The 238,983-nt window shown below is 44.4% G+C and overlaps 5 protein-coding genes across 15 annotated transcripts; 2 read left to right on the top strand and 3 right to left on the bottom strand.

Annotated features, from left to right (window-relative positions):
• The first annotated feature begins 5,982 nt into the window (after window positions 1-5,982).
• PXK (PX domain containing serine/threonine kinase like) lies at window positions 5,983-83,249 on the top strand. Of its 4 annotated transcripts, none has more exons than XM_081246936.1 (19): window positions 5,983-6,173; window positions 31,659-31,709; window positions 33,550-33,597; window positions 41,585-41,771; window positions 51,287-51,364; window positions 51,872-51,945; window positions 52,662-52,736; window positions 56,062-56,166; window positions 56,942-57,043; window positions 57,509-57,670; window positions 58,103-58,220; window positions 59,483-59,561; window positions 62,237-62,285; window positions 67,214-67,291; window positions 67,825-67,911; window positions 68,355-68,424; window positions 71,351-71,410; window positions 80,474-80,510; window positions 81,958-83,249. In XM_081246936.1, exons 1-19 carry the CDS (start codon window positions 6,072-6,074, stop codon window positions 82,142-82,144), a joined length of 1,749 nt encoding a protein of 582 aa, XP_081103062.1. In that variant the 5' UTR covers window positions 5,983-6,071; the 3' UTR covers window positions 82,145-83,249. The 4 variants fall into 4 exon arrangements, with proteins under 4 accessions (XP_081103062.1, XP_081103061.1, XP_081103060.1 ...); XM_081246935.1 differs by having other exon boundaries at window positions 71,348-71,410; XM_081246934.1 differs by lacking the exon at window positions 80,474-80,510.
• Window positions 83,250-83,769: 520 nt separating this feature from the next.
• Window positions 83,770-89,736, bottom strand: PDHB (pyruvate dehydrogenase E1 subunit beta). 2 transcript variants are annotated; one of them, XM_081247119.1, is made up of 10 exons: window positions 89,633-89,736; window positions 89,452-89,505; window positions 87,529-87,636; window positions 87,376-87,438; window positions 87,237-87,272; window positions 86,797-87,082; window positions 86,261-86,371; window positions 85,823-85,914; window positions 84,619-84,760; window positions 83,770-84,311 (listed from the first exon to the last, which is right to left on the bottom strand). In XM_081247119.1, exons 1-10 carry the CDS (start codon window positions 89,672-89,674, stop codon window positions 84,166-84,168), a joined length of 1,080 nt encoding a protein of 359 aa, XP_081103245.1. In that variant the 5' UTR covers window positions 89,675-89,736; the 3' UTR covers window positions 83,770-84,165. The 2 variants fall into 2 exon arrangements, with proteins under 2 accessions (XP_081103245.1, XP_081103244.1); XM_081247118.1 differs by lacking the exon at window positions 89,633-89,736 and having other exon boundaries at window positions 89,452-89,624.
• Window positions 89,737-89,974: 238 nt separating this feature from the next.
• Window positions 89,975-140,515, top strand: KCTD6 (potassium channel tetramerization domain containing 6). 4 transcript variants are annotated; one of them, XM_081246542.1, is made up of 5 exons: window positions 95,673-95,737; window positions 97,392-97,503; window positions 103,566-103,648; window positions 136,982-137,051; window positions 138,536-140,515. In XM_081246542.1, the coding sequence occupies exons 4-5, from the start codon at window positions 137,025-137,027 to the stop codon at window positions 139,220-139,222; spliced, it is 714 nt and encodes a 237-aa protein (XP_081102668.1). In that variant the 5' UTR covers window positions 95,673-95,737; window positions 97,392-97,503; window positions 103,566-103,648; window positions 136,982-137,024; the 3' UTR covers window positions 139,223-140,515. The 4 variants fall into 4 exon arrangements, with proteins under 4 accessions (XP_081102669.1, XP_081102668.1, XP_081102671.1 ...); XM_081246543.1 differs by lacking the exons at window positions 95,673-95,737; window positions 97,392-97,503 and adding an exon at window positions 89,975-90,033; XM_081246545.1 differs by lacking the exons at window positions 95,673-95,737; window positions 97,392-97,503; window positions 103,566-103,648 and adding an exon at window positions 129,202-129,366.
• A 1,501-nt stretch (window positions 140,516-142,016) lies between these two features.
• On the bottom strand, window positions 142,017-178,467 carry ACOX2 (acyl-CoA oxidase 2). 3 transcript variants are annotated; one of them, XM_081245573.1, is made up of 15 exons: window positions 178,307-178,467; window positions 176,090-176,272; window positions 175,504-175,666; window positions 175,137-175,288; window positions 174,612-174,719; window positions 172,348-172,467; window positions 171,908-172,023; window positions 171,032-171,204; window positions 168,826-168,988; window positions 161,030-161,220; window positions 159,288-159,458; window positions 156,699-156,804; window positions 152,617-152,834; window positions 146,157-146,289; window positions 142,019-142,990 (listed from the first exon to the last, which is right to left on the bottom strand). In XM_081245573.1, exons 2-15 carry the CDS (start codon window positions 176,247-176,249, stop codon window positions 142,928-142,930), a joined length of 2,037 nt encoding a protein of 678 aa, XP_081101699.1. In that variant the 5' UTR covers window positions 176,250-176,272; window positions 178,307-178,467; the 3' UTR covers window positions 142,019-142,927. The 3 variants fall into 3 exon arrangements, with proteins under 3 accessions (XP_081101698.1, XP_081101699.1, XP_081101697.1); XM_081245571.1 differs by having other exon boundaries at window positions 142,024-142,990; window positions 176,090-176,343; window positions 178,307-178,358; XM_081245572.1 differs by lacking the exons at window positions 168,826-168,988; window positions 171,032-171,204; window positions 178,307-178,467 and having other exon boundaries at window positions 142,017-142,990; window positions 176,090-176,343.
• A 12,532-nt stretch (window positions 178,468-190,999) lies between these two features.
• Window positions 191,000-228,738, bottom strand: FAM107A (family with sequence similarity 107 member A). Of its 2 annotated transcripts, none has more exons than XM_081247116.1 (4): window positions 228,401-228,738; window positions 196,471-196,645; window positions 194,498-194,654; window positions 191,000-194,005 (listed from the first exon to the last, which is right to left on the bottom strand). In XM_081247116.1, the coding sequence occupies exons 1-4, from the start codon at window positions 228,477-228,479 to the stop codon at window positions 193,898-193,900; spliced, it is 519 nt and encodes a 172-aa protein (XP_081103242.1). In that variant the 5' UTR covers window positions 228,480-228,738; the 3' UTR covers window positions 191,000-193,897. The 2 variants fall into 2 exon arrangements, with proteins under 2 accessions (XP_081103242.1, XP_081103241.1); XM_081247115.1 differs by lacking the exon at window positions 228,401-228,738 and adding an exon at window positions 209,736-209,807.
• Window positions 228,739-238,983: the final 10,245 nt, after the last annotated feature.

The raw sequence follows: 238,983 nt of genomic DNA, 5'->3' as shown, positions 1-238,983 counted from the left end.
AAGTTCTCTTGGTCTCACGTATAAAACGGATAAAGGGGCTTCCCTGGTGGCGCAGTGGTTGAGGGTCTGCCTGCCGATGCAGGGGACGCGGGTTCGTGCCCCGGTCTGGGAGGGTCCCACATGCCGCGGAGCGGCTGGGCCCGTGAGCCATGGCCGCTGAGCCTGTGGTCCGGGGCCTGTGCTCCGCAGCGGGAGAGGCCACAGCAGTGAGAGGCCCGCGTATAGCAAAAAAAAAAAAAAAAAAAACGGGATAAAAACACGTACCACGTGGGATTCTTGGAGGTGACATACAAATAGTTAAGCACAAGGTCTAGCTTATAAACAGTAGCTACTACTATTGCCCATTCTGTGAATAAGGTTAGAGGTTTTCCTGAGTTTGGTGCTAACTGGTCAAAAGTTAGAGAACAGACCAGTCTTTCAGGATGTCAGCCAATCTCTTGGTATTCTAAACTTGGAGTAGATCTTGAATGCAAAGCTCCTATTTTAATAATCCAGATTTTTTTCTCTCTCCCTTGAAAATACTGTGGGGTGCCCCCTTATATAAATAATATATGCTTTTATTTAAAAAATTATAAGGTAAAAAATTTAAGGAACACTGTGGAGGCCAAGTTCTTAAGAGTTGAGGGGTATTAGAGAGGAAATGTGCCTAATGTGTTATTACTAACGTCATGCCCTACATAGCCAACACTATTAAGACAAGAATCTATAGTAGAACATACAGGTGGTCCACCTGTGCTCTGTAGCTTTAGATGGTGGCTCAGACCACAGCTAGATGCTTTGATCAGGAAGGTAAGATCAGGTTTAATTGGTTGCATCAACCAACATTTACCGGAAAAAGATTTTTTCTTCCTGCTGGTGGATGAGTAACTAGATTATTTATTTATTTTTTTTACATCAAGGGGATCAGTTAGATTACTAGAAGGAATTATTCTAGTCACTAGAGGGCAGTGATGTGTATAAATAAAGTGAGTATTTTAAACTTTAATACTGTACCATACTCTAGTTTGTTGGTGAGATGAAAATACCAAAATCAGTGAGAAGCAAGGATGCCATTATCATGAGTTTCAAAATGGGCAGCATGTGTAGGTTTAGATACACCTGAAGGAGGTGTATTTATAGGTGAAACAGTATACATGCCTAAAATTTGATGTGACTTTGAAAAACAAAATGGGGAACTTGAGTCACAAAATAGAGACTTGAAGCTAAGACTGTATACTCCTGCAGAACTCATTCTCTGGGACTTAGTAGCAGTCCTGAAGCATGGGTTCATAAGTAGAGTGTGATGTAATCATTAATACTATAAGCTACCATTCTTTCAATGATAAGCCAATTTTCTACATTAATTCTAGTCCTTTAAACAGTTGTATGAAGTTAATGTTCCATTTTATAGGCAAGGAAACAGACTGATGTGGTGTGACTTGCCCAAGGTTGTACAGGTAGTATGCAGTAGAGCTGGGATTCAAACAGCCCTGCCTGGCTCCAGGGCATTTTTTCCATCACACTGTGGGTCTTAAAATGTTCCCATACTAGAACACTTTCAGTTTCTATAATTATATCTTGTTATGTGGCAGTAAAGTATTTGGAACCACCATTCTATATAATTCTGTTTATATTCAGAATGTTCTAGATCTTATTCCCTTGCTACAGTTGTAGTGTTTTCCTCTTTGCTGTTACTTGATGGCTTCTACCCATACCTATTGCCTACACTAGCTGACATTCAGTGATTATTTGTCTTCAGAGCAGAATTACTGAAAGAGTTATTCTAAAAATGAAAAATCATGTGCAAGTCAAGTATGGTGGGGAGGGATGTATGTCAGGTCTGGCGGATAGCTGATTAGTACTCTGTAACTTAAAGTAGCTTCTCAATATGAGCATTTCCTTTTTTTTTTTTGTCCTCAGTAGATGTCATGGTCTTCTTTGTAAACCAATGATCTTTGTAAACCAATAAAAAGTTGGAATAGAGAAGCAGGCAAGAAGTTAGGGATACTTCTCTGTACACAATGACTTGTTATTTTTACTCAGAGCCAAGCTTCTCAGACCTCTCGTGCTCTGTTAAAGCTGACTAACAAAAACTAGCTGGTTGGCTTTTTCATTTTGAGCTCTGTACAAGTTGCCAGAAAGAATGACTCTTCATAATGAAAGCATGGGTGACCCTCAAGTCGGGAAGTCCTCTCCCAGGTAATTGCGAAGTGGCTTTGGTCACAAGTGGAAGTGGGTACAAAAGTACTGACTAAAATATGAGGCCAAATTGTACTAGCACTTTCCACATAGGGGCATTATAAGACTGCAATTTATGTAATGTTTGATTGCCACAAATATATACCCATCTTAAGCAATTTCAGTCTAATGTACTGGAAAATTGCTTAACAGATTTTTATATTCTATTAGAAACATTTCCATATTGGTGAAGTGCCACTCATTTCTTTTTCTGAGCAGCAAATCTTAAGTAGCAGCAGGGAGAAAGCCTCACCACAGCCACCATTCATCTTGTGTATTCAGCTAGAAAAAGAAGAAACTGCTAAATGCACATTCGTACCTCTTAGGTAACCACAGGTTTTCATTTTGTGCTGAATTATTAGTCATTTTTCTTCTGTGTTCTCAGAGTATGATGAAGAGACCCATTTACTCCCAAAGAAAATTGCTACTAAATTACATCTATTAAGTTTTCATATTAAAACATACTCCACCAAAGGTTGACAGTCACTCTGAGCAGTTGTGCCACTCTGAATGCCTCATGTACTGGCATAATTTATTAACTGGTTCTATTTGAACAGAATGCAAGTGCTGTGGAATTACTCTTGGGCTGCAGTTGAGCATCTCCAGTGTCCCAGATGTTTCACTTCCTTTGTTCTTGGCTTTTCTTCATATGGATTACAAACACAGCAGAGACTAGAATTCTCGACATCTTCAGAGAAATTTTGAGTTGGAGCAAAATCGTAAGAAAACCCAAGACAAGTGTGGACACTACATAAATAGAACAGGATTAATAGAAGGCTCCACAAGCAGTCGATTTCTAGGCTATAATTAATTTTTAGGGTGGCTCTTAGGTAGGCCACAGTTCATATGACCTTATAAACCCTGATCAAAATTCCTCTGCGATGTGATGGAAAATAACATGTAAGGGAAGTAAGAAAGATCAAATGTGCGTTGTTTGATTTATCCAGTTGATGAATATTTAAAGTCATTCTGAGTTGGGAGGGGATGCTGCTAAGGAAGCACTGAGTTTTTCACAAGCTTCTATGTCTTGATTTGTAGAGCAGTTTCCAGGTCTAGAAGCAACCTCACTAAAACTCATTATCTTCAGTCAGTCTGGCCAAATGTCAAGCTGTTAGATAAACAACCTGTGGGCCATCTAAACATTTGGCAACATACAAGAATGTAAATTTTTTTTCCCCCTGCCAGCCCTGAGTAGTGTATGTGGCGATAACTAAGGTACTGCATACCTCATTTGCTTTACCCAGCATGAGACTGGAAGCAAAGTTGATTTGATTCCGATCAGCTCTGGACTGGGGAGTTGCCCCACCTTCAGTATGAACCACTTCAAAAGCCAAATGGATAGCGAGACTGTCATAGGATTGGGGACAGGTCTCCAGAGGATCTATTTAGTATTTATTCTGAGAGGCTTACTTTATTCAAGAATTTCTAGAGAATGAGAAAGGCTAGATTGAGAGTCTGTGGCTTCATTTCATCAAATATCTGGTTTCTCAGTTTCGTTTTCATAGTAAGGAAGACAACAGGCTGTCACTTGATGACCTTTGCAACTCAGTTATATAATACCATTATTTTTCTCCTAATCATACAAATATCTTCACTGGAGACATTTTGAAAAGTGCAAGAAAACAAAAAAATAGCATCATGATTCCACTTGCTAGAGACCCTCAGTTAATACTTTGGTGGGCTTCCTTCTGGTGTTTTTCCTAAAATATATTTTTAAATCTTGGGATCATAAAATGTATATATTGCTTTTTTCTACTTACTGTTATATCTAGAGCATTTCCCAACATCATTCAACATCCTTTGATAATCTCATTTTTAATCATCGCAAAATATTCTGTTTATGATTGTACCATGATTTGTCCAATCTCCTATTGTTAGATATTTATCCGTGAGTGCTATATATTTGCACTTGTCTTGATTATTTCCTTAGGATACTCTCCTGGAGGTGGGATTACTGTGTGAGAACATTTTCAAAGCCCTTGATATGTGTTGTCAAATCCCAGTCCTAGTGCCAGGCCTGTTACATGCTTAAGTACTCAGTAAATAATTGTTGAATGCATAAATGCCTTTTGGAAAGGTTGGACCAGTTTATACTCCCACCAGCGGTATGCGAGAAGAGCCTTGTCTTGATCAGCCCACGTGATAGGAATAATGATTAAAGCAGAATTTTGGTTTCTGTGATTCTGGTGATGAAATAACCCATTTGCCTTAAAGAAATGGAAGTAAAAAGTTGAACCCTCCCTAAGTGATATATAGTTTTGTTTTAATAGACTGCTGCTTTTAAACACACTGGGACAAACATGGAATGCAGAAGAATTTTGATTATTTTAGGATGTAATCATGAAGTTCCATGTTTCCCTCTTCATATCTCTCTCTCCACTGAGTCTTGGCCTCTAAGTCAGTGTGTCATGGCTACTTGGCCACTTGGAGTTGCCCAACAATCCCCTTAAGCTTGAGATCTGGGGAGGGTACCCTTTAGATACTGTCTGGGCTTGTGCTGTGATGTCACATTGTGGTGGTGGTGTTTCCAAGAAATTTTGTTCTCTTGTCTGAAATGTAGAAAGTTAGGGAAGATAAATTTAAGAGTTAGAAACTTCCATTCTGAACTGTAGGGGAAGGAAGAAACTAATATTGTCTGAGGTTTTATTATGTGCTGAGCCCCTTCCCATCCTATTGCATTCCTCATATCAACCCTTCCAAAAAGTATTATCTCCATTTTGCAGATGGGAACTGGGGCTCAGAGAGGTTGGGTAATGAATTCAAGGTCACACAGCTGGTAAGTCCTGGAGCCCTGAAGATCCTGGTCATCTAATTCCAAGTCTAACTCTCTCCACTGTCCTGGGACACTGCCCTGGGAGACAGCACTGTGGGTGGGCCAGGATTACGGCCTTGGGTTCAGGCAGATGGGGTAAGTTTGGGGCTGAGAAGTTGGTGGCAGAGTTCTCTGGCTCTGGGTTTGAAGTTCTTGGAGCCAGTACAGTGGGACTGACCACCGCAAGCCTGAGGCTGAGAGTTCTCAATTTTGAAGGCCTTGTGGGCTGAGCTAAGAGCTGGGGCAAAGGGTAGAGGTTGGGAGTTTGTGGACCAATACCCAATTTTTAGGGTCCCCAGTTCAAAGAGCTCTGGGTCTGAGGGTGCTGGAGTCTTAGGGCTCCAACTCGGGGGTCCAATCCTGAGGGCTCAGCTGTTAGGTTCTTGGGTCTGAAGAGCCAGGTTCACGCGTTCCCCAAAAAACCTGAATCTGAGGGGTTTGTTTTAGAAAGTTTCTGGGTCTGTAGGGCACAGACTGAGGGTCACATCCTGAAGCCCCCTTTTTTCTGGGTCTTAGGGTCCTTGGACCTGGGAGGCCTGAGTGGGAAAGGTCCAGTTGTAAAGGTCTCGAGACTGAGAGTCCAGCTTCTGAGGGCCTAATGCGAAAAGCCCATCAGCGAGAGGCTTGGGATCTTTGCGCCTGAGGGTTCCTGACCGCAGGGCCCCAGTCGCGGTGTTTCCGGCTCTGAGGACCTCTGGAGGTGATGGCTTAGGGTGAATTGCCCCGAGATCTGAGGCCCGGTGCTAAGGGTACCGGGTCTGCGGTGCGGCCACGTGGAGGCGCGGGTCCAGGGCAGCGGTGACTGCGACAGTTTGGCGCTAGGAACCCGCGGGAGGCGGCGGCGCAAAGGGCTGCCAGTGTTGACAGCAGCGGCGGAGGGGGAAGATCGGCGCTAGGACCCCGAGGGCCCGGCGGGCGGCGGCGGCGCGTGGGGCGGCGCGTGTTGACAGCGGCGGCGGCGGCGGATCCCGGCGGGCGACGGGAGTCGGCGCCTCTGGTTCCTGCCCCTGGTCCCGAGGCGGTGGTGGACGGGCGTTCCAGGATGGCCTTCATGGAGAAGCCGCCGGCCGGCAAGGTCCTGCTGGACGACACGGTGCCGCTGACAGCAGCCATCGAGGCGAGCCAGAGCCTGCAGTCCCACACGGTGCGCGGCCCACCGGGCGGGCGGGCTGGCGGCGCGGGGCGGCCCCGGGCCCTGAGAGGGTTGCGGGCGGCCGGGTGGGGCCCGGGGCAGGAGTCGGCGGCCCAGGCCGAGACGGCTCTGGCATGGCGTCGTTCCTGGGCCAGGGTCCCCGGGGCCCAAGCGGTCGCTGAAGTCCGGAGGGGTCGAGGGTGGGAACCGCAGCCCCTTGGGCCAAGGAGTGGGAGGGGCTCGTCGGTGCCCTGGAAAGGGACTCCGAGTTGGGGGAGGTGTTGGATTCCCAGGCCCACGTCGGGCCGGCGGAGTAAAGTGACCACTCAAGACCCTCTTACCCATTTCTGCCCTCCGCCAGCCATCTCCTCCTCTTTGGGGCCGCTGAGTTTCCCTCCTTTAGGCTGGTGATCTCAGTGGTGGGGATGGGGGTGTGCCGGGCCAAATGGAAGTGTGTGACTTTAGAGCCCACTTGTTGGGATAGCAGTGGCCGGGGTCTGCAGCCCCATTTCCAGGTCAGCTGTTTGACCGAGGCACGGGGAGATGGTGAGGGAGGCAATCTGGGCCCCTGCTGAGGCAGGTGTTTGAAATTGCTCCTTCCCTCCTCTAACTTGCTCTTTAGCAGGCAGTGGTAGCAGTCATTTGAGTTTAAAATCCACTGGAGTAGCATAAAGGAGTAATAGGTCCTCATAGTAAACACAGGCAGAGTTGATTTCTGTTACATATAGTGTCTTTTATGGCTCTTTAAAACCGTGGTTGTTTTCATTTACCTGTACCTTTTTTTGAAAAGCACAATATAATTTACAAGCAGTAAACCCACAAACCAGCAAAAAAAAAAAAAAGGAGCTGCCAGCCAGTGGGACTTTGTTTGGGAAATAATGAATGGGGAGAGAGAGATTCCTTAAATTGTAATGTTTTGTTAGGTTCCCAAATCAGATTCTGGCTCAGAGGCTTGTTTGTTTACCATTGCAGGGCGTTTGGGGTTCATCATCTGGAGGCTAAAGCCCCACAATAGCCTTCTGTTTCTCTTTTTGCTCAAGCTGTTCTGGCGACTTCAAAGAGACCTTTTATTCTGTTGTATTAAAGTGGGACTTTTTTTAACCTCAGTTTCCTCTTCCGACAGCCATGCTTTGTAGGGCTTGGATTGTTCAAAGTGTTCATTTCCAGTTAGGAAAATGATCATACATTTTTAAAGTACATTTTCTTTCGTTGTGCATATCTTTAATTCTACAGACTTGTGAGAAGGCACCATATAGGACAGAATTTGTTAATGCCTCTGTGCCTAAGGGAATAGGGAGGGGTTAAGGGTTGAAATTTAGGGCTGGGAGTCAAGAATAAATTCTGTTATTTAATTAGATTTTTTTACTTGACTATTGACCAGTAAATATTACCAAGGAGTGGGGTTGAGTCTTTTAGGCTTATTTGGTACTGAAAGTCCAGAGAGAGGTGCTTGTAAATGCTCACAAACCACTTCTTCCAGAAAGCATTTCATGATGGCCACTGCCCCAAGCCATGTGCTCACCTCCACCTTAACCTTGATCAGTTTATTCTGTATTTACTTCTTTAGTTTAGTCTCTACCAGGCTGTGAGAGGAGGGACACTTTTGTGTTCATTTTTGGGTCCCAGTTCCTGGCGTCTGATAGGATTTCATGTGTTTGTTGAATGAATAAATAAATGAATTATAACCTTACTTCATCTTTTTTTCTGTTTGTGTAAAATGGTAGTGATAAAAATTGGAGCAATATGACATCTGAGGTTCTGCGTTAAGGGGTGAGTGCTGCAGCAAGGTGGTGAAAGATGTAGTAGGATTCCATTTTTATTGCAGAGATTTTCTTTAAGAAATAAAGTAGAATAATTTAGGGTAGAGAATGGCAGTTCCTATAGTGATGACTGAACACAGACAGTGACTCACAGGAGACACATAGAGGTAGTTGTGGTGGAGTAAAAAAAATGCAGCCATTGTCTCGCATAATTTTTGACTGTTTTGTGTTCTTGTCATTTTAGCTGTAAAATCTAAGAGTGAAAAGTATTGCATCAGCCCTGAACTTTATTGAGAAAATGATATGTGATGCAAACTTTTTGGACTATTAGTGCCTTAAGAGTAAGTCCCTTTAGTACAGGAACTGTTGGAAATTGTTTTGGAAAGAAGTAGTTGTTAAGAGTGGTCTAAGAAGAAAAAGGCATTGTTTTCTGTTGGCAAGGTTGAAGATGGCTTTCTGGCTTGTTAGCTGAAGGGAGATGGTATCCCCAAAGTCAGAGGACCGTCCTCCCTTTCAAATGCCGAATCTCTAGGAAGTTGCTCCTTGACTGAAGGACAGAAACCTGCAGAGAGGGTACATAGTGGACATCCTTTGGGTTGGAAGAGGCAGGACCTTAATATGGGTTTGGGCTGATGCTAGTCATGTGATATCATTGATTGGGCAAGTCACTTAACCTTTTTTGATGTTTAGTTTCGTCATCTGTAAATGGGGGTAATAAATGCCTGCCCTGCCTGTCTTCCACAGTTGTTACAAAGATCACATGAAATAATCTTTATGAAGTATTTGTAAAGTGCATTCCTTCTTTCTTCCATCTATTCACTTTATGGCGCCATATATGCAAAGGATTAAACACATTAATGCTTTTTTATTGCAAGTAAGCTCATTTCTGTCCGTGGTTGCTTTCATTTATCAAGGTTGTTTAGTCTTGGGAAACAGGATTTATAGCAGGAAATTTTTTGTTACCTATGATTTAGGATTTATGGACTTGGGAGGGGAAAATTCTGTGGATTGGAAAATACAGATGCCAGAAGGATGAAAGGAACACAAGGTCACCACCAGAAAGACATATTGGGATAAGCAACTGGCGGAAGGTGCAGGTTGGTAGGTGATTCTGTGCCTGAATGTGGTTTGAATGATTTTATTTTCACTTTTATGGAGCCCAAATAATTTAGCTTCAGGAAATAGACCAGGCCTCTGCTGCAAGGAAATGAAGCTTCCATAAAATAAGAAAGGACAGTATTTAGGGATGGTTTCAGCAAGGGGAGTCGGAGGGTGGAAAGGGAAGGATTTTCCTGACAAAAGGGATTCTGGTAAAAAGTCGCACAGGTAAATTGTGGGAAACTTTGGGAGCATTAAGAATGAAGACAAGGAAATATGTAAGTTCTTGAGTAAACGAAAGGGAAAACTTTTAAAGTCAGTAGACTGAAGAAAAATGCTTGCTTAGCTGAAACAGAAACCAGAGGAGGCTGCCAGTTTTGGAGAAGGTTGTTATCAAATATGCATATCTGGTTTTTGTTGGTGACTGTGCTGTAGTGCCATAGCTCTTAATCTCCATTTCCTCCTTTTTAGGAAGGAAAAAGGTTCTCAGAGGTTCATCTGAATCAGGGCCCATTGATTCTGTGTTTGGTGCATTTTGTTCTTGAGAAACAAAAGATAATTTCAGTAGTATTTGAGGCATAACAGAGTATTTTAAAAGTCTGTGGAAAAGATAATATTTCATGTTAAGATCTCTACTGAAAATGGATCTCACCTTGAACCTTTGATTTTGGAAACTGCATTCCTGCAGTTTGTTTATTCAACAATACTCATTCCTTCAACAGAAATGTACTGAGCACCTAGTTGGGTGCCAGGCACAAGCTGGAGATCTGGTGGTGAACTCAACCGCTTCTGCTTTCATGGAGCTTTGTTCTATGGGATCCTGAGATCTTCTGTCTTCCAAGGTGTATACAAGTCAACCAGAATCTTTACCTGTCATAACACAGATACTTTAAAGTTCCTTTTGTGGCTTGGTTTAATGAGCTTCAGCCTCTTCATCAGTGACCTTTTTTAATAGTCTTTTAAACTCTATTCATGTATCACTAGAATACCTGTTCAAATGGGATGCCAACACAGAAGACGTCGTTGCCTTAGAGATCCTGAGATTTTAAGGCAATCCAGTGCTCAATATCAGAATCCATCTCGGCTTCCTTTGGAGATGCTATTTGGAGATTTCTTTCAAATTCCAATTTATACTGAATATTTTGAAAGTTTTTTTGAAGATGTGTGCCTAGACAAGTAGAGACAGTATGATAGTTAACTTGCAGCACTTGCACACATTGTAAGAAGATAACAGTAGTGATTTTCTGGGAATCTAATCGCTGGTCTTCCACTTGGTTATATATTTTTCTCCGCTTGTCCTTGAAACCCATGATGGGTACAGTTGGAAAACTGAGTTGGAAGCTTAGAGACTGGTAATTCGTTAATTTGTAGAGTCAGTCTCTTCTTCATTCTCTTCCTATTGAAGAAGTCAATTTTTTCGCAGCTTGATTTAGGGGCTGAGGACTCAATTCTCCTACATCACCTCTTTCGAGGAGTATCCCACTAGAAAGGTTTCTTGTTGTGGGAATACAAATAAGAAACTGGCTGTAGTTACTAGAAGGAAATGCAGGATTCTGGGGCTAAGGTTTATTTTATGTGAAAAGATAATTTGCTTTGCTCCCCCAGGGGAATAGTGGAAACAGCCACCCATGTGTACACAGCTTCCATGTGGGTTGTGATCTTGAGATTGTTCAAAATACAGGTTGTTGATTGGATGCCTAAATGGGTTCATTTGGGGCAAGTTAAACAAACCCTCTGTTCTCCACTGCAGGCAGGTAGTGCTAGCAGTTTCCGGGCAGCTTCACATGAAATGAAGCTCCTTTCAGTCCCACCCTGAAAAGGGCAGAGCTGGACCCAGACGTTGTTTTAGAATTCATAAGTGCTTAAGTGTGCGGGGCGTTGTGGAGGGAGAGCGATAAGGCTTTTCCCGTTGTTCTCCCCTGAGCCTGGAAGTCATCCTTGTCCGTGACTTCTTTCATGGGTGACATGCACATGGTTTGGGGAAGTTAAGGTGTGCCTCTTCTTCAGAGGTGATGATGGGGGCCCCGTTTCTTCATTTTGAAACTTTTGACTCAGGGCTAAGGAACAAGTACTTCACCTTGGGTAAATACTCCGACCTCAGCAGGGGGAAGAGTCTATGCAGGTTGGCCATTTTGTCTCTGGCTGACTTTCTGACCACCAAATTTGAGGTAAATTTGGCCATTTCTAGCTAAACATCAAGATATCACGTTTCTTCCTGCTTACTAAAAGAGTACAGTTGAAAGCAAAAGGGAATTCTGTTGTCATCGTTGTCTTCAAATAATCCAGTAGTTACATTTTGGTGGCTAACAGGTATTTATTAACATAATGTTAGCTTGGGGAATCCATTGCAGAGTAACAGGAGTCTTCCTGGAAAGTTGTTTGTGTAACAGCTTTATATAATTCACATACCATACAGTTTACCCATTTATGGTATACAACTCAATGGCTTTTAGTATATTCACAGAATTGTATATCTGTCGCCATACTCAATTTTAGAACATTTTTGTTACCCTGAAAAGAAGCCCCCAACCCCTTAACCCTCACCCTGGAAAGTTTTATAACATTGCAGGATGCTAACTTCGGGATATATTCTGAGTCCTTTAGCTCTTTGGGTCCAGCTCATTTAAGGATCTCATCAGAGGGACAAATTCTCCATAAACAGTCATACACACGTTTATATGACCTCTCAGAACCTCACTGACCTGAAGCCTGCTCTTGGGCTGTGGATCTTCAGGCTGGAATCACTGGAAAAATCTTGAAAACTGTAAACTTGGAGAGTTACTTATTTCGATTGGTGAGAGATGTGCATCTTAAAAAATGTACTGCACTACCACATATACCCTTACTTTTTTTTTTTGCCACGCCCCACGGCTTGTGGGATCTTAGTTCCCTGGCCAGGGAACCCGTGCCCTTGGCAGTGAAAGCTTGGAGTCCTAACCATTGGACTGCCAGGGAATTCCTACATACAGCCTACTTTAAGAAAACCCACTGCAGTTGACCCTTGAACTACACAGGGGGTTAGGGCACCAGCCCTCCTTGCGGTGGAAAATCTGCATGCGACTTTATAGCCAGCCCTCTGTATTGGGGGACTCAACCAACCACGGGTGGTGTAGTACCACAGTACACATTTACTGAAAAAAATTCCCGTGTAAGTGGACCTGCACAGTTCAAACCCCTGTTGTTCAAGGGTCAGCTGTATCTAGAACAGTAGATGAATTATGTCCTGTTAGTGTGAAGAGTTGCTGTCAGTCACAGCCTGCCTGGGGCATGTAGGTGTGCATGCCAGGTGACTTAGTAGACAGAGTGCACAGGGGAAGGGCAAAGGGCGCTGTGCTGGAAAGCCCGGGCCTTGGATCTGCCTCTTATCACAGCACTTCTGTTTATGATATCCAAACAAGGCTGCCCACATTTCTTTGACATGGCTCGTCAGAAACAGGCCATTTCTCCTCATTAATTCAGCTGAGACTTTTTTGGGGTGCTGGGAGGAGGGAATGAATGGAGGATTGCTATGGGACAGTCCTGAATCAAAAAATGTCTGAGGACCACCTGGAGATGTGAAAGGGAAGGAGTGTTGTTCATCCATCCTTCCTTTGAGCCTGCCCTGCCCCAGGGGACAAGTGATTTCTGGGCAGGGACTTCAGTCCTGCAGGCTTTGCTCTTTGCAGAAGCAGAGGGGAATGAAGCCCGAGGCGGGCCTGCTCACATCAGACCTCTAATGTTAGGGTAAGGGTCTGGCCAGTGCGATGGCACCCACTGACCCAGCAGAGCACAGGGAGTGTTTGGGGGCCCATTGTCATGCTCTGGGCATCTCTGCCCGTGACCAGGTAGATAACCACACTCAATAGCAGCCTTGCGCTCATTTGTCCCATGGGTCCTTCTCGAGCTCCGGTTCTTTCCGGGCAGTGTGGTCAGCTCTAGGGATGCAGTGGGGAGAGGCCCTGCTCTTGGCGCTCTCAGGCTTTTGAGGGTGGAGAAGTGGGTCTGTGCTTGGAGGGCACACCTCTGACCCTTCCCAGTCCTTAGATGGAAAGGGCCACATGGACCTCTTGTTCTGCCCATGTGAATGCCTTTCTCTTTGAGGTGTTTTTTTTTTTTAATCTGAAATCCAGCCTTTCATGTCTATTATTGCTATTTTGATTCAGTTTCAAACCATGTTCCTGCCACATAGATAGTAAGCATTCAGTAAATATTGTTGAATGCGTGAGTTTGTTGAATGAATGCATTTATTCAAGGCGCAGCTCAGGAAACCCTTCCTGTGGACTGCTACCTACTGTCTTACCTATCAAGCTGAGTGTGATTTCCTTCCTCTGAAATTCCCATTCAGTTTTATTTGTCCGAAAGTTGCAAGCATTTTACACACTGATTATTTCTTATTCCCTGTTTTCTATTTATACCCTCCCTTTCCAACACACGTGAAACTGTAAATAACTTGAGGAGGGGGCAGTGCCTTAATGATCTTGCTTAATCTCTCCAGCCTCAGTTTCTTCATTTGTGAAGTAGGGATAGTAAGAGGATGCTAGGGCTGCTGTGAGGATTAACTGAGCTCAGACACACGGGGCTCTTTCTGAACAGAGCTCAGCACACAGATCTCACTGTTTTTGTTGTAGTTTATTACCTCTGTATTTTCTAGAGCACTAGTAACTTTTTAGGCACTAGTACTTTTTAGGTGTTGAATGGAAAAAGGAAAATTATTTATTTAAAAGTTTGTCTCACTGTCAACTGTGACTGCTAACAAATAGCAAAAAACCCAGTGACATCTCAAAGAACACTCCCACTGCCCTGTCACCCCTCCTTGTTTTCCCCTTTTACCCTGGAGGGACACGCTGTGACAGCCAGGCTCTTAGATATAGCACAGGGTCTCCTCACCAGGCCTGCCTGGCAGCAGAGCTGGCTGTTGGTGTTCAAAGGTGGCAGAAGGGGTGGAAGAGGCAAGTGGGCAGGTCACGGGCTCAGCTGCGGGCCTGGCAGAGGAGCTCCCGGAGGCCAGGCCTGAAGGGAGGAGACCCCTGGCCAATGCCCATTTCATCTCCTCACATCCCAGCTTTTATTCATCGCCAAAGGAATCCCAACGTCAGTTCGCACCACTTGACCTCTGGCAGCGGAGTGAAAAATAAAATCGCCCTCTGCGTTGTTCTTTTTCCTGCCACTTCCTCTGACAAGTGACCATGCTAATTGACATTTGTGGGGGTAGGGGACAGCTGCCATCTTTTAGAACACTGCTTCCTGAGAAATTCATTTATATTCTATGTGGCCCAGCTGTCTTCCTTTCCCCTAAGAGGAGTGCAGTTAGGCTGTGGGTGCATATCCTGGGCTTGGATGCAGTCTGCTCTATGAATGAAGCACACAGTTTCTGCTGTGTCAGAAAGCCTCTAAGATGTTGGGAACATTAATGAGCATTTATGAAGAGTCTTCTGCGTGCCAGCACTGTGCTGTGTATTAAAGTAAAAAGATGAATGAAATAAGGAGCTTATATCCTGGTAGAGGTGGCAGACCTCTAAACCAAAGAAGAAGTAAGGTATTGAAAGTGCCAGTCTGAGAGGATTGGGACTTTGGGATTAGTAGATGTAAACTATTATATATAGGATGGATAAACAACAAAGTCCTACTGTATAGCACAGGGAACTATGTTCAATATCTTGTGATAAACCATAATGGAAAAGAATATGGAAAAGAATAAGAAAAAGAATATATATGTGTATGACTGAGTCACTTTGCTGTACAGCGGAAATTAACACAACATTGTAAATCAACTATACTTCAATAAAATTAAAAAAAAAAGAAAGAAGGTGCCAGTCTGCCCTGGAGCAGGGAGGGCAAAGTGGGCGTGGCTCCACCCAGGTCCTCCTGGGGGAACTAGGAAAAGCTTAACAGAGCCTTTCAGAGAACTTGTTCTAAATCAGCACTCCCCAGGCCTTTTTTTAAAAAATACATCTTTATTGGAGTATAATTGCTTCACAGTGCTGTGTTAGTTTCTGTTGTCCCCAGGCCTTTTTAACTGATTTATTTATTTATTTATTTATTTGGTTGTGGCAGGCAGGCTCCTTAGTTGCAGCAGGCGGGCTCCTTAGTTGTGGATTGCCAGCTCCTTAGTTGCGGCATGCGAACTCTTAGTTGTGGCACGCATTTGGGATCTAGTTCCCTGACCAGGGATCAAACCCGGGTCCCCTGCATTGGGAGTGTGGAGTCTTATCCACTGCGCCACCAGGGAAATCCCTCCCCAGGCCTTTTTTTTTTTTTTTTTTTTTGCGGTACGCGGGCCTCTCACTGTTGTGGCCTCTCCCGTTGCGGAGCACAGGCTCCGGACGCGCAGGCTCAGCGGCCATGGTTCACGGGCCCAGCCGCTCCACGGCATGTGGGATCCTCCCGGACCGGGGCACGAACCCATGTCCCCTGCATCGGCAGGCGGACTCTCAACCACTGCGCCACTAGGGAAGCCCACCCCAGGCCTTTTTTAACTTGCAAACTCTTTTTTTTTTTTTTTCGGTACACGGGCCTCTCACTTTTGTGGCCTCTCCCATTGCGGAGTACAGGCTCTGGACGCGCAGGCTCAGCAGCCATGGCTCACGGGCCCAGCCACTCCGCGGCATGTGGGATCTTCCTGGACCGGGGCACGAACCCGTGTGCCCTGCATCGGCAGGCGGACTCTCAACCACTGCGCCACCAGGGAAGCCCTGCAAACTATTTTCATAGTAATAATGAATTGTGAAAACCTCCTCTGGAAGTGATTTTAAATTTAAAAAATATTTTATTCAGATTAGCACATTTTTGAAAATTATATTAATGTTTGGGATCAGAATTATATTGGTTTCTGAAATCTTACAGACAGTAAGAATTGTGATAAGGTGAATACAACTTAAGGCACCGATAAAGAGCTTTTTCAGACAATTTGCAGAATAACCATTTTTATGATGATTCACACTTCCTCTATTTCTCACTAATTTCTTACTAACTCATATTTTGCCATTGGCATTCCTTAAGCCTGCCTTTAGTCATGGTCCATTATGGGTGTAAATGAAAACATATATGACTAAGAACAAAATAATTTTAAAAGCTATGTAATGGTCGAAACCATGGTAAACCAACTAAACGATGAACACCCTCATCTGATCTCTGGTGCCTCCCATACTTCTTGCATGCACACTTGGAGGCTCTTTGCCTGTTTTGAGTTAAAGGAAAAAAATATTTAAATAATTATTTATTGACAGATTTTTTTTTTAAGTAGAAATAGAAGCAGAAGACTTATAGCCTTTAACACATAAATACTGCAACACTTTCCAGAGCCCCTAGCTGTTCATCTTGTTCCAAACTCTTACTAATCCACCATAAGCATCTCAGTTTAAAAAAACTAAAGAATGAGCAGCTATGTTCTCTGAGGTCAGGATGCATTTTCAGGCTGCAGGAGGTCATTAGTTCATTCAGCTGATACTGCTGTGAGTATGCCCCTGTGTTCCTGGCACTATCCTAGGCACTTGGGATGTAGGTCTAAGCAAGATAGACTTGGTCCCTGCCTTCATTTGTTCATTCATCCCACAAGGATTTACTGTGGAGGATTCTGGTGTGGAGTAAAAGATGGAAAAGGGGGACTTCCCTGGTGGCGCAATGGTTGGGAATGTGCCTGCCAATGCAGGGGACGTGGGTTCGAGCCCTGGTCCAGGAAGATTCCACATGCCCTGGAGGAACTAAGCCCATGTGCCACAACTACTGAGCCTGCACCTAGAGCCCATGCTCCGCATCAAGAAAAACCGCTGCGATGAGAAGCCCGCGCACCGCAACGAAAAGTAGCCTCTGCTCGCCACGACTAGAGAAAACCCGTACGCAGCAACGAAGACTCAACACAGCAAAAAAAAAAAAAAGATGGAAAAGGGAGACTAGAGCCAATTGTAGGGCCCCTTGGATGCCAGGCTAAGGGATCTGAACGGCAGTGAGGGGGCTTGAGCATATATGTGGCAGAAAGTGGTATTTTAGGACGCTTAGTTTGCTGGTGGTGTTCGAGGTTCAGTAAAAAGGGTGAGGGAAGGGGAGAAGAGAGTCCAGGGTGATAACGAAGCAGTGCAGTTAGAAAGGCCACATCTCAGGTCAGTGGCAGAAGGGAGAGAAGGTAGAAAGAGAAGGAGGAACACATCAGAGGAAAAGTCTGCTAGGTAGGGGCCGGGAGGGAAAAAGGGGCACTAGAAATGATTAGAAAAGTAGTACAAGGTAAGCAAGGGGTACCTGGTCTTCCCAGGAAGATCGTGAGTCTAAGTTTGGTTTTAGACAATACTTGTCATGATTACAGCTAACATTGTTTAAGCACTTATTATATACCCTTCCCTGTGCTAAGTGCTTTACATTACTTATTTGATAAGTTTTGACAAATGTAAATGTAACCACTGTGTAACGTTTTCATCACTCCAAATATCTCCTTGGTCCTCTTTGCAGTCAGTACTTTCCCTCTGATTCCTGGCAACTACTGATCTGCTTTCTGTTACTATTGTTTCACCTTTTCTAGAATGTCATATATAAATGGAATCTTGTAGGATATAGTCTTTTGTGTCTGGCTTCTTTCACTTAGCATAAAGCTTTGAGCTTCCTCCATGCTGTTGCATGTTTCTTTTTATTGCTGAGTAGCATTCTACTGTATGAATGTACTACAGTTTGTTATCCATTCACCAGCTGGAAGACTTGGGTTGTTTCCAGGTTGGGGCTGATTATGAATAGAGCTGCTGTGAACATACAGGTCTTTGTGTAGATATACTTTCATTTCTCCTGAGTAAATATCTAGGAATGGAATTGCTTAGTCATATGCTAAGTGAATATTTAACTTTATAAGAAATTGCCAGACTTTTCTAGATTCTCATTTGATTCTCATAACCACTCTGAATTGAGTTTGTTATTATTCCCATTTTTCAGTTGGAAGAAAGTAAAGTGCAAAGAGGGTACGTAACTTGCTCCAGGCCATAGGACTGGCGGCAGCAGAATGAAGGTTTGTATGATGCTAGTGGACTTTGAATGAAAGAGATACCAGTCGGGAGCCATAGCCGACCTGATCTTTTATTACGGCCACACCAGTATGATGGCTCCATAAAGCCTAGGCCTAGCCAAGGACAAGTTAGCGGTCCTTCCCTGAGCCGCAGAACCAGATACTGAGTTGGGTGACTATTTTCTTGTTCTTCCATTCTGGCTGCTAGGAGTGGAGTTAATTCATTACATATAGTGGAGGCCTTAGGGCAGTGCTGTCCAATGGAAGTGTAATGCAAACCATGTGTGTAAATTAAAATTTTCTAGTAGCCCACATTAAAAATGTATAGAGAAACAGGTGGAATTAATGTAAATAATATAGCCTACTTAACCCACTATATCTGAAATACTGTCATTGATTATATATAATCAATATAAAAATTATTAATGCATTTTACATTCTCTTTGTCATATGAAGCTTTTGAAATCTGGTGTGTATCTTTCAGGATTAGCCTCATTTCAGGTGCTCAACAGCCACACACTGCTTGTGGCTACTATACTGGACAACACAGATGTAGATGTAGCATAAAAATATCCAGAGGCACAGTTACTAAAATGGAAAAAATTCACATTATATTAAGTGGGAAAAAAGCAAGTTTTAACACTATGCTTAGTATGCTTACATTTTCATAAATATCTGTTTATATCTGCAAATAAGTAGTCTATAATGGTACTGTAGCCACTGGACTACTTAAATTTTTTTTTTTTTCTTTTTGCGGTATGCGGGCCTCTCACTGTCGTGGCCTCTCCCGTTGCGGAGCACAGGCTCCGGACGCGCAGGCCCAGCGGCCATGGCTCACGGGCCCAGCCGCTCCGCGGCATATGGGATCCTCCCAGACCGGGGCACGAACCCGTATCCCCTGCATCCGCAGGCGGACTCTCAACCACTGCGCCACCAGGGAGGCCCTGGACTACTTAAATTTGATAAAATTTAGAATTCAGTTCCTAAGTCACACAGGCCACATGTGCATAGTGGCTGCCATATTGGACCTCACAGTCTTAGGTCATTATTTTCTTCAAACCGCTGACCTGATTGGGGAAGGCTGAGCTAGAGAGTAGAACCTTTCGGTCTGCATCCAGCAGGGCTTTGTGACCATTGAGATCCAGAGCTGCCATGGTTTTTAATAGTAAAGCACAGGAAAGAGGTTCACTTACGGTGCAGCTGTTGTTCGAGTTTAATAGGAGCGTAGTGTAGAAACAGAACGGCCTAGTCAAAGACCCTGTTCTGTTTTGGTGCAACTGCCATTCAGATTGCTGGGTACTCTGTAAATCTGTGTCCACTTGAGGCATGTTCATATAAAAATGCTTCTTTCTGCTTCAGAACCTGCCTAGTGTTCATAGTGGGGCTTGTTTAAAATAGTTTTCTTATTTGTACACGGTCTCTGTGCAGTGCCCAGGTAACATCCAGCCCAGATGTACGTAGACAACAGTCTGTGTACGTGTAGTAGGAGGTTAGGTTGCAAAGTGCAGGGCACTGAAGTCAGGAGACTGGGCTGGGAGGCTCTGTGCGAGCCCCACAGCTGTATTAACTCAGATCACCCAGGCTTGGGTTCTCCTTACTTTGCCTCCACTCTCTCCCAGCCTCTTCCTGACTTGATGGACTGGTTCTGCCTGTTCAGCCAACCTCAGTTCCTCAGAATGAGAGGGTAGATGGTGAGAAAGCGTTCTGCCCAAGGCCATAGAACCGAGGAACTGCTCTGCCCCTGGGTCAGTCAGGCCTGGGGTGGAGTCTGTTCTCAGCACTTACTAGCTAAGTGTCCTTGTTCAGGGCATCTGCCCTCTCTGAGCCTTGGGATTCTTATAAAAGAGGAATAGTGATATCTACCTCCACGCATTGCTGGGAGATGGAATAAGCTGAGGAACAGAAGGTATAGAGTAAGTGCTCCATAAACAGCAATTATTACCTTCAGCTCTGAAGAGATAAATGGCAGCATGGTGTGAATAGTCACGTATGTAGTTAGTTATGAACTGGAACTCGTGTCTCAGGAAAGAGCACAGTGACAATTTTAGGCCAGGTAGAATAGATTTATGTGTAGTCAGCCCTCCATTTTCCTTAGAGATGGTGGCCAGTTCTACTATAAATTACTGAAACCAGTAGGGACTCGCCTAGCTTGACTTCAACTTATAGTTTCAAGCTTTTTTCCCACCAAATGCTTTAGCATCCCTGATACAGGTAGAAGAGTTCGTTTATTTGACTTTCATCTTCTGTTTTTCCAGTCTTCCCAGCACAGTAAAAGTGTTGATGAGTTGTAAAATGACCAAAAGATCCCTTGCCAAAGGAAAAAAGATGCTAGCTTGCATTTATCATTAACATACTGTGCTCTTATCTAAGCTCAGATAATTTCAATCCTTATCACTCAGGATTCCTTATTTTATTTATTAAAATTTTATTTATTTATTTATTTATTTATTTATGGCTGTGTTGGGTGTTTGTTGCTGTGCGCGGGCTTTCTCTAGTGGCGGTGAGCGGGGCTACTCTTCATTGCGGCGCGTGGGCTTCTCATTGCGGTGGCTTCTCTTGTTGTGGAGCATGGTCTCTAGGTGCACAGGCCTCAGTAGTTGTGGCACGCAGGCTCAGTAGTTGTGGTGCATGGGCTTAGTTGCTCTGCGGCATGTGGGATCTTCCCAGACCAGGGCTCGAACCTGTGACCCCTGTATTGGCAGGTGGATTCTTAATCACTGTTCTGCTAGGGAAGTCTGGGGATTCCTTATTTTAAAGTAGCATGTTTTAAACTACATGTGTGACAAACCAAGGAACTTCTTAAAAAATTGTTTTTCCTGATTGCAAATGTAATATATGCTCATTGAGGATAAAGTGAAAAATAGAAAACCATAGCTAAGAGAACTTAAGTCACATGTAATTTCACCTCCGGAGACAACAACTGTTAACATTTGGTGTAGTTCCCTCTTGCGATCAATGTTATCACAGAATTTTTAATCCTTTTTTAGTAGTTAACATTATAATATATACCTTTTCCCATGTATTGAAAAATCATTTTAATACATCCTTTTTTTTAAGATTTTTTTTTGATGTGGACCATTTTTTTTTTTTTTAAGATTTATTTATCTATTTGGCTGCTCCAGGTCTTAGTTGTGGCAGGCTGGCCCCTTAGTTGTGGCATGCAAACCCCCAGCCCCAGCATGCATGTGGGATCCAGCTGCCTGACCAGGGATCGAACCCAGGCCCCCTGCATTGGGAGCGTGGAGTCTCATCCACTGTGCCACCAGGGAAGTCCCTTTAAAGTCTTCATTGAATTTGTTACAATATTGCTTTTGTTTTGGTTTTTTGGTCACGCGAATCGTGAGGCATGTGGGATCTTAGCTCCCCAGTCAGGATTTGAACCCTCATCCCCTGCACCGGAAGGTGAAGTCTTAACCATTGGACCTCCAGGGAGGTCCCAATACATCCTTTTAAAGGCTTGTGTATTCTTCCACTATGTAGATAAACCATAAATAGCTTGTCCAATCCTCTTATTGCTGATATCCAAGTTATCTTAGCAGGAGAGGCTTTTCAATTAGCCCCCTTTAAAACTGGGCATAGAAGCTGAGACCATAGAGGCTGGAAGGATGGTACTCCTTGTTAGCAATCAGAGACTGATAACATTGTTTCCCGTGTTCAGAGAAAACGGCTGCTGCTTCTTTCTCCTCGGTGCTCTTGGTGCTGCTGGCTTGTGTGTGCTGATTCACCTGCAGACGCCTTGCCTTCACTATTTTCTTGGCAGAAAAGAAAACTAAGTTACAAAGCTAGCCTTTGTGCTGGAAGTTTTGAGTACACGACCCTGCCTAATACTTGCCACAACCCTGTTGGAAAGGTATGGTTTTGCAGATGAGTAAACTGAGGCTCAGAGGAATTAGGTCACAAAACTAGTAAGTGGCAGAGAGCCGTTGCCCTTTCCCTGGGGCCTTGTGGTTGTGACGCGGGGAAGGGGCACACATCGTAGCCGATCTCCACGTAGTGGCCAGCTCCTGTTGCGGGCTCCAAAAGGACTCTGGGTGGCCTGTCCCCGGGCAGCGGCAAACGGGGGTAGATAGAGAATTAGCCCAAGGAAGAGGAGCACGTCAGTCCTGGCGGGTACTTAGGTTGGAACCAGCTCAGGGTGTTAGGATGAAGAGTTGGCCGCCTTAGATACCAGAACCCACATAAAAGTCCTGATTGCCAGCCAGATGAGAGTTTATGTATTTGTCTTTTCTAGCCAGTTAAATATGTCGGGTGTGGTTCTCTGAGATTATGTTCACTGTGTCTGTTTCTGCCCTTTCAGGGCGTCGGCCCAAGACGTGAGGATTATTGAACAAGCGAAGGTTGTATTTCATTTTTAATTACTATTTAATTGAGCCTCAGATTTTCCAGGGTTTATTTTCTTTGCTTTGACGTAAGATGGAATTCATGGGTTCCCATCTTAGCAAATTATGTAATTGCTTTGGCATCATTTAGGGGTCTCTGTACTATAGAATGCTACAGAAACTGCTGTTTAAAATGCCGCATCCATTCCGTAGTCGTGTCTCAGGTCAAAGGATTTTGGAGTGCTGCTTTGCAGTATTTCTTCTGGCTGGAACACTGGCTGTCTTTGAAGTCAGAGTGGAGGCCAGCTCCCCTGGCAGGGCAGGAGACCGTCCCACAGAGGAGAGCGTAGACTTCAAAAGGCCTGGAGAAGGAGACATGCGCAATACAGCCGCTGAATCTCACTGTGGGGATCAGAGCATGTTTGTGATGTGTTCCTTGCCCCTTCTGTGAACGCAGAGTGGAAACTAGAGAATTTGTTTTGCATAATGGTAAAGCACAGGGTTCTGTGATTCAGTCAGTTAGGTTTTAAATGAAATTTATCTCACTTGGTTGAAAAGGAGATACACTTGGCTTCACTCAAAACTTAACCTGAGGGCTTCCCTGGTGGCGCAGTGTTTTAGAATCTACCTGCCAATGCAGGGGACATGGGTTTGAGCCCTGGTGTGGGAGGATCCCACATGCTGCGGAGCACCTAGGCCCGTGAGCCACAACTACTGAGCCTGCGTGTCTGGAGCTCTGCACTCTGCAATAAGAGAGGCTGCGCACCGCGATGAAGAGTGGCCCCTGCTTGCCGCAACTGGAGAAAGCCCTCGCACAGAAACAAAGATCCAACACAGCCAAAATTAAAAATAAATAAATAAAAAACTTAACCTGAGTTGCCAAAACTCAGGTTAAGATAGTGGTGATTCTTCAGATGCCTTTTAAAACCCTTAACGCTTTCATTCATTTGGGGGCAGGTTTTGTACATTATTGACTTGCACAGCAATTAAAATAAAGCAAAGGCATGTTCCATCCCTGAAAATCTGTGGATGAAACAACAATAAGTAATGAATATTCAGCAGAGCAAGGAGTAATCATTAATTCTAAGTGGAATATTAAGGATTGTAAGCAGCCAGGCAGGTGGCCAGTGGGCTGAGCAGAAGTCCTGCAACCATGAGAATTTCCTCAGAAAGCTTGCTGTCCAGCAGGGTGGTGCCACCCACTGCCCAGAGGCCGCAGCTCTTGTGCCGTGTGGTACCGTGGGTTTGAATATTGATTTTATAAAATCTGAGGGCGTGGGAGACCCGTGGGGATTTTCTGGAGAGTGCTGTTAGACCTTACCTGCATATAGGTGCACATGAAGAGAGCAACATGCTGCCTCCTTCCCGAAGATGCAGGCGGTCAGTTAACAAATACCCATCACCGAACATTTGCTGCACTTCTGCCCGTTGGCTTGACCTTGTGCTGGGCAATTTGGAATATGAAGAAATGTGTGTTCTAGCCCTTGAAGAACTTAGTTCAGTTGGAGAGGAAACCCGGCCCCCACCCCACCCCTCAAACATAGGCAGACATGGGACAAAGATAGCCGTAACATGGTTAAAAAGCTGACCTTCCCAGGTTTTGATTAGGTAGGAAAGCAAAGGGAGAGGAGTAAGTGAGGGGTGTTGAGGGTACGCAGGGTCTGACTTGGTAGAGGAGGGATTAAGAAGAAAGAAAGGGTTTGGACAGTTCAGGCAGGCGATGGATGAGCATGGAAGCTAAGCTAAGGAGCTTGGGTTTTATCCCGTGGCCAGTGGGAGCCCTAGAAGTTTCCTGCGTGGGGAAGTAGCATAGTGTTGGGTGTCTGGCAAGGTCACTTGTGCTCAGCCTTCTCTGCGGGCCTCCCTATGAAGGGAAAGTGCCAGGAGGATGCAGGTCTGGCAGCGAACTGGGAGTGGTGTGGCTCGTGGGCGCTGGAGACACACAGATCTGGCCTCCTATCCCAGAGCCACTGCTCTCCAGTCAAGGCATCTATGCTTTCAGAGACTCAGTGCCCCTCCCTGGCTGCAAATGAGAGTTATTGTTCTTCCTTGTTCACCAGAAGGTGACGTTGGCGGATCTTGTGAGTGGGTCCACCACCGTGGGACCATTCGGGAAACCCTAGAGGGCTCAGGCTAGGTACCTCCTACACCGAAGAAGAAAGGAGAGTGCCTACGAAGAGGCCAGGAGGGCTGAGGGTAGGCGGAGATGATGCTGTGAGTTGTGGTGGGTGCTTGGTTCACTGGTTTCCTTCCTCTCAGGACAGGGTGTTTCTTTTTGTAGTGTGAAGCTGCTTCCTATTTAAGAGGTTTTAGAACCGTGATTCTTGCCTCTGGCAGCACATTAGAATCACCTGGGGAACTTTTAAGACCTACTAATGCCTGTGCCTCAGCCCAGACAAGTTAAATCAGAATCTCTGGCAGGTAGGGTCAAAGCATGGTTGTTGTTTTTTTGTTTGTTTTTTTAAAGTTCTCTGGGTAATTCTAGAATGTAGGAGGGTTGAAACCCTCTGCTTTAGAGGTAGAGATGTGGGAATGCTGACAGGTAAAATACCTCCAGACAGCTGCCCCGTCTCTCCGTACTCTGAGTCTCAGTAAATCTGATAGCTGTGCCAAAAGGGAAGAGAGAAGAATGCCGTGGGTTAGGTGGGTTTGGAGGTTGGCTTAAGTTTTGGCTTTAGCTTCTTTTACACATTTCTTTCCAAGAGGTCTGTGTTTGTGCCCTCACTAAAGTAATTTGGGGCCAGAAAGACTCAAAATAAGTTTTCCTAAAATCTGATCACACTGAGGCATCTTTGAATGCCTGCCAGCTACAGTGCAGTGAAATCTTAAGTATCTTTTCAGAAACTCGGAAGATACAAAATGTCAGTGAGGATGCTTACTGGGGAAATGGCCTGCACTGGAAGCATTAATCAACAGTTGTGGAAATGACAGTCCCTACCCCTGCACCCTCAGGATGAGTCCACCTGAGTTCCCCAGACTGGTGAGGACCCCCATCTTTCAGGGCTTCAGAAGGAGCCAGGCTTAGGGCGTCCCCAGGTCCCTGGGGGTTGCCAGCCATGTCTGGCAGGTTGGAGGGTCCTAGGAATCAGTGACTGGGGTTCCGGTTCCCAGTCAGCTGCTTCCTAGCTGTGCAACCCTGGACAGCTCACTTAATTTTGCTGAGATCTACCCTCCAGGCAGCTGTGAGGATTGGATGAGAAGTGTTAAGGGGCCTAGGAAAGTTCCTGGCACAAGATCAGTGCTTATTTTACGTTAATTCTCTCTTCTCTTCCTTTACTTAAGTCAGAAATCGCATGGTCCCAGTGCCTTTCCACTTTGAACAACTTCGGTCCCAACCACCCTGACTTGCCGAAAATGCCCACCCTGCTCCGCCAAGATAGGGTGTGGTGTCGTGAAGAGGAGTGGGAAGAAGGCCCTTTGGGCACGTGGCAGCAGATGGCAGGGATGGGCAGCCGGCATAGGTCTGTGTGACGCAGAGCCGCCCTACAGGGCTCCTAGCTCTCCCTTCTATGCCTGGTGGTTTATTGTCTCTTACATAGACTGCAGGTTCTGTTCCACATCAGAGAGGGTGGCAAAGATGGGAATGATTCACCGGAGGATTCTGGGCTGGTGACTCCGACTCTGGAGGTGGAAGCCTGACTTCAAATGTCGCGTTTCTGCTGGTCTCCAGGGTACTCCTCTTTCTGCTTTAATCAGCTTCAGCCTGGTTGCAAGCAGTAGAACAGCTGTACTATGTTTAGTTGACAAATTGGAGATTTGAGGTGAAAGTATTTACTTTTGGTCAGGCTGGGTGGTGGTATCAAGCAAACGAAAAAAATGAAAATGTTTTGTAGTTAGGGATGAGCTTGCTCCATTCAAGTGGAATGAAAGTATTTCTGAGCAAAATCACCGTACCTATTTCCCATTGTCTTTCTGTATCTGCAACCACCCGGCAGATGGGACCTGAGGGCAACACTGGAGCCTTAACGTGTCTCAATGTGTCTTTACAGAAGAAACACAATGGGGTTTTTGAGGCCACCAGTAATTAAGCGAGCCCTCTAGGTGGGCGTGCACATATTCTCACCGGTGTGGTGTGTGGAGTACCAGTAGGCTGCAGCCGGGGGCAGATGATGACAGAAGTAACCCCTCCACCACCCTGCATCCCCAGCCTCCATAGACTGGAATGACCTGTTTTACTCGATGCACCTGGAGTTGGGTTTCTCAGCCTCAGCACTGTTGACGTTTGGGGCCAGGTAGTCCTTCCTTGTAAGGCTGTCCTGTGCATCGTAGGTGTTTATCAGCATCTCTGACCTCTAGCTATCAGATGCACATAGCACTCCCTCATCCTGTGACAACCAAAGATGTCTCCAGACATTGCCAGGTCTCCTCTGGGGCAGAACCACCCTCTTTGGAGAAACACTGATATAAACATAAAGAGTGTCTCGGCAGAAACATTAATTAGGATGTCAGTTTGGGATATCATAGTCTGAAATCAGGACCCAGGCACCGTCTTGTAGTTACTGCTTCCCTTTTGCCAAATGCTTTTCCCCAACATTATTGTGTGCCGTATTATAGCCAAGGTAAAAAACCCCAACTCCCTAAACTGTGCATATACAGAGGGAAGGAATGGAGTCAGACTGTACCTTTCCTGTTTAGAATTATACCCCCAGCATGAACAAAGCACAGGGATTGGAACATGATAGGTGCTTAATTGATGTTTACAGTTGGCTGCAACATCTTTGTAAAACACAGGTCTAAGCTTTAAACCCAAAGTATATAAAGCAGGACAGCAGTGTTAGCACCTACCAAGTGCTCAACATTGAACTGGAATTTTAAAAATTAATATTATTCCTCTTATAAATCATAGTGAAGCAATGGATGCTTGAAGTGATTTTTGAGAAGTAACAGTTCCTCCCTGACTTCGACATCAGCTTGTCTATGTGTAGTTGTTTGGAAGTACTCAATTATATGTGCTGATTTTAGCTCTACTATAAGAATGTAAAAGCCCAGACAATTTGCCAGTAAGACAACCCTGAGAAAAGAAGAAAATTTCAAAGCTAATGGACTGATCCCCAAATACAAGAATATCAGATATTTTTAGTGTTTTATCTTTGTGTATTCAGAAATAATTGCACTGGCATATTGCTTAAGAGATTTGCCGTAGTACACAAGTTAATTTTGAAATATTTATTTTATAACCCCACATGAAACCAGCTAAGCAGGGTGCCAGGTACATAGTTGATTCACTCGTAAATTGAGTGGATATTGTTGAATGTACTGTTCTTAACATAGTCCAGAGCAGGAGAAATTCCTGCGTATATGGACTTTATCAACCTTTGCAAACTAAACAGAATGGAGGGGGCTTCCCTGATGGTGCAGTGGTTAAGAATCCGCCTGCCAATGCAAGGGAAACGGGTTCGAGCCCTGGCCTGGGAAGATCCCACATGTGGCGGAGCAACTAAGCCCGTGCACCACAGCTACAGAGCCGGCGCTCTAGAGCCCGTGAGCCACAATTACTGAGCCCGCGTGCCACAACTACTGAAGTCTGCGTGCCTAGAGCCAGTGCGCAGCAACGAAGACCCAACACAGCCCAAAATAAAAATAAATAACTAAATAAATTTATTAAGAATAAGTAAAGGGCTTCCCTGGTGGCGCAGTGGTTGAGAGTCCGCCTGCCGATGCAGGGGACACGGGTTCGTGCCCCGGTCTGGGAAGATCCCGCATGCCGCAGAGCGGCTTGGCCCGTGAGCCGTGGCCGCCGGGCCTGCGCGTCCGGAGCCTGTGCTCTGCAGCAGGAGGGGCCACAGCGGTGAGAGGCCCGCATACCGCAAAAACAAACAAACAAACAAAAAAAACAAAAAAAAAGAATAAGTAAAAAAAAAATAAATAAATAAACAGAATGGAAATGAATGGTAGTGAAAATAAGATCTATTTTAAAATTCAGTTACCAAGTTAACAATGCTTATTTGGCTTTATTTTCTAAATAACCTATTTAAATCAGAATTAATTCAGTAGAAAGGATTTGTTGAGTACTGTGTTGATAAGCACTTGTTGAGTAGTGACTATGAGTAATACCTGAATCATACCATCCAAAGATGTTAAAAGAATTCTGAGCATTTGAGGAAAACAAGTTAATGTTTTTTATATGATTTCATCTGTGCCTTCATCATAACTCCCTGTGTGTATAAGCAGAAGGCTGGACGAGGTCTCTGTTTCCTTCTTATTTGATTAGTAAGAATTACCTGGGGAGGCTATTAAAACTTCTAATTCCTGGTTTCTATCCTAGGAGTTCTGATTCAGCAAGTCCGGTGCAAGGCCTATGAATGTGTATTTTTAACACCCTCTCTTGTCTTCCCTCTCCAGGAGCAGGAAGATTTCAATGATCAGGCAGCTTAGGGGGTCACTAGATTTGGTTTCTTTGGAAAATGCCATCACTGCTTATCTATTCTACCTTTTTACTTGTTTTCTTAACCATGGCCTTTTCTAGTTGACTATGCATATAAAATGCAAACTTTGAGTGGTAAAAATCATGGATCTTAGTCTTCTGACTCTACCATACTAGTTTTGAATGCCTAAGGTTAAAATTTTTTATTTGAGATAATTGTAGATTCTCATACAGTTATAAAAAGCATTGCAGAGAGATCCCATGTATTCATTATCCAGTTTTTTCATTGGTAGTATCTTGAAAAACTTGGTACGGTATCACGACCAAGACATTAACATTGATGTAATCAAGATACCTAATCAAGAACATTTCCATTGGTTCAGACATCCCTCATGTCTTAGTCCATTCAGGCTTCTATAACCAAATGCCATAAACCGAGTGGACTATACACAACAGAAATTTATTTCTCATAGTTCTAGAGGCTGGAAGTCCAAGACTAAGGTGCCAGCATGGTTGCCTTCTGGTGATGGTCCTCCTCCGGGTTCATAGCTAGTAGCACCGTCTCAGACTATCCTCACATGGTGGAAGAGGCAAGGGCCCCTCTGAAACCTCCTTTTTTTTTTTTTTTTTTTTTTTGCAGTACGTGGGCCTCTCACTGTTGTGGCCTCTCCTGTTGCGGAGCACAGGCTCTGGACGCTCAGGCTCAGCGGCCATGGCTCACGGGCCTAGCCGCTCCGCAGCATGTGGGATCTTCCCAGACCGGGGCACGAACCCGTGTCCCTTGCATTGGCAGGCGGACTCTCAACCACTGCGCCACCAGGGAAGCCCTGAAGCCTGTTTTATAAGGCACTAATCCCATTCATGAGGGCTTCACTCTCATGACCTAAGTACCTCCCAAAGGTCCCACCTCCTAATACCATCATCTTTGGGGGTTAGTATTTCAACACATGAATTTTGGGGGGACAGAGAGCTTCAAACCATAGCACTTCATTTGCCCTTCTATAGCCACACTAGTTTCCCTTCCACCCACACCCTCCTACCCCAGCCTTAACTCTTGGCAACCACTAGGCTGTTCTCCATATCTATAATTTTGTCATTTCATGGATGTTGTAGAAATGGAGACATGTAGTTTATAATCTTTTGGTATTGGCTTTTTCACTCAGCATAATTCTCTGGAGATTCATCCAATTTGTTGCATGTATCAATAGTTTATTCCTTTTTGTTGCTGAGTCATATTCCCTGGTGTGGATGTAGCAAAGTTTGACCATTTACCTGCTTAAGGACATCTGGCTTGTTTCTACTTTTGGGCTATTACCAATAAAGCTGCTGTGAACTTTCATGTGTGAGTTATTGTATGGACATAAGTTATTGTTTCTCTGGAATAAATGTCCAGGAGTGCAGTTGCTGGGTCATATGATAGTTGCATGTTTTAGTTTTTTAAGAAACTGCCAAACTGTGTTCCAGAGTGTCTGTACCATTTAAAATTCCCACCATTAATTTATGAGTGATCCAGTTTCTCTGTTATCCTAGCCTGCATTTGGTGTTATCATTATTTTTTGTTTCAGCCATTCTCATAGAGATATAGTGATATCTCATTGTGGTCTTAATTTACATTTGCTTGATGACTAGTAATGTTGAATATCTTTTCCTGTGCTTATATGCCATCTGTATATCCTCTTGAATAGCAGAATATTATTGGATGGAGTGCTATTGTTGGATAGAGTGTTCTATAAATGCTGATTAATCTGTTGGTTGATGGTAATGAAATAAAATACATATTTTATGGCAAGACAAGAAAAATTCGAACATAAAATTTTTCTCAGCCCATTGAGGCTTCCTCCCTCCCCTTTAGTATGTATTGTGTGGCTGCATTAACTAGACTTCCTTAGGAGATAACATTCCTTCTTAATCTCGTAAAGGGTCACCATGACCCACGACTTGCTTTGTACGTGCAGATCTGGATTGTGTAAACTGTTGATATGCCATTTGATGTATAACCGTTTGTCTTAAAAACTTATATAACTGTGCTTTGACCTCTAACAGGCAGAACAGTCCTCAGAGCTTTCTGAAAGACTGTCTCCTGGTTGGCTCGAATAAAAGTTTTCATTTCTTTCTTAGATTAATTGGTTATTAATTATTAATTAATATTCAGTAAGATTATGAATCTTATTGATTAATTTTTCATCAATAATGGTATTGTTGAATTTGTCTATATCCTTACTGGTTTTCTCTTCAGTTGTTCTATCAATTGCTGAGAGAGGGGTGTTGAAGTCTCCAACTGTAATCATGGATTCATTTATTTTTTCTTCCAGTTCTATCAGTTTTTGCTTCACATATTTTGCAGCTCTGGTATTTGGTGCACGCACATTTAAGATTGTTATGTCTTGCTGCGAGATTACCCTTGTATCTTTATGTCCCTCTCTGTTTCTAGTAGTCTTTGCTCTGAAGTCTACTTTATCTGATGCTTTCACTTAATATTTTTGATCCTCTGATTTGGGTGGTTTTTTTGTTCTGTTTTGTTTCTTATTAAAAATTTGTTTTTATTAAAATATAGTTGATTTACAATGTATTAATTTCAGGTGTACAGCAGAGTGATTCAGATATGTATTCTTTTTTAGATTCCTTTCCATTATAGGTTATTACAAGATATTGAGTAGAGTTCCCTGTGCTGTACAGTAGGTCCTTGTTAGTTATCTATTTTATATATAGTAATGTGTATATTTTAATCCCAAACTCCTAATTTATCCCTCCCCCCAGCCCCCACTTTCCCCTTTGGTAACCATAAGTTTATTTTCTATATCTGAGTCTATTTCTGTTTTGTACATAAGTCCATTTGTATAATTTTTTTTTTTAGATTCCACATATAAGTGATATCTTATGATATTTGTTTTTCTCTGTCTGACTTACTTCACTTAGTATGATAATCTCTAGGTCCATCCATATAGCTGCATGATTTGGGTGTTTTATAATTGAGGCTCCTTTCCCCTTCTTTTTTAGGAATATATCATTCGGGTACAAAGAGGAATTTCTGTAGAAAATAGCTGGCAGGTAAGCATTTTTTTTTTTTTTTTTTGTCATTAGAAAAATGTTTAAACAAAATTCTGACTTGGGGCATCTAAAAATCTGGAAAAACTATATTAATCATATGTCTTTTAGATATAAACGTTTAGCTCTAACACATGTATTATAAAAGTCTTTTATGTTCCCAGTTGTTTGGTTTAATTCGTGTATGTTACTACAGAGAGTAGGAATTTGTTCTCCAGCTGGACACAGAGTAAGTGGGGTAGGCAAATTACTTGCTTTGTTCCTAGTAATTCAAACCTCCTCACCTGAAGCCATGGCTTGGGTGAGGCAGGTTAACGTTCAGCCCACCAGGTAGAAGGGTGAGACAGTGCCCTGGACATTGTGCATTTCATGGACTCCCAAGTCCAGTCATGGACAATTTCTAGTGCTAGTTCCCACACTGACCAGAGGTAAGGATCTGCTTACAGCCCCAGGGCCTGCTTTCCTCACAGGTGGCCTCAGAGAGGCAGAACTTACTATATAGATCTAGAGGTGCTTCCCATCCCAGTTGACTTGCAGAGGGTGGCTGAATTCTGTACAGGGACCATTTCTTTCCTGCTTTAGTAATTATAATGACCCTCCTGCCTTCCAAAAATCTTACCTTGTCCTTCATAGCCCAGGTTGAACCTTACCTCTCACCTTAAGCAGTCTTTGACCTCAGTGACCCATACTTGGTCTTTTCTTTGCCTGAAAATTCAAACTGCTTTTTGTTGGAATAATTATAATATTTAACATCAGTTGAGCATTTATTGTTAGGCACATTAATTCACTTAGCCCTTTAAAGCCAGTTCTGTGTGATAGTATTAACCCCATTTTACATTCAAAAGGTAAGTAACTGGCCCAAGGTCACGCTTATATCCCTGACAAAACAGGTTTGGAATTTGCACATTCTCTGTGGTTAACTATTGTACTACCTTTTGCTCCTTTGCACTTACCAGGGATGGCCTCATGTTTAACTTTCTGATGTATATTTGTCAAACAGGCCCAAGGACAATATCCTACCAGAAAAATCAACCCTTGATGTAGTTTTCTAGATCCAATGCTTTAGAGTCCTGCGGGATAGATACTTAACAAAAATGTAGATACTTAACCTCCTTAAATTCCTGAATTCCTAGGTGATCTCCAAGTAATTCTTATGCACACTAATATTTGAGAATCATCAATAAAGATTGAAAAAACTTTTTGAAAGCAAAATAACTTCCTTCCCCGGAGACTGAAGAGCTAGTGGAATTTGGCTATGGCCTAATCAATGGCATCAACATAACTAAGAAAGAATGCATACACAGTGGATGTGGACTGTTGGCCAAGAGGGGAAACGGGGAATCAGAGAGCGGTGTGGCCTCTCTGCCTGCAGATGCGTCCAATCTCTAGACTGGTTGGATCTCAAATGGGGCAAGTTTTATCCAGGGCAAGGATGAAATGGCCTCAAGACTGTCCACATGCTTTAACTTTAATTTCATGTTCACTAAAACTTTTTTTTTTTTGTAAATCATTAATTCATCTTTCTAGGTGCCTGGTTAATAAAAAAAAAAAATACTGAAAGGGCTATTCACCCTGGAAACAAATACATCATCATTCTTTCTTACCTGTTGGCATCTTGCGAGTTTGGCTAGCGTTAACCAGTTTCCCATGGCCCAGCCAACTCGGGGGGCACTGCTTGGTCTGTTTTCTGGGGCTGCTGAGTTAAGCAAGTTAAGCACCAGGTATATAAGCCCTGCTACCCTTAATGCAAGTGCCTTGGCTCTAAAATGCCAATAAATATTAAATAGGGAAATGAAAATTGATGGTCTTTGCTGAATCAAAACACCACTTTTATTTCTTACAGATTGTTAGGAGATACAGTGACTTTGATTTGCTGAACAACAGCTTGCAGGTAATTATTTTAAAACATCAATGACACACATTTATTGCTTGGGGTATCTTAGAAACTGGTTGGAAACAACAATATTAGGAACAAGAAATTAGCAAATTTCCCTAACAAAGGAGATATGCTCATACTTTAAACAGATGATGTGTGACTCTAAAAATAAACTTTGGGGAATAAACATCATTTATAATTGTCACCTTGCAGCTAGGTACCTTTGTGCCAGACTGCGTCCTTACCACAATCATGGGATGCTGTGTGTTATCTCCTTTTCGCAGGTTAGGAATGACTAAATGGGTTGCTAGAGTTGTTCACTGAGAGCTGGGACTCTCAGACTCTCTTAAACAAGGCTGCATAGTCAGCATTGCAGATCAACAACACTCAGCAGTAACTAGAGACTCAGCCTTTTTCAGTGTAACTTTTTTTTTTTTTACTTTTTAAATTTATTTTTTGGCTGCATTGGGTCTTCGTTGCTGTGCGCGGGGGTTACTCTTCGTTGCGGTGCGCGGGCTTCTCATTGCAGTGACTACTCTTGTTGCGGAGAACGGGCTCTAGGGCATGCGGGCTTCAGTAGTTGTGGCGCACGGGCTTGGTTGCTCCACGGCATGTGGGATCTTCCTGGACAAGGGATAGAACCCATGTCCCCTGCATTGGCAGGCAGATTCTTAACCACTGCGCCACCAGGGAAGTCCCTCAGTGTAACTTTTTTCTCTTAAATATGTATTTCTAAATCCCTTTGATTTAAATGTAACTTGGTGGCCATAATGGAAAGAGGGATGAGCTGGAAACAAAGCTAGTGCTGGTAATGTTCGAAGGGTCCTAGAGAAGTGTTAGCACTGTAGGTACTGGCAGTACCACCCATGTCTTCACCTGGTAGATGGGCCTTCAGGGGCCATGGGTTATTGAAGACCACTGGGCTTGTATCATATCTCAGCTTTGATTGGTAGCATAAACCCTTGAGCCAGAGTGCTTGGCTTACGACCAGCCCAGCTGGGAGGTGAACTGGCTATCATCATCACTCATTCTGAGTGACCTCTGATCCTGTCCACAAAGGTCAGGAGGACTGATGCCTGGGGGGCAGCGTAATGCTTTGTTTCCTTCAAAAGGCCATTTTTTATTGACCAGACTTTGGAAAAATAGCATTTGTAGAGTCCAGCCTTTCACATTATTTATAACACTGCTGAAAGCATGAATGCCTTATTTTCCTTCCAGTAGAACTGGCCTGAGTATCTGCAGACCTCCTTGTAATTGACATATGGTCCTGCATTTCACACATGTTGTCTGTCTACATTTAAAAAAAATAAATTTATTTAATTTAAAAATTTTTGACTGCATTGGGTCTTTGTTGCTGTGCATGGGCTTTGTCTAGTTGTGGCAAGTGGGGGCTTCTCTTTGTTGCGGTGCGTGGGCTTTAGGCACACGGGCTTCAGTAGTTGTGGCACATCGGCTCAGTAGTTGTAGCTTGTGGGCTTAGTTGCTCCACAGCATGTGGGATCTTCCCGGACCAGGGCTCAAACCCATGTCCCCTGCATTGGCAGGCGGATTCTTAACCACTGCGCCACCAGGGAAGTCCCAGAATGGGGAGTGATTTTGTACAGTGCCGTTCAGCCATGGCTGGGTAAGAATCATGGGAAAAATACTTCTGAAATTGAAATTGCCTAGGCCTAGCCCCCAAGAATGGGGGGTGGGGAGGAGGATTTTATCTCCTATTTGTTCTTTCTTTGGGGATATAAAGTTGAATCTCCATGACTATTCAATTATAGCCTTTTTAATATAATAGAATTTTATTTTTGCATCAGTGTAATTTTCCTTTTTAAAATGGGCACTTTCACTGTGCATCTTATTTCAAATGCAAATATGTACATGTGTTGATGTTGGCTTGTGCTGGGCAGGATATGGCCAGACAGCACTTCAGTGGGAGGTTTTTCTGGATCCAAGTAAACAAACAGAAGAAAGCACATACAGCTTTTTGGCAACAAAATAATTTCAAAACAACCTCCATAAAACAGACCAAAAAGATTCCAAAACCACAGAATAAAATTGTGACCATGAATTTCAGTGTCTGATTACCCTTCTGACAGATAAATGAGTTCGTGCTGAAAAAAGAGAAATATAATACACATATTCAGAGTTGTCCGAGTCCAATAGGAAACATACCTAAGCAAAAAAAAAAAAAAAAAAGCAGGATGTAAAATTATACATGCAATATAATAATTACATTGAAATGTTTAGGAAAAAAGGTTGGAAGGAAATATGCCAAAATGTTAACAATGGGGATCCCCAGGTGGCAGGATTATGGGTTATGTTTTTTTCTGGTTCTTTATACTGTTCTGTACTTTCCAAGTTTGGTACAAGTAAACACATGCAAGCTATATAAGTGGAAAAACAGAGAAAAAACTGTACTTTCCCAACTTTTTATAGTGAGCATATCTTGTGGTAACAGTGAAGAAAAATCACCACCTTAGTTTAAAGGCACCATCAAATTGGTGACCATCTAGGGAGATAGCATGCGACACAGAAAAAGAAGAAGGAGCTGCAGTGATGGGAACTGGCAGGGAACCCTCAGACTTGGCATGGGACCCAGCCTCTGCCCCTTACCAGCCCTGAGACCTGGGCTCAGTTACTTCCTCTCTCTCTCCTCACTCTCCCCGTCTGAAGCCAAGGGGCTGAACCAGATGACTTCTCAGGTCTGTTGTAGCACAAATGTTTTGTGATTTGGTTGTACTGCCCATTGTTGACGTAGGAGAGACTACTGAACACTGGGGGGAAATGGGGACAAATTAGGGTCTGTTGAGAGCTTAGAACTCCCTAGAACACTCCCTAGAATGTAGTTGAAGACAATTTACAGATCGTTAAGGTCTGATAACAGAAATGAGAGACTAGTAGATTCAGAGTTAGGAGGTTTTTCCTCCAGACAAAAAGCTAGTTTTCTTGAAACTGATAGAGTTTGTCATGGAATTTAGAAGCTTCTGTTAGGCTAGCATGGGTCAGATTATGGGCTTCAGACCCCAGTTTGGCTGTCATCCCCCCTTTGCTTTGTCACTCTACAGGTGTTATGAATGGAGGAACTTTGGGGACTTCTCTGCTGGCCTTCTTGTTCTCTTTTCCTTTATACAAGGAACTCAAGAAGGGAATACATAGGGTACGTTGAAGAGGGAACAATAAAAAATGGGATGATTGGCTTGAAGCCATCCCTGTGGAGGTGTCTAGGAAATCACTGACTTAGTGGCTTCATCACTTTATGTGCTAGTACTCTCTCTCCCTCCTTTCTAATTAGTCATGGGAGTTCTGAATTTTATATTCTGTGACTGGTAAGCATTTGAGAAATTCTGGGAGGAAGCTGAAAGAGAAGTTTCTCTTGAATGTTAATCTCCTTTCAAAGGCAAGATTTTATTTTAGTTTAGTTTTTTTAATTTATTTATTTTTTAGTGAACTTTAAAAAAAATTTTATTTATTTGGCTGCGCCGGATCTTAATTGCGGCACACGGGATCTTTGTTGTGGCAGGATCTTCTAGTTGCCACATGTGGGATCTTCATTATGGCATGCGGGATCTTTTTAGTTGTGGCATTTGGGCTCTTAGCTGCAGCATGCGGGATCTAGTTCCCTGACCAGGGATCGAACCCGGGGCCCCTGAATTGGGAGCATGGAGTCTTAACCACTGGACCACCAGGGAAGTCCCTCAAAGGCAAGATTTTAAAGTAACACACACAGCATAGTTTTAATACTTTTAGGAATATTTATTGTGAGATCTTAAACCAGGGCAGGAAAACACCTCCCATCTGTCTAGCAGACTGACATGGCAGGGACACTCTAATCACAGCTGTTGGCAAAGAACTCTGTTTCACCTGTTGATTTGGAAGAGCTGATGGGATGTCTGGGCAGATCAATACATTTTCCTAAAGAGAAATGAAGCATGAAAAAAAAGATTGGCTCAAGCTTGGAGGCCACAAAGTTTGAAACAGATAGCTTATCAAATTCATGAATGAAAAATAGCACCCCCCCCAAAAAAAAATAGCCCTGTTGGGGTTTGAATCCAATGTTGTCAGATGTGACTGTCCATTCCGAGTGATGTGTGAGGTTCAGCTGGGTCTGCTCTTGGGCAGGTAGTGCAGGAAAATGAGCTGATATTGGCCGATAGTAATTTTTTAAAAATCCTTGTTGTGTATATGATCACTTTGATGAGCAAAAGGGTTTTTTCTTTCTTTCTTTTTTTTAATTGAAAAAAGTAGTAAATGAGAAGTGTTAACATTTCATAGTATAGAAATAAAAATTATTTCACCAACCCACTCCCAGAGGTAGCTATTCTCAAGCAGGTAGTGTGAGTCCTTTTAGACATTTTTGGTGCATAGTATAACTATATGCCTGGGCTTATACACACACACATACATACACACACAAATGAGATTATATCCTACAACTTAATAAGGGAGTTTTTAAAAGAAATCAGTTATGTTTTCAGTAATATATTACCTTTGATTCCCCTGTATTACATAATGCTCCTGAACAAAAATAATAATAAAACGATTAGCTTGGATGTGTGCTAGCTGAGTGATGTGCTTTCTTCATAAGTATGCTTTGTACTTAGCTAATAAAGGAACTGCTGTTAGGTAAAGCCTAATTGTATGAGTGAGGAAAACAACCTGAAATTGAAGTGTGTCATCTGGCAATGAATTTTGCCATGGTGGAAAATTCACTCTAAGTATGTTCTGACATATTTTCATAAATATGTTGGAGAAATAGGCAATTTAGAATTGTCAACCAACCTTTTCATCTTGCCCAATATCAAGTTCAAGGTCTTCAGCATTGTTTGAAAAATACAACAGAGTGGAACAGGCTAAGTTAGGTTCATTCACATGGATGATTTAGATGACATGCTTGTCTGAATTCAAGATGCCCTTCTCTTTAGACCTTCCCCTTGGTCAATACACATGCCACTCGGACAGCTGTAATCTACGTACAAGTGTAGGCTAGCAGTGCTCTTTGAAAGCAGTTTTGCTCATTAAATTAAGATACCAATCTGACACTTGTTTTTTTAAGTTTAAAAAATAGATTCATAGGGAATTACCTGGCAGTCCAGTGGTTAGGACTCCGTGCTTTCACTGCCAGGGGCCCAGGTTCGATCCCTGGTTGGGGATCTACGATCCTGAATGCCGCTCGGTGTGGCCAAAAAAGAAAAAGGACTTATAAAGTTTTTTTGTTGTTTGTTTTTTTAATTTCAAGATATCTTCAGCCACTATAATTTAATATTTAAATATTTGTGTTTTCTTTTAGTGGCAAAAGTCAGATATTGCTAATAATACCAGGTTTATGGCCTACATTTATAATTGAGTGATATGCTAAGTTTGTTTTTTTTAATTTATTTAATTAATTTATTTTCGGCTGCATTGGGTCTTCGTTCCCGTGCGTGGGCTTTCTCTAGTTGTGGTGAGTGGGGGCTACTCTTCGTTGCGGTGCACGTGCTTCTCATCACGATGTCTTCTCTTGTGGCAGAGCTCGGGCTCTAGGCACCTTGGCTTCAGTAGTTGTGGCTCGCAGGCTCTAGAGCGCAGGCTCAGTAGTTGTGGCGCACGGGCTTAGTTGTGTGGAATCTTCCCGGACTAGGGATCGAACCCTTGTCCCCTGCATTGACAGGTGGATTCTTAACCACTGCGCCACCAGGGAAGCCCGGGACTCATAAAGTTTTAAATGATCTGGAAAATGATAGATTGAGCACCCGCATTTACTTTTCCTCTCTCCTGAAGCCACTCTAAAACAACAGTAAATTGATCTTACACACACACACACACACACACACACACGCACGCACACACACACATACCCTCAAGGACAAATAGAATAGGAGAGGAGAAAACTACAACAAAAACATTTGAAACTGAAAATCCAATGGATGAGAGCTAACTAATTAAGCAGATATGGGAAGGCAGAATTCTGAGATGGCAGTGAGGGTGGCTAACCCATTGGGGTCCCAATTTATACCACAGAACCTCCAAAAGATTTAGCAATTGACAGCACCAGCTGCTGCCTGCAGCCTGGGCTGAGGTCAAGCTAAAATCAGGAGTTGAAAGTATGTTTAAGCAGTCAGATCACCACATCTCCCCATCTGAGCAACTTATGGCTGCTCTTCTCCCTCCAGTAGAAAAACTGAGTTTATTCCCTAGAGAGGGTAGGACAGTCTTTGGACTGGAGAATGCAGGCATAGTTGGAAAATTTACATAACAAACAGGAGACCCTGACTACTCCCCACCCCTGCCCCCAGCCAAGCCCTCTTCTTCCTTTCAGCTCCCAGAATACTGGCAGTCAGGCGTAGACCCTCCAGGCAGGAGACTGGAAGATTCTTTTGGGAGGATCTGTCCAGCCTAAGAGGAAAGAGCTAAAGAGAGTGAGGTCACAGGTTCTTAGAAAAATTGTCTTTTATAATCTCAGAGAGATAAAAAATTGTATTACATTACATCAGGATGCTATTAAGGAAAGAAAAGTATTTAGAAGTAAAAAATATAATAGTAGGAATGAAAACTCTTTAAAAGGGCTGAAAGATAGAGGAAATATCCCAGGGAGAAAATGTTTAACATAGGTGGAAAATGGGAGGGAAAATATAAGAATAGAGGACCAGTCCAGAAAGTCCAACATTGGAAAACAGGAGTTCTAGAAAAAGAAAGCAAAGGGAATGGAGAGGAAGAAATAATGACCTAATACAAGAAAATACCGAAGAATGTAAGGATATTAGTTTCTAGATTGAAAGGGCCGAGTACTCAGCACAGAGAATGAAAATAGAGCCACATAAAGGCACATGGAATTCACAAACCGAGGTCAAAGAGAAGATCCTAAAAGCTTCCAGGGAGAGAAAAAAACCAGAATGAAGAATCTACTGCTTGAACCTTTAACAGCAGCACCAGAAACTAAAAGACAATAATGTAGTTCCTAAAAATTCTGAGGAAGAAATGTATTTCCAACTTAGAATTCCATATCAAGACTCATTATCAATCAAGTGTGAGGGTAGAATAAAGACTTTTTTAACATGTAAGGTTTCAAAAAATTTATCTCCCTTGCTCCCTTTTTAGGAAGCTGACAGAGGGTATCTCCACACAAAGTCAGGGAATTATCTAAGAAAAGGGCAGGTATGGATATAGAAATGGGGTTCAGCAGGAGAAAGGGCAAAAGCTTCTTCAGCATGATGGTGAAGGGATGTCCCAGGATGCCAGCTTTGCAGCAGGTATAGGGACCACCAGTCCTGCTTGGAGCAGGTTGGTGGGTTCTGGAAGGTACTCCTTAAGAAGATAAAATTGATACATCTTTGTATCTGAATGTGTTGAGAAAAGGCTTAGGCGGAGAGTTTGGAGTTGAATAGAAAACTTAAAAAGACTACTAATTGACAGAAAGGAATAATAACCATGCTCTTTGGGTCAGTTGTGAATATCACTTACCTAATGTAAATATGAATATTGCACTAAATAAAATTATAACATCACTATTTTGGAAGGAGTAGTAATAGAACGTGTATGGAATGAGATTAGGATTGTGAAAGAGAACTTAATCCTAATCTTCCATAATTAGAAACTTACAGATAATGCCTAAAAGTGAAAAATCAAGACATAACAATGTGAACATTCCCCTATTCCAGAAGATCATCTGAAAGAGTTGAATGTGGCTGCCTCTGGGGAGTGGGGAATGGATATGTCACCTGTTGGGGGGGTGGTAGTAGGAGCACTGTGGGACTGCTAGTAATAATAAAAAAAGAACTATTTGACTCTTGAAATTATGTTCATGTATATGTTTGATAAAAAAACCACATTACAAAATTAAGTTTTAAAGTTGCTACGCTGAATAAAGCACTTTATCAATTCTCAGTTGTTATGGTTTTTCACATTTTTATAGTATGACAAATTAGGATGCATCCTAAAATGCCTTAGACCTAATGAAATATGATGGCTCAGGATTCTGATAATGTATCTTATTTGGGGATGACATGAGTATAATACTGTTTTTTTTTAATTAAAGATTGCAGGCCTAAGTCTACCTCTTCCTCCCAAAAAATTGATTGGTAACATGGATCGTGAGTTCATAGCTGAGAGGCAGAAAGGTCTTCAGAATTATCTGAACGTTATCACCACAAATCATATCTTGTCTAATTGTGAGCTGGTTAAGAAGTTTTTAGATCCAAACAACTATTCTGCAAGCTATACTGGTAAGTAGAGGGATCTATCAGCTACAGTCCTGGGACAAAAGAGGCACTTTTCTTTGCTGGAGATAATATACGTGGGAGAAATTCTTCTTCCAAATGGGGAGATGTGTACATCTGTTACAGGGTGTTATTCATTTACTAATAATTACCTGATTATATTTTTACCTTAGATATATAAGAAGAAAATTGTTCTAAAATGTTTGTGATGTCTGTTTAGAAAAATATGGAGGAGAACTTATTGTCTGTGTACAGAGTCTTGTCTTTATTATCTTCCCTGACAAAACAGAGTAAATAGTCCACAATAATCTATACAGTAATCTCAATTTGATTTGTATTTGGCTCTGTTTTTGTGTTTACAGTATATACTATGCCTGGTTTTTCTGGGAATTACTTTAAACACAACAGTGATCCAGAAGTGTTCTTTCTGTGTCTTCCCCGTTGCTTGCTGAAATCCACTCTGTGCAAAGCCTAAAGAAGAGGAGGTTCTCTTCCAAACCTTCCCTGGGTCAGGGTGGGTGGCAGCCAGGGGCCTGAGTTGGAAAGGATGCCAGTCACACACAAAGGTAGCATCAGTAATGTAAGCCCGTTGTCAGCAGAATGAGTGATTAAATATTTAATGCACTCTGGCGTGGCCTTGAAGAGACCAATAGAAACTGTTGTAGAACTGAACCAGTGACTAGAATTCAACTGTTTTTTTAAAGCTAAACCATGCTTAGAGTCTAAGTGGAACTCTGGGTATTATTAATAAGCTGATTTCCTTGCTAAAAGAATAGATTGTTTACAGGCTCCATTTTAGGTCCTCAGAACGCTGCTTTTGAAGTAATTGGAGGGAGACATTTTTATTTCTGTGTCAGATAGAGGGAAATAGAGGACTACTTGTCAGGCACCAAACTTTTCTGCATAATATAATCCACCAGGGGAGCTTTAAAAAATCCTGATGCCCAGGCTGCATTCATGCCAATTAAATCAGAATCTCTGTGGATTGGGTTCCTAATTTGTAAATCTCCCCTAGAGATTCTAATTGCCTGCCGAGTTTGAAAACCACTGTTAGAACTTGCTACTTACAGTGTGGTCCTCTGACAGCAGCACTGGCATCACTGGAAGCTTGTCAGTAACGCAGGATTTAGGCCCCAGCCTAAACCTAGAATCAGGATGTGGTTTTAACAAGGTTGCCATGTGGTTTGCATGCATATTAAAGTCTGAGAAGCCTTGTCCTAGAACGTACCTGCCGTCTTCTAATGGAAGTGCCTGTAAGAAAAATGCGTTTCTAGAATGCAATCAAGTGAAGGAAAGTTAATTTCAAACTCACATTTACTGTAAGTAACAATGAATTGTTACAAGGCTTGCATCCTTCCCCCACTTGTTTCTTGGTTCACATAGGAGAAAAGGGGCTCCCATGACAGCTCGCATTCTTTCAGAGTATATCTCGCTTGGCTTTCATTTCACCATGCTTTATTTACCTCGCTTCTTCTCAGAATTATCAGATCATGGGCCTTCTGGATTGACTTTTTTTTTTTTTTTAAGTTTATTTGTTTATTTTTGGCTGAGTTGGGTCTTCATTGCAGTGCACGGGCTTCTCATTGTGGTGGCTTCTCTTGTTGTGGAGCACGGGCTCCAGTCATGCGGGCTTCAGTAGTTGTGGCACGCGGGCTCAGTAGTTGTGGCTCGCGGGCCCTAGAGCTCAGGCTCAGTAGTTGTGGCACACGGGCCTAGTTGCTCCATGGCATGTGGGATCTTCCCAAAGCAGGGCTCGAACCTGTGTCCCCTGCATTGGCAGGTGGATTCTTAACCACTGTGCCACCAGGGAAGTCCCTAGATTGACTTTTATCAAATCAGTCCCAACCCAGCCCTCTTCATTGGTTTGTCCACATTTTTTTCTGAGGGTGTCTGCTAATGTTCTCCTAGGGCAAGCATCAAGGTGTAATGCACACGTGATGATGCCATTCATTCCATAAACCTTGACTGTCTGTTCTGCCTGTGCCACGTGCTGGCTGCAGGGCTGGGTGTTGGGGTGCAGGTGTGAAGAAGATGTGCTCCCTGTTCTCAGGCAGCTTATACCAGAAGTACCTTGAGTTGCCGGGGGTCAGAGCTAGCAGGGATCTTGGAGCAGATGTATCAAAACTAACCCTCTCGTTTTATTTTATATATATATATATTTATTTATTTACTTACTTACTCACTCACTCACTCACTCACTCACTCATTTTTGCGGTACACGGGCGTCTCACTGTTGTGGCCTCTCCCGTTGTGGAGCACAGGCTCCGGACACGCAGGCTCAGCGGCCATGGCTCACGAGCCCAGCCACTCCATGGCATGTGGGATCTTCCCGGACCGGGGCATGAACCCGTGTCCCCTGCATCGGCAGGCGGACTCTCAACCACTGCGCCAACAGGGAAGCCCTCGTTTTATTTTTTAATGTTATTTTTTTGTTGTTGTTTTCCTTCCAGTTTTATTGAGATATAATTGATATACAGCACTGTATAAGTTTAAGGTGTACAGCATAATGATTTGACTTACATACATTGTGAAATGATTATCACAATAAGTTTAGTGAACATCTCTCATCTCATACAGATGCAAAATTAAATAGAAAAAAATTTTTTCCTTGTGATGAGAACTCTTAGGATTTACTCTCTTGTTAACTTTCATATGTAATGTACAGCAGTGTTAATTATATTTATCATGTTGTGTGTTACATCCCTAGTACTTATTTATCTTATAAGTGGAAGTTTGTACCTTTTGGCCACCTTCATTCAATTCCCCATCCCCCTATCCCCTAGCCCCCACCTCTGGTAACCACAGATCTGATCTCTTTTTCTATGAGTTTGTTTTTGAAGAATAATTGACCTACAACACTACGTTAGTTCCTGTTACACAACACTGTGATTTGATGTTTCTATACATTTCAAATAATCATCATGAAAAGTTGATGATGTCAACTTATGATATGTCACCATACAAAGATATTATGTAGTTATTGACTGTATCCATCCACGTGGTTGCAAATGGCAAGATTTCATTCTTTTTTGTGGCTGATTAATATTCCCTTGTGACACTTAGATTGCTTCCATATCTTGGCTATTGTAAATAATGCCATAATGAACATGGGGGTGCATATATTTTTTTCTAATTTTCATTTTCATTTTCTTCTGATATATACCCAGGAGTGGAATTGCTGAATCATATGGTACTTCTACTTTTAACTTTTTGAGGAACCTCCATATCATTTTCCATAGTGGCTGCACCACGTTACATTCTCACCAGCAGTGCACAAGGGTTCTCTTTTCTCCACATCTTTACCAACACTTGGTTTTTATTTGTGGTCCTATTTTTTTTTTTTTTAATAAATTTATTTATTTATTTTTGGCTGCATTAGGTCTTCGTTGCTGCTCACGGGCTTTCTCTAGTTGCGGCGAGCAGGGGCTACTCTTCGTTGTGGTGCACGGGCTTCTCATGTTGCAGAGCACGGGCTCTAGGCGCGTGGGCCTCAGTAGTTGTGGCACGCTGGCTCAGTAGTTGTGGCGCATGGGCTCAGTTGCTCCACGGCACGTGGGATCTTCCCGGACCAGGGCTCGAACCCATATCCCCTGCATTGGCAGGCGGACTCCCAACCACTGCACCACCAGGGAAGTCCCTATTTGTGGTCCTTTTGATGATAGCCCTTCTGATGGGTATGAGGTGATACCTCATTGTGGTTTTGATTTGCATTTCCATGATGGTTAGTAGTGTTGAGCATCTTTTTGTATGCCTGTTGGCCATCTGTATGTTGTCTTTGGAAAAATGTCTATTCAAGTACTCTGCCCATTTTTTAATAGGGTTGTTTGGTTTTTTGATGTTGGGTTGTATGAGTTCTTTGCATATTTTGGATATTAACCACTTGTCAGCCATACTGTGTGCAAATATGTTCTCCCATTCAGTAGGTGGCCTTTTTGTTTTGTTGATGGTTTCCTTTGCTGTGCAAAAGCTTTTAAGTTTGATTAGGTCCCATTTGTTGGTTTTTGCTTTTTGTTTTTCCCCTGCTTGAGGAGACATATCCAAAAAGATATCGCTAAGACCAGTGTCAAAGAGCTTACCACCTATGTTATCTCCTAGGAGTTTTATGGTTTTGGGTCTTAGGTTCACGTCTTTAATCCATTTTTTAGTTTACCGTTGTACATGATGTGACAGAGTAGCCAGTTTGGTTCTATTGCATGTAGCTGTCGAGGTTTCCCAGTACCATTTATTGAAGAGGCTGCCTCTTTCCATAGTGTATTCTTGCCTCCTTTGTCATAGATTAACTGCTCATAGAAGTATGGGTTCATTTCTGGGTTCTCTATTCTGTTCCTTTGTTCTCTGTGTGTGCATGTGCACGTATGCACGTGCGTGCCAATACCATACTGTTTTGATTACTGTAACTCTGTAGCATACTTTGAAATCAGGAGCATGATACTTCCAGCTTGTTCTTCTTTCTCAAGATTGTTTTGGCTATTCAAGATCTTTTGTGTTTCCATACAAATTTAGAATTATTTCTTCTAGCTCTGTGAAAAATGCCAGTGGTATTTGATAGGGATTGCACTGAATCTGTAGATTGCCTTGGGTAGTACAGTCATTTTAGCAATATTAATTCTTCCAATCCAAGAACATGGTATATCTTTCCATCTGTTTATGTCCTCTTCAATTTCTTTCATTAGGGTCTTAGAGTTTTCAAAGTACAGGTCTTTTACCTCTTTAATTGGACTTATTCCTAGGTATTTTACTCTTTTTGATGTGCTTGTAAATGGAATTGTTTTCTTACTTTTTCTTTCTGATAGTGTGTTGTTAGTATACAGAAATGCAACCAGCCTCTGTATATTAATTTTGTATCCTGCAACTTTACCGAACTCACTGATGAGTTCCAGTAGAACCCTCTCGTTTTATACATGAGTGGCCCCCCCCCAAGAAGCACCTTACCTAGGGTTGCACGTTTGCATGATTGTACAAGTGTCCAGTGTCTGAATGTTTCCCAGTTGAAATGCTCCTCAACCCCTGGAAGGTTGTCTGATCCCTGTATTTCCTTCTATTGTACCTCTCTCACATGCTGCTCTTGTCCTGATTTTTCCCCTCTCCCAGCATGGCAGACAGTCAGGAGTCCAAAGCAGATGTGGGCAGGAGTATAAGAAAATTGTCAGAGACTCCTGCCAGAACTCAAATGCTCAAGAAGCTGCTGCTATTTAGAGGGCACAGTCCTGATGAAAAAGTAAGGGATGGATGCTGTTTTCAGAGAAGTGCTGATTTATTTCCCCCTTTGCATGAAATGTCAGAACTTGTCTTTCCTCTATGCTGACTCACCAGCAGCCTCAGGAAAGGGAAACCCAGGCCACCTCCTCCACACCATCTTAACTGAGCCATTCCCCAAAAAGCCAGACAGACTTGTTCAGGTTTCCCAAAACTTACAGCGTGGCTCCCTGCACACCTCAAACTTCTGGCACTTCCCTAAGCAGAGCCAGTTTCCCTTTAATATGGATAACGTCTCTACCTCTCATCAGTTTCCAAATGGTCTGTGCTCACCACCCAGCTTCACTGCAGCAGGATTTGAGTTCTGCATTCAAATGTGGCCGAAATCACCATGCTCACATTCCTGCCTGTTGCTCTGACTGAGCCCGAAGGTGCTTTGTTGGAGGGGAACTGTTGATACCACCCGTTCCCCAGGGGATGGGTGACTAGGAGCTCGGAGGACATCAGCAGCTGCCTCCTCTCCTCCCTGGGTCCCCAGCTTGGGATTGCTGGTCCCTTTTTTCTTTTTCTTATGTTTTCCTTATGACCAGATTCACAGAGGGAAATATAGGTCCTTGGTGCTTTGTTGAGGGCAGGTTTTGAGGTGTTCATTTGAATTAGGAAGTCTAATTGAGGGCAGCTACTGTACAGGGAAAACAGGTGTCTCCCGGTCATGAGGGGTTTGTGTTGGGAAACACATGCATGCACGCACACACACACCACCTTATTCATCTTGTTAGCAAGGTGCTTCACTGCACTGTAGCTGTCTTTCCCCGTAAACGACTCCGTAAGGAAGCTTTTTTTTTTTTTTTTTTGTACGCGGGCCTCTCACTGTTGTGGCCTCTCCCGTTGCGGAGCACAGGCTCCGGACGTGCAGGCTCAGCGGCCATGGCTCATGGGCCCAGCCGCTCCGTGGCATGTGGGATCTTCCCGGACCAGGGCACGAACCCGTGTCCCCTGCCTTGGCAGGCGGACCCCCAACCACTGCGCCACCAGGGAAGCCCCGTAAGGAAGCTTTTAATGTCCACGCAGAAGTCACTTGGACCAGAAATCAAGAGATCTGCATCCTGGTCCCAGCTTTGTTATTAGCAGCATTTCCACTCTGTTATAGGCCTTGAGGTCCTGACCTATAACACAGGAGGTGGGAGTGGGGACAGTGGACCAGGTAGTGTCGAAGCTCTCTTCTAGTCCTAAATGCCCAGGAATCCTATGAACAGGTCAGATAGTAGATGACTCCAAGATGAAGGGAAGGAGGGAGTGAGAGAGGGATTGGGCAGGAGGGGAGGGTGGGAGGGAAGATGAGGTTATATTCAGAACAAGAGCAGGATGCTTCAGAGAGGCTGGAGGCCCACATCCACTGTGCAGGCCACTGCAATATCACATGCTGTAGTAGTTTGGGGGATCTGGAGCCCAGTTGTGGGATTGGAGGAGTCAGTGTTTATTCCCTTTAGTCATCCCACAGGGCTGGGATCTAGGACGTCAAAGGCTGCACACAGTGGGGGCAGCTGGTACGTTCTGAGCTGAGAAGTCTGAGCTCTGTGGGAGGCACGGGATGGACTTGAAAGCATTGCTTTGCATTTCCTGTCTGGGGCTTGTTTATCAGCAACTACTGAGCATGCAGCTTTTCCCATGTGTCACTGCTAGAGAAATGGAGGGCAAATGCCTTCCTTTTCATGGATTTCATGTTCTAATGGGAGAGAGTGTCCACATCCATTGAACATGTATTGATCCCTTAGTTCTTACTTCATCAACTATTTATTGAGTACCTACTATGTGCCAGGTGCTACGAATACAGCACCGAGGAATGAATAGTCTCCTAATCCCATGCCCACCCCATGGCACTTCTGCAGGGAGGTTGACAGGTGAAGACCGTGGCAGGTTAAAAACATGGCAGCACCTTGAGGGTGAGGGTCAGGGTGCAGATGATCCAGATCTGAAGATGGAGGAAGGCTTCCCAGAAGAGGTGGTATCTACATAGAGATCTGCAGGGTGAGTAGAAGTTAGCCAGGCCAAGAGGCAAGGGCCAGTGCTCCCAGAGAGAAAGAAGTATTTTCGTATGGCTGTGGGCTCTGCCCTGTTAAGATATTTCTTTCCAGCCAGAGTTCACAGTCTAGTGGAAGACAGTAGCCCTAATGTGAGACAGGATCCCATAGGAGAGGGACAGGTGTAGCACCGAAGTGTGCAGAGGAGGGAAGAAGGGAGGGAGTCCTGGCTAGGGGAGCAGCAAATTTGGGCTAAGCCTCAAAGGATAGCTGGGTAGGAATAGAAAATGCCAAGGGGCGGAGGTAGACCAGTCTTCAGGGGCCTTGGCAGGCAAATCTCAGTGAAGAGTGTGAGGCTCATACACTGTGGGGCGTGGAGACAGAAGGGTAAGGTAGAGCCAGAGCTAGAAGCTTGGTTTTGATTTGGGAAGGAAATGGGGCCCCAATAAAGGCTTCTTAGCAGAGGAGTAGATGTTTAGGTTTGAAGTGTGTTACCTGAATCTGGGGAGAGAAGGAATTAATATCGGGAGCGTGGTAGTCACGTGATTTACTGACAATAAATCATAGTTCAGAGGAAAGAAAATGTCCTGTCTACAACTCCCTGACCCCAGAGGTAAAAAAAGCTATTTTCTAGTCCTAAATTTGCCAGTAACAAATCTACCATTTTCCACTTGCTCACAGCTGTTTCCCCCACTCCTAAAACAATGTATAATGTATAGTAGCATACAGTAAACATTGTGGAATAATGATATTGTGGGGAATTATGAGTCACTGTTAGTTTTGAACCAACTGTCCTTTACAGTCTCTGAGAATGACATTGTATCCCATTTAGAAAATTATTTTTCATAATCCTCCTCAAAGTTGTTATGATTTTCACGTAAAAGAGTATCTTTTTAAGTAGTTTATGTTCAAGTTATTTTGGAAATACTAAAAGCATTTTATATCCGCATTACTTAGAGAAGAGGTAGGAGGTTCAGAGTTCCCAGTGTCGGTTATAAAAATTAATCTGCTTCTGCCACTCCGAACCTCTCCAAATGCGTTGTCACATTGGAGTAGTTAAAACAAATGTAAATGGAGTCTGTTCTGTGTCTGTCATCTCGTGTTCTCTTATGTGTGGACAACACTGACACTTTACATATTGAGTCAGTAAGATTGTTTTCTTCCCCAAATCTCAATTCATAATATACTGTAAAATATATCAAAATGATATTGTTTGCCTAGCTCTCGGCATAGTTAATTCCAGACTAGGTCATTTTGACACATGGAAAACATTTCTGCTACATCCCTCGTGCCTGGGATGTAACTAATGCTAGGCAGAGGAGCAGTTCCACAATGAAATTGCAGGATTGCTGTTTGCTTTCAGGGATCCAGTGTGGCTTCATTCACTCACTACACTGAGGGAAAATAGCAAATTATAGATGTTGCTTTTTGCAGGAAATGTAAAAACACAGTTATTCTGATAATTTCTTTATACAGTGAACTTTAAAGAACTTCCTCTTTTCATTGTCTTCTTAGAAGGGGGAAACGTTCTCATGATAAATAAACACAAAGAGAAGGGTGGATTTTTTTCCAGTAAACAGGCATATGGTAATTTCCCACCATAGAACCATATTGTTGCTGTACATGGATGTTTTTCTAAAACACTGGCTTTTATTTCCAGTATGTATATATTTAAGGCTAATCGCTTCTTTGTTGGTGAAAGCTTTAATTTCATGAGGAATGAAGGTGGGATAAATATCACTTGGAGCAACATTTAATGCTATTCCAAGCTGAGCTTACAATACGCTTTGAGTTTTGTGCTCGGGTTGTTGTCTGTTGCGTATATTGAATTCTTGGGTTAAGCCAACTAGTTTGCATATTTCAGATCTTCTAGTATAAGTAATTATTCCATTAGTAATTACTTTCTTTTCTTTAATAAACTTTTTATTTTGGAATAATTTTAGATTTACAGAAAAAATGGCAGTGATAGAACAGAGTTTCCATATACCCCTCACCCATTTTCCCCTAATGTTAACATCTTATGTAAGCATGGCACATTTGTCAAAACTAAGGAATTAGCATTGGTACATTACTATTAACTATAGTTTTATTCAGATTTCACTAGCTTTTCCATTAATGATCTTATTCTATTCCAGGATCCAATCTAGAATCCCACATTTTATTTAGTCTGTATTCATTTTTTTATAATTAAGTTTTTCAAGAAGGTCATAGACCATAAGAATTTCATTTGCAAGAATAATATCTTAAGCGTATGGCACTTTCCTGATAATGTTTGACTAATGAGTTTCTAAAATATCTTTGCAGAGATTGCCTTACAACAGGTTTCCATGTTCTTCCGATCAGAACCAAAGTGGGAGGTGGTGGAACCATTGAAAGACATAGGTGAGAAACTGGCATGCCCATTCTGTTAAGAAAGATCAGAGAACTGGGTTCTTTGTCATGCTTCCTTATAAGTATCCCAAGAAAGTTTTTATGCAGGTGAAAGGCATAAGAAATGCAAGTGATTTCTTTTTCTTCTTGCCTCCGTACAGTTTTAGGATGCAGTCCTTAACTTTGATTACTTAATGAATCTTGGTTAAAGCTCCATCTGAAGATTTGGGTGGTAGTAACTAATAGTGTCAGAACCATCATTCATTCTTGTTTTATCTTTTTCACTAAATCTAAACTGAAGTGCTGTTTTCCCTTTTCCATGAGTAGAGTAATTTCTTTGTTTTTTTTTTTTTTTTTTAGTTCAGCTTTTACCATGTCAGTATTACCAAATAGTTGTTTAATGGCGCCTGTATAGCTATGAATAATATTTCCAAAATTAATTTTTATTAATTACTTGGTCACCAGAACATATCGGTGTACAATCATGTAGCTATAAATACATCTCTGCTTTTATGACAGGTTGGAGGATAAGGAAGAAATATTTCTTGATGAAGATTAAAAATCAGCCAAAGGAACGACTAGTGTTAAGCTGGGTAAGCTAGCTTTTTTTGTTTCAGGCTCATTTCAAGGACTTCAGATGGGTTTATGAAAGCAGATATTGACAAGAGAATTACAAAATTGTATTGTGCTCCTGAGTGATGTAAAGGCCTCCTTAGTCACACATCAAAGGAGAGTCATTTTAAGTCACTTTTTTATGCAGTTGGTAGTATCAATGTGATTATATTTGATCAACTAGTAAACATTTGGAAAAAAATACAAACAGTTTAAAATAGTTTTCTGTAACCTCTTTAGGGTTGACAGTTTGGCAGTTTGTTTTAAAGAAAATACTTGGGTAATACTTTGTTTTATCTATCACTTTGAGAGTTCTAGTGATACACTTGATTAATGGAATTAGGTAAGATTACAGTTAAGTCCTAGTATTTGTATGTTTATATGCTATCTCTCCAGAAAGGTCGTGAGACAGCAAGAATTAATGTGGTTTTCATCTTTGGTTTGCAGTTATATATTTGGACAGATTAAAAAAAGGGAAAGACTCGAGAATTCTTTGGTTAGTGGTTAGGACTCTCGCGCTTCCATTGCAGGGGGCGCAGGCTCAATCTCTGGTCGGGGAACTAAGATCCCGCAAGCCATGTGGCACTGCCAAAAAAAAAAGAAAGAAACATGAAAAAAAGAAAAAAGGAAAGACTTATAAGGAGTTTTTCTTTTGATGACCAAGACAGCACCCTGATATTTCTTCCCGTGTTTGCAGGCTGACCTTGGTCCTGACAAGTATCTGTCAGATAAAGATTTTCAGTGTCTAATCAAACTTCTGCCATCCTGTTTGGTGAGTACAAGTCCTTCTATTATTCTTGGTGCTGATGAGAGATTCACAGTGTTTTCTCATGTTTTCTCATGAGTGACCATGGACAGAAGAGCTGGAAATAGTCTAGGCTTGAGAATGGAGAGGTACAGTGGATTTCATTTCAGACTGAGAGCACTCAGGGCTACTCCCATAGATCAGAGGCCATTTAAATGACATTCATGACCTCTAGACAATCCATGACACATGTGGTAATGTAAATGTAGTTTTTGTGTTTTAAGCAAATACCAGAATAGGAAAGCAGCCACTTCTCTGAGCCTCTTGTTCTTGGTAAGGACGTTTGTATCAGTGAATTGAAAGAGCTGTTTCCAGCCTGAGAAAACAGAACTGATACAGTTTTAGGTAAACTGGATGAAGGATTCTAATCGAAGGCTTTCAGTGGAAAGAATGTCATGAGTGTATTTCAAAATATATGCAGAAATTTTTAAGGAAAAGAGTAATCTGGCCAGAAAATTGAGTTAGTGTTGATGTTCTTTATCTGTTTTTTGCATGAGGATGTGGGACCCTTGAATGAGCACAATTAATCTGACCTGTCCAGTTGGGTTGGCAAGTTCCTTCTTTTTTTTAAAAAAAAGTTTGTTTTTTTTTTGGCTGTGTTGGGTCTTCATTGCTGCACGCGGGCTTTCTCTAGTTGTGGCGAGCAGGGTCTGCCCTTCATTGCAGTGCGCGGGCTTCTCATTGGTGGCTTCTCTTGTTGCGGAGCGTGGGCTCTAGGCATGAGGGCTTCAGTAGTTGGAACACGTGAGCTCAGTAGTTGCAGCATGCGGGCTCTAGGGTGCGTGGGCTTCAGTAGTTGCAGCTCACGGGCTCTAGAGTGCAGGTTCAGTAGTTGTGGTGCACGGGCTTAGTTGCTCCGTGGCATGTGGGATCTTCCCAGACCAGGCATCAAACCTGTGTCCCCTGCATTGGCAGGGGGATTCTTTTTTTTTTTTTTTTTTTTTTTTTTTTTTTTTTTTTTTTAATTTATTTTATTTATTTATTTTTGGCTGCATTAGGTCTTCATTGCTCTGCGCGGGCTTTCTCTAGCTGCGGTGAGTGGAGGCTACTCTTCGTTGCAGTGCATGGGCTTGTCACTGCGGTGGCTTCTCTTGTTGTGGAGAACGGGCTCTAGGCTCCCGGGCTGAGTAGTTGTGGCTCGTGGGTTCTAGAGCGCAGGCTCAGTAGTTGTGGCACACAAGCTTAGTTGCTCTGCGGCATGTGGGATATTCCCGGACCAGGGCTCGAACCCGTGTCCCCTGCATCGGCAGGCGGATTCTTAACCACTGTGCCACCACGGAAACCCTGGCAGGGGGATTCTTAACCACTGCGCCATGAGGGAAGTCCTGGCAAGTTCATTCTTGAAGATAGAGTGTCTTGTCAGGCTAGCAAAACCAAGCTTTTAATGAGGTGTGATGCCTGGCCAAAAAACAAACGCTGTGGTCTTTGAGTTTGATTAGTTGGGTCACACAGGCTGTGAGCACCCAATTCTTAGTTTCTTTTAATGGATGTGCTTTTTAAAAAGAAGATAGTGCAGGACTTCTCTGGCGGTCCAGTGGTTAAGACTCCACACTTCTGCTGCAGGGGGCATGGGTTCAGTCCCTGGTTGGGGGAACTAAGATCCTGCATGCCATGTGGTGTGGCCAAAACAAACAAACAAACAAGCAAAAGTAAATAAATAAATTAAAAGATGGTGCATATTAATTACAGAAACTCAGAAAACACAGAAAAGCAAAAGTAAAATAAAACTTGCCCATAATTCCAACCAACCAGAAGTATGAACCAGAATGTCCAGTTGTTACTTTTCTAGAATTTTATATGATTATATTTGAAAAATGATACAGATATTGTTTTAAAACCTGATTTTTTGTTGTTGTTAATGGTATACCATGGACATCTTTTATTGTTAATAAATATAGTGTAATATCATTATTACTGGCTGCGTTAGAATTATCCTTGGCTCTAACTCAATTCACTCAGCTAATCTATTAGACATTTGGATCACTTCTAGTTTTTTGCTCTTATTAAAAAAAAAAAGCCATAGTGAACAATTTTGGCTAAACATTTGTACCCTTCCTTAATTATTTTTATAAGATAAATAACTAGAATTAATAAGTAATTGAAGGAGATTTTTTTGAGACTGTATAAATAGACTGTTTTTATCAAATCCACTAGTTTTAGCATTCACAGAGATTTTCTAATTCCATCATTCCTCTTCTATTTATTAGTTGGCATTCTACTGTAAGGACTAGCTTCCTCTTCTCTCTTCTTTGTCTATTTAAATCAATATGGACTCAAGGATTTTTATTGTATTCATTGGGTTTCATTTTGAGGTGATGAACATGTTCTAAAATTAGATTGTGTGATAGTTGCACAGTTCTGAGTGTACTGAAAACCATTGAGTTCACTTTATAATGGGATGTGAATTATATTTAATAAAGCCATTAAAATATCAGCAGCAATCACTTTGATGTGATAATCAGGAGAAACTTCATGATCAATTTACTATATTTCCCTGGGCACACCCTTCCATCCCCCGACCCACTCAATCCCTGCTCATCAAGTCCTTGCACAGCCCAGCTCCCAAGGGTTTAAATACTCATGGTACTCCTTTGAGCTAATGGACACTGTAATACCTGAAGCCAATTGGTCCATGTAACCAAAATTCCAGGTCATGTGAGGACTTTTCTTTCAGTCATTAAATAATTTGCCTTACTCCCCACCCCACTTTGTCGACATCCATTGCACACTCCAGTAGAGGGACAGGAAGATTCATGCTAGCTGCCCTGGAAAAGGGCCATAATGCCGAAAGATGGCTGCTGTTGCTTTTTTCCTGGCTGTTACACTCCCAGGCTTGTCACTAAACAGCAGTGTGGAATGTTTAGGCAAAGCTGTGAGTGAAGACACATTTATCCTGGTTCCCACTTGGCTGTTCTAGGATTTGGCTGTATTTCTTACCAATTTACAGAGGCAGAATATTAAAACCACCGTTCCAAAAATGCAGACTTTCTCTTGCACCACACTTTTGTCTGAACTGTGAGACTACTCGTACCAAAGCAGACACCTTCACTTGGAGAGCTTAGCTCATCATTTACCCATTGTCACTATAGTTTACCTTCCTTCTCTCATCTAAAAAATGAATTACTAATTGACCTCTAATAACTTGAAAATGCCATGTGTTCCGGGAATATTCTGCACTTATGTGCAATTAAACTATCCACCTGGTACTTGACTCTGCATAACCAGATCCTGGATCTACAAGGAGCGTAGATGCTGATGCAGATAAATGTGAATTTCTTTTTTGTTTCGGCAGCACCCTTACATCTATCGTGTTACCTTTGCCACAGCTAACGAATCCTCAGCATTGCTAATTAGAATGTTTAATGAAAAAGGAACTTTGAAGGACCTGATCTACAAGGTACTTGTGGTGCAAATTCATGGTCATAAAGAAGTTCTCAAGTCCCTTAAGAACCTGTTATTCATGCTTGATCCCTAGGCTTCCAGAAGCTAGGCCCTGAGGATTTAATTTTAATTTTATTTGGAATTAATTTTTATCTTAGCAATAGAAACTACCCAGTTTGGCTAAAGAGCATTCCTTTCTCCACATGAGGGAAGGTTGAACATTACTTGATTATATCCATTACATTGTAGGCTGCTCTTAGGTCAATTTTAAAGTTTATGACTTTGACTTAACAAAGCAATGTTGAACTATCTCAATAAAGCTGTAAAAAAATTTTTTAAAAATATACTGAGAAGCTTTACAAACTCATAGAAAAAGAGATCAGGTTTGTGGTCCCCAGAGGTGGGGAGGGGGGCGGTGAGGGGGAAGTGGAAGAAGGCTGTCAAAAGGTATAAACTCACAGCTGTAAGATAAGTAATATAAATAAGTACTAGAGATGTAGTATACAACATGATAACTATAATTAACACTTCTGTATGTTAAAAAAAGCAATACTGAAGAATTCTAACAGTATACAAGACTTCTGCGTCTTCACTGGACTAGAGAAAGGCTGGAACCCAGGTCAGCCTCTTTCTATTAACTGTGCAGACTGCCATATTTAAGAGCCCACATCCTGACAGCTGGACTCATCTGGTGTCCCCCAGCCTCTTAGCGTGCTGCCTGTTCAGGGAGGCCGTGTGTAGAATTTGACCAGTCTCCTGCCTTCTTATGTGCTCTTTGTTCCTTTCCAAAGGCAAAACCAAAAGACCCATTCCTAAGGAAGTACTGCAACCCTAAGAAGATTCAAGGCCTTGAACTTCAGCAAATAAAAACATATGGGCGGCAAATATTAGAGGTAAGAGTTATTTAATTTTGGTTTAAGTTGCATTGAAATTTCACCCAGCCTCACCATACTCTTTTGGGAAAGTTCTCAGGCAATATCCAAAGTAGTTTAAGTTGTCTGATGGCTTATAAACTGGTGACATTGTCATATTTTATCCCAAAAAGCAAACATTTGAGACTAAGGCAGTAATTTAGATCAACAAAGTTCCAAAAGCTTAGCTATTGGAAATTCCTAAGTTAGTGTCTGATTTAAGAACTTTATTGTGTGAGTACCAACTTTTGTGTTATTTTCGGTTGATCTTTATCTTGGTGCCAAGATAACACAGCTATCTTGTTTAATTTTTTTTCTAGGAATCTCCCCAGTGACCGGTTTGGTTTTATTTCAAAATATATTGACTGAAAAAGCAAAGTTTAACCTGTCTTGTATCTGAACGAGTTGGGGCGGGGGGGAATGTGACCTCTACCTATTTTTTAATAGGTACTAAAGTTTCTCCATGACAAGGGATTCCCTTATGGGCATCTTCATGCTTCCAACGTGATGTTGGAAGGGGACACTTGCCGGCTGCTGGACCTTGAGAATTCCTTGTTGGGCCTTCCTTCCTTCTACCGATCTTATTTCTCACAATTCAGGAAAATCAATGTAAGTTGCTGAAAGTCATGAAACAGCAGGTTTATATTTAGGTATAAATTATCCCCATGGCAGGATGCATGATCTGCCACTGTAAGAGATAACGCACTAAGCAGTGACAGGTACAGTTGGGGTAGGCATTCCTGTTGGCGCTGTTCTCCCACAGCACTGCTCTTTCTCCGAGAGGCTAGTTGAAGTGGTAGCTGGGACAAGGAGGGCATGGAACCAGTGACTGGAATACCATGGAGGGTAGGACCAAGACCTTTGGTCAGAGCAGTGTTTTGTGAGCTTTTACAAAAGTCTTTGGAATTGGGTCATCACTACCAGTTGTGAGTGGGGTTGCCCCCGGGCCATATTTCTTAGTGGAAGCCCAGGGCAGGAGGCTTGGGATTCACAAAGCCAAAGCAAAGGCCAAATATGCCGCTGCTCTCTTTTCTTCTGCAGACATTGGAGAGTGTGGACGTCCACTGCTTTGGCCACTTACTGTATGAAATGACTTACGGACGACCGCCAGACTCAGTGCCTGTAGACTCCTTCCCTCCTGCACCGTCTATGGCTGTGGGTCAGTATGGGGTGTGGAGGGGCCTTCTGGGCCCTTGTAATGTGCAGAGCTACTCACCCTCTTTCCAGAGTCCAGGGAAGACCCAGAGGAAGTTGCTACGTTCCACAGCCAGAAAGTCTTACTCGTCTAAAAGTAATTTGAGTGACTTCCTTAAATGCATTTCCCTGAAAATTCAGATAGCTTTTCTATTTGTCAGGCTATCTGAAACCTCAGGGGACATTTTATAACATGCATTAGAATTTTGGAAGCAACAGGATGTGAAGAGAGAAGTATGGCCAAACTGAGTCTGATACAGAAGCAGGAGCCAGGAGCAGGAAAGTTGCAGCCAGTCTTACGGACTCAGGCTGGTGTCAGGAGTCAGACCAAGGCTGGAGAGAGACCTGCGAGGACAGCCACAGGCTAGACACATGGTAGAGGAGAGTCTGGCAAGCCCAGGGCTAGGAAAGGCAGACAGGAATGCAGATACCTGGCACCTTGGATCCAGGAGCTCTTCTAGCATTACTGAGGGGGCTGAAGCGAGTGCGGGGATGGGTGGGCACCTGTAAGAAGAAGGGAAGTGGGGACGGATGCAGAGTCATCCGGGGACCCTTTCATCCCCATCCACAGCCAGCTCAGAACTCACTGCCGGAGCAGAGGAGGGGAGGGCAGGGCAGGTCTTGGACCACTGTGCCCTCCAGGCATGCGGGGCAACCCTCCACCAGTGTTAGTTTTGTATCAAATGAGGTGGTTCCAGAGAATGGGCCCCGAGACTTCTTTGGGTTGAGTTTGAACAGAACAGCTGAAACTGAACAGTTACCTGCAAGTAGAAAAATCTGGCTGCTTTTGTTTACATCATCCAAGGTGTGGGATGGTGCGATACTAACAGTTGGCATTTCGTGTGATGGTTTTGACTAAAAGCAGGCAAGCAGAGAAATGTCGCTCAAGTTCAGAAGTTTACTTCTGTGTAGTGTTTACGTCTCTCTTCAGAGAGCAAACATATTTGTGGATGATATCTTGAATCCCTCCTCCACTTATCTCTGGAGTATATTTAGCTTTCTGTCAGCATGTGGTTCCTGAACCATTTCTTTTGAGGCATCAGTAGTGTCAGTGTTGCCAGCATCCCCCTCCCCGGCACGTATGCCATCTGTCTGTGCGTGAAGAGTTTTGACACTGTCCTGATCAGCCCGCAGACAGCTGTTGCAAAGCGGTGTCAAACTTTTCATCACCAAGTGGATTTGCCAGCATGTTCTGTGGAACTAAAATGTGTATCTGTTCATTTCAAGTGGCCGTGTTGGAGTCTACGCTGTCTTGTGAAGCCTGTAAAAATGGCATGCCCACCGTCTCCCGGCTCTTACAGATGCCGTAAGTTAATCCCACACCTTGGCTGTAACCCTCCTAACTGTGGACCACTAGCCCAAGTGTCTGGTCCTGGTAGAGACTCAACAGCGTCCCCGCAGAGTCACCATGACCTGCTTGCTGACGGTCACTTGCCGCATGATGTCCTGACCTTTCCTTGTGACCTCTCTGCACCATAGCCTGACTGCTCTCTCTTCACATCAGTGTCGTCTTCACGTGTGTCTCTCCCTGTCCATGTTGGCGTTGTATACGTGGACTTCCCGCTTGGGAGGTACTGAAGGGGGGCCACCCTGTTTCAGTGCACCGCGTGGCCCACGGCTGTGGCTGCTTCACTAGCCGCTGTCTGGGGAGGGTCTGGCCTCTCGGAGGAGGGCAGCGTGGCTCTGGCCTCCCCTGCACTTGTTTGTTCATTTACTCACTGGGTAACACGTATCTAACGTCTGACATGTACCAGGCACTGTGCTGGGGCGTAGAGCTCAGGAGACATTCTCCTTTAAACAGCGTTATGAATAGTCAAGTGAGGTGGGTGAAATAGTGCTTTGCGGCCTTTCCTTTAGGTATGTTTTCTATTCCTTCATGGAAAGGCAGCAGGGTGGTTAAGAAGCATGTTTCTGAGGTTAGACAGACCTGGGGGTGGGCCCAGCCTTACCACTTCTACCTGGGTGACCTTGGGCAGGTTTCCTAACCTCTGGAAGCTGAGTTTCCTCATCTGTAAATGGGGACAATAATAGCCCCCACCTCAGAGGGCTGTTGGGAGGATTCATTGCGATGATTCCTAGTACAGTGCCAGTTACTAAAGCAGAGCTTATTAAATGTTAGTTATGCTTCCTATTGATTCAGCTTATACTCTGTGCCTTGCGACTTACCCACTGCTCTGTAAACAGATGTATTTGGGAAACAATTGTATGGGGAAATAAAGCGGGACAGCTTGAGGTACGTACAGCCCGAGGTCAGAGGAGGCGGTGATAACTTCAGATTCCTTGTGTTAGGGAAAGTCTACTCCAGCTCCGAAGCCGTCCTAGGCCCTGAGGAGGCTGTGACGGACAGAGCAGCCCAAGACCCCGCCACATGGATGTGACTTCCCAATGTTTGACTGACACTGGTGCCTCGCCGCCTGAAGCAGCCACCATTAATAACAGTGTAAACATGGAAAAATAGATCTAGTCAGGGAAACAAAACAATTTTCACACACACTTTTAGAACATATGCATCTGTAGTTAGGGAACAGCTTGTATCCACGTTAATTTACTTGGGTTTGTAGTCGCACCCCCTGCTCCAAAGCTCTTACATTTTTCTCCCAGTCTTCCAGTTCTAAAGTGAATCCAGGTAATTTTTCTTCACTTAAGTCTTTCTACCGTGTGGGCTTCAGCCTTGAGACAGCACTTGGAGAGGTGTGAACTCTGTTCAGTTCAAAACGTGTTGTCTGGAAATAAGTGGACCCTCAGCCTTGAGGAGGAGAGTTCTGTCTCCACCTCCAGGCCGCCCAGGGAGTGCTGTGAGGAAAAGTTAACCCTGTCACTTCTACCTGTGATGTAGTTTCTGTTTTTTAAAAAGGGGGACCGTTCAAGGAAAGACTTACTTAGAGCCTTTTGGGCACTGCCCAGACAACTATTTAAATTCTCTGACCTGTTTTAGCCAAAACAGTTCCGAATTCCTCATGCTATTGTTTTTAATAACACACTTTTGGGCCTCCCTGGTGGCACAGCGGTTGAGAATCCGCCTGCCGATGCAGGGGACACGGGTTCGAGCCCTGGTCTAGGAGGATCCCTCATGCCGCGGAGCAACTAGGCCCGTGTGCCACAACTGCTGAGCCTGTGCTCTAGAGCCTGCGAGCCAGAACTACTGAGCCCGCGTGCCACAACTACTGAAGCCCGTGAGCCTAGAGCCCGTGCTCTGCAACAAGAAAAGCCACCGCAATGAGATGGCTGCGCACCTCAACAAAGAGTAGCCCCTGCTCGCCACAACTAGAGAAAGCCCACGCGCAGCAATGAAGACCCAACACAGCAAAAAATAAATAAATAAAATAAATGTATTTAAAAAAATAATAAATAGCTCCCTTTATAAAAACAAAAAACAAAAAACACACTTTTGAAGAGAGAATTTATATTCTCCCAGAGCTGCTATTTCTTTTTAAGAGAGCATGAGAAACACTACTTTTCTTAGAAGAAAATTATTTTCTCATTGGATTCCAATCAGAACAATTCCTTTTTTACTTACTCTCATGTCTTTATTATATTGAGCTCTAGAATAAATGTTGTCCTCCTCTGGGGCAAAAAAAAAAGGAAAGCCAATTATTCTGTTTAGAAATATCTACTGCATATATTATTTGCAATATAATATAAATACAATAAATAATGTGCAAATTTCTTTTCAAAACGTTAATTCACTATGTAGCATGAGAAGACTCTCACCCCTCAGTGGGGAAATCACCTCCCCTACACGGCTGACCCAGTCCCCCTGGAGAGCTCCGAGATGGTGGGGAGTGGCGGGTTTCTGGAGGTCACCTTGGGTAGCCTGGAAACTCCTTTGAGTTTGATAAACACGAGATGGTGGGTTGGCCCGGGGCTGGGGGATGTTGTGGGGGACTTGATGGGCGAAAGCTGTCTCATTCTGCTTTGATCCTGTTCTGGGAGTGCACCTGGTTTAAGAAAGATATTTTTGTTTGTTTCTTTTCTTTACAGATTATTCAGTGATGTTCTGCTAACTACTTCCGAAAAGCCACAGTTTAAGGTAAAGCAAATTATATCATTTCTTGGTTTGTGACATGAATGTGTACTTGGAAAGTTAGCACTTTTTTTAATCAAAAAAAGAAGGTACAGTATTTATAAGTGTGGACTGGAAGAATGCACACTTAAGAGCATTTTTATTTGGGGACCTTATTGAGGACAGTAGCCAGGAGACAGCCTCTTAGATAGCTCTAAGGAACTACGAAGAGGCAGGGGAGGGGCCAGGATATATATGAACTTTTTGCTGGAAAAAAACATGTAGTCAAGCGTAAAAAGATTACTGCTAGGGCTTCCCTGGTGGCGCAGTGGTTGAGAATCTGCCTGCCAATGGAGGTGACACGGGTTCGTGCCCTGGTCTGGGAGGATCCCACATGCCGTGGAGCGGCTGGGCTCGTGAGCCATGGCCGCTGAGCCTGCGTGTCCGGAGCCTGTGCTCTGCAATGGGAGAGGCCACAACAGTGAGAGGCCCGCGTGCCGCAAAGGAAAAAAAAAAAAAGATTACTGCTAATCACAGAAGACAGACACCTGAAGTTAATGATTTTAGTGTTTTTCTGTGTATGAAAGATGCCAAGAATCTGGGGTCATTGGAATTTTTCCTTAGATAGGCATCTTAACTCTCTAGGGTCCTGTATATCCAAAGCACAGAATGCTTCCTGTTTTTCTCCACCCTGAATTCCCCCCAGGGTGAACCTTCCGGGGGCAATTGCAGTGGGTTGCAGCTTAATCCTTGTGGAACGGGAATGGCCAGCAGCCTTCTTTATTTTAATAAAGAAAAATTGCAAATAATCTAAATATCCTATAATGAGGGAATAGCTTAATAATTTAAGTACATGTATTGGATTAAATGCGTTTTATCTAATAAAAGTAAAATTTATAAAGATTGTAGTAGCCTGGAAAATGATTATTATTTGGGCTAAGGGGAAAAAACAGGATATAAAATACAGTGTGTAAAAAAAAAAAAACCCTCTGTCCAGAATAAGGACTGGAAGGAAGTATCCTGGGAAGTGGCAGTGTTATGTGGTGTTATGCAAAGAGCAGGGGCTTTGGAACAAACGTATGGACATCAAGGGAGGAAGCGGGGTGGCATGAGTTAGGAGATTGGGATTGACATGTATACACTAATATGTAGAAGATAGATAACTAATGAGAACCTGCTGTATAGCACAGGGAACTCCACTTTGCTGTACAGTAGAAACTAACCCAACATTGTAAAAACAACTATATCCCAATTTAAAAAAAGGAAAAAAAAAAAAAAAAGGAGCAGGGGCTTTGGAACTCCCCCAAACCAGGTTGATGCCTTGCTTTGCTTTCATGATACCAGCCATTTATCTAAGGCAGGGTTTCTCAGCCCTGACCTTTGACACTTTGGACCAGGTAGCTGTTCTTTGTTGCTGGGGCTCTGCTGTGCGTTGTGGGATGTTGAGCAGCACCCTTGGCCTGTACCCACTAGATACAAGTAGTATTGTCATTCCACCCCACAGCTGTGTGACTGTGAAAACTGCTTCCAGATGCAGCCAACTGTCCCCTAGGGAGGGGACGGGGGCAAAATCACTCTCATTTGAGAGCCACTGATATATGGGCAAGGACCTATTCTTTGGGTCTACGTTTACTCGTTGTGTAGAATTGGTGAGTAAAACTTGTCTGTTGTCACTGGACAACTGAGATGATCCCTGAGAACGCCTAGTTCAGGGCTGGGCACTCACTGTTAGCATTGTTTTGGGTAGAGAGATGAAGGATATTTCTCTTTCTCCTCTCTCTATTCCCCCAAAACCTGTAAAACTCTTACGAAGAAATTACATTTAGCAGGGGGAAAAAAAGAAGGAAAACCCCAAACAGGGTGGGGTCAGAAGATTTATAGGCAAGGGAGAAGCTTTCCTCTGTCCTGTTTTTTGCCAGTTAGAGGAGTTCTGACAATAATAGCTTCTTTGGATCTGATGTAGGAAAAAAAAAACCTTTTAAATTCATGTCTTTGTTACTGAAACTCTTCAGGAAACGCATTCAGCCTTGTAAATAAGTGTGCTCTCCTCAACCCTAGTAGTCCAGCCCAGGGGTTATCATCACCCCTTGTTCTTCCTCCAAGCCAGAGAGCCTGCAGCAAAGACACTGTGATCTTAAAAACCAGTGTTAATCTCTTGTATGTCTGTTTTCTTTCTGGAAAGATACACAAGAGACGGGTGATGTTGGTTGCCTCCATGGTGGGGGACTAGGTGGGATGTTTTTTACTGTGGATATACCCTTTTTATGCCTTCTGAGTTTTGAACCATATCACTGTGTATTACCTACTCAAAACTTTTTTAAACTTAAATTTTTTTTTTAATATTCGTTTTATTTATTTATTTGGTTTTGGCTGCATCGGATCTTAGTTGTGGCGCGCAGGCTCTTCGTTGTAGCGTGCAGGCTTCTCTCTAGTTGTGGCACACAGGTTCCAGAGCGCATGGGCTCTGTAGTTTGTGGCACGCAGGCTCTCTAGTTGAGGCACGCGAGCTCAGTAGTTGCCCCGCAGCATGTGGGATGGTAGTTCCCCGACCAGGGATCGAACCGCGTCCTCTGCACTGGAAGGCAGATTCTTAATCACTGGACCACCAGTGAAGTCCCCTAAACTTAAATTTTTAAAAGAATAATAGAGACAAAAAGTTGAACATGGTCTGAGTGTCTGTTTTCTAGGCCTGAACTCCTCATGGTTTGAAAAACTAATAAATTAAGAAATGACAAGCTCAGAACCACACTAAGCTTTTGTTAACAGCATCTTCCAGTAAGAAAAAACTTAATCTTGTGAAATTCAGAAAATAAGTCTTAAGAAAGAAAGGAAGGAAGGGAGGGAGGGAGGGAGGAAATAAGTCTTTCACAGAGAAAATCCCTCTGAAGTTATAAAATATTATAATTACTTGAATTTGTGTGTGTGTGTTCCAGTAAGCTTTATATATATTTTTTGTTTTTAATTATGATAAAAACATCATGTAAAATGTATCCTCTTAGCCATTTTTAAGTGTACTACTCAGTGGTGTGAAGTGTATTCACATTGTCGTGTAAAAGATCTTTGGAACTTTTTCATCTTGCAAACCGAAACTCGAGAACCATCTTAAGTACAACTCCCAATTTTTCCACCCGCAGCCCTTTGGCAAACACATTTTACCTTTTAGATATCTCATATAAACGGAATCATACAGGATTTGTCCTTTTGTGACAGGCTTATCTCACCCAGTGTAATGTCCTCAAGGTTCATCCATGTTATAAGCATGTGACAGTATTTCTTTCCTTTTTAAGGCTGAATAATATTCCCCTGTGTGTATATACCACATTTTATTTATCAATTCATCTATCAATGGACATGTGGGTTTCTTCCATCCCTTGGCTATTGTGAATAATTCTTCAATGAACATGGGGCATGCTTTGATATCCTGCTTTCAGTTCTTTTGGATATATACCCAGAAGTAGGATTGCTGGATCATCTACTGGTAATTCTATTTTTAGATTTTTTTGAGGAACTTCTATACTATTTTCCATAGCTGCTGTGCCATTTTACATTCCCACCAGTAGTGTACAATTTTTTCCATCCTCACCAACATTTGTTATTTTCTGTTTTTTTGATAGTTACCATCCTAATATGTGAGGTGATATCTCATTGTGGTTTTGGTTTGCATTTCTCTCATGATTGGAGATATTGATCATCTTTCCATATGCTTGTTGGCCATTTGTGTATCTTCATTGGAGAAGTGTCTGTTTAAGTCCTTTGCCATTTTTTTCCTTTGATTTTCTGCTCTTTATTTTATTTTATTTTTTCAGGTTTATTGTGGCATAATCCATTTTTGGTCACAAGTCCATTTTTTTTTTTTTTTTTGCGGTACGCCAGCCCCTCACTGCTGCGGCCTCTCCCGCTGCGGAGCACAGGCTCCAGACACACAGGCCCAGTGGCCATGGCTCACGGGCCGAGCCGCTCCACGGCACGCGGGATCCTCCCGGACCGGGGCACGATCCCGCGTCCCCTGCATCGGCAGGCGCACTCCCAACCACTGCGCCACCAGGGAAGCCCTCAAGTCCATTTTTTAATTGATTACTTATGTTTTTGTTTTTGAGTTGTAGGAGTTCTTTACATATTCTGGATGTTAACTCCTTATCAGATGTATGATTTCCATTTATTTTCTCCTATTCCGTAGGTTGCCTTTTCACTCTGTTGATAGTTTCCTTTGATGTTCAGAAGTTTTAAGCTTGATTTAAGCTTGATGCAGTCCCATTTGTCTATTTTGGCTTTTGTTGCCTGTGCTTTTGGTGTCCTATCCAAGAAATTATTGCCAAATCCATTATCACAAAGCTTTCTCCCTATGTTTTCTTCTAAGAGTTTTATGTTTTTAGGTCTTAGGTTTAGGTCTTTAATCCAATTTTGAGTTAATTTTTGCATACAGTGTAAGGTAGGGGTCCAGCTTCATTCTTTTGCATGTAGATATCCAGTTTTACCAGCAACATTTATTGAAGAAACTGTCCTTTTCTCACTGTGTGCTTTTGGCATGAGGGTTAATTTCTGGGCTCTCTGTTCCATTGGTCTGTGTGTCTGTCTTTATTGCCAGTATCACACTGTTTTCTGTAGCTTTGTAATACATTGTAAAATCAGGGAGCGTGAGGCCTCCAGTTTCCATCTTCTTTTTCAGGATTGTTTTGGTAATTTGGGGTTCCTTGAGAATAACTTGAAATACTTGAAACATACATCATGCTTATTTATGTGTTAGTTTTATATATTTATTGCTAAAACATGCTAATGAGGTGAGTGTGTTTGGGGATACCAAAAGTGGCCAGGATAGGAGTCAAGTGGACAGCTTGTAACTGATTTCATTCCAGGTGTCCTCTTCCTTGACTAGCAACTGTTTTTTATTCAAACTGGGACTTGAGAGACTCTCCAGCTATTTTACTCAATAGATTATGTACTTTCTCTTCTTTCAGATCCCCACAAAGTTAAAAGAGGCATTGAGAATTGCCAAAGAATGTATAGAAAAGAGGCTAATTGAAGAACAGAAACAGGTAAACTGCTAATAGTTCCTCGTTGCCTTTTGATCTTTTAGTGTCCCCATCCTCTGCTGTGGTGATCACAGTGATTTACTTGTAACTGAGTGTTCATTCCATAAACAGTTCTTGCATACTTGCTCTGGACCAGGCTCCATGTTCAATGCTGCGAGACAGCCAAGTACTTCACAGTCCTACCCTCAAGGAGCTCAGCCTGTGGGGGAAACAAACATGTCCACAAAGATCAGTCATCCTTTATGATCAGGACAGACTGGGTGGTGGTGGGGCACACACACTCCATGCTCCAAAGGCGCTGGGGACCACACTCATTTTCCGTAAGAGAGAGAAAGGCAGGAAGGAACTCGGGGAGAGAGAAAGGTCTTCATCTGTTGGCACACTCTTCTCCCAGACATCTAGACCCAAGCTTGGAGGCAGACAGGCTGAGCAAGGAAAGATTTTTCATCCAAATGTTTTGATTTGGCAAAACATGTTAGAGATTTTCATTAGTGTAGGATATGCTTACAGTTGTGGTGAATTGTGGTCTCTTAAAGATCCACCAGCATCGAAGACTGACGAGAGCTCAGTCTCACCATGGATCCGAAGAAGAAAGAAAAAAGAGGAAGATCTTAGCTCGAAAGGTAAGTCCGGTGTCTCTCTGAATTCTTTCTTGCGAATTCCTGACTACATGTGAAAAAAGTTCTAGGTTAATGATGCCCATTTAGTTAATGAAAGATTCTGTGCTTTATCTCCATGAAAGCTAAAACCATTTCCAGATGACTGGTTTGCAGCTTCTGAAAGAAAAGCCATATAATATCAGCAGAGAAATGGACCATAGAGTTTCCTGGTTTGCTGGGCTGATTATGGCCTTAATGTAATTGCGGGGAATGACTGACCTGAGAGAGTAAACTCAGCATTCTTGGTTTTATTTCTCCCTTTAGTTTTGGCTTGTGGCTTCTTCACTGTATTAAGTTATGAGGCCAAATATGACTTTGTGTGTAGCTAGTCTAACTGTGCCTGGAAAATGTTTTTATTCTGGTATGTTTATTCTTTGCTTTTCCTCCTCTATTTTTTATTTTTAAAGAAGTCAAAACGATCTGCTCTTGAAAATAGTGAAGAGCATTCAGCAAAATACAGCAACTCCAATAATTCAGGTAAGTGGTTATAGGTTGTAGTGGGGCCCAGGTCCCAAAGGTTAGGACCAGGAGTCAAGGGTTCTTGGGTTCTCCTGGGCAGTGTGGTGACCACTGCAGAGAACAAAAGGACTCTGTCCCCAGGGAAGGATTGCCCCAGCATTCAGAGGCTCACAGGACTCAAGTGCTAGAAGGCACCTCAGAGCTTACTGGGTAACCAGCCTCCTCGCTGACGGCAGCATCAGCCCTGGAAGAAAAACCCACCCAACTTACAATGCAAGGCCTCCTGTTTATCAGCAGAGCCTATAGGAACTGAAATGGCCCTAAATCCTGCCCTCTGCTTGGTCCCCACATGGCAGAAGGATATGCCCTCCTGCATCAAGGAAAGGCCTCTGTAGTGTGTGGGGATTGCAAAATGCAACATTCCAGGAGGGCCAAGATGGCACAGAGTGCAGTGTCATGAGTTGGTTATCCTTGCTGTCACTCCTGGATGCCCCTTGCCCAGCCCTGCTAGCTTTGGGCCCTAATGTCCCCATCTTTGGAAATCAGATCAAGTGACCCCTTGGGACCTTCTAGTTCTTCTGCCTTATGGTCTGTGAAGTAGAGTTCCACATAGAGAAGGGAAGGTTTCATCCTAACAGGGGCAGGTTTGGTTTAGTCCTGGAGGGCCAAAGGAAGGGGAGGGTTTTTTTAGGTTGAGGGATAGCTGCATATACTTCCAGGCAGGATAAGGACCAAATAGAGACGGAGAAGTTGAAGATGCAAAAGAGAGAGTGATTGTTGGGGGGAGTGAGGGGGCTGGGGGTCAAAGGGTTAGCATCAAGAGCCCAGCTGTCAGTCTCAGCCTTGGAGGAAACCCATCCATCCCTTCCTGGTGTCAGGAGCCAGGAGGGGTAGGTGAAGAGTAGAGGTGTTTAAAAGTGGAAGGAGGGGAGGAAATTGAGGGTGTTCACAGCTCATGCCTTCTCAGGTCTTCTCAGGGAAGGCAGTGAGGAAGACATCTGCCAGGGGCAAGAGAAGAGGAAGTGAGGGGTTCACAAGACCTGAAGGCTGGTCTAGCCATAGCCAGAGAATGCAGGCAGTGTGGGTAGAGCTGAAATTGGAAGAGTTGGGATGGGAGAAGATTATAGACTCCAGAGGGAGGGTGGGAATCATGCCAGCACCACTGCTTGGAGAGCCAACCCAGAGACGGACTCTGGAGGGAAGAGCTAGAAGGGAAGAGAAGGAGGGGAGGCTCCAGGCCCTGAAGGTCCCTGTGGGGACCAAGGCAGGCTCCTTGGGGATGGAGACTGGGAGAGGAGAAGGGGCTGGAGGCTGTTGTGGCCGGCGGGTAATTTCAGAGTTGGAGGTCTGTTTTCTCCATGGTTGATGGGATGGACATAGGCCAGTCATTGTCATCACTAGGCTGAGACTCATGTCTCCAACTAGCCTGTCACCCTGGCAGGCACTCTGTCCAGCGTCTACTTTTTTTCTTTTTTTTGTGGTACGTGGGCCTCTCACTGTTGTGGCCTCTCCCATTGCGGAGCACAGGCTCCGGACGCGCAGGCTCAGCGGCCATGGCTCACGGGCCCAGCCGCTCCGCGGCACGTGGGATCTTCCCAGACCAGGGCACGAACCCGTGTCCCCTGCATCGGCAGGCGGACTCTCAACCACTGTGCCACCAGGGAAGCCCCATCTACTTCTTTATAAAGCAGAGAAAGCCTGGCTTGGTGTACTCCACCTTCCTGAGGCCCTGCCTGCCTGCAAGGCTCTTTGCCAGATGCAGCTGGATGGGACGCCAAGGACTCCCAGACACCACCTCAGGGAGTTTAGGAAAGCAAAGTAGCAGTTGATGGAAATGTATAGATCATCTCCAGACCCCACTGGAATCCCAAATTCAAACCTTCTTCCCCTTAAAATCTGTGTTAGCCCTACAAGCAGTATGATATCAGGACGGGTTGAATTTCACCATCTTTTTCAGTGAAACGCCTCTCCCTTTTACAGGGAGGCGAGAGGATATTGCAGATGGTGGAAGGGTATTCAGCTGGAGGGAGGTGTGGCTTCATTAGGACATTTCTCCTCGTGTTCAGTGTCCGTGCTGTGCCCCCCACGTCTTGTGGGTGTGCGGGAGGTAGTGGGAGGCTGCCCCAGGACAGCTAGTGGCTTCTCAGGGGCATGGCCTCAGCCCTCCAGGAGCTTTGGTAATCCCTTGATAGGACTGCCATGTGAGGGAGGGAGCTCATGTGGGAGCTTCCATCTGCTCATTGAGCTACTTCCATGTCAAGCCAGGAGGACGTATTCTGGGGATTTCTGAGCAATGGAGGAGATACTGGGAATTTGGCAATATTTGAAATATAAAAAGGTTACTAGGTCCAGAAAAAACATGCAACGTATGGGAATATGTACATTATTTAAATGTAAATCATGGTATTTACTGAATTTCAGGTAAGAAAAGGCCTGGGAAATCCACACACTGAGTAGGCGGATCCTAATCCATTGAATATGCCTGCTGGTAAAATGGAACTTCTCCAGAGAGTATTCCTGGGTGGATGTGGTGGGGAACTCTCGCTTCTTTTGGAGAGGCCTCCACCAGGTTGCTCTGCACCTCTCTGTCACCTCTACTGCTGTGGCACTGTCATTTGTCCTTCATTACCCAAGGACAGGGCTTGGGTCAGGAAGAGACACTGCAGCCAGTTGCATAAGCCATTGGATTGCACAAAGTTGGTTGCAAACCAGGCAGGCTGTGGGGAGCAGTGGGAGGCAATGAGGCCTGGGGAAGGAAGCGGGTTGGACGCCTGTGGTCAGGGGTCCTGTCCCTGAATTCTCTGCCCCACCTCGCTTTTTCCCACAAGGCTCACACACTCAGCCAAGTGCAGAATCTCAGACAGTGGTGGGTGCCGGCTCCGACCAAGCTCCAGATGTCTTCCTTTGGTCCCCATGAGGGTCTCTCTGTGTTTTCTCTTAGCAGGATCTGGGGCCAGCTCACCTCTCACATCCCCGTCATCGCCGACTCCACCCTCCACAGCAGGTTAGTGAGGAGGCGGAGTAACCTGCCTTCCCTTCTGCACCAGCCCGAGAGGAGGGTGGGGCTTTCTCTTCTCACCTTGGCCCAAACATCTCAGGGGTCAGAGGGGACCAGCCTCCTCCAGAGAAACCAGTGGGAGCGCAGATTAGCAGTGTCACTTGGGAGAGACGAGGGTCCAGGTCTCTAAAGTCGGATTTCAGGGCTGCTCACTGCCCCCACCTCCAGCTCGCTCTCTCTGCTGAAAAGCCTCACGCAGGCTCCTCAGATCACAGCCTGTCTGGATACGCGCTCAGCTGAACAAAACAATCGCGCTGCTGCCCAGGGGCCGGGTCCTGCCAGGGCTCTCTCCTCAGGGAGCCCAGTCATAGTGTCGGCTTTGTCACAGAGCACAACTGGTGAAATGCCTGGGTATGGGAGTGAACTACCCACCGAGCTTCTGATTTCCTGATAACTATTTGTGCTTTATTCTGCTCTGCATTTCATCACCTGAATATTTTTCTGTGGCTAGCTAGCCTTTGTTTTGCCTTTGTGACTTAAATCAGACAGATACTGGGAGTTTTGTTTGAAAAATGTAAAAAGTTTATTTCAGGGAATACTTATAAAAATTATCTCTAATTCTATGGAGTGGCCTCATAATGCTATCTTGCTTCTTTCTTTTTTGAACTAATAGCTCTCTCCTAACCATTTTGCAAGCCTCATAAAAACACACTGGGGCACCAGTATCTCCTTTCACTTCTTAACTGAACCAGATGTTCTGGTTGTCAGAGAAGTCGGTTCTGCCACTCAGAGCTTGTCGGCTGGCTGTGCTTAGAAGAGCTGCTGCAGCTGTCTGGAGGGAGAGTCATGGGCTGGGGTTGATTTATGAGTTGATGACACCATATTCATTAAGGCTTAAAGTGGTGCCCAGGAGCTACCAAGAGCATTACCCGACAGCCCTCAAATGCTTCTAACTGACCTTCAAAAAAAAACCCCCAAAACAACAGTCAAATGTAAGGGGACTGGTTTGAAGGCCTCGCATCTGTCTGGTGGGTGTCTCTCCTTGCTGGCCGAGCCTGGTTACTGGTAGTTTGCTGTTGAGTGTTCTGGGCCCAGGGCCTATTTTAATAGCAAAGCACCTGGCTGATGGGGGATAATATTCTATTTCGTTTCTGACTTTGTCAGCAGATTTTACAAGAAAGCTTCCAAATATTGATCAATATAGAAAATATACTTCTCTGTCTTTTGTAGAGGTGACCTGTATAGGCCGATCAGAAATTTGGGGGGAGCCACTGCCCAGATCATGCTGAGGCATTTTCTAGAAGATAGGATATTAATTTCACACCACTTAGACATATTAAGAAAACTGGAGAGAATAGTGAGAATCCATGAAGCCTCCTTTAACAAATGAGGTGTCTATCCGGTAGCTCAGAGCACTTTGCTGTGTGCATTGGATGTGGGAAGTTACCTGCCAGTGCTCATTTTTAAACGCCTTGGAGAATTCAGTCTATATGGATTATTTTTGATGAATCCTCTAATTGACCTGAGTTCTCGGTGGGAGGATTCTCATACAGTAGCAGGTTTGCATGAGATGAGGTAACTTTTAGAACAAGAAGAAAAAGAGGAATCTTTTGTAATTAGACTCAAGGTTGGAAAAAACTTCGTCTGAGGCGAGAGGGAGCAGTTGGGTGGATAGTTCCCTATCCTGAAGGGGAGTTGTAAAGTTTCAGAGGGAAACATATGTGAGGCCACAAGCATGATGCCTGGCAGAAATGGAAGGTTCCCAGCAAGTATTGGCTCCCTCTTTTCCTTTATGTCCTTTAATGTTTTATTGATAAAATTATTGATTCAGCCCCAGAGACTGTACTCTGACCTCTGCTGGTTATTTATTGTAACGCGTCTCATAAAAATAATAGTATTTGCCTATCAACCTAGCATTTCAGGCCCTAAGCGAGCCACCCATGGTGAGTTTATTCATTCAGCTACTGAAGATGCATTTATTGAGAGCTGCTGTGCGCCCAGCACTGTGCTAAGCGCTGGGTCACAGAGATGAGCAGACAGACAAGGCCCCAGCTGAGGTGGCCTCACATTGCCAGCACCCTCTCAGGAGCTCCAAAATGATAGATACAATTCAAGCAAGTGCTTTCCTTGGGGTCCACCTGTGGTAATTTTTTTCTCCCAGTGGTTCCCCTTCTTAAATAGAGAATCTCCACCTGAAAAAACTAGTCCACCAACAAAGTGACATCTTGAGCTTCTGTTCTGTACAGGGCATCAGTGAGCTACAAACTGGTGATAGTCTCATGCTACCGTACCCATGGGAGATGCTCAGTAAATCCTTATGGGTGGATTTGCTTGGACTTGGTCTGTCTTCAGGGTCTCTGCTGGGTGAGGGCAAGGCTCTCAGCTTACGGGTGGCAACTTCTGGCTCGGAAGCCCCTGCTTAGACTGGTCCTTTTCCTTCCAGGACAGGACGCCAGGCTTCTCATCATCTATGTTGCCGCCTCTCTGCACGCTGCCTGTCTTATTGCTGGAATCACATTTACTCCAATTTATGTCTTTACTTCTAGGCCACATTTATGGTTTATCTGGGAACTAAGTCAAGCATAGTGTCTTCCAGCTTTATGATAAAATGCAATTTTCTCAAGAAATGAAGGAAAATTCTTCATTTTCAAGGGCTAGTTTAGAAAAGCAATTCCTGCTAAAGGTAGCATCTCAAACACAACTGGCTCTGGGAGCCCTTGGAAATTACACCTTGCGCTGTGGAACCTAAACTTGAGGATCACCACTCAGTAGTTCTGGGACCTTGGAGAAGATACTTGACCTTCCTGGGCATCAGGTTTTGAAACCGAGTGAGGCTCTGTGGGACTCCCGGGCACGGAGGCCCTCTTGTCCTCTGTTTCTTGTAGGCAAGACTCCAGGCTCCATGACCTTCCCTGAGTTCCAAAGGGCAGATTGGAAGAGTTGCTAATCACGGGAGGAGCAGCCAGGAAACCACCTGAGATGAGATTAAGGAAGTGCAAGTCCGGCACACGCCCTGATCTTGTCAGAGACTCCACCCTTGGACCTGTTGTTATCAAACCCTTCATCAGATCCTCTGGGGTGGGGACACATAGTTTCTCCAGGCAGGAGCCTGCTGTGTCCCCGTTTGCCTGGCAAAGTAATAAAGCCATCCTTTTCTACTTCACCCAAAACTCTGTCCCCGAGATTTGATTTGGCAGTGGTGTACAGAGAGGCTGAGCTTTTGGCATCATTTTCCCATTTGTAAAGGAGGGTAATAACACTGCCTGCCTAGTGGGTTTATTACGAGGATCCAGAGAGTTCCATGCCCATGGAGTTAGAACAGCGCCTGATACACAGTAAGCCCTCAGGACACTTAGTTACTGAGAGACCTTGAGTGAGTCACTTTCAGTGTCTGGGTTTGGGTTATGTCCTCTGTAGAAGGCAAAAGCGTGGGAGTCAGAGGAGACTATCTCACAGTTCTAATCAAGCATCCTCTAAACCCACTGTGGACCCTGCCCTTTGGCAGTTTGTTCAGCAATAGATCAACTGAGGCAAGTTCAGTTTGATAGCATTGCCTTTCTTCCTGAAAGCATCAATTTTAAGCACATTCGTGGTAGCTGAGGGTGGTTTTCAGCTCAGTTGCTTTCAGACGGGGCAGAAGTGACAGATGTTTCTAAGCGAAGGGGTCTTACTCTCATGAGCCCTTTCCAGCATTTGTGTAAGGACTGGGGCCTCTCCTGTTTCTTACTGTACTTCCCTGCCATGGGCCTCCTCTTGAAATCCTTACCAAATTGATGGGAGGAATGTTTCCTTAAGTCTGCTGGCAATTCCATCCGGTAGGGTGGGATTCTCTAAAGCTTTTTTTTTTTCCCAGTGAGAACATTCCTAGCACTTTCTTTTTTTGCTAAGGTTTCTGTTTCCTGCCTCTAGATCATTCTTTCAAGAACTTTAAAATACTATCTTGACTTATGTCATGGTCAGTGTCACCAACTCGTGTTTACACTCTATATTCATGGAGCTGAGTGGTTTAGACGGTCCTAATTGACACACAGATATTTGCTCCTACCCTCCCTTTGGGAGGAGACAAACCTGTTGCCTTGCCATCGTGTGTGTGTGTGTGTGTGTGTGTGTGTGTGTGTGTGTGTGTGTGTGTGTGTGTGTGTGTGTTTAAACAAAAGATTTGCAGAAGAGTATTTGGGGAAAGCTTAGTAAGCAGGAGACCCAAATTATTACTGTTGTTGTTGTTAATAATTGTGTTTAACGTCTTTTGAGTGTTTATTCTGTGCTAGGCACTGTTCTAAGTGATTTATAGTTACTGTTTTATTTAATCCTCATGAATACCTCCCTATCCAATGAGCAGGGATTATACTTATAGCTCCATTTTACAGACAAATAAATTGAGGCACTAGTGGCATTAAAGGACTTTGACCAAGGTCACACAAGTGGGGGATACTAGAGCCAAGATTTAAACTTGGTTCTGTCTTTGCCCATCTACTTGATTTCTCCTGAGCGCCTGCTTTCTCAGGTGCACTACAGGGCCTGTGCTGCTAAACGCTCTGCTTGGCTGGTGTGAAAAGAGCTCCAAAAGAATAGTTAGAAACCCCGGGCTTGGGTCGTAGCTCCACCACTTTCCAGGTGGCCTTGGACAAGTAATTTCCATACTTTGAAGCTGTCTTTTAAGAGAATGTCTGGTCTTTATGAGGTAGATAATGTACACAACAGGGCTTTATAAGCAGTAAAGTACTGTCAAGTATAAGCTATGAATGCCTTGCAAGAGAATTCTAGCCCTTCTTGCTTGAAGTTTATCATTTTAAGCAACACTTTTGAAGAGAGAGCTGGCAGTTTGTAGAAACCCAGTCTGTGAGCATGACTGGAGAGAGAGGGAAGTTTCATATCTGGAGAGCTGGAGGAGGGAAAACAGGGCCTTGTGGGCACAGAGTGACTGAGAACTTGAATAACAGGAAGAAGGGTTAAGAATAAATAAGGCGCAAACTGTGATGCATAAAATAAGCTACCAGGACATATTGTACAACACAGGGAATATAGCCAATATTTTATAATAACTATAAATGGATTATAACCTTTAAAAATTGTGAATCATTATATTGTACACCTGTAACTTATATAATATTATATAATATTGTATATAATATTGTACGTCAACTATACTTCAGTTAAAAAAAATAAATTACAAAGAAAAGGAATAAGTAAGGCACAAGAAGAGATGAATTCATTTAGAATGTTGGCGCTTCCAGAATTTATCTACCCAGGTCAAAGTCTGAAACCCATTCTAGACTCAAAATTGATGGCTCTGGCCCGAAGAACTGCCTCTTTTTCTCAAAACTACACAAACACAAAGCAGTTTCCATCTTTAGGATACACAGGTCTGCCCTGTAGTCCTTCTCCGAACAGTGTGTTGGTTCTGCTCTCCTGCCAGCTCACAGCCTTCCTCCCCGCTTCCAAGCCCAAGTGTGTGAGCTCCTCTCCAGGGTACTCAGCTGCTGGGGGTGGGGCAGGCAGTGCCCCCAGCATCCCCCCAGAGCCCCCCCAGGTCGGCAGTGGTCAGCCTGCCCTGCCCCACGTGGGCCTCGCTGAAGGGATTCTCCTCTGGGCAGTGGGGCACATTGGTTTGGAACGCTGGGATTCACCGTCAGGGAAAGGGTTATCTTTCACAATTAACCTGGAATCCAGTCAGTTAAAAAGAAGATAGGAAGAAATGTTTGCCTTTTTTTTTTTGGGCTGCGCCTCGGGCCTTGTGAGATCTTAGTTCCCCAAACTGGCCTGGCAGTGAAAGCGCTGAGTCCTAACCACTGGACCGTCAGGGAATTCCCACCTTTTTTTTTTTTTTTTTAATGGTTTTCTAGCCTTAGGTCAGCTAATGCTCCTCACTGCTTCAGCCTCTGGAGCCCCCTGCCTTCAGGGGAGAGGCCCCATGCTCCTGCCCAGGGGCCCCACCTTAGACTTCCCTGTGCTCTTGCTTTTCCCAACTTTAAAAAGACAGATCTCTATTTTAGACCATAGAAGACTTGCTTGGGGAAGTGATGAGTTCTAATTTTTCTCCCCTCTTGATAAACTGTCCTTATTTAGTACACTAGGTACTCTCCCAGTACCCATTCCACTTTTCAGGGGAGGTAAAACCATGATGGGTCTTCTTAAGTGGGTGCTATGCTTGTAGATAACTAAAAATATCTCAGAAGAAAGAAAGAAAGAAAGAAAAAAGAATGAAGAGGAAAGTGACTCATTAGTTACTCTGTTAGTGTGTTTGCCATGTTCTAAAAGGGTCACAGTCATGTTTACAAACCAGTGCTTCTTGTGGTTAACTTAAGTATATCCTAGTTTGGCAGTGAGAATAATCAGCATGTGATTCAGACTAATATTTTACTGTCTCTTACTATTTGATTAAATGACACTAAAATCTGAATAATGACTTGTGTCCCCTCTCTCTCTCTCTCTCTTTGCTGTTTTCAGTAGAGCATGCACCATTTTGAACGTGAATTTTCGGTAAAGTAAGCTATACTGATTTTTCTAACTTTAAAGATGCTCTGTTTCTGTATGTGAAATGGGACCCAGTGTGTCTAGCTCACTGAAGTGATGAACAAATGGGAAAGCAGATTCGAGACGATTTCCTTATCTGAATATTTAAATGAAATACAGCATCTTTAAAAAGCACCCAAGTGACTTCATTTACCTTCATTTCATTTTCATCATGACCTTCAAAATCTTCATTTTCACTCTGATTTTAGTTTTAAAATAGAGCTCTAAAACCTGTAAATCAACTGCATGGCATTTCGGTATCTTTTAATTTTGGAAACCAGCACCTCACAGTCCTGTTGCTGCAAACGTGTCAGTTCCTTGTTCCTCTGACAAAGGGGAAAAGGCACTGGGCAGTTGCATTCTTGGTCACAGGGAAGCAACTTACGGCTTGTATAACTGACAATAGGGAAAAACAGTTCTTTTTTAAGCATCCTTAACAATACTTGAGTTGGGACATGAGTACAGCCTCCGCATCTTTCTGAGGTAAGAGGCCAAGGCAGTTCCAGAGAGCTGGGGCCTGCCTGCTTCCAGGGGTCCCTGCCCTCCACTCCCTCTCGAGGGTAGCTGGTAGGTGTGGTGTTGGTCTGGCGGCCATGTGGCCTCCCCTGATGTGTGTGGAGACCACAAAGGAACCCAGGCCGCAGACACGAGTAGACTGCCCACTGTCAGAGTTCGCCCAAGGCAAGGGGACCCTCAAACGTCCTTTTGATGGGGCTGGGAGGATGTTTCTGGCAAGACATTCCTACTCAGATCTAACCTGTGCTCTTGCTGCAACAGTCTGTGGCCTGTTCCAGGGCCTCTGCTGGATTTCCAGGCTCCCATCTGAGGTTCTGGGGAGGGTGGAGTAGTTGGCTCTTGGGGTTTTTGTCTAAGAGAAGGTAAGATTGGAGAGATCAGGGCTGACCTGGTGATCACGGGAGGTAAGCTGTTTGGGAGCATCCGTCATCCTGGGGTGTTGCAGGCCAATGTTTTTCAAAGCTGGGTGAATTCTTTTGGCAATCAGTCTGACACGGAATCTGGTTTTGTCTGCGGCCTGGGGATGAGGGTGATAGGAGGCCTCTGGAGGGGGCGCCCCCTCATATTTGGGGAGTGGGGGGCCCGGGCATTAGGCAGTTGTTCCCAGGTTTGCTCCAGGCCAAAGAGCCAAGTCCGAATTTGGCCCCTTGTTAACATTCCCCCCTCCCACATCATTACCAACGTGTTGTAGCTTAAGTTCCAGTGAACCTTTAAAGGAATTTTGTGGATGACAGAAGAGGCAAAAAGGAAAAACTTAAAAAAAAAAAATCGATGGGGCCTGTAATCAGAGACTGTGAGTCCCTGGGTCTGTGTTCTTGCCTCCTCCAGTGTTGACCTTCAGACCTGGACCTCCTCTCCCCTTCCAGAGGGTTCTGAGCTGCTCCTGGCCCTAATCATACATATCAGGATCTGCCCTAGTTGTTGCAGGCCCAATGAGGAAAGGTGGACCTCATGGGACATCGCGCCCTTTACGACTGGTTGGACCCTCTGTGAGGGGACCGCAGGTGACCTGCTCTTTCCTCTTGGATGGGCATAGTCTCCTTTCTCACAGCCCTCAGCATCGTATTATAGTCACAGGCTACCCTGTGGCACTTTGGACAGTGTATTTATTTATGCTGCCTACATATTCAAAGCGATTCATTCAGACAGTTTCAGCCTTTACTTGGAAGATGAAGATCCATTTACGGAATACCACCCCCCAATTTCCAAACTCTGTGGTAGTGAATTTGCACTTTTAATTTTGAGTGCCTAGTAATGAGGCCAAAGTCGAGGGATGGTTCCTCACGAGGGCCAAGCAGTTTAGTTCTGTGCCAAGATAGCAGCCTGTACCCAAGTCCAGTTCCTGAGGCCCATCTCTAGCCTCCGAGAATCCTAAGCTAGAAGACTTGCAGTCTCTGGATGGCCAATTCCATGCCTTTAGTGGAACAAAGTGCTACTGCAGCCCTGTCTTCTCGTCTATAACCCGCACTGACTTTTCTGCCAGGGTCAAAGCACAAAGCTGGGAGGCAGACATGCTGGCACTCATTCGGGTACGTGTTGGGCCGTACATGTCAAGTCCAGATTCTGCTGGCCTTTTCTGGCCATTGGGTGAGAGTGCTGGGAAGGGGAGGGGGCAGCTGGGAGGGCACTGGCGCCCACTCAGTCCCCCGGGCTCTGCAGTTGAGTTCCAAGAGGCTTCAGAGGCCGTCTCCCCTCCTCCCGGTATTTTACGGGTCACTTTCCAAGAACCCCCTTCAGAGGAATACTTATGTCACACACTTACTCTCCCTGCTCTTTTCATCTCAACAGTCATTTCAGGTTTGAAGTTCTTTTTATCTCTGTAACCCTGTAACGTAAAGCCAGGAACATTTCCCCATAATCCACCTTGGCATAGAACATAATAGAACTTCATTCATTAGTTGTTATTGTACAGAACCAGTGAAAATTACATTTTGTTCATTTGTCTGTATTTAATGTTTATTTGTATTGCTATATGATTATTTGAGAATTCCAAGATTGCAGAGCATGAGTGTGTGCATCTGTGTGATTCTTTAATTTCAGCTGCCTTAGGTTTGGGTAAAGATGTAAAGGAAGGTAAGTGGTTTTCTATGATATACAATGCTTTAACCATTGCCTATCACAGTTGGTAAAAAGGTTGCACTTGCTGAAGTATTTTATGGATGATCCTGACCACTCATCCATATAAACTCAAGTAGCGGTTGGTATGTTTACCTAGTATCACCACAGCTCAGTAGCAGTTTGAGGGAGGTGGTAGGGGAGCCATCTAGCAGAATGTCTTCTGTGGTAGCACTGGGGTGGGGTAGAGGGTAAGACTAGAAAGAGATGTGGAGTCACGGGGAGCTGCAAGGGTCACAGGAAATGGGGCAGCTGTGACACAGGCAAGTTCTTTAAAGCAGGGCTTTTTTTTTTTTTTTGTGGCCATGCCACATGGCATGTGGGCTCTTAGTTGTGGCATGCAGGATCTTAGTTCCCTGGACCAGGGATCAAACCCATGCCCCCCTGCACTGAAGCATGGAGTCTTAACCACTGGACAGCCAGGGAAGTCCCAGCAGGGTGTTTTCTGTACCTAGTGTTTATTTTGTCCCAAGAGGACAATTCATTCATTGACTCAAAACTATAAAATTCGAGCACCCAGTGTTCGTGTTTCTGAAAGCTAAGGGAGGTTTCAGATACCTGTCCAGTTTCCTTCTCCTTGCCCACCAGGGTACAGCTCGGCATTCCAGTCTCCCCTGACACTTCAGCAAAGATGTAGGGTTAGGGCATTTCCATCCTGTCCCTGGGTTGGGCCACAGTGGAAACACAGGTGCTTGAGGAAGATTCCTCCCTGAGAATACCATTGCTGGAGAGAGAAAGGCCTCTGCGCCTTGCTGTGCATTGCTAACATTAGCGTTTTATGTTTTTTTCATGCAACCTAATAGGAAATGATTATTCAAGACGGATGCCCCTGGGGAGCCCATAACCCAGCAGACAGTGGTTACCTGCCGAGAATCCTAAGTGATTTGTCATTTTATGTTAAATCACGTCCTTCAAATATTGTGTGTGTTGGAGCAGCTAAAGAACCGTTCATCCCTTACTAGTAATTGATATTCCAGTAGCCCAGCTCTATGCATACAGATGTCTATCTTTAGTTGCTAGCTCAGGAATAGGTGGAGCTGCCTGGAACCTGGAAAAAGTAGCTAATGGAACTTTTCTTTTGGGACCATGATTAAAGTTTGGAAGTGGAAGTAGAGCCTCATCTATGCAGAGAATGTCACTATGTATAGTTTCATGTAATCTGTGATATTTGTTCAGTCTTTTCTCACATGACTATTACTTGGGAGAAATGGCAACTTTTAATTAATTCCCCTTTAATGCTTCTATGTTTCTTGTTCAAGTATTTAAAAAAAAAATCACACAGTACAAGGTGTATTGGCCCATTTGAGGGAAAACATTTGCAGTCTCACCAAAGTCCTTTCTGCCCAGGACTGAGCGGTAGCACGGGTACAGGGTGTGTGGAGATACTGACTGTGCCCTTTCCTCCACAGGGATGTCCGCGTTACCCCCACCTCCTCCACCTGCGCCTCCGCCACCAGCAGCTCCCTTGCCTCCTGCGAGCACAGAGGCGCCCACACAGCTTCCGCCCCAGGCTGTGAATGGCGTGAGCCGAGGGGCCTTACTCAGCTCCATCCAGAATTTCCAAAAAGGAACTTTGAGGAAAGCCGAAACCTGTGATCATAGCGCTCCTAAGATCGGCTAAAGCTTTGTGTTTACACTTGGAGGGAAAAGTTGTTTTGTTTTTCCTTCCACCTCCAACCCCTAAAGTACCCTCTATCTGGATGAATAATTGCTGAGCCAGTACAGTCGCATACGACTTCGCAGATGCTCATGTAAGAGGCTTTTCAAGAGGGAAATAGTCTTCAAGTAGAATAAAGTCAGGCTGGCATTGCTGCCTTCAGAAATAGTTTGCTCCTTTGTTACTGTTGTAAAGGAGCCTTGCTCCTCCCCTAATGGTCATCTTTTGGTAGCAGCAGCATGTTGGAATCAATTATTTCCACCAACAGAAGGAAGTGGACAAAAAACAAAAACAATGACAATATACAGTGACAGCGGTGGATGGCCTTTGTGCTGCAATCCCTCCTGTACCATCAGAGAGCTCCTCGAAATGTTCCTCTCATAGTTCATTTCTCTGTTCTAAAGCATTTTCTGGTTATCTCTTAGATAACTCCCATTTTTGCTACCTTAATTTCATCCTAGACAGTAACACTGTAGCCCAAAGCATAGTTATGTCGCTGAGAGTCAGAGAAGCAACTGAGTTCTTCATTTTCCCTTCAAGTAGAATGGGGAAAGTTCGTAACAGTCTCTGAAGTTCAAACAGGAACTCCATTGTGGTTATAGAACTCAGGGCTGCTAAAGGAACTACTCTAGACTCTTAGTTCCTTTTAGTATGTATCGAACAGACAAAAAAATGTTGACATCAGAAAAAGCTCTTGTCAATTAGACGATCTTCTTAATCCTCAGCAATTAAGTCAAGTTTGGCGTTTGTGGGGGTGGGTTATTATTACAACACAAGTACATCTGGCAAAATCAGTTCTGATTTTCCAAAGATTTATCCAAATATATCTTTTTAATGTTACTCATTTATTAGAAAGATCCTTTATCCTATGATTTGCTTAAACCCTTAAACAAATTGCACTTTAAAGGATTATAAATAATCCATCTAAAAATTCAAGTTACACACATCAGTGTTGGTTACTATGCAGAGAGAATGTCATTGTGTATAGTTTCATGTAATCTGTGATAAATGTTCAGCTGTATTTTTTATTAAAATAAACCATGTCTAGAAAATGTGTTATTTGTAGCTTGGCTAGATATTTTAAATGAGAACTTTTTGTAGTAACTTTGGTAAATATAAAGAAAAGATTCACACAGTATTTCTAAAGTTTCCTCCCTACCTATTCTATCTCTATTTTCTTTTGTGTCGTATTTTCCCTCTTAATTAATAAGAGCTAACAATCCTGTCTTCCTGTTTTAATTAGGTACCACTTGTATGCTTCTATAATTAATTTAAACCTATCTTTTCCATCTCAACTTCTGAAGAGGGCAGTGTATGGCAGAACGTGTGTTCGTTGGCAGTGGGAAAAATACCTGACACAGATTTTGGTTTAACTTTAAAGAGAACCTACTAGAATTAGGCATTTGAAGAGTCGGGGGGCAAGTTCCTGTTTTAAGTAAGTGATGCGGTGTAGGAGATTAATTATTACTGATTAGTTCCTGATGGCAGTAATTTCTTAACAGAATTTTAAGACTTCTATCCCACATTTATTATCTCAAGAACATAAAAATACAATTAGTCATAGTTAGGAATAGTTAGGAATTCCTTTATTCCTTATCAAAACAGTCTAACAGTAAATGTAGATTATATGCTTTTATTTTTACATATAAGTTATCTTTTTTTGGAGATATCAGGACTCTTGCCACATTTATACCTTGTCCTTCTGGTGAGAGGGTAAAATTTTACATTAATCTTATTTAAAGAACATGGCTATTGTGTAACAGACAAAAAAAGCGTGGAACCTAGGCAGGAGAGTGGAGAGTTTTTCCACAGACATATTTAAACTTCTTCCCAGTACAAAAACATGTGTGTTGTTGCTTTAGACATAACTTTACAAATCAAAAGGTCTTATAGGACAATCCAGACGAAATGTCATTAAGTATTTTAAGGAAATCCCAATGACTTGAAATTCAAGTCCAAGCTAGATATTTAGTGTCTTCTTTATTGCAAATATGATGTCTTTAACCTGAGGTACAGAGTTGTCTTCTAGAACCTTTGCATAAGGCATAGGGACATCGGCACCAGTGACACGAACTACAGGAGCATCCAGAAAATTGAATGCGGGGCCTAAGAGGGAAGGAAGCACAAATGAGAGAGGCATGAAAAACCAGCTGAGCACCACCACCTCAGCATAGCAGGTATGGCTGCCCAGAAAAGGAAAATCTGAAGAAGGAAATCTGAAATCTGAAAGGAATGATAATTACAGAGAATTGTTTCTGGTCTTGCTTTCTTAAACATTTACCCAAAGGAAAAATACCAAGCTGACAAGTTGAAAATTCAAGTCATTTGACCACCCCTAGCTTTTGGTGGTTTTGTCCTGTAACACAGTGTTTATTACGGTTTAACTATTCTGGAATCAGTTTCTCTGAAATACCTTCCATGATCCTGGCACAGATTTCAGCTCCTACTCCAAACTGTGGCCAGCCTCCTTCCACAGTTACAAGGTGATTGGTCTTCATGACGCTGGCTTCTATTGTTTCAATGTCCATTGGTCTGATGGTTCGCATATTTATCACCTAAACAGATAATAAATAGCTTTACAGAGCCACTTCCTCACAAATATAGTCTTATCCCCAAAATGCCACTTCCTTTCTTGTTTCCTTTTAATCTTTGGGTCTAGGGAAACATAATCTGCCCATTCATGAACAAAATGTCAAAAGGGTAAAACAAAAATCTTTATCTCTACTACAGGCAGCTTTGTTCACTTACAGAACTCACTTATCCTCCCTTGGCCTTAACTTCCTCCTCATCAAAATAATAACTAACATGTGACTACTTACCCTGTACCAGGCACTACACTAAGTATAATTCTACAACCACCCTGATGGGACAGTAAATGTATTATCCTCATTTTATAGCTGATGACAGAGATTTAGAGTACGTGACATGCCCAAGTGTAACTAGGAAGTGGTACCTCCTGGTTATGAAAGGGTTAGACTCGATGACTTCTAAGTTTTCCCTTCTCCCAAACTCCAGCTCCAAGGTTGGATCTTAACTTGACAAAACACGTACTAAAAAGATCCAGACCCTAGGTGGTAGGCAGCTAGGTATTTGAAAAGCAAGTAGGTTCCCAGCTTTAAGCAGATGCAGAACTAAGTGACAAAGCAAGATTTTATACCTAATTAACCTGTTACAGAACTCAAACGCCTCTTTCTGGGTCTTAAAGGGACCTTTCTGATTCTTTTTTTTAAATAAATTTATTTATTTTAATTTATTTATTTTTGGCTGCGTTGGGTTTTTATTGCTGCGTGTGGGCTTTCTCTAGTTGCAACAAGCGGGGGCTACACTTCGTTGTGGTGCACAGGCTTCTCACTGCGGTGGCTTCTCTTGTTGTGGAGCACGGGCTCTAGGTGCACGGGCTTCAGTAGTTGTGGCACATGGGCTCAGTAGCTGTGGCTCGCGGGCTCCAGAGCACAGGCTCAGTAGTTGTGGCGCACGGGTTTAGTTCTCTGCAGCATGTGGGATCTTCGCGAACCAGGGCTCGAACCTGTGTCCCCTGCATTGGCAGGCGGATTCTTAACCACTGTGCCACCAGGGAAGTCCCCTGATTCTTTAAGAACAAGTGAATGTCCACTCACCTCACATTCAATTCCCTCTTTAGATAGCACCGTCGCAGCTTCTAAGCAGTGGCTCACAGGTCTTGAATGGGAAACTATGGTTACATGTGTCCCTGAAACGAAGTGGTCACAGATAAGAGGTCAGGTTGAAACCAAAGACACTGTCCTGCTCTGCAGCCAGCTATGGTTCTTCTTCATTTTAGAATCTTAAACTCAACTACATTCCAGCGAGATGAGGAATGTGGCAGCCTTCCTAGAAACGAAATATAAATCTACTGGACCAAGATTTAGAAAAGAACAAATATATGCGCAATCAGGGCATGACACATTTTAAACTTGAACTCATCCTACAATTTCCTAGTCAAAGTAAAGGGCAGTGACTTCTAGACTGAATTTGACCAACATAAATAGAGGGCACGGATTACAAATAATGTTTACATGTATACTAATTTCTCTTACCTTGCCTTTCTATTTTAGCTTTTCCAATAGGAATCAGAAAATCTTTTGACTGAGCCTCTGGGGGAAGTTCAAAAGGAACTCCATACATCAATTCATTCTCCAGCACCACCACTGCAAAATATAAATATTTAAACCAAAGTAACTATACGACTAAAAATGTATATGCAACACTATCATTCATATTGTGAAAAGTTTCACTGTGCTGATTAGGAAGCCTCATACCTATCGTGTGCAGTAGCCTTGAGGATGGTTTAAGTACAGACATCTGCAATCTGGGTGATCCTGATTTTATCTACGGGGTTAAATCGGTGTTATAGGTATGCAGCAAATTTCTCCGGTATCTAATTGGCCCCATTATAGTCAGAAATAAGAAGAACACCACATTTTTTCCTATCTTTACTATATCTGTAAATCACTAACATTTTATATGATATATCTAAGCCTAACTAGAAGTCTTTAATGGTTCCTTCCATGCAGATATTTCATTTTTGTTCTTTAATGTTCAAAAGAGACCCACAACACGTCACGCTACTGACCTGGATTGTTATCCCGAATGGCTGATTTAATAAGTCCTTTTGCATCCTCTGAACTCCAGGGGCTGACCACCTTTAAGCCTGGGCAGTGCCCATACCAGGCAGCAAAGCATTGTGAGTGTTGGGCAGCTACGCCTGCTGAGGCGCCATTGGGCCCCCTGAAGACTATGGGCACAGGCTGACGGCCCCCTGACATGTAGTAGGTCTTGGCAGCTGAGTTTATAACCTGGTCGATGGCTTGCATAGAGAAGTTGAAGGTCATAAATTCACAAATGGGCCGCAACCCTGCCTGTCAAATCAAAAACATAGATGTTAAAAAGACTAGAAGCAGCAATTTAGAGTGGCAAACCACCACTTCGCTCCCCCAACATTCAAGCAATGTTTTTAAACGGTCATGTTGAAAGTGATCTCTTTGGATAAGATTCATAAAGAGGACTACATACCATAGCTGCACCTACAGCAATTCCAGCAAAACCCATCTAGAACGTAAAACGCAAACATAAGTAAAAATCCACAAAAGTTAGAACAGTACACTTTAATAGACATGCCCCTCAAAGGTCTGCTTCCTGATGAAAGGCTTACCTCAGATATGGGAGTGTCTATGATCCTCTTATCTCCATATTTCTTCCACAGGCCTCGACTAACCTACAATTAAGCAATGACCCCATTACCTTTAATTGTACTGGGGGCAAATGGCCACCTCAATTCTGTATAGCTTTCATTTATCTTGGTTACCTTATATGCCCCATCATATTGGGCAACTTCTTCCCCAAGTAGAAAGACCTTCTCATCTCTTTCCAGCTCCTCATCCATACCTTGATTTATAGCCTCACGAACTGTCACCTGTCACAGGTATAGGAAAGCAGTCAATAAGCTACAGCATTACTTAGGACACTATTGAGATTGTCTCTCTTGACCTAGGCTGCCCACAGCACACAATGTAAAAACTATCACTAGAACAGGCTTCTCTTCAAAAGTTCAAAAAATTCAAAAAGTAACACTTCTATCACTCATAGCCAGTCTTTGATTGGATGTGTAAATGAGAAGTATACTGAACACTTTATTGATGTGCACCTAAGCTTAAGAAATCTGCTTGCTGGCCAGACCAGCTCATATGTGGCTTCCTAAATAGAAAAGTGTACTAGGCAATTTTATTTCCACATCTGGTATACTGTGGGGCAGAGAACAGTCAAGGAAGCCTAAATAATACTACATATTGAGTGCTCACTAGGTGCCAGGCACTGCCAAACAGTTTGCCTTCAGGATGTAGGAGTTATTTTACTACACAGGATGGTAGAATCCTCCAGTAACAAAAAGGGAAAGAGAGGGCAATTCCTCAAAACGTTAAACACAGAATTACCATATAATACAACAATTCCACTTCTAGATATAGACCCAAAAGAACTGAAAAGCAGGGACTCAGATAATCGCACACCAATGTTCACAGCAGCATTATTCACAAATCCAACAGGTGGAAGCAATCCAAATGTCCATCAAAGATGAATGGATAGGGCTTCACTGGTGGCGCAGTGGTTGAGAGTCCGCCTGCCGATGCAGGGGACACGGGTTCGTGCCCCGGTCTGGGAAGATCCCACATGCCGCGGAGCGGCTGGGCCCGTGAGCCATGGCCGCTGAGCCTGCGCGTCCGGAGCCTGTGCTCCGCAACGGGAGAGGCCACAACAGTAAGAGGCCCGCGTACCGCAAAAAAAAAAAAAAAAAGTTGGTATAAAGCCAGGTGAAAAACCTTTGGACCATGAGAAACAGTCTGAACTCTGTATTATGAAGGCACGTAAAGGATAGGGAGGGTGGGAAGGAGACGCAAAAGGGAGGAGATATGGGGATATATGTATAGCTGATTCACTTTGTTATAAAGCAGAAACTAACACACCATTGTAAAGCAATTTTACTCCAATAAAGATGTTAAAAAAAAAAAATCAGGGCTTCCCTGGTGGCGCAGTGGTTGAGAGTCCGCCTGCCGATGAAGGGGACACGGGTTCGTGCCCCGGTCCAGGAAGATCCCACATGCCGCGGAGTGGCTGGGCCCGTGAGCCATAGCCGCTCAGCCTGCGCTCCGCAACAGGAGAGGCCCAAGTACAGCAAAAAAAAAAAAAAAAAAAGATGAATGGATAAGCAAAATGTGGTATATGCCTACAACGGAATATCATTCAGCCTTAAAAAAGAATGAAATTCTGTCACATGCTACAACGTGGATGAACTTTGAAAACATGCTAAGTGAAATAAGCCAGACATAAAAGGACAAATGCTGTATGATTCCATTTATAGGAGGTCCCTAGAATAAATAAATTAATAGGCACAGAACGTACAATAGAGGTTACCACGGGCTAATGGGAAATGGAGAGTTATTGTTCAATGGGTACAGTTTCTGTTTGGGATGATGATAAAGTTCTGGTGGTGAATGGACAACGTGGTGAATGTACTTAGTCCCACTGCATATACAGTTTAAAAGGGTAATTTTTGTTATGTATATTTTACCACAATAAAAAATTTTAAGGGGGAGGGTGAGGGAAGAAGCGTCAAGTCTAGTTCCCTCAGATCGGACATCTGATTCCCCTGGGCCTCGCGCGGGTGACATGCGGCCCCAGCCTCCGCTCCGGGACGAGGGGCCTCGCCGGCCCGGCTAGCTTCCAGGCCAGTTACCTGCAGAGCAGCCGGCGCGGTCCGGTGGAAGCGCCTCCTCAGCAGCCCGGAGACCTGGCGGGGAGAGAGAGAGAGAGAGTGAGAGAGAGAGAGAGAGTGAGAGAGAGAGAGAGGACGCTCAGAGGGGACGCAGACTGGGCACGGATCGCGCAGGGTCATGGGCCCGAGAGCCGCTGCCGACCTGCTCAAGGGGTCTCCGCGTCAACCCAGCCACCACCGCCATCTTGACCGCGTCCTCTAGCCGCCGCCGAATGACAACACAGAAGGGACGCGGACTAGTCAGGCCCCACTTCCCCTGCCGGCGCGGGCCAATAGCAGGGCACGGCGTCTGCGTGCCCCGCCCCCCAGGGCGTCGGGGGCCGAGGAGGCGTGTCGGGGGTCTCGCCACTCAGCCTGAGGCAGCCTGGGATCAATGTTATTGAGAGCTGTCGTCTGCTGGCGCTCCGGTTGCACGCCGGGAGTACGTCCCTGCGTGTTGATACGTGGATCGCAGGGACCAAAAATCAGACTCTAAGAATCATAACTCGAGGCCGAGGGACCTTCAGAATTAGGCCAATCTTCTGCAGGCGCTGAAATTCTTTGGTACGGAGTAGCCCTTATACACAGTTTGGTGACTGGGGATTTACAATCTTACAGGCGAGCCTAGGTTCTCTTGGAAGCACTGTCCGCTCTTTTTTTAAAAACATCTTTATTGGAGTATAATTGCTTTACAATGGCGTGTTAGTTTCTGCTGTATAACAAACTGAAGCAGCTATACATATACGTAATCCCCATAGCCCTTCCCTCTTGTGTCTCCCTCCCACCCTCCCAATCCCACCCCTGTAGGTGCACAAGGCACCGAGCTGATCTCCCTGTGCTATGCTGCTGCTTCCCACTAGCTATCTGTTTAACATTTGGTAGTGTATATATGTTCATGCCACTCTCTCACTTCGTCCCAGTTTACCCTTCCCCCTCCCCGTCTCCTCAAGTCCATTCTCTACGTCTGCGTCTTTATTCCTGTCCTGCCCCTAGGTTCATCAAAACCATTTTTTTTTAGATTCCATATATATATGTGTGTTAGAATATGGTATTTGTTTATCTCTTTCTGACTTACTTCACTCTGAATGACAGACTCTAGGTCCATCCACCTCACTACAAATAACTCAATTTTGTTTCTTTGTATGGCTGAGTAATATTCCATTGTATATATGTGCCACATCTTCTTTATCCATTCATCTGTTGATGGACACTTAGGTTGCTTCCATGTCCTGGCTACTGTAAATAGTGCTGCAGTGAGCATTGTGGTACGTGACTCTTTCTGAATTATGGTTTTCTCAGGGTATATGCCCAGTAGTGGGATTGCTGGGTTGTATGGTAATTCTATTTTTAATTTTTTAAAGGAATCTCCATACTGTTCTCCATAGTGGCTGTATCAATTTACATTCCCACCAACAGTTCGAGAGGGTTCCCTTTTCTCCACACCCTCTCCAGCATTTATTGTTTGTAGATTTTTTGATGATGGCCATTCTGACTGGTGTGAGGTGATACCTCATGGTAGTTTTGATTTGCGTTTCTCTAATGATTAGTGATGTCGAGCATCCTTTCATGTGTTTGTTGGTAATCTGTATATCTTCTTTGGAGAAATGTCTGTTTAGGTCTTCTGCCCATTTTTGTATTGGATTGTTTGTATTTTTGATATTGAGATGCATCAGCTGCTTGTATATTTTGGAGATTAATCCTTTGTCAGTTGCTTCATTTGCAAATATTTTCTCCCATTCTGAGGGTTGTCTTTTCATCTTGTTTATGGTTTCCTTTGCTGTGAAAAAGCTTTTAAGTTTCATTAGGTACCATTTATTTATTTCTGTTTTTATTTCCATTTCTCTAGGAGGTGGGTCAAAAAGGATCTTGCTGTGATTTATGTCATAGAGTGTTCTTCCTATGTTTTCCTCTAAGAGTTTTATAGTGTCTGGCCTTTAGGTCTTTAATCCATTTTCAGTTTATTTTTGTGTATGGTGTTAGGGAGTGTTCTAATTTCATTCTTTTACATGTAGCTGTCCAGTTTTCCCAGCACCACTTATTGAAGAGGCTGTCTTTTCTCCATTGCATGTTCTTGCCTCCTTTAGCAAAGATAAGGTGACCATATATGCATGGGTTTATCTCTTGGGCTTTCTATCCTGTTCCATTGATCTATGTTTCTGTTTTTGTGCCAGTACCATACTGTCTTGATTAATGTAGCTTTGTAGTATAGTCTGAAGTCAAGGGAACCTGATTTCTCCACCTCCATTTTTCTTTCTCAAGATTGCTTTGGCTACTTAGGGTCTTTTGTGTTTCCATTACAAATTGTGAAATTTTTTGTCTAGTTCTGTGAAAAATGCCATTGGTAGTTTGGTAGGGATTGCACTGAACCTGTAGATTGCTTTGGGTAGCATAGTCATTTTCACAATGTTGTTTCTTCCAATCCAAGAACATAGTATATCTCTCCATCTGTTGGTATCATCTTTAATTTCTTTCATCAGTGTCTTATAGTTTTCTGCATCAGGTCTTTTGTCTCCTTAGGTAGGTTTATTCCTAGGTATCTAGGTATTCATTCTTTTTGTTGCAATGGTAAAGGGGAGTGTTTCCTTTACTTCTCTTTCAGATTTTTCATCATTAGTGTATAGGAATTCAAGAGATTTCTGTGCCTTAATTTTGTATCCTGCTACTTTACCATGTTCATTGATTAGCTCTAGTAGTTTTCTGGTAGCATCTTTAGGATTTCTATGTATAGTATCATATCATCTGCAAACAGGAACAGCTTTACTTCTTCTTTTCCAATTTGCATTCCTTTTATTTCTTTTTCTTCTCTGATTGCTGTGGCTAATACTTCCAAAACTATGTTGAATAATAGTGGTGAGAGTGGGCAACCTTGTCTTGTTCCTGATCTTAGTGGAAATGGTTTCAGTTCTTTGCTACTGAGAACGATGTTGGCTGTGGGTTTGTCATATATGGCCTTTATTATGTTGAGGTAAGTTCCCTCTATGTCTACCTTCTGGAGGGTTTTTAACATAAGTGGGTGTTGCATTTTGTCGAAAGCTTTTTCTGCATCTATTGAGATTATCATATAGTTTTTATTCTTCAGTTAGTTAATATGGTGTATCACATTGATTGATTTGCATATATTGAAGAATTCTTGCATTCCACTTGATCATGGTGTATGATCCTTTTATGTGCTGTTGGATTCTGTTTGCTAGTATTTGGTTGAGGATTTTTGCATCTATGTTCATCAGTGATGTGGGCCTGTAGTTTTCTTTTTTTGTGACGTCTTTATTTGGTTTTGGTATCAGGGTGATGGTGGCCTCGTAGAATGAGTTTGGGCGTGTTCTTCCATCTTCTGTATTTTGGAAGAGTTTGAGAAGGATAGGTGTCAGCTCTTCTCTAAATGTTTGACAGAAATCACCTGTGAAGCTATCGGGTCCTGGACTTTTGTTTGTTGGAAGATTTTTAATCACAGTTTCAATTTCATTACTTGTGATTGGTCTGTTTATATTTTCTATTTCTTCCTGGTTCAGTCTCAGAAGGTTGTGCTTTTCTAAGAATTTGTCCATTTCTTCCAGGTTGTCCATTTTATTGGCATATAGTTGCTTGTAGTAATCTCTCATGATCCTTTGTATTTCTGCAGTGTCAGTTGTTACTTCTCCTTTTTCATTTCTAATTCTGTTGATGTGAGTCTTCTCCCTTTTTTTCTTGATGAGTCTGGCTAATGGTTTATCAATTTTGTTTATCTTCTCAAAGAACCAGCCTTTAGTTTTATTGACCTTTGCTATTGTTTCCTTCATTTCTTTTTCATTTATTTCTGATCTGATCTTTATGATTTCTTTCCTTCTGCTAACTTTTTTTTTTTGTTGTTCTTCTTTCTCTAATTGCTTTAAGTGTAAGATTAGGTTGTTTATTTGAGATTTTTCCAGTTTCTTAAGGTAAGATTGTATTGCTATAAACTTCCCTCTTAGAACTGCTTTTACTGCATCCCATAGGTTTTGGGTCATCATGTTTTCACTGTCATTTGTTTCTAGGTATTTTTTTATTTCCTCTTTGATTTCTTCAGTGATCTCTTGGTTATTTAGTAGTGTATTGTTTAGCCTCCATGTGTTTTTATTTTTTACATGTTTTTTTCCAGTAATTGATATGTAGTCTCGTAACATTGTGGTCAGAAAAGATACTTGATACAATTTCAATTTTCTTAAATTTACCAAGGCTTGATTTGTGACCCAAGATATGATCTATCCCAGAGAATGTTCCATGAGCACTTGAGAAGAAAGTGTATTCTGTTGCTTTTGGATGGAATGTCCTATAAATATCATTTAAGTCCATCTTGTTTAATGTGTCATTTAAAGCTTGTGTTTCCTTATTTATTTTCATTTTGGATGATCTGTCCATTGGTGAAAGTGGGGTGTTAAAGTCCCCTACTATGATTGTGTTGCTGTCGATTTCCCCTTTTATGACTGTTAGCATTTGCCTTATGTATTGAGGTGCTCCTATGTTGGGTGCATAAATATTTACAGTTGTTATATCTTCTTCTTGGATTGATCCCTTGGTCATTATGTAGTATCCTTGTTTGTCTCTTGTAATAGTCTTTATTTTAAAGTCTGTTTCGTCTGTTATGAGAATTGCTACTCTAGCTTTCTTTTAATTTACATTTGCATGGAATATCTTTTTCCATCCCCTCACTTGCAGGCTGTATGTATCCCTAGGTCTGAAGTGGGTCTCTTGTAGACAGCATATATATGGATCTTGTTTTTGTATCCATTCAGCCAGTCTGTGTCTTTTGGTTGGAGCATTTAATCCATTTACATTTAAGGTAATTATCGATATGTACGTACCTATTACTATTTTCTTAATTGTTTTGGGTTTGTTGTTGTAGGTCTTTTCCTTCTCTTCTGTTTCCTGCCTAGAGAAGTTCCATTAGCATTTGTTGTAAAGCTGAATTCTCTTAGCTTTTGTATGTCTGTACAGGTTTTAATTTCTCCATCAAATCTGAATGAGATCCTTGCTGGGGAGAGTAATCTTGGTTGTAGGTTTTTCCTTCTCATCACTTTAAATATGTCCTGCCACTCCCTTCTGGCTTGCAGAGTTTCTGCTGAAAGATCAGCTGTTAACCTTATGGGGTTTCCCTTTTATGTTATTTGTTGCTTTTCCCTTGCTGCTTTTAAATATTTTTTCTTTGAATTTAATTTTTGATAGTTTGATTAATATGTCTTGGCATGTTTCTCCTTGGATTTATCCTGTATGGGACTCTCTGTGCTTCCTGGACTTGATTGACTCTTTCCTTTCCCATATTAGGGAAGTTTTCAACTATAATCTCTTCAAATATTTTCTCAGTCCCTTTCTTTTTCTCTTCTTCTTCTGGGACCCCTATAATTTGAATGTTGGTGCATTTAATGTTGTCCCATAAGTCTCTGAGACTGTCCTCAATTCTTTTCAATATTTTTTCTTTATTCTTCTCTGTGGTAGTTATTCCCACTATTTTATCTTCCAGGTCACTTATCCATTCTTCTGCCTCAGTTATTCTGCTATTGATTCCTTCTAGAGAATTTTTAATATCACTTATTGTGTTGTTCATCACTGTTTGTTTGCTCTTTAGTTCTTCTAGACCCTTGTTAAATGTTTCTTGTATTATCTCCATTCTGTTTCCAAGATTTTGGATCGTCTTTACTATCATTACTCTGAATTCTTTTTTCAGGTAGACTGCCTATTTCCTCTTCATTTGTTTGGTCTGGTGGGTTTTTACTTTCCTCCTTCATCTGCTGTGTATTTCTCTGTCTTCTCATTTTGCTTAACTTACTGTGTTTGGGGTCTCCTTTTCGCAGGCTGTAGGTTCATAGTTCCCTATGTTTTTGGTGTCTGCCCCCAGTGGGTAAGGTTGGTTCAGTGGGTTGTGTAGGCTTCCTGGTGGAGGGGACTGGTGCCTGTGTTCTGGTGTGTGAGGCTGGATGTTGTCTTTCTGGTGGGCAGGACCATGTCCAGTGGTGTGTTTTGGGGTGTCTGTGAACTTAGTATGATTTTAGGCAGACTCTCTGCCTATGGGTGGGGTTGTGTTCCTGTCTTGCTAGTTGTTTGGCATGGGGTGTGCAGCACTGGAGCTTGCTGGTCATTGAGTGGAGCTGGGTCTTAGCATTGAGATGGAGATCTCTGAGAGAGTTCTCACCTATTGATATTACGTGCGTCCGGGAGGTGTCTGGTGGTCCAATGTCCTGAACTCAGCTCTCCCCACTCAGAGGCTCAGGCCCGACACCCGGCTAGAGCACCAAGACCCTGTCAGTCACACGGCCAGGTATGTGGGGAGTTTCTTGCCTTTTGGGAAGTCTGAGGTTTTCTGCCACTGTTCAATAGGTGTTCTGTAGGAGTTGTTCCACATGTAGATGTTGTTTTGATGTATCTGTGGGGAGGAAAGTGATCTCCACGTCTTACTCCTCCACCATGTTGAAGCTCCTCCTCTCTGTTGGTTCTTTAGAATGTGAACAAGAGCTTTCATTTGTGCCAGGCATTGTGTTATTTAATTCCCACAAGAACCCTCTCAGGTAATTAGTGTTATTATTATGGGCTCCATTTCTCAGATGGGTAGACTGAAGCTGGGATTGGTTAAGTGAGCCAGGATTTGGCTTTAGGATTGTCTGACTCTGAAGGGTAGTCTTTTCGCACTGCTTCCTAAAGTGGAAGTTGGGGTCCCGCCTGGGAGGGATTTACAACAACCCACATTTAGAGAGAGATTTATGGGGCCAAATACCCTACTAGGGAAGCCTCTGGAAGCCTCCTCTCCTTGGTCTCATTTCCACTGGGGTGGGGCTGGGAGGTGGGGAGGGGGTGGGGGGGGTCAGGTGGGACCTCTGGGGACTCCCTCAGTCCTCAGTCTTCCCCAGGACACTCCAAAAACTTCTCCGAGGGCTGCGGGCTGCTGGTCTGCAACCTCAGAATCTGGGTTTACTGTAAGGGCTCTGGGAAGCCAGTGCAGCAGGGCAGCGACTAGGTCACAGGAGTGCGTCTGGTTGCTGAGTGAGAATGAAAAGAGGGGGATGAGCAGGGAGACCCCAGGGAGTCTTTGGCAGAGGGAGAGCTGGACTAGAGGGCAGTTTCAGCATGAAGAGGAGGGGACAGATTTGAGATCTATTTTGGACTGAAATCAATAGGATTGCCGTGAGGAAAGGGGGAGAGTGGAGGAAGATTTTGGGGGTTTTTGTTGTTGTTGGATGGGTGTGGGGGGGGAGCCTGAGAGCAGGTGGGAGGTAAGAATCCATTCTGAATAAGCTGTATTTAGATAACTGGATCATACCCAGGTTGAATATAGAAGCTTGGAGCTAGAGGCTAGGTAGCGCTAGAGAAATAACTTTGGGCACAGCTGCATATAGATGGCCTTTAGTCTCTGGGCCTCTGCTTCATCGTCTTTAAAATGGAGAGATAGTCTCTAAGGTATGAAGTCAAGACCTTCTGTCTCCCTCATCTGGCACCGTCATCTAGTCCCTTCAGTCTGTGGACTGAAATAAAAGCTCAGAATGTGAGAGCTGTGAGTTTTGTTTTATTTGGGGATGTACTGAGGACTATAGCCCAGGAGACTGCCTCCCAGATGGGGCTGAGGAACTGCTCCGAACAGGTAAGAGGGGAGGTCAGCACATACATGATTGTGGAGAAGGGTATGCAGTCCAGCACACATCTTGGGAGAAGGTTACTGCTAGTCATGAGTCGATATTTTAGTTAATGATTTTTAGTGCTTTTCTAAGTATAGTAAGATGCAAGAAATTGGGTTCATAAATTTTTCTCTTGAAACTATTTATTTGAAGGCCTGTTTCACCAGTTTCCTCAGAGCATAGAGTGCCTCATTGTCAGTCTCTGTCCTGAACACCTTTCAGGGTACATTGATGGTCAGAGACTGCAGTGGCTAATGACTCAATACTTGTAGAGCACGATGGTGAGCAACATTCTCTACTTGGCAGGTCCTTGGCAGGAGACCCCAGCACTTTCCAGACAGCCATGGCATCCCTGGGAAATCCCTGAATTTGAGATGTCAGCCCTCAGGGATTCCTGGGTTCTACTCAGAATGAAAATGTGAGTCAGTTCTCCCACCACTCCCATCTGTCCCACCATCCAGCACTAAAAGATTTCAGGATTGGGAATTCCCTGGCAGTCCAGTGGTTAGAGCTCCACACTCCACTTCAGGGGCATGGGTTCAATCCCTGGTTGGGGAACTAAGATCCCGCAAGCCATTCAGCATGGCCAAAAAAAAAAAAAAAGATTTCAGGATTAAAATTACAAAGCAAAAGGAGACATCAAGGTAAGGGAACAGTGACCCAAAGAGAAGCCAGAATTCTGTTCTTTGATCTAGACAAAGGACAGAATTCTTGGGCTGTATTTACACAGAGATCCCAAAAAGCCAGGAACCCTGAGTCCATGCAGCTAGTCTGGCCAGTTTAGTCAGGAAGGCCGTGGCGACTCCAGAGGACTCAGCTGGCCTCAGGTGAGAATTTCCTTTTAAAATAATGACTGTGGACATTTCAGACACATTGAGTATCTACATCAGTATATGTGCTTTCCTTTTAAACTTTGTAAATGGCCAGTTTGGAAAAGCTAGTCATAATTTTATGTTTCGGAGTAAAAACAACAAAAGATGGAAGTGCTGAATTTTATTTTATTTTATCATTAGTTTTTTAATAAACTTATTATTTTTTTTTGATGTTTGGGTCTTTGTTGCTGCGTGCGGGCTTTCTCTAGTTGCAGCGAGTGGCAGGGCTACTCTTCGTTGCGGTGCACAGACTCGTCATGGCAGTGGCTTCTCTTGTTGCGGAGCACGGGCTCTAGGTGTGCGTGCTTCAGTAGTTGTGGCATGGGGGCTTCAGTAGTTGTGGCATGCGGGCTTCAGTAGTTGTGGCACGTGGGCTCAGTAGTTGTGGCTCACGGGCTCTAGAGCGCAGGCTCAGTAGTTGTGGTGCACAGGCTCAGTTGCTCTGAAGCACGTGGGATCTTCCCGGACCGGGGTTTGAACCCGTGTCCCCTGCATTGGCAGGCGGATTCTTAACCACTGTGCCACCAGGGAAGTACCGGAAGTGCTGAATTTTAAATCCATTATCTTTTTAAAGCCACTCTACATTTATATGCTCGCTGGATTTTACAGAAAGGGATTGGAAAGTGTAAGTTGGCCAACTAGGCCACTTTCCTCTTGGAATTAAATCTTCCCAAAGTTCCAGGAACACGTGTCCTCCAGTCTCTTTGGGTTGTCAGTCATCAGAAAGTCCTTTATCCAAAGTTTTCGATCTCCACAGGCTTGACCAATTTTTTTTTGTGGTGCGCCTTTTTTGTTTGTTTGTATTTTGTCATTGCAAGCAAGGTTTATTAAGGAGGACTTCTCGCTCCTCCATCTTTTTAGGTGTAACTTAAACACAGTAAAATGCACATTTCCACCATCCCAGAAAGTTCTCTCATGTCTCCTCTTAAGTAATTCCCCACACATCACCTCACAGGCAAACACAGATCTGGTTTCCATAGTCATATTTCTGTTGGCCTGTTTTAGAACTTGAAACAAATGGAGTTATACACCGTGTGCTCTTGTGTCTGGCTTATTTAGCTCAGCAAAATGTTACTGAGATTGATTCATCCATGTTAAGTATTAATAATTTACTCCTCTTTTTTTTCTCATAAATTTTTCTCTTGAGAGATCTTAAGACTCACAAGGAGAACAAAAATACAAAGAGTAGGGCTTCCCTGGTGGTGCAGTGGTTGAGAGTCCGCCTGCCGGTGCAGGGGACACGGGTTCGTGCCCCGGTCCGGGAAGATCCCACGTGCCGCGGAGCGGCTGGGCCCGTGAGCCATGGCCGCTGAGCCTGCGCGTCCGGAGCCTGTGCTCCACAGCGGGAGAGGCCTGCATGCCGCAAAAAAAAAAAAAAAAAAAAAAAAAATACAAAGAGTGTGCAAGAGTTTTCATATACCTTCCATCCAGCTTTGCCCAATGGTAATATTTTATATAACCATAGTACGTTGTCAAAACCCAGAATTAACATTAGTTCAATACTGTTAACTCAGGTAGACACTTTATTCAGCTTTCACAAATTTTTGTATGCATTTGTGTGTGTGTGTGTGTAGTACTACGGAATTTTATCATACGTACAAATTCATGTAACCACCAGCACAATCAGAATATAGAATTTTTCCATCACTACAGAGAAACTCCCTCGTGTTACCTCATAGATACACCTTCTCCAACCCCTAACTCCTGGTAACCACTAATCTCTTCTCAAACACTATAATTTGTTATTTCATGGAATCATGCAATATGTAACTCTTTGTGATTGACTATTGGCACTCAGCCTAATACCCCAAGATCGGTGCAAGTAGTTGCATGTATCAACATTTCATTGTTTTTTATTGCTGAACAGCTGTATGGCTACATCAGTTTATCCATTCATCCACTGAAGGACTTCTGGGTTGTATTCAGTTTTAGCTATTTCCAATACAGCTCCTGTGAACATTGGTTTACAGGTTTTTGTGTGAACATAAATTTTCATTTCTTTAGATATCCAGCAGTATGATTGTATGTTAAGTGTATGTTTAACTTTTAAGAAATTGCCATACTGTTCTTCCAGAGTGGCTGTACCATTTTAGGGTCCCTCCAGCAATGTAGGAGACATCCAGTTGCTCTGGGGTCGTTGCCAGCACCTGATATTGTCAATAATTTTTATTTCAGACATTCTAATAGATGTATAGTGGTATCCCTCGTGATTTTGATTTGCATTTCCCTAATATTTAATGATGTTGAACACCTTTCTACATACTTATTTGCCATCCATCTTTGGTGAAGTGTCTGTTCAAGACTTTTGCTCATATTCTAATTAGATTGTTTTATATAGTGATAAAATATGAATAACGTAAAATTTACCAGTTTAACCATTAAAAAATAAATTTATTTTATTTTATTTAATTTATTTTGGGCTGCATTGGGTCTTCGTTGCTGAGCACGGGCTTTCTCTAGTTGAGGCGAGCGGGGCTACTCTTCGTTGAGGTACGTGGGTTTCTCTTGTTGCGGAGCACGGGCTCTAGGTGCGTAGGCTCAGTAGTTGTGGCACACGGGCTTAGTTGCTCTATGGCATGTGGGATCTTCCCGGACCAGGGCTCGAACCCGTGTCCCCTGCACTGGCAGGTGGATTCTTAACCACTGTGCCACCAGGGAAGTCCTTTAACCATTTTCAAGTGTACAGTTCAGTGGCATTAAATACTTTCACACTGCTGTTCAATTACCACCACCATCCATCTCCAGAACTTTTTCATTTTCCCAAAAGGAGACTCCCTATCCCACTTCTGAGCAAAATATCTTTTATAATTTTTTCATATTTTATTCCAATATATCCATATACACTTTGTTTTATATTTTAGTTTAAATTTCAAACATGTTTTGAATAGGAAATTCATCCCATTGCAGGAAAAAAAATTCAAGTAGTTCAGAAAGGTACGAAGTAATCGTCCTTCCTGCTCCTGAACCTCAGTTATGCTGCCTCCGCCCCCTGCCTTCTCATTTCTTCTGTCTGTTTACAGAGAACGGCTATTTATGTATAAGCTCTTTTTTTACACAAATGTTAGGTTTTTAAAAATATTGTTTTAATGAGCATATAGTTAAATTAAGTGTGTGTGTGTGTGTGTGTGTTTCTAAGCTGGTATAGATTTGGGTAATGACAGCCACAATCAGCATACACATGGGCTCTATGACCCCCAAAACTCCCCCTGGCCATCCTTGTGACACCACACCCTCCATCCCTAATGCCTGACATCCCCTAATCTGTATCTCTGTTGCCACACTATTGCCTTTTCCAGAATGTTATAGAAATGCAATCACACAGTATGTAACTTTTTGAGACTGGCTTCTTTCACTCAACACAATGCCTTTGGGATTCATCTGTGTTGTCACATGTATGGATAGTCCATTCTTTTTTATTGCGAGTAGTATTCTGTTTTATGCACGCACTACAGTTTGTTCATCTGTTTACCTGTTAAAGGACATTTTAGTTGTTTCCAGTTTTTGGTGATGATGAATAGAGTTAATATAAAATTTTTGTGCAGAATTTTGTATGAACATACATTCTTATTTCTCTATCATGCGATATTGGGATTGCTGGGTCATATGCAAGTGTATATTTAACTTCTAAGAGACTGTCAAACTGTTTTCTGGAGTACCATTTTGTATTCTCAACAACAGTGTGTGAGAGTCCCAGTTGTTCCACATCCTCACCAACTCTTGATGTTATAATTTGTTTGTTTTTGTTTTTTGCCTTTCTAATGGGTGTGCAGTGATATCTCATCATGGTTTTGATTTTCATTTCCCTAATGGCTAATGATGTTAAGTATCTCTTCGTTTGCTTATTGGCCATTTGTATATCATCTTTGGTAAAATGTCTGTTTAAGTCTTTGCCCATTTTTTCTTGGGTTGTTTGTTTTCTTAAGGTTGAGTTTTATATATGTGTGTGTGTGTGTGTGTGTGTGTATGTGTATATTCTGGATATAAGCCCTACGTTGAATATGCGATTTGCAAATACAGTCATCCCTTGGTATGTGCGAGGGGATTGTTTCCAGAACCTCTGCCATCCTGAGGTTACCTAAATTTGTGAATGCTCAAGTCCCTTATAGTAATGAGATAGGCTAGGACCTGGGATCTGGGACCCTCTACTGGAGTGCTTGCACCTGGACAAACGTCTCCTTTGGCAATAAAATACAAAGAAAGTATAAGGGACTGAAAATAACCGCATGCATGTGTGCAGTTGGGGCAAAGTGTGAACAACAAGATGCAAAAAGACCAAAACCCAACTGCCACTTCTGAGGTGCCCAGAGCAAAAGCAGGGTACCCTGATGGTCCCTGCACACAGCACCACCCAGGGGGTGGGCAGAGCATCTAAGCCCGCCCGCCTCTAGCCTCACCCCATTTAAGGAAGCAGCTCGCCACCCGCCTCGGGGAGTGAGCAAGGGTAGCTCTGACTTGTTCTCACTCCCTCGTGCTGCAGCCCGAGTCCCAGTACAGCCTTGCCCGAATTCCTTGTCCGGCCTCTTATCAATTTCTAACAGTAGGACCTCTGACACTGTCCTCTGTTGGTTGAATCTGCAGGTGTGGAATCTGTGGATACTGAGGGCCCACTGTATTTTCTCCCAGTCTGTGACATATCTCTTCATTCTTTCAACACTGTCTTTCAGAGAAAAGGTTTAAATTTTGATGAAATTCAATTTACCAAAATTTTCTTTTATGGTTCATGTTTTGGTGTCATGTCTAAGAACTCTGCCTAACACCAGGTTGTAAAGCTTTTCTTTAATGTTTTTCTACTACTGTTTTATAGTTTTACGTTTAGCTCTATGGTCCATTTTGAGTTAATTTTTGTATAAGGTGTGAGGTTTAGGTCCAGAGTTTTTTTACATATGGAAGTCCAGTTGTTTAAACACTGTTTGGTAGAAAGACCATCTTTCATCCATTGAATTGCCTTTGCACCTTTGTGCAAAAATCAGTGGGTTGTTTTGAGTGGTTTCTGGTTTTGGACTCTGTTCTGTTTCATTGATCTCTGTGTCTGTCCCTTTTTCAGTATTACACTGTCTTATTTACTGCAGCTGTACAGTAATTTTTTAAATCAAGTAATGTGAGTCTTCCAGCATTTCCTTTTCAAAGTTGTTTTACAATCAGCTTAACTGCAGCTACAAATAAAAAATCTTGATAGAATTTTGATTGGAATAGTTTTGAATCTATAGAACATTTTGGAAAGAACTGGTATCCCATTTACTTCAGTCTTCTTTGATTTTTTTCATCAGGCTTTTGTAGTTTTCAGTATACAGATCTTGCACATAGTTTATTAGATTTATGCCTAAGATTTTCTGTCCTTTTTAGGCTATTGTAAATGTTATGTTTTAAAAATGTTGGTTTCTGGTAGTTTACTGATAGTTTACAGAAATGCAGTTGATTTTCAGGTGTTGACATAATGTCCTGCAACCTTGCTAAACTCATTTGTTAGTTCTAGAAGATTTTTTTGTAGATTCCATGGGATTGTCTGCTTGGACAATTATGTTGTCTGTGAAAGAGATAATTTTATTTCTATCTTTCTAATATTTATGTCTTTTGTTTCTTTTTCTTGCCTTTTTTGCTGGCCTTCTAGTATCCATGTTGAATAGGAGTGGTGAGAAGGAACATCTTCGCTTTGTTCCCCGTCTTAGAGGAAAAGCATTCAATCTTTTACCAGTAAGTGTGATGTTTGTTTTAATTTTTTTGTAGAGATCCTTATTCAGGTGAAGGAAGTTCCTTTTGTTTCTAATTTACTGAGTTTTTTATCCTAAATGGCCATTGAATTTTGTTACATGCCTTTTCTGCATCAATTTATATGATCATTTGATTTTTCTTCTTTAGTTTGTTAACATTGTGGATTACATTGATTGATTTTTAAAAAATATTTATTATTTATTTTATTTTTAGTTTGCCTGCGTCGGGTCTTAGTTGTGGCACCCGGGATCTTCGTTGTGGCACGCAGTATCTTTAGTCGTGGCGTGCGGGCTTCCTAGTTGTGGCATGCATGCGGGACCAAGTTCCCTGGCCAGGGATCGAACCTGGGCCCCCTGCATTGGGAGTGCGGAGACTTACCTACTGGACCACCACGGAAGTCCCTACATTGATTGATTTTTAAATATTGAACCAATATTGCATTTCTGGTATACACCCTGCTTGGTCACGGTGGGATATATGTACGTACATATACACATACGCACACACATCTATATTGCTGGATTTTGATTTGCTAATTTTTGTTGAGGAGATTTCTATGTTTATGAAAGATAATTGGTCTATAGTTTTCTTCTGTTGTCTGATTTTGGTATCAGGGTAATGGTGGCCTCAAAATGAGTTGGGAAGTGTTCCCTCCTCTTCTGTTTTCTGAACGAGGTTGTGTAGAATTGGTTTTATTTCTTCTTTAAATGTTTGGTAGAATTTATATTTGAAAACGTCCAGAGGTTTCTTTCTTATGGAGTTTTTTTTTATATAAGATTTTTTTTCAATTTAATCATTCAACAATTTAAATATATATATATATTTATTTATGGCTGTTTCAGGTCTTAGTTGCAGCACACAGGATCTTTCATTGCGGCACGCAGGCTTCTCTCTAGTTGCAGTGTGTGGGCTCTGTATTTGCAGCACACAGGCTCTCTAGTAGTGGCGCGTGGGCTCAGTAGTTGCCCTGCTGCATGTGGCATCTTAGTTCTCTGACTAGGGATTGAACCCACGTCCCCTGCATTGGAAGGCGGATTCTTAACCACTGGACTACCAGGGAAGTACCTTTTTTATGGAGCTTTTATTTATATATTTTTTTAATTTTTAAAAATATTTATTTATTTATTTATTTTTGGCTGCCTTGGGTCTCTGTTGCTGCACATGGGCTTTCTCTAGTTGTGGTGAGCGGAGGCTACTCTTTTTTTTTTTTTTTTTTTTTGCGGTACGCGGGCCTCTCACTGTCGTGGCCTCTCCCGTTGCGGGCTCCTGACGCGCAGGCTCAGCGGCCATGGCTCACGGGCCCAGCCGCTCCGCGGCATGTGGGATCTTCCCGGACCGGGGCACGAACCCGTGTGCCCTGCATTGGCAGGCGGACTCTCAACCATTGCGCCACCAGGGAAGCCCGGGGGCTACTCTTTGTTACAGTGTGTGGACTTCTCATTGCAGTAGCTTCTCTTGTTGTGGAGCATGGGCTCTAGGCACGTGAGCTTCAGTAGTTGTGGCATGTGGGCTCAGTAGTTGTGGCTCATGGGCTCTAGAGCGCAGGCTCAGTAGTTGTGGCACATGGGCTTAGTTGCTCTGTGGCACATGGGATCTTCCCAGACCAGGGATCAAATCCCTGTCCCCTGCATTGGCAGGCGGATTCTTAACCATTGCACCACCAGGGAAGTCCCTTTATGGAGCTTTTAACTACAAATTCTATTTCTTTAATGAATATAGGATTATTCAGGTTATCTTTTTATTCTTGGGTAAATTTCAGTTGTTTTTATTTTTCAAGGAATAAGTCCATTTCATCTAAGTTGCCAAATTTATATATGTTGATTAGTTCACAAAATTCACTTTTAAAGTCTGTGGGGTCTGTAGTGATATCCCCTTTTTCACTCCTGAAATTAGTAACCAGTGTCTTTTTTTTTAATTTTATAAATTTATTTATTTTTAATTTTTATTTTTGGCTGTGTTGGGTCTTTGTTGCTGTTTGCGGGCTTTCTCTGGTTGCGGTGAGTGGGGGCTACTCTTCGTTGTGGTGTGCGGGCTTCTCATTGCAGTGGCTTCTCTTGTTGTGGAGCATGGGCTCTAGGCGCGCGGGCTTCAGTGGTTGCGGCATGTGGGCTCAGTAATTGTGGCACGTGAGCTCTAGAGCACAGGCTCAGTAGTTGTGGCACACGGGCTTGGTTCCCGAAAGGTTTACTGTCATGGCCACTTTAGGCCTCCTCCCTGCTCCCTGGCCTGCTTTTAACAGGGTGGTCATACACCCTACAGGGTACTATGACCCTTCTGCTCTGGACCTGCCAGGAGCCTTTGAGGAGTTGAGAGAAGTTTGGAAAAGTGGGAAGAGGGCTGAACTGGGAAAAGGCCCAGGTGCCAGGCCCGTCTGGGGGCCCTTGGTGCCTGGCCAATTTGGAGTCACTGAGCTTTTTAGAGCCCTGTCCTCTGCTCCGTAACAGCCCTGTCATGTCTGTGCTGCCTGCCTTGGGGTGATCAAAGGTGATGAGTTGACTATGGGAACTAAAAGCAAATGAAGAGAAATGTGAGAATGACTATAGTTAACATTTATTTATTGAGCAGGTACTCTGTGCTTGGCACTGTGCCAGGTATTTACATATGTCTTATTGAATGTAATCCTCCCTCACAACACCTCTCAGAGGTGGTTATTATTATTAAGAAATTTATTTATTTGGATAGATGATATACTGTGTACAAAATTCAAAGGACATAAAGATTTTACTGTGAGTCTCTAATCGAATAATTCAGGCAAATTAATATAGAGATAAAGCAAATATGGTAAATGGTAACAGTTGTAGAATCTCAGTGGTGAGCATGTGGGAATTCATTGCACTATTCTTTAAACTTTTATGTATTTTTTTTTTTTTTTTTTTGCGCTATGCAGGCCTCTCACTGTTGTGGCCTCTCCCATTGTGGAGCACAGGCTCTGGACACGCAGGCCCAGCGGCCATGGCTCACGGGCCCAGCCGCTCCGCGGCACGTGGGATCTTCCTGGACCGGGGCATGAACCTGTGTCCCCTGCATCGGCAGGCGGACTCTCAACCACTGCGCCACCAGGGAAGCCCACTTTTATGTATGTTTGAAAGTTTCTCATCATAAATTTGGGGGGAGGGCAAGTGAGTCTCCCCCCATCCCCATCTCTCTTATGAATTTTTCTCCCAGGAGGCAAGCACCGTTAGTAGTTTCCTGCTTCTCCTTCCAGAGATACTTAGATTTTATGAGTGTGTTTGCACAAACTTGCATGCACACATATCAGTGCCTTAGGTTACATCTGGCACTGCATTGATAGACTTCAGTTTTTGGAAGCTTTAGAAGCATAGCTGCCTAGGAAAGGCCATCCAGGTGAATTCCCACAGTCCCTTTCCCAGGGGTTGGAGACTATTTTGTTCCCCAGTCTCACCCCTAGAGGATGCCCTCCTCCACTCGACTGGAAGCAGCAAGTGGCAGAAGGTGCAGAAAGGACAGTATCAGGGCCGCTGCCACGTGACTCAGGAAATGGGGGGCCTCCAAAAGTATAAATACTTTTGTTCTCTGGCCTTAGCCACATTTTTTGTGGGAAGGAAAGCTCAGACGCTGAGCCCACAGTTTGGCTTTGCAGTAGCAAAGGGAAAGGTTGCTCAGAAAGCTTCACCCACATGCTGTACCGTGAACTTTTAAAGGATAAATAAAACCCCCCATTTCCGGGCACAAGAAACACTTCATTCCATCCTAGACATTTTGATGTTGATTACTTGACTAGACTTAGAAAATTCATTTTTGACCAAAGGAAAGCCGTTTTGTTTAATACATTAGAGCTTCTTTATAACACTGGGGTTGGAAGGTGTCTGTGAATTAATAACACCAGTCTTATTCTATGGCTGGCTGTTACATAATTTAGGGAGACAAGTTTTCACCACATTATCTCAGGATCTGTGAAAAAATGAACTGTATTATAATAGTGAGTATATAACTTTAAAAATTTATTTATTTTTATTTTTTTTAAATATCTTTATTGGAATATAATTGCTTTACAATGTTGTGTTAGTTTGTGCTGTATAACAGCGTGAATAAGCCATATGTATACATATATCCCCATATCCCCTCCCTCTTGAGTCTCCCTCCCACCCTCCTTATCCCTCCCCTCTAGGTCGTCACAAAGCATCGAGCTGATCTCCCTGTGCTGTGCAGCAGCTTCCCACTAGCCATCCATTTTACATTTGATGGTGTATATGTGAGTGCTACTCTCTCACTTCGTCCCAGCTTCACCTATGAGTCCTCAAGTCCATTCTCTACGTCTGCATCTTAATTCCTGCCCTGCCACTAGGTTCATCAGTACCGTTTTTTTAAGATTCCATATATGTGCATTAGCATCTGGTATTTGTTCTCCTCTTTCTGACTTACTTCACTCTGTATGACAGACTCTAGGTCCATCCACCTCACTACAAATAACTCAATTTTGTTCCTTTGTAATAAATTTGTAATAAATTAGGTGCCCATATGTGCATGGGTTTATCTCTGGGCATTCTATCCTGATGTTTTATTAATATTGACTATGTACAGTAACTTGAAGTAGACTATAAATTTTTGCTATTAAGAATGTGTCTAGGGCTTCCCTGGTGGCGCAGTGGTTGAGAGTCTGCCTGCCAATGCAGGGGACACGGGTTCTTGCCCCGGTTCGGGAGGATCCCACATGCCGCGGAGCAGCTGGGCCCGTGAGCCATGGCCGCCGGACCTGCGCGTCCAGAGCCTGTACTCCGCAATGGGAGAGGCCACAACAGTGAGAGGTCCGCGTACCGCAAAAAAAAAAAAAAAAAAAGAATGTGTCTATACTCCACACACAAACTGCTAGAACTGATAAATGGATTCAGCAAGGTAGCAGGATACAAGATTAACATACAGATGCCTGTTGTATTTCTTTATGCTAACAATGAAATATCAGAAAGGGAAAGTAAAAAAACAACCCCTTTTAAAATCATATCCAGGGGCTTCCCTGGTGGCACAGTGGTTGAGAATCTGCCTGCCAATGCAGGGGACATGGATTCAATCCCTGGCCCGGGAAGATCCCACATGCCTCAGAGCAACTAAGCCCGTGCACCACAATTACTGAGCCTGTGCTCTAGAGCCCACGAGCCACAACTACTAAGCCAGCATGCTGCAACTACTGAAGCCCATGTGCCTAGAGCCCATGCTTCACAACAAAAGAAGCCACCACAGTAAGAAACCGTGCACTGCAACGAAGAGTAGCCCCCGCTCGCTGCAACTAGAAAAAACCTGCGTGCAGCAGTGAAGACCCAACACAGCCCAAAATAAATAAATAAAATAAATAAATTTAAAAAATAAAAATAAAATCACATCCAAAAAAGTAAAATACTTAGGAATAAACGTGACCAAGGAGATGAGAGACTTATATGCTGAGAACTATAAAACATTGATAAAGGAAACTGAAGATGATTCAAAGAAATGGAAAGATATCCTATGCTCTTGGATTGGAAGAATTAATATTGTTAAGATGACCATACTACCCAAAGAAATCTACAGATTTAATGTGATCCCTGTCAAATTACCCATGACATTTTTCACCGAAATAGAACAAATAATCCTAAAATTTGTATGGAACCATAAAAGAACCATAATTACCAAAGCAATACTGAGGAAAAAGAACAACGCTGGAGGCATAACCCTCCCAGACTTCAGACAATATTACAAAGCTACAGTAATCAAAACAGCATGGTATTGGCACAAAAACAGATATATAGATCAATGGAACAGAATAGAGCGGCCAGAAATAAACCCACACACCTACAGTCAATTAATCTTTGACAAAGGAGGCAAGAATATATAACGGAGAAAAGACAGTCTCTTCCGCAAGTGGTGTTTGGAAAGCTGGACAGCTGCATGTAAATTAGTGAAGTTAGAACACACCCTTACACCATACACAAAAATAAACTCAAAATGGCTTAAAGACTTAAATATAAGACATGACACCATAAAATTCCTAGAAGAGAACATAGGCAAAACATTCTCTGACATAAATCATACCAATGTTTTCTTAGGTCAGTCTCCCACGGCAAAAGAAGTAAAAGCAAAAATAAACAAAGGGGACCAAATCAAACTTACAAGCTTTGCACAGCAAAGGAAACCATAAATAAAACGAAAAGACAACCTACAGACTGGGAGAAAATATTTGCAAACAATGTGACTGACAGAGGCTTAATTTCCAACATATACAAACAGCTCATATAACTCAATAACAAAAAACCACAAACAGTCCAATCAAAAAATGGGCAGAAGACCTAAATAGACATTTCTCTGAAGAAGACATACAGATGGGCAATAGGCACATGAAAAGATGTTCAGCATCGCTAATTATTAGAGAAATGTAAATCCAAACTACAATGAGGTATCACCTCACACTGCTCAGAATGGCCATTATCAAAAAGTCTATAAATAACAAATTCTGGAATGGAGAAAAGGGGAATTTCCTACACTGTTGGTGGGAATGTAAATTGGTGCAGCCATTATGGAAAACAGTAAAAAACTAAAAATAGAGTCACCATATGATCCAGCAATTCCACTCCTGGGCATATATCCGGAGAAAACTATAATTTAAAAAGATACATGCACTCCAATGTTCACAGCAGCACTATTTACAATAGCCAAGACACGGAATCAACCTAAAAGTCCATCAACAGATGAATGGATAAAGAAGATGTGGTATATATATATATATATATATATCTCATACACACACACACAATGGAATACTACTCAGTCATAAAAAAGAATGAAATAATGCCATTTGCAGCAACATGGATGGACCTAGAGATTATCATCCTAAGTGAAGTAAGAAAGAGAAAGACAAATACCATATGATACCACTTATATGTGGAGTTTAAAATATGACACAAACGAATTTATTCATGAAACAGAAACAGATTCACAGACATATAAAACAAACTTATGGTTACCAAAGGGGACAGGGGGTTAGGAGGGATAAATTAGGAGTTTGGGATTAGCAGATACAAACTGCTAATGTATAAAATAGATAAACAACAAGGTCCTACTGTATGGCACAGGGAACTATATTCAATACTCTGTAATAAACCACAATGGAAAAGAATATGAAAAAGAATATGTATGTATAACTGAATCACTTTACCGTACACCAGAAACTAACACATTGTACAACAACTATATCTCAATAAAAAATAAATAATTAAAGAATGTGTCTATAAATATGTATTTTCAGAAATGAGGCTCTTTGAAAAAAATTTATATGTTGCTTAAAATACAGCATAAATATAGCAATATAGCATAGCTGTTCAGAAGACCAGTTTTGCCACTTAAAGGAATTTGTACTGTAAACATAGTCATAAAAGCAATGGGTGAGGAACTTCCCTGGTGGCGCAGTGGTTAAGAATCCGCCTGCCAATGCAGGGGACACGGGTTCAATCCCTGGTCCAGGAAGATCCCACATACCGTGGAGCAGCTAAGCCCGTGTGCCACAACTACTGAGCCTGGGCTCTAGAGCCTGCGAGCCACAACTACTGAGCCCGTGCCTAGAGCCCGTGCTCCACAACAAGAGAAGCCACCGCAATGAGAAGCCCACGCACCACAACGAAGAGTAGCCCCTGCTCGCCACAACTAGAGAAAGCCCGTGCGCAGCAATGAAGACCCAATGGAGCCATCAATCAATAAGTACATTTATAAAAAAAAAAAAAGCAATGGGTGAAATAGATCTATGTATAAGATGATTCATGGTAACTATAATAACTGTTTATAATAGCAAAAAAAGGAAATAACCTAAATATTCAGGGTCTGGATTAAAAAACTTATGTGGGACATCCATGAAATGGAATATTATGAATCTGTAAAAGAAATAAAGGTACTTTCCGTATACAAGAGGCATATCCATTTTTCTTCTTTACTAGAATACCTTCAGAATGGTTATGAAGGGAAATTTGAGAAATCAGATGATGCTTTCAACCATGATTTTCTTTTCTTTTTTTAAACTTTCTATTTTTAAATTAATTAATTGATTAATTTATTAAAAAAATTTTTTTTTGGCTCTGTTGGGTCTTCGTTGCGGCGCACGGGCTTTCTCTAGTTGCGGAGATCGTTGCGGTGCGCGGGCTTCTCGTTGCGGTGGCTCCTCTTGTTGTGAAGTGTGGGCCCTAGGCGTGCGGGCTTCAGTAGTTGCAGCACATGGGCTCAGCAGTTGTGGCTTGCGGGCTCTAGAGCTCAGGCTCAGTAGTTGTGGCGCACGGCCTTAGTTGCTCCGTGGCATGTGGGATCTTCCCAGACCAGGGCTTGAACCTGTGTCCCCTGCATTGGCAGGTGGATTCTTAACCACTGTGCCACCATGGAAGCCCTAAACTTTCTATTTTAAAACAATTATATATTCACAGGAAGTTGGAAAGATAGTACAGAGAGGTCCCTGTGTCCTTCATCTCGTTTCCCCCATGGTTGCAGCTCAAAGAACTACAGTACAATACCAAAACCAGGAAACTGATATTGGTACAACATGTGTGTATGCTATTATATCACCAGTGTAGAATAGAGTACCACCACTGCAGTCAAGATACACAACTGTTTCATCACCACAAGGATCTCCCTCTTGTTGCCCTGTGTCAGTTACACCCACCCTTCCCTGCACCCTCCCTACCCCTGGCAACCACTAATCAGTTTTTCATCTCTAAAGTTTTGTCATTTTGAGAATATTATGTCAATGGAATAATGCAGAGTGAAATTTTGTTTTTCCACTTAGCATAAAGCCCTTGAAATCCATCCAAGTTGTTGCCTGTATCAGTAGCTTGTTCCTTTTTATTGCTGAATATTATTCCATGATCTGGATGTACTACAATTTGTTTAATCATTCAAACAACCAAAATTGTATGACATTTTGGTTGTTTCCAGTTTGGGGCTATTGCAAATTAAGCTACTATGAACAATCATGTACAGGTTTTTGTGTGAACATAAGTTTTCATTTCACTGGGATAAATGCCCAGGATTGCGATCAGTGGGTTGTAGGATAAGTGTATGCTTAGTTTTTTAGAAGCTGCCAAATTATTTTCCAGAGCGCTGTACCATTTTACATTCCCAACCACAGTTTTCTTTTCATACAAAATGCTATTGACTACCCCGTGTGTTACCACAACGGCACGAGGCCAAAGGCACATGAGAATCTGAGCTATTTTGAATTTCTAGAGAAAATAAATTTAATATACATTAGATGGAAGAAAAAAGTGAGGTCAGGACTAACCTATTTGCTGGCCCACAAGGTCCCATGTTTATCGTCCCAGGTTTTCAGAATAATTCTTCCCTCACCATCAAGCTAACCTTTGGTTGGAAAGCTGCAAAACATTGTACAGGTCACCTGGGTGTACCCCTGACCTATGACCCCTGCTTGTATTCTGTCCCAAGGCACCCTCTGAAGCTTGGTCTCATTCTGGAATGTTCTACCTCCAAGAATAGTCATTTAGAGATTTTATTTATTTTTTTATTTTTTATTTTTTTATCAGTTTCTGCTTTATAACAAAGTGAATCAGTCATACATATACATCTGTTCCCCCATCCCTTCCCTCTTGCGTCTCCCTCCCTCCCACCCTCCCTATCCCACCCCTCCAGGCGGTCACAAAGCACCGAGCTGATCTCCCTGTGCTATGCGGCTGCTTCCCACTATCTATCTACCTTACGTTTGGTACTGTATATATGTCCATGCCTCTCTTTCGCTTTGTCACAGCTTACCCTTCCCCCTCCCCATATCCTCAAGTCCATTCTCAAGTAGGTCTGTGTCTTTATTCCTGTTTTACCCCTAGGTTCTTCATGACATTTTTTTTTTCTTAAATTCCATATATATGTGTTAGCATACGGTATTTGTCTTTCTCTTTCTGAGTTACTTCACTCTGTATGACAGACTCTAGGTCTATCCACCTCATTACAAATAGCTCAGTTTCGTTTCTTTTTATGGCTGAGTAATATTCCATTGTATATATGTGCCACATCTTCTTTATCCATTCATCCGATGATGGACACTTAGGTTGTTTCCATCTCCGGGCTATTGTGAATAGAGCTGCAATGAACATTTTGGTACATGTCTCTTTTTGAATTATGGTTTTCTCAGGGTATATGCCTAGTAGTGGGATTGCTGGGTCATATGGTAGTTCTATTTTTAGTTTTTTAAGGAACCTCCATACTGTTCTCCATAGTGGCTGTACCAATTCACATTCCCACCAGTAGAGATTTTAGAGTCATTTCAGAACCATCCCCTCCCAGGAACCTCTGTACTTACACACCCTGCTCCCCAGATCCCCAGCACTAAATAGCATTAAAACTGTTTTGAATATGTCTGTCGACCCTGACCCCCACCCTCCAGGCTTTAGTTTTTAGGGTACAGGCGTGAGGTCACACACTTCCCCATGTCAGGAATGCAGGCTCCAGGTCATGCTGCCCTTCCTGATGTCCTTGGACATGTAATAACTCCTGAGCCTGAACTTCCTCACCTGTACAGTTGAGGTTATAGATAACAACAGTACCTGCTAACAGGGCCGTTCGGTTGTTCTGCAGGTAGTTATAGGGTGTCTGTTATGGGCCAGCCGAGGATACAGTGGTGAACAAAGAGGAGGCCTTGCCCTCTGAGAGTGCAACTAAAAGAGGAGACCATAACTACAGTGCTCAGCCCAGCCTTTGGCATGTAGTTGGCCCTTGAGAAATGTTAGTTATTTCATTATTGTAGTTAAACTCAATACTTGTTTGTGGACTTGAATGGAATATGAACCCAGTATTACACATCTGGTCTAGTATAGTCTCATTCATTGTAGTCAGCCATTAATTGCCATTAATTGTTAGGAGTGTGCTGGTTTATCCCATTGCTAAAGTCAGATAAATTGCCGACCAAAGTCACTCCATTTTGTGCTTAACACTTAGGTTTATTCTGAATTTAATATCTTTAAAAATATATATATTATTTATTTATTTAGGCTGCTCTGGGTCTTAGTTGAGGTACGTGGGGTCTTCGTTGCAGCATGTTTAGTTGCAGCATGCAGGCTTCTTAGTTGTGGCATGTGAACTCGTAGTTGCAGCATGTATGTGGGGTCTGGTTCCCTGACCAGGGATTGAACCCAGTCCCGCTGCATTGGGAGTGTGGATTCTTACCCACTGGACCACCAGGGAAGTCCCCTGAATTTAATATCTTGAATATCAGATTCAGAAAGTGTCTCTTGCTGTAACAGCTTTGAAAAAACGAGTCTTTATACAGACTTGCAAAAAAGTCCCTAACAATGTGTTCAAAGGTCCATATATTATAAAAGACTCCCACAACAATAAGGAACAATTTCATTGTTTATAAAAGGCAACATAGTTCATAAATACTTAATCAGAAATACAAAATTTAGCAGGGGAAAAACCCTTAGAGGAAATTAATTTTTTTAATTTGTAAAAATGCCAAAAAAGGTGGCCCCAAAAAAAGAGAAGATGGCAGCTGAATGAATGCAAAAATACTCAAAAGAGTATTTGTCTGAATTTTAGGCAAACTGTTCATTATGCAAATTGGTCAATGAACAAACTGGTCACTAGGTAATTTATCATTAAGACATGTGGCTCTGGTCAGAGTAGTCTGTTCCTAGGGTAGAACCAACATGGTGGCCACGGGCAGGTTGGCTATTATGATAGGGCTGGATGGGAGTGTCCTATTGGATGAGTCTAGGTTATACCTCTGCTTCCAGGAAGTGGGGAGAGGGATATGGGGCCTCTCTGACTTCCATAGGGTAAGTTGGGGCCCTGTTCCCTTCTATGACCCACACAACCACAGAGGTCTCCAGATGGTAACCAGCAGATGTTCATTATGGTAAATGAATAGACAGACTCAGGTAACACGGACTCCAGTCATTGTTCATCAACCATCCAGTAATGTGACTTTGCAAAAGTTCCCTAAGCTCTCCTCAGCCTGAGTTTACTCATGCATAAAATGTCAGGGTGGAATTAGATGGTCGCTGCAGTCCTGAGATTTCACTGCTGTCAGAACTCCTCCCATGCTGTGACCTTTCCAGCAGACTAGAGGCTAGAATGGAGATAAGGAGTACCATTTTTTGTGAAGCGTTTGAAGACAGGCAAGACTTTGCTATAGCAAAGGTTAATGTGCTGTGTCTCAAAGATCCATTTCCCCAGGCTCTCAGAATGTAAATGTTAAAGTGATGAAAACAGTGAAATCTAGGCTCTGGTTCATTTGAATCAGGGCTGCTCACCCCTCATGGTGCAGCCCTGGAACAGAGGGCCTCCTCTGTGGCCTGCAGCTTCATAAACTTGGGTTTAGTCTGTCAGCACTGATTTAAAGAGATTTGGTAGTTCAGTTTACTTCTGGGAGAAAACTGACATTCACAGCGGGGTTTGGGGGCTAATAGTGAAACCTAAGCTGGCTTCTTCCCCCCTGGAGGGGCGGAGTGAGTCAGATGTTTGCACGGAAGGCTGTGGTGTCAAGTCTACAAATTCACAGGCCTTATGCTTTCTCCACTTTAAACCGAAAGGTGTTGCAACATCGTTTTTTTTTTTTTTTTTTTTTTTTTTTTTTTTTTTTTTTTTCTTTTTGCGGTATGCGGGCCTCTCACTGTTGTGGCCTCTCCCGTTGCGGAGCACAGGCTCCGGACGCGCAGGCCCAGCGGCCATGGCTCACGGGCCCAGCCGCTCCGCGGCATATGGGATCCTCCCAGACCGGGGCACGAACCCGTATCCCCTGCATCGGCAGGCGGACTCTCAACCACTGCGCCACCAGGGAGGCCCGCAACATCGTTTTAATTGCTAAACCCTAGCTGCAAACCCAAATCTCTGGATTTGATAAGAATTGGGTGTGAAAGGCTGTGAATAATGGCGGTCTTCTTTTTTTTCTTATAAATTTATTTATTTTTATTTTTAGTTATTTTTGGCTGCATTGGGTCTTTGTTGCTGTGCGCAGGCTTTCTCTAGTTGCGGTGAGCAGGGGCTACTGTTCGTTGCAGTGTGTGGGCTTCTCATCGCAGTGGCTTATCTTGTTGCGGAGCACAGGCTCTAGGCGCGTGGGCTTCAGTAGTTGTGGCACGTGAGCTCAGTAGTTGTGGCTCACGGGCTCTAGAACTCAGGCTCAGTAGTCGTGGCGCACGGGCTTAGTTGCTCCGCGGCATGTGGGATCTTCCCAGACCAGGGCTCGAACCCGTATCCCCTGCATTGGCAGGCGGATTCTTAACCACTGTGCCACCGGGGAAGCCCCCTAATGGCGGTTTTTCTGCCAGGTGTGTTTATTTGTTCCTCCCCTCCTTCATTTGCTTCCTTGTTTGTGCCTAAGCCCAGACCAAAGGTGTGCTCTCCTTCAGGTGATAGGCCTGTAGAGGTGACTACAGTTTACCTTCATTTCTATTCCTTGCTGGAATCTATGGACCTTGTATCTACCCCAATCTCCTGAGAACAAGCAACTCTGAATTCTTCTTGCCATAGCTGGTTGACTGACTGATTGTACATCTCAGATGCAAAACTTTGCATTTTCAAATACGTTTGTTTCTGGTTCAGAAGTGACAGAAAAAGAGAGAGGTTGCTGGTGGTACTGTCTTCCCTAAAAAATAAGAAATACCCTTCTAGGTATGTTTAAAAAAAAATTTTTTTTTTTGGCCTACTGAGACTTCTTCAATTCTTCCTTCATTTGGGCTTCCTAGCTCCCAGCCAAACTCACTCAGGATGGGATGCCCTGCAGGGTTTTGGCAAGACAGTAAGAACTGGCCTTTATTTATTTATTTATTATTTATTTATTTATTTTTGGCTGTGAGGCATGTGGGATCTTAGTTCCCCTACCAGAGATTGAACCTGTGCCCCCTGCACTAAGAGCGTGGAGTCTCAACCACTGGACCACCAGGGCATTCCCAGAACTGGCCTTTAAATCCTGGCTCGGACACTTGCTATTTGTGTGACCTGGGCTCATCATATACCTCTCTGAGTTTCCACAAAATTTCCATAAAACAGGAGCAATAATAAAACCTACTTCAGGGATATTGTGAGTATATATAGTAGGCACTCAATTTCTAGTTCTTACCTCTATTAATTGAATCTATCAATTTAAACATTAAACTTAAGTTCCTTCTGAAAACTCTTTAAGTAAAGAATGCCATGGATGGATGGATTTAGGAATTCATGTTTACCAATACAGCTTAAAGGCAACGTTTCAATAGGATGTTTTCAGTTGCAAGGAAGAGAAAATGCTGACCCAAACTGGCATAAATAATAAGAAAATACATTACCCAACGGTGTGATGGTTGATTCAGTGGCTTACTGGTGTTGCTAAGGACCCAGGTTTCCCTGTTCTCTCTCAGCTTCCTCTAGAGTAGGTTGTATCTACTCATGGTCACAGGTAACTGGAGCAGCAGGTAGAGGCATCATACTTAGACACAGCAATATCCAGAGGTAGAACAAGGGGGCTTTTATTCCAGTGTCCTCTTCTTTGGAGCCAGAAAACCTTTTCCAGAAACGTCCCATCAGATATATCCTTACACTTCAGTGGGCAGAACTGAGTCGCATGCTAGAGACGACTAATGAGAATTAAACTAATGAGTCGTCTAATGAGACGACTAAGATGGAATTAAACCAGTTAGGATTTATCTCTAAGCTAGGGATGAGGTGAGCATTTCCTAAGTCACGTTGGGGAGGATAGCTCCTTGAATGAAATCCAGGTTCCGTTAGCAAAGGAATATGGGGAGGATTGTTTTGATCACCTCCTCTTCACCCTGTTAGTGAGGAGGGATTCCCACCATAGGGTTATGGGGGTGACCAGACACACGACACTTGACACTGGGCAGATGAGACTGACAGCAGTTTATTAGTCACCTATACTCAGCCTTGGGGAGGAGGACACCACACACCATGCAGGGCCACATGGGAGGTACACTCGGGAACACAGTATCTGTAGTCACAAGAGGTGAGGTGCCCCTTAGTTGCTGCAGGAGGATGTGATTGGCTTGTTGGAATAATTCCGTGGGCTGGCAGGAACTGAAGCCCACTTCTCAGGGATAAGCAAGAACTGTGCCTGGTCCCTTCCACAAGAAGGGTTATATGGCTAGGGGACCTTATGGGTACAGCATAGTGGGGAGGGGGACTTGCAGTTAGGCCATTTAAGGTCCTCCCAATTTTATCAGATGTCAAGGCAGCACATAATATTGAACTTTAATGTTAGGGCTTAACACCACAGGGATGGATGTGGGCTATATATATGTGGCAGATGACCATCCATCTGAGCAACCATCCCTTCCTGCCTTCTGTCATCCATCCATCCATCCATCCGTCTGTCCATCCATCCATCCGTCCGTCCGTCCATCCATCCATCCATCCATCCTCTATATCTTCCACAAAAGATTGACATTCTTTCTGCTTCTCTGCTTGGTTTCCATGGTGCCCAGCTCATAGTTGTTTGTGAGTGGTCAACATTTGGATCAGACCTTCTAGTCTTGTCGCCAACTCTTCACCTTTTTCTACTCTGCACTAGCCAGTAGAGTCAACTCATTGACTCTGGAATGTGCTTTTTTCTGTTCTGCTTCTTCTTTTGCTAGAACCATCCTCCTGTCTTCTCCGCTTGTCCAAATTCCCCCTCCCTTGAGCCAAATCCCTCATCATTCAAACACATCTTCTCTCCCTTCCCTGAATTCTGGTTCTTTTTTTTTTTTTTTTTTTTCTTTTTGCGGTATGCGGGCCTCTCACTGTTGTGGCCTCTCCCGTTGCGGAGCACAGGCTCCGGACGCGCAGGCCCAGAGGCCATGGCTCACGGGCCCAGCCGCTCCGCGGCATATGGGATCCTCCCAGACCGGGGCACGAACTCGTATCCCCTGCATCGGCAGGCGGACTCTCAACCACTGCGCCACCAGGGAGGCCCGAATTCTGGTTCTTTATGTCAGCCCAGAACCTTCGTGGCAGTTGCTTTGTGTGAGTGCATAACCACACACTCCTGGGTGTCACAGCAATTAAATCATCGAAGTCCTGTGAAAAATATCCATGATATAGATACAAAAGCAGTATGACTAGAATCTCGAAGTGAACATTTATCTAGCACCTGGCATGTAGAAGGCACTCAATAAAAAAGTGTAGAAATGGTCAATAAAACACCTGAATAGCCTTAAAATTCTGAACATTATTTTTAAAAGGCTGCGTATTGAGTGATATGCAGAGATTTTCAGGGCTCAGAGAAATGATTTCTCTTTTTCAATCTAGGTCACCGTTTAACTGGCTTCAACATTTGCTGCATGCACCCTTAGAATTTTCACATTACCTATGCACTATCTATGTTATTACTAACATGTTTCTTTAAACTGATTCATTTTAAAACCTATTCTAGATCTAAGCAATAGTATCTGTGACATCGGGGGCTTTATGTGCTAGTTATTTTCATGTATCTTAGAAAAAATACACAATTAAGATATCAAATAATTGTCTATGTGACACCTAAACTTATTTTATGTGACACACTTGGGAATCTCTAATCTTGCTATATTAATATCTACATAATTTATGATAAAAAGCCAGTCAGACACAAAAGACTACTATTGTATGTTTACTATTGTATGCTTTTTTTTTAAAGGACTGACAGCTTCCATTCCTTCCCCATGTATGCTTTTATATGAACATTTTAGTAAAGGCAAAACTCTAGAGACAGAGGGAACAACAGTAGTTTCCTGGAGCTAGGGATGGAAGTGGGGATTGACCTTGAACAGGCACCAGGGAAATTTCTGGAGTGACGGAAATATTCTAAAACTGGATGGTGGTGATGATTGCACACTGTATGAATTTAGAAGAATTCATCAAACTCTATATTTAAAATGGATACATTGAATCTTTTGTAAATTGTATCTCAAAGAAGAAGGAGGAGGAGGAGAAAAAGAAGAAAGAAAAGAAATAATCAACAAGGAGGGGGCAAGATGGGGCTTCTGGAGTCCTGGTGATGTTCTGTTTCTTGATCTGGGTGTTGGTTACAAGGTATGTTCACTTTGTGAAAAACTAATCAAACCATTCATTTATGCTTTATGCACATTTTTTATGAATGTTATATCCCAGTAACAAAATTTACTAAAAAGAAGAAAAAAATCAGCCAAGGTAGGGCCACCATTTCTTTCCAAGTAATAAAAAGTTATTACTTTCCTGTTTATTATTTTGTATAATCACATTGCCCTGCCAATTTACTTTCATGATGTTAGGTGTTCAGGTTTTGTGTGTCTTAATACAGAAAGGGTTATAAAAAGATACATTTAGCTACTCATACAAGTGCTATAAGAATGTCAGCAGAAGCAATTGTTTCTTAATTATTCATTGCAATTATCAACATGGACAATATTCAACTTGCAACCAAAATAAATAGATGTTTTAAGAGACCTTGGTGGAACAATCAAATCATCAGTCTCAAAAAGTAACCCCCTCTCTCAGCCCAGTTCTCCAACTGCCTGCCAGAGTTTCAATTCTATATTTATCTCTTCAAATCAGCAGTATAGCAATTAGTTATTATAATAAGAGTTACCAATTTATTGTGTGCCGACTTTATGCCAGGCCCTGCATTATCAGAGTTTTTCTTTTTTTCTTTTATTTTATTTTATTTTTTTTTGCTTTATAACAAATTTAATCAGTTATACATATACATATGTTCCCATATCCCCTCCCTTTTGCGTCTCCCTCCCACCCTCCCTATCCCACCCCTCCAGGTGGTCACAAAGCACCAAGCTGATCTCCCTATCAGAGTTTTTCTTACTTTAATTGCCCCACTTCATTTTCACAACAACTCTGCCACAGAGTTGTTTTATTCTACTTTATAGTAGAGGAAACTGAGGCTGAGGGGTCCAGGCCCACATTGCTGGTGAGTGACAGGGCCAGAGAGCCAGCTGGAGTCCCACCCAGTGTGCTTTGCTCTGTCTGGGACCTGACGTCAGTAACAGGAAATAAGTGGCACGTGTAGAACTCTGAATCCCAAAACATGGCTCTTTACACGGTTACTATAGTTACTTCTCTACACGATGCTCTTGTTTTTTGCCAGGATAATGATGGATCCACTATTAGCCATTGAGGTGTTGAACCTCCACCATCATGAAACCCGAGGACATTTCAGTAGGTTTAAAATAGTGTTCCTGCCTTTTAATCAGACCTTTTATTTCAGAAGCCCCTGGGATATTAACAGATCCTGTACTATGGAAGCTTTACAAATATTGTTATTTGCACCTTGTGTAAAACATAGGGGCTTTCTAAAGGTAATACGGCTGAATTTTAGGCAGAGTCCCACAGGACTTCTTATAAAAGCGATGCATTTGGGTGGGGGGGGTGTACACAGGTGCTCCCTCAATGCGTTGAGGGAGGGAGAGGGCATCCAGGCAGGAAGACATGTGGAAAGAGAGGACTTGGGTGTATTAGGAAGAAGAGACTCAGCCTGAGAGGGGCAGGACAGAGGGGACAGGAGCTGTGCTTTTCAAGTGAATAAGGCTCTTGCTAAACTAGCAAACCCATGTGGAGGAAGTGGTTTGGATTAGGAATGGGACAGGAGGACAACCGAGGCCTGAAATGTGTTATTGACAAGCATTTAGAGCACTGAGCTGTCAGGGAGAATAAGAACTCAGAATCTGGAGTTGTCTTGCCTCCTGTGTGCCAGCTGGCCATGCTATGGTCAGGCAGCTTTATTCCCTTTTGGCATTTATGGACTCTCAAGGCCTGTGAACTTTGCACATATGGCACACTAAGACACACACAGGACTAAAGACAGAAGCCAGATCTTCTGATCACTTTAATTACAGAGTCATAATGGTGAAGAGGATGGTGACATCCAAGGAGAACCACAGGGCCTCTCTCTCACCACTGGTGAGAACCAGATTCCTTCCCCTGGTTCTGTAGCTCCCAGCAGAGTTTTGGAAGCAGATTAAAGAGAAAATCAGTACTAATAGGTAATTAGAAACCTTATAAAGAGGAAAAATGCTCTCATCAAATTTACCAAAGCACCTCCATGGCTGGAAGTGGGGAAGGCATTGGAAACCTCGCCGGTAGCAAGGGCCACTTGTGCCAGCGGTTGGCCTAGAGGCTGGGGCAAGTGTGCAGACGGACTGGAGCTGGTCCCCAGGGGTGGAGCAGGGAGACTGTTTAGAAGCGTATTTCCCAGTCAGCAGCCAGTGGGTAAAAGGCTAAGGAAAGCCTTTTACCAGCCCCAAGAGAACCTCAGCTGGTGAAACCAGTGGCACAATGACCAAAGGTGACTGAGGTGACTGAGACACACACACACAAAAGAGACAGGACCCACCACCAAGAAAGGCTGAGTTGAGTGGGTTTCTCCACTGGCCATCCACTTGGCTATTCAGAATACCCCAGGAGGGTAGTTGGGAGGAGTTCGGCAAAGTCTTGGGTCCAGATAATCCATGCAATTAGCTGCTTTCAGGTCCCTTTCCTCTTGGGGTCCCTTGGGACCACCCGTGTCCATCTTGGGAGGGGTGGTGGGAGGTAATTGAATGACCACAGGTGGCTGAGTGTAGGTTTAGCCCCCAGGTGACCTGCTTGGACTTCGATAGCGGCGTGAGGGGCTCTGAGTGACAGAGGTGAGGTGGGGTGGGAAGGGGTGCTCCCCGCTGTGGGTAATCATCCAAGAGATTCATGCTGCTTTGGGGGCCGAGTTTCATTTGCTGGTTCCTTTTCCTATCTTGTTTACTGTTTTCTCTTTGGTGCTCTTTCATTTCTCTACTCAGTAAACCATACTGCCCAGGGTTATGGCCAGGGTTGTCCCAGGTGAAGCAGGACACCCTGAGTGAAGACTGAGACACAGCCTTCTCTGTCAGCAAGGTCACATTCCAGCTGGTAATGGACAGCCATAAATGGAGTGAGTGTTTATGCTCAGTGGGGGTGAGCAGGGGTGGTGGTTTGGGAGCCCAGGGATGGGGAGGGGTTGAGGCCAGGGAGGTCTCCCAAAGGAGACCAGTTGCCAGATAAAATACAGGACGGCTTGTATTTAATGCAATATTTGTGACATACTTACACTTAAGCAATTATTTATTGTTTATCTGAAATTCAGATTTAACTGAGCATCCTGTGTTTTCATTTGCTAAACCTGGCAATCCTAGTTCCTGATGAATATACAGGAGTTAGCTGAGTAAATAGAGGGACAGGAGGAAAGGGCATCCTGTGGAGGGAACAGCATGTGCAAAGACCTGGTGGTGACCATGCCTCACTTAAGGAACTGAACATTGTCCAGTGGCTGCAGCATGGAGTCCAAGGGGAAAGGGAGGGGGCAGAGAGAAGGCACTGAACTGTCACCTGGTTGTTGAGGATGTGCTAGGTGCCAGGCACGTTGTGAAGATCTAGGGTGCCATTGTGAGCCAGACAGACACAGCTTCTGCTCTCAGGGAGCCCATGGTTCAGCTGAGCAGCAGTGAGGGGAGGAGGGAAGGACAGGCACTGTGGAAGTTATAGCTGGGGGACATCAGCCTGGCTGGGAGGTCAGGGAAGGTCAGAAGGGCCTCTCTGAGGAGATGACAACATGCTGAAGGACGAGGAGACAGGCTTGCCCCAGGCTGGGGGAAGCGTGTTTTAGGCTAAGGGAACAGCATTAACAGAAGCCCTGAAGTGAAAAAATGTGCAGCGGGTCCCGGATGCCAAAATGTGGCAGAGGGGCTGGGGTCCTGAGAGAGAGAAGAGGTGCAGAGGATGGGGCTGAACAAGTGGGCAGGGGCCGGATCCTGAAGGCAGTGGGAGCCACTGAAGGAGTTTAAAGCAGGCAGGGTGACACAACCAGCTTTGTGTTCTTTGAGGTGACTCACGGTGGAGAGAAGAGGACGGATGGGTAGTGTGGCGGCAGAGAGAATGAGGGAGGCCAGGAGGGGGCTACTGCAGATGCCCAGGATGGACAAGTTGGTGGCTTGGCCTGGCGCGATGGTGGTGGAGATGGAGAGAGAGGGAAGGAGAGATGGATCCAGGCTGCACTGAGGAGGAAGACTTGGCAGGGCTGGGTGATCTGGCACCGGGATGTGAGGGGGTGGGAGTCGCAGGCATGACTCAAAGCTTCTAGTCTGGACAGATGGGAGGATGGTGGCACCACTTGCTGAGCTGAGCTGGGGACTTGGGAGGCTTGGGGGTGGTGAGGCGAGAGGGTTCAGGTCTGCACTTGTTGAAGGTGAGGAAGCTGGTGGTGGACCACGGAGGACAGACTGTGAACGAGGAGAAACCCGAGGGGAGACGAGCAGAGCTGTGTTCAAATCTCTCTTCTCAGACTTGGCTGTGTGGCCTTCATCACCGACTTCACCTCTCCTTGCCTTCGTTTTCTCACCTGTATTCATGGGATGATGTGGGTCGTCTTCATAGTTGTGAGGGTGTGGTGGGAAGCCTCCAAGATCACCCCTAATGACCCCGACTCCTGGTATTCAGGTCCTTGTGTGGTACCCTCCCACACTGCAATAGGGTTGGTCTGTGAGACCAAGAGACTATACGTATGTCACTTTCAAGGCTGGGTTATAAAAGACATTGTGGCTTCTCTCTTAGATTGCTTGCTTTGGGGGACGCCAGCTGCCAGGTTGTCAGGAGAGGCTCATGTGAAGAGGAGCTACCGCATTCTGCGAAAAACTACATGAGTGAGCTTGAAGCAAATGTTCCTGCCCCAGCCAAGCCTTCAGCTGACTGCAGCCCCAGCTGACATCTAGACTGCAAGATCCGCTACCTACCTAATCTGCTTCCAGAGTCTTGACCTTCAGAAACTGAGATAAGAAACGTTTGTTGGTGGACTTCCCTGGTGGCGCAGTGGTTAAGAATCCGCCTGCCAATGCAGGGGACACGGGTTCGATCCCTGGTCCAGGAAGATCCCACCTGTCATGGAGCAACTAAGCCCGTGTGCCACAGCTACTGAGCCTGAGTGCCACGACTACTGAAGCCCATGCGCCTAGAGCCCGTGCTCCACAACAAGAGAAGCCACCACAATGAGAAGCCCGAGCACCTTAACGAAGAGTAGCCTCTGCTCGCCACAACTAGAGAAAGCCCGCGTGCAGCCAAAAAAAAACAAAAACAAAAAACAAAAAAATGAAACGTTTGTTGGGAATTCCCTGGCAGTCCAGTGGTTAGGACTTGGCACTTCCACTGCCTGGGACTGGGTTCAGTCCCTTGTCGGGGAACTAAGATCCCTCAAGCTGCATGGTGCAGCCAAAAAAGAAAGAAAGGTTTGTTGTTTTAAGCCCCTAAATTTTGGGACAACTTATGATGCAGCAATAGAGGACTGATCCAGAGGATAAAAGCACTTAGCATAGTGCCTGGCACATAGTAGGGGCTTTAGGAAATGCAGCATCTGTAGGTCTGGAGTTATGGATTTGGGAATCTTTGGGCTTAGAGACAAGAATGGAATCCACAGAGGTGGCTGAGCCAGTCCACAGGGAGGAGTAGATGGAGAAGAGAGTATGGCCTTGGTCAGAAACCTGGGCTTAAGGAATGGGTAAAGCAAGAGGAGGAGCATCTCCATGAGTCTAAGAGGAAGGAGGAAAACTAAAACAGGGCTCGGGGAAGAGGTTGTCCCAAGGAGAGTGTGGTCAGTGACATCACTATAGGGAGGCCTGAGAGGAGATCTAAGGAGCGTCTTTTGGATTCTGCAACAAGGAGTTTTCTGGTGGCCCCACAGGAGGCCCTAAGGTCAGATTGAAAGCTGTGGGTCGGTATATAAGGGTAAACACTTTCCACCCCCAAGCCCCAGACCAAGATGGTTTATAGGAGAATCCTATAGAAAATCCAAACTACAGAAAAACCCCAATCTTATAGAAGCTGCTCTAGTGAGTAGACACTGATTCCTTAATTTATTTTTTTAAATTTATTTATTTATTTATTTATTTATTTGGCTGCCTCGGGTCTTAGTTGCGGCACGCAGGATCTTTGTTGCAGTATGCAGATCTTTCATTGCGGCACGCGGGCTCTAGAGCGCTCGGGCTCAGTAGTTGTGGTGCATGGGCTTAGCTGCCCTGTGCCATGTGGGATCTTAGTTCCCCAACCAGGGATTGAACCCCACGTCCCCTGCATTGGAAGGCGGATTCTTAACCACTGGATCACCAGGGAAGTCCCCCCTTAACTTATTTTATGAGGCTCATGTAACTTTGATAGCAAAATCAGACAAAGAGAGAATAAGATAGGAAAATAGTAGGCATATCTCATTCATAGATGTGGACACAAAAACTCTAAATTATTAGCAAATGAAATCCAGCACTATATTGGATAAAAAAGCACATCATCAAGGAATGCATGGATAGTTTAATATAGTAAAATCCATGGTGGTAATTAATTACATTAGGGGGGAAAATCTCACATTTGATAAAATTCAACACCCATTCATAATAAAGCAGAATGGTACATCCTTACTTTGATACAGGGTATCTACCAAAAATCTACAACCAACACCATATTTAATGGTGCCATATTAGAAGCAGTCAAGAATAAGATAGAAATGTCACTATCATCATTGTTACTCAACATTGTGCTGGAGATTTTAGTGCAGTAAAATAAGGAAAAGGAAATAAAGACTGGACAGGAAGATACCAAATGTTATTACTTACAGACTCTATAACTACTTACATAGAAAATTCAAGAAAGCCTGTAAATTTCCTAGAACTAAATTAGAACTAAAAAAGAGTTTGCTGGAGATAAGATTATTATATAATATGAACTACATTTCAATAACCATCAGTATGTTATAAAATACAAATTTGAAAATATAATTTACAATGGTATTAAAAACTTTGAGATGTGTAGGAATTGTACTGAGAAAACCTCTGACAAAATTAATTCCTCTCAGTTTTTAGTTGAGGAAATAGAAGCCCCGAGAGGAGAAATGACTCCTCCAAGGACACCAGTAAGCCAGGGACAATTTTGGATTTTCAGTGGCACCAAATCCTGGAGATCTGTGTTGGCTAATTTCAGCATTACCTTTCTTTTGTAAAAAATTAAACTCGTATTTTTCTGATTATAAATTCAGCATCCGTGCATTCTAGAAAACACAGAAAATTCAGAAGAACATTTGGAAGTAGTTAAGTCACTAATATTCCCATCCTACTGCCTAGAACCAGGATCAATGATTTCGGGTATTTCCTTCAAAATTTTTGCCTGTGTATATTTACATTTTTAAAAATAAAATTGGGATTATACCATGTATACCATTTTGTGCACTGCTTATTTTCACACACATTTCCCTGTATCCTCACCTAGTCTTTTTGAATATGATAATGTAGCACTCAGTTATGTTGATGAAGCATATGTCATTTATTTAACCTGTTGAGTTTTCAGAGAAAAACCAAGTATCAGATATGACTGTGATGATCCTGCAGATAAAAGTTAAGCCCCAGGGCTTCCCTGGTGGCGCAGTGGTTGAGAGTCCGCCTGCCGATGCAGGGGACACGGGTTCGTGCCCCGGTCTGGGAAGATCCCACATGCCGCGGAGCGGCTGGGCCCGTGAGCCATGGCCGCTGAGCTTGCGCGTCCGGAGCCTGTGCTCCGCAACGGGAGAGGCCACAACAGTGAGAGGCCCGCGTACCGCAAAAAAAAAAAAAAAAAGTTAAACCCCAGAGGCAGCTCACGCAATCGCAGCCATGAAGCGCAGGTGAGTTTCCAAGGCAAGTGGTTATCCTGCTGAAGGGGAAATGGCAAAAACCATCACATACCTGGTTCCACCTGGAAAGGGATGGAGATCTGGTTAGCAGGTAGTGAATGGGATTTGGAAAGACGCTATGCTTGGAGACCAATTAGCTCTGAGACTTTAGGTAATTCCCCACTCTTTGCAGCCTTGGCTTCCTTTGTGGCGGTAGCGGCGCCAGCTTCATCTAGGGCCGGCTCCTTCAGGCCTCAGAGCCTTTGCACTAGTCGTTTCCTCTGCTGAAGTCACTCTGCCCTTCTCCCCACCTGGCTGCCTTTCACTACTCCGCTGACAAGGCTGGAGAGGCGACCTTACTACCTATCCCACAGAAGGCAAGGCCAGGAGGTGCTCTGGCCACAGTCCCGGAGTCCAGATCTTCCATAGCTACTGTATCTGAAGCAGAGGTCCCCTCCCCTTATTCTCCAACTGATTCATGTACCTCCCAACATTTATAATCATAACTTGTCTTTATTTTGGCTACTGGCTGTTTCCTTGGGTCTTTTCTGTTTTCTCCTCTCAGGACGCCCCACCTTCTTGGTGGCCGCTTTATTCTCCAGGCCTGGAACATGGGAGTTCTCGGGGCCCCATGAGAGTTCGTGAAATGACAAGAGAAACAACTGTGGGGACCCTAGGCCTGAGAACTTAGCGAAAACTGACGGGATCTGGGCTGATCCCAATCTGCAGGCGGAGGCGGGACATCGGGCGGATTCTGGGCGGAGCGCGGGGGAATTTGGGCGGAGCCTCAGGGGCTCGATTGGGGCGTCGGGGCGGGGCTTCGGGTCTGCTGCGGAGCCTGTCTGACCTAGGCGCCCAGGCTACGCCTGATTGAGTTGCTCTGGCCGCTCGGCCCTCCGGCTACCATCCCACGCCGCCGTTAGGGGGCGTCTGCGCTCGTGGCGCCGCGTCTCGGCTGGGTAGGCGCCGCCCGCGCCGGGCGGCAGGAGCCGCAACTCCGGGCGCGGGCTCAGTCGTCCCTGCTGCCGCCGCCGCCGCCACTGCCGCTGCCGCCGGGCGCGGGCTCACTCGTCCACGCGCTCTCGTTCTCCGGCCGCCGGCGTCTCCCGGCCCGGCCACCACCGCCTCCCGGCCCGGCCACCACCGCTCCTGCAGCGCAGTGAGTAGTAGGGGCGGGCCCACGGCTTGGGGGCCCGGCTCGGGAGGGCCGGGCACTAGCAGAAGCCCGCGCGGAGCATCCCGGGGAGCGGGGTTGAGGGGAATCCGGGCGGCGGCGGGGCCGCACTGAAAGGACCGTGGGGAGCCCGGGCGGCGCGCTCCGGGGCTGGCACGAGCCCGCGGCGGGCTGGCTGCGGCCGGGGACCGGCCTTGGGCGGAGGTTCCGGGCCCCGCCCGGGTGCGGGGGGGACGTGCGGGTTCGGCGGACCCGGGTTCCAGGCCCGGGTGCGTGCCACCCTCCCGGCCCCGAGAGCCTCCCGTCCCACGCCGGGGCCGGATCGGGGCGGGGGATTCCTCCTGCGGGCAACAGCAAAGCCCGGCCCGGATGGGAGCACCTCGAGGTTTGCTCGAAAATGATTGTTTGGGGTGGTGCTTATTGGCCACCGTTTGCCTTAATTTAAAGCCTACGGTAGGGCTTCTGAGCCCTGCCTTAGGAGATTTTCCACCCCAAAGAGATTGATTGCAGCTGAGTTCTTTATGCTCAGATTTGTGTGTGTCAGGGCATTTTTAATGCTGGATGTCAGAGGTGATAAATGGCCGTGGAAAGGGGGAGCCCCTGAAGCACCTGCCGGGCTATCAGTGGTGGAGGCTGTGTCTGGGGGGTGGGACTCGAGAAATGAAACAGAGATCCTGTTTGGTTATTCTGCTGAAGTTATCATGTTTCTGCAAGTATACCAGTTCTAGAACAAGTTGATAATTCCAATTTTAGGGCTTTGTGATAGGAGAGGTTTGAGTGGTCAAGAGACCCGAGGTGACCTGGTTTGGCTAAGAATGTTTGGGGTAGCCTAAGTGTCCCTTGCTCTTTCCCCTTGGCATGTTCATTTTCTTGCCGTCACAAATGCTTAGGTACATGAATGATCCCAATATAGGAAAGAAGGGAGGGGCCAGCATTTAGCACAGGACTGAGCCCAAGATTGAGATGTTTTCAAATGAACAGATGTGTAGCTAGGAAAAGGAAAATCTTTTTACCTGCATGGTTGGCAGGCTGAGAGAACTTGCCGTTTGGCTGAGAACTATCAGGCCATACTAATACTTCATTTTGTTTAACACCATAGATATTAAGGATTGACGGTCAGGGACCGCCATAGATGTCATTTCTAAGGTTTGTGGGATTTGAATTTTCATAAATCATATTTTAAAGCATTACTGCATAAAGGAATTCTAGGGTTCTGTGAATCCCTCAGTGTGTCTTGGATTTTGATATTTGGAGTCTGTTTAAAATGGAATACACATATTTATTTGGATTTGGTTTTCCTTTGGAGATAATCCTGAGTCATGCTTTAGAGAAGTTCCTTCTGTGATGAAGAGCTCAGCTGTCTGGTGGTCTCTGTGGAAGCCAGATGCTTCCCTTTACCTGTAGTTCTCCCTTCTGGAGCTCGGGGGAAAGGAGGATGGTGTCCGGGAGACTGGAAGCAGATTAAGAGGCCTTCTCTTCATGTATGCCCTGTCTCCATGCCCATGCTCTAAATGACTTGTGTTCACACTCTCAAGTTTCTCAATTTACCACAGAAATCTTATTTATGCTACTGCCACTAGTATTTTCACATTTGTTTGATACTTGTCAGTTTACCAGTGTTGTTTTTTTTAAAAATAAATTTATTTATTTATTTTGGCTGCGTTGGGTCTTCGTTGCTGTGCACAGGCTTTCTCTAGTCGCGGCGCGCGGGCTTCTCATTGTGGTGGCTTCTCTTGTTGCGGAGCACATGCTCTAGGCGCACGGGCTTCAGTAGTTGTGGCACATGGGCTCAGTAGTTGTGGCTCACGGGCTCTAGAGTGCAGGCTCAGTAGTTGCGGCACATGGGCTTAGTTCTCTGCGGCATGTGGGATCTTCCCGGACCAGGTCTTGAACCCGAGTCCCCTGCACTGGCAGGTGGATTCTTAACCACTGCGCCACCAGGGAAGTCCTACCAATGTTTTTTTTTTTTTTTTTTTTTACAACTTTATTGGAGTATAATTGCTTTACAATGGTGTGTTAGTTTCTGCTTTATAACAAAGTGAATCAGTTATACATATACATATGTTCCCATATCTCTTCCCTCTTGCATCTCCCTCCCTCCCACCCTCCCTATCCCACCCCTCTAGGTGGTCACAAAGCACCGAGTTGATCTCCCTGTGCTATGCGGCTGCTTCCCACTAGCTAGCTATTTTACGTTTCCTACCAATGGTTTTTGATTCATGATCTCATTTTCTTTTCTGCAAGAAGCAGCTGGGCATAAAGAGTGATTTACTCAGAGCCTCATAATTAGTAATGGAGTCGACTTGGGATACAGATCCTCACCGGTGACCAGTTCTCTTTCTTCTGCGCTGGCCTGCCTGTGACTTCAGAATTCTAGTCCGGATCTTTTACCCTGTAGGCCAGTTGTTGCCTTTGTATTGTGCCCAAGTGGTATCATTACTTTTGGGAAGGTGCTGTTATTCCGTTTTATTTTACAGAAACTGAGGGTAAGAGGAATTTTATGGGTTTGTGACTGTTTGTGGCAGCTCTTTAGTATTAAAGTCACTTTTCAACGTAGAGCGCCTTTCTCCTAGACCACAAAAGGATTAGTTTTCGGACATAACAATCCATTTCTGCAGTGGTTATGGTTGGGATAACCTAACACCATAATCACATTCCCCTTGTGCGCCTGGCTACCTATGCCACCTTGTATGTGAATGTTAACCCAAAAGACTCCTTTAGATGTCGCTGAGCTAGTTACTATAAAAAGTATTTCACTTTCAAACTCCCACATTTCAAGAACAGAGAAATTCAGCACAAAGGTAATTCTGAGGGTATGTATAGATGGAACTTATTGAGTCGTCTTTTCTGAATGCCAGACACAAAGATTTCAGTAGGAAGGTGTTTTAAAAGGGCTACCTGGAAACTTTGGGAAGGCAGTAGTTATACATTTTTATTATTTATTCAAGTTTGGAGGTGTGTATTGCAGTGTATAGGTTATTATGTAGGATCAGGACTTTTAGCCCGGAGATTCTTAGTCTGTAGCAGAAATGATAAACCCAGAATATTTGTGTTAAATTAGTTCATCATAACCATGAAGCCTGTAATTGAGTTCTGCAGGGGTCGGGAGAATGACTTTCAGGTGTTCTTATGCTACTCTTCAAGTCATTAACTTGTTGAATTGTGTATTTTTCACATTTGCTACTGTGGAAAATTCTTAGCGATTTCTTTTAAGACTTTTATAAATTCTTTAGTGTGTGTTTTCCTTAACATAATTATCTGCTAACATTACACTGTCAGAATTTGTACATTAGTCATAATGTTCAGTACTGCTTTACATTCTTTGGGAACGGTCAGCTGGTTGTTTCCACATGTATTTTATTTGCGCCAAAGGTCAACTCTTTTCAGGTGAACTGATTTTACAGGGTCAGAAGTCTTTCTTTGAACTTTACAATTGTTTGTGCTTGGCTGCATTCACTGTTGTTTAAAATGATTGTTAGTAAGGAAAGTCACTTTAAAGGAAAATTTTTTTCATTGTTAGCTTCATGATCTCCATTCCTGGACAGTTTTCTGAAATGTTGGATTTTTCTTTGTCTTCATCAAGTAAAACAGGCCCATTTGATGACCGTTTCAAGATCTTCCTTCTGCTGCCTGTCTTGTGGTCCTTTAATTTCTCATTAAGCCCTCCACTGGAGAGTGCCAGAAGGGAGAGAAGATGAAAAGCAAATGAATCATTTTCTAACTGTTAGCAGCTCTGGAAGATGACTTAGAAATTGAAGCTATTCCGAGAAATTGAAGCTATTCCGGAAATTCTTTTGCATTATGTTTTATTTCATTCATCTGCATTGTCTCTGAGACGGTCCTAATAGTCATCAATTCAAAGGTTGATTATCCAGCTCTTGGTTGACCAGGAATCTCTTTGCTTTTTTTTTTTTTGGTTTGTTTCTTGCTGTATCTGAGCATCTTCACAGAGGATGTTTAGAAGTAAGGTGCAGAGATAAAATTTAAACTAATCAATACTATTTTTTCCCCTTAGAGCTCTTTAGTGAATGTTTTGATTTGGGGGGATAGTTTAGTAGTTGTTATTGGAAGTGACTAATAGTAACTTCATTTTATGTTGATGTATCTTACACACAAATGAAGGGAGGCTTTTGGGTACTTTTTAAGAAACATGGGCTTATATAGATTCCCATAATTGCTTTCCTGAATTATTAAGTTTGAGATTTTATTACATCTTTGTACTGGAACAGAACCTTGGCTTTTGCTGTGGAACAGGTTCAGGGGCATCATCTAATTTTGTGTGTGTGTGTGTGTGTTTACTCAAAAAGTTACCTTGTTTTGATTTAGCAGTAAAAAAGAAAAAAAAAGATTAATAGTGGACAGTCCTTGCATAACAGCTGTAACTTTGATGATTTCTGTTTTTTTACTTGTCTTTGGTCTCCCATTTCTTTTTTTTTTTTTTTTTTTGCGATACGCGGGCCTCTCACTGCTGTGGCCTCTTCCGTTGCGGAGCACAGGCTCCGGACGCGCAGGCTCAGCGGCCATGGCTCACGGGCCCAGCCGCTCCAGGCATGTGGGATCCTCCCAGACCGGGGCACGAACCCGCGTCCCCTGCATCGGCAGGCGGACTCTCAACCACTGCGCCACCAGGGAAGCCCTGGTCTCCCATTTCTTACCACTCGGATATTCATGGAGTGGAGTTCTTTACTTCACTTAAGACAGAGGACAGGGCTTCCCTGGTGGCGCAGTGGTTAAGACTCCACCTGCCAACGCAGGGGACACGGGTTCGAGCTGTGGTCCGGGAAGATCCCACATGCTGCAGAACAGTTAAGCCCGTGCACCACAATTACTGAGCCTGAGCTCGAGAGCCCGCAAGCCACAACTACTGAGCCCGCGTGCCACAACTACTGAAGGCCACGTGTCTAGAGCCCGTGCTCCGCAGCAGGAGAAGCCACTGCAATGAGAAGCCCGCGCACCACAACGAAGAGTAGCCCCCATTCGCCGCAACTAGAGAGAAAGCCCATGCACAGCAATGAAGACCCAATGCAGACAAAAATAAAATAAATAAAATAAATAAGTTAAAAAAAAAAAGAAAAGACAGAATAGCAGCTTTCAGTTACACTAGTGAGTAGGTTCTTGCTATTTTGCTTCAGGGGAATTTTTACAAACCCATTATGATTGCTCACTTTGAGTTACTGTTAAATTTGTAAATAAATCCCTACTAGGTGGATAGGGTTAATAGATGGCTGTAGGGGTGTTTTAAGTTAATCCTTTCGATTTCTCATTTGTTGGATTCTGTTCTTTCAGTTTCTGTCCAAGGAGGGGTTTTATGGAAAGATCTGGACCTAGGAGTCAGGAAACCCAAGCTCTTGTTCAGTTGTTCAGTTACTTTCTAGCTGTGGGGACTTGAGCAAGTCTCTTTAATTTGCTGGTTCTCTCTTTTGCATCTCTAAAAGGGAGATAGTTATTCACCCTCTGCTACTGTATTAGGAATGTTGGGGGGACACTCCCCCCCCGCCCCCGCCCCCGCCCCCGCCCATTACTTAAATTGTTTCTTTATTCTAGAATCCCTTTTCAGGTTGTCCTAATATGCCTGCAGAGTTCCACTGAGTAAGCTCTTCCCAGAAGTCCTCCATTTTCACATTTGGAATGGTTCTTGGTCCTCCTTTGCTCAGGTCTCTGCCAGTCCATCTATTATATAGTACTTTTTGTTTGTTTTCATTTTTGGCTGTGTTGGGTCTTCGTTGCTGCACGCGCACTTTCTCTAGTTGAGGCAAGCAGGGGCTACTCTTCATTGTGGTGCGTGGGCTTCTCATTGCGGTGGCTTCTCTTGTTGTGGAGCACAGGCTCAGTAGTTGTGGCGCACGGGCCTAGCTGCTCTGCGGCATGTGGGATCTTCCTGGACTAGGTCTCGAACCCGTGTCCCCTGCATTGGCAGGTGGATTCTTAACCGCTGCACCACCAGGGAAGCCCTTATATAGTACTTTTGAATTTTATTCTGTACTTCAGTTACTGCTTGTTGCCTTTCTTCATAGATTGAAAGCTCCACAAGGGCAAGGACCATACCTTTCCTCACTTTACCCTCCAGTAAATGTTGGTTGACTGAATTATTTTTGAGGCTGTCAGTAATGAATACTTTAGGTGATGGGAAAATGCCAAAGATGGGCATCTTAGCAGAACTTTTGGATGACTGGCCTTTTAAATCTCTCAGTTGCTGATCTACTGATCTGTCTGTTGGATCAGTAACTGAATCAGGTGCTCGTAATACAAATTGGTAAAACGTGTTTCTTTGTTCTGTTAACTTCAAATACTGTTTATGAAGCAAGTCAGAGGAATGAAAGGTTGTCACAACAGCCCTGAATTTGACATTTGTTCCATTTCTTACCCTATAGCATGTGGAGACTGTGTGGAGAATAAGAACTGACCCCACGTTGTCTGGTCTACATTTTAGCTTGTTTGCTTTGAAGAATTTGCAAGGTAGAGAAATAGATGCTTCAGGCTCTGATTTCAGCCCCTGCTGTGCTATGCAAATGTTCTCTACATGCCTGAGTGACCTTTTGAGAAAGAGCCTTTGTGATCTTCTGTAACCAGGGCCTGTTCTGGGAATTAGTGTGCCAGATTCCTCTAAAAGTGGGAAAAGTGAATCTGTGCAAAGACCACGTTAAGGAAAAAAACACAAACAAAAAAACCAAAACAGCGCTTTTTCTGGATAAATACCGATAACTCCATGTTTCTTACTGTCTTTTGCGAAAGCTTTTGAAATTTGCTCTGGAGTTTGCTTTGCCGGGTGATTTGGGGAATGATGTGTGTGAGGGAGAACTGACTAAAGCAACTCAGTAGCTGGGAAACTGTTTAAGTGCTTTTGAATTGTAGATAAAAATAAATTCAAACTGGCATCTTCAGTATCTGGGTGTTTATCAGTGTCTTCAGGCTGGCTCTCCATAAGTGCCAGCTGACTGACTCTCAGATTTGTAAGGTTCTTTTTGCCCCCAATTGTGCTTTAATGGTTTGGCATTTAACTGTTTTCTATTTGTTTTGATTATTGTACAAAATGAAATGTATCGTTATTAAAAGTATAATTAGTTTTTCTATTTTACAAAAGAGCTACCATTCTGACATATTTCTCCTGGAAAGAGATACCGGTGTCTTGGAGGTTTATGGTTTTTAATGCCTTTGCTATGGTGTTTAGTTTATATAGCTGAAATGCTGATGAAAAATTTTCCCTTTCTCTCTTTCTCTTAACCTTTTTGATAAGGATCATCACAGATTTGTACCAGGATAAGGTTGTAGAGGTAATCATAGTGTTCTCCTGTAGGAATTCTAAAAATTGAATTATCAGAGAACGTAGGTAGAGTTGAATGACTGGTTTACTCACTAGGCTCTACCTTCTCCTCTAAGTATAGGATAACTCTTTCTCTGTAAAGATTTGCCAGTCTCTTGGGCACCCATAGAAGGCCTTAGAGGAATCCTTTCCTCCCCAGATCTTTGCCTTGTAGCAGGTTTTAGTTGAGCAAAGATGAGTAGTTTTCTGGTGTTTGGCCTGCTCTTTTGGGTGAGAAAACTTTTCTATTCTGTTTTCTTAGTTACATGCACTGTCACATGTCTTTTTCTCTTCCCCAAGTTTCCCTGGAACCTGGGCTCCCCGAGACGCAGCACTGGAGCAGATGGATAATGGAGACTGGGGCTATATGGTGAGAGGCTTTTGCAGATGCATTTTGAAGGCTGGCAAATTATTTTTGTGTGTCTTTCCCTGCCTCTTATGTATTCTTAGGTATAATACATCTCATAAGAATGAAAATTATCAGTGGTGCAACCCCCCCCACCCAATTAGTTTAGATGTATTTTTTGGGTGTTTTAACTTTGGTGTTTTAGGTAAGCAAGCTCAACATGGACTCTCTGTGTAACTTTTTGTAATCATTTTTTTTTTTTTTGGTCTTTAAAGTATGTTGCCCTTAAAACTCTTCCATTATAGAGTAGTGACTGTTAAGTGTCTAGTAGGTAATGGGTAGAGAGGACATTTTCTTGTGGTTGGGAAGGTTAACGGTTGAGAAGGTGCCACTTCCCACTAGCACTTTTTTTCGCATGTGCATGTGTCTTCCTATTTTTCTTTTCCTTTGGTAAGAAATATTTTATTTGTATAGTACCTGTCTTTATCTGTCTTATTTTATTTCTTAAATATGATTTTAAAAACCAAAGGTATGTATTATTTAGAGAAGCTTCCTTTTCAAAATTAAGGGCCAGATTGCAACATTAATGTTACAAAAGTGAATATACTCAGATTATGAAATTTGAAAGCTGCTATTAGCCTTTGGGTATATGAGATTGTGTTGACCACACTGTGGGGTTTTTTTTGTTTTTTTTTTTGTTTGTTTTTGTTTTTTTTTGCAGTACGCGGGCCTGTCACTGCTGTGGCCTCTCCCGTTGCGGAGCACAGGCTCCGGACATGCAGGCTCAGCGGCCATGGCTCACGGGCCCAGCCGCTCCGCGGCATGTGGGATCTTCCCGGACCAGGGCACGAACCCGTGTCCCCTGCATCGGCAGGCAGACTCTCAACCAGTGCGCCACCAGGGAAGCCCCAAACTGTGTTTTTTAACTTAGTATTTGATACTGTTATTTCCATGAAAAAGTTAGGAAGATTAGGTCTACACAAATTTTTATTTTTAAAATAAATTTCATGATTTTTCCCCCTCCTTTTGAGGGGGAAAAGACAAAAGAAATATTGAAAGTAGATGTTTTATGTTATCAAATCATTTTTATTCTATTTTATGTTAAATTGAGTTAAGAAAAATGAAAAAAAAATTTTTTTAATCTGAAAAAAACTTAAATGAGTATATTTTAGTTTGGCCTTTCTCCTCCCATAATATACTCTGACCTGGAAACTTCTCTCTAGATACTGGGCCTGAAATAAAGTGGCTTTGGAAGCCATGTCCTCCTTTTTTAGTGTAAGGCTTTGAAGAATTGGACGTATCCCTTTTCTCTATTGAAATCAAATGTTAGATCCCTTCATCCGGGTGGGTTTCTCACTGAAAGTAAAGCTATATTTTGCATCAGTGGATTGCTAGATGTGTTGTAGCCTGAATCTTTTGCTTTGCTTGTTACCACTAATTTTCTTAATTTGTCAAAGTTAGGATTTAAAAAAATTTCAGATGACTGATCATTTTTTAAAAAATTTCAGATGACTGACCCAGTCACGTTAAATGTAGGTGGACACTTGTACACAACGTCTCTCACCACATTGACGCGTTACCCGGATTCCATGCTTGGAGCTATGTTTGGGGGGGACTTCCCCACAGCTCGAGACCCTCAAGGCAATTACTTCATTGATCGAGATGGACCTCTTTTCCGATATGTCCTCAACTTCTTGAGAACTTCAGAGTTGACCTTACCCCTGGATTTTAAGGAATTTGATCTGCTTCGGAAAGAAGCAGATTTTTATCAGATTGAGCCCTTGATTCAGTGTCTCAATGACCCCAAGCCTTTGTATCCTATGGATACTTTTGAAGAAGTTGTGGAGTTATCTAGTACTCGGAAGCTTTCTAAGTACTCCAATCCAGTAGCTGTCATCATAACCCAATTAACCATCACCACCAAGGTCCATTCCTTACTAGAAGGTATATCAAACTATTTTACAAAGTGGAATAAGCACATGATGGACACCAGAGATTGCCAGGTTTCCTTTACTTTTGGACCCTGTGATTATCACCAGGAAGTTTCTCTCCGAGTCCACCTGATGGAATACATTACAAAACAAGGCTTCACAATCCGAAACACCCGAGTGCATCACATGAGTGAGCGGGCCAACGAGAACACAGTGGAGCACAACTGGACTTTCTGCAGGCTGGCCCGGAAGACAGATGACTGACCTCCAGCAGTGGGAGAAGTTCCTGGAAATGGAATCTCCAGGAGATCGAAGAGGCTGATTGATTTTTTTTTTTTTTTAAATCACAGTGTGAGATTTTTTTTTTTAATATTTGTATTTATTTGAAGGCACTGGGGACCAGAAGGAAGTTTTGTGCTTTAGCAGACTTCTCTATGTTTTGTTCCCTTCACCCTGAGTATGCATGTGCCTGTTCAGAGCCTCCAGATACCTTTTTTATAAAAAGAAGTCTGAAAATCATTATGGTATATAATCTACCCTTAACAGAGCTTTTTTTATTACAGTGCTAAAATGATTTCTGATTAAGTAGTCCCTAACTCAACTAGAAGGCTAAAAATGCAGGAATGAAAGAATAAACAGAGTACTCATGATGCCTTTGGGAAAAATCAAAACATCATGTAGGGTGACCTAGTTTTCAAACCAATAAGCAGTATTATAATATTAAAGGAAAACTGTTCCAATCATTTAAAAGTACTTGTTAAGTACTGCTTTTTACAGTTATGACAACTGTTTCTTTCTATGCATATAAATCAAGCAACCAAATATCTGTAGCCATGGAAATGTCTGACTAGAAATATTTATATTGGCTTCTGAATACAAAATGTCCCTGTGGTAGAAATCTTACTTCTTATGCCTGGTGCAGTATAATTCCCAAGTGTACTGTCTACCAGAAAAAATAAATAAATAAATGAATGAAATATGAAAATTAGGTCTGTATTTATTGATTGTTGTCAGTTAAGGGGGGAAATCATATTCTTTGTCTAAAATATGCATTGTTTTATGTCCCAATAAATGCTGCCTATAGCACATTTGTATTTGATTCAGGAGGACTCAGTGGAACTTTAGGATGTGGTTTATAGAATTCTATGCTGTTGAAGCAGGGAATTGATGGAATTATTAGTTTTGTCTAAAAGAGTGCATATCTGGACGGTAAATGTACAGTTTGACAAATTTTTTTCAAATAGGACTTATTTTGAAGATTATAGATTTTTCTTCAGTAAGCCACCAGTTGTCATTGCTCTATGACCCTTATTCTAGCTTTGTATCGAGCACAGGGACAAACCGACTCTTTAGCCATTTTCTCTTATATTATGGTGACCCACAAATGTATTTTGTTATTAAGGTTAAATTTCTGAGGAGAAGAAAACTGCAGTGAATGAAGGATGTAGAACAGTTGGAAATATTATGTGCTTTTTTTTATTTTACTGTAGTCTTATTTTGCATAGTTCATTTGATTCTATTTCTTGGAAGTTACTCACGGGAAGGATTATGTTAACTATAGGGAAACTTCCTAGTTTGCTAGAACACCTTTTAAAAGAAAGTTCAGAAATTTCTTCCCTGTTGTCTAAGGGAGGAGTAGACTCCTGAGGCTGTGTGCCCCGGGGAAGCTCACTCCTTTTCTCCTCTGAGAAGATTCTGAAATTCTCTCTTTCAAAGGAGGATGAGAACATTTACTTACATCCATTTCTGCCCACGTCTCTCTGAAAACTTAAGATTTGACAAATGACCAATATCCAGAAACCTGTAACTACCCCATTTTTACCATCTTCAAACTAAAATCCCTTAATGTTATTGGTAGGTTGCTGCGGTTTCAGTAAATGTACTAAATATGAGGTTATCTTTTGAGAAAATTGTCTCCTCTTTCAAATTGATTAGTGGTTACCTAAAAAAGAAACAAGAAAAGGAACAGCCTAGCCAGTTATGTGTTGTTGAGTTAGCTGAGGTGAATGAAAGATGAAATTATTTGGGTTGAAAACAGGTATGGAAATGGGAATAAATAGTTGTTCCAAGGTTTTAAGAGTTAAACATCTGTGAGGTCTCTTCTTTGTCCAGATTACTGGAGATAAGTTTGCTTTTGGTAAATTTTCTCAGATTTATAAATTATTAACAATTAAATGATTACTTATATGAGTAAATTAGGAAAAGTAGCCCGCTGAGATTTTTTGCAATTTAATTTGTTTGATGGTATTTAATTTTGAGTGCTTTATATACTTGGGCAGTTGAAAATGATGTGAAAAATGTAGGTTGGTTATATTTGGGTAATTTGAGACAATTATGTCTTTTATGAAACTTTAAATCATTTTTACTTTGGAAGAGTTGATTTTTTTTTTTTTTTTTTTTTTTGCGGTACGCGGGCCTCTCACTGCTGTGGCCTCTCCCATTGCGGAGCACAGGCTCCGGACGCGCAGGCTCAGTGGCCATGGCTCACGGGCCCAGCCGCTCCGCGGCATGTGGGATCTTCCCAGACCGGGGCACGAACCCGTGTCCCCTGCATCGGCAGGCGGACTCTCAACCACTGCGCCACCACGGAAGCCCAAGAAGAGTTGATTTTTTAAACATTTATGTTAGTTGTATTCCTAAGGCTCTATTTTTTTCCTTTTCAGTTTTTTAATTGAAGTATAGTTGACGTACAATATTATATTGGTTTTAGGTGTACAACATAGTGATTCAACGTTTATATACATTACGAATTGATCACTATAAGTCTGGTAACCATCTGTCACCATACAAAGTTATCACACTATTATTGACTATACTCCCTATGCTGTACATTACATCCCGTGGCTTGCTTATTTTATAACTGAAAGTTTGTACCTTTTAATCTCTTTCATCTACATCCCATCCCCGCCTCCGCCAACCACCACTGTATCTATGAGTCTGTTTCTGTTTTGTTTTGTTTGCTCATTTGTTTTGTTTTTTAGATTCCACATGTAGGTGAAATCATATGGTATTTGTCTTTCTGTGTTTGATTTATTTCACTTAGCCAGTACCCTCTTTGTCCATTCATGTTGTTGCAAATGGCACAATCTCATTCTTTTTTATGGCTGAGTAATATTCCTTTGTTTATATACACCACAGTTTCTTTAGCCATTCATGTGTTGTTGGACACTTAGGTTGCTTCCAGATCTTGGCTGTTGTAAATAGTGCTGCAGTGAATGTAGGGGTACATGTATCTTTTCAAATTAGTGTTTTTGTTTTCTTTGGGTAAATACCCAGAAGTGGAATTGCTGGATTGTATCATAGTTCTATTTTTAATTTTTTGAGGAACCTCCGTACTGTTTTCCATAGAGGCGGCACCAACTTACATTCCCTGCAGCAGTGCACAAGTGTTTCCTTTTCTCCATATCCTTGCCAATACTTGTTATTTATTACCTTTTTAATGACAGCCATTCTGATTGGTGTGTGGTGATCTACATTTTATTTAGATTATACCAAGTATAGGCACTTTTAGAAGAGGATTGTTTGTGTGCATGTGTGTGTGTGTGTATATGTGTTCTTTTAAGCCCTGGGATAAATAAATGTGTGTTATAAGGACACAAGTGATAACTAATGAGTCTATTGGCTTTTTGCTAGATCTAAAGCAAAACCCTGGCATTTAACAAAATAGAAGCTGCAAATGGATAGTGCTACTGTTTTTTTATTGTGGGAAATTTCAAACATATTCGGAAGTAGAATAATGTAAACACCCACGTACCCATTGAATAGCTTCAACAATGATTCACTCCCCCTTTTTCTTCCCATGGATTATTTTGAAATAAATCACAGATATTTCATCTGCTTCAGTCTGTGTCTCTGGAAGATAATGATTCTTTTTAAAAAATACATACATATGTAGTTGTAGATTTTAATGATGCATATGCCATAGCACCATTACCATGTGGTGGTGCCTCTTGAATGCTGTTGATTATTTCATAGCCTGGATCTCCAGCCTTGTAATAGTGGTCTTATATATTTCTCATAGGCAGGGTTCCCCTGTTTGTAGAAAAAAGTGCATTGTTAAGACAGACTATTTCTGCCCGGATTAATGACTTTTACTTTCAAATTAAGTTTTTAGTTTCAAAAAAGTAACGTGACATAAGGTTCTTAATTTTTTAATTTATTTTTAAAATTCATTTTGTGTGAACATATGGGGAAACATTTTTTCCAAAGGGCATCCTTCCTTTTCTCATGCAGATTTTAAATTGTGGATGCAGGTGGCCAATTAAAAAAACACAGCTATCATTTGCTTTTGGGATTTAATACAAATAAAAGGCTTGACTCTTTGAAGCTCTTTGAAATTGAACATGATAGCCACAGAGCAAGGAACCAGAAGGTGAAATCAGGTAAGCAATATTCTATGTCAGGATTGGCTCTCCCCATTATTCTCTAATGTGATGTCTTGACTTCTTTTCTTCACAGATCTACCCTCATCTTTTATAATATTTACTTGTTTACTTTTTTGCCTGTCTCAGTTAAAACTGTAAGGCCTTTGACGACAGGGTCTATAGCTCTTTTGTTCTCCTGTTTCCTCAGTACCTAGAATAGTTTCTGGCATACATCATATGCTCAGTAAATATTTGTTGAATGATTGAATGAATGCATGGATCAGTAGATGTGTTGAACGCATCTGGCAACTACTTGGATAAATTTCTGCAATAGGATAATTGGGGGGAAATAGGATTCTTATTTTGAAATTATCCCCAGTGGTTCTTTCACTGCTGGCATCTATAGGGAATCACTTAGATAGGAGTTCCCGTGGGGAACAGGAACAGTCTTTTGCAGTTCATTTCAGAGAAACTGTCTTGAAATAGCATCCAAATCAGGAAAAAAGCCAAAAGGCAGAACACCATAGCGAGAGTAAACCATGGGAGTGCATCATCCCGTCTGGGGCTAAAGCTCAGCACTTAATCTGCCCCAGACAGGAGAGACTCTTATAATTCTAAGATATTCAGCACAGCATAGCACTTTTCTTTTGGTAGAAATGTCAGTGAAATAAATTTCTGTTTGTACTTTTGTGTCTACAAGGCATGTTTCAAAGTAGCTTTTGTTTTAATTTATTTGAAATACCTGTAGTGTTCCTTTTCCTGCTAGTGGAAATGAGGAAAAATGTCTCTAATTGCAGTTTCAAAATTACAGCAGATTAGAAAATACACTTTAAAAGTGCTGTTTTGGTGGTGCCTAGAGGAGCCAGAAATGTAAGATTAGGGAGCCATATATTAGTTGTCAACCTAGTGTCGTTTTAACTAACTGGAAACATTCTTCAAGGTCACTTATAATCTCACATTCTTAAAATCGCTGTGCATGAAAGAGTCACGTTGCTGTACCTGTCACCTGTTTTGCAAGGTAATGTGAGCTAGGATGGCAAAAGTTTGCAGTATTGGGTGTGCAGCAGGGTCCTTGTTCTGCTGCGTAGGTCACAGAACCATGTTCATTTACTCCGTAAATGCAAAGTTATCTACTCTGTGATGGACCCTGGAGTTGGGAAGATGAAAACTCCATCCTTGTTCACAGTCACGTGGCAGGAGATAGGGAAGAGTGAATGGGATGGCGTGCATCACCGTCCTACCAAGTCTGCTGATGCTGTGGGTCAGTCATGCCCCTCATCTAGACAAGCCTGCCCTCATATAGTGTCCAGATTAAATTCTTTCAAGATGAAGAGTAGAAACAAGTAAAAGACAAGAAAGCCCCTGTGTGCTTTGGTGAATATGAGGAATCAGGAGAACTGGCATGTTTCCTTGTGTTGCTAGTAAAGCAGGTTTGAGCTAGATATGTCAGTGTTTCCTGACAGGTGTTAAGGCAGGGTAGGTTTTTCTCTCGGGTACCAAAGGGCATGTGTGTTTCTTTAGACCACAGGGGCTAATCTGGAGTGTCAGGATTGCTGTAGTTCTATGCCAGGATTTAAATGTTAGAAAGTAGAGAGATCTAATCATTAGAAAAAGTAACACACTAGAAGTAGCTTAACTGTACTAAGCAGTAAATGTATTGTACCTTCTTTAGGTAAGTTCTTTATCTTTCCTTGTTGAGTTAAAAGGATGCCTTTCTGGAGACAGGGATTGGCCTTCTAGCTGACAACCATCTTGGGGGTAACGTTGTGTTGCAACTTTAGATAACCGTGTTAAATTAAGCTATGAGGTATGACAGGATGCAGAATTTCAAGAGCAAGTCTAACACCATGCTAAGTGTGAATGAAAGCCTGAGAGGTGCCAATTTGACGAGGTGTTAAGACACCTTTTCTGAAATTTGACTGAAGAGGTAAAAAACTAGACTTCATCATCTGAATTACATATCTGCATTATAGAACTTAAAATTACCTGTTGTATAGCTATAGAGTGTCTTTGTTTTGATCATCTGTATCAAATCTGCTAGTAAATGTTGGTTCCCCAAATTCTAAATGCAGGGTTTATTTCTCTACTGCAGTTAATGTAGCCATTGATATTCATAATGTTTCCCAATGAGGCTCATAGCAGAGAGTCTGGGATGCTGGCTCTAGACTGTTAGGATTTTATGAGTCCTCCCCCTTCTTCTGTTAATGAGTTCTCGTGTTCTCTCCTGGGACAGCTGGGGATCTTTTTGCCATAACCCTTGTAATTGTCATTTATTTGGCTTTCCTGGGATACTGATGGCAGTGCAGCAGGCTTCTTTGTCCCCGGGATTTTGTTCCTTGGAGAGAAGAGGGAGGAGGCATCTCTAACAGGCAGTGAGGGCTGAGAGACAGACCCCCACCCCCAAGCTTCCTGTCACCCCTGAATACCTACTGTATCAACACGAAACTAAGAGTTAAAAGGCTGAAATTAAGATGGTTAAATCAGTGCAGTCATTTACCTTTTTATTTCTGTTACTTAAAAGCCACTTTGCCACTATGTGTGTATGCCCTTGTGTATGTCAAGCCATGATTTAGAGCTTGGCCCTTTCTCCAAATTCCCTTTACCAAATTCTGAGCAATGCATTTTGCTTATTACAGTTCAGACTCAGAGTTCCTACCAGGCCACATCCCTGCTCCTGGTTTCTTTTATGTATTCTCAAAATATTTTAAATAGACATGCTATGCCAAGCAATTTCTAACCTAATGGGAATCAATTAAAATGGGAAAACATGGAGGTATATTCACTGCTTGCTCTCGGCTCTCTTGCATAATTTATAATGTGTTCTATTCAACTACCTGAGTATTGGTTGGTGACTTCTGAGCCCAGTGGAACAGACGTTCATAGACATTTCCATCATAACAACCAAGTGCTGAATTTAAACACTGATCGGTGAAGTCAAAAGCATCAGTTAACAAGATAGCATCCTTTCTGAGAGAAAAAAAAGAGTTGTATTTTAGATTGCTTTTACGAATCTGATTAATCTGCGATGGTGAATAACAACACCTAATTAGAAGTTGCATCATTATCCACTTTTCGAACAACTTAGCTTTTTTTTTTTAAGTTTTAATTTTTGATCAGTTATATAAGCACAGTATAAAGAGTCAAATAGTTCTTCAAGGCTTGTTATTGAAAATCAGCATATTCCTGCCTCTCACCTCCATTTCTTCCCCCCTACCCCTAGAGGCAATCAGTTTTAGTCTTTTAGCTGATACTTTGGGAATTTACCTGAATGACTCTAAATGTCTTGTTTGTATTGCTACTTCATATTCATTGTTGCCAGATATTATCTGTTGACTATTACAGAAGATACGGATTTATTTTAGCACCACTCTCCTCACCAGTACCGATCATCCCCCTCCCCATCCCCCAACCTCTGCTTCCTCCCAACGGCCTTCCTGCCTCCCAATATAATTACAGTTTTGGCCAGACTGATATTCAGTGCTTACCTTGTTATGACTGTATGTATCCTGTATGTTAGTATGACTTTATGTATTCTGTTCACGGCGGAGCCACGTTCCCACCACCTCTCTCCTGTTCTAGGGGTCGCTCTCCAGCACTTCTGTCATAACTCTTAGTGATTTCACTGTTTATGTGGAAGTTCCTCTAAAACTTGATTTCTCAGTTCCTTGAACCTTCTCCTCCACTGACCGTGTTCTACAGCCTCTCTCTGTCACTGTCCGCCAAGATCACACACCAGGCCTTGTCATCCACATCTGCATCTCACCATGGTCTCAGCCATGTTCTTGTCACTGTCTCCTCTCTTTCTAGCTTACTCCCTCTACTATTCTGACTTCTATAATTCTTATTTTCCCTTTCAAGCGACAAAATTATTTGAACCTATGGAATGAAATATTAAAATAAATGTTCACATGCTTCTCTTCCTTTTTTAGCAGAGGATATAAAATAAAATATGTGATTGTTTGTTTACACTCTTCCTTAACCCTCGTTTCACAGAGTATTTGAGGTGACTGAGATACTGTACTTATTTAATCCTTTCTGGATGGCCTTTAATCATTATTATGAAATGATTTTCCTATAGGGCTGTTCATGATTCTTTGACCCTCCTGGCACCTACTGCCTATTTAGAGTTCCTCATCTACGTGGTCTCACTTCCCTCATCTGTCTGAAATCCCATGGTCTATTATATTCACTCCCTCCACACAATATTCAACAGTTTTTCTTGCTTTGTCATACTTGTTTAGCAAAACCCCATTCCTCATTATTTCCAGTTTTCCACCGACTTTGCCCCATACCTTTGCAACAATATATGGCTGGAAAAACCAATACTGACTGTTGTAATAAGGACTCAAGTGGGCCCTTATTGCTACCCGGCAGTCATCACATTCTAATTCATTTACTCCTTCATTCTCTTAGATGATTATCTCCCACCTTCTCTTTGATCTTCAAATCTACACTACTCACCTCCCCATCTCTCTTAACCTAGATGACTTTGAGTCCTATGTCACTGGTAAAATAGAAGTGGTAAGAAGAGTTCCACAAGTTCCCACCCATGCATTTAAACATATGGGGTTTTCTCTCATAGTACAGGTAAACTGTCCAGGTTCCCAGCTCAGACCAGTCCCTTCTTGTCCACTAGATGCCTTCCCCTCCTGCCTAGTAGAGAGCAATGTTCCAGAAGTCCTCCTGCCTTTCCCCTATAACGTCAAAATTCCCCTCTCTCCCGGATCATTTCCGTCAGTTTACAAACAAGCTGTCATTTCTCTCACCTAAGAACAATCATTTGACTCTATTTCCCTCTCCATCATCTGATCCATATCTTGGCTCCGCTTTGTGACAAAACTTCTTGAAAGAGTTCTGCTTGTTGATGACTCTTTCCAGTTCTTCTCCGCCTCTTCTCCTCAACTAGATCCGTTCAGGTCTTCACTCCCACCACTCCACTGAAGCAGCTCTTGTCGAGGTCACCTCATCATCATCTTTGGAGGGTCCCAAGACTCCGTACTTGGGCCTCTTCTCTCATACACTCACCCCTTGTGATACCATCCTTCTCATGGCTTTACATACCAACCATATGCCAGTGACTTTGAAATTTCTCTCTCCAGTCTCTCCTGCTTACTAACATCTTACTTGATTTCTAGCAGGCTCTTCAAACTTGATGTATTCAAAACCAAACTCCTGACCTTCTAGACCTTCTATCCATCCTGCCCAAACCTGGCCCTCCTGTAGTCTTCCCCATTTATAGTAAATGGCGACTCTGTCCTGGCCCAAAACCTGGACTCCTCTCTGTCTCTTACATTCCATATCTAATCTGTCAGCAAATCTTGTTCTACCTTCAAAATATATCCAGACTTCTACCACTTTCCACCACCTCCAGTGCTATCACCCTGGTCCAATCCAGCAGCATCTCTCACCTGGGTTATTGCAGCAGCCTCCTGACTGGACTCCCTGCTTTTCACTCTTGTCCCCCTCCCGAGTCAATTCTTAATATGGCAGCTGGGGTGATCCTTTAGAAACACACCTCAGATCTCCTCAGATTGTGTCTGTCCTACGCTCAGAACCTTCCTTGTTCTCACACAAAGTGAAAGTCAAAGTCTTACGTCTTTGCAGTGACCTACACCCACTCCATTGTCGTTCCCAGTACACCCCTAGTTCTCTGACCTCTGTTCTCATTCTCCACCTCAGTCATGCCACTCCAGCTGCTGCGGCCTCTTCTCTGTTTGCTGGATGGACATGTCAGGCAGTCTCTGGCTTCCAGCATTTGTACTTCTCCTTTGCCTGGAATGCACTTTTCCCAGCCAACCACGTGGCTCCTCTCACCTCCCCACCTTCAGATCTTTCCTCAGACGTCACTCTCCCCGAGAGGCCTTCTCTAACCTATTTGAAACTACAGTCCTCCACCCCCACCCCCAGCATTCCTCATCCCCCTTCCCTGCTATCCTTTTCTTCGTAGCGTTTATTACCACTTTGCACACTATATGTTTGACTTATTTTGTGTATGTGTGTTTGTTTCCTCTCCTCTAGCCTTTTCAATCTGAAACTCATATCCTTCATTTGAGGAGTATTTTCTTGAATTATTTTATTAATGATTTGCTCCCTTCTGCTTTCTTCTTTGTCTTCTGCTTTCTTTGTCTTCTCTTTCTAGACCTGTTCTTTAGATGATGGACAGTTAGGATCAGTCCTCTTACTATTTTTATCTTCTCTCCTATTTTTGTCTTCTTGCCTTTTTGCTTTCTTTCTGTGAGATGTCTGCAGCTTTGTCTTCCAGTCCTTCAATTGAGCTTTTCATTTTCACTGTCATTAATTTCATAGGGCTCTTTTTTGTTGTTGTTGTTCTCTGAATATTACTTTTTAAGAAATGACATTCTTGTTTTGTGGTTGCCATATCTCCTCTTAACTCTGAGGATATTACTCATCTTTCAAAAAAGTTCTCTGTGCAGATTCTTTTGTGACCCTTGAGTTGCCTTGTTCTTGCTTGGTCTCTGTCTTTTATGTCAGGGGCTTTTCCTCAGGTGATGGTGATCCCTGAGTGTCTGATCATAGCTAAGAGTGGGGCATTAACTAGCTGATTAGAAGTCTGGGTGTGCTTGTCAGTGTGGGGTTCCCTATGGGGTGAACTGGGTATACCATTGGGGGACCTCGGTGTCAGTGTCTTTACTTCTCTCTCCTTTGGGCTGGTTAGATTCTCTAGAGGAGGATCATGTTATCATTTTCCTGCAGGACCCTAGCCTGGCTGCCAATTTGCTGGGAACTAGTGGGAAAAGAAGGCTGGGGGAGAGGGCGGTCAGCCTTGGCCTATAAGCATTTATTCAAGCCCCTGTTTTCTGTAGGGTAGCCTGATGTTCTTCATCCTCAACTATGCCTGATGTCCCCTAGTCTGTAGACCCTCTGTTTACCCTTCTGCCAGGCTGCAGTCAGGGAAAGCCTTAAACCTACTCAGACAGGAGAAGGGGAGCTGGGGGTTCAACTCCTTCTGAAATAGACTTCCAACCCATCCTGTCACTTTTACCTTCACCCCCATTGCCAGAGGTACCTGGTGCTGTAGTTCTTGAGGTTCTTGGTGGCACTTGATTGCTTCTTGGCTTTTCCTACTTCTGGTTTATGATTCAGTTTATTCAGGTCTGCTAAGTCACTGTTTGTCCATCTACTCTCCAAATTTCATGTTTCCTCTCCTGTTCTCTTTCTTTGTGGGTTAATGCCTTTTAAAATTTAAATTTTTATGGGTTTATGCCTTTTTAAATTTTAAAATTAATTTACTGACGTTTTAGTAGGATTTCAGGAGGGAACAAAAATAAATGCATATGTTCAATCTGCCGTCTTTGCCTGGAAGTCTCCCACCTGAGATTTTATGACCATTTAAACAACTAAAAACTGTTTTGGTCAGTTAATTACCATAACACAGAGAGATGGTTCTTAGTGTCACTTAGAACAGTGTGCCATCCTTCATTTGTCATCTCAGAAATCTGAGGGCGATACTGAATGATCGAGGCATGGAACACAGAACTGTTAAAAGCATGGAGTCTGTTACACACCTAATTACCCTGCAGCAGTCGGAAGGTTACTTAGGAACCATACTGTGAGTAAATCAGTTTGTGGGTTTGATGCATGCATAAGTTGTCTATCTGTGTCAGTGCTGTCTTTCTTGTCTTGAATTGTAAGCCTCTGGGGCCAAGGGAAGCACTTAGCATGCTGTTGGAGATTTAAAAAATCATGCTTATAGGTATTAAGGTGATCTTTTGTGTTTCATTATCACTGGCAATCAGGGCTAGAACATTATTGTCTTCATGTGCTTTTAAATGCCAAGCGTTTCAGAAAGTTAGATACACTTGGGCTTGAACTGTGCAGTAGTCAATCATGCTATTAATGGTTCCCAACCTTGAATTCTCTATATTAGGGAAAGTTTAATACCTGGGGCATAATTATATCAAATGTAGTTTTTGATAATTTTTGAAGATTTAATTGAACAGACATTTACTGACCACCAACTATCTGTTAGGTGCTTATTTGGAGTCATATGTAACATGTTGCATATTGTTAGAAAGGAAAAGAACCTGGTCTAGTTTTTTTTTAAACCTCCTTCATGAATATCTTATTTTATAAAAAAATTCAAATCTTTATTTATTGGCTGGGCCGCGTGGGATGCGGGATCTCAGTTCCCTGACCAGGGATTGAACCCGTGCCCCCTGCAGTGGAAGTGCAGAGTCGTAACCACTGGACCGCCAGTGAATTCCCCTTTCTTTTTGTTCTTAGTCTTGTTGATAATGTGAACTATTGGAGGTTCTAGGGGAAAAGTCATACACACATGTGTCATACCGTATCCAGCCCCCAACATACACAACAGGCATCCTGTTTTTTCAGAAAAGGTTGTGTTATCAAGTTAGCTCATTTTCCATCTTATGGACAATGGTTACTAATTAGTATTAATTTCTGTTTCTTCCAGTACCCTGGTCATGTTGGGGCTTTGGTTTTTATATGTTTTTAAAGTGATCATTTAGATTATATATAAAGTGACAGGATGAAAGTATTGCATTTGTATGTCATGACCCTAAACTGCGCTGCATTATGCTGCACATAAAAACTATATTGTTGTGTTACAAATCAGTATGTGAATTACTAGATTTTAAAAATGTCATCTTGAAGCTGAGGGAGTATTAAAGTGAGCTTAGTCAACTAAGCATATTCAACAAAGATAAGGATATATTTGAAATAAACAATAGCCCAACCTTCACTTTAACATACAGTTTAAGAGCACATGCTCTGGAGGCAGACAGGTCCTAGACTGTACCCAGACCCTCCTCTGGCTAATTGTGTGACCTTGAGCCCTAAGCCTGAATTTTCTCCCCTGTAAAATGGGGAGCGTAATAGTATCCACTTCAGAACCCTATCAGGGTTCAATGAGATGATGTATATAAAAGCTTTTGGCATAGTGCCTGCCACGCATAAGCGTTCCTTAAGTATTAGCTAAGACCAAGGCTCATTAATATTATTAATTAATGCATATTATTAATATGTAGTATGCTTTTATTCATATTCTGTAGATTCTGTCATTTCTGGACAATGTTGAAGAGTTAGATTGAGGTAGCTGGATAATTTATTCTTAAGCATTTTTAGTTGTGATTTTTCCCCCATTTTTTCCTTTCATCAATTCATAATGCTTTATGTTGGTGTAATGATGCTAGGATGTAAACCTGTCCAGGGCTGGTGCTGCTTTTGCCAGACCCCCATTTAACAAGGTTTTAGAGTTGAAGGTTTTGGAGTTTGAAGTGAACAAAGGGCTTAGGGTGAAGCGCAGCCACTCACCGGATGAGGGGGAGCAGGTCCAGGTAGGCTTTTCTCGCCACATCTATTTGGGCGCCAGATAGGAAGCCATCATGGAGAAAGTCGCCTGTGTTAGTCACGATGCCGTGTAAAGCATAGAGATCACAGAGGCGTTTGAGCACCTGCTGAATTGCTGGTTGATTTTCCAGTTTCTCCAGAGCTTCTGTAAAAATCTTCACAGTGACATAGTAGAGGTGTGCCTACAAAGACACAAAGATGCGTTAGCCTCTGATTTCTGCCTCAACAAGTCATCCTGGAAGCTTGGCAAAACTGCTGGAATAAGCTTGCTGTGGCCTTGTGTTTCCCAGCAGGCTGACAAGCAGCTGCCTTTCTACTAGCTCACCGTGTCTCACTGAGCCTTTTTGACAGGGGTGTGTGCATGCGTGTGTGTGCACGCATGTGTGTGTGCGCGTGCTGGGGGCTGGGGGGCTCTGGAACTTGGCCCTTAGTTTCCTCATTTTCCTTGGGCCAGTCAAGTAGGTTTGAAAGCAGAGAGAGAGAATACAGCAGTATTGGAGGCTGACCTGGGGACAGTGGAGGACAGCACTGCTTTTCCCAAGAAAACAGCTACTTATTGTCTGCCGTGTTCAAGGCAGTGGTTGTGTGTGTGTGTGTATGCGTTTGCCTTGAAGTGAGAGAAGAGAGGTTCAAGATCTACACGAAATTTATCCCAGCTAGACTGTAAACTCCTTGAGGTGAGCTATTTAGCCCATATACAACAGTCCGGCTTTGTCGGTGGTTAAAATAATACTTTGATGCTGGTTGGTAAGTGACCACTGCCCTCAACTGGCGAGAACCCCCTCTGCCAGGCTTCTTCCCAGGGATGCCCCTCCTCCACACAGCCCAGCAACTAAAGGTTTAACGCCCGCCCGACCCAGCAGGCGGCTTTCAGGACGCTGCCTCCCTTAGGTCTGAAGTCCTTTCTGACTGGTGGGTGCTCCTGCCCTACTGGTTATTAAACCCTTCTCCCTAAGACAGATGCACCTTATTTTTATCTGGTAGGATATACGAGTTCTATGGGAGGAGAGAGAAAAGGAGAGCACATATATTAGGTCTTCTCAAATTTTTATGTGCATACAGATTACCTGGGGATTTTGTCAAAATGCAGATTTTGGAATAGCTCCCCAGTAATGCCCATCCTGCTGGTAGTGACTTGAAGTAGCGAGGCTTAGAGTGTCTCAAGGGATCAAAGGAATTTACCCGAGGGACAAGGAATGAGGGTAAAGTCATTCTAGGCAGGGGAGAACTGCCCGGGCACAAGGCTATACTTTCAGAAGGCTGCAGCAATTTAAGGGTAAGTTGAGGTGATGACAGGGAACTGTGAGTTAGGGTGGACAGGATTGGGACCCAGGTCGATGAAGGGCTGTGAATGACATGGTTGGGATTTTATTCTGGGGGGGTCAGGGGGCCACCAGAGTCTTCAACAGGCCAGTGACCTGATGAGGTTTCTCACTTGGAGTGGATCTGACTTTCCCAGGGAGGCCTCACAGGGGTGCTGACAGTACCACTTTGCCACCTGGACCTGGGGTGCTCACAGCCATGCTGGGTTTGCAGCATTTGGATACGGAAAAGGAGAAGACGTGCTCTGCCGCCCCTGCTGGGTCTAACAGCCCTTGGTGTTCAAGCTGGACCCAGTTTGGCAAAGCTGGAGAGCCTCACTTTTTTCACTTAGGCCCTGTTTCCCTTTTCTAATCCGAGAGCCACATCCTTAAATTCTCAGGGACCTGGGTTTAAGAGTGGAGTGATGAAGAGCTGCCCAAGGACCTCTGCCTCCAAAGCAGGAGGACCAGAGAGAGGAAGGCGGCCTCTTCCTTTGGGGAAAGGCTGAGCCAAACCTTGGCACCATGCTCTGAACACAATGAACTTTATTTGTGTGTGTGTGTGTGTGTGTGTGTGTGTCTGTTTCAATCTTGCTTCCTGCCTAATTTAGGGGTGGGGGCGGGATGTGTAGCATTTATAGCCTAGGTGGCTCTTTAAGTTGCACAGGTATTAACTCATTTAATCTTCACAATAATCCTACAAGTTAGGTACTATCAGTAGCTCCGTTTTGCAGATGAGGCCTCTGAGGCATCGAGAGATTAAGTTCCTTGCCTGCCCAAGCACTGGCTGCTGAGTGGTAGCAGTGAGATCCAAACCAGGGTAGTCTGCCTCTCGGTTAAGTTGGTACTGTTAACCGCTGTGCTGTGTTGCCAAAGCCACCAGAGACTGAGGCGAGATTATAATGGGCTGGGACCAGAACTTAGGCCAGGGTCCGTTCCTCCTTGTCCACCCCTCTGCCACTGTTCCCCCCCACCCCCACCGTTTGCTGTCACTCTGCCTACACATTTGTGGTTTCCAGATGAGACCCAGTTGGGTACTTGAGGTTCCTGTAGAGTAGATGGCCTCCCAGAGCACAAAGACCAGAAAGCGCAGATTTCCCTGCGCATTATGACTTTAGAGACTCGGCTTGGGCACCACCTTCCCAGGAAGCCGCTCATCCTTAAAACTGAGGTTATGCTTACTTTCCCTCTCAGGGTCATTTAATATGAGGTAAGCCTGGCAAGCAGTGTCTGGTGCATTTGAAGGCCGGGCATGGGTTTGGAAAGCAGGCGAATAATGAGCAGGTGTGGTTCCGTTTTAGGTGTCTGGTGAGAGCACAGCCTTTGCTTACCCGCTTCTGTGTTGACCTGACATTAACACAGCAGGGGGTGCCTCTGTGGCGGCCAGAGCAGAATGGAGGGTGGCAGTTAATACCAGCGCCGGCCGACGTGGTGGAGGTGGCAGGTCACCAGGTGGCGCTCACGCCCAGCCTGCCTGACCAGCCCTGCCCCCGCCTGCCTCGTGAGGGCTGCTGCAAAACGCTTCTGGGCTCCCTTGTTCTAGCCTGCTATTTTCGGGGCCTGCTGCCTGAGGATTGAAGGGAACATCTTGGTTTTCCAGCTGTAGGTAGGGCCAGAGTCCCAGCTGCCTAAGCTGGAGCTCAGCAGTCATTCCTACCTCCTTCCCACTGCGTTGCTCTCTGAAGCCCGTCCCTTTCTTCTACACCCTTAATATCTCTGCATCTACCCACTTCTCTCTGTGCCCTCTGGCAGATTCATGGTCTGGATCACCCTCAGCCCTTGCCCAGACTGCCGCTGCCTGTTCCGTACTGGCCTCTAGCCTCCACTCCATTCCTCCCCCTGCAGCCTGTATGATCCTTCTAGAATGAAACTGATTGCTTCGCTCCTCTGATACAAACCTTGCAAAGGCTTCCCACTGCAATGAAAAACAGAAGCCAGACTTCTCACAGTGGTGCAGAAGGTGCCAGGCCTTGCCTATCTTTCCTCCTCCCCTATCCTCCTTCCTGTCCTGGTTTGTCTTCTTCCTTTAGGTTCTGCTTGGAAGGATGTACATCTCCTCCCAAGCACCATGCCTTTTCTTGCCTCCTCCTCCTGCACCTCCTCATCCCTTTGCTGGGACACCTTTCTGTCCAAAGCCACAGCCTCCACCCCTTGCCTGGTTAATTTCAGCTCATCCTTGCAATCTTGGCCTATACGCCACTTCTGAGAAGGCTTTCTGACTCCTCAAGGTGGGTAGACTTGCACCTGCTCTGGGACCTTGTGGCAGCCTGTATTTCCCCATGACAGTGCTTTCCTAATCGTAGCCATCTGTGGACACTGTTGAGCCCCCAGTACCCAGCCTGATGGCTGATGTTGAGTGGGTGCTCAATTATTTGCTGACTGACTGTGAATTATGCGCAAACACAAAACATAGTGGAAATGGAATCAGACATCTAAGGATTGCCTGTGGGGCTAAGGAGAGACTTGACCTGCTTTCCTATCTGGGAGGAAATATTTGAACAGCCTGAAGCAAATCCAATAACACTGCCTCATTACACTTTTTCCCTAAGAGCTGCCAGTAAGATTGCTTTGGAGTTAAGTCCTTTAATTAAAATACCCTGGACTAAATAAAGCCTTGAAAGTCAAATGAAGGCAGCCAACTGAGCAGGGCTGGGGAATAATGGCAGAGTTCAGATTTTCTCAGCAGGACAACCTGCTGGGGAAACAAAACAGGTCTCTTTCAGCTTTAGCTGATGGGCAACTCACCTTGGCGGCTTGGAGATGTATGACAGTGGTCTGGTTCCATGCCTCGTGCCTGTCAGCCCCAGATTGCATGAGAGTCTGTAAGTGATGCACTGAGTCCTTTATGAGCCTAAAGGCCAAAGAAAAAAGGTTCTGTTTCTTGAACAAGTGGGGAAGAGATGGATGGCATTTGGTCCCAGGCTGCCTGGGGTCCCACAGAAATAGAAATAATACCAGTTTATTGACCATTTGTTTGTGTTACAAACCTAAATACTTGATATACATTATCTCTTTAACCCTTTTAAGGGTAGGCATTCCCAATTTGCAGTGGGGAACACTGTCCTAGAGAGGCTAATTAACTGGTCCAGGGTCAGTAGCTAATAAGGAGTGGAGCTGTTCTTAACCTCCCTGGCGGTAAAGCCTCAGGGCACTGGGCCAGGCACCATCCCTTCTTTCTAATGCAGATTCCATCCTGATACCGGTGTTTTCAGGCCTTTCAACTGACTGACTTCCTATGGCTGAGCAAGGAGAGTGGTTTTCCTCTAAAGGCTGGTGAAGCCTGTCAGTCACCCAGTCTGCTCCAAGTTCTACCAAAGGGACCTTAAAAGAAAAGAAAAGAGGAGAAAAGAAAACCAATCCTTGTTCTCCAAACCACGAAATTGGTAATTTGCCATTTAGTTAACCTTTATTCTTTTATTTTCTATTTCCTGCCCATCCACTCATGACCCTTGGAATTTGTATGCAAAACAAACTGTTTATTAAGCAATACTTACTTTGCTTTGTCATGGGATAGATAAGCACGCACATTGAGTTCTAAGCAAAAAGCAATATACAGCCGTCCCTTGGTATCTCGGTGGGGGGGGGGGTGATTGGTTCCAGGACCGCCACGGATACCAAACTCGAGATACTCAAGTCCTGTTATAAAAGTGTAGTATGATCACCCTCCTTATTCACAGGTTCTGCATCTGGGGATATGGAAGACCAACTGTGATGGCATTTTAATTACCCTGAGCAGCCTTATTTTGCCTGCCCCACTGCTCCAACTGAAATGTTAGTTCTGTGAGACCTGGGCTTTTTTTTTTTTTTTTTTTTTTTGCTGCATTGGGTCTTCGTTGCTGCGCGCGGGCTTTCTCTAGTTGCAGCGAGCGGGGGCTACTCTTCGTTGCGGTGTGTGGGCTTCTCATTGCAGGGGCTTCTCTTGTGGAGCACAGGCTCTAGGCTCACGGGCTTCAGTAGTTGCAACATGCAGGCTCAGTAGTTACGGCTTGTGGGCTCTAGAGCGCAGGCTCAGTAGCTGTGGTGCATGGGCTTAGTTGCTCCGTGGCATGTGGGATCTTTTGGACCAGGGCTCGAACCCATATCCCCTGCATTGGCAGGCGGATTCTTAACCACTGTGCTACCAGGGAAGCTGGAGGCCTGGGCTTTTTATCAGACTGGTTTACCGATAGATCCCTAGTGACTGGAACAGTGCCTGGCAGATTATAGGTACTAAATATTTGTGGAAAAACATAAATGAATGTCCCAAGTTGCTTGTGATCTTGAAATAACTATTAACCATCCCTGAGACCACAGGTTGGGATATAAGACCTCATATTGTATACTGAAACTATTTTTTCTAGGTTGTTTTTGGTGCTTTAGTTGGGGAGGGGCTCAGAAGGTTTCCTTTCTAGGTAGCTAAATCTCTCCACCTTTTCCATGATGGTGTCTTTATTCCCAGCCCCCTGGCATGTTTGGACATTCCTGACATACAGTAAGTGTCCGACGATATTTGCTGGATGACAGAATGGAGGAGTCCTTGGTCTTGTCTGTGTTACCTGGAGCTTACTAGACCCTGGAAATAAACATATACTCTCCCTCGTTATAGTCACATTTTTGAAAATTATTTTTAGATTGTGGGATATTTCAAATATGTGAGCACAGTTGTCCCTCTGTATCCACAGTTTCCACATCTTCAAATTCAACCACGAATCAAATATTTGGAAAAAACAATTCTAGAAAGTTCCAAAAAGCAAAAATAGAATTTGCTGCACGCTGGCAACTCTTTACATATCATTTACATTGTATTTACACCTATTTACATAATATTTACATTTTATTGGGTATTATAAGTAATCTAGAGATGATTTAAAGTAAATGGGAGGATGTGCGTATGCAAATACCTACACATAATATTGCAAATCTGCAAATATCCCATTTTATAGAAGGGACTTGTGCATCCTGAGAGTTTGGTATCCGCAGGGGTCCTGGAACCAATCCCCTGCAGATACAGATGGATGACTGTATTGCTTTATTTATTAGTATTTACGTACCAATGCATATGTAGTATTTACATATGGGTACATTCTTTGTAATGCAAACCACAGTGAGAACCTAAAGATGTTTAAAATTCCTTGCACTGGCTAGAGAGGTGATGTCTTCCTACTATCGGTCCATGGCTGACAGGTGAATTCTCCTTTCTTCCCCTGGTGGCAGGAGCTGAGAGGACTGAAGAGGTTGGGGAAGGGGGTGCTTTTTGGAAGAGTATCCTAGGATGTCCACCCAGCCAGTCCCAAAGGCCTTAGTGGGAAGGAGCCTGCCCCCAGGTGGGATGGTTGATTTCTGAGCTTGGCTCACCTGGCTGCCACGTGTGCCCAGGCCGTGGTGTAAAGCTCTGGGTGGAGGAAGTCGGCTACCTTTTGGGCTGGGCACTTGGCCAGGTCAGGTGCAGTCAGGTATGCAACAGACTGAGGGAGAGACCTCTGTGATGTGGACTCCTGAGCCTGCAGGTAGCTCTTCACCAGAAACCTGGGGGGCAGGGGTACCAGCAGGTGAGAGGGTGGGGAGCCATGAGGGACAGCCCAGCACCCCTCTCCCAGCGTCATGCACTCTTATGCTCCCCGTGGGAGAACCAGGGCCACCCACTTTCTTTCCCAGGTCCCTACTGATAGCTACTCTTCACTCAAAAGCCGAAATGCATCCCGAAGCTGTAGCTTCTTTCACAGTGAAGTGGAGCTGGAGCTGTAGACCGCAGACATTCTCAGATCATGAACATAAACTCTCTTGATACCTGAACAAACAGAATCTTTTCTCTTGGTTGAGATCTTATGATTCGGGGATTTATGATGAATTGTACAGTGATGGCGGAAATTAAATTTTCCTAGCTCCTAAAAGGATAGATGCAAGATTGCGAGCATGTATAGGAGAGCTACAGGTGACTCTTAGCTTCTTCCTTGTGCTAATCCAGTGGTTAGCGGCTCTGGGTCAGACAACCCTGGATTCCTCTGCAGCTCCACGCAGACCTGTGTGACGTCACTTCCCTCAGCCTCAGTGCCTCCATCTCTAGATGAGGATGGGGTCACCTGAGAGGGGGTTTGGGAAAACTGAATGAGCTCATATTTGCAGAGCATTTGGCACAGTGCGGGGCACAGAGTGTCTGACACATGATTTTTTGTTCCTCTTGTAATTTGAAAAGAAAAAACCAATGTTGTACATTTAAAATTTTTTAAAGAAATGTTACATAGCCAATTTGCCAGCAGGTCCTTTCTCCCTGCCTGGAGACGTATTTGCCTTGTCTATTCACGTGAGATAGACGCACGTGAAAGGCCTGGTCAGCCACGAGACCCACAGACATAAGAGAGAGAGATAGAAACCGCCTGTTACGGGGAGGGGGAATCAGCCATTCCTCCCTGCCTTTCAGGTTGGAGCCTCCTGGTGCAGACCCTGTGCTGAACCTGGGGATGCTACAGTGAACAAGGCCGGCAGACTCCCTGCCCTCCAGGCCCGTCACACAAAAAGAGACGCGGGGGGGCATCTGAAGGAAGTGTCATTTTAGCTGAGACCTGAAGATGAGGAGGAGCCTGGCGGTGGAGAGGATTAGGGGGAGGGAAGTGAGTGTGCAGGCCCCGAAGAAGAAACGTGTGGCTGGCAAAGTGAGCAGAGGAGAAGGTGGTGAGAGGAGGGAGGGGAGGCAGGGGCCACGTCTTGAGGTCCTTGCAGGCCACAGTGTGGACTGTGGCATTTTCCTGTGAGCTGTGGGAAGCCACTGAAGAATTTCAAGCAAGAGAAAGATGTGGTCTTCTTTAGGTTTCGAAAAAATCCCCCTGGCTGCCTGTGGAGGAGGGACGGAAGTGGGGCAGGGTGGAAGCAGCCGACCAGTGAGGAGATTGATGTTGTCCCGGTGAGAGGGTGTGGCAGCCTGGCTGGGGGCTGCATGAGTCTGGGGAGAAGTGGATGGATTGGAGACATAATGTGGGAGTTGGACAGTCTGCAAACGGTGGTCCCCAAAGTCTGTTCCCTCTGTGGGCATCAGATGGTGCTTCAACCCAGGCAGAAGCTTGGTGGGGTCCCTGGGGGTTGGACAGAGGCGTGGGCCTTACCTGGCCGTCTGCAGGTAGAGCACCGTGTTCTCACCCTCGTAGGTGCAGGAGGCTGTCACTCTGGTGACCAGGGAGGGCAGGCCGCTCAGCTTCGAGTAGCCATGTCCACCACAGGCCCTGCGGCACAGCTCAGCCCCCTGGATGCAGAAATCCGACACCAAGGCCTTCATACCTGCGCTCAGTGCGTGAAGCTGCAAAAACAGGAAGGGGGTCAGGTGGCCTAAGGGGCCCTTCAGTTACAACCATGCTTACCACTCACAGAGCGCCCACCCTGTGCTGAGAACAGCTCTATGAGATAAGAACTGTTTCCTCAGCTCACAACTTTATGAATGAGAAGACTGAGACTCGGGTTATGTGACTCACCCAAGGTCATACAAAGAGGCAGTGTTGCTGTAGGGACAATAAGAACAAAGGAAAACTGTCTAGACCAGCGTCCCCAGGATCTTGGGAAGAGAGTGCTTCCAGGATTGGTCTCACCATTATCCCGGAGCTGTGGATTTTGCTGGCAGGCAGAGGTTTTGGAGAGCTTGTCTGTGAGGATGCAGGTCCACCATCAGCCCACTGCTCTGGGCTGTAGGAGGGGCTGCCAGGCAGCCAAACTGGTTTGAGTTTTTGGTTCTTGAAAGCCCTTACCCACCTTTCACACTTTCAAGTCCTTGGGAAGAAGGGTCATGTCCCTTAACCTCTCTGTGCTTCACTTTCCTCATCTGTAAAATGGGTATACAAATGGTGCCTGCTGTACAGTTGGAAGGATTACTGAAGCAATGCTTACAAAGCACAGAGCCTGGACAGACCAAATCTTAATGTATATGTACGTCCACCGTCCTTTATCTGAGAATCTTGGGTCCAGATGCGTTTTGGAATCAGAATATTTTTTGAATTTTAGAAAGGTAAAGCAGTGCATTTAAGGTAGATTATATATAATACCCCTAGAGGAGTCCAGGGAGACCCTAGTGATCCAATGTATTAATATTTTCTGCTGCAAAATGTATTCACACTCAGTGGGATAAATCAGGTTAATTCAGGTCAAACTGTGCCACCAAATGAGTTCTAAATGACTTTTGGTTTTCAGAGCTTTCCAGGTTTCAAAGACACACCAGGGGGGACTTCCCTGGTGGTGCAGTGGTTAAAAATCTGCCTGCCAGTGCAGGGGACACGGGTTCGATCCCTGGTCTGGGAAGGTCCCACATGCCGCAGAGCAACTAAACCTGTGTGCCACAACTACTGAGCCTGCGTACCACAACTACTGAAGCCCGTGCCTAGAGCCCCTGCTCCGCAACAAGAGAAGAGAGATTGGTTCAAGATGGTGAAGTAGAAGGACATGAGCTCACTTCTTCTTGCGGGAGCACCGGAATCACAACTAATTGCTGAACAGTCATCAACAGGAAGACACTGGAACTCACCAAAAAAGTTCAAGATACCCCACATCCAAAGACAAAGGAGAAGAAGCTGCAATGAGACGATAGAAGGGGCGCAATCACAATAAAATCAAATCCCATAACCGCTGGGTGGGTGACTCACAAACTGGAGAATACTTATACCACAGAAGTCCACCCACTGGAGTGAAGGTTCTGAGCCCCACGTCAGGCTTCCCAACCTGGGGGTCCAGCAAAGGACCTGGGAGGAGTAATTCCCAGAGAATCAGACTTTGAAGGCTAGTGGGATTTGAATGCAGGACTTCAACAGGACTGGGGGAAACAGAGCCTCCACTCTTGGAGGGCACACACAAAGTAGTGTGCACATCAGGACCCAGGGGAAAGGAGCAGCGACCCCATAGGAGACTGAACCAGACCTACCTGCCAGTGTTGGAGGCTCTCCTGCAGAGGCGGAGGGAGGGTGGCTTGGCTCACTGCAGGGACAAGGACACTGGCAGCAGAAGATCTGGGAAGTACTCCTTGGCATGAGTCCTCCTGGAGTCTGCCATTAGCCTCACCAAACAAAGAGCCTGTAGCCTCCAGTGCTGGATCATCTCAGGTCAAACACCCAACAGGGAGTGAACTCAGCCCCACCCATCAGCAGACAAGCGGATTAAAGTTTTACCAAGCTCTGCCCACCAGAGCAACACCCAGCTCTACCACCACCAGTCCCTCCCATCAAGAAGCTTGCATAAGCCTCTTAGATAGCCTCATCCACCAGAGGGCAGACAGCAGAAGCAAGAAGAACTACAGTCCTGCAGCCTGTGGAACGAAAACCACATTCACAGAAAGATAGAGGACTATGTACCAGATGAAGGAACAAGATAAAACCCCAGAAAAACAACTAAATGAAGTGGAGGTAGGCAACCTTCCAGAAAAAGAATTCAGAATAATGATAGTGAAGATGATCCAGGACCTCGGAAAAAGAATGGAGGCAAAGATCGAGAAGATGCAAGAAATGTTTAACAAAGACCTAGAAGAATTAAAGAACAAACAAACAGAGGTGAACAACACAATATCTGAAATGAAAAATACACTAGAAGGAATCAATAGCAGAATAACCGAGGCAGAAGAACAGATAAGTGACCTGCAAGACAGAATGGTAGAATTCACTGCCACAGAACAGAACAAAGAAGAAAGAATGAAAAGAAATGAAGACAGCCTACGAGACCTCTGGGACAGCATTAAACACACTACATTCGCATTTTAGGGGTCCCAGAAGGAGAAGAGAGAGAGAAAGGACCAGAGAAAATATTTGAAGAAATTATAGTCGAAAACTTCCCAAACATGGGAAAGGAAATAGCCACCCAAGTCCAGGAAGCGCAGAGTCCCAGGCAGGATAAACCCAAGGAGAAACACGCCAAGACACATAGTAATCAAATTTACAAAAATTAAAGACAAAGAAAAATTATTAAAAGCAACAAGGGAAAAATGACAAATAACATACAAGGGAACTCCCATAAGGTTAAAAGCTGATTTCTCAGCAGAAACTCTACAAGCCAGAAGGGAGTGACACGATATACTTAAAGTGATGAAAGGGAAGAACCTACAACCAAGATTACTCTACCAGGCAAGGATCTCATTCAGATTCGACAGAGAAATCAAAAGCTTCACAGACAAGCAAAAGCTAAGAGAATTCAGCACCACCAAACCAGCTCTACAACAAATGCTAAAGGAACGTCTCTAAGTGGAAAACAAAAAAGAAGAAAAGGACCTAAAAAAACAAACCCAAAACAATTAAGAAAATGATAATAGGAACGTACATATCGATAATTACCTTAAATGTAAATGAGTTAAATGTTCTAACCCAAAGACATAAGCTTGCTGAATAGATAGAAAAACAAGACCCCTATATGTATGCTGTCTACAAGAGACCTACTTCAGACCTAGGGACACATACTGACTCAAAGTGAGAGAATGGAAAAAGGTATTCCATGCAAATGGAAATCAAAAGAAAGCTGGAGTAGCAATACTCATATCAGATAAAATAGAGTTTAAAATAAAGAATGTTACACGAGACAAGGAAGGACACTACATAATGATCAAGGGATCAATCCAAGAAGGAGATATAACAATTATAAATACATATGCACCCAACACAGGAGCACTTCAATACATAAGGCAACTGCTAACAGCTATAAAAGAGGAAATCGACAGTAATGCAATAGTAGTGGGGGACTTTAACACCTCACTTACACCAATGGACAGATCATCCAGACAGAAAATTAATAAGGAAATACAAGCTTTAAATGACACAATACACCAGATAGATTTAATTGACATTTATAGGACATTTCATCCAAAAACAACAGATTACACTTTCTGCTCAAGTGCACATGGAACATTGTCCAGGATAGATCACATCTTGGGTCACACATCAAGCCTCAGTAAGTTTAAGAAAATTGAAATCATATCAAGCATCTTTTCTGACCACAGCACTATGAGATTAGAAATAAATTACAGGGAAAAAACCCCATAAAAAACACAAACACATGGAAGCTAAACAATACATTACTAAATAACCAAGAGATCACTGAGGAAATCAAAAAATACCTAGAGACAGATGACAACAAAAGCACAATGATCCAAAACCTATGGGATGCAGCAAAAGCAGTTCTAAGAGGGAAGTTTATAGCAATACAATCCTACCTCAAGAAACCAGAAAAATCTCAAATAAACAATCTAACCTTACACCTAAAGGAACTGGAGAAAGAAGAACAAAGAAAACCCAAAATTAGTAGAAGGAAAGAAACATAAAGATAAGAGCAGAAATAAATGAACTAGAAACAAGGAAAACAATAGCAAAGACCAATAAAACTAAAAGCTGGTTCTTTGAGAAGATAAAATTGATAAACCTTTAGCCAGACTCATCAAGGAAAAGGGGGAGAGGACTCAAATCAGTAAAATTAGGAATGAAAAAGGAGAAGTTACAACAGACACCGCAGAAATACAGCACATCAAAAGAGACTACTACAAGCAACTCTATGCCAATAAAATGGGCAACCTGGAAGAAATGGACAAATTCCTAGAAGGTATAACCTTCTAAGACTGAACCAGGAAGAAATAGAAAATATAAACAGACCAATCACAAGTAATGAAATTGAAACTGTGATTAAAAATCTTCCAACAGGGCTTCCCTGGTGGCGCAGTGGTTGGGAGTCTGCCTGCCGATGCGGGCGACCTGGGTTCGTGCCCCGGTCCGGGAAGATCCCACGTGCCATGGAGCAGCTGGGCCCATGAGCCATCGCCACTGAGCCTGCACGTCCGGAGCCTGTGGTCCGCAACGGGAGAGGCCACAGCACTGAGAGGCCCACGTAACACACACACACACACACACACAAAAAAAAAATCTTCCAACAAACAAAAGTCCAGGACCAGATGGCTTCACAGGTGAATTATATCAAACATTTAGAGAAGAGCTAACACCCATCCTTCTTAAACTCTTCCAAAAAACTGCAGTGGAAGGAACACTCCCAAACTCATTCTACGAGGCCACCATCACCCTGAGACCAAAACCAGACAAAGATATCACAAAAAAAGAAAATTACAGACCAATATCACTGATAAATATAGATGCAAAAATCCTCAACAAAATACTAGCAAACAGAATCCAACAACACATTAAAAAGATCATACACCATGATCAAGTGGGATTTATCCCAGGGATGCAAGGATTCTTCAATATATGCAAATCAATCAATGTGATACACCATATTAACAAATTGAAGAATAAAAACTGTATGATCATCTCAATAGATGCAGAAGAAGCTTTTGACACAATTCAGCACCCATTTATGATAAAAACTCTCCAGAAAGTGGGCATAGAGGGAACCTACCTCCACATAATAAAGGCCATATGTGACAAACCCACAGCAAGCATCATTCTCAGTGGTGAAAAACTGAAAGCATTTCCTCTAAGATCAGGAACAAGACAAGAATACACTCTCGCCACTATTATTCAACATAGTTTTGGAAATTTTAGCCACAGCAATCAGAGAAGGAGAAATAAAAGGAATCCAAATTGGAAAAGAAGAAGTAAAACTGGATCACTGTTTGCTGCATATGGCATGATACTATACATAGAGTATCCTAAAGATGCCACCAGAAAACTATTAGAGCTAATCAATGAATTTGGTAAAGTTGCAGGATACAAAATTAATGCACAGAAATCTCTTGCATTCCTATACACTAACAATGAAGGATCAGCAAGAGAAATTAAGTAAACAATCCCATTCACCATTGCAACAGAAAGAATAAAATACCTAGGTATAAACCTACCTAAGGAGGTAAAAGACCTGTACTCAGAAAACTATAAGACACTGATGAAAGAAATCAAAGATGATACAAACAGATGGAGAGATATACCATGTTCTTAGTTTGGAAGAATCAATATTTTGAAAATGACTATAGTAACCAAAGCAATCTACAGATTCAATTCAATCCCTATCAAATTATCAATGGCATTTTTTACAGAACTAGAACAAAAAATCTTCAAATTTGTATTAAGACACAAAAGACCCCGAACAGCCAAAGCAATCTTGAGGGAAAAAAATGGAGCTGGAGGAATCAGACTCCCTGACTTCATACTATACAACAGAGCTACAGTAATCAAGACAATACAGTACTGGCACAAAAACAGAAACATAGATCAATGGAACAGGATAGAAAGCCCAGCAATAAACCCACACTCCTATGGTCAGCTAATCTATGGCAAAGGAGGCAAGGATATACAATGGAGAAAAGACAGTCTCTTCAATAAGTGGTGCTGGGAAAACTGGACAGCTACAGGTAAAAGAATGAAATTAGAACACTCCTTAACACCATACACAAAAATAAACTCAAAATGGATTAAAGACCTAAATGTAAGGCCAGACACTATAAAACTCTTAGAGGAAAACATAGGCAGAACACTCTTGATATAAATCACAGCAAGATCTTTTTTGACCCACCTCCTAGAGTAATGGAAATAAAACCAAAAATAGACAAATGGGACCTAATGAAACTTAAAAGCTTTTGCTCAGCAAAGGAAACTATAAACAAGATGAAAAGACAACCCTCAGAATGGGAGAAAATATTTGCACACGAATCAACAAATAAAGATTAATCTCCGAAATATATAAACAGCTCATGCAGCTCAATATTAAAAAAGCAAACAACCCAATCAAAAAATGGGCAGAAGACCTAAATAGTCATTTCTCCAAAGAAGACATGCAGGTGGCCAAGAGGCACATGAAAAGCTGCTCAACATCACTAATTATTAGAGAAATGCAAATCAAAACTACAATGAGGTATCACCTCACACCAGTCAGAATGGCCATCATCAGAAAATCTACAAACAATAAATGCTGCAGAGGGTGTGGAGAAAAGGGAACCCTCTTGCACTCTTGGTAGGAATGTAAATTGATACAGCCACTATGGAGAACAGTATGGAGGTTCCTTAAAAAACTAAAAATAGAATTACCATATGACCCAGCAATCCCACTACTGGGCATATACCCAGAGAAAACCATAATTCAAAAAGACACATGCATTCCAATGTTCATTGCAGCACTATTTACAATAGCCAGGACATGGAACCAACATAAATGCCCATTGTCAGACGAATGGATAAAGAAGATGTGGTACATATATACAGTGGAATATTACTCAGCCATAAAAAGGAACGAAATTGGGTCATTTGTAGAGATGTGAATGGACCTAGAGACTGTCATACGGAGTGAAGTAAGTCAGAAAGAGGAAAACAAATATTGTATATGAACGCATATATGTGGAATCTAGAAAAATGGTACAGATGTACCCATTTACAAGGCAGAAATAGAGACACAGATGTAGAGAACAAACGTATGGACACCAAGGGGGGAAAGCGGGGTTGGGGGTGGTGTGATGAATTGGGAGATTGGGATTGACATGTATACACTAATATGTATCAAATAGATAACTAATAAGAACCCACTGTATAAAAAACATAAAATAAAATTCAAGAAAAAAAAAAGAGAAGCCACTGCAATGAGAATCCCACGCACCGCAAGGAAAAGTAGCCCCTGCTCGCCACAACTAGAGAAAGCCCGCACGCAGCAACGAAGGCCCAACGCAGCCAAAAATAAATAAATAAATAAATTTATAAAAACAAAAAAACACACCAGGGATTGTGCACCTGGGTTCTATACACTATCTGTGATCATTTCCTCTAACATGTTTGGAGCTTCCTGGGGGCCAGATGTAGGTGGATTTATATGTCAGGGTACAGTTCACCTGGAATGTTGGAAGTCTGCAGAGGGAGAAAGTGGAAAGAGCCTATGGGGGCAGGGTTGGGGCTGCTTCCCAGTGGGAGGACCATTTCAGCCATGGTCCCAGCTCCTGCCCCCAAGAGAAAGCAGGTACCTCAGGCAGGAGTCTAAAGTCTCTGTCCAAAATGGAACTATAGGAGCGATGGAAGAATTCCAAGAGGCTGTTTGCCACGAAGTGGAATGCATAGGCCTTGGCCAGCGGAGGAAAGAGTTTCTGCTGCTGCGTCTGGTAGTCCAGGACTTTTGCCTCTGGGTCACTGAGGGGAAGAAAAGCAGAAGATTTGCTACCTGCCACATCCATCTTCCCATATCCCCAGTGCCATAAAAGCCTTAAAAACGGACAGTTTTTTATAGCTCACTGCAAAATTTGACGTAGACTGACGTGACGCTAGTAATAATCTTAAAATTCCATCTAACATGAATATCCACACAGTTCACTGTAGAAATATTAACATGTCTGCTTGTGGGTGCTGCCCCTTGTGGAGGCTTACAGTATACGCACCGTATTAACCTGCTGAAAATCTGGAAAGTTCTGAATTCCAACAGATCTGGTCTCAAGGATTTTGGGTGAGGGGTTGTGGCCCTGAAGCCCTGATTATTTGAACCTTGACCTTTCACTGTCCAGGTGCATGTGCTGTGTGCTGGGAAATATGTGGAACCTAATTGATAACTCTGAGGATGTGAACTTGGGTTGGACGGAATTCCAAGGTGGGGATTGCACCCGCCTTGTCCGCTGCTGTGTTCTCAGTGCTGGAGACTCTGTTCGGCATTTGGGGCCTTCGGTAACTATTAGTGGATTGAAACAGAGTGTGAATGTGAGATGCGTCCCGTGGCTGATGGGGAGAAACCTGGTGTCTCTTCTCTGGGCCAGCAGCCCCTCACCTGGACATGTGCTATTATAACCATCCCAGTCTTATGCAACCCAGAAGACTGGGCTCCGACAGGATATCATTGGCAATACCTCCTTCCCAGCTCCCCTGTCCCCCAGAGAAGACTCCCTCAGCCCGGGATTCTGAAGCCAGGCTGGCTGAGGGTGATTTGGGTTTGCCAGTAAAGGACCCTGGGCTGAAGGCCTGGCATGCTTCACTGCGTTTCAGCCCTAACACCACCCTGGAAGAGCGTTTTTGTCACGTCCATTTAGTTGATGAGGAAGCTGAGGGACAAAGTGGTGGGATGGAGAATCTAAGCTCCCGGAAGCGGCGGAGCTGAGGGCGGCACCAGGTCTGCCTGGTGTTCGACCCTCAGCCCGTTTTGTGTTAGAGAACTCTGGATCCTTGAGCCCATGGTGTGGAATACCACCGGACTCTTGAACCAGACATCCTCAAGTTCCAGTCCTGGTGATCTCAGTCTTTCCTTTACAAGGGAGAAGACAGGCCCAGAGAGGGCAAAGGACTTGCCAAGGGGCACTTACTAGAGTTGGGGCAAGAACTGCGAGGTTAAAGCTCGTCTCTGCTCCATGAGTTCGGTCAGTTATGCTGTGTCCAGCCCCACCCTCTCTCCCTGTGCTCATGCTGAGGCCCCATATGCCCAGGCTCCAGTTTGCTGCATCCTGGGTATGTGCCCATTTGGGACATATTTTATCCTAAAAAATTATTTGTTTACCTAAAATTGAAATGTAACTGGCAGTCCTGTATTTTTATTTGCTGAATCTGATAACCTTGTGTGTGTGTGTGCACGTGTGTGTGTACACATACTCACATTAAAGCAGAGGGTACAGTGAGCCCTTTGGTGCCATGGAGTAGACCTATTGGCCAGACAGAACCACATACAACAGAACAGGTGTAGACGTGGACATACCATGGTCAGATGTTGGCAGTCACAACCAGACAGAATCAACTTCAGCCAAATACAGTCTGACGTGACAGCTGGGCTTTTCCAGACACAGTCACTCACACCTGACAGAACAGTCTCGGGAGCCACGTTCACCCACAGCTTGGTGCCCAGCCGATCCAGATACACTCAGCCAGTCACAGCCATACCGCGACTGGATTGAAACAGTCCGAGTTTGTCGGACAGGCTGAGTCAGGTCTGGTGGTACAGGGCCAGAGACACAAGATCACACAGAGCCTGATGGGGCCAGACACTGACAGACATAGGTTGGGCCAGCTGGTCAGCCTGGATTAGAGAGAGCCAGATAGAGACCCCACAGACCAGATGGGCCAGGTCCAGGCGAATGTGTGTGCGAGGGGGGGTAACGTGTGCTCCCAGCACCCCACTCTGGTGGAGGGTTGGTGTCACGGGGTAGGCACTGTGGGATCAAGGTAGCCCGGGCTGCAGTGGCTTCTCTGGGCGCCCCTTGCCTGGGCCGGAGCCGGGACTGGTGGCGTATGACCGAGTAGCGGACGGCAATGACACAGGCCTTCTGCAGCAGTGGTATGACCTCATTTGACAGTATGTCCACCCGCACCACCACCATGCTGAGGTAGTTGCTCTTTGCTGTTCCGAGCTTGATGTAGGTACCATCTGGCAAGACCTGGTAGACCAAGGACAGGCAGTGGGTCTGAGCCAGGGCTCCCCAGCCTTCCCCACACCCAGAACTGTGGTCCTCCATGCCCTGAGAGCACTACAGTCCTCAAACCGCTCACCCGGGATAGACACAGCCAGCCGCCAGCCAGAATGTGCTGGTATGACCACGCTGATTGTTAAAACTGAAACACTCCCGTGTCTGTTGCTAAATAGCCACTGCCCAAGTGTGTTGGTTCACTGCTTCTCTCCTGTGACACCCCAGACCTCCCCACAATCCACAGCTCCCCACACTTCCATGGTAATGCCTGGCAAAATGGAGACCTCCAGAACTTCCTCCAGCATTTGGCTGCTGGCCGTTCAGGGATTGGTTGTGTCCAGGCTGCGCTGTAGGTAGATGCGCACATCGTCCTCAGCCCGTCCCTCTTTTCCTCGGGTTGCCTTGCCACCCTACCCCGTGATTGCTCTGCCGCCCCATGAGGTGAGCATTTACCCATGAGAACTCTGAGGTCCAGAGAGGCCAAGTGACTGGCCCCAAATCACAAAGCTCCTCAGCTGGGGTTTTCCTCAGGTCTGGGGGACACCAGAGCCTCTCTGGGAGGGGTGCCCCAAACTCAGCTCTATGGAGAAGGGCCCGGAGGTAGCGGCAGCCTGCGGGGCACCTCTGTCCGCTCTCCAGGCAGTGCAGGCTCACAGCCTCCCCGGGACCCCACCTGTGCAAAGCGGCTCAGCATGTTCTCCCTGGGGACGCGCACATGGTCCAGTCGCAGGAAGCCGTTATCCGAGTGGTCAAAGTCCATCTTGGGCCCAATGTCTCCAACGGTGATTCCTAGGAGGAGATAGAGGTAGGAATGTCCATCAGTTGAGTGCTTGTATGTTAGGTACCAACACCCACATTCCAGCTCATCTGAGCCTGCCAGCAGCCTGTGACACTGGGGTTATCATACCTGTCTGCAGGTGACCAAGCTGAGGTCAGGTGCTGAAGCTTGCTCATAGTCATCAAGCCAGTTAGCGTCAGGTCTGTACAACTGGACCCCTCCCTGCCCAAGGGAGACATGCCCCAGTTTCTCCCATGGACCTCTGGGGCCCCCAGGACAGGGAGGCCTGGTGGGGTCTCCTGGCAGGGGTCCTGGAGGAAGCAGCATGAGCTTACCTGGCAGTGGGCTGTGGTCCTCGAGACTCCGGATGGGCACAATAAAGGCATGCATGCCCTGCTGGGCTCCTGAGCAGATCAACTGGGCCTGGACCAGGGCATGGGTGGCTGACCGTCCCACTGAGGGTAGAGAGGTGAGAAGCCCAGCATGATCCCTGATGTACAGAGCAGGCAGGCTAACCTTCCCCATCAGGACCCTGGGTGTGGGCCTAGTCTGTGAGGAGGACCAGTGTGGTGGTACGGGAAGGGCAGGACACTCTGTGAGGCTGGAACGCGGCTTTGTTTGAACTACCTTGGAGGGGGTGGGTCAGGGGAGGATGCACGAGGAGCCTGGAGGACAAAGGGTGTTTCCTAGGGGAGCCGCACAGGACAGGATATGCAAGGCAGAGGGAACACCCTGCTCAGAGGCTTGAGGACTGGATGGGTTTGCTGGGGCCAGGCAGCGGAGGTGGTAGCATGCAGGGCAGCCAAGGGGTGCTTGGTCAGGACACCCCTTGATTCATAAGGCCTTTACCCGTCCTTGGAAATGACCGGAACCACCCAGAGAGCTTTAATGTGAGTGTCTGGCTCTAGAATGCACTGGGTTGGTGGCTCGAGATACAGGGGGTTCTGTCTAAACATCAGGTTTGTATAGGAACCACCCTACGATACACAGGCAGGATCCCCATGGGCTAGGGAAGGCTCAAGGAGGCTGATGGAGATCTTGAGGGGACGAAAGCCCTCTATGCCCTCTGGCTGCTCTTTCTTCCAAAGGCAAAGCTTGACAAAGGCTATGGATTTTAATGAAATCACCCCAAACGGAGCAATCTGGAAAGGCTCTGCATCTTTTAAAACTTGGTCCTACTACAGTCTTCTGACTGAAGTGTGTGCTCTTGAGTCATTTTCTTTGGAGTCAAGGAGACAGGATTTTTATATCATAGCTGCTGGGGTACATTATGTCAGGATCTGTGGTCAGAACGTGGGTCCCAAGTCATAGGGAGATGTGTGCATTGCTGCCCACCCTAGCAGATGGGCACCTTTGAGACCTGAAAAAGTCCCTGTTCACAAAGAGGGGGAACTACCCCCAAGAGCCAAACAAATCTAGCAGCGACTTGCAGAGGGCACTGTGAAATAAAGGAGCTTTCTTTTTTTCTGTCCTCAAAAACTTATTAATGACTGTCTCTGCCATCAACCTAATATGAATACAGATAGCTAGTATTTACCAGAATCCAGGTGGTACCGCCCCTGTGCTGGTGCTGTCCAGTCTTTGCAGGGCAGGTAAGCTGAAGTCCCATTTTCCAGAAAAGGAAACTGAGGCTCAGAGAACGGAGTGATGCGCTCAAGGTCACTGGCCTGAACGGGGCAGAGCCCGGATTTGAACCCTGCCTGATTTCAAAGGCTGGTTTCTTTTTTTCTGCAGTTCTGTCAGTGGTCATTGATCACCACGCCCCACCTCCCCGCCCCAAGCATCGCTCTCTTATTTCTCTGGTCTGTCTCTCCACTTCTCTCTCCTTCTCTCAATCTGTCTCCCTCTCTGCTTGTCTCTCACCTCTCCCACTCTCTCCTTCTGCTTTAGTTGGACTCCTCACACTTGTTGTATTTTTTTTTTTCCATATAAGTGTTCACCTAATGTGTCCCCAAGTGCCACAGATGTATCCTCAGAGATGTATTCTCAAATCAGAGGAAGAGGGCCCTGGTGGAACCCTGCTCCTTGGGGCTTGGCAAATCACTGAGACTCTGGGAAGCGCAGTGGGTGCGGCCTGCACCTGGTGGCCACAGGGTGTGCTGTGGCACGGTGGCTTGATTGGCGCTGGGGGTGGGCCTGAGCCCTTCTGAGTGTCTGGAGCAGGGAAGGGAGGGATGTTTTTCTCATCGACTGTACCCTGTGTGCTGGCTGGTGGCAAGCTTAATCATTAACTTGGGAGATGAGAGGAACAGGGGCTGTGGCAAGTGCTGTGTGTGGAGGGCGTGGGGGCAGTGTGCATGTGAGAGAGACCTTGACCGTCAGCCCCCCAAAGTTTGGGTCAGTTTCCTCAGCTATTTCAAAGTTCCCTTGGCGGCCTCTCAGCCACTCACTGATGAAATTCTTCACATCCCACCTGTTTTACTACGTAAGAACCTGGGGCTCAGGGAGACATATTCACTTGCCCAAGGTCACCAGCCTAGAACAGGGAATCAATCTGAGGTCTGTTGGACATCAAAGTCAGTGCTATTCTGCTGTCCAGCTTTGTTCTCCTTGGGGGCAGATGGCAGGGGGTGGGGGGATGAAGGGATACTGTACTCACGGTCCCCAGGCCACCATTTGATGGCAGTCAGCGTGGGGCTGTGCACCACAAACTCCTGGGTGGCTGCATCGTAGGTGGCTTCAGTCTCCAGGCCCTGAAGATATGTCCCTGGGCATCAAGGAGGGGAGTTAGACATTGGGCCAGGGTCGGAATCTCACCGGGGAGCAGTGTCTAGGTTGGCCTGGAGCCCCCAGGCATCAGCACAGTATGGAGTCAGGGTAGCTCCCAGCTGTACTCACAGGCATTTCTCTCCTTTCACCGGTGGGCTCTTTGGGGGACACATGGCCAGCCCATGATAGGGAATGGTGGCTGACATTTCCAGAAGGAACACCTTGCCTCACCACTAGCTCATACAATATGTTCGTGTAAATTAGAAAAAATCACCCCCTCCTCAAGACCTTTAACTGCCCCCTGCTGTAACATCTTCATATTAAATATATAAATCTATGACTAGTGAGATGTGAATGGGCCCCCTGGAACTGTGCAGTGCACACCTGTACACTGCACCCAGCAGCCCTGGCTCACCATGCCCCAGTTCCGTCTGGGCGTATGTCGCGAGGATCTGTAACTTGTTGCAGAGTGGGTCCCACTTGGCAATCTGCTCCTCTGAGCCCAGGCTCCTGAGGGCTTTCTGGAAGACGAATTGTAACGCTAAGCCCAGATCTCCAGAAAGGCTTCTGCAGGGGAGAGACACCGTGGTTGAACAGCCCATTGGAGACAACGGTCCTGGTACCCTCAGGCTGGCAGAGTGCAGGAGGGAAGGGGCACCTGATATCCTTGTTTACCAACAAGTAGTACCTCTGTTGGGAAAAATAGCTCATGGGCTGGGTTTTCTGGGGGGGGGGGTCCCAGGTGAATTCCTCTCTGGTGGGGTTGCCCTGGGAGTGAGCACCTGTTAGCGTAATGTAATTCGCGACTGTCTTCAGACCAGCCCAGGCGCTGTGCTAACATCTGGATGTGGAATTTCTTCTTAATGGCGGCTTCATAACGTTCATTCTGGGTCATGAAATAATTATCCTTCAGGCTAAGCTCTGGCTCTCTGTGGATGATGCTTTCTGTCAGGGACAGAGAACAGAGGGCTTAGAGTCCTGGGTGAGGCTCCTGGTACCTCCACATCTTCCCATCCACTTGCCTCATGGGTGTGGAAAGGAAGTCAGACATTGCTGTCATTTTACAGATGCAATGAATGAGGTCCAGAGGTGGCAAAGTGACATGCCCAAGGTTACAAAGCTATGCAGTGGAAGAATAAGGACTCCATCCAGGTCTTCTGCTGCCTAGGACTCTTCTATCCCTCAGAGGGGCTCAGGGAATATTGACATGTTAAAGATGCCTTCATAGTCCAAAAGAATGAATCTCTAATAGTGGAATTTTGAGAGCAGGGTTTGTTATTTGAAGGTGGGACTGCTATTGAGGGACTCTTCTTCCAAGAAAAGCATATGGGCACAAAGCAGGTGCTCCATTCCCCAGCCTCCTCTTACCGACTTTCCTCCGGAGTGCAGTGTTCTGAGCCCCTCCATCCAGGATGTTGGTGAGCTCTTCCACGTTGAAGGACTGCACGTGCCTCTCGCTCTCTATGTCAGGGTGCACTTGCCTGCTCCAGGTGTCCCCCATTGACACTCGGTGCACTGGACTGCCCATCCTAGCCCGGGTCTGCCTGGTGTCTGAGAAGAGAGACTTCTGGCCTGGGTGCTCTGAGCCTTGGGCTGTGCTAAGAACCTGTGTGCAGGAGGAACTGCCCAGGGCTGAGTGTCAGCTGAGGCCTGCTTTGGAGGAAAGCAACCTCCCTTAAATGCTCGTGTGCCACTCCACCCCCGCACTCTCCCCTGTGGCCCTTGGCTGTGTACCAGGCACTGTCCAGGACTGTATGCAGTAACCGCTCCGTGAACAGTAGTTCAATGCGTTCTAGCCAAGATTTGGACAGGGTCTGATTGCCTGGGGGAAATTCTCACATAAAGTCAATGAAGGTCACGTACGAAGAAATTCATGTTAGAGAGGTTAAGTGCATGGCCTCTAGCTGCACAGCTCCTGCTGGCCAGGAGTTGGACCGGGTCCAACCACAGAACACAGGCTCTGTCTATGCTACAGCCGCACCTGGGGGGCTAAGTCCCAGGCTCGTTTGGCCCATTTCCGTGAGCCTTAAGGGGTACTGCGGAGCTGAGGGGAGGAAGCTTGCCCCTTGCCTGTGCCATGTTCCCCCGGGACCCCTGTGTGTCCTCCACAGCCACGGTGGGCCCCGCGTCCTTCACAGCAAACCCTCAGCCTCTCAGAGCCCCTGTTTCCCCACAGCACGGCGACCAGCAGGTATAGTCCGTTCTACTTCTCGAGTCTCTCAGGTCCATTTGTTCCATCCATTCCCTTGGCTACCACCTAGGCCACCTTCGTCGCTCACCTGGCCTCAGTGCCTCTCATCTGCTCTTCTGGCTGCCAGGGTGAGCTCTTAAACTGCAGTCACATTGTTTACCTCGAACCCTGCTGGGAGTCTGGTCCTCGGGGCTGGCTGTTTGTTGTATGGAGTCCATGCCCTCTGCCATCTCACCACCTCTCACCCCTTGCCCCGTATCCACCCACTCCGCCTACCCAGGCCTCCTCTCCCTCTCCTCCTGCCCTTTGCCCCCGCTGTTTCCCCTGGTGTTCCTAGTGAGCCCCAGCCTCCAGGGCCACCTCCTCTAAGAAGCCTTCCCGATGGCAGTGCCCCCGGGGAGAACCGAGCAGCCCTTCGGTGCCCCCGCTGGGTGCTATTAGAGTGGACAATAGGAGCAATTCCTCATTCACTCGAATGTCCCTCTCCCAAGGCAGTGAGTACCTGGGGGGCCAGCTCTGCCTTTGTGGGGTCCCAAGAGCCTGCAGGTGGCCACTATTTTGATTTCCTGTTCTTCTTCACTGCAACCCTGCAGATACACTGCTGTTGTTCTCACTATTTTATAGAGAGGACAGGAGCCTCGGGAAGAGAGGAGACTTTGTAAGGTCACGCAGCCACACGTACAATAGCAAATGGGATTCATCCACAGGCTTACAAACCGACACCCCTAAGTGGGCAGCAGAGCTGTGGGATGCTGACTGAGGGCCTGGCACATTCAAGGAGCACCCGCCCCCGGCATCTGCCCCCTGGATCTCCGCAAGGCCTTCTAGCCTGTCTCCTCTCCTCCTGCGTCTTCCTCCTGCGCTCTAACTGCCGCTGCGTCCTTGCTGTGCTCCAGCACCCAGGCCTCGCCCCTCACCCTCCAGCCTCTAGAGGCCAGGGCTGTGTGCTCTGCCTGGAACACTCCTTCCCCGAGGTGCCCATGGCTCCCTCACTACCTCTGCAAGGCCTCCATCAGTGCCACCTCCTCAGTGAGGCCCGCCTGACCACCCTCTTTAAAATCCCAAGCCCCTCCCCCAGCATTCCCAGTCCCCCTCACTCTGCTCTACTTTTTCTCTTTTCACTTATCGTAACATAATTTGTTCATTTGCTATGTTTTTGTTTATTGCTGTCTCTGCCTACTTAAAGGTAAACTCCAAGAGGGCCAGGATCTTTGTCACATTCGTGCTATGGCTCTCACACTTAGCACAGGGCCTGGCTCACAGGTAGCGTCTAGGAAATAGGGGTCGAATGGAAGAAAGCAGCTCTCAGAGTCGGTAGGAGTTGCGGGCAGGGTGCAGTCCTCAGGAGTCTCCCAGGCCCTCCCCGGCCCCATGGCCCGGTTCACCTGACTCACCTCTGTCCTGTGTCTGCACAGTCGGCCTGGCCTGGCCTCTAGCTGCAGGCCTAGGCCTCTCACGGGTGGCCCGGCCCCTTTCTCCTCCCCTGGAGGGGCCGGACCACAGAAGACTGAAGGCGCTGCCTGGCAGGCCCTCGGCTCCCAGCTCTCCCTGGTTGAGCTCATTGCATGTACTCTCCTGTCCTCCTGCCTCCCTCTGGTGGTTGTGACCGTGCTATGCCTGGTCAGCGGCTACCCTGGGAGATTGCTAGGAGGGTGTGAAGCAGGATAGGTAGCTCAGCACGAGGCTGGCTGGGCAGCTTAGTGAGTGCCAGCTACTGAGCCTCTGTCTCTCCCTTTCTCTCCCTGCCTATCCGGCCCGCCTCCCAGAGCCTGGTGCTGGTCAGATGCACACACATTCACTCTGCAGAAAGAAACACCACAGGCCTCCACCCGGAGTCCAGAGATCTGGGTTCAAATCCTGGAGGTATGACTCTGAGTTACTTCACCCCTCTAAGCTTCCCTTGACTTAACTATAACTCACAGGGTATGAAGGAAAGCTCTTGATAAACTGTAAAGCTCCAAGCATTTGTAACTTGAGAGTATTACTGTTTTCTTAGCTCCCCATAAGAGAATTTCTTAATTCCCAGGAGTGATGTTTAATGGTAGAATTTCCCATTCTGTGGCAGGGTGCTGGTGAGAGATCTGTGTGCAGGTGTGTGACGGTTTGGGTCGCACAGGATGCACTGATTTGGTTACGCGTCAATATTTATTTTTGAATGTCCACAGTGATCTAAGCACTGGGGCACAGCAGGAAGCCCAAACCACAGAAAACAAAACTATACTAGTCCCCTGCTCTTGGGGAACCTTCCAGGCTGGGGTCAGGGGGGCTGCTGGAGAGACAGATCATCACAGTAGGAATGGGCAGGAAACCTAGCAGGATACTCACAGCCACTTCTAATGAACTTACAACTTTTTTGAACTTAAAACCTTCTTGCCCTGTCTTCCTGCTACCGAAGTCCCCAGGGCCTTCCCGCTTTACCTGTCCAGCTCCTGTGTCTTTTCGTCTCACTACAATGTCACACTCTTTTGGGAAGTCACCCCAGCCTGGATTAGAAGCTCCTGGCCTTGCTTTCTGAGCTCCAAGCTTTTGCACTTTATGGTAAAATAAAATGTATAGATTTGGTCTTTGTCCCTGGTTCCTGGCACAGAGCTCCTAAAAAAATCCTTGTAATCTGCTGCGTGATAAGACTGTCTTTTTTGTCTGTGGCTGGGGGCCCACACATAGCTTCGGGATGGGGGCTTGTTGCCAGGAAGACCAAGCCTTAATTCGAGGGTTGGAACATTCAGTTCTCCCCCCCTCCCCTTCCCCCAGCCTCCGGGGTAGGAGAGATGCTGGAGATTGAGTTAATCACTAATGGTCAATGATTTAATCAATTATACCTACATAATGAAGCCTCGATAAAAGTCCCTAAACAGTGGGGTTTGGGGAGCTTCAGAGTTGGTGAACACATAGAGGTGCTGGGAAGATGGCCTCCCAGCCATATCTTGTCCCTTGCATCCCTCCCAACGGCTGTTCCTGAGTTGTGTCCTTTCTAATAAACCGGCAAATGCAAGTAAAGTGCTTCCCTGAGTTCTGTGAGTCATTCTGGCAAATTATTGAAGCCGGGGCGGGGGTTATGGGAATCCCTGAATTTATAGCTGGTAGGTCAGAAGTACTGAGATTTGCAATTGTCTGAAGTTGGGGGAGTCTTGTAGGACTGAGCCCTAAACCTGTGGGGATGTGTGCTAACTCCAAGAGTTAGTGTCAGAATTGAATTGTTGGACATCCAGTGTTGGGGAATCAGAGAATTGCTTGTTGTTGGAGTGGGAAGACTACACGTTTGGTGTCACAAGTGGTGGTAGAAAGAGACAACACACCCTTGGTATGCCCACAACAGTGGTGGCTATTTTTTTCTTTAATTATTGTTTTTTGTCTAAATCACTGGTGAAAGCAAGAACTGTGTTGTTCTTGGTCACCAATGCAGTCCCAGACCCAGCCCCACCCTAGGGCCTGGCCCGGGGTAGGTGCTCAGCAAGTATTTGGTGGATGAATGAATAAACAAAGGTTGGCAGGAGCCATCAGTATTCTCTATCCCAAGGGCAAGGCCATGCTTGGGGAAGGACTCTGGAATTTTGGCACTTTTTTTTTTTAAATTTGGTATTGACTCTTTTCTGCTTGAATTTTTTTTCCTTTATTTATTTACTGTTTTAATTGAAGTATAGTTGATTTACAATGTTGTGTTAGTTTCAGGTTACAGCAAAGTGATTCAGTTATACATATATATGTGTATATGTGTGTGTGTGTGTGTGTATAAATCTATTCTTTTTCAGATTCTTTTCCATTATAGATTATTAAAATATTGAATATAGTTCCCTGTGCTATACAGTAAACACTAGTTGGTTATCTATTTCATATATAGTAGTGTGTTTATGTTAATCCCAAACTCCTAATTTACCCCTCCCCCTCTTTCCCCTTTGGTAACCATAAGTTTGTCTTCTATGTCTGTGAGTCTATTCCTGTTTTGTAAATAAGAAAATAAATAAATAATGTAAAAATCATTTTTTTTTTGGTTTCCACATATAAGTGATATCATATGATATTTGTCTTTCTCTTTCTGACTTACTTCACTTAGTATGATAATCTCTAGGTCCATCCATGTTGCTGCAAATGGCATTATTTCATTACTTTTTAAGGCTGAGTAATATTCCATTGTATATATGTACCACACCCTCTTTATCCACTCATCTGCCAATGGACATTTAGGTTGCTTCCATGTCTTGGCTATTGTAAATAGTGCTGCTATGAACACTGGGGTGCATGTATCTTTTCAAATTACAGTTTTCTCCGGATATATGCCCAGGAGTGGGATTGCTGGATCATATGGTAACTCTATTTTTAGTTTTGTAAGGAACCTCCAGACTGTTCTCTATGTGGCTGCACCAATTTACATTCTCACCAACAGTGTAGGAAGGTTCCTTTTTCTCCACACCCTCTCCAGCGTTTATTATTTGTAGACTTTTGGATGGTGGCCATTCTGACTAGCATGAGGTGGTACCTCATTGTACTTTTGGTTTGCATTTCCTTAATAATTAGCAATGTCAAGCATGTTTTCCAGTGCCTGTTGGCCATCTGTATGTCTTCTTTGGAGAAATGTGTATTTAGGTCTTCTGCCCACATTTTGATTGGGTTGTTTGTTTTTTCGGTATTGAGTTGTATGAGCTGTTTGTTTATTTTGGAAATTAATCCCTTGTTGGTTGCATTGTTTGCAAATATTTTCTCCCACTCCATAGGCTGTCTTTCAGTTTTGTTTATGGTTTCCTTTGCTGTGCAAAAGCTTTAAGTTTAATTAGGTCCTATTTGTTTATGGCACTTTTTTAAAAGGTGAGGGTTGGTGTGTATGTGTGTGTGTGCACATGCACGTGTCCACCCTATTTGTACTTGCTTGCATGCCCCGACCTGAGACCCAGTCCTCTAATCTCAAAGCTGGATTCCTCTGGGACTAAAAAAGCTGTATACCCAGCTACGTTTCCAAAGTGATCCTGGCCTTTCTTCTGCCTCTCCTGGTCCTTCCTGATGGCTCCTGCCATCCTGTGCCCTTCAGGAACTCAAGTTGTTAATATCCCAGCAGCTTAGAAGGCTCCCCTCACATGTTCCTTCAGTGAAAGAATTGCTTTGTAATGTGAACGATTTTCCTCTCTCCCCATGTTTCTGCTCTAAAGTTTGGCTTGTCTTATTCATGCTTAGCATTAGTATTTGTACACCCCTGTCCATCATTCCCTGGACAGATATTTTTGGAGTATCTGCAGTGGATTGGGCACTGCTTTGAGTGGGACCCAGAGGGGAACCTGGCCTCGGTGAGTGGGGTGGAGTGTTTATAGGTTCCCTCACTTCCCTTGCATAACAACACTGGAAAGTAGGATGCAGCTCCCCCTTTTGCAGGGGAGGAGACAAGTTCAGAGAGGTGTTGTCGCTTGCCCAGGTTTGCACAATAAGTAGATTACAGAGCTGGAATTTGAACCAGGTCTTTTGATGGTAAAGACTGTCTCTTAACCCATTTGTGCAAGGTTGGAAAAGAGGTCAGGAGACGCAGGCCTCCTGTCCTGGCAGGACTTCTGAGATGTGCTGACTCTGGGCAGGCTCCCTCCCCTCTTGGGTCTCTGCTTCCCTATCTGTAATGTGGAGTGTTTGCTCACTGAGGGGCCTCACAGCTGTCCACCATATCCCCAAGGTAGCGCCCAGCTTGTGTCCTGTGGAAGGGGCAGGATCCAAACTCTGAGACATCACCTAGCAGGTCCTGCTGGGACTGGAGGGCCTGGACCCTTGGGTCTCCTGCTGCTGTTGGCAATGGCCATACACAAGGTGGTGGCTTCAGGGAAGGTGGCCTTGACCCTACTGTTTGGAGGGGGAAGTTCTGGGTTCCAACCTGGCTCTGCCAAGAATTTATGCTATTACTGACTATGGGAAATTACTTAATTTCTCTCTGCCATAGTTTCCACATATTGATTGTCTTGAGATAAAGCTCTTGATTTTTTAAAATGTGTATTTTATTATATGTTTCAAGTGTACGACATTATAATTTGATATCTGTGTACACTACAAAGTGACCACCCCCAAAAGTCTAGTTACCATCAGTCACTATACAGTTAATCCCCTTTACCCCTTTGCTCACCCCCACAGCCCCCTACCCTTCTGGTAACCACTGATCTGTTCTCTGAATCTGTAGGTTTGTTTGTTTCGTGTTTTGTTTTAGATTCCACTTATGAGTGAAATCATATGGTATTTGTCTTTGTCCTTCTGACTTATTTCACTTAGTATATACCCTCAAGGTCTATCCATGTTTCCACAACTGGCAGGATTTCCTTCTTTTTTATGGCTGAGTAGTATTTTATTATATATAGATATACCACATTTTCATTATCCATTCATCCATTGATGGACACCTAGGTTGTCTCCCATATCTTAGCTATTGTAAATAATGCTGCAGTGAACATAGTGGTGCATATATCTTTTCAAATTAGTGTTTTTGTGTTCTTCAGATAAATACCCAGAAGTGCAATAGCTAGATCATATGGTAGTTCTATCCTTAATTTTTTGAGGACTCTCCATACTGTTTTCCATAATGGCTGCACCAATTTACAATATGACCAACAGTGTGTGAAGGTTCCCTTTTTTCCACACCCTCTCCAGTACTTGTTATTTCTTGACTTTTTGATAATGGCCATTCTAACAGGTATGAGGTGATATCTCATTGTGGCTTTTATTTGCATTTCCCTAATAATTAGTGATGTTGACCATCTTTTCATGTGCCTGTTGGCCATCTGTATGTCTTCTTTGGAAAAGTGTCTATTCAAGTCCTTTGCCCATTTTTAAATAAGATTGTTTGTTTTGTTGTTGTTGAGTTTTATGAGTCCTTTATCTATTTTGAATATAACCCTTTGTTGAATATATGATTTGCAAATATCTTCTCCCATTCAGTTAGATGGCCTTTTTGTTTTGTTGATAGTTTTCTTCACTGTGCAGAAGGTTTTCAGTTTGATGAAGTCCCATTTGTTTATTTTTGCTTTTGTTTCCCTTGCCTTTGGAGTCAGATCCACAAAAACATCACTAAGACTGATATTAAGAAGGTTACCACCTATGTTTCCTTATAGGAATTTTATGGTTTCGGATCTCACATTCAATTCTTTAATCCACTTTGAGTTAATTTTTTTGTATGTAAGATAGTGGTCTCGTTTCATTCTCTTGAATATGGCTGTCCAGTTTTCCCAACACCATAATGAAGAGACAGTCCTTTCTCCATTGTGTGTTCTTTGCTCCTTTGTTGTAAATTAATTGTCCATATATGTGTGAGTTTATTTCTGGGCTCTCAGTTCTGTTGCATTGACCTGTGCGCATGTGTTCATGCCAGTACCATGCTGTTTTGATTACTATAGCTTTGTAGTATAGTTTGAAATCCGAAAGTGTGATACCTCCAGCTTTGTTCTTCTTTCTCAAGATGTTTTGACTATTTGGGATCTTTTTTGGTTTCATACACATTTTAGAATTATTTGTTCTAGTTCTGTGAAATATGCCATTGGAATTTTGATAGAGATTGCATTGAATCTGTAGATTGCTTTGGGTAGTATGGACATTTTAATAATATTATCAATAATTATTCCAACCTATGAGCATGGAATATTTTTTCATTTATTTGTGTCTTCAATGTCTGTCATCAGTGTCTTATAGTTTTCATGGGCTTCAGTAGTTGCAGCATGTGGGCTCAGTAATTGCGGCGTGCGGGCTCTAGGGCCGTAGTTGTGGCACACAACAGTAGTTGTGGCACACGGGCTCAGTAGTTGTGGCTCGTGGGCTCAGTAGTTGTGGCGCATGGGCTTAGTTGCTCTGCGGCATGTGGGATCTTCCCAGACCAGGGATCAAACCCGTGTCCCCTAAACTGGCAGGCGGATTCTTAACCATTGCGCCACCAGGAAAGTCCCGGTGAGCATCTTTATGATTATTACTTTAAACTGTTTATCAGATAGTTTGTTTACCTCCATTTTATTAAGATCTTTTTGGGGGGGCTTTATCTTGTTGTTTGGTTTGGAACATGTTCCTTTGTCTTCTCATTTTGCCTGACTATATGTGTTTGTCTATATGTATTAGGCAAAACAGCTACCTCTCCCTGTCTTGAAGGAGTGTTCTTGTGTAGGAGATGATTCGTGGGGCCCAGATGCACAGTCCCTCTGGTCACCAGTACCAGCCACTCAAGGGAGTGTCCCTCATGTGGCAGGGCTGGAGCTGCTATGTGAGGTGGGCAGGGCAGGACAGTGTACACTCGCCTGGCCAGGTTGTGGCTTGGCAGCTCCACAGTGTAGGCTGGGCTTGGGGTGCTCAAGCCACTGCTGCATGGGGAGGGCAGGGTGCAGGCTCCTTCAATGTTTGGTAAATTCTGTGTTTAAATAATTTCTTTATCAACTTTGGTGCTGACTCTGCTTTACATGTTTTTGGATGTGATCATTTCAGTTTGTTGTACCAAACTATTGAATCCTCTAGTTTAATTTTTTTTTATTACGAAAAATTGAAAACTGGTCCAAATGTTGAGAGAGCAGTATAATGATTCCACAGGTACCTAACACTCAGCTTTAACACTTACCATCTCATGTCTTCCTATTCTTTGTTTTTTACTTTCTATTTCAAAATAACTTTAGACTTTCAGAAGGTTGCAAAAAATAGTAGTTTCTGTACGCCTTTCACCCAGCCACCTCCAGTGTTGACATCTTACATACTGTGGTGCGGTTAGTGAAAGCAAGAAATTATAGTGAAAGCAAGAAATTGTAGTGAAAGCAATAAATTATCATGACATACTACTATTAACTAATCTTCAGAACTTATTTGAGTGTGTTGGAAGGTCCCCAAGATGAACTTCAGGTTCAATGACTTGCCTGAAGTACTCACAGAACTCAGAAAAGCTAATATACTCATGATCATGGTTTATCACTGGTTTATCTAAGGATACAGATTAGAATCAGCAAAGGAAAAGACATATAAGGTGGAGTCCAGGAGAGACCAGGCACGACCTTCCAGTTGTCCGTCCTCTCCCAGTGGAGTTGTATGGACAGCATTTAATTCTCCCTGTGTGGCAACACGCACACTGTACCTATAACCAGGGAAGCTCACCCCAGCCTTGGCGTCCAGGGTTATAGGGCATGAGTCATAGAGCCCTGGGATGCTGGTGTGGCTGATCTTAGCTACTCAGTCTCCAGCCGCTCCAGAAGCCACACTGATACAGCATGACCCATGACCCCACGTACATCACATTGTTAGTGTAAACTGCCTGGCGTGGCCCAAGGGCCCAGGTGGACAGAGGTACTCTTTTCAGGCAGGATAGTCTAAGAGTTTAGAGGTTAGCTCCCAGGAGCTATCAAGGGCCAGTGCTTTCTTTGGAACGTGCAGGGTTTGAAATCCTGCTGAGTTAGTCATTTACTGCACATTGAGCTTTGCCAGTTTTCCCACTAATATATTTTTCCTGGTTCAGGATCCATCCCAGGATCCCACACTGCATTTAATTGTCCTGTCTTCACCAATTGGTACAGTTCCTCAGTCTTTCTTTGTCTTTATGACCTTGATACTTTGAGGAGTACTGGTGAGGTGTTTTTTTCAGAATGTCCGTCAATTTAGATTGGGGTGTGAGAAGGTATGGGTGACACCTCCCCCAAAAAAGGGACTGGGAGAAGGGCAGAGGGTCTTGGGGTGGCCAGCCATGAGGGAGAGGTGGATGCCAGACAAGCTTAGGGACTAAGAGAAATAAATGAGTGGAAATAGAACTTGGAGGGGTCCGCTCAGTGACAGATATGACAGACAGAACGAAACTACCAAGGGAAGGGAAGACGATAATTAACTTTTACTGAGTGCTGGCCATGTGCCTGTGCTTAACAAATATTTTATATTTGTTAATTCAGCCCTCTTAACTGTCTGTAAGGCTGGTACTATTGGAAGCTTCATTTAACAGATGAGAAACTCAGAGATGTTAAGTAACTTTTCCAAGGTCACCCATCTGGTGAGTGGCAGAGCCAGATCCCCTACCCCACCCCCAAGTCTAAAGTCTGCCTGACTTTGTGGCCTGGGCTCTTAACAGCAATGCTGTGCTACCTGTCACGATATCCTAACAAGGGGAGAGAGAGGTGGGGAGAAGGAACTTTCATCCTTTGAAATGTGCCAGGCCCTGGGCTAGGTGCTCTGTGTCTGTGCTCTCATGTTCCAGGACCTACCAGGCATATAGCAGGTGCTTAATGCGTGTTTCTCTCCTTCCTGCTCCTTCCCTGAGCTTCCTGGGCCAAGAGCAGGCATGTGGGCTCCTGTGTCCCATTTGGCCACTGGCTTCTCTCAAAGCCGTGAATATCCCTGGGGCCCACTCTGCCTTACCAGATTGGCTTGGGCCGGGCCACCTGCTGGCAGAGAAGGAGGAAGGAGGAATGAGGAAGGTGGATGGCCATTTGGCCTCAGCAGGCTTGCAGAATATTTCCGGCAACAGATGGGAAGGCTTGAAATTGGGTGCTTTGCAAAACATTCTCCAGAGCCTCCATCAGCAAATGCTGATATGCCAATATAAACGTTCAGGCTCCAGCCAGGTGGATGTGAGTTCACATCTCGCTTTTGCCAACTGCTGACTGTGTGCTTTTGGGCAGTACCTTTGCCTCTTTAAACCTCGGATTCTCCATCTGTAAAATGGAGGTAATGGCAGTCCTGGGGCCTGAAACGAGAGAATTCATACAAAGTGTTTAGGCCAGTCCCTGGCACAGACACTAAATGTTCAGTAAGAACAGATATCATTACCTATGTCATGGATGTGGAAAATGTGGTTCAGCAAGTTGCCCAGACTTGTGACAAGGAGTGATTGGCAGAGGTGGGGCTTGAATCCAGATCCAGGCACAGAATTAACTCTTTACAGGGCAAGCCTGGTACTGACCTTGCAGCGGGAAATGAACAGTTTAGTTCAGGCACACAAAAGGGTGAGCTAGCTGCCTTGGTCCCATGGGAAGCCCCTCCTTGGAGGGGGGAACCCTGGCTAGCTTAGCTGTTGCCAGGCAGCCCAGAAGAGTTGCCAGGGTCCCTCCCTGGGCAATCCTGCTCATCTCTCTTTGCAGGTCCTTTCTGGAAGTGGATGGGCACACTTAATGAGAGGGCCAGATTTGGAAAACAAGCCCAGCCCCGTGTCCTCTCTGGGCGAGTGTCAGCCGATCATCAACTCAAATAACTGTGATGGGCTGAGATGAGGGCAGCAACCACTGGGACGTAAGGGCTCTGTTCTCATGAGGCCCAGCAAAAGGGGGTACCTGGTGGGAGCAGGGTGGTTGGGTTTGATGGGTCTTTGGGAGCAATGGAACATCAAATGGTTTAGGCCACTGCTCAGCCGCAGGTACAGTTCTGCAGGGGGGCAGGAGTCCTGCTGTGATGGTAGATTTTTAAAATTAATTAATTTATTTTTTTAAATTAATTTATTTTTGGTTGCGTTGGGTCTTCGTTGCTGCACACGGGCTTTCTTTAGTTGCGGCGAGCAGGGTCTACTCTTCGCTGTGGTGCACGGGCTTCCCATTGCAGGGGCTTCTCTTTGTTGTGGAGCACGGGCTCTAGGCGTGCGGGCTTCAGTAGTTGTGGCACGTGGGCTCTGTAGTTGTGGCTTGTGGGCTCTAGAGCGCAGGCTCAGTAGTTGTGGCGCATGGGCTTAGTTGCTCCGCGGCATGTGGGATCTTCCTGGACCAGGGCTCGAACCCGCGTCCCCTGCATTAGAAGGCGGATTCTTAACCACCTTGCCACCAGGGAAGTCCTCGTGATGGTAGATTTTAACCCCTTGGTTGGCCCCAGAGACTGGTTGGCTTTGGGGGTGGGGGTGTGATATTGGGGACGGGGCCATGTCTATAGTGTGTAGATATTCCTCACCCCAGGACTCATGTCAGTCTCTGATGGCCTGCATCTGTAGTGTGTAGATATTCCTCACCCCAGGACTCATGTCAGTCTCTGATGGCCTGCGTCTGTAGTGTGTAGATATTCCTCACCCCAGGACTCATGTCAGTCTCTGATGGCCTGCGTCTGTAGTGTGTAGATATTCCTCACCCCAGGACTCATGTCAGTCTCTGATGGCCTGCGTCTGTAGTGTGTAGATATTCCTCACCCCAGGACTCATGTCAGTCTCTGATGGCCTGCGTCTGTAGTGTGTAGATATTCCTCACCCCAGGACTCATGTCAGTCTCTGATGGCCTGCGTCTGTAGTGTGTAGATATTCCTCACCCCAGGACTCATGTCAGTCTCTGATGGCCTGCGTCTGTAGTGTGTAGATATTCCTCACCGCAGGACTCATGTCAGTCTCTGATGGCCTGCGTCTGTAGTGTGTAGATATTCCTCAGCCCAGGACTCATGTCAGTCTATGATGGCCTGCGTCTGTAGTGTGTAGATATTCCTCACCCCAGGACTCATGTCAGTCTCTGATGGCCTGCGTCTGTAGTGTGTAGATATTCCTCACCCCAGGACTCATGTCAGTCTCTGATGGCCTGCGTCTGTAGTGTGTAGATATTCCTCAGCCCAGGACTCATGTCAGTCTCTGATGGCCTGCGTCTGTAGTGTGTAGATATTCCTCACCCCAGGACTCATGTCAGTCTCTGATGGCCTGCATCTATGTTTATGGGTGGAAGCCAAATCCCGCAAGTTCAGATGACAAAAGGAAGGTGAGATACGTTCCTGAACCTTGTGTCAAAAGGTTAGGATGGCATAGGGACCTCCTAGGAGCCCTTTCTAAGAGCACAGCCTGGCTCTGGTGGAAAAAATGTAGGCTTTGCAGACAGACAGCTCTGTGTGAATCTCATCTCTCCCCAGGAATTGTTTTGTGACTTCTGGCAAGTCCTTTAGTTTACCCGAGCCTTGGTTTCTTCATCTGCAAAATGGGGAGGATGATACCAAATTGTTATGAGTGGTGACATTGCTGGCTCTCCATAAATGCAGTGATCATTACTGATACCCATTCACAACTTTTTTGAACACCTACTATGCGCAGAGTCCTGGCTGGGAGTGGTAAAGGTCAGCAGAGTCAGAAGGGGTCCCTCTTTTCATGAGGCTTGGAATTTGGATAATCTCAAGTGTGATGAGGTTGGCCTGCAAAAGTTCCCTTGGAGCACACACTGCAGGACCAGGGAGGGAGTGTCCCTTCCTCTCCTGAGTTCTTCTGTCTCTCTCCCAGGTTTTGTATTTACTGCTGGTTTGCCTTTGAAGAAGGTGTCTCCAAACCCAGACCAGGACTTGTGGTCTGGTGGGTGTGAGAGAGTGTGGCCTCAGTGAGAACAGGGCTTGCTGCTGTTGGCTCCCCATTTAGGGCAGGGTCTGCCATCAAGAGCTACTGCTGCAGCCTTGTCCTTCTCCAGGGTCTCCAGGACTGGGTGATGGCCTGACCTCTGCCTTCAGGGATGAGCTAACTCTCTGGACGCCTGGAAGGTGGTGTGTAGGAGCCATGCAGCTCCAATATGAGTTCTGAAGGCACAAGTGCTAGTAGGGCCCAGGAATACTGACAAAAGCCCAAGAGGCCAAAGGAAAGCTTCTGGACCAAATTGACACCTCTGGGCCAGGGTCAACATTGTGGAGGAAGGACTCAAGTGAGTGATGGTGCTGAGAGGGGCTGAACCTGGGAAGAGGCTGGATGTATTGCAGAAAGAAGAAGAGGGAGAAGGGGTGTCTCATTCACGCATTCATTCAACAAACATTTAGTGAGCACCTGCTATGTGCCCTGTGCCCCAAGTGGCCAATGCCTTTTCTCAAAACCGTGAGTGGGATGGGGCTGGGATTCTTTTCCCTGGGGCCTAGCTGCCAGCATGGCACAGGCTAGGCCACTTGCTGGCAGGGAAGGAGGAAGGAGGAAGGCCATTTGGAATTCAGCCGTAAACAAGACAGACAAAAATCACTGCTCTCATGCAGCTGACATTATCGTCTGGAGAGACACACAAGATAAATAAGTAAAATATATGTTAGACGGTGATAAGTGGTAAGGAGGAAAAATAAGGGAGGGAAAGAAGGGATAGGAGGAGTGTAGGTGATGTTGAGATTTTAGGAGGGGTGACCAAGGGGACCTGGTTTAGAAAGAGCATGAAAAAGACCTGAAGAAAGCGAGGGAGTGAACTGTGCGGCTCTGTGAGGGAACAACACTCCCGGCCAGGAAATAGCAGGTGAAAAGGCCGGGGGGCAGGGGGCACATGCCTGGTGGGTGTGAGGCTGGGCTGGCTGGAGCTGCGTGAGGAAGAGGAGAGCAGTGGGAAGCAGGGCCGAGGTTAAGAGAGCTGGACGCATAGGACCTTCTAGGCCACAGGAACGACTCTGTTGGGAGCCAGACAAGTGACAGATCTGCCTTAGACTTTAACAGGATTTTTAACATCTTAACATTATGACTGCGCTGTTGAGAATAGGCTGTAGGGGGCAGGGGCGGAAGCCACTGCCCTAATCCAGATGTTTTATCTCCCACCGTGCCCCCAGCACGTGGCACGTTTCCTGGCACAGAGCAGACACTCAACAAATACTTACTGAATGACGTGTGAATTAGCGATGCCCAAATACCAGTTCTCAGACTGGTGCCACGTAGGCTATATGGAAAAAGCGTAGACAAACAGATCCCGGGCACTGTTGCTTGGGATCCTGATCCAGTAGGTTTCTGATGGCAAAGAGGAATTTGGCTTTTCAGTACAGTCTGCGGGTCATTCTGGGCAGCAGGGTTGGCCTTCTGTGTCAGTTAGGAATGCTTTTGGCTGCAGGGAACAGAGACCAACCAGCAATGGCTTAAACAAGAGGGTTTTATTTTTATTTACAAGAATTCTGGAGGAGGATGGCTGCTGGCATTGGCTTGGTCAAGTGATGACAGGTCAATGTTTCTGAAATTCTCTTGGCCATTTTCTCATTGTAGCAAGATGGCTGCTGTGGCTCCAGGCATCCCATCATCAAGGTAGGAAGAAGGGAGGAGCAGGGAGTTGTTACCCAGTCTGTCTCTTTTATCAGAAAAACATAAGCTTTCCTAGGAGCCCCTGTAGACTTTGTCTTAAATTTCACTGGCCCTACCTGGTCACCCCAAGCTGTAGAGGAGGCTGTAACAGTGAGACTCTGTATTTACAGCCTCTACAATGGGAGATGGCTGGAGAGAAGGAGTTGGGGCTGACCACTGGGGAGTGAACAAGGGTGTCTGCCATGGCTCCATGGACGACATGGTACTTGAGGTTCCTTCTACTTCTGGGGCTTTGTCTCCATGATTTGCCACCTCTGTGGAGCACCTGTGGGGCCCACAGAGTGAAATCCCAAGCATTCCCTTGGAGGGGCCTACTTCATCCTAGATACTCAGTCTTGCTTTTCCTGTCTGAACAACACACAGGGGACAACTTCTTTGGGGAAGGGGTGGTCTTTATTTAGGGACTGTGCATTTTTAGCATTTCTCTCACCTGGCAGACATTTAAAACAGTATTACCATCTTCTCACTAAGACTGTCACATTTGAGAGACTTTTAGAGCCGCCGCCCCCCACAGGAAAAGGATGATGTCTTTAGTCACTCTCCAGCCACCCAAAGGGCATCCCAGCGGTAGCTCTTTCTGGCAGTCTTGGGGCGTGAAAGGAAATGCTTTTCTAGCACTGCCCTGCTACCTTGAATGATGGGTTTACAAAGCCAGAGGCAGGGATTTCAGGGGAAAAAAAACAGGCCCTGTTTAGTCTCTAAATCTTTAAATATGGGATAGGAGCAAAAGGCTGAAACATTTGGTCTCGCTGGGAAGGGCGTTTTGAGGAAGAATGGGTGAATTCGCTGGAGCTGGCCCAGGTGATGGAAACCAAATAGGGGGTGGGTCCCAGCTGCAGAGGCTGGAAACGGGGACTCAATGGGACCAGTTTGGAAGGGTGGCTGTAGGGTCTTCAAACCGTTTTTTATATTTTCAGAACCCTATTGGAAATCACTTTATAATTTGCTCTTCATAGGCTTCGGGAAAAGGTTTAAAAGAAAAGTTTTGTGGGAGTCTTTGGCTAGAATTGCATCAGTGTGGTAAGAAATGCAGATTGGCGATTACGTACATTTCTGGTCACATAACCAACACAATTTGCTAGGCAAGAGCCTTCCCAGGCCTGAGGTCCCTGGGGTGGGTGGAAAATAAGGAGCCCTTGGGGGCTGTGGTGGCAGGTGGGAATCTCCAGGGCAGAGGGCCGTGGGCGCTGTGGGGCAGAGATGGCCTCAGGGATGACGTTTCCAATATTGGCCACCCCGGACGCTCCAGCCTTGCCGGGTACAGTGTGGGCCTCAGTCTAGGAGCTCTTAGCAATGAGAATCTCAGCCCTCACCCCAAATCTATTGACCCAAAAGCCGGTCTTTTAGCAAGATCCCCAGTAATTTATAGGCACTGTGAAGTTTGAGAAGCACTGTTCTAGCCGTCCAGGAGCGGAAGGGCTGCAGCCCTGGCTAGGTGTGGTTACAGGGCCTGGAGAGGGTAGGGCTGTGGAGAGGAGAAGACAAAGGCATGGGGGTGGGGAAAGGCTGGCAGAGTCTGAGAAAGAAGCTGTCGTGGACAGACCCGTCCTCCCCTCAGGCGGCTTGCAGAGCAGGCATCCCGGGATGCTCCGCCGAGCTGCCCCACACCGGGCTGCAGAGACCACCCAAGGCAGGGAAGTTCTCGGAGACCTGGGAGCTGGGCTGCCCAGAGAAGCAGGGCCCCATGGGGCCTGGGCAGAATGGACGGCTTGTCCGGCCAGAGAGGCCCCTGTCCCTTCTCAACTCTGCCAGAAAAATCTTGGCAGAGCTCAGAAGCCCCCTCAGGGAGAGGTGCCTGGTGAAAGTTTTCCCAGCAGTGGCTTCTTCTTGGAGCAGGAGGGATGAGTACTCAGAACGAAAAGCCTGGGAGCTCAGGAGCCCCCATCTTCGGGGGGTTGGGGGGAGGGCGGCCCTCTGGGACAATGCATTTTACAGAAGCGAGTGTGAACATCACAGATGTGTCAAGGCCAGGGGCCCAGGGCTGCTGGCTACAGCGGGGCTGCAGGAGGGTGTGGGGACCAGGGGAGGGCTGCAGGGGGCGCTGGAGCTCCAGCAGCCGGCTCTAAAGCGCTCTCTCTTCACTGGTCAGGGTGGTGATTCTCCGCAGGTTTTCCCTGACTTTGATAAATTCGGGGGCATGGTCCTCTTCCTTTTCTGGTGGTTTTTCCAGCTGAAGGAGAAAGAAACAGAGATGTGAAGTGGGTGGGCTAGGGGAATTCCTATTCTCAAAAGCCACTGGGTTTGGACCAAGGGCCCTCTCTGGGGAAACAGAACCGGGATCCGTTTTGCCTGCAGCCTGGTTGCTGGGGGGAACAGAGCATGAGACTGTTTTCTCCCCGTGAAGCCTGGTTCAAATTGCTAACCTCGTATCTAAAATGGAAACTCCACCGAGCTCACGGGGCAGTTGAGAGAAGGCAATCAGAATCAGCATGCAATAGATTGGGCCCATGAGGAAACTGAGGTTCAGAGAGAGGAAGCCACTGGCCCAAAGTCACACAGCAAAGGGAGTAGCAGAGTGAGGACTCAGGCCAGGGGTGGACTCCTGGCGCTGTCCCCATTTTGCTCAACCTCGTGGCCAGCTGTGGCCGCATGCAGAGCTCCTCCCTGGGCCAGGAGACAGTCTTGGAGGAGGCGTGGGCCGGGTCTGGGGGCCCCCACCCACCTGGCTCAGCCTCTGCTGCCGTTTCAGGAGCTCCTGCTCAAAGGGGCACTGCAAGCGCTTGGCCTCCAGTTCCTCCTTCTTCTTCTTGATGAGCTGGTTCCGCCGGCGGTGCTCCAGGACACGCTGCAGCTCTGGCTTGCTGTCCACGCCCAGGCCCCTGGGGTGGCGGGAGGAGGTGTTTGTTAGGAGACCGCCAACTTCTCCCCACCCAGGGCTACACCCTGCACAGACATCAACCTATACCATTACATCGTGCAATCCTCCTGCTAGCCCGGGGAGGTGAAACCATTACTGTCCCATTATACAGGGAAGGGAAGCGAGGCTCTTAGGATTTAAGACACCGGTCCAAGTCACAGCTATGAAGGGACTGAACGAGGATTTGCACCTACGCCTAAGTCCAGAGGCCAGGTTTTATGATATTACTGGTTATTTCCTCAGGATAAGTTTCTAGAAGTAGAGCTGCTGGGTGAGGCGCTTTTAGAAGATTTTGGATACATATTCCCGTCTTGTTCCTTAGAAAAGATTATCCACTTCATTCTTCCCTCGACAGTATACAAGAGCATCTGTTTCTCTCTCTTGTCACTACCCGATCTTTTTGTATTTGAGAATCTGGTAGGCAAAAAAAAATCTGGTTTTCCTTTGTTTCTTTGATTGCTAGTCACATGGACCAGCCTTGGAGATGTTTGCCAGCTACTTGCATTTCTTCTTTTGCGACCTAACCATACCTATCTTTTGTTCATTTTTTTCCTTATGAATCTATAAGAGATACGTATATATTTTTATCATTTATATTGCAAATATTTTCCCTGATTTGTCTTTAGGCTTTTGTTTAATTGTGGTGATTTTAAACGGGATGACTCTAAAAGGCAACCTGAGAAAATACTCATAATACACAGTCAGCCTGTTGTTTCCGCGGATCAAATCGGTGGTTGGCTGAATCTGGGGATACCGAGGGCTGGCTGTACTATGCCATTTTAAATACATAAGGGACTGGAGCATCTGTGGATTTGGGGTTCTGGAACCAACCCCCTGTGGATACAGAGAGACTACTGTGACTAAGAGGAGGGGTGGGCACAACACGGAGGAGGCAAAGTGAGATCTGGGGAAGGGATGTTGCACACAACTGAAAACAAGAATGAAAATCACAGCCAGCGCCAATACCAAAAACGGCCAGTAGAGGGAGCTTCACAGGCACTGCGGCTTTCATCCTGGTGCTCTGGCCTCAGACAGGCGGAAAGCTCAGCCTCCCTCTCCCCTTCCCCACAATCCCTCTCAATAATCCAGTCCCAGCCCTGATGCCCCAAGCCTGCCTTGCTCATTGCATGCTCCTGGCCTCCCTGCTCCATTCATACCCCCTCCACGACTGTGACACCCCTGCTTGAAACCCTTCACAGGTCCACATGTCTCTTCCGGCCTACCTTACAATCTTTGCAGCAGCCACTCTGAGCTACTCCTGTCTCCTGTCCATTCACACATGCTTATCCATCTGCTGGGAACATACGTGCTTCTACCGGCCAATGTCCCCCTCCTAAGCTGGCTAACTTGTGCCCACCCTTTGGGCCTTGACCTCATGGAGGAAGTGATGCTATCTTGGAACCCTGCCTGGCGGCTCCTCTGGGGTCGCAGGCCCATTTATGCACCCATCCTACCACCTGGTTATGCATCCATCTCCTCTGTGAGGGCAGGAACTGGATCCCATTCCTTCTTGTAGCCCCAAGTCTGGGCACAGTGCCTCCTCGCACATGGTAAATGCACCTGGAGGGCAGCTACAGGTAGGTAGCTGGGTGGGAGAACAGGGCTTTTGGACCTTCACAGTGTCTGCTGGTAACCATGTGGGGCACCCTTTGACCTCCTCAGCCTCTAGGAGCCCCAGGATGACTACCAGGCCTGCCTTTCATGAGGGGCACCTCCCCGCGCCTCAGCAGGCCTGAGGCGGTGCTTGCCAGACTGAGGCAGCCGAGCTCCACTCCCACCTTCTGTGGTTCATGAGCAGCTCTCGGTGCAGCTCCTGGTGGCTCCGGGAGGCCTTCACGGGGTTCAGCAGCTTCTTGGGCTTGATGAGCTCCGGGTTCCACTCCCTGTATTCTGGCCGGGCCATCAGGCCTCCGATGTCCGCCCGCTCCCTCTGGATCTCCGAGTACATGGAGGCTGTAGAAGTGACAGGGGAGTTGGTCAGAGCTGGGCCCACAGTCTCACCCATTCTCGTGGGCACAGCTGAAGGGCAAGCGTTTTGGTGTTAGATGGATCTCAGCTTACTGTGCGGCCCTGGGCAAGCTACTTGCCTTTCCGAGCCTTGGTTTCCTCATTTGTGAGATGGAAATAATTGAGCCTGTGCACAGGGTTGTAAGGACTGGAGATGATGGCTGTAAAGTGGGGTATAGAAAAGTGCTACTTGACCCCTAAAAGTGGGGTCACAAAGTGTATGAGTTGAGGCGTGCAAATGTTTCCCTCCTATAAAAGGAATTCTGTTTCTCATTGAGCTTGTATCAGAAAAAGAAAAGATATTTAAAAAGAGCAATATGTACTTGTTAGGGATAATTTGGATAAATGCAGTGATCAAAAGAAAATATCACCCCTTATTGTCCAACTTCCCTATCCGTAGTTCCAAATTTCCTCATGGACATGTCCAGCTTTTCACTTTCTCCAGACCAAAGAGGAGGGTATGAAATCCCAGGACTACCATGTCTAATTACAAAGGGATGGTTGTCATCTTTAATGCAGATGTCTGACTTCTTGATGGCCTCATTTCCTCCAGAGTAGCTTGAAATTTGTCAATGCACTCGAAATTCAGGCAGAAGGGCCCACTACTCTCCAAGTTGGCTCCGTATCCTTGAAATGCCCTGAAGCACGTACAAGGGTGAGGGTGAGAGTGGGAGTGGGGGTGGGGATTTTTAAGAAAAAGTCTCAGCCTGGCCATTAGCTGCATGGAGTATTTAGAGTGAAAATTTAGGCATTGGCTCCGCTCCCTTCATGAGTCCCGCTTTTCTGAGGTTGAGCCTCTACTATATGCGAGGCATTGGCCGTGTCTGGTCTGTTATATCGTAGGCATTCAATAAATATTTGTTGGCAATTGATAATAAAAGCTTTGAGGTTATACAGATGAGAAAACTGATGCTCAGGGAGGTTGGTCTTGGGGAACCAGTGCTTTAAGGCATGTGGTTTCCATGATGCAACTGAGGGGCTATGTCCCCACTGCATACGTCAGGCTCTAGTCTCCCTCTTAAAAACCACCAACCACCCTGTTGCCTATGGACAGACCCTCACTTCTTCCCTCCCACTGGGAAGAGGATGAAAGCCATTTCTGCTTGATGAACAGGAGTCCTCCAAGTAAACTAGACAGGGATGGTGGTCTGTGCAAGAACCTGGAAGTGGGTAATAGGTCAGTGGGGTTGGAAAACACAGGAGGAGGGGGTTTGATGCGGTGCAGATTGCAAGGTGACATGTTAGGGAATGTGGGCATCAAAGGGGAGATGATGCTTTGCAAATGGTAGCACTCCAGACACGTTTGGCATTTCTATTATTACCTACTGCCGGGTGCTGTGAGGAGGATTGAGACCCCATGTGTAAAGATGCTGTGTAAACTGAGAAAAGTGTTAATCTTGCTACATCCAAAATATCTTATAATAATTAAGTGTCAGAGCCTAGAGACATGGTTGCTAATTTTCTTTCTTGAATTCCCATTCTCAAAACTACTTCTAAAATGAGAATTCTAATTAATTTTCTCTTCTTTTTTCATAAGGCTATTTGTTTTTCAGGTTATATCCTTCTTAATTTTTTGGTCCTTAAAAAATCATTGTGGTAGGGTTTAGTAGTTAGTTAAAAATGGGCACTTGACAAAACAAACAGTTGGCTATATCAACTCCCTCCCCCTTTAAAAATGTGGATATTTTCTTAGTCTGAGAGTAAGTTGTCTGGGAGCCAGTGCGATAGAATATCTTGATTCAGATTGGAGTTTGGGGAATTCTTCCCCCTTCCACTGCCTTTTCCCATTACCAAGTCTCACCAATCCTTTATCTGAGTAATTCTTAGCTACACTCTTTTCTTCCTATGTGCTCAGCTCTCATCTTACCCAGGCCATTATCACACCACACTAACTGCTTCAGCTCTGTGGCTAGTCATCCTGCCCTTAATTCCTATGTGCCCCAAACCTTCCAAAGCTTCATAATTTTCATCAGTCACACCATCTTTAAAACAACTAACTGTATGTTGCCAAAGCAATGAGGCAGGAAACAGAAATAAATTATATAACTTTAGGAAAGGAGAGGGCAGAATTAATATTTGCATAAGATATCACTATATGTACCCAGAATTCCCAAATGGATTAACAGAAAAGCTTTTGGAACTAATGAGAAAATTCAAGTGTGGCCAGATACAAAACAGGTCCACAAAACCAAGAGCTCCTGCATAACAGGAATGGCCATTGAGAAAGTACACAATCATACAATTATTCATTCATCCTACCATATGTTAGAGTTTCTATAATCTGCCAGGTATGGTGGTAGACAGAGATGAACTAAACAGGCAAGGCTCCCACTCCCACAGAGCTGACATTCTGCTAGGGAGGCAGACAGCAAACATGTACACAAACCAACAAAAATAAATGATTGCAAATCGCGAGGAGCCTGCTCAGGGAATTGGGGGGGGGTGGCGGGCGGCGCTAGGATAGAGACTAACAGGAGGACCCCCCCTTCAGCCAGGTGCAGCAAGAGGGCCTCTCTGGGAGGTGACCTTTAAGATCTGACGGTTGAGAAGGAAGAGGGAGCCTGTGTGGGGCAGAGGGAACAGCATGTGTGACTCATGTACCTTGAACAAGCTTAGTCTGTTCAGGAAACAAAAAGGCATAGTGTGTCTGCAGTGGCGTGAGGGAGCGACAGGGGGAGAGCATGGCGTGAGGGTGGACGGGTGGTTTCAAGTTGGGGAAAGATCGCCTCTGATTTGATTTTAAGAAGGTCATTCTCACTGCTGCGTGGGGGAAAAACTGTGAGCAGGTTTTGGGAATTTTTGATATGACTTTGGTTTCTTTTACTTCCAATGGGCAGCCTCTGTGTTTCCCATTAAATTCCAGAGGAAAAACATCTGATTGGCCAGACTGAGGACCTTCACTTCACAGGTCATCAGCAAACCAATGAGTTGGCCGCCCCGGGGCCAGTCCTCAGCCCAGCAGGGACCACACAGGATTGTGCTTACAAGGGGGTCCTGCGTTTTCATTTTGCACTGGGCCCTGCAAATTATGTAGCCAGTCCTGCACCCCAGGTCCAATCAATGACCAGCTCTGGTTCAAGGATCTGCTCTAGGCATATTTAAAAAAAAAAAAAAATCAGTGGTGAGGTGTGGCAGATGATGTTTTGCTGAGACCACGGTGGTGTGGTCATTGAGGCAGGAATCCTGAAGGATGTGGCTGGTTCTTCAGCTCAGAGCTGCAAGTTGGGAAAACTGCTGCCATTGCCAGTTAGTGTTCTAAACTCCAGCAAACACGTGTAAGATCCGTGGACGTGTGTGTGTGTCCTCCAGGGTTTAGACAGCTGCTGAGCCAACCTTCCTGCCTTTAATTTAATTAAAAGAGGCCTCCATGTAGAAGAGCCTCACATAGGTGTTGGAATCAAAGAGGCTGCTCAACAAAGCACAGGAGCTGGGCCAGGAAAATCGGGCTCTCTTGGGGGTCAGCTGGGCCCCCTGAGCAGAGGAGGGGTCCATTCTCAGGGCTGCTCTGGTCAGGTCTCTCAGGCTGCTGGGGTGTCCTCAGAGATCCGAGATTTTGGGGGAGGTGGCCGTGATGGGGCAAAGACGTGAGGTAAGGTGAGCGTAAGGTCATCTCTGAAAAGAAAAAGGTGAACGCCCCAAGGAAGAGCTGGCAGGGAAGAAGACCAGTTGAGGAGAAAGTTGAGTAGCTAATGAATGTCCTTCACTGGTTGTCAAAGAAAGGCAGAATAATGTTGGAGCCATTAGAACCTGGGTTGAATGCTGGCTCAGCCAGTTCCTAGCCATGGGCAAGTGTACCTATCCTCTGCAGCAGGAGTCCAAAAACTATAGTCTTTGGGTCAAATCCAACCCCTTTGGAACAAAGCCATACCCACTCATTACTTACTGTGTGCGGCTGCTTCCTCTAGAACAGCGGCGTTGAGTAGGTGTGACAGCTGCTCTTGATCAGCACCCTTCTTCATGAGGTTGTTACAAAACAAAGGAGGTGATATTTGCATGGTGCTTGGCAAGTAAGTGCCTGGCACTGAGTCAAGGACTCAAAAAGTGCTGGCTACTAGAGCTGCCACATACAGCGAGGCAGGTTGTGCACTGAACAACTCCAGGGCCTCACTCCTATAGATGAAACTATGAGTGGGGCCACCTCGTTAGCCATTATTAATAAGCACTATTAAAATATCCAACTTGTAGTCTTGGATTGAGCATTCTCCTTAAAAACTGTACTAGTTAAATCAGTGGATTTTAACCCTGGCTGCATATTGACATCATCAGAAGGAGTTTAAAAAATACCAATGTCTGAGTCCTACCCTGGGATTCTGATTTAATTAGCCTGGGAGACAGCTTGGCCTTTGGGATTTTAAAAAACTCCCCAAGGGGGTGGAGACAAGATGGCAGAGTAGAAGGACATGAGCTCACCTCCTCTCATGGAAACACCAAAGTCACAACTAAATGCTGAACAACCGTCAACAAAAGAATGCTGGGTGACTGTACCAGCATCCTGGGTGGTGACCGAGACCCAGAGATTTGGAGCTGCCGGATGTCGCATCATGTCATGGGAGAGGACTTTCCAAGATGGCAGAGGAGGAGGAGGACATGGAGTTCATCTCTCCCCACAGACACATCAAGAACACACCTACAAACGGAACAAGTCTCACAGAGCACCTGCTGAACACTAGCAGAGGACCCCAGACTCCTAAAAGGATAAGAAAGATCCCCACATAACCGGGTAGGACAAAAGAAGAAGGGAAAAGGAAGAGGAGAGGAAGCGGGATGGGACCTGTGCCCCTGGTGGGGAGCTGAAGGTGAGGAGGGGTTGCTGCATCTGGGGAAGGCCCCTCACGGGCGGGGAGATCAGCTGGGACAGAAGGAGAGCCTCGGGGGCCTGGAGGAGAGCCCAGCAACCAGTCTGTGGCTGTCAGGACAGAGAGAGACCTACACAGATGGTCCGTGCCACAGCCCTGCATGCCCCAGCCTGAGATGGGTGTCCACCAGGGCTCATGGGGGCTGGAACGTGGGATTTGGAGAGCAGACCTGGGGAGGGGACTGCTGTTGGCCGTGAGAAGACAGCCTGAGGGGATAGGACTGAGGAGCTCCTGCCCTGGGCGGCCTGCTCTCCCTGAGCGCTGCCTCGGCTCCTTCCTGCCTGATGGGCTCACGTGCTCCGGCACGCTCTGGAGCAGACTCTGGTGGGGGGACACATGCAGTGGTGGGGCTGAAACCACAGCCAAGTGCTGTGTGACTACGGGGCCAGGGGCCCTGTGACTAAGGAAGAAGAGCTGAAATCTCTCCTCGTGGCTGTGTGAACCATGCAGATACACGTCCACTGACGGCTTCCTAAATTCAGCACCTGCGAAACATCAGAAAGGACAGCAAGGGCTCCTGCAGTTGGGACGGGTCTGGCTTTAGCAGCTGTGGGCTCTGTGGGCACGTACACTTGGGGGCTGGGCCAGGCCAGCGTCTGAGCTGCCTCCACAGCTCCCACCACGGGTCCAGGTGCATGACTACTGCAGTCCTGGGACCAGATCTCAGTGGACCTGCACCGGTGGCCTGGTGAAAACAACGCCTGAGAGTCAACAAGGCCAATTGCTGGCATACCCACAATTAAGGTGGGACCGAGAGCAGTGCCAGCAACAGTGTACTTTGTGAGTCCGTACAACAGGCGAAAGGGGACACAACAGAGCATGTTCACAGGTGAACAGCTCCAGGGGAGGACTACGCAGTGGCTTCTCTCCCAGTGGGAGTTCTCCAATCCCACTCACCTCACACTGCAGATCAGAGACACAGCTAAGAAACAGATTTAGGGACCTCTACTCCAACAACTAGGGAGCGGACTCTGCCCCTGACAGGGCAGTGACAACCACAGAGCAAAGGGGAGGCCTCACGCAATAGCCAGGGCAGGCTCTGGTCGCCAGAACACCAGTCAAACCCCCTATCAAGGGGATAATGGCACAAGCCTCAGGACCAACCTCAGCCCCCAGGCGGCAGACACCAGAAGCAAGAGGAACTATGATCCTGCAGCCTGTAAAAAGGAGACCACAAACTCAGTAAGTTAGACAAAATGAGACGATAAAGAAATATGTTGCAGATGAAGGTGCAAGATAAAAACCTATAAGAACTAAATGAATAGGAGATAGGCAATCTACCTGAAAAAGAATTCAGAGTAATGACAGTAAAGATGATCCAAGATCCTGGAAAAAGAATGGAGGCACAGATCAAGAAGATACAAGAAATGTTTTAAAAAAACCTAGAGGAACTAAAGAACAAACAATCAGTGGTGACAACACAATAAGTGAAATGAAAAATACACTAGAAGGAATCAATAGCAGAATAACTGAGGCAGAAGACCAGATAAGTGAGCTGGAAGACAGAATGGAGGAAATCACTGCCACAGAATAAAATAAAGAATGAAAAGAAATGAGGAAAGTCTCAGAGGCATCTGGGACAACATTAAATGCAACAACATTCAAATTATAGGGGTCCCAGAAGAAGAAGAAAAAGAGAAAGGGCCAGAGGAAATATCTGAAGAGATTATAGTCAAAAACTTCCCTAACATGGGATGGGAAATACTCACCCAAGTCCAAGAAGCGCATAGAGTTCCACACAGGATAAACCCAAGGAGGAACATGCCGAGACACATATTAATCAAACTAACAAAAATTAAATACAAAGAAAAAATATTAAAAGCAACAAGGGAAAAGCAACAAATGCCACACAAAGGAATTCCCATAACGTTATCAGTTGATACTGATAAACTCTGCAGGCCAGAAGGGAGTGGCAGGATGTATTTAAAGTGATGAAAGGGAAGAGCCCACAACCAAGAAAACTCTACCCAGCAAGGCTCTCATTCAGATTTGATGGAGAAATCAAAAGCTTTACAGACAAGTTAAGAGAATTCAGCACCACCAAACCAGCATTACAACAAATGCTAAAGGAACTTCTCTGGGGGTAGGGGAGAGAGGCCACAACTAAAAAAAGAAAATCACAAATGGGAAAGCTCAATGGTAAAGGCAAAAATACAGCAATAGCAGGAAATCATCTATATACAAGCATATCAAAACCAGTAACTGTGAGAAGAGAGTACAAATGCAGGAAATGGGAATTACATTTGAAATTAAGAGACGAGCAACTTAAAACAACCTTGTGTGTGTGTATGTGTATATATATACTGCTTTATCAAAACCTCATGGGAAATGCAAACCAAAAAACTATAATAGATACACACACACACACACACACAAAAGCAACCCAAACACAACACTAAAGATGGTCATCAAACCACAAGAGAACAAAAGAAGAAGGGAAGAAAAAAGACCTACAAAAACAAACCCAAAACAATTAAGAAAATGGTAATAGGAACATACATATTGATAATTACCTTAAATGTAAATGGATTAAATGCTCCAACCAAAAGACACAGACTGGCTGAATGGATACAAAAACAAGACCCGTATATATGCTGTCTACAAGAGACCCACTTCAGATCTAGGGACACATACAGACTGAAAGTGAGGGGATGGAAAAAGTCATTCCATGCAAATGGAAATCAAAAGAAAGTTGGAGTAGCCGTACTCATATCAGACAAAATAGACTTTAAAACAAAGAGTGTTACAAGGGACAAGGAAGGACACTACATAATGATCAAGGGATCACTCCAAGAAGAACATATAACAATTGTAAATATATATGCACCCAATTTAGGAGCACCTCAATATATAAGGCAAATGCTAACAGCCATAAATGGGGAAATCAACAGTAATACAATAATAGCAGGGGACTTTAACACCCCCACTTAAACGAGTGGATGTATCATCCAGACAGAAAATTAATAAGGACACACAGGCCTTAAATGACACATTAGATCAGATAGACTTAATTGACATATATAGGGCTTTCCATCTGAAAGCAGTAGAATACACTTTCTTCTCAAGTGCACACGGAACATTCTCCAGGATAGATCACATCTTGGATCACAAATCAATCCTTGGTATTTTAAGAAAATGAAATTATATCAAGCAGGTTTTCCAACTGCAATGCTATGAAATTAGAAATCATTCTAATAAATTAGAAATCTAATTATTGTATTAGAAATCAATTACAGGGAAGAAACTGTAAAAAACATAAACACATGGAGGCTCAATATGTTACAATCAATTGATCACGGAAGAAATTAAAGAGGAAATAAAAAAAATACCTAGAGACACATGACAATGAAAACACGATGATCCAAAACCTATGGGATACAGCAAAAGCAGTTCTAAGAGGGATATTTATAGCAATACAGTCCTACCTCAAGAAACAGGAAAAATCTCAAATAAACAACCTAACCTTACACCTAAAGCAACTAAAGAAAGAAGAACAAACAAAACCCAAAGTTAGTAGAAGGAAAGAAATCATAAAGATCAGAGCAGAAATGACTGAAATAGAGATGAAGAAAACAATAGAAAACATCAATGAAATTAAAAGCTGGTTCTTTGAGAAGATAAACAAAATTTACAAACCTTTAGCCAGACTCATCAAGAAAAAAAGGGAGAAGACTCAAATCAATAGAATTAGAAATGAAAAAGGAGAAGTAATAACTGACACTGCAGAAAACAAAGGATCATGAGTGATTACTACAAGCAACTATATGCCAACAAAATGGACAACTTAGAAGAAATGGACAAATTCTTAGAAAGGTACAACCCTCCAAGCCTGAACCAGGAAGAAATAGAAAATATGAACAGACCAATCACAAGTACTGAAATTGAAACTGTGATTAAAAATCTTCCAACAAACAAAAGTCTAGGACCAGATGGCTTCACAGGCGAATTCTATCAAACATTTAGAGAAGAGCTAACACCTATCCTTCTGAAACTCTTCCAAAAAGCTGCAGAGGAAGGAACACTGTCAAGCTCATTCTACAAGGCCACCATCACCCTGATGCCAAAACCAAAGATATCTCAAAAAAAAGAAAATTACAGGCCAATATCACTGATGAACATAGACATAAAAATCCTCAACAAAATACTAGCAAACTGAATCCAATAACACATTAAAAGGATCATACACCATGATCAAGTGGGATTTATCCCGGGGATGCAAGGGTTCTTCAGTATCTGCAAATTAATCACTGTGATACACCAATATTAACAAACTGAAGAATAAAAACCATATGATCACCTCAATAGATGCAGAAAAAGCTTTTGATAAAATTCAACACCCATTTATGATAAAAAACTCTCTAGAAAGTGGGCATAGAGGCAACCTCCCTCAACATAATAAAGGCCATATATGACAAACTCACAGCCAGCATCATTCTCAATGATGAAAAACTGAAAGCATTTCCTCTAAGATCAGGAACAAGACAAGGATGTCCACTCTCGCCACTTTTAGTTAATATAGTTTTGGAAGTCCTAGCTGTGGCAGTCAGAGAAGAAAAAGAAATAAAAGGAATCCAAATTGGAAAAGAAGAAGTAAAACTGTTACTGTTTGCAAGATGACATGAGACTCTACATAGAAAGTCCTAAAGATGCTACCAGAAAACTACTAGAGGTCATCAATAAATTCAGTAAAGTTTCAGATACAAAATTAATGCACAGAAATCTCTTGCATCTGTACACTAACAATGAAAGATCAGAAAGAGAAATTAACATTCCCACCCATGGCAATCTACAGATTCAGTGCAATCCCTATCAAATTACCAATAGCATTTTCCACCAAACTGGAACAAAAAATTCTAAAATTTATATCGAAACACAGAAGACCCCAAACAGCCTTAGAAATCCTGAGAAAGAAAAGTCGAGCTGGAGGAATCAGACTCCATGATCAGACTATACTACAAGCCTACAATAATTAAAACAGCATGGTACTGGCACAAAAATAGAAATATAGATCAATGGAACATGATAGCCCAGAAATAAACCCACACACATATGGTCAACTAATCTACAACAAAGGAGGCAAGAATTTACAATGGCGAAAAGACATTAATAAATAGTGCTGGGAAAACTGGACAGCTACATGTAAAAGAATGAAATTAGAATACTCCCTAATACCATACACAAAAATAAACTCAAAATGCATTAAAGACCTAAAGGTAAGACCAGATACTATAACTTTCACAGGAAAACATAGGCAGAACACTCTTTGACATAAATCATAGCAATATCTTTTTCAATCCGTCTTTTAGAGTAATGACAATAAAAAGAAAAACAAACAAATGGGACCTAATTAAAGTTAAAGGCTTTTGCACAACAAAGCAAATCATAAACAAAACAAAAAGACAACCCACAGAATGGGAGAAAACATTTGCAAATGATGCAACTGACAAGGGATTAATCTCTAGAATTTACAAACAGCCTATGCAGCTCAATATCAAAAAAACAAACAAGCCAATCAAAAAATGGGCAGAAGACATAAACAGACATTTCTCCAAAGAAAACATACAGATTGCCAAGAGGCACATGGCTCTGCTGATGACCCTGGAGGTCCTACAGCTCCTCCCCAGAGGCTCCACACATGTCAGTCCAGTGCCACACAAGGCTCAGCTAGGATCACTAATTTCTCCCAGGGTGAGTTCATCAGGCCACTGGGGCTGATGAACTATGTGGCTAATGCTAGGGTGGCAACTTTGAAATCAAACACTGGCGCCCTGCTGGCCACAGGAGAGCAATAAGGAGAGATAGAAGGGAAGTGGTGCTGATGGAGACCCCGGTCCCAGTTCATCCTGAGGATGGCTATGGGACCCTAAGCTAAGGCTTAGTGTCCCCTTCATCTGCCTTTCCCCTGCCCTGGTGGTTCTGGTTTTGTCTTTGATGGCATCAGTTATAACAAATGACACATGAGGCAGTAAAGCAAAGTGGTTTAGGCAGATGTTTTGGAGGTGCCAAACTGTGTTTGAAACATCATGGTACCCCCTGCCTAGCTATGTGACGTTGGGCAAATAGCTTAACCTCTCTGAGCCCCTTTACAGTGGGAATAATGGTAGAATCTATTCACGGGCTGTTTGGAGAGTGAAATGATATAATGTGCATGATATGGTTAGCCCAGTGCCTGGCAGTGATACTCCTCCTGTCCTGAGGGGACCTGTGTTGAGCACTTGACATTTGATGAAGGCTCACTCACCTGCATCTGGATCTCACAATCACCCCAGGAGGCAGCCAGTGGTACTATTTTATTATTCCCACTTTCTAAATGAGAAAACTGAGGCTCAGAGAGGCCAAGATACTTGTCCAAAGATACACAAAATAAATGGCAAAGCCAGAACCTTTAGACCCCAGATTCAGTGCTCTTTCTACCACTCCACAGTCTTCTAGGTGCAATGCGTCTTTCAGTCAACAAAGCAGGTTTACATCCCTTTTCTCTCTCTGGACACTTGAGAAACCCCAATAAAGAGGCAGTGTGAGCCCTTTATATAGATGAGAAAATGGAGGGCGGTAACTGGAGTTGTCCTCGCCCTCTCACTGGGGAGCCCCAGCCGGGCCCCAGCTGCTTTGGGTTTAAGCCAGAATCCACAGGCCTGTCTGCCCATGGCTGGTTTTTGTTAGGAGGGGGACCAGCTGATGGTGTTTCCTCCCTAGGGTGTTGGTCAAAGTCTTCATTCCTCTGCCCTCCCTCCCCCTGCCCTTGTTCCTTATTACTGTTCAAGCTGCTGCGTTTAGAACACAACCAGGGGTCTTCTTGGTTCAACATTTCATGGGGTGGAGGGGCAGAGAAGAGATCCTTTTAAAATAACTACTGACCAAGGAAAAGAGGCATTCAGTAAAAGTGACAAGCGTGGCCACAGGATTTCCTAACCCTTCTTGCTTTTTTCCTCCCAGTGGGGCAAGTACCCATTTGTATTTCACTGGCCAGCAACCAAAGAACAGGGTATCTGGGAACCTCCTCCACATCTCCAGCTGCCTGTGGCCAATGCCTACAAGCCCCTGTCAGAGCTGCTTGTTCACTGAGATGCAACCTCCGCACACCATGAGAAACTGACTCGAGACAAACTTCCTGAACCTGTTGCCTTGGGTCCGCTGTGATCTCCTAGTTTGTGAGAAGGTCTGGGTGGGCATTCAGGGTTTCAAGTCAATTCCATAGCAGAGTCCTGGGCTGGACATGGAAGGTCGCTAGTGAGGCTGGTGGGAAGTATTGTGCAGCTAAGTGTCAGCAGATCAGACATCCGTGCTGGCCCACCAGTGGCATGATGCCAGCCACTCCACTTGGCAAAGGCCTCCAGGGGGAGATCCCGGCAGGACTTAGCACCAACAGAACTAAGAGCCACTCAGGATCCAAGCTGACCAGACACAGGTACTGGGGCTGGCTCACAACTGGGAAACCACTGGGTTTGGTAGCAGTTCAAAAAAGTGACACACCCAATCCTATAACCTCTGATTTTTGGCCCAATACCAGCCTTGCCTCATACTGCAAAGTGCTAAAGCCAAATCCACCAGAAAGGCAAGCAGGTAACACGTTGCCGTGCACTCACCATGTGCCATGTACTGTGCTCAGCATTGCAGCCATATCTCATGAAATCCTTACAATAGACTGAGGAGATGGGTACTCTTGAGACCCCTTTTTACAGATGAAGAAGCTGAGGCTCCCAGGGGTCATCTAATTTTCCCAGATCCCACAGCCAGCAAATGAAGGCTCTAGAGTCTGAGCCAAGCTGTCTGACCAGTTTTCTCTCCACTGTGCCACCCGCATCACTCTGGCATTTTATCTATCAGTTCTTAAGAGAATTACAACTGCTACACTGTGTGCAAATGGACTTAGGTGAGGTCACATCATGCATGAATTCAGAGTCATCGGAGCATTTAGAAGAAAGAGATCAACCAGAATGGTGGGCTGCATCTGGGCACTCCCTGCACTTCTTCTCCTATCCTTTTCCCAAACCCAGGGTGCCAGGAGGCACCACCAAGTCCTTTTACAGAGAGAGGACATAGCACATTACCAGGGCTCTTTGAGCCCTGCTCCCCTGACAGCCCACCTCGTGCTCTGAGGCCGCCCTCCGTCCCCCACACCTCCTCCCTGCACTGCACCCAGCTCAGCAGCAGGTAAAAAAGAAAAGAAACCGTCTTACTTCTCAGCTGTGCCTGTGCCATTGGGAAGGGAGCTCGAGCGCGGTGTTGCTGGGTCCTTACTCCACCAGAGTTCCAGACTAGCAAGGAGGGCCGCCTCCAAGGGCGGTTCCTAAAGCCCTGGGGATGAAACGTGCCACCAAGTGAGGCAGCTCCACATTCCTGTTTATTCTGGTATCAATAAAAAGGAACTGTTACTATAGTAACGGGTATTGCACTTGGTACTTGGCCACTTCCCCGATGTGGAACATCGTGTCCAGGCCACATGCCGGGGAGGCACAAATAAATACCGATTTTGTCAGACTGTTGAGGAATAAGAACACGCCAAGCTTTGTTCTGAGCAACCTAGCTCATGTAGAGGCATTTCCCTTGTTTCTAATGGGAGAGTCAGCAAGAATGCATTCTGGTATTTCCCTGATGGAGAGGGAGCCAAGCGTCCTGCTGCAGTGTTCAACTCTTCAGGAGAAGATGGCTCTCAGTCAAAAGGAGGGGAAACTATGTTGGGTCAGTTCCAGGTCATCCACTTATGGGCCAGAAACTCCATCCATGTTATTTACACGTTACCCTGAACTTCATCTGAACATCAGACAGGAGCCAACAGGACGTTACACAGGAGAGAACGGGGCAGTAGAAGCTGACCAGCTCGGGGCCAGGCTGGTCCTTGTGTAATTCCCTGCTTGGCTTGGGCACCAGCTCCTTTGGCAACCAGTTAACACCCCTGAGCCTTGGTTTCTGTGTTTGTCAGATGTGGAGAACAGGGTGATTGAGAGAAAACACAGATGATATGACATTAGTGAAAGCGTGTAGTCAATGCTCAGCAAGTAGGACTCTTCCTACAGAGAGAGCTGGACTCAATGTGATCAGAGGGCAGGGCCCCAGCATGCAGCACTGTGCCTGGCAGAATCTGCATGCCATAGATCTTGGCTCAATGAGTCAATGTGTGAGTCTGAAAATGAAGAACGTGTGTAGATGCTGAAGGCCAACATGGGTACTTACAGATAACAGAGGCATTCTCCTAATTTCAGAATCAGTGTTCACCTGAAAATGTGGAAGTGTTTTCTGGCTTTTGCTGTCATTCTTAATCCTCTAGCAAGGAAGCTGGCATCTACCAGTTAAACTTGGCCCTCTTCCCACCTTTACTGTCTCGTGATGAGTCTTGGTTGGCTGGGAAGTGATTAGGCCCAGGACATACATCAAGTATGAATGCAGGCATTAAAAATGCAATTTTGCTTCTATGAATATATTAGCAAACTGAATTCAACAACACATAAAAAGGACCATACACCATTATCAAGCTGGATTCATTCCAGGGTCACAAGGATGGTTCAACATACACAATCAATGTGGTACACCATATCAACAAAAGACAAAAACCATATCATTTCAATAGATGCAGAAAAAGCATTTGATAAAATTGAACATCAATTCATGGTAAAAACTCTCGCCGAAGTGGGTATAGAAGGAACATATCTCAATAATAAAAGCCATTTATGACAAACCCACAGCCAATATAATCCTCAACAGTGAAAAGCTGAAAGCTTTCCCATTAAATTCTGGAACAAGAGAAGGATGCCCACTCTCACCACATCTATTCAACACAGTATTGGAAGTTCTAGCCATGACACTCTGATGAGAAAAAGAAATAAAAGGTATTCAAATCAGAAGGGAAGAGATAAAATTGTCATTATATGCAGATGACATGATACTCTATATAGAAAACCCTAAATACTCCACACAAAAACTATTAGAACTGATAAATGAATTCATCAAGGTAACAGGATACAAGATTAACATACAGAAACCTGTTGAATTTCTTTACACTAACAATGAAATATCAGAAAGGGAAAGATTAAAAACATCTAATTTAAAACATCTAATTTAAAATCGCATTAAAAAAAGAACAAACCTGGGAACAAACCTAACCGAGGAGGTGAAAGACTTATAGGCTTAGAACTATAAAACATTGATAAAGGGAATCAAGATGATTCAAAGAAATGGAAATATATCCCATGCTCTTGGATTAGAATTAATATTGTTAAAATGGCCATACTACCCAAAGCAATCTACAGATATTTTTTTTTCTATTTTTTAGCCGCACTGCATGACATGAGGGATCTTAGTTCCCTGACCAGGGATTGACCCCATGCCCCCTGCAGTGGAAGTGCAGAGTCTTAACCACTGGACCACCAGGGAAGTCCAGGAGTCTACAGATTTGATGTGATCCGTATCAAATTACCCATGACATTTTTCACAGAACAAGAACAAATAATCCTAAAATTTATATGAAACAGCAAAAGACCCAGAATTGCCAAAGCACTCCTGAGGAAAAAGAACAAAGCTGGAGGCATAACTCTCCCAGTACTACAGTAATCAAAACAGCATGGTATTGGCACAAAAACAGACATATGGATCAATGGAACAGAATAGAGAGCCCAGAAATAAACCCACACACCTATGGACAATTAATCTTCGACAGAAGAGGCAAGAATATGCAATGGGGAGATGACAGTCTCTTCAGCAAGTGGTGTTGGGAAAGCTGGACAGCCGCACGTAAAGCAGTGAAGTTAGAACACTCCCTCACACCATGCACAAGAATAAACTCAAGCTTAAAGACTTAAACACAAGACATGACACCATCAAACACCAAAAAACTCACAGAGAAAAACATAGACAAAATGTTCTCTGACATAAATTGTAGCAATATTTTCTTAGATTAGTCTCCTGAGGCAAAAGAAAGAAAAGCAGAATCAAGATGGTGGAGGAGTAGGACGTGGAGCTCATGTATTCCCACAGATACATCAAAAATACATCTACAAGTGGAATGATTCGCACAGAACATCTACTGAATGCTGGCAGAAGATCTCTGACTTCCGAAAGGGCAAGAAAACCTCTATATAACCAGGTAGGACAAAAGAAAAAAGAAAGAGAGAAAGGAATCGGGATGGGACCTGTGCCCCAGGGAGGGAGCTGTGAAGGAGGAAAGGTTCCCGCACCCTGGGAGGTCCCCTCACCAGTGGGGAGATCAACCTGGATGGAGGGGGAGCCTCGGAGGAGAGGACAGCAACCGGTTTGTGGAAGGCAAGATGGAGAGTGACCTGCACAGATGGTCAGTATCACCGCCCTGCACCCCGCAGCCTGAGACACTTGTCTGCCGCTGTGGGCAGGATTTGGGTGCTGAAGCTTGGGCTTTGGAGGTCAGACTCAGGGAGAGGACTGGGATTGGCTGCATGAAGACAGCCTGAAGAGGCTGGAGTGTGGAAACTGAGGGTGCACTCGGAAGAAGCCTGGGCCCTCCAGAGAGGCAAGGCATCATGTTGGAGCGTGTGAGAACAGGGGCGGGACTGCCATAGGAGCTTCTTTCCCTGTGAACACTCTCTCAGGCAACAGGACACCACCTACCTGAGCTCTGGCGGCGGGTGCAAGCCGCCACCACCTGTGTGGTGGGCTCCAGAGGTGAGCATGGCCACGGCTGCTGCTAAGAGACCTGCGAGTGGGCTCTGGCCACTGCTCCTGCTGTCCTGGGAGGGCATGGGCTGCTGCCACCACCGCTAGAAGAGCTGGAGCAGGTGCTAGTCACTGTCCCCCACTGTCCCCACTTCAAGGGAGTGCTCATGGGCAGTGAACAGGTGCCAGTTGCTGTCCCTGCTGTCCCGGAGTGCGTGGGCCACCACCACTGCTAGGAGACCCAGAAGCAGGCACTAGTCACTGCCCTCGCTGTCTGGGGAGTGTGTGCATGGGTGGCAAACAGGCGTCAACCACTGCCTCTGCTGTCTCAGGAGTGTGTGGGCCATCGCTACTGCTGGGAGACATGTGAGTGGGTGCCAGCTGCTGCCCTTACTGTCCCAGGGGCATGTGGGCCACTGACACCACTGGGAGACCTGCGCACAGGTGCCAGTCACCACCTCCACTGTACCGGGAGTGTGCATGGGGCCGCTGCACCTACGCACCCCATATCAAGGGGATAACAGCCAGCACACACTGAGGAAAGAGGCAGCAAGCATCCAAACTAAAAGCAGCCCCTTGATTCCAGACAAGATGTGGAGTAGAAGAACTTGAGCTCACCCCCTCTCATGAAAACACCCAAATCACAAAAAACTGCTGAACAACCATTGACAAAAAAGACTGGAACCTACCAAAACAGATATGTTACATCCAAGGACAAAGAAGAAGCCACAATAAGACAGTAGAAGAGGCACTTTCATGATATAATGAAATCCCATGCCCATCAGGTGGGCGACCCACAAACTGAAAAATAATTATATTTCAGAGGTTCACCCACAGGAGTGAGATTCTGAGCCCCATGTCAGGCTCCCCAGCCTGAGGGTCTGGCATTGGGAGGAGGAGCCCCCAGAGCATTTGGCTTTGAAGGCCAACAGGACTTGAGTGCAGGAGCTCCACAGGACTGGGGAAAACAGAGACTCCACTCTCGGAGGGCGCACACAAGATGTTATGTGCCCTGGGACCTAGCACAAAGCAGTGACTTCATTGGCCCCTGGGCTAGACCTACCTGTGGGTCTTGGAGTGTCTCTTGGGGAGGCGGGGGTTGGCTGTGGCTCACTGTGGGGGCAAGGACACTAGTGGCAGAGGCCAAGGGAATATTAATCAGCATGAGCTCTCCCAGAGGTTGCCATTTTGGCACTGAGACCTGGCCTCACCCAACAGCCTGCAGGCTCCAGTGTTGGGATGCCTCAGGCCAAACCACCAGCAGGGGGATAACACAGCCCCACCCATCAGTAGACAGGCTGCTTAAAGTTGTACTGAGCTCACAGGCACTGCTAAACATACCATTTGACACAGTTCTGCCCACAAGAGGGACAAGACCCAGCTCCACCCACCAGTGGGCAGGCACCAGTCCCTCCCACCAGGAAGCTTGCAGGAAGCCCCTGCGCCAACCTCACACACCAGAGGCCAGACACCAGCAGTAAGAGGAACTACGATCCTGCAAACTGGAAAGGAGAGCACAAACACAGAAAGTTTGACAAAATGAGACAGCAGAGAAGTGTGTTCCAGGTGAAGGAACAAGATAAAAACCTAGAAAAACAACTAAGTGAGGTGGAGATAGGCAATCTACCTGAAAAAGAATTCAGAATAATAACAGTAAAGACGATCCAAGGTCTTGGGAAAAGACCAGAGGCACAGACCAAGAAGACACAAGAAATGTTTAACAAAGAGCTAGAAGATTTAAAGAGCAAACAAATAGATGAACAATACAATAACTGAAATGAAAAATACACTAGAAGGAATCAATAGCAGAATAAGTGAGGCAGAAGAATGAATAAGTGAGCTGGAAGACAGGGTGGTAGAAATCACTGCAGCAGAAAAGAATAGACAAAAAAGAATGAACAGAAATGAGGACAGTCTTAGAGACCTCTGGGACAATATTAAACACACCAACATTCTCCTATAAGGGTCCAAGAAGGAGAAGAGAGAGAGAGAAAGGGCCTGAGAAAATATTTGAAGAGATTATAGCAGAATACTCCCCTAACATGGGAAAGGAAACACTCAAGTCCAGGAAGCACAGAGAGTCCCATAAAGAATAAACCGAAGGAGGAACACACCAAGTCACAGATTAATCAAACTCACAAAAATTAAAGACAATGAAAAAATATTAAGAGCAACAAGGGAAAAGCAACAAATAACATACAAGGGAATCCCCATAAGGTTATCAGCTGAGTTTTCAGCAGAAACTCTGCAGGCCAGAAGCGAATCACATGATATATTTAAAGCAATGAAAGGGAAGAACCTACAACCAAGAATAGTCTACCCAGCAAGGCTCTCATTCAGATTTGATGGAGACATTAAAAGCTTTACAGACAAGCAAAAGCTAAGAGAATGCAGCACCACCAAACCAGCTCTACAGCAAATGCTAAAGGAACTTCTCTAGGTGGAAAAGAAAAGGCCACAGACAAAATAAGAAAATTACGAATGGTAAAGCTCACTGCTAATAGCAAACATCCATTAAAGGTAGGAAATCATCCACAAACAAGTATACCAAAACCAGCAATCCTGAGGAGAGTACAAATGCAGGATATTGAAAATGCGTTTGAAATTAAGAGACCAGCAACTTAAAACAATCTTGTGTGTGTGTATACATATATATACATATATATATATATATGTATATATATATATATAGAGAGAGAGAGAGAGAGAGAGACTGCTATATCAAAAGCTCATGGTAAGCACAAACCAAAAATCTTCAAGAGATACACACACAAAAAAAGAAAAAGCAATCCAAACACAACACTAAAGATAGTCATCAAATCACAAGAGAACAAAAGAGGAAGGGGAGAAAAAAGACCTACAAAAATAAATCCAGAACAATTAACAAAATGGGTATAACATACATGTCGATAATTACCTTAAATGTAAAGGGATTAAATGCTCCAACCAAAAGACGTAGACTGGTGGAATGGGTACAAAACAAAACCTGTGTATATGCTGTCTACAACAGACCCACTTCATATCTAGGGACACATACAGATTAAAAGTGAGGGGATGGAAAAAGGTATTCCATGCAAATGGAAATCAAAAGAGAGCTGGAGTAGCAATACTCATATCAGACAAAACAGACTTTAAAATAAAGACTGTTACATGAGACAAGGAAGGACACTACATAACAATCAAGGGATCAATCCAAGAAGAATATATAACAATTGTAAACATATATGCACCCGACACAGGAGCACCTCAATATATAAGGCAAATGCTAAGAGCCATAAAAGGAGAAATTGACAGTAACACAATAATAGTGGGGGATTTTAATAACCCACTTACATCAATGAACAGATCATCCAGACAATCAATAAGGACACATAGGCCTTAAATGACACATTAGACCAGATGGACATAATTGCTATTTATAGAACATTCCATTCCAAAGGAGAAGAATACACATTCTTCTCAAGTGCACACGGAACATTCTCCAGGACTGATCACATGCTGGGCCACAAAGCAAGCCTCAGTAAATTTAAGAAAATTGAACTCATATCAAGCATCTTTTCCAACCACAATGCTTTGAGATTAGAAATCAATTACAGGAAGAAAAACTGTAAAAAACACAAACACACGGAGGCAAAACAACATACTACTAAACAACCAATGGATCACTGAATAAATAAAGAGGAAATCAAAAAATACCTAGAGACAAATAAAAATGAAAGCATGATGATCCAAAACCTATGGGATGCAACAAAATCAGTTCTAAGAGGGAAGTTTATATCAATGCAATCTTACCTCAGGAAATAAGAAAAATCTCAAACAAACAACCTAACCTTACACCTAAAGCAACTAAAGAAAGAAGAACAAACAAAACCCAAAGTTAGTAGAAGGAAAGAAATCATAAACATCAGAGCAGAAATAAATGAAATAGAGATGAAGAAAACAATAGAAAAGATCAATGAAACCAAAAGCTTGTTCTTTGAGAAGATAAAGAAAATTGATAAACTTTCAGCCAGACTCATCAAGAAAAAAAGGGAGAAGACTCAAATCAATAAAATTAGAAATCAATAAGGAGAAGTTACAACTGACACCACAGAAATACAAAGAATCATAAGGGACTACTACAAGCAACTATATGCCAATAAAATGGACAACCTAGAAGAAATGGACAAATTCTTAGAAAGATACAACCTTCCAAGACTGAACCAGGAGGAAATAGAAAATATGAACAGACCAATCACAACTTGAAACAGTGACTTAAAAGCTTCCAACAAACAAAATCCAGGACCAGATGGCTTCATCACAGGCGAATTCTAGCAAACATTTAGAGAATAGTTAACACCTATCCTTCTAAAACTCTTTCAAAAAAATTGCAGAGGAACACTCCCAAACTCATTCTATGAGGCCACCATCACCCTGATAGCAAAACCACACAAAGATATCACTGATGAACATAGACTCAAGAATCCTCAACAAAATACTAGCAAACCAAATTGAACAACACATTAAAAGGATCATACACCATGATCAAGTGGGATTTATCCCAGGGTTGCAAGGATTCTTCAATATCTGCAAATCAATCAGTGTGGTACACCACATTAACAAACTGAAGAATAAAAACTATATGATCATCTCAATAGATGCAGAAAAAGCTTTTGACAAAATTCAACACCCATTAATGATAAAAAAAAAGTTGGGGGCTTCCCTGGTGGTGCAGTGGTTGAAAGTCCGCCTGCCGATGCAGGGGACATGGGTTCGTGCCCCAGTCCGGGAGGATCTCACATGCCGCGGAGCGGCTGGGCCCATGAGCCATGGCCGCTAAGCCTGCGCATCCGGAGCCTGTGCTCCGCAACGGGAGAGGCCACAACAGTGAGAGGCCCGTGTACCGCAAAAAAAAGAAAAAAAAAGTCGGAATAGAGGGAAGTTACCTCAACATAATAAAGCCCATATATGACAAACCCACAGCTACCATCATTCTCATTGGTGGAAAGCTGAAAGCATTTCCTCTAAGGTCAGGAACAAGGCAAGGATGTCCACTGTCACCACTTTTATTCAACATAGTTTTGGAAGTCATAGCCACGGAAATCAGAGAAGAAAAAGAAACAAAAGGAATCAAAATTGGAAAAGAAGAAATAAAACTGCCACTGTTTGCAGATGACATGATACTATTTACTATTTAGAAAATCCTAAAGATGCTACCAGAAAAGTACTAGAGCTCATCAATGAATTTGGTAAAGTTGCAGGGTACAAAATTAATACATAGAAATCTCTTGCATTCCTATACAGTAACAACAAAAGATCAGAAAGAGAAATTAAGGAAACAATCCCATTTACAATCACATCAAAAAGAATAAAATACCTAGGAATAAAGCTACCTAAGGAGACAAAAGACCTATACTCTGAAAACTATATGACATTGATGAAAGAAATCAAAGATGACACAAACAGATGGAAGGATATCCTGTGTTTTTGGATTGGAAGACTCAATATTGTCAAAATGACTATACTACCCAAGGCAATCTACAGATTTGGTGCAATCCCTATCAAATTACCAATGGCATTTTTCACAGAACTAGAACAAAAAATTTTTTAATTTATATGGAAACACAAAAGATCCTGAATAGCCTAAACAATCCTGAGAAAGAAAAATGAAGCTGGAGGAATCAGACTCCCTGACTTCAGACTATACCACAAAGCTACAATTATCAAAATAGTATGGTACTGGAAAAAAAAACAAATGTAGATCAGTGGAACAGGACAGAAAGCCCAGAAATAAGCCCCATGCACCTATGGTCAATTAGTCTACTTCAAAGGAGGCAAGAATATACAGTGGAGAAAAGACAGTCTCTTCAACAAGTGGTGCTGGGAAAACTGGACAGCTACATGAAAAGAATGAAGTTAGAACATAACACTATACACAAAAATCAACTCAAAATGGATCAAAGACCTAAATGTAAGGCTGGATACTATCAAACTCTTAGAGGAAAACATAGGCAGAACACTCTTTGCCAGAAATCACAGCAATATCATTTTTGATCCACCTCCTAGAGTAATGAAAATTAAAAAAAAATAAACAAATGGGACCTAATTAAACTTAAAAGCTTCTGCACAGCAAAGGAAACCATAAACAAAATGAAAAGACAACCCACAGAATGGGAGAAAATATTTGCAAACAAAGCAACCAACAAGGTATTAATCTCCAAAATATACAAACAGTTCATGCAGCTCTATGTCAAAAAAACAAACAACCTGATCATAAAATGGGCAGAAGATCTCAGTAGACATTTCTCCAAAAAAGATATACAGATGGCCAAAAAGCACATGAAAAGATGCTCAACATCACTAATTTTTAGAGAAATGCAAATCAAAACTACAATGAGGTATCACTTCACACCAAAGTGTGAAGTGGCAGAGTGGCCACCATCAAAAAGTCTACAAGACACAGACCTACGTGAAAAAAAAAAAAAAAAGTCTACAAACAATAAATGCTGGAGAGGGTGTGGAGAAAAGGAAACCCTTTTACACTGCTGGGGGCAATGTTAATTGGTACAACCACTGTGGAGAACAGTATGGCAGTTGCTTAAAAAACTAAAAATAGAAATACCATATGATCTAGCAATCCCACTCCTGGGCATACATCCATAGAAAACCATAATTCAAAAAGATACATGCACCCCAGTGTTCACTGCAGCACTATTTACAGCAGCCAAGACATGGAAACAACCTAAATGTCCATTAACGGAGAAATGGATAAAGAAGATGTGGTACATATAGACAATGGAATACTACTCAGCCATAAAAATGAAATAATACCATTTGCAGGAACATGGATGGACCTAGGGATTGTCATACTGAGTGAAGTAAGTCAGACACAGAAAGACAAATATATGATACCACTTATATGTGGAATCTAAGAAAAAGGGTACAAATAAACTTATTTACAAAACAGAAGTCGAGTCACAAATGTAGAAAACAAACTTATGGTTACCAGGGGATGGGGGTGGGAGGGATAAACTGGGAGATTGGGATTGACATATACACATTACTGTACATAAAATAGATAATTAATAAGAACCTGCTGTATAGCACAGGGAACTCTTCTCAATAGTCTGTGATGGCCTATATGGGAAAAGAATCTAAAAAAAAAAAAAGAGTGGATATATGTATATGTATAACTGATTCACTTTGCTGTACACCCGAAAGTAACACAACATTGCAAATCATCTGTACTCCAATAAAAATTAAATTTAAAAAAAAAGAATGAAATATTGCCATTTGCAGCCACATGGATGGTCTTAGAGATTATCATACTAAGTGAAGTAAGTCAGACAGGGAAAGAGCAATATTGTATTTGGGTTGGCCAAAAAGTTTGTTTGGGTTTTTCCTATGATGTTACAGAAAACCCAGATGAGCTTTTTGGGCAACCCAATATTGTTGGGTTAAATGTGGAATCTAAAAAGTAATACAAATGGATTTATTTACATAACAGAAACAGACTCACAGACACTGAAAAGAAAATTATGGTTACCAAAGAATGAGGTGGGGGGGACAAATTAGGAGTATGGGATTAAAAGATACACACTACTATATTTTAAATGGATAAACAATAAGGATTTACTGTATAGCACAGGGAACTACATTCAATATCTTATAATAACTTATAATGGAAAAGAATCTGAAAAAGAATAGATTTATACATATGTGTACATATATTCAGCCATATTATATATATAACTGAATCACTTTGCTGTACACCTAAAACTAACACAGTATTGTAAATAAACTCTAAAAATGCAGTTTTGATCCTCTTTGGCCTATGTTATTCATTTAACCAACATTTAGTGAGTACCTACTGTGTTCCTGGCACTGTTCCCAGTGTAAATGAGGCAGGATCCCTGTGCTCAGGTAACCTACTTTCAAGGTGGGGTTCAGACAAAACAATAAGGAGACAGACAAGAAAATGTAGAGCTGCAATGAACACTGTGATGAAAGCAAGACTGGGCAAGGTGCAAGGGAGGGACTGGGAACTTAGGTAGGGTGGACAGTGGGGAGGCGACATTTTAGGGAGGCTGGAATGGTGAGGAGGAGAGCATTCCAGAGAGTGGGAAGAGCTAGTGGAAAGGCCCCAGCATGGGAAGGAGCTTGGGAGGAGGCCGGTGGGGTGGAGTGCGGGGTATGAGGGAGACGGAAGGCAGAAGGGGCAGGCAGGTCTGCATGACCTGGGAGCTGTGGCCAAGCCCCCCATTCTGGAGCCACTTCAATTTGCAGGGTCCCAAATTCTCGAGCTGTTTCTCCTTCCTAATTGTTTCTCTTAACGTACTTTGAATGGTGCCTCCCGCAGCTCCCCATCCTGCTGTGGCTTAACTTCACTAAATTCTGACGGTGGAAGACCGCAACCAAATTCTTGTCAAGCACTCTTCACTGCCACTGGTCCCCACCCACGTGTTGTCCTGCTGTGCAAATGACTAGTACTTGGGGCATGTCCCAGGGCCCACAGTGGCTTGTCTGAACCTATCCCAGTGTCCTCTGACAGGTGGAGGAACAAGACGGATCCTTGGGCGGGAGGACTCTGCTCACCGCCTGAGGCAGACAGACCCCACAGTCCCTCTCACTCCAGAGAAGCAGACTCTCAGTCCCCATACCAGCCATGTCCTCCATCCCCACTTTGTGTTCCCTTTCTTGGAAGATTCTGCTGGCAGCCCCAGAGCAATTGAAAGCCAAGGAGAGTTTGGCAGGAATCCCCCAAGGTTGGGTGCCATTTTCCCCAGGCAGCTGGGACTCACTGTACTTCTTCCACTAAAGCTCGTCTCATGGTCCAACCTGTGCACCAACCCACTAGCCTCACCCACCAGACCGCCAGCCTGAGGGCCAGGGCCTCACCTTACTCCTCTTAGTATTCCTGTCCCAGTAGCAAGGTGCTCAATAACTAGTATTGACTTGCAGACACCAAAGATGTTGATGTCCCTGAGCTTGTGACAGCACCATCTTGCTGTGTCTGTGCACGTGTGTGAGCACGTGTGTGTGCGTGTAACTGTATATGAGGTCAATAGCCACCATTTCTCAAGCCATACCCCGTCAGTAAGAAATTATGCTATGGCCCATAGTGGGATACCATCAATAGCACATCTATTTATTACCCTAAAAAGATGTCTTCTACACGTTTGGTGAAAAATCAAAGCGCAAAATCATATATAGTCTGATTCCTCTACCCTTTTTTTCCAAGATAAAAAAGTTAGTATGTGCATAGAGAACCAATCTGGAGGCGTATACACTGAACTGTTAATGGAAGTCAGTTCTAGACCAACGTATCTCAAATGTCATTACTAGCCTTCAGTCGGAATGAGTGTTAAAATGGAATTACTGGGTCATGTTTCTGGATCACTGTATTAGAAGCTATGAGGGAGGGGCCTAGGAGTCTGGAATTTTAACATGTCCCCAGGGGATCTGCTTATATTTAGGAGTCTGAGCACCACTATTCTACAGCAGAAAATTACAGGCCCTTATCCTTTGTCCCAATATTTCTGTAACATTTGTAGCTTTAAGAAAAAAAAAAAAAGCATATATTTCTTTTGTTATCAGAAAAACACAATAAAGGTGAAAAATATGGGAAAGAGCAACCTTTTCCAACCAACCATAGTTAAAAGTCACATCTGGTTCAGTCATGTACATTTTGCATATTGGAAAATAGAGGCCTTTTGGTCAAATGAGGCTTTTAAGAGTTTACTCCAGGTAATGGCCAAATTCAACCCCAGTTCCTGCCTCCTGCCTTGGTCTGTGTGGCTTTTGACGGAGGCCCTCCCATTCTCCCATAAGGTAGGACTCTGGACTACAGGGGCCTGAGGATCAGAATTTTTGCTCAGCCCCTGGAGGAATGAAAGGGGATCCTGGAGGCTGAGCACACCTGTCCCACACTCCCCTCCTGTCCCTCTGAAGTTTGTTTTCCTGGGAGCTAGAGAAGCTAAAAAGGAGGAGGTAGTGAAGACCAGGAGAGGCATTCATGCATGGAAGCTGAGGAATTTTCCTGCAGCTATAGTGGGCTAGGGCTGCAGCTTGCATTAAAAAACTCCAAAAACCTCTTTTCCTTTAACTTTTCCCCCCTTTCTCCAAGCTGACAGGCACCTGCAGCAGCTTATCTGGGCCTACAAACATCAGACAAGAAGTTTCCATGGCAACTCCAAACTTCCTCCTCAGCCCTGTATTCAGTCTAACTCTCCAAGGCCCCTTTTCAAGGGCTCAATGAGGTTTCTGAGAAGCCACCCACAAAATAGCCTTAGGATCCAACCTTCCCCCACCCGCAACAGGCTCTGTTCAAAGGACATGGCAGGAGAAGCTGTACTGGCAAGAAAACTTGTCATGGGGTCCGTGGAGAGATTATAAAAGGAATGAGCGTTGCCTTTACAACGAGTTTGAACCAGCAAGAATTTACCCGGTGGAGGGATTTCAAGCATGAGAACAGGAAAGTGCAAGGGAGTGGGGAAGAACCAAGAGTCTTATTTCAGAAAGCTGGCTCTCAAGCCAGCTGCAGTTAGGCATGGTTAATCTGGTCTCTTAGCTGCAGAAGGACCCTGGGGTGCCCTCGAGCTCCAGCATATTTTAATTCACTTGTAGCTAGACAAAATATGGACGGTAGATCGAGGCACAGGGAAAGGGATGTGAGTATGTGAGTGGGTGTGTGTAGAGGGGACCCTGGGCAGACCATGGCTTGTCAAGCCAAGCAAACTTCCATAATGCCTGGCAGTGGGGTTGCCAAATGTAGCTAACAAAAATGCAGCATGTCCACGCATGTAAATCAATGAAGTTAGAACACACCCTCACACCATGCACAAAAATAAACTCAAAATGGCTGAAAGACTTAAACATAAGACATGACACTATAAAACTCCTAGAAGAGAGCATACGCAAAACATTCTCTGACACAAATCGTACCAATGTTTTCTTAGGTCAGTCTCGCAAAGCAACAGAAATAAAGACAAAACTAAACAAATGAGGGACCTAATTAAACTTAAAAGCTTTTGCACAGCAAAGGAAACCATAAAAACAGGGAAAGACAACCTACAGAATGGGAGAAAATATTTGCCAGTGACGCAGCTGTCAAAGGCTTAATCTCCAAAATGTACAAACAGCTCATACAACTCAACAACAACAAAATAACCCAATTGAAAAATGGGCAGAAGATCTAAGACATTTCTCCAAAGAAGACATACAGATGGCCAGTAGGCACATGAAAAGATGTGCAACATCACTAATTATTAGAGAAATGCAAATCAAATCTACAATGAGGTATCACCTCACACTGGTCAGAATGGCCATCATCAAAAAGCCTACAAATAACAAATGCTGGAGAGGGTGTGGAGAAAAGGGTACCCTCCTACACTGTTGGTGGGAATGTAAGTTGGTGCAGGTACTATGGAAAACAGTATGGAGGTTCCTCAGGAAACTAAAAATAGAATACCATATGATTCAGCAATCCCACTCCTGGGCATATATCCAAACAAAACTATAATTCAAAAAGATACACGTACCCCCTATGTTCATAGCAGCACTATTCGCAGTAGCTAGGACCTGAAAACACCCTAAATGTCCATCAACAGATGAATGGATAAAGAAGATGTGGTACATATATACAATGGAATACTACTTAGCCATAAAAAAGAACAAAATAATGCCATTTGCAGCAACACGGATGCAACTAGAGATGATCATACTAAGTGAAGTAAGTCAGAAAGACAAATACCATATGATATCATTTACATGTGGAATCTAAAATATGACACAAATGAACCTATCTACAAAACAGAAACAGACTCACAGACATAGAGAACAGACTTGTGGTTGCCAAGTGGGAGGGGTGGAGAGAGAGGGATGGACTGGTAGTTTGGGGTTAGTAGATGCAAACTATTACATATAGAATGGATAAACAACAAGGTCCTACTGTATAGTACAGGGAATTATATCCAATCTCCTGGGATAAACCATAATGGAAAAGAATATAAAAAAGAGTGTATATATGGGTAAAAAAAGAAAAAAAAAATCAGCATGTCCAGTTAAATTTGAATTTCAGATAAGCAATGAACAGTTTTTTAGCATAAGCATACCCATATAATATTTGAGACACACTTACACTAAAATAATATTCATTGTGTATCTGAGATTCAAATTTAACTATTTTATCTGGCAACCCTACTTGGCAGGCAGCAATGGAAGCTATGACCACCCTTCTGGGTGCAGAGAAGCACAGTTGCTGATGCCCACAGGCACCTGGGGAGGTGTCCCTCCGTCCATGCAGCAGAGAGATGCTTCCCTCCCTAGCAGGAACCTGGGCTGAGCTCCAGGTAGGAAACGAGCCTCAGGTGGACCTTTCCTACAGCACTGCGTAGCGTACCAGGCATGGCCAAGCACGAGTTATTCCCCAGAGGTGACCCTTCCATCTTAGTGGTTAAGAACATAGGCTCTGGTGTCAACCCAGATACCGATCCTGGCTCCACTGTTGGGTAGCTAGGTGACCTTCAACTTCCTGTTTCCTCATCTCTAAAATGGGGCATTCTTTTGAGGAATAAAGGAGGTATGACACGGGAAGCCCTTCACACAGTGCCTGCCACAGCGTCAGTGTTCCAAAGTGGTAGCTGTTATCTCAGTAACCCATTTAAAAACAGTAAGATTTTTATCCAAGTGAAAAAAAATGGGATTAAAAATTAGAGTCAGTACAATCTCAGCAATGTGAACCACATAACCCCACACAAATCTCGCATAGCAAAACTGGAAGGAGACATCCCCTAATATTACCAGTGGCTGCTTGTGGTTAGTGGGACTACGGGTAAGGCTTTCCCCTCTTCATTCTCCATTTTCCAAAACATTCAAGATGAACATGTATTACTTTAATAATAAGAAATTATTTTAAAATAACTTGGAATGAAAAATTTTCTCGAAGCATTATATTACTTGGTGCATGATTCCAGGCTACTGTAAACGAACATGGCTGCCACCTTGGGTTTGATTCTATAATCCCATCCTTGGGGGGCTTCTAAAAGAAGGAGGCTCTTGCCTCTTTCAATAAATGGCCCAGCTCGTTCCTCACCCCCACTCTTACTTCTTGCTCTTCCTTGTGTGAGACAGCCAGAGTAGTGGCTCCAGAGGCACATGGCCCTGGGTTTGCATCTCAGCTCCACCCTTGACTGGCTGTGTGACCTTAGACAAGTCAAGTTACCTTCTGAGGCTCAGTTTCCTCATGTTTTAAAATAGAGGTTAATAGTACTTACCTCCCTGAGAGGAGGGACTTATCCATTTAATGTATCAGCACATCTCTGTGCCTCGCATAGGGCTTAGTGCATAATAGTGGTCAATAAATATTGATTAAATGAATAAATGAATGAAGTTGATGAGAAGACAGATCCACTATCATTTGCCATTATTACTATTCTCAGAAGATGGGCAGACTTCGCATAGATGGACCAAAGTTTGAATGTGCTTTCTACATGTTAGTGGGATAGGAGAGTTCCTGTAGCAGGACCATGGGCATGCTGCTTAAGCTCTCTGAGCCTCAGTGTCCTCATCTATTAAATGGGGATGACAATTAGCAGTGACTTTGAAGGATTGTGAAGACTGAGTCAGTAGCACAGTGCAAGTGCTCCCTCCATGAGGCCCCAGTAACCAGCCTCTGCTGCCTTCCTGACTTACGGCTGTGTGTGGTACAGTTGCAGAGCAAGCATGTGGCCCCTGGAACGACTCTGGTATGTCTGCTATTCTGGATGTGTTGCGCGTGGAAAATGTGACTGTTTGAGTGAGCCTCACAGCTGCAGTTCCAGGTTAGAGGGAACACAGGGATCTTCAGGTTAGAGATACCCTATTCTCATCTTAGTGAGAAGAAAGGAACTGGAGAGGGACACCTCAGAAGAGTGTTTTGTAGGGAAATTTCTGGAGCTGAGGTTTGAAATCAGCTTCTTCGAATTATAGAGCTCCTCGCTTTCTGCCTGCCCTGGCTCAGCCAGATTGAAGATACCCCGCCCCAGGAAGGCGCCGCCAGTCCTGAAGTCTTGCCTAGACCGTGCTTTTGGACTTAGAGAACCGTTGTTTCAACGCTCCCAAGCAGTAACTCCGCAGCGGGATCTCCCCGGGGCGGGGCCAATCTAAGGAAGAAACGCCAATCGGTCCCAGAGCAGACTACGTGCGGGCGGCGGGCGAGCGCCGCTCCTGCAGGCCCCCGGCCAGCGGCTCCGGCTCGCCTAGCGCTTTCGGCTGCAGGGGTCAGTGGGCAGGACTACCGGGTGGGGTAGCTTCCTTGCCCAAGGCAGAGGGTAGCTTGCCTCGTGAGCCCAAGTCCCTTGACGTTTTTTAATCACATACCCCCAGCTGGCTGGGAGCCGGCAGGAGACCGATTTTCACCCCCTCTGGACGTCTCTCTCCAAGCACAGAGTCCGGAAGGAAACACCCCAAATGCTTACTGCGGGCATGATTTTTCTTCTTTCTACATCCCTGTACGTTCCAAATTATTTTCACACTGGCCCTGTATTATATCTGTTTCATTTTCCTAAATAAACTATTGTCCAGAGTAGAAAAGTAATATGTGCTTACTGCAAATGAGTAAAAAGACAAATTAAAAAAACACTTATCCAACTCGCATCCTCGAAAACCACCACCAGGTGTTTCTTTCCAAATCGTTTTCTCCTTAAATGCATACCTGTAGAAAACCCGTTCCTCACCTTCCTGTAACTTGTTCCCCCCCTCGCCCTTTCCCCTCACTGGACACTGGAAGTCCTTCACCAGCGGGCTTGTGCTTCTTTACGCCCCACCGCGCGCTACCAGTCTTACCCATGTCCGTTCTCCCACGCCTACCAATGCCTCCCTCCCCCACTTGTGTGAGTCTCTGCTTAAGGGGCTGGCCAGGAGGTGGAAGCTTGCGGGACTTTTGTAGTCAGGGGACACTGAGTGTGCGTATGTGCGCGCGCACCGCAAGTGCATATAAAGGAATCAAGCAATATATTTAATAAGGGTAGATCCCCAAAAGGACGAATGTAGAAAGGAAAGAAGGAAGGAAAGGAAGGAAAGAAGAAAAAAGTAATTAAAAAGAATGAAAGGACGGAGGATAGAAGGAAAGGAAAGGAGGAAAGCAGACCAGTAAAGAAGGACCGAGGCGCCCTGCTAGCCAGGGGCTGAGGGCAGTAGTGCTCCCGCCATGCCGTCCTCGCGCTCTCCCGGAGGCGGGGGGCCGGGTAGACTTGCCCCCACTTACCGGACCTGAGCAGCACGGCCCGGTAGAGCCCGGTGGCCTCGCTGGGCCCCCGGACCCGCTCGCCCAGCCTCTGCGCCATGCGCCGGTGCACCGGTCTGCGGAGCCGGCACTGCAAGCTGGGAGCGCACCGCGGACTGCCGTCCCGGGTCGGAGCGCAGTCCCGGGTCGGAGCGCCTCCGCGACGGTGACGCTGCCCGGGAACCAAACCCCGCCGCGGATCAGGTTACAGTGGCTGCCAGAGGGCCAGGCCCAGAGGCGCCCGCGGGGGAGGGAAAGGGGGCAGGGGCCAGGTAGGTATCCCTGCCCAGGCAGCAGACTGGGCGCGGGTAAGCGTCTGGCGTGAGGACTCCTGGCCTCAGGGTTCCAGGGCCAAGGTGAGAACCCGGTGTCCTGATTTCCAGCCTCGGTCTCCTACCTACTCTTCTCTATTTCCCTGGTCGCTGGCCTTGTTGAATGCTACAAGCGGGTGTGGGGTTCTGAAGTGCCACCCCTGGGATCAGGTCCAGCACCACTAATTAATAGCTGTGTGACCCTACGATTTAGTTATCTATTCTCACAAAGCCTCAGTTTTCTCATCCGTAAAATGGGGATAACCATGGTACTCATCTCTCAGGGTTATGAGGGTAACCAACACATTACCTCTAAGCACAGTGGCTAGCACAGAACACTATATATTGGTATTTTTTTGAAAAGTGTTCCAAGGCATCCTGTGGTGGGTGACACTGAGAAGAGGGGGCTTTGCTGGGGGAAGAAAGTTGTGATGGGAAGCCCGTGGGATTCCACAAGACTGATTTCTCTGGCTTTGTGAAATTCCTTTAACATCCAGAAATGGCAGGACCAACCAAGAGTCTAAAGGTGGAGGAGCAAAAAGTCAAGCAGATAGTTTGGAAAATATAAGAAAACAACAACTTTGATTATCTAGCCTGTGTCTGGTGCTGTGCTAAGTTTCTTCTAAAACAAAAACGAATGTTCATGTGCTTTATGTCCTATTTTGTTTCATCTTCACAATCCTATGAATTAGTGTCTATTAGCCTTCCAATTTACAGAAGAGGAAATAGGCTCAGAGAGGTTAAGCAGTTTTTCTGAGGTCACACAGTGTGGAGCTGTCATACAAACTCAGATGGTCTGACCTCAGAAATGGGCCACCCTGTTGCCTCTCCGTTATCTTATTTACTCTTCACGAAAACACTGAAAGGTAAGTATGTTAACATGAATGTAGGAATCCCATCCAAGATACCACCTTAGAGATGATGTAGTTGAGACTCAGGGAGGTGAGGTGGCTGGCTCATGCTCAAAGAGCTAGTTGGAGGAATCAACACCCAGTTCAGTTCTCCACCCACAAAACCAATGCCCCTGAAATCTATAGACCGCTCTCCACACACACTGCCACCACCCCCACCCCCGGAGCTGTCCAGGGTACTGGATGGCCTCTGTTTAAGGCTGTGTCTGTGGATCAGAGTCTTGAGCTGGCTGCCGGGGCCTTGGCCACACAGTACCACCTCCCTCTGCCTCTGTGTCCTCTCCAGCCTTGGTGCCACCTAGGCCAGCTGCCAACCAAGTTGTCTCTGGCTCTCCCTTGACCACTGCCCAGGCCCAGCTTCTGCTTTGACTCAGTGGTCCCTGTCATCACACAGAATCCCAAGGACCAAAGTGACACACTTTGATCTTTGGATACCTCAGTCATTGGCCAGACTGATCATGTTTCTTATCAACAACCAGCCACCACGAGTGCCAGGCACCATGCCAGACATTTGGCATTCACTATCTCATATCCATTCTTCAAAGGATGAAATTATATCTAATGTACCATTCATCTCATTTAACCCACTCTTTGATCAAGCATGGTTATGCCCCTTCTAGAGATGAGGAAAATAAGGCTCAAGTGACTTGCCCAAGATCACATAACTAGTTAGTAGTGGAGAAGGAATTTGAACCCAGATGGTGCCAAAGCTTTTACTGCAGGAGGAAAACCAAGCCAGCTATTGAACAAGGTGCGAGTTCAGGAAAATTATGACTAAGGAATGTGCTTTTACAGAGCATTACCAAAAGATTAACTCTGGTTGCATCCCCAAGGAATTCTAGGCAGGTCTGACTTACCTGATCCATTTAGTCTCTGCTTCTCATTTTCATTATGAAATATGGCCCCAGGAGAGTATTCTTTCTGTGGACAGAAAGAAAGTAGGTGGAGGTGAGGACCCTCTGTTCCTTGCCAGGGGGAGGAGTGAAGAGATATTCAGAGTGTCCCTGGATCTTTTGACCACAGAAGGGACTGGCCAGGGTCAAAGTCCTCTCCAGAGAAACAAAGTACTATAGTCCTTGGAGTGTGTGTGTGTGTGTGTGTGTGTGTGAGAGAGAGAGAGAGAGAGAGAGAGTGTGTGAGTGTGTGTGTGTGTGTTTGGGCATCATTTATGAGGCTCATGCTCTTTTTTTTAAATGACTATTTTTTAGAACAGTTTTAGATTTAGAGAAAAATCGAGAAGATAGTAGAGAGAGTTCCTTATACTCTGCATCCAACTTCTCTATTATTTCTCTCTTATTAAAATCCTACATATATGTAGATGTACCTGTACATAGTATGGCACATCTGTTCTAATTAAACTAATTATTAAACTGTTAACTAATAACATCATTATTATTATTTTTTAATTCCCCCCAATTCATGATGGAAGTCACTTTATTGAGTCTGACTGGGTGTGAGGATGCCTATTCTTTTTTTTTTTTGTAATTTTTATTGGAGTATAGTTGATCTACAATCTTGTGTTAGTTTCAGGTGTACGGCAAAGTGAGTCAGTTATACATATACATATATCCACTCTTTTTTAGATTCTTTTCCCAATTACAGAATATTGAGTAGAGTTCCCTGTGCTATACAGAAGGTGCTTATTAGTTATCTATTTTTATATATAGTAGTGTATATATGTCAATCCCAATCTCCCAAGTTATCCCACCCCTGCTTACCTCCTAGTAACCTAGTAACCATACAGATGTTTTCTACATCTGTAACTATTTCTGTTTTGTAGATAAGTTCATTTGTACCCCCTTTTTATAGATTCCACATACAAGCGATATCATATGATATCGCTTATAACATTATTATTAACTAAAGTCCAGACCTTATTCAGATGTCCTTAGTTTTTACCTAATATTCTTTTTCTGTTCTAGGATCTCATCCAAGATACCGCATTACATTTAGTTGTCTTATTTCCTTAGGCTCCTCTTGGCTGTGGCAGTTTCTCAGACTTTCTTTGTTTTTGATGAACTTGACAGTTTTGAAGGGTACCGAGAGCCACGTTCTGGTATGTGAGGTCTCATCCACACTATTTCTTCTACCTGGATTGCCTTTTCCCTGCCTTCCTGGCAGACTCCTCATGCTTCAAGGGCAATCTCAGAAGGCTTCAGGGTTTGGTCCTCAGTGTCATTTCTTAGGCACCTTTTCTTCTCCCTCTACTCTGTCATGACTTTAAAAACAACTCTAAGCCGATGATTCCCAAATGTTTATTTCTAATTCAGACTCTCACTCTGAGTTTATTTAAACTTTGTCCAACAGGCTACTTGACATCTCCACTTGAAAGTCTAATAGGCCCAACTCATCACAGCCCAAATGGGATTCTTGACCACTCCAGCCCCCAACCTGTTCCCCCTCTGTCCTCCCATCTTAGCAAGTGGCTCCATTCCAGCCCTGCGGCTCAGGCAGGAGCCTGGGGTTTGCCTTGCCCTGTCTTCCTGCAACCCCGTAGTCCTCAGCTCACCAAGTCTACCTCCTGGGATCTCTTCAATCCATCCACTTCTTCCAATGCCCCCACCCTAGCCCACGTGCCTCCCCACCCCGTGCCTGAATGTCTGCAGTAGCTTGCCCTCCTTCAAACCATTCTCCTCACAGATTCCAGAGCAAGCTTTTAAAATGTAACACAGACTCTGATCCGGCCCTACTCAAACCACACTTTGGTCCTTCCCTTTGCACTTGGAATCAAACTTCACCTGCCTTCCCCCTGACCTTCAAGGCCTCTGCAACCTGTCCCCTCCCTGCCAGCCTCTCAAATCCCATTTATTTGCTCCTCCACATGTTCAAGGACTTGGGATGCCTTGGGTGAAAATAGACAAAGGTCCTTGACCTTGTGGAGCTGACATTCTAGCGAGGGAGATAGACAATGAGCATAATGAATAAGTAGATAGTGTGTTAAAAGGTGATAGGTACACGGGAAGAAGGAAAGTTAGAGTTGGAGAGGAGTGGGAAGTGGTAAATGGGGGCAGTGCGCGGTAATAAATGACTGCTGGGGGGGCCTCACTGAGATGGCGAGATGCGAGCACAGACTTGTAGGAAGCCGGGGAGTTAGCCACACAGGTATCTTGGGGAAGTAGGTCGCAGACAGAGGAAACAGCTAGAGCAAGAGTCCTGAGGCTGGAATGTGCCAGAAGTTCAGGGAACAGCAAGGTGGCCAGAGTGGCTGGAGTGGAGGGAATGCAGGGGCCGTGATATGAGGGAAGGACAGCGAGGAAACGGGGCCGCCTTCCTCACACCCCGCACTCCAGCCACCGGGAACCACTTGGGCTCCCTGAAAGCCATGCTGTCTCTAACTTCCCCACTTTTTCAGAAGCTGCCCCTCTCCCCAGGGGGCACTCCCCAACTCTGCCTGGCTATTCCTTTTTATCCTTTAAGTCTCTGCTGAAATGCCACTTCCTCAAGGAGGTCCCCCTTGATCACATGATCCCACGGCACCCCGGATTGCCCTTATATTAATAGTCACCACTCAGTGATGATTGTTTGAGCCCTGTCTCCTCCACCAGACTGTACTCGCCTTGAGGGGGAGCTGGAACCTGTTCACAGCTGTCTCCCCAAGGCCTGATCCAAAGCTGGGCTTGGATTGGATGCCCAATAATGATTTATTAAAAGAACGAATGAAGTGAATGAGTGAATGAATGAATGCGCCCACACTGGGAACCCCGGGCTCTTTGAGGAAAGTGGGTGATTCCACAGTGAGTTAATCAGGGCTGGAATGAGGGAGGCCCCCTGCTGCCTGCCCAAGGATTACTCGGGGTGGACAGAGTGGCCTGGGGTCCTGAGGTTTCCCCCGGCCAGCGTGCTCCAGTCTTGAGCTCTGCCACCAAGGAGGGCCTAGAAAAGGGAGGGTGTCTGGGATTTGGCCAAGCCTCTTTCATGGTTTAAACAAAAAGAGTAAGAGGACAAGTAACCTCATCTGTAGAAGAAAATGCTGGGACAAAGAAAAAGGACATGCTCCAGAGGCCTGGAGGGGGATCTGAGCTTCTTCTCACATCTCCCCCCACACACACCAGGGAAGTGAGGCTGGGTCCCAAGGGCAATGTTAGCATTACAAAGCCAGACTTTTCTAAGGAGCAGCTCCCTGGACTTGGAGTTCAAAGAATTGTCCCTTGCATGCCTGCCAACCCCCCTTGCATGAAAGATTTGTTGGAAGTCAGGCCAACTTGTGTTCAGTAAAACTCAGTGACCCCAGAAGAGTCCTCTTCCTGAAGTGACTGGAGTTTGGTGATCAAGAAAATGCTCCACTTGCCAAGGCAAAGCCGCCTGGATCTTTGCTGACTTATTGCCTTTGGACTGGTGGGGGAGAGGAGAGGGGAAACTGCCAAAAGGGCATCTTAGATAAACGTAGAAGGGCCTGAATTCTGACTTTAGGAGAGATGAGGGTAGGACCTCAGAGTATTTGTCCTTGTAGCCTGGAGTGAATCACAGTGAGGTGTGTCTCTTCATGTCTTTAGTTAGCCCCCATTAAACTGTAAACACCATGAGAACAGGGACTGTGACTTATTCAGGCATGTATCTTCAATGCCCAGGACATTTCCTGGCACATAGGTGCTTAGTAAAGAAAAACCACCTTAGTGATTGTGGCAAATGTTTCAGCACGTCCTAGAGCTGAGCACTGTATTAAGACTTTACCGCTTTACTTTAAATCTCATAATGCATAGTTCTTTGAGATTAGGGAAGAGTTGGGGTCCTGTTTTGTGGACGAGGAAGGAAGCTGCGGCCTTGGACAGGTTAAGATACACAGCTGGCAGTGGCAGCATTGCAATTAGACTGGAGGCAGTCTGACTCGGGAGCCTGCCGCCTTAGCCACATTCACAAATCGGGAGGCGGGGTGTGGGCAAGAGCCTGCACCCCACTTTACAGAAAAGGAAACTGAGGCTCAGAGAGGTTAAGGAACCCTTCTGCGTGGATTCAGCTGGACCAGCCTCCCCACCAATCTGATTCTTAAAGGTGGAGTATTTATTTATTTATTTATTTATTTATTTTTGTGCGGTGTGTGGGCCTCTCACTGTTGTGGCCTCTCCCATTGCGGAGCACAGGCTCCGGAGGCACAGGCTCAGCGGCCATGGCTCACGGGCCCAGCCGCTCCGCGGCATGTGGGATCTTCCCGGACCGGGGCACGAACCCGTGTCCCCTGCATCGGCAAGCGGACTCTCAACCACTGCACCACCAGGGAAGCCCTAGGTGGAGTATTTTTAACGTGACCCTTGGCTCCTACCCACCCTCCTCCCATTCCCCATTCCTGAGCCCATAAACACGGGGCTCACAGGGCTCACAGCGCGCCCCACACCCCGCGAGCCTCTGCCTCAGTGCCTCACTCTCAAAAAGCCACCGAGCTGTGTGAGGCGACACCTGCTGCTTCTCGCTTCCATCCCCAGGGACAGGGAGAATCAAAGCCAGCCATCCTTCCTTTAAAGTGCTGGGCACTGTTTGGAGAAGGTGTGAAACCCTGGGACCTGTTCCTTTCCAGGGGTCCATTTACATCACACTGGTGTTGGGTTCCATCAAAGGCAGCCTCCAGGGTCTCTTCACTGTCCATTCATCCCGGCCCCTCAGGCCTCAGAGACCCAGAGCACTGCCCTCCTGGAACCAGGCTGAGGTACTGGGCCAGTACCTTCCTCTCCTCACTTGCACTTGGCAGGTGGGCTGTTTAATTTGCCTTAAAAGCTTGTAAAATAGTTCCCACAATATATAAATCCATTGCTGCTTTAAACATTTGGAACAACCCAATGCATATAAATTTAAAACATTTCTCCTTTCTATCCCCTCTCAGCCTCAATGTCACCCCTTCCCCAGAGTTATCACTGTTTTTGATGCCGTATGTGTGTTTTGGTCATTTTTCTGCAGCTTGCTTTTTAAGCTCTACAATATGTCTTGTAGATATTTCTATCTTAATATATGTAGATCCACTTTCCTCTTTTATCTACTGCAGCGTACAATACACCATGATGCCGTAATTTTTTTTTTAGACAAATCCTCTTTAGTTGAACATTTAGGTTGTTTCCAGTTTGTCCCTATTTCAAATAATTCTGCTCCAAACATCCTTGTGCTTGCCTCTATGTGCATGGATGTGTTTCCCTAGGGCAGACACTGTGACGTAGAAATGCTGGGCCAAAGGGTATATATACTTTAAATTTTAGCAGATGCTATACCAAATTACCCCTGTACCGAGCAGGACCCTATGGGGACTTCCTGGAACAGATTCCCTCCCCCACTCATCCTCTGCTTTAGTTCCTCTCTTAAGTACCTAGATAATAGTATCTGATGCACATTTCCTGAGGTGTTTTACAGATGCTAAAACCCCCCACCAAATGGAAGGAATTAACTACTTGATGACCATGAGCTTGTAACCCCCAGACCTACTGGAGCCTAAGGATTGATAATGTTAACTCCTGTGACACCAGGATACCTCACCATCAACCAGTCAGAGAACTGTGCATGAGCTAATCACATACCCTGGGACTCCCCTCCCTCACCTTGGCTCCAGACGCGCAGGCTCAGCGGCCATGGCTCACGGGCCCCAGCCGCTCCGCGGCACGTGGGATCTTCCCGGACCGGGGCACGAACCCGTGTCCCCTGCATCGGCAGGCAGACTCTCAACCACTGCGCCACCAGGGAAGCCCCCTCACCTTGCTTTTAAAAATGTTTTGGTGAAACCCATCAGAGAGTTCGGGCTTTTTGAGCGTTAGCTGTCCTGGACTCCTCATACGGCGCCTTACAAGAAACATTGCACTTTCCCTCACCACAGCCTGGTATCAGTAGATTGGCTTTACTGTGAGCTGGTGAGCAGAGCCAAGTTTTGGTTCAGTAACAATTGTGGCACCCAACGTGGGGCCGTAGTCCTGAGTGGATGTCTCCCCTGCGGCACATTGTGCCCTGACAGGTGGCTCCCGGATCCTGTCCAGCAGCGGCCTGAGCACCTGTGTCTCAGGGACAGACCTGAGCACTTGCCGCCAGCTGGTGTTGGCCCACAGCACTTTGGATTTGCGTGGTGAAGGAAACAAGGCACTCACATTGGCGGGCTGAGACATCTTTGGTAAGTGATGGGGCTCGCGTATGACAACACCAGGGTGTTCTTCCCTATTGCATTGGTTTTGCGTAGGGCAGAGCATTTGTTGGGATTTTCCCTCCTGGACTAAGGCTTGGTCATTTTGGCTTCATCTCTGATGGGGCATTGGCTGAGGTTCTCCCCTTCGGACTCAAGCACAGTCATTTGGCATTGTCTCTATTGATGGGGCATCGGTTGGGAATCTCCCTTTCTGGGGCTAAAGAACTGTGATCCTGAGAGACTATTCTGCATTGCTTTGGTTGGTTTGCTTGAGAGTTGGTAACACCTGCCATGAATAATTAAGTATGGATTATCATAACTATTCTATCTCATAGTGCCCCTAGGGTGTATTTTGCAAAACTGGAAGACCTTCAGCTATGCTCCCATAAATGAAAGAAAATGACTTTTTAAAATTGTAACTGTTTGGCCTCAGTACTCCCTGAGATCTAGAGAACAATGGCCCCAATGGCTCTGCTATTATATGCAAGTGAGCCTTTTGGAATTGCTTTGGCTTTTATCTTGGGTGTGTGTGCATGAGTATTTTGGTACCTGAGTCCAAATCCTGTTCTCTCTTCCTGGTTTTGACCTTCATTAAAGGGTCTAGTAACTTGAATGCTGATTCATATTCCTCTGAAAGTGAGGCATGTGCATGTGAGCGAATAAGATGTATTATTGTCGATTACTGTTCTTTGTTTAAACTGAATTGGGTATTTGGAAACTGAGGGGGAAAAATCCCTGAAAATGGCCATGATGACTGGTTTTTGCATATGCAGTTAGGGGAAGCTTGTTTTCTAGGAGGAACTTGCATTTCTCTCCCCAAGCCTTTAAAATGTAAATGTTCTGCCTGGAATCTCAGGAATTTATCTGATCGTCTGTAGTCCCTGAGACTGAAGGGAAAAAAGAGAGGTATTTTTAATCTGAAGTGGAAAAACTGAGATCTCTGGTTCTGTCTTTATGTAAAAATTAACTTGTAAATGAGCTCATTTAATTGACTTAGTAAGCTCTTACAAATTAAATAGTTCTAAGTATAACAGAAACTGGACAGAAAAAGTTTCAGTTTCACATGATCTAGGAAATATTCAATATGAAATTAGTATCTGATATTAAAGCTAGCTTAAACTTGTTCATTTAATCAATACAGACATGTCTTACTTTTATTGTTCCTAGGTTTACTAATGGCCAATAAGTTCATGTTATTTTTGTTACAGAGTTTGTCAGAATATTAACTTGCTATGAGTTTCATAAGTTATAAAATAAAGGTAAATGAGTTAAGAGTTTTCAGGTGAACTTTTTTTTTTTTTTTTTTAGGAATAATTATGTTGTAGGTATGTCTATCTAAAATACTTTCTCCAGACTTTCGGTAACCTAAGTTTTGCTAAGTTAAGTTAAATAACGAACATTCATTGTTCATTAATTCATTGAACATCTAGGTCATTTCAAATAGAGGTTATGGAATATGTTCATAAGTTCCAATCAAGAAGTGCTGGTATGACAGTTCAAAACTGCTTGCTTCTTGGTGGCACAGTGGTTAAGAATCCCCCTGCCAATGCAGGGGATGGGTTAGAGCCCTGGTCCGGGAAGATCCCATATACCACGGAGCAACTAAGCCCGTGCACCACAACTACTGAGCCTGCACTCTAGAGCCCGCGAGCCACAATTACTGAGCCCACACGCCACAACTACTGAAGCCCACGCGCCTAGAGCCCGTGCTCCGCAACAAGAGAAGCCACCGCAATAAGAAGCCCACGCACTGCAATGAAGAGTAGCCCCCACTGACCGCAACTAGAGAAAGCCCATCGCAGCAATGAAGACCCAATACAGCCAAAAATTAATTAATTAATTTAAAAGAAAAGTACACTGGAAATAACATTTAAAAAAATTGCTTGCTTCTTGGTGTTTGCTAGAGATTAAGCTTTTAAATTATAATAAATGTAATTAAAGCTACTAAAATAATAAAGGAAATATTTCAGTATTCCAGGAAGGTAGGATGTATACTTTCAGTTAAAGAAGGTGTGAAAAATGAAAATACATTTTTGTCAAAGGGGAAAAAAAGGTAATTTTATTTTAGAGCTGGTTGTTTCTGGATGTAAAAATAAGGGGCAAGCTAATATGGGTACAGAAAGTTATGGAAGGTTTGTAGAAAGGGAGCCCTGAAAAAGGAGTTTTGTGCATGGTCGGACTGGGATTAGATTAAATTTAATTAGGTAAATGGATTTTGTTATTAAAAGTAGGCTGGTGCAGGACTAGATTTGGTTT

The sequence above is a fragment of the Mesoplodon bidens genome (genome assembly GCF_964165515.1).
Source record: "Mesoplodon bidens genome assembly, chromosome: 10".
Lineage (NCBI taxonomy): Eukaryota > Metazoa > Chordata > Mammalia > Artiodactyla > Ziphiidae > Mesoplodon > Mesoplodon bidens.
The sequence above is the reverse complement of the archived record's forward strand: the minus strand, read 5'-3'. Positions and strand labels throughout refer to the sequence as shown.

What these genes read in the sequence shown, in the direction of transcription:
- ACOX2 (XM_081245573.1), bottom strand. Translation starts at nt 176,249, where the DNA reads ATGGGCAGTCCAGTGCACCGAGTGTCAATGGGGGACACCTGGAGCAGG. An exon ending in GAATTACATTACGCTAACAG is followed by an intron (nt 175,289 to 175,503) that starts GTGCTCACTCCC and finishes TCTCCCCTGCAG; the next exon opens with AAGCCTTTCTGGAGATCTGG. An exon ending in AGTCACCAACCAATACTCAG is followed by an intron (nt 142,991 to 146,156) that starts GTAGTTGAATAG and finishes TTCTACAAACAG; the next exon opens with GGGAACCCTGCCTATGAGAA.
- PDHB (XM_081247118.1), bottom strand. Translation starts at nt 89,610, where the DNA reads ATGACCCTGCGCGATCCGTGCCCAGTCTGCGTCCCCTCTGAGCGTCCT. An exon ending in AATATGATGGGGCATATAAG is followed by an intron (nt 87,439 to 87,528) that starts GTAACCAAGATA and finishes GCTTAATTGTAG; the next exon opens with GTTAGTCGAGGCCTGTGGAA. An exon ending in AGCTAAAATAGAAAGGCAAG is followed by an intron (nt 85,915 to 86,260) that starts GTAAGAGAAATT and finishes ACTTCGTTTCAG; the next exon opens with GGACACATGTAACCATAGTT.
- KCTD6 (XM_081246543.1), top strand. Translation starts at nt 137,025, where the DNA reads ATGGATAATGGAGACTGGGGCTATATG. An exon ending in ATGGAGACTGGGGCTATATG is followed by an intron (nt 137,052 to 138,535) that starts GTGAGAGGCTTT and finishes AAAAAATTTCAG; the next exon opens with ATGACTGACCCAGTCACGTT.
- FAM107A (XM_081247116.1), bottom strand. Translation starts at nt 228,479, where the DNA reads ATGGCGCAGAGGCTGGGCGAGCGGGTCCGGGGGCCCAGCGAGGCCACC. An exon ending in GGCCGTGCTGCTCAGGTCCG is followed by an intron (nt 196,646 to 228,400) that starts GTAAGTGGGGGC and finishes TCACTTCTACAG; the next exon opens with CCTCCATGTACTCGGAGATC. An exon ending in CTGCTCATGAACCACAGAAG is followed by an intron (nt 194,655 to 196,470) that starts GTGGGAGTGGAG and finishes CCGCCACCCCAG; the next exon opens with GGGCCTGGGCGTGGACAGCA.
- PXK (XM_081246935.1), top strand. Translation starts at nt 6,072, where the DNA reads ATGGCCTTCATGGAGAAGCCGCCGGCCGGCAAGGTCCTGCTGGACGAC. An exon ending in TCCCGGCTCTTACAGATGCC is followed by an intron (nt 59,562 to 62,236) that starts GTAAGTTAATCC and finishes TTTTCTTTACAG; the next exon opens with ATTATTCAGTGATGTTCTGC. An exon ending in CAGCAACTCCAATAATTCAG is followed by an intron (nt 68,425 to 71,347) that starts GTAAGTGGTTAT and finishes GTTTTCTCTTAG; the next exon opens with CAGGATCTGGGGCCAGCTCA.